The 254554-nt window shown below is 46.5% G+C and overlaps 12 protein-coding genes across 30 annotated transcripts in view; 6 read left to right on the top strand and 6 right to left on the bottom strand.

Moving 5' to 3' along the window:
- GKN2 (gastrokine 2) overlaps window positions 1–1679 on the top strand; it is a 3503-nt gene extending 1824 nt beyond the window's left edge. Inside the window, exons 4-6 of the mRNA XM_042886774.1 lie at window positions 57–167; window positions 765–918; window positions 1430–1679. Coding sequence (XP_042742708.1) covers window positions 57–167; window positions 765–918; window positions 1430–1518 — 354 coding nt within the window. The 3' untranslated portion in view covers window positions 1519–1679. The remainder of the gene's footprint in view (window positions 1–56; window positions 168–764; window positions 919–1429) is intronic.
- Window positions 1680–13409: 11730 nt separating this feature from the next.
- BMP10 (bone morphogenetic protein 10) lies at window positions 13410–19349 on the top strand. The gene is made up of 2 exons (XM_042886756.1): window positions 13410–13866; window positions 17200–19349. The coding sequence occupies exons 1-2, from the start codon at window positions 13533–13535 to the stop codon at window positions 18141–18143; spliced, it is 1278 nt and encodes a 425-aa protein (XP_042742690.1). The 5' UTR covers window positions 13410–13532; the 3' UTR covers window positions 18144–19349.
- Window positions 19350–28342: 8993 nt separating this feature from the next.
- On the bottom strand, window positions 28343–43040 carry ARHGAP25 (Rho GTPase activating protein 25). Of its 2 annotated transcripts, none has more exons than XM_042886779.1 (11): window positions 42952–43040; window positions 39068–39261; window positions 36845–36932; window positions 36354–36473; window positions 35100–35307; window positions 33449–33581; window positions 32941–33014; window positions 32296–32417; window positions 31861–32066; window positions 30649–31232; window positions 28343–29892 (listed from the first exon to the last, which is right to left on the bottom strand). In XM_042886779.1, the coding sequence occupies exons 1-11, from the start codon at window positions 43010–43012 to the stop codon at window positions 29682–29684; spliced, it is 2001 nt and encodes a 666-aa protein (XP_042742713.1). In that variant the 5' UTR covers window positions 43013–43040; the 3' UTR covers window positions 28343–29681. The 2 variants fall into 2 exon arrangements, with proteins under 2 accessions (XP_042742713.1, XP_042742714.1); XM_042886780.1 differs by having other exon boundaries at window positions 36845–36914.
- Window positions 43041–45310: 2270 nt separating this feature from the next.
- On the bottom strand, window positions 45311–64810 carry CDS2 (CDP-diacylglycerol synthase 2). The gene is made up of 13 exons (XM_042886736.1): window positions 64705–64810; window positions 56804–56946; window positions 55786–55882; window positions 55570–55667; window positions 54751–54890; window positions 54359–54417; window positions 53552–53634; window positions 52251–52338; window positions 51982–52050; window positions 51099–51251; window positions 50681–50800; window positions 49925–50028; window positions 45311–49304 (listed from the first exon to the last, which is right to left on the bottom strand). The coding sequence occupies exons 1-13, from the start codon at window positions 64765–64767 to the stop codon at window positions 49175–49177; spliced, it is 1347 nt and encodes a 448-aa protein (XP_042742670.1). The 5' UTR covers window positions 64768–64810; the 3' UTR covers window positions 45311–49174.
- Window positions 64811–65340: 530 nt separating this feature from the next.
- Window positions 65341–68150, top strand: PCNA (proliferating cell nuclear antigen). The gene is made up of 6 exons (XM_042886738.1): window positions 65341–65638; window positions 66196–66293; window positions 66667–66734; window positions 66853–67047; window positions 67341–67464; window positions 67851–68150. Exons 1-6 carry the CDS (start codon window positions 65418–65420, stop codon window positions 67931–67933), a joined length of 789 nt encoding a protein of 262 aa, XP_042742672.1. The 5' UTR covers window positions 65341–65417; the 3' UTR covers window positions 67934–68150.
- Window positions 68151–70492: 2342 nt separating this feature from the next.
- On the top strand, window positions 70493–84391 carry TMEM230 (transmembrane protein 230). Of its 7 annotated transcripts, XR_006181571.1 has the most exons (6): window positions 70493–70729; window positions 72800–72927; window positions 73355–73477; window positions 74499–74667; window positions 83296–83520; window positions 84078–84391. XR_006181571.1 is itself a non-coding variant. In XM_042886734.1 (5 exons), the coding sequence occupies exons 2-4, from the start codon at window positions 72829–72831 to the stop codon at window positions 74637–74639; spliced, it is 363 nt and encodes a 120-aa protein (XP_042742668.1). In that variant the 5' UTR covers window positions 70493–70729; window positions 72800–72828; the 3' UTR covers window positions 74640–74667; window positions 84078–84391. The 7 variants fall into 7 exon arrangements, 6 of the variants coding, with proteins under 6 accessions (XP_042742668.1, XP_042742669.1, XP_042742667.1 ...); XM_042886734.1 differs by lacking the exon at window positions 83296–83520; XM_042886735.1 differs by lacking the exons at window positions 83296–83520; window positions 84078–84391 and adding an exon at window positions 79838–80676.
- Window positions 84392–87465: 3074 nt separating this feature from the next.
- SLC23A2 (solute carrier family 23 member 2) lies at window positions 87466–138407 on the top strand. 9 transcript variants are annotated; one of them, XM_042886721.1, is made up of 20 exons: window positions 99759–99836; window positions 101016–101172; window positions 101488–101589; window positions 102365–102503; window positions 102803–103006; window positions 107721–107998; window positions 108589–108687; window positions 113689–113805; window positions 114984–115141; window positions 119904–119992; window positions 120988–121058; window positions 122218–122399; window positions 125272–125392; window positions 126060–126216; window positions 127551–127698; window positions 128580–128685; window positions 131396–131525; window positions 131664–131801; window positions 132505–132600; window positions 133209–138407. In XM_042886721.1, the coding sequence occupies exons 6-20, from the start codon at window positions 107867–107869 to the stop codon at window positions 133439–133441; spliced, it is 1977 nt and encodes a 658-aa protein (XP_042742655.1). In that variant the 5' UTR covers window positions 99759–99836; window positions 101016–101172; window positions 101488–101589; window positions 102365–102503; window positions 102803–103006; window positions 107721–107866; the 3' UTR covers window positions 133442–138407. The 9 variants fall into 9 exon arrangements, with proteins under 9 accessions (XP_042742653.1, XP_042742658.1, XP_042742655.1 ...); XM_042886718.1 differs by having other exon boundaries at window positions 101402–101589; XM_042886716.1 differs by having other exon boundaries at window positions 101366–101589.
- Window positions 138408–141013: 2606 nt separating this feature from the next.
- Window positions 141014–152598, top strand: RASSF2 (Ras association domain family member 2). 2 transcript variants are annotated; one of them, XM_042886764.1, is made up of 13 exons: window positions 141014–141054; window positions 141482–141630; window positions 143312–143479; window positions 144320–144402; window positions 145476–145551; window positions 146371–146522; window positions 147363–147451; window positions 149190–149344; window positions 149429–149530; window positions 149683–149734; window positions 149810–149931; window positions 150444–150541; window positions 151252–152598. In XM_042886764.1, the coding sequence occupies exons 4-13, from the start codon at window positions 144344–144346 to the stop codon at window positions 151319–151321; spliced, it is 975 nt and encodes a 324-aa protein (XP_042742698.1). In that variant the 5' UTR covers window positions 141014–141054; window positions 141482–141630; window positions 143312–143479; window positions 144320–144343; the 3' UTR covers window positions 151322–152598. The 2 variants fall into 2 exon arrangements, with proteins under 2 accessions (XP_042742698.1, XP_042742697.1); XM_042886763.1 differs by lacking the exon at window positions 143312–143479.
- A 6150-nt stretch (window positions 152599–158748) lies between these two features.
- Window positions 158749–163371, bottom strand: LOC122188456 (prion protein). Of its 2 annotated transcripts, none has more exons than XM_042886783.1 (3): window positions 163269–163371; window positions 162416–162490; window positions 158749–160923 (listed from the first exon to the last, which is right to left on the bottom strand). In XM_042886783.1, exon 3 carries the CDS (start codon window positions 160919–160921, stop codon window positions 160103–160105), a length of 819 nt encoding a protein of 272 aa, XP_042742717.1. In that variant the 5' UTR covers window positions 160922–160923; window positions 162416–162490; window positions 163269–163371; the 3' UTR covers window positions 158749–160102. The 2 variants fall into 2 exon arrangements, with proteins under 2 accessions (XP_042742717.1, XP_042742716.1); XM_042886782.1 differs by having other exon boundaries at window positions 162416–162558; window positions 163269–163365.
- Window positions 163372–172407: 9036 nt separating this feature from the next.
- Window positions 172408–178972, bottom strand: PROM2 (prominin 2). The gene is made up of 24 exons (XM_042886757.1): window positions 178756–178972; window positions 178505–178554; window positions 178188–178390; window positions 177881–178001; window positions 177681–177744; window positions 177514–177603; window positions 177210–177409; window positions 177060–177134; window positions 176922–176985; window positions 176208–176367; window positions 175879–176031; window positions 175448–175571; window positions 174766–174857; window positions 174594–174678; window positions 174333–174479; window positions 174176–174247; window positions 174009–174101; window positions 173870–173923; window positions 173508–173588; window positions 173303–173371; window positions 173119–173208; window positions 172886–172992; window positions 172711–172788; window positions 172408–172513 (listed from the first exon to the last, which is right to left on the bottom strand). The coding sequence occupies exons 1-23, from the start codon at window positions 178970–178972 to the stop codon at window positions 172725–172727; spliced, it is 2475 nt and encodes an 824-aa protein (XP_042742691.1). The 3' UTR covers window positions 172408–172513; window positions 172711–172724.
- A 6739-nt stretch (window positions 178973–185711) lies between these two features.
- Window positions 185712–227344, bottom strand: DPYSL2 (dihydropyrimidinase like 2). 2 transcript variants are annotated; one of them, XM_042886714.1, is made up of 14 exons: window positions 226948–227344; window positions 215568–215656; window positions 214177–214361; window positions 200550–200714; window positions 199886–199947; window positions 199069–199149; window positions 198161–198229; window positions 194702–194822; window positions 191928–192084; window positions 191650–191791; window positions 191365–191535; window positions 188560–188739; window positions 187137–187302; window positions 185712–186517 (listed from the first exon to the last, which is right to left on the bottom strand). In XM_042886714.1, the coding sequence occupies exons 1-14, from the start codon at window positions 227296–227298 to the stop codon at window positions 186426–186428; spliced, it is 2031 nt and encodes a 676-aa protein (XP_042742648.1). In that variant the 5' UTR covers window positions 227299–227344; the 3' UTR covers window positions 185712–186425. The 2 variants fall into 2 exon arrangements, with proteins under 2 accessions (XP_042742648.1, XP_042742649.1); XM_042886715.1 differs by lacking the exon at window positions 226948–227344 and adding an exon at window positions 218015–218357.
- Window positions 227345–251278: 23934 nt separating this feature from the next.
- Window positions 251279–254554, bottom strand: part of BNIP3L (BCL2 interacting protein 3 like) — a 10696-nt gene continuing 7420 nt past the window's right edge. Inside the window, exons 4-6 of the mRNA XM_042886778.1 lie at window positions 253936–254039; window positions 252960–253109; window positions 251279–251856 (exon numbers count right to left, since the gene is read on the bottom strand). Of these exons, the coding sequence (XP_042742712.1) occupies window positions 251808–251856; window positions 252960–253109; window positions 253936–254039 (303 nt within the window). The 3' untranslated portion in view covers window positions 251279–251807. The remainder of the gene's footprint in view (window positions 251857–252959; window positions 253110–253935; window positions 254040–254554) is intronic.

Genomic DNA, 254554 nt, shown 5'->3' with positions numbered 1-254554 from the left:
TTATTTTATTTTATTTTATTTTATTTTATTTTATTTTATTTTATTTTTTATCACAGGGATATATTGCAACAAGGCTGTTTGCACGACATGCTTGTTTCATCATGAAAATTGATAGAGCTTCCATCCCCGAGCTGCAAGAGATTGGACGCCAGGCTTTTGAGAGACAGGTAATTTTGTAGAAAAAGTCATTCTGTATACAAAAAAATGTCTACTGTGTGCAAGCTACAGGGCTCTAAGAAGACCTGCTGTTCTTAGGAATGCCTACTAGTGGTTAGCCATGATGGAACAGATCTGACAAAATAAAACTTCAAGGAAATATCACACAGAACATGTCAATATTTTGGGTTTGACATCATTTGAAATAGTTTCATTTGCAGAACAGAATTCAGAAATCAATTTACTTTGACTGAACTGTGATTTTTCTGGCACAACTTATGACAGTCCAACAGTAGCACATTTGCTATTGCACTTCTTATGGCACCCTTATGGACTGGGAGGATTAATGTATTTGGAAACTGCTTGACTATGCAGTCAATTAACAATTTATTAAGTATCAATACAACTCAGCTTAACTGTATTGATAGAAATAGTATCTAGTGAAATTTGTTTCTGAACAGGTTGGAAAAAATATTTTAAAAATGTATTCCTTAGCTAAAGCTTTGTATGAGACAAAGATATTAGATTTAGGGATTTTTCTCAAAGGGTACCTCAGACACATGAAACCAAAGTTAGGCTACTAATGACATCTACTATTTTCTTCTTAGACTATGAGGAAAATTTATTCTCCACGAGTTATGTGGGTACAGTTTCAACCTGGTAATGCCATGTTTGGGAGCATCAGAGAGTGGCTTCGCTATGGTAAACCCATTGAGCAACTCTGCAAGGGTCTACCTCTCTACAAGCTTACAAGGAGTGAACGTAAGTAGGAAAAAGAAAACATTTTTGCCTTTAAAACTAAGTTCATATGGCAACTTTGAGAGGCAGGGACATATTGTCCCATTTTGGAGAGGGGGAGTAAACTGCTTGGCAAAATTGAAAGAGTAAGGCTCCAGGATGCTTTGGAAAATCTATTAAAGCATGTTTTGCCATCATTTGGCATCTGAATATCTAGTACAGCTGTTCCAAAGTGGTTTGTCTAGTGTCACAGAGGACTCAGTTGTATCCAATGGTATGTATGGTGGTCCCACAGTGATACCTGCTGAATACTGTGACTGGAAATGAGGATCCCAAAGATGATTTAAAGCCATATAAATGGCTTAAATTCCTTTCTTTGTGTTACACCATAAAAATTTTCTACAGTGTTCACTGAGACCAGCAGGAGACTTGAACAATGACTAGGGATTGTGTTTATGTGTTTAACAGACTCTTCCTTGGTGGACACAGGAATCTCGTCACTGAAAATATTTTCATTTTTTTGTTTTTGTTTTAGCACTGACTAATTCCAACGGCTGTGCCAGTGCAGGAATTCCATCCATTTTGGGCTTTAACATCTGTGAGAAACTCAGAGAGAACTACTGATCTGGACAGTCCTTCTGCTTGGAAGTGGCTCATTTCTCTATGTGCTTCTCTGATGGTACACATGTTCTTAAAATGGAAGAAAACAAAATCAATTTACCTGTCCTGAGCTTTGGAAGCAACAAACATATGCTCTACAAATAAAGATAATGTAGTAATTCAAATGCTTTGTCTTCTTTCTTCATTTGAAAGTGGAACAGAACTAGGACTTCCTAGAGATTTTCCTCCAGAAAAGATGTGTTTTGCTTTGGTGCATTTGTACACTTAGGCTGTGACATGACATAGGCAATGGGTCATGCTAATGGAGAAAAAGAATGGGTTTTCCATTGAAGATCTTTCCGTTGACACCAGCACCCATGGTCTTCAGGGACTGACTCATATATGTTTGCTAGTGGGAAGGAGAGAGGGACTGAGGAAACAAGAAAATGAATGGATAGAAAAAGGGAGGGAGTAAATATTTGTTATCAATTGTCACGGGAATACTTCATAGTAATTTTAATTAGATTTGATTTGAACTTTATTGTTAGAGAAGCATCTGAAACAAAGGCCCAGGGAGGTGTTCCAGAACTGTGGAGTACTGAGGGACATGGTCAGTGGGCATGGTGGGATGGGTTGGGGATGGACTTGGGGATTGCAGAGGTCTTTTCCAACCTTCGTGATTCCATGGTTCTGTGATATCTCTGGAGCTGATTAAAATACAAGATGAAGCAACACTGGTGATGTCTGTGTGCTTTTCCTGTGAATCTCAGCAAATGGTTGAGATCACATATGCATGCTTGGTGTGTATTTTGGGGTGGAAGACTGAATATCTGTAGTTTATTGCAGCCTTGTTGCCAAATGGCAAGGTATCCCTTTGGAGTCCAGGAAGCTAGCCTCAGGTCCATGATTTATTATTTTCGAATCAGGCTCATGGTCAAGCCATCTGCCATGTATTAAAAGAGCATTTCATCACCTTATGGTAAAACTATTCTTTTGGATTAATCACAATTGCCCACAGGTTCTTTGTGATCCAGATAATGTTTGTGGAGAGTCAAACTTCAATAATTAAATCCAAAATTATTTATGTGTATCTCCAAGATAAGGGATAGGTTCTGTTTGGAAGTGACATTCACTGGTGGGAAGTGGAAGTGGAACTTGAAGTTGTGATGTTCTTGGCTGATGCACAGGAGGCACAAAACACCTCAAAGCACTCTTTGATAGCACTGCTTATCAAGAGTGTTCACGTGGGTTTTGACCTTCAAAACTTTTCTCGGTGTTGCAAGTTTCTGAGAGAATATTCTTTAAAAACGAAGGCCTTAAAAAACTAAATTGGAAGCCATAATCTTCTTTCCATGTGACATCCACCACATTTCAACCCCTTCCTTGTGTTTCTGTTACAGGGCACGAAAGTCATCACAAACCCCTCCGAGTCAGATGAGCTCTGCAAATGTAGAAAATAATTGCTTTAATTATCTCATGCTGTGTATAACTTTGCATTATTTCTCTACAGATGGTGACCTGGCATCAACTACACCTGAGACTGATGTAGATCCCAAAGGAACAAACTGACAGATCATTCGGAGAGGCAAATCTTATTATTCTATGATTATATTCTATAAATAATATATGTAAATGCTAAATTACAAACAATTCTATCATTAAGTTGTTAAAAAAGAATTAGAACTAGTCAGTGCAGTTTGGTTTTCTGTCTAACTGCAGTACTGATGGCTGAACATTTTGTGCAGTGTAGTGATGCTCCTTTGACACTGCTCCTGTTGCTAATAGTATAACTGAAATTAGTGGCTTTAAAGCAACCCTCTGTGTACTACCCTTGTATTGATTAAAGGAGGATGTTCTCAGACATGTAAATGAGGTCTGGTTACAACAACAAAGTGGTTATACAAAGTCGTAAGAGATGCAGGGCCAAAGAATAAGAGCAATGCTCTGGGAAGTCCTATTCTTCTCTTGTGTAATTGATTACAGATGCTGAACGCTTTTCTAAATGGGCAAAATAAAGGATGATTTGCTGCCTTTGTATTACTGATGAGAAAGTGAAGGACAATCTATCCTGTGCAATTTAGACCTTGAATGTAATCCTATTGGCACCACTAAAATATAATTGATTTCAAAGATCATACAAGAAATGGCTGAGAGGAGAGGAAATTAATTCAGAGTTTGGTAACCGTAACCACAGGACAAACAGAAATGTACACCCACTTCTGAACGAAAGCGAAAAAAAGGACAGATGCATGAGAAAAAGATGTTGATATTATATCTTTTTGATACTGTAGTTGGCCCATGCTGTTTCCTGCTGACTGTGCCACCATTTGCCACCATTTGCCATATGCTCTGTGTACCCATTTTATACTACAATTAATCTGTTTTCACAATTTTACAGGATGATGGATGTTGTTGCTGGAGTACAGCAGAAGACTAATAAGTAAAAGCAACAAGAGATGAAGTATCCCTGAGATATATATGGTCCATTGGTTGCCTTAAACAACCTTAATCTGAAACTGTTTTTGACCTTTAAACCCACAGCCTGACAGCAAAGTTCTGAAGTGAATGTATAATCTGATGGAAAATTAAAACTTTCTTTTTACTATGCACTTAATTTAAGCACGTGTTCTAAATATTATGCAGCATCTGCTATCACAGTTTGTTGGATGTCATCTATTGAAAGGATTTTTTTATATTGTGAATTCTAAGACGTTTGTCCGGAATGGATGGAAAATTCCCACTGCTTTCCATGAAAGGAACCCATAGAGCACAAAACCCATTGAAGTTCCTAAGTGGAGAGCAGCCAGCAACCACCCTCGGAAACAATGGGAAAGTTACGTTCACAGTCAACAAAGGAGAGTGCTACTGCCAAAGGTTAATGTGCAGAGTTGATTGTGCGTGAGGCTGACTAGCCTTAAGCATAAGATAAACGCCTGGAAAACAGCACAAGTGTTTGGCATATCTGTGTGAGAATATGTAAAGGGCTCTGGTGATCCGACCAGGACTGGAACCCAGATCTACCATGAAAATGAGGAAAGGAGACAGTGCACAAGCTTAGATGCTAATATTGGTAGAAGGAGACTAGAAAAGAAGAGTATGGTGCAATGAGTCTAGAGAAGACTATTGTGATGTGACTCTTACCATCTCAAAAGTTATCAAATCTATCCAAGAGCTTTACATCTAGTCTCTTCCTATAAAAGGTGTAGAATATATGTAGAAGTAAATGCATTGGGAGTATTCCTGGGCCAGTGTGAGTCTGCATGTGCATGCACATTGTCAGCATTTATGTGTTAAAACAGCATTTATCCTAGGTTAAAATATCTAATAATCCTGATTATTCGCTTCCAGCTTTTTAAAAGCTGAAAAAGTTTTCAAAGGCATGCCTGGAATCTGAGCAATGGTATCATTGGATACACACTGACAGGCAGCTAAAATACGTGAAGCATTTGGGGATGGCAGAATTAGCACACATTCCAGTCACATCCCCATGTCTGCTGCAATTAACCTTTCTTGATCCTTTATATCAAGTGGGCAGGAAGCATCTCTGGTTCCTCACTGCCAAGGACACCAGTTTATCTGGTCACCTGTGCTGCACATTATGGTTTTTTTAACACTGAACTCATTTAATAGAGAACTTCCACGCCGTAAGTAGTACACAAGACTTCTCAAGGTCAATCTGTGGCCATTTTAAAATCAGAGATTAACCCAGAAACTCCTACTCCTGTGAGCAATACCACTGAAATGAAAGAGACTGCTAAAATGAGCATTGACAGATTTTCCTGTAGATATTGTCAATTATAGGAGTTGGACTTAATGATGTTTATGGGTCCCTTCCAGCTTGGGACAGTCTATGATTTTATATGAGAAAATACCTTCCATTTTGTATCAAGCAACAAAGAGGAATAGCTATCACCACCAAATTCCGCTTTATAGGACTGAATTCTCTTGAAGTCATATAGGCTGAAGAATTAAGCCCATTACTTGAAACAAGAATTGTGCTGTCTGGGCCAGCAAGCCAAGGATGTGAATCTAATTGCCCTCATTTTCCTGAGTCTTCCCACTCTTTTAGTACTAATGATGCACAGTAGTGGGGAAAAAAACCTCAACAAAGCAACATGGCAACATCCATATGCAAGAATGAAAGAGGAGTTATCTCACTAAAGGGAATGTATGTGCTCAGAATCAAGGTCCTAATTTTATGGACTCAGATCTTAAATTATTGGCCAAAGAGGAGGTGAGTTTGGTTTTCCAAGGTTTTCCATTTTGTTTAAGGAAATATCTCAGCCAATGGGCCACAACAGATACTCCAAGGCATGTAGCCCAATCTTGATGGTCCATTGTAATGCTAATTAACAGGCATGTTAACTGAATTATTATTGAATACCAGGAGTTTTCTTCTTGCTTTCTTCTTCAGATAAGAGCTGAATGTGATTTTTGTTGACCACTAGATGGCAAATCGTTACAGCAATCTCAATTCTTATGCTTTTTTGTCTGTATTTCAGTGGGAGTCCAGCTTGTTAGTAAGTGAGACCTTGATCTGATTGAGCTATTGAAAACAATAATGGGGTGCAAACCACAACACAAAAATAAAATAAAATGAATTCCTATCTCATAATATTAGTTATTAAATCTCTTTAATATATGTATGCGTATTCCTTTCTCTTATAAAGCATTACAGTTGCAGAGGTTCATTAATCAGATTTCAAATCATTATAGAAATACAAGTAGCAAAGTTTGACACCGTTTGAATTGAATCCTTCCTGTTTCAGAAAAGGGATACAGCAACAAACGAAAGATAAATCACACCAATAGCATCCTGACCATGACCACAGGTAAGGAGGGAAACCCCAGAACTCCCACATCCTCCTTATCCCCCTTGTTTGTTGGATAGAGAAGCGGATGTATCACACAGATACACTGACCCAACGGTGGTAGCCACCAACCTTTGCATCCCACGCATAGGAAGAAGGGGCTGTTTTCACATAAGGACACTCCTTGATTGAGAAATCTGCCCTCAGCGCTCTGGGAGGTGTTTGACAGTGTCACATTAAGTGGTGCCCCTGGGTGCAATGCACTGAGAGCTGAGCCAGAGCACTCTGCCACTCGTTCCTGATAAGCAGAGCCCTTTAACACTAGGGACTGCAAGGGGCTTGTTCCATGCTCTCAATGAGATAAGCTGCCATCCGCGCTTCAAAAGACACTCCTATCTGCCAAGGCACTCTGAGAAAAACTGGGAGATGTGCAGTCCAAGCTGCAATCTTAAATGTGGGGATTTCGTGAATGAAATTGAGGAATGACCAAAAGCGTGGTAGAAAAGACAAAATTTGGTATTCAACTGAGTGAGAAATATAAGGGAGGGAGGCTGATGGCCATCCTAAATTATCCAGTATAATTCCAATCCTCAAATTACAGAGTCTGAAACGCCATACATTTTAATTCCTTCAATTTTTAAGGCTGTATTTTGGCAGTGTTTTTGAGGTGGATTAGTCTCTTCTACTGTCACATAAAATTTAATCTCCTTTTTTTCTTTTATTCCAACCCTAACATCAAATAAACAGAATAAACATTAGACATGCTTGTCTGATGTTTCTTTGTGTTTTGTTGATGTGATTACAAGCTGCTGGCTTTGTAAGAGCCATTTCATGCTGAGATATCAGCCAACCACCAGAAAATATTCCAGCTCTGCCTAGTAGTCAGGTTGTTAATTAAACAATTTTGAGTTATTAATCAAAGTTGTCACCAAAATAATTTCTGATGAGTGGAGTCCATTTTCTTCAAACTCATTCTTCAAGATTAAAAATTCTAAAACAAAGGAATTATTTACTCATTGCTCTCAAGAGCTTTGCCTTTTTAGGGCTTTGAGAAAATTTCAATGGAGTTGTTATTAAAGAAAGCTGTTCTTCAAACAGAGCTGAGAAAGAGGAACAGCTCTGGAGAATTCTGCAGAGTTTTGTCCTGGAGTTTTGCTTTCTGTCAGTGTCCCAGATGGTTGCCCAAAGTTTAACACCCAGATGAATCCAAAACACCGCCAAATATCTGGATGATGAGAGAAGGAATTTCAACAATGCGAAATTAAAACTTTCTCTTGGCCCTTTTCTATTAAGCTACACTGTTAAATGTGATAAGAAAGCAGCAGAGGCAAAACTCCTGGTATTCAATAATAATTCAGTTAACATGCCTGTTAATTAGCACTACAATACACTTTCATTGTGAAGATCTCACATATTGATATACATTGATATATGTATTTTTGAACGTGTCCCATTGGATTTCAATTGTAAGAACAAATTAATAAAAGATGTGACCTTTAAAGGCACTAAATTTCAAGTGGTCTTTTTAATATCATTAGGACATAATCACAGATATGCACAGATGAAGATCTGCATATTCTCAGATAATGAGTGTGGAGACAAATAGATTTCTTGAGATGCCTGCCATCTCTTGCAGGATATAAGCCAATGTTGAGTATAGTGCTGCTGGAAATAGTCACATGAATGTAATTTTGATCACTTGTGTTGTTATATTTTAAGGAAAGATTAAAATCAAATGCTGAAACATGCAGAACTAGACACAAGAACAAAGGACTTAATCCTCCTCATGTAAGGATCTAAGAATTTTCCATATCATTCCTTCATGACAAGACTGAGCTATATAGTTGACTGCATGCTAGTCCAAATTTCCCAATAAAACATAAAGAATTCCCAAGTTAGACTGGAAAATGGATGCTTTTCCAGACATAAGGAGCCTGGACAACAAGGCCATGTGCTCACAGTGAATCTGACTGACAGGACACTGACAAGAAAGCACTGTCCAGCTGTTTTCAGTCTTCTTTCTGTTTCAGTGGCTGAGGCTTTGTGCTGAAGAATCTCTGCTTATCGCTGTTTATCATCCCACCTCCTGGCCAATGACCCATGGCTCAGAGCAGGTTGCAGTAGTGCAAATGCACAGGGATGGACTCCTTTCGCTGTGACTCTCCTTATTCCTTTTTCTTTTCTTTTCTTTTCTTTTCTTTTCTTTTCTTTTCTTTTCTTTTCTTTTCTTTTCTTTTCTTTTCTTTTTTTCTTCCCTTCTTTTCCTTTTTGCCCCCCCTCTTTCCTTCCCTCTTCCTTTCCCTTTCTAACATTCCAGTTTTAATGTATTGACACACTTCTCTCTCCCCACTCTTTCTTTTAGTTCTATCTTTTCAATTTCCAGTGCCATCTGAAACCAGAACAAAGCACTGCTGGGAGCTGCCCATTTATGGAGAGGAAATCCAGAGCACCCATGAACCGAGGCATACAGCAATGACTTGGGCAGATGCAGGAATGGAAACTAATTTTAGTTATTCCATTGCAAGCTCATCACACTGTCAGTGTCACACTCTTCTTTATCTCCCATATCATGTCCAACAGTTGCCTCATGCCACAGCTATCTCCTGACAGAGACCATTGTGGGCGTATTTGTAACAATTTCGCGGCAGTATTTTGGAAAATTTCAGATCACATATTGGGATGATTGCTAGAGCACATTAGCTTGCATCACTCTCCTACTTCCCTCAAATGGCATTCTTGTCTATGGTGTCTTGATTAGAGAGTAGCTCTGAATCTCAAACCCAGCCTTTGTACAGATTTTGGAAGAGGCTGAAGATTTGCTCCATAGGAATTCTGACAGTTCTGAACAAGATGTCTCACATGGTTCAGTATGAATGCTGAGATCGGATCAAAAGGGCTGTGTCAGAGATATGTTACACCTCTAAACATGGTGTCGTGGGAAAATATGTGTTTTTTTTCAGGTCTGTCTCTTTTTAAGGGCTGATTAATGTCACCAAAGACACTCTTGAGTTAAAAAACATACCTTTTTCTCTTTTACTAATAATGAATTACTTATGGGCAAAAGAAGTCATGGCTGAGAATGAGAACTCTCTGAGTCATGTAGAAGACATTCTCAGCTTGACTCTTTTTTCCCAAATATTTCTGCAAATAAACAAAGGTTGCTCTGTGCTGTAGTGCAAATCTCTTGCAGGAACAGTAGAGGAGTGGATATTTCCTCGTGGTGCAGCAGGGCATTGCACTTTGAATTCCAGCAATGGAAGTGTGGCTGAAAGTGGCTTGATCAATTTTCTGTTATGAGAGAGGGATGCATCTCTTTTGTTCTCCTCTGTATCTTTTCTTTGTATATAATACACATTCCTGAGGGACATAATTTGTTTTTTCTTATATATCGCATATGCAAAGATGTAATTGTGATTTGACGAATAAGCATGAATTTAAATGAAAACTGTAAAGATTTGAGGTCACTGGATACTGAAAAAGCCCAGTGTTTGTTCAGTTTCCTTGTCTTTAAAAAATGGACTTTAAAATGTTATTAGAATTTGTTAAGGTACAGTTTACCTTCACCAAATCCACCTGACTGAGTTTACTCATGGTGAAATCACACATGGGTAATTAACTGGAAAGCTTTCTGTTTGTTCTCTGGGAAACCATTTCCATCACAAAAGCCCACGTGAGCAACTGTTAATCACTCCTTCCTGGAAAAAATCCCACATCTCAAAGCTCTCTGCCTGCGTTGGTGGGAGCAGGTGTGCTTCCATATTGAAAATCAGCCAAAGAAAGGACGAGGATGGTCAAAAAGCACTTCACATTCTTTCTTCTCACTTCCCCTTTCCCAGAGGAGCATCACGCCCTTTCAATCATGGTAGATTGTCGACCTTGGCACTTCGTAGCACCCTGTTTCGCTTTCTGGCCTTTCAGCACTAAGCTTGCTTCACACATTCCTACTCAAACCCGTGCTCTTCTGCTGCCTCTTGACAGAAGAAGCCATGGAGGCATTGGCTTGGAAGAAGTTGCGTGGTGCCTGAGATTAGAGGCTATTTTGGAGCCCTGCAATCTTCAGGACTGACCTTTGCAACAGTGAGCTGTTCCCAGGAGTTGCTGCATAGCCTTGGCCGTGTCAGCCGCACCTGTGGTCCTGCCCCAGCTCAATGCTGGAAGTGGGAACAGACCACTCTCTGTGCCCAGGGATGATGTTCCCCTTTGGTTCTCACCATGGCATAGGAATGGACAGTGTCCAATCCTCCACCAGAAGCCAGATCTGACAGAAAGAGCATGACATGAATTAAACCTGGAAGGAGGTTGTAGTAAGATGGGTGCAGACTTCTTCTCCCAAGTTGCTTGTGATAGGAAAAGAGGTGATGGCCTTAAGCTGCAGCAGGGGAGATTCAGGTTGGGTTTTAGGCTAACCTTCTTTTCAGTGATGTATTGGCACAGATGCCCAGGAAGATGATGAAGTTACTGTCCCTGGAGATGTGTGGAGATGTGGCACTGAGTGTCATGGTTAGTGGGCATGAGGTTGGACTTCAAGAGCTTAGTGTTTTTTTCCAACTGTAATAACCTTATGATTCTAAACAGTGCCCTGCATGTGCAGAGTGTTGTTCTTGATGCTTTAGGGATCAGTGCTGAGGCTTATGTTTTCATTAGCTGCATTTTCCCATGGTGCAAGTGCAAGTTCGCTGGGGAAATGAACACATGACCAAGAAACCTTTCTATAACTCTGTCTGCCTGATGAGCCATTTATTCCTAATAACAGAGGATCTTCATATCATGGAATCATAAAATGGTTTGGGTTGGAAGGGTCATTAAAGTCCATAGAATCATAGGATGGTTGGGTTGGGAGAGATCTTAAAGGTCATAGAATCACAGAACCACAGGATGGCTTGGATTGGAAGGAAACCCAAACTCACCCAGCTCCAAATGCCTGGCATGAGCTTGTGCCTCCCACCAGATTGGGCTGCCCAGGGCCCCATCCAGCCTGGCCTTGGGCACCTCCAGGGATGGGGCCCCCACAGCTTCTCTGGGCAATCTGTTCATTTAGGCTATAAAATGAATAACAATTAAATACTGTTATGTATTAAACTCCCTCTTCATTAGCTGAATTACCCTTCAATATGCTGTTGTTCACAGAGTTATCAAAACAAGAGTGGAAATACAAAGACTACTGGAATGTCTGAGCAGTAATTTTGCTTCTCATGAGCACCTGGAAAAACCTTTCTGTCTCTGGAACTGTTCATCAGGAATAACAGAAGTGAGAGGAGATGTTGACTCCGTGTGTAATTAATGGTTTAGTGGACACAGTGATGATGGGTTGATGATCGGACTAGATGATGTTAGTGGTCTTTTCCAACCTTAATGATTCTGTGATTCTATGATTCTAATGGCCAGATACAATCCTGAGAATCACCAGCATGAGAGAGCTAAAAAACATCAGTGGTACAAATGCACAGAAATTTCTTTTAACCACAAAGCTTTCAGCCCTAAACCTTGTAAGAATCAAGCCATGCAATGCTATATATCCCATTGCCTACAGGCTCTGAAAGGCATATCTCTGCACGCTTTTGCCTTTGCATTCAAGCTATTATTTATGCTTGTCTGAGGAGAAAAGCCAGATATGGACAAGCACTAAGGATAAGACTCTAAGTGCTGAAAAGATGCAGCACCTGTTGCCTTTCAAAAAGCAGGAGCTCTTCCAGCATGCGTACATTCTTCATGGAAAAATAAATGTATGTATTCATATGAAGTCAGTGCACTTCTGAAAATAATGTTTAAACATAAAAAAGACCTCTTTAAACCATTTCTATAGATATTACAGCAAATCTACTACCTGCTCATTTGCTGATGAGAAGTCAGCTGGAAGAACTTCCTATACAGGAGCCAGTAATTATGCCACAGAAGAGTGAGCACTGTGTGCCCTCACTCTTCTCTCACAGTTTTCAATGTTAATTTCCATTTCTGTGACCATAGAACCTTGGCTCAGCATAGTCAGGTGATGAATCACAAGCAAGAATATTGTGTTTTTCTTATTAAGTTAACATAAGTGACCTCAGCTCCAGAATTTCCCTAAGTTTCTCTAAGCTTAGCTCCAGAAAGCCACAGTGTTCAGAGATGAGTCTTTGATAAGGCTGAAGAGATATCAAATATCTCCTTCCAGTGTAGTGTAGTAGTAACCTTGATAAATTGTTCTGCTTTTCTTATCAATTTCCCATATTTATAAGGGGAAAAGATGAATGAAACAATGTTAAAGGCCATACTGATGTCTGTGACATCAATACCACGTGTTATTTTCACAAAGATATTGATAACCACAAAACAAACAAACAAACAAACAAAAAACACAGGAGAAATTTAAACAGCCATGGGTTGAGTATTAATCTAATTCTATTAACTGGAGTTGAGGCCATTTGCAAGAGTGATGGGTCTTGAAGAAGAAAGATACAATAGATATTGAAGAAGATACAGAGTATCTGTGAAGGAAGAAAGTTGCAGGGATGAAGCAACAAATCCCCGGATATGCTTAGCCACAATGGAAAAGAAGGATTTGCAAAAATCAGCAGATCAGTTTAGATTTGCTCTTTGGGTAAAGCCCTCAGTATTTGCAAAGAGAAACTCTCCAACAACTAAATCAAGAATTACAAATTCTTACCTGCTAAGTATATAAGATATGAAAGGAAGTGAAGATTTTCTTTACTCTTTCTGTTTCTGAGCACTTGTATGGCACACAGCACTGAGCACCAGCACTCAACCTGTGCTAATGTTCTGATCACACTAAAGGAATTATTCTTTGTCCTTGGTGCAAAATTCGTAGATTTCAGTAGAAGCTCTATCGAATTTACGTTTCCTCTATATCTGCATGGATGGAATTGTTCATACACGCTGAAGGAGGCAGAAAGAGCAGTTCCTCTCCAAGGAGAAACTTGTCCTATCTTCTCATGTCCTAGAGCAGAATGTTTACAAAAAGCTCATTAAGGGAAAGGGGATTGCAAGATAGCAACAAATCTGGTGAACAGCTTACACTACACGAGATAAGAGAGGCAAGGCGACCATAGAAAAGAGCAAGCCCTATCCAATTACTGAGACATGGCTTTGGGGAGGGGGAAGGGAGAGAGGACGGATCACAAGTTTCAATCCAAACTTGTCATCTCTCTGTGACACAAGGGGATAAAACCGCCACTTAGCCCGCACGGGAGCTAGAGCTTGTTGAGTGCGGTCAGAGGCCGGAGCGAAGCCATGGATTCCATAGTCCTCCAGCTGTGGGCTGGCCTCTGCCTCTTGGTTCACCTTGCCTCTTGCAGTCCCATCCTGAGCTTGGAGCACTCTTCCTTGGAGGAAGGCGAGCCTCTTTTCGATGAATTCCTGTCCGAGCAGGATGGCGTTGATTTCAACACATTGCTTCAGAATATGAAGAATGAGTTCCTGAAGACGTTGAACCTCTCTGACATTCCTCTGCACGAATCGGCCAAAGTGGACCCACCAGAGTACATGCTAGAGCTGTACAACAAGTTTGCCACTGACAGGACATCTATGCCATCTGCAAATATCATTAGGAGCTTCAAAAATGAAGGTAAGATACCGTGCATCTCTAGCAATGGTCACCTGGTAGTCAACGTGATGTATACACGTATATAGTCAAGTAGGCATTGAGCACACAATAGGGAGTAAAGGCCTTTCAGTGAGTGCCGTTAGCAACAGACATTTAATACTGCTTGTACTAATGTCACTTGCTATGAGATGGATCCCTTGTCCATTGCTTTTGAGATTGCAAGTTTTCAGCGAAATGTGACATTCCTCTAGTGTTTAAGAGTGTAATTTGAGTGCATTGTTTTCACTGTCCCCAAAATGACACTTGTTTGTTATTATCAGTCTGATTTTCAAATGGAAACTCACAGTATTATTTCAATTTAAGGCAAGAAATCATTTTACTTATTGTTCAACGTTGCAGTATTATCTGATTGTGAGTGAAACAAAATGTGGGTTTCTGTTAATACCCTCCCACTTTTGATCCCTGTGGGATTTGTAACATTTTCTTCCTTTGATATCTGAGCACAGTCTAGACAATAACTAGAATTCTGTATCACACTTAACTTTTCTTTTTGAGAAATAGGATATTTCATGTTAAAAATTATATTAGAAAAAGGAAGCTTATTCATGACCTTACATAGTTCCCTATGTTTCTGTTTCAACATTTCCCCTCATTTCAGCAAAGACAAGGTAAGTTTCAGTGATAACATTCAACAGTTTCTTAACAGTCATTTGCACCAATGTGGGATTTATGTTAAAAATGTTTTTCAACCAATGGTTTTCAAATACCAGTCATTCCACTTGGCAAGTACAAGTGCTTCCATTCTATTTAGCTCTTTAGAGATACGTGCAACTATTAAATCGCTGCAAGACTTCTCCATGCTACCCTACGTAATATAGAACAGCCATTATGCATTTTTATCACTCTGCTCAGTCCTGCCAGGCCTGGATACTCTTTACTGGCAACGTGTTTCTGGTTTGTGATTTAAATCTCCTATACATATCCTTTCCTCCAGAGTGGGAGAATTTATTGAATGGTTGATGGCAAACCAGCTAGACCATGGGTGAACAGTTACTCATTTCAATACAAATGCAGACATATGCAGGAATGCCTGTTGTTCTTTTCCCACTGTGCACTATGCAGGAGAAATGAACACAGTGAAATTTGTCGAGTAAAACATGCCAACCAATACAACACAGTGTGGTTTAGTGACGTAAATCTGGAATCATTCCACTGGCAAAACGAGCAAAAATGGAACAAACAGAGCTTTTTGCCAGGGTTCACAGCTCTGTGCCCTTCTGTGTGATGTTCCATCTCTTCTTCATCACTGCAAAAATTCTGTAGTGAGATAGGGCAAACTTGGTGTAACTTTCCATCATTTAGGTTTTCCTCTCAGCTCTGCTGATCTCAAACAGCAGGATGCAAAGTGGGACTACTGATGTTAACACAGCTTCACAAGCACATGGTTATACAATTGTTTGGGTTTTCTTTATATCTTTAAAATCCATGAAATGAAGAATCAGCCATTTTATGCCAAAATCACTCTTTTTTAATATAGAAATTAATTAGATGTAACCTTCAAGGCAGTAGAAACAGACTTTTTTTTGCTCACCTGAAAATTGGTGGTAATGGTAGTTTCATTGCTATTCATTAAGCCCTTTATTAAATTTGTAATTGCTATAAAGATATTAAAGAAATGTAACATGAGGCACAGCAGGAACTAAGTCTGAGTATAATGCTGTATTGCGAACAGAACTGCAGTGCTCTATCAGTGAATGTCCTCAGGAAATTTCTATTTTCCTATGGATTTCAGATCACCCTTCCTGATCCTGCCAGGGATGTACTGGTGGCAGAAAGTTATCTCAGCTTATGGACTTTGTAGTTGAAGTGCAAAATCACATCTTGACTTAGAAATGAACACTTTTCTTGCCCTGTTAGTGCTGACCCAGCTTGTCACATATTGCATAGCCGTGGTGTAGTGATTGTCTTGTGCCTGTTTTCTCAATGGCCAGGTGATATTTCTCCACTCTCACAGAATACTCACGGTTGGCATCTCACAGAATCATTAAGGTTGGACAAGACCACTCAGATCACAGATCATGGTTAAGCATGGTTAAGCTTGAAAAGCAGTGTTTTTCACCTCTCAGCATTCCTATGCTGATGCTGTGAGGAATATAATCAGCTCCCATCTTTTCAATTGATGGGTAGGGAGATGCAAGCTCCTTATTTTTTAATTTATGAACCAATGGAATTGCTAAAGCAGAAAAAAATAGAAAAAAGAAGAAAGGCAGGCGCCTCAAAACCTACTTCATGGCCATAGGAAAATTCATGTGCTTAAGTGAGCTGCTTGCTTAAGTGCATGGATGGAGTTTGGCCAATGCTTGCAGTTTTATCAGTGTCCTTTTTCTACAAAGATATCAAAATTGGAGGAGTCAGAGATGAAGATAGCAACAGGTCCCAAGCAGTTTGCTTCTGCAGAAAGTTTACATGTAGTCTCTATGTCTGTCTTCTAAGTTACAAGTAGACAGCGTAGTAATTCAGTAACAAATATACAATCATTAGGATTGTAAGATTCCTACATTGCATGAAGAAATGCATATTGCTATGTATAAACAAGCAATGCAGGCAGGACAGACAGCCTGAATGACTAGCAGATACTGCGTGCTTCTTCTATGTTTTATTAACCAAAGCTGCCAAAAATGCCTGAGTGCAGCTGTCTGACTGCTCGCTTGAAACTCACTGGCTCTGTGGCAGCATTCCTATTGACTGATGGTTCACATTGGATGTTCACTGCCTGCTCTTCCTAACCTGGAGCCTTTACAGCTTCTCAGGCAACTTTTCCTTCTATCATGCTTGGTGCTCTGCATTGCTGAGGATATTTCAGCAGAAGGAAATACTTGCTAGCACGAAAACACACAGCAGACACAGATAGAGACTGTTGTTCTTGCATATGCAGCCAATATGTCATCTATCTCATGTTCACTCCAGTGCTATATCTTTCTTCCCTTCCTTTGCTACACTTACTGTTTTTGTCTCATTTTTTTTTATAATTACCGAGAAGCTATTTCATTTTGGTATTAGACCACACATGTTTAACAGGTAGTCCTTCCAGGTGACTAGGAAGCCCTTGAAGCCATGAAAGTAGTAAGAATACCCTTAAGTCCAGATTTACAGTCTTTATCTTATGTGGGATCTCACTGTCCTTAGATATCTATATTAAAGCTGTGGGCTTTTTTTCCAAGGACAATGGAGAAAACACTCTCCTGAAACTGTTGGACTGAAACCATGCAGTGCAAAACATGTCAGGTGAAATTCAGTGCATGTGTTACTGGATATATTGACCATTCTAAAATACCTGATTTTTGTTATTTCCAGACCTTGCTTCCCACCCTGTTGGTGTCATAGGAGTTCGGAAATATCCCCTTCTGTTCAATGTCTCCATCCCTCATCATGAAGAAATCACCATGGCGGAGCTGAGGCTCTACACCTTGGTGGAGAGGGACCAAATGCTTTATGATGGGCTCGACCGAAAGGTCACTATTTTTGAAGTGCTGGAAAATGACCATATGGGGGTAGGAGAAGAAAGAAAGATCATGGCACTGGCATCCAGACAGATCTATGGCACGAGCAGCGAGTGGGAGAGCTTCGAGGTGACCGAAGCCATCAGGCGTTGGCGAAGGGCAGGGCTGACCACGCACCGGCTGGAGGTTCACATTGAGGGCAGGGAAGGGGAGGAGCAGAATGGAGAGGGGAAACTCGATATCGACATCAACTCTGAGGCTAAGCACGTGCCCCTGTTGATTGTGTTCTCTGATGACCAAAGCAACGATAAGAAAGAGGAGAAGCAAGAGCTGAACGAAATGATAGACCATGAGCAGCTCCTGGACTTGGAGAACCTGGAGGTTGGCAATTTCCATGGACACCCTGGTGAGGAGGCTCTGCTCCAGATGCGTTCCAACATCATTTATGACTCCACTGCTCGAATCCGAAGGAACGCAAAAGGCAACTACTGCAAAAAGACTCCACTCTACATAGATTTCAAGGAGATTGGCTGGGATTCCTGGATCATCGCTCCAGCAGGATATGAAGCTTATGAGTGCCATGGAGTATGCGCCTACCCCTTAACAGAGCACGTCACCCCAACAAAACATGCCATTGTCCAGACTTTGGTTCACTTGAAGAATCCCCAGAAAGCCTCCAAGGCCTGCTGCGTGCCCACCAAACTCGATCCTATCTCAATTCTCTACATGGATGCAGGGGTGGTCACCTACAAGTTCAAATACGAAGGCATGGTGGTATCAGAGTGTGGCTGCAGATAGTAGCAGGGAACATATGCACAGGGGAGTGCACAAGGGAAGTATTTAATGATTCAGTCTGTAAATTTGTACATTTCGGATTTCCTATTTAATAAGGTTATTTAATGAGGCATGTACAGATAATTGTATGTTTCCTGTCACGGGGAATGGGCAAGTCATATGACTGTAGGGAATGTATATTTTGTTCTGTTGCTTGCTTCTTGCTATTCTGTTCAAATTATGACTGTCTTTCTTCATATCTGAGCATAGAGCAGATCACTGGATTGTTTGGGTGGGCTCTTCATGCCAGAAGAGGCACATTCAAATTCACAGGAATAAAGGCATCTTTTTGTGCCTTGTAAATGGTGATTGGCATCTGTAGGGATTTCCAGAGTGACTAAAGCTATGGGCAATACATGCCTAGATTGTTTAGTTGCAGTGTAAAATCTTTATAAAGATCTTTACATGCTCAGATACTTCTTTGAAAATTTATCTCTGTAGCTCTGAAATCCCAACAAAAGGTTTAGAATGATACCAGTTTATACCAGCTTAGAAACTGGTCCCCCCAGCCAGTCCAGTAAGCTGTGTCCCATACATCCACACTGCCCAATTCAAATGGCTGAACAGCATTGCATTTAGTCTGCATAGAAATAGACAGAAAAGGAAACCCCGTTGTGCCAGCTAGATAGAGAGGATCTTTCCTTTGTGTATGTGCTGAAGTTGTCAATTCATAAAGGTACTGCCCCCCCCTTAAATGCTATATGATGGAGTCACATGCCAATGTTTCCGCCACTCTTCTGCAACAAATCGCAGTGATAAGAAGGTGTCGGAGCTGAGAAACAATAGACCCGTCACTTTATTTATACTAAGCTGCAAATTTGTCAGATTCTTGGGAAAGTGTAAGTGACGCTGAGTCTTTAGCCTGTACCAGAGCCTACTGTACTGTCCCTGCATCTGTTTTACACTTTTAAGGGAAAGTTATCTTCACTGGAAGTGATAAGGGCCTTTGAAAGAATCACTCTAACACTTCATGGGAATGAACACAAAAGACTTTATCATGCACCAACTAAAACCAGTCTCACCTATTTTCACACATACTCTTCTGTGCTTCCCGTAATTTATTGATCTATTTATTGACTGCCTGCCTTTGTAATATAATGTAGAATACAGAACGTTTTATTTTTGTGCTTGTATGTAACCCCACTTGGATAAAACCTTGTACCAACCCTCCTGGATGTGGACTCTCTCTGTTGAGTTGTGCTGTGTGGAGATTGGGATTGGCAATGTTTTTCTGCCCTAGATACTTGTAAAAACTGCACCCCATGGCTATCTCCATTGCTTACAGAACTATTCACCCCAGTGTTTATTTAAGCAGCATTCTGGTGAGCGTATGGTGTTGCCCACTCCATGACCACTGCGTGGTTCCCAGTAGCAGCTGGGCCATAGGTCTGTACTGCTTCACTCCTCCCGAGGTAGCTGGCACTGCTCATGGGCCTTTCCCTACAGCCACACTGCAATCTCAGTCTGTCCTTAATGGCACGCTGCAGGAATTCAGGGGAGGTGTGATATCTCCCTCTGCTGACACGAACCGCCGCGGCCAATGGTTGAAGTGTCACCACGCAAATGCTTTCAAAACTCTCCTCAATTCTTATGAAGCCATTTGCCAGGACAAACCATTCACCTTGTTAGGAGTGATAATCCAGCATTAGGGAGATAATCCGACATTTGCTTTTATCGGCTCTTTTCTGCAACTGTTCCTGTGGCAGTGATCCACCCAACATGCTTCTGCACTGCTGTCCTTTATCGAACAGCACCAACACTTCTGCTCACCAATTAAGAGGATCTATGCCTTAGAGACAAAATATGACCCAGTAGAACCACCCTCTACCATTACACGTTTCCAAGTGACCACAAAGCATATCAGAGTGGCTGCCTTCGCACTCTCTTATTGCTCTAATAGAGGAGATGAGATACAAGAGTACTGCAGTGCTAGTGTGGGTAGCCATGTAGTTCTATCAGTAATTAAACCTGCACATGTATTCACAAGTAGAAATAACAGTACCTGTGTGGGATTACATGCCAGCCCATCTTTTGGTATTAGCAATTTTTCTTTGTAATAAAACAAGCATGGATTGGATGAGATGACCTTTAAAGGTTCCTTCCAACTCTAATGATTTCATGATTGGTGATTTCAGACAGAAGTTGTGTTGAAAACTGGTGAAGCCTGAGATAACACCTGGGTATTACGTTATTTCAGGAGGAAACTAAGCATCTCCTGAATCCTTCAGCTGCAACTATGCTTTTCATAATCGGGTATGAGAACTATTGAGAACGGTATTTCATTTATTAATGTGTGCCTGTTAGGCATTCCTGCATTCCTGCTTTGTTAGCAAAACCTTACCTTGACTTTACCTTTAAAAATAAACAGGCAAAGACATTTACTGAAGTTAGACAGCAGAGATAAAGCAAAATAGCACAGAAAAATTGGAAGACTTGTTTTATGAAGTGTTTTCCTTAAGTAGTAAATTAAGGCTGCGAAATCAGAAGTGCTTGGCTTTCAACACAGCTGTCTGTATAGATATGACACTCACAATAACATGGTGAGAGCATGACAAGAGCCAGTGCTATCAAGCTGTACGTGCTGGGGAAATCGGTGACAAGTCCCTGAAAGAGCATTCTAGTGCATGCTTTCTTTTTCTTTGTTTCTTTACTCTTTCCTCTCTCCTCCTATTCATCCACATTAGCACCATGACTTCTGTTTCTAAAAGAGTTTATTTTTCACCTTAAGTAGCAATGTGCTCTTCCTTTCATTTATGACCTATATAATGTCGATATGATTCCTATCTTAAGCTCTCTGCATGTGGAACCAAACTTCTTCAACATTTGCATGACCATTTTAACCCTATAACTCTTCCCAATGCCCATTGACCTTTGGAGCACCTTTGGAGCCAAAGCCATGAGGTTCAGTCTCCCCAAAACTGAGGTCACTTAGGAAAAACCATCTCTCAAAGCAATCAAAAGCTGCAGCCAAACCTACTCCCATCTTCTTCTCCCTACCTCTAGATGCTGCATTGTCCATTTTACATTGGCATTTTGGTGCCTGGATTACCTACCAGCCCAATGGAAGGGATTCAGTGAAGTATTTTCTGACCTCTGCACCAAGTCAAATGCCAACAAAATCTATCACTTATTTAAAAAAAGCAAAACAGAACAAAACAGTAAAAAAAAAGAGAAGGAGGATTTCCTGGCACTTGAACATCTGCTTCAAGAATTTGAAGAACTACAGCCCAGGGTTAATTTAAACTTCCTTATAACCCAGTTCAACATTTGGAGTGCAAACACTGTTAATAGGATGGGAACTGGGGTGGCGGTGGGTTGCTTACTATGCTGGGAAACAAAGCCAGAACAAAACTAGCTTGAGATAGAGGTTTTGTTTATACTGCTGACCCATCTGTCTTCATTAATGCACTATTTACAGGAAAAGTTACAAAATTAGCTTCTGCTCCTTCTTCAATTACAACAGCAACAAATAAAGGCAGAATGGCTTGTTTGCCCTCGACTAAAAATGGAAATTCTTATCAACACCCCTTGGAAGAAGAAGTTTATTATATGGAGCATATTATTGTTGAATATTACCGTTGGGCCCAGGCATTTTGGATGGAGACGTGCATTTCTGGCACAGGCAACATCAGGAGTGAAGAGCGGTCAAGGAGGTGGTATTGCTGCAGAGAGCCTCAAATGTTGGCCCATGCTTTGCCCTAAACTTCTAAGACTAAGGTAGAAATAATGTGGTTTTTCTCTCATTTCTAGAGTGTGGATGTCTAAATGCAGTCAGATGAAAGCCCAAATACACACATCCTGAACCTCCTTCAGCCATAATGAAACTGATTTGTGGCCACAAGTTAACAAGCTGCCATGCAAAGCACTCATAGCATTGGCACAGCCATAACCCAATGAGGACTTGAGTTTGTGGCCTAACATTCCTAATGAAAACAGACTATAAAAACTACTGCTGTGGTGAGCTTCTTAAAATCATCTTTTCAATGAAAAGAAAAAGCCACAGGGGTTGGAAGTCAATGATCTTTAAAGTCCCTTCCAACCTAGGCCATTCTGTTGACAGTTGAACTTGATGATCTTAGTGGCATTTTCCAACCTCAGTGATTTTATGATTTTATGCTTTACTCTCCAAGCCCAATGAAATAGAGACATGCATGAAAAAAAAAAAAGAAAAAAAAAAACAACCAAAAACCAAACCAAAACAAAAAAAACAAAGAAAGCAGAGATCCTCCCTTTCTGTAAAGCCTAAAGCCAGTAATTTCCAGTGGGCAGGCAGGTTTGTCAGTGTTACATCTCTCCTGCAGGTCCCAATAGAAGGAGATGCTTCCAAATGACCTGAAGACCTTGGGAACAAATCCAGCTGGTGAGTGCCCTGCCTCCCTTTCCTTCATCCACCCATTGCCTTGCTCTTCCTCATGACCCTCAGCACTGCCCACCCACTTTTGCTCAGATCAGACACGTGTTTTCTAAGACTGCATCGCTGCAAGCTGTTCCCTGGAGAGTAGGACATGAAGCACGTAGTGTGCCTGCTGTGCGTGCACAGGAGCATCTTGCTGGGGAAACACAACCAAAAGTTGTGGAGAGAGCAGCTGTTAGAGTTACTGCTGCTTTTCCTGGATGGAAACAGAGGAAAAACTCCACCTTTTGATACCCTTGTCAAGAAGATGAATAGTGGATGGTGATACATGCTGAGGTCTTGCTAAGAGCTCCTGCAGCAACGAAGCACATTTGCTTTCAGGTGCATGCTAGATGCATGCCAACTGACTGTACTGCCTCACTTTGGGCATCAGTGAAAGCAGAATTTCAGCCAGCAATGACCCGTGAAATTGTCTGCATCCAGCCCCTTCCATTGAGCAGATTGCTAACAAAACCCTTCAGGATACAGCTGCATTACTCCTGCAAATGGAGCTACTTTTTGGAAAGGACAAACTCAGAAGTAGACTTGTTAATGTGTGCGCTGTAATAATATATTGCCAGGGGTGATAAATCACATCCAAATAAATGAGCATACATTGGGAATAGGAAATTAGCATGTTTGTTTAACACTGCTGGATGTGTGCCCAACACGATTCTGTGTGCGAGGCAAATTGATCAGCCCCCTGCTCAGCATTGCAAGGGCTTTGCGGGACCTTTGATTGCATTTTTTAAGTAAACAAAGGAAATGCGGGGGATAAAAGCAATCAACATGGTTGCAATAAAGGAAATGATATGAGAGGAATGGATTTCCGTGACACAGAGCAATGCTGCTGGAAAAGAAGTGCATTTTTTTTCTCCCTAGCTCCAAATACTACAAATTTTCTATGAGATAGGACCAATGAAAGCAATATGCAGTGTTTGATTTTAAAGGAGCAAATGCATACCATGAATCCAACATCAGCACAACCACATTTTGCAGGAGCTGCTGCCCACGGTGACTTTGGGCCAAGGGATGCTCAACATGATGCAGAGCTCCCAACGTCCTTCAGCTCCGTGCAGCTGATGCTGTCCAGGATGGTGCTGAAAAGATACGTGTGAAGTGAGAAGGTTTAAACACAGGGTGGTCCCTGGAATCAGGCACAGCTTGCTAACTAGCAACAGAGCTAAACAACAACCCAACCTTCCATAGCACTCAGGTTTATGTTGGCTTTGCTATAGCAACTCCTTATCGCCCCGGAGATTACAGCATTTCAGATCAGTTGTTGTGAGATTTGGTGGAATCCATTTCCTGAGCTGTCACCACTGGGCTAATCGGGCAGAGTTGAAATGCAAAGGTGGGAAAATGAAACTAATTGTCGTGCAATACTGAACATGCTTATACCATTGCCAGATTTTAGATTGGCTTTGGATCCTGATACGGGGAGCCCTATGGCCTGGACTGTTACCCAGCTGAGCTGTGCAGAATGAATATTTTCCTGTAGGAAAAATGGTTCCTTCCTAGCATTTCAACTTATAATACTTATTATTGCTTGTTGTGCTTGCTCTGCACCAGATCTACCCTGGGACATCCCAATTTAAACTCCTCCAAAAATGGGAGTGGGGGTCCCTGGGAAGCTGAGGCACATTTAGGGGTACCAAGGGCTGATCTAGCAGTGGAGACATTGCAATGGTTTATTTTGGCTTACACCAGCTGGTTGCTGCTGGAGTAGGCACAAAGTAGCATGGCACCACTTCAGTCCAAATTCCTTTTAGAATTTCATTTATAAGCTTGCATCAATTTTGAAATCATTCTTGCTGGAAAAGCAGTGACACACTCAGCTTTCTCCCTGGGATTTCTCCAGCTTGCATTGCTTTTTTTCACCCCTCTTTGCCAATCAAGGCTGAAAACAGATTTAGCTTAATAATATAGATTGCATGTCTTGTGCTTCCTCTGTCCACCCTTATTAGTGCAATATAGATAAGCAACGTGCCCTGAGCTACAAGCCCAGGCTGTGCTTAACAGGGCATGCATCTCCTGGCACAGCCGGGGGGGGCTAACGAGCTCCAGGACAGGCAGGAAGGGTTGTCTCGCAAGTCTGGCAATCTAGTTATTATTCCAAATATTTATAGATGTTGGGATCCAAGACTTGCGCATCTGGCTCTGGTTCTGCATGGTGCAAACATTTTCAAAGACTTCTGTGTTGGAAAACAAAAATCTGACTTTTGTCAAGGAAGAAGAACTCATGATTTTTACTCATACGTTGAGCATTGAGTCATCTGCTGCAACCTTCTTTGCCTTTCCTGGCCAAGCCACTGCAAGACTTGCACTGGTGCAGGCTCAGCTTAGTGGCAATGGGCTCCTCGCTTACTGGCATCCAAGATAAAATAGGGTCATAGATTCATAGAACGGCTTTGGTTGGCAGGTACCTTAAATGGATGGACTGCTATGGTATGTGGAAGGTCAAGCAAAAAGCAAACTAATCTCTTGAGCCTGACGTCAGTGTCCTAAAAAGACATTGTAGATGCCCATGGCTCCATGTTTTGATGGGATGCTGGGGGGGCTTTGCCTTGGTTGGTGTTCCTGAATAGGATTTCTGAGTATCCTGATATAATGGAACGGAGTTTTTTCTATGATTTATTCCTAAAAGCAATTCCGCTTGCCATTATTAGCAAAGCTTTATATTTGAGTGAGCAGAAGCAGGTCAGAGTGGATGACAGCAATTTAATCTCCTGGAGCTTTTTTGTAACTTCTTGTGCCATGCTTGACCCTAAGCCAACTTCCTCCCACTGCCAGCTAGGGGAAAGATCCAGTCCCATGGCAACAGTGAGTTTGTAAGCCTGTATACCGTGCAGCCTGTAAATGCTATTTATCCACATTTCAGACTTGTTCACAGTGGATAGCAACAAGTCAGTGAGAAATAAGGATTCTCCCACTCCACATATGTGTGTGGAAGCACCACAGTTTCCACAGACAGTTGACATTTTGCTCACAGGTATTGTCTGAAGCTGTTGTGTTGGGAACAGCTCAAGGGATGTGGATACCCATCCCCGAAGGTGCTCAAGGCCAGGCTGGATGGGACACCTGATCAGGTACCTGATTTGGTGGTTGGCAACCCAGCCCATGGCAGTGGGGTTGGAACTGGAGGATCTTCGAAGTCCCTTCCAACCCAAGTCATTCTGTGATTCTACTTTTCCTATGATTCTAACTGTCCTTGGGGTGCTTGGTCCTTGTCACTGAGGAAGCTGAGGAAGGAAACAAGGCAACACTTCTGTGGAAAGAGAGCAAAAAATCGTCGTCTCACATGCTTGGGAAGCAGATGCCAAACCAATCTCAACTTCTTTAACAAGAGGTCAAAGCCTGTCCTCACCTCTCTGGCTGCTTCCAAAATGCTCTCATTTGGAAATATCTCTCTGGACGTGGCAAACAGCATCACGGCCAGCTGACAACATTAAAGGAACATTTCTCTGTTCCCAGTCCCTGTTAACAGTGTGTGGTGTGAAGAGGGCTGAAATATCATGTTGTGTTTTTATATGCGATAAAGCAGATTTTCATAAGGTGTTGATGGCACCTAGGCACGCTTTTGGGCAGGGCTATGCATGAAAAATGGCTTTTTTGGAAGCCTCCTCACACAGGGGGTAAATAAGATGCTGCCTCCTTGCTGAGCTCTCTGCTTATTGGGGTTTTCATCTTGGTGGATTTGCTGTGTGCTGAAGGTTGAGCCTAACAGTCAGGAAAACTGCACCCAACTTCGCATCACTCAGGCTGTGTATTTGGCTGAAATTAAGAGCTGGCTTCTTCTTAAAATCAACTTGCTTTGGAGGTATCAAGTATGTGCAGGAAGGACATACAATGCTCTCTCATTCCTGGAGAGAACAACATGTTCTCACTGCTTTCCTTTCCTTTGCACAAGCCATCCTAAAGAATGGCTGGACACATTTCCCACACGTCTACCTCGCCTCCCACTGCAACTTGCTATTTTCTGCAGTAGCCAAGCCAAAAAAGGAAAGTTACTATCATGCCAAAAATGTGATTTTGATAAAATATGAGGGGACAAGTCAGCATAAGCGTGACTGGCTTGGGATCCAGCAGGAAGAGTGTGGGAAGGATAATTTTACTTTCTTGCCTCTCATGCCTACTAAATGCCAGGATACAACAAAGTGAATTACTAAATGAATGCAATAAATCCCAAAGAAAAGCAAAACTGATTTTTGCTACAGTGCAAAGAATGCTAGACAATGAGAGCAGGGCTAAAATATGTCATATAAGAAGTCACATCTCTGCTCCATAATGCATGATATAGGAAAAAAATCTTAGAGTGGTGATGCATTGACACTTATTGCCCAGCGAGGTGGTGGAGATGTGACACTTGGGGACATGGTTAGTGGGCATGGTGGGGATGGGTTGGGTTGGACTTGAGATCTTAGAGGTCTTTTCCAACCCTTATAATTATATGATTTAGTAGATTGAGGTGCATTCAGATCTGTGGGTTTAGTTGCTTTAATTTGGAAGTTTCTTTCTTACAGAGAAAGAAAAATCCCATGGGTGTTTTTTAGGCAATCTCACAAGCTTTCCCATTGTCTTGTAGGGGATGCTTTTATCCCCTGTGGCTGTGCAGTGTGATGGCTAAGGGCCTGAAAAAGCCTTTTTGGTGATGCAACTTTCTAACTCTATGATGCCCAGGACAAAACTGATCTGTGTACAGGGATTATTATTTATTCTCTTGTAAATAAAAATAATGTATTTTTATGTGACAGTAGCAGCTCTGAAGCATAGGTCATACATCAGTCAGTTTTTAGAGAACCTCATGTCCTGCTGTCTACAGCAGAAGATCTGGAAGTGCATTACATCCAGAGCAGGACTTGGGCATGGCCAAAATTCAGGCCTTGAGTGGAGAGATGTACCCATGGGGCTGTTTCTATATGTCAGTCATGGGCAGACCCATGCTTCTCTAAACCCATTGCTATCTCTCTCTCCAAAAAAAAAAACCCCAAAAAAACCAAACCAAAACACTTTTTTTTATCCCACAGAACCCATCAGCTCACATGATGCCCATGCTGCTCTCAGAAGCTGCTCGCTCCCCCCATGCACTTAGGAATTTCCAGGCCACCTGACCTCCATTGGAAACTCTATCTTTTAAATATGACCACTATAAACACTCCACATTTTAATGGGCAGAATATCTTCAAAGAAGTTACTCTGCTCCTCAGAAACAGCTGTGGTTTGATAGAGGTTATTTTGCCTATCTGCAACGGAAATGGGGGAATGCACAGTTTATACTAAATTAACGTGCACTTGTCCTAATCACAGCATTCTGAGCTGCAGCCAAGCCTTCCCACGTCATCATGCTTTGCTGTGGGCTGTGGAGGAATTATTTGCCTCTTCACACTTTTGATCTGCACAGAAAAGAGCGTGTGGCATTTCCAGCCCAATGCTCACAATGTTTCTCCTGGACCTGATGGAGAAACATCTCCCCAAATGATTCCCAGGACTCACGACTAGATCACAGAACCAGGAACGTTGGAAAAGACATCTAAGATCAACTGGTCCAACCATCAACCCGCTCCACCAGTCTGAGTTCTGAGGTCTGAGTTCACGGGAATGTTCTGTTTATGGGTCAGGCTCCTAAATGCAGCTCGATTCTTACACACATTTCCTTCACCTGGATTTTCCAACCATGGCTGAGCAAGGACAGATTCAATACATGCACTGTGTCTGAGCTTGAGCCTGAGGAGTTGTCAGCTTCAGTGCTACAGAACTCCCCCACAGCAAGTGCTAGTACCCAATAATGGCTTTTATTCTCTACAAACACTTTCCCACTCCCATCTTTCTCTTTTCACAGTCTCTTTTGCATCTCTTTCTCTCTTCAGTCCTCTTTTCTTTGCAGATCTCTGCCAAGCAGTTCTGCAGCCTGTCTGGAGCTGAACTTTCACTTCAAGTCCTCAGAAACAGCAATCCATTTGCATTATCTCCATTGTGGTTGGCACAAAAGAGTGCATTTAGTCCTACAAGTCTTTGTTGATAACTCCTGCTGATCCCCTTTCTGTACCCTGGCTGGGCCAAGGCTGTGTGTTGTGGGTCACCCTTCTGAATATCAGTGAGGTTTCAGGGTCTTGTTCTATTTTTCCTACAACAAAAGCTTCAGCAGCAACGTGGAGACTCATTGGCAGGCAGTGCAAAAGCAAGCAGCCAAAGCAACACGTTTACAATTAGCCATGTTGATTAGTCCTCATGCCAATGGCAGCAAGTGATGGGCAGAGACCCAGCATCATCACTGGGTTGCAAACCCAGGTTTCCACCAAGGGGCCAAGAGAATTCTGATGAAATAATGAAAGATAGAGAGCTCCATGTATGGGTGTGTGAAACTCCAAAGCCTCAACAGCGACCATGCTGGGTTTATATACATATGGCTGTAAGAATCAGCAAGTTTAAATGCGTGAAGAGCAATTTAACTGAAGAAGTTGTGTTTTTTGTGATTTCACAGCTGGAGCCTTGTTATCAATGTCTTGCACAGCACAACAAGGGATGGGGCACAAGGTTTCTTGATGGACACAACAAGCTGTCTGGGCTTCTCTTGCTCTATAAGAGCAATAACCAAGTGCATATGTTGATGCAAATGTCTCGGTTGTGTTGCTGACAGCATTTGCAGCCCAGCTTCCAGGCATGCTGTGAGATGGGCTGTGCCACCCAAGACTTTGGGAGTTTTCATCTTCCCAGCTCCAGGATTTAGGGATGTTCTGTTCCACTCAGAAGCACTGCTGGTGTCTCCAATACAGAGCCAGCTGGCTGGCAGGAAGGACTTTCGTTGCTTTGGGTTTATGTGTGCAAGATGTTCTGATTGAGCAGCACGAGGTATCGGCCTGTTCTACAGGTAACTTGAGCAGCTGAAAGAGGACTTGAAAAAACACACAAGAAAAAGCTAAACAGTATTTTGGAAATTTCCTGTTTCAGAGCATAAACCAGCCTCTAAATTCCAGGCTCCTTCCTCCACACAAGCCCACAGCCAGTCGCAGGGCACTGGACACACAAGTCCCTGACTCAGGTCCTGCTTGGCAATTCCTTTGGATTCGTGCAGCTGCATTTTATGTTTGTGCACAGCTGGATGTCATCTCCTAGTTGGTTTTGGCATCACTTTTGCTCCTGGATTTAGCAATGGTTTTTATCTCCTCCTCAAGCATCTTGTTTTTCTTCTCCAAGTCCTCCTGCAAGCGCTCCATGTTCTTCAGCTTCAGCTCCAGCTCCTCAGACTTCTTCTTCTCCCTTTCAATGTCCTGGTTCAGCCTCACCACTTTGGCCCAAACGTCGTAGTTTTCCTTCTCGAGGCTGCAGACAGAAACAGAACACAAAGGTTTGGAGCAGAAGAGAGATGAGAAGTGAGAGTTTGACTCTCCAGAACTCTGACCTCTCTGTTGTTAAGCAGTAAAGCAAGCTAGAGGAGGTGCTGTCCTGATCCCCTGATCATCATTGCATGCATCACAGTGCAAGAAATCAACATCTGTGGTATATAATGATATGATAACAGTATGTGAAGCTGTAGTTACAGTGATGGCTACAACCATTGGATGCAGTAATAATACTGCTACTGAATTCTGGATAGTGCAATAAGGGCAATGAGGCACTAGCACAGGTTGCCAGAGATGTGGTGCATGCTGATCCATGGAGACACCCAAAGTCAGGCTGGACATGCTCTGAGCAACTGATCGAGCTCTGGGTGTCCCTGTTCATTGCAGGGGTTTGGAGGAGATGACCTTTAGGGTCCCTTCCAATTCAAACAGTTCTGTGATTCTATAATAGTATAATAATGATAAATACGACTATGTAATTATTGCAAAAATATTATAGTAGCATACAATGATGTAATAAGAACTACAGAATGTCAACAATGCAGTAACACACTACTAAGTCATGAGAGCACAGCACACAGAATTGAATCTGAGATAATGTACTATAATGCTGTATTTTTTCCTTACTCATTGCAGTTACATGCTGTAGGGTATTGCTGGTAAACAATCCTATGCAGTTCTGCTGCTGCAATAAAGATGTTACCAACCCTTGGAGCAGCGCATGGCAGCACGTTACCTTTTAATCTGCTCCTCGTAAGTCTCTTTTTGCGCATCCATTTCTCTCTGCAGCTTCAGGACCATGTTTTGCAGGGACTCCTTGCTCTCTGGAGCAGGCTGGAACACCTCGGAAGGGCTGCTGGCAGGGCTGGTTGGCTCCTGGGGCTGATGGCAGGGGCTGAGGCAGGGCTGGAATTCCTTATCAGAGCAGCTGCTGGCAGGACTGGGGCTGGAGCTGCTGCTTTCCACATGGGAGGTGGGCACGTTGTCACAAGTTGAAGCCCGGTGAAGGTCAAGCAGTTTGAAAAGATCATGAGATAACGTTCTCTTATGTCCTTCAGTGAGCACAGAACGTGGGTTGCTCTGTGTGGAGCCTTTCCAAAAGTCATTGTTAAATACGTCGTTCCTGTCATTGCTGCCTTTCTCCCCTGGAGATGCAGCAGTCAGGAAGGATTTTCTGTTAGGTAAAGTCTGAGTCCTTTTCCTTGCTTGCATTTTCCACATTCCCAGTGTATCTTTGGATGGTTGCACGCCAGTATCTTCACTGGGTGCACGTGAGCTCACAGCCAGCCCAGGAGCACAGCTGGCACTTGGGTTGTCTTTCTGCAAAACAGAGTGGAAGCATTAGGATCTCTCATTTTGTTTGTGGGCAGTGACTGCAGAGACCTCAATATTGACAAAGGGCATGTTGACTCACACAGCAGGAATGGCCACAGCTTGTCCATAAGAATTGGTATTTATCAGCTGGTAAGGCCCTGGCACTGCTCCCAGAGAAGCTGTGGATGGGCAACCTGATCTGCTTGGGGGCAACCAGTTGAAAGTGGCAGGGGTTGAAACTGGGTGGGCTTTGAGGTCTCTCCCAACCCAAGGCACTCTGTGACTCCATTTTGGATTACATTGCGTTTTCCATTAAGAAGAGTTCTCTGCTGAGGTTATTTCCTTCTGACAAAAGACTTTACCCCTCAATGTTTTCACATCACCAACACAAACGGAAAAAGCTTCATCTCTTCTGCCTTTTAACTAAAAAAACTTTAGGTAAAAGAACCATTTTTCCAAGAACAGTAAGTTTTCCAGAGGAAAGAGCTTGTTTTCCAGATCTGTTTCCAGGGATGACAGTTACGGTTCTTTATCCTATAAATAGCAAGCCCTCATATGGCTTGCTGACCCATTTGATCCCACAGTCATTAACCAGCCATTTATTGGGCTCCTGTTTTATTCCCCAAGGACCTACCCTTGCCATTTGCCTTTGGACTGAGCTCTCTGCCCTGGGCAATGTGGAGTCCTCTGCAGAGTCCCAGCCCACGGAGCTGCGCAGGATGGGGGCTTTCTTGTCATTCTGTTGGGTTGTTGGGGAGGGCGGCACGTCCTTGGATGGGGGAAAGAGGTCTGCATGATTGCTGATCATCACGGTCATCACTTTCTGGATTGGCAGTGTGCCTGGAAGAAATCAGAGACTCTCTGAGTTTCACTTGTTTTTCTAAGTATTTCACACCTCTCTAAGCAAAATTCACCAAATTCCTGAATTGCATGAAATCCTTGGAGGGAATACACAATTCCTTAGGTTAGAAAATATTTAATTTCAGGTTTTTAATTTTCAAGTTTGTGGGTGCAAATTTGTACTTCAGTATACCAAATAGACATCAGTTATTCCAGGAGTCACTTTCACCTCTCATAATAGTTGCAGGATCCTCTATCTTGGGTCTGATGAGGTTCACTCCAATCACTGTTGCCAGGTTATCCACACTCATCTTGTTGACGCCGGAGTTCAGCTGTACTTCATATAGAAACCTATCAGGACCCAAGGGCAAGCATTTCCAATCAGAGAAAGAAGACTGTACAAAAGCCTCAGATACCTTAGATATCCAATTACTCTGTTCTCATCCTCTAATTCCCAAGCACAGAAGAATGTAAGTGCCTTACAAATGTATGCTGTAGCTGGGTCTTGTTGGTGGCAGTAAGAAAACCACCATGTGATGGCCAACACACACCCCAAAAAACAGAAAAAAGGGGGAAAATCCAACCAATATTTAACAACCAGAGAAAAATCACACATCACTCAGAGTGAAAGCTGGCTGCTTCATTATGCAAAGCTTTGTGTTAAAAAAAGCTATGCTGGTTTATATTCTCAGGAGTTCATAAGTGAGTTTGTATGCATTCACACTCAGATATCTTTGAGATGTTCAGCCCAATGGTGGAAACTCTCTTAAAAGTCAGGATCTAGTGGCTGATGGGGAGTCAGCCTCAGTCTTTAGGGTGATATTCCTGCTCACCATCTAACTGGAGCTGTTTGTATCTGATGCAAAGGACTGACCTGCAGATGTAGCTGAGGAGGTTGTAGTTGTCTCTGGGAAGAAGAGACAGCTGCTTCAGGAGGTCCTGATGCCCCTAAATGCAAGTTAAGGAACAGCTTTGTGAAGATGCATGGGTGTACATGGGTTGAAGAGAGGCTCTGTGTTGCTCCAGCCATCCCTGTGTGGTGTCACCTCCTGGCATTTGCTTGCAACTGTGGCCATGCCATTTCTTAGGGAGACCCAGCACAGACTGGGGATGCTCTCTGTCTCATTTTCATGTGCGTAGGAGCAGTGCCCATGAGTACCTTCTTGCTTTTCCACCCAAACACAGCATTAGGACAGGGCAGCTCTCATTGCATCTCACTCATCTGACTCCCACCCACACCCCTGCTCCCATCCTTGCTGCTACCTGGAGCCTTCCACCACAGGACAGCAGCTGCAGAAGCTGCTGTCATGCCTTAGATCTGCTATGGAAACCTAAGCTTTGATTTTAAGTCCAGAAGGAGAGAAACGAATGCACTTCTGTACCTTTTTCTGGTCCACGTCCAGCATCTGGCCACAGAGCAGGAAATCTTCATACTGTATCCATGGCACAACTGGCTCAGGAAGCTCCCGTAGGTACAGCTTGAACAGAGAGGCCACAGTGTGCACATCCGTGTCCCTGCAAAGCCACAGGTGAGACCCAAACCCAGCCGGCGAGCAATCCCTGCCCTGCTCCATGCTTTGTGTATAGATGCATGAGCTGCAGAACTATAAACAGGGAACAACAAAAAGCCAGTAGCAGCTCACAGGGCACCCCAAGTCAGGGAATGGCCCCACTTGGCCAAATAATCTGCTTGGTGAAGATTTTCCCTGCTGCACATCCCCAGCCTGTGCTGAATTTTGCATGCAAACCCAGTCTGCAGGCATTCACACGTTTGGCAGGAGCTCCCCACTCTGCATTGCCTGGGGTTTGGACGATTAACAGCAATTACTGAAGATGTTCTGCCGGGCCAGATGTTTGCAGCTTTGCATACCATGTAGTTTACATTATGTCAAAAGGATACTGTCAAGACAGTAAGTCTCATTTGACCTACCTTGAAGTTGCTTAAACTCTTATAAACCTCTAGCAAAAATCTCCCAGGTCATTTATTTTTAGGATTGGTTGGGGTTTTTAAACGAACCCACAGAATCACAGAGGATTTTTTTCAGAGCCATATTTTTGTAGGGCCTACCAATAGACATCCTGGATGCCCGGGCTTTACCAACAGTTTTCCAAGGCTCCCTCCCCGAGTCATGCTGTGCTTTGTGTGTGCCAGTGCAAACCCAAACTGGCTGCAAACCCAGCACCTTGCAGTATTCACCTTTCTGGAAACCCCTTTACTGGCCTTGCTGAAGATATATTTTATGTGAAGTGCACAGGAGGTGCTGCAGTGATGCTCATCTGAGCCCTGTAGGGTTAACATGGCAGGGTACAAGGAGCAGTGCCAGCTTCCCTTGCTGCAAAACACCATTATGCAAAAAAATAAAAGCTTCACCTTCCTGTGACCCCCCTACAGGTTGTAACAGAACACAGTGTGTTGGGGACACAGAAGGCAAGAAATATTCAGCTGCAAAATGAAGGGCTGGGATTGTTATGCTTCGAAAGCAGCAAACAACTCTCCCCAGAGACTCCCTGGGGGTTATAGGCAGCACCAGGGGGCTCTCTTGGCTTTAGGGGATTTGCTTTTCCTTCTCAGCCCGGCAGTGGAAGGGATGTGGGAGGAGGCAGCTTTTGAGCAGCCAAAATCCCTCTCTTATTTCTCTGTGGGAAAAGCAGCCAATGGGCTGTCAGGGTAAGAAATTACTTCTGTGAGGTTTAGGGTATTCTCTGAACATATTTGCACTACTCTTCTTGCTCTTCTTTCCCCAAACCTCTGTCCTTAGCTGATGTGCTTTGTAGGCTCTTCCCTTTGCCTTCTTTGCTGTCTGGAACAACACTCATTGTGTGGATCTCTGGTGTCCCTAAACTCCTCCCACAGATCCATCTCTCATAATAACCCTTTCGAAGGGTTTCTGCTGAGCCCCTCTCTGTGTGCTGAACCCTTCTTCTGGCCCCAAGTCTCCATCAGTGCACTGCTGAGATCCTGCAGGGGGGAGAGGCCACTTTTCCCCAGATTTTGGTGTGCAAGCTCAGCGGAAAAGAGGGAATCAACATTACCTGTCAAATGATGGCCTTTCCCCAGCATCAAAGGCATCCCTGAGCTGCTTCACCAGGTTGTCCTGGCCGGGGAGGCGGAAGATGCCTTCTTCATTCACCCCGTGCTCCCGGATGAACTCAGCACATTTCTGCACCAGGATGGGCACCTGGTGCTGCCCAAACTTCTGCTCGTAGGCCATGGTCTCTGCCAAGCGTTGGCCAAACACCGCTAGGAAGAAGATACTGGGGTTAGAGGAGCCCAACAGCTTTGCTTGAGGTGCTCAGCGCTATGTGCAAAGGGGACAGCAGCACTTCTTCCTAAAAGTGAGAGCTCCCAAAAGCTGTGCAAGCTGAGGTGTGAAGGGAACTGCTCCCAGAGAAATAATAGCAAAATGGGACATCCTCCAAACAGTTATATTCCCAAAATGATTAAATTGTATAATTATGGAATCATTAAGGTCGCAAAGACCACAAGGGTCTCCAAGTCCAACCCCAACCCATCCCCATTATTGACCATGTCCCCACGTGCCACATCTCCACAGCTCCTGACCACCTCCCTGGGCAGCCTGTGCCAGTGCCCTACCACTCTTTTAGAGAAGAAATTGTTCTTAACACCCAACCTGAACCTCCCCTTTCCCTCTCAGTGCACTGAAGAGTGGCTGGAGTGAGCTTTGCTGCTTCCTTTGTGGGCATTGCCCACGGTGGCAATTTCAAGGTGTGTTCTTCTGATGGGTTTTGTCTGATCCCTCCCTGACCACGAGTGGGGATCTATCACATGGGGCAGGTGATGGTGTGCCCAAGGCAGAGTCTGCAGAGAGAATGGAGGAAGGAGGACCAGGCAGAGAAAGGCAAAGGGAAAAGCAAAGAAGGAAAAGTGGCAGGGAGAAGGTGAGACTTTTTTTCAGTGCCTTATCAATAATTCATTGAATGTCACTGAACCATAGAATGGATTGAGTGGGAAGGGGAGCTAGGAATAGGATCCTTCAGTAGGAAGGAATTGGAGTTGTTCTCAAGAATGACAATTTCTGGAGTCAACGGGGCAATGAAGAGGCACCCAAAAGAGGTTGAAAGCAGCAGAGAAATCTGATGGCCATTTGCTTAACTCTGCAGCAGACCAACACCATGAGGTCCAACCTCAAGGAAGGTCTCTAAAGCATTGCATGTCCCATTTTCTTGGAATTAGGAGCCCAGCTTTGAAACCCTTGCTCAGCAGCAGCATGGAGTGTGAGATGCTATGAAACCACCCCTCCAAGGGCTGATCCCACTGCCTGTTACCTCCTGAGGTTGAACCCAGCACCCGTCGGATGGATTTAACCCATTCCTCCATGTCGGACTGGGAGCTGGCCATGAGCACACAGGAGTCCTGCCCAGCCCGGCTCTGGTCTCCAGAGAGCCCTGCAAAAAGCATTTATAGACCATGTATAGTGAAGGTTGGGGTAGGAATGGCAAATTCTTCTTGTCTTTGCTGAATATTTTTGGCTCCCGGTTTCCCTAATAACATCTGCTTGGCTGAGAAAGGAAGCAGCTCTCTAACGTTTCAGCCTCGCTGAAGCTTTAAGAAGGGAACAGAAAGTGCTTAATGTGACAACATGGGATGTTCCAGCACGTGGATGTTGAAAGGAAGACATTGTTTTTTTATGCAGTGCTGGGAGAGGTGTTGGAAAGAAATGGGAGGAAAAGGGCAGGCACAATGACCTGCCCAAATGGTTTGGGGCCATCAGTCCATCCCAACAAGCATGCAATGAAACAGAAGGAAGCATTCTCACCTGGGATAATTTCAAAGATAAATTTCCCTCCTTCCTCTGGGTTGCCAGCCACCTCCTTGATGGTGCTTCCCTGGAGAGACAGGCAGCCCTAGGACCAAGCAGAGCAGGAGCTGCCAATCCCCACGTCCCACCTCTGAGAGGTGACACGAGGTAGTGTCAGTCTTGGGCATCAGACTCCCTTGTTTGAGACAGATTGCAGAAATTGAGTTTTTCATTGCAGTTTTTCTCATTAAAAATAAATGTGTGTATATATATCTATATATATAATCATTAAGGTTGGGAGAAAACACAAGATCATCCAGTCCAACCCCAACAAACCCCCACCATGCCCACTAAACCACGTCCCCAAGTGCCACATCTACTCTTTTCCTGAACATCTCCTGGGATGGCGACTCCTTTATATATACATACATATATCCTCAAAATAACTTCATAAAGGATGCATATATATATATATATATAAATACATATGTGTGTATCTCCTAAAAATGACTTCAAGCAATAACTCTGTAAGTGCCAGTTTTTCTGTTGAAGTTATTTTCAGAATGAGAACACTGTTTGATTTCCTCTTTTGTTTTTCCCTCTCCTCTCATGTTTTCCTCCTTTCTCATGTTTTTTTAACCCCTGCTGGGGATAGAGGAAGAAAGCGCAAAGGAGAAGGGACGTGACAGTGCATAGAGAGCCTCTTTTTGCTGCACTGGAACAGGAAATTTCTTCATGTAACTCAGTGCCACTTAAAAACAAAACAGAAAAAGTTTACAGGAGAGGGGCAGAGAAAAAAGAAGAAAATTGAGAAAAAGAAAGGAAAAAAAAGAAAAGCAAAGCAGAAAGCAGCTGTTTCCTTTGGTTCTTCCTTTCACAAATGAACAGAGCCAACAGCTCGGTCACTGTGGGAGGGGATGGGTGGGGAGCAGACAAGGCGCGTGGGATGGAGTGGGTGTATGAGTCAGCATTGGCAGCCTACAGGGACAGAAATAGTGATGTTTCTCCCTAATTTCAGGCTTCTGAAAGCTGTTGGGTTCCTATGGGCAGTGAGGATTCAACCATCAGCTCTCCAAGAGCCCCAAACGTGGTGGCATTAAGCTGAATGTTGGTGGGAACAGTTTGAAGCGAGATGTGCTGATGGGGAGGGCTGCTAAAAGCAGCAATCAGCTTTGATACAGCACTTTCAGTTTCTACATTTCTATTTAGAGCTGGGGAAACAGCTCCTCCCAAACACCTCTGAGAGGGGAAAAAGCCATAAACAGGGTATCTGTCCCATCACCTCTGCCCCTTGTTTCACCCCAGGCTCTGCTGATCATTCTCCCCTTTGGAATTGTGTTAGCTTGGAATTGTTTTTGCTGCTGGCGCCAGTTTGCACACTGAACATCTTTTCTGGCAAAAAGGAGGCTTTTTCCCCCAGAGCAAGCAAAAGATGGTGGTGAAAATTCTCACAGTGTGGAGAACACGGTTGAAATTATCCACAAACATAGGGAAAACAAGCTGATTTCCTCCCAGCAATTGTATTCCAACACATCCCCTGAGCAATGGTTTGGGTGGGTGCCACAGAGGGTTCATCGCAGCCCCAAAAGAGACCCAAACACTGGTGTGGCTGGCAAGGCTGGGGACATTGGGTACAGACACCTAAATCGTGCCGCAGTAGGGATCGCAGGCATTGTGCACGGGCTGATGTGCATGCTGTGATCTCTTGGAGATCCAAAAACCATCCAAACACAGCAACTTTCTAGTTCTGAAAGGAGCAGGCAGTGGACAGGTTTCCTGCAGCTGTGCAGGGTGGAAGAGGGCCAAGGAACAAACCCCATCCACGTGGCCCAACCCCCTGCCAGGATAGGATGCGAACTAAAGGGCTGGAGAAAGATTTCCTTTCCTTATCTCTCTTCTCAGAGGAGCCCCTCACTCCATCTCCCACCCCAGCCACGAGGTCTGTCAGGGCTGTCTCAAGACCAAAAGATTGCTTGCTTTCTCCTACAAGCATCCCATGAGATGGGTCCAATCTCACACGCCCTATGTGCTCATCCCAAACACAGCACTGCCACGTCTCCCTGGCCTACGTCTGTTGTCCTGGAGGACAGGCGATGCCTGTGGGCACCATACAAATTTCAGCACATGGACGAAGATCCTTATGAGGATATCCCATCATTGTTACCACCCCAAGGCAACAAACCCTCTTCAAAACCAAACTCCAGCCCCATCCCCAAAGAGCAAAGCAAGTCCCCAGCCTACCTGCGGCTTGGTGTCATCCTCATCCTTGTAGTAGTAGAGCTGTTGGCCCCGCAGCACGAAGTACCGCTGCTGCCAGTTCTTGACGATGGAGCGCTGCTTCTTCAGCCAACCCAGCTTCAGTGGCCGCTCCATGGCGCTGGGGGGGCCAGGCTGGGGGGTCACGGCCTCACCGCTCATCACACTCCTGGAGCGGGCTGTGGGGATGGGGACAGGATTGGGGGATGAGGGGATGGAGGGGATGGAGGCACCAGCCCAATTCAAGCAGCGGGAGCTCTCAGCCCCTCTGCTTGCACCCAGCAAACTGGCTGGCTAATTGTAAAGGAAGTGGCTGCAGTATCTATCAGCCCGTGCTTCCTTTTTCCTGCGTGGGAGTCATTGTCTTGCAAGCAAGAAGAAAATCATAAGCTTTTTCTTTTTTTCTCTCTTTTTTTTTTCTTTCTCCCTAATGGGAGTGTGTGTTTTCTTATCCCCACCCCAAATAGGCTGCAGCTGTGAGATCAGAGTGATCCAGCCTGGCCGAAAAAAATACAAACCAGCAACAAAACTGCCTGGAAAATGAAGTTTTGCCTTTTGTGTGATGTTGCTAAAGGGGATGATCTCCTGCAGTGAGACTGGAAATTTCCAAGGGAGGAAGGGGGGATTTGCTGCTGTCCCATCTCCTACTGCGGTGCCCCCATCTCCTATTGCATGGATGTTTCCCATGCATCTTGTGCCATGGATCAGCACTTGGCCCCTCTATAAAAGCTTCTTATTTTTGCTAGCAAATGCCTCAGGAAGAATCGTTTCTGGCAGGGTTTTACTCTGCACTGTAGGACCCCAGTGCCCACCCAGCCATGTGGGGGGAGCATTTAGGATAGAACCAAGTGTGTGACTGCAGGGGAATTCAATTTCTCTGCTCTGCACATGGTGACTTCTGACATCTCCCCTGCTAAAGCTAATGGTGATGGTGATAAAGGGAAGCTGTGGCTGACCCAGTGCTCTGAACCCAAGTGTATGCTTTTCCCCTTGAGCTGGTCAGCAGAGCTGCAAAAGCAAGAGCTGCCAGTGCTGGGGGATTACTTGGCCTTGTGCAAAAGATAAGCTTTAAAAAATGGAAAATTAACACTTAGCCGTTGCAGTCTGGTGGTATTTGGGATTGCACCTACATAGGCACCCGTGAGGAGCATGAAGGTGCAAAATATTTTGCATTTATCACTGTGTGGTTAGCAAATCCATCAGAGATGATGCAGATCAGGATTGTGCCCTACTTCCCCTTCCAAAATCCCCTGGAGCAAGAAGCTCCACTGAGTTCTGCCGTCATCCTCCAGAGCTCAGCATGGATGGGGCACTCCAAGCTCACCACAATATTGAAAATCCATTTCCAAAGAAGTATGGTGAATCCAAACATCAGCATCCAATGCTTGGTGAAGGTGCTGCTCGTATCTCATTGGGTGCTGACGTGGGACACTGTGAGCAGGGACCTTTGAAAGGGATTTGCCACCCTCTCCTGGGCAATGAGTTTTGGGTCCATGCTCACAGCTGAGCTGATAGGAATTTGGGATGCAGTGGTGTTCAGGGTGATGCTGTTCCCCCAACTGAGCTGTCTCCATCCGCCAGCTCTATTGATCTTCCCCAGCTCAGGTACTGCATTGACATGTAGCTTGCAAGGAAAAATCATCTCTTTTATGAAGAAGGGAACTTTTGATTACCCTTTTTTGATGATTTCAATCTCTCGGCCCATCACCACAGCATCAGTGCTCTGCTCTGCATCAAGGCAGTGACCTCGCTGCTGCTGCTACACTGCTTAAATTGCTGAGCTAAAATTGCCCAGACCTTGCTGGAAATGCAATTTGTTCCTATTTTCATCCTTCTTCCCTGATGCAGACAGAACAGTGAAGTACACTGTGTTCCCTTTGCTTTCTCATCAGCTCTTCCTAAACACCAGACATGTAACCATGTGTGGCCCAGCCATGATCCCTCACATATGTGAGCATGATGCATGCAGGTGTATTTTCGCTCTGCCTGTGCTCTGGGCTGACTTAAGTACAAAAGAGAGCTTTGCAGGCTTGTTTGTACCCACTGCATGAGCAGTCTTTGGCTGCAGGGTTCGCACAGAGGTGTGCAATGGGAGCTGCTGCAGAGAGGTTGGCTTTGCAAGCAGTGCTGCTATTTTTTGCCCAGTAGAAAGTCCTCTGTTTAAACAAAACCAGAGATACCGGGGCTGTGGGTCCCTCACTGACCACTTTTCCATATTTCTACCTCCTGTGGTCAGCACTGAAGATCTCACGTGGGGTTGAGGTAAAGTTATTCTCAAGGTGGCTCAGCGTTTGCAGCCCTTCATCCCTGGTAGGAAAGAGTTTTCTGAGAGCAAACACTGCTCTCCCCAAAGCATTTCCTGCAGTAACCGCCTCCGAAGCTGAATGTTTCCTCCAGAACAGCCTCTCTCCTCCTCCAGCCCTGGGCACTGCAGAGAGGAGCTCTGCCAAAGTGCCATTTGCAGGGGGCATTGCAGCAGGTGCCACTGCGATGCCACATCACCATTGGTCCCTGCTCCAAATCCTCATCTCATGCAAGCATTCCCATTGGAGGGAATGCTGGGGACGTGCAATGAAACCCAGCAGAAGCAAACATTCTACAGTAGGTTTTACAATGAGAATTGCAAACAAAGCTTTCTCTTTCATGGAAATAAATTGTGTGTGTTCATCTCAGCATGGGGAAGCACACAGCACTCAGCACTCCGTCCCAGGGCTCTCAAAGCTGTGGTCACCACTGGTGACATGCAGAGGGAAGTGCACAGAGCCAGGAGGATCCAGCAAAGGCAATGGTGATTCATTTGAGATGATTTTCCACTCGTGAGTCACATCCCTGCAGACAGAGGAGCAGGCACCCCGAAGTACGAGGAGAGTCACTGCAAGGAGCTGAGCTCTCAAGGTCCTGCACACACATCTCGTGTTGCAGTGCAGCTTTAGGTGACCAGGGCCATGTGCAGAGCAATGCTTGGCAGCCTCAGCCAAAGAGGCTTCAGATAAAAGTCCCAACAGCCTTTGCAAGAAAACAGAGCCAAGATGAGCTTGCAAGCTGATGTGCAATCTAGGATGAACTCAGAACTGCAGAGACTGCTTGGTTAATGAAGCTACCAAAGCGCACCTTGGCCATGTTTTGGCACCATTAAGAACCTTTGCTTTGCTGCCTGCACACACTCATGAACTCCTTCTTCACCTCTAAACTCTTCTCCTTGGCTGTTTGACCCAAATGCTGTGATATTTTGGCCATACAGCCCAACATGGGGGGCTCTTCCTCCTAAGGAAATATACTCAGGATATTTCAAAGTGGTTTTCATGCTGCAATGGATCCCACGGAGGATGGGAGCTGTGCAAAGCCTGGGAGCAGTCAGGAAAGCATTCAGCAAAGCCACACAGGGCTTTTCACCTCTGGTGAGAGGAAATTGGTGACGTCAGGTGGGAGAAGAAACCTGAGAAAGAGCGAGGATGCTTCCTCCACCTGCACCGCTCCACCTCCTGCAAGACTTGCTCAGCAAAACGAGCAAATGGGCTTTGAGCAAAAGGAGCAAATGGCTCAAAACCTGTATTTCCAGTGGGCAGCAGCTCCATGCTGCCAGTCCCTCTGTCCCCAACCCCACAGGGCCACCCCAGCTGTGTTCCCACTGCACAGCAGTGCAGCTTTGCAAAGCAATTCTTGCAAAGAGATTCTTGCAAAGCATTTCTCGCAGATCATTTGCAAACCATGTGCTGTCTCCAACACAGCCACCAGGGCCACGTCCCCATGCCAACACCCAGAAGGGGTTTGGATTTGGGCTGCAGCTGCAATGGCTGCAGGGCTTGAATGGAAGCACCCCGCAGACCCCAAAAAGGCTGAAGAATGGCAGAAAGAAGCACTCACAGTACCTATTTTGGCAGCATCCATTTTCAGGTGGAAATCCCAGTTCCGTGGCAGCTTGAGGGACATTGTGGATCAGAAAGGGTTTGGCGTTGGGTCTCCGGGGGGGGGGGGGGGCCAGCTTAGGAGAAGTGCTGAAGTGGAGCTCGGATGGCCCCGTGGCTCCCCTTTGCCTGGGGTCTGATCCCCCAACGCAGCGCGAGGGCCCGCTGACGGCTGCTTTGCCAACCTACTTCCTCCTCCCTCCTCTGCAAGCAACCCCATAAAAGTCCTTTCCTGCCCCGCCAAGCTCTTGCCTTGCTTCCCCCTCTTGCCAAGGCACTGCTTTTGCCTTAATTTTTGCTCCACTTTGCGTGGGGACGCAGTGCTGTGGCCCCAACCCGCACCAGGAGCCCAGGGCTGCAGTTGGCTGAATTTGGGGAAGTGGCTGAACTCAGCGCAGCAGCAAAGCCCAGCACAGGGTTCTGGGAAATGCACTGCTGGGCAGCAGAGCAAAGCAACCACAGCTGCAGAATAGCGTCCTTCAATGTCTGATTGCATCCCCAGGTGACAAGAGGGTCATTTCCCTGGAGGTGCCCCAAGGCTGCGGATGGAGCCCTGAGCATGCTGAGCTGGTGGGGGGAATCAGCCCACGGTAGGAGGTGGGGCTGGGTGGGCTGTAAGGTCCCTTCCAACCCAACCATGCTGTGATTCTATGACTCAAAGGTGGTTTAGGGTTTTTGCACCTGGTTTGCAACAGTGGTGCCTGCAAAATGGAGCTGCTGCTTGGGGAAACGCTGTGGGTGTTGGGGCAGAAGGGGATGACGGGGGGCTGCAACCTCCATCTCCTCCTGTATGGGGGCCTGTAAGAGGGGGAAGTTGCCCCAAGGAGAAGCAGAACGAGCAGCGTGGGGAGCTGGGGTGAAAGAGGATGCAGCCATCAGTTCTGTGCTGTCACATCCCCATTGGCCCACCCAGGGTGCACTGAGCTGCACACAGCTGACATCGGGGCCTCAATCCAGGAGGAATTCACCCTTGAGAAAGGAGATGGAGCCTGATTTTACAGCCAGATCAGGAAATTTGGGTTAAATTCTGAAAAATGAATTAACAGCTGAAGCCAGCTCAGCTTCTGCTGAGCTCAGAGAGCCCAGAATGTAGAGCATCATTTTTTCCTCCTCTTAATATTATCTGTAGAAAGCAATGGGAGCATTAGGGAGTCGTGGAGTCACGCGCTTTGATTTTTTTACTTCTTTTTTTTTGCTTTTCAATCTGTTTTTTTACAGAAGCCCTGTGTGAACAGGATGCTACGCTGCACCTCCCTCCCTCCGGAAAGGAAACAGCACAGCAAGTGCTTCAACCCAAACCTGTGCAATTCAGCCCAACGCTCTGAGCCTGCAGGCAGCCCACAGACACACAGAGCCACCCTGCTGCCAGGTCCCACCAGGTATCAAAATGCTCCGGATTTGGGAATGCCTCAGGACTTGGTTTTGTTTGTTTCTCTCTCTCTTTTTTTTTTTTTTTTTCTCCTTAGGATCTGTTGGGAGCATCAGAAATAGGTCTGGAAGGAGCATTGCATGAATGCTGCTCACAGCACAGACAGCTCTGGATTGAGGCTTTCCATCCCTGTAGGTACAGAACACCAGGATGCGCACTGAGAATTCAGCCCACTTTGGGCTGTTCAGTTCAATGAAATCTGTCAACATGCAAGAGAAGGGAGATTTCAGCCCATTTTCCCAGAGATTTAATACCGAGGGATGTTTCAAGACCTCTTGTTAACACGTGCAGTTGTTCCATATGAATATTGCACAGGGCTGTTCAGCAAATTCCTTTCTATCCATGCAAATCCTCCATGGAAGATGTATCACAGCAGAAGATTTGGAGCTTTAGAGTCAATTTTGCAGGTTTGCTAGAGAGAAGAACGTATTTTGGTGTTGCTGGAGGACGAATTTGACTCAGAATATGCAGACAGCATGACAGGAAGCAAGCTGTTGATTGCATGGTTTAGGTTAGTTGATAAGTCAAACAACAGACAAAATAACAGCAGAGCTAAAAATAGGGTGTTTTGCAGGGGTACACAGAAGGATTCTGCCCTCCTGACCCAAACAAGTCAATAGAAATGGCTGAAATGAAGCAATAATTGATGCAAAATGAAATTCCAGCATTCCCAGTCAAAGCCTTAGGGCAAAACAAGTGGATGTGCAGCACATGGCAGTGCTTCCTTCAGCCTTTATGGGATGGGGCTGTGATTTGATGGCAGCTCCCACCCCACAGCACCCTGGGAAGGAAAGCAAGAAATGGGGAATAGGAAAGTTATTGGAGAGGCAGATCAGTCTGTTGTGAGCAAAGCAGGATCTCTCTTAGCAGCGCTGAATAAAACTCCACTACAGATAGTGGAACTTATATTTATTTAACAGTAACATACAGTATATAAATAGGGTAAATACTTTAAAATATACAATATATCACATTCGGACATCCTGTCAAAGAAAGGCAACTCTACATGTGTAGCTAAAACATGAACTGAAAGAACGATGCACAGAGAAAGAAGCAGATGGAGGAATGCCCAGGTCAGGTCTGGAGAATAGGAGCACACAACCACTACAGGAGCCAGAACGCAGCTGGGGATGGGTGCAAAGGGCAGAACCACGGGAGCCTTCACACGATGCTTTCTGTGAGGCAGAGAGGTCTGGATGAGGTGCAGGGATGGTTCCACAGAGCTCTGCCTTCCTCCTACAGGACCAATTGGTCAGAGGAGGAAGAGGAGGAGGGATGGGGACACGCATTGCCATCGAATGCACCCGGACACCTCTGACACTGGCAGTCCCCAACCAAGAGCTGGCTGATGCTGTGGGATTTGCAGCCTTTGTGAGCCACATAAAGACCCCTCCAGGTCAGCATCAGCAAGCCCCCAAGCCCATCACCACCAAGACCTAAATAGCACAGAGCTGGGCACAGGATGTAACACCACAACTAGGTGTCAGTGTTTCACTGCCGCTCACACTGAGAATGCAGCTGAGCTGGAAGCTCATTCAGCCTACAGCCAGGCTCAGAGAAGCAGATTCCCACCCGAACTCACCCAGTGCTCGACCACACAGCCCATCAGTGCTGCAGAGCGCACCACCATCCGATGCTCTTCACTAGATAACCACCGTGGATGCCTGGAGTTCACCCTTGCTGCTCTGCTGCCCAAGAGGAGGAACAGCTCCACCTATGGAGCTCACCGAGAGCAAAACTACTGTGCAATAGCTTGAAACATGGTCAGCAAACTAAAGCCATTCCCAGGCAGGAGTGGTGGGGCAACCCCACAGAATCCTGCCCCAAAACAGCAGTGCTGTCCCTAGGAGCTGGACAGCATTGTCCCCTACACCAGAGCCACCTCCTGCACTCCCACCAGTGGTGCAGAAACCAAGTGGTTTTACCAGCCACAGCTGCTATGCTCACCACTGTTATTCAGCCAGACCAGCCTGCAGATCACCTAACCACCCTCCACCTCTCTCATTTCCTCCTCCATTTCCCAAATGAAGCACCAGCCCCATTCAGTTATAACTGAACTTGAGCGCGCCATTTCCGCGTAGCTTTACGCTCATCCTCTGCACTGCTGGGGAGGAAGGAAGGAGAAAGCTGAGCTCAGCAGAAAGCCACTCACACAGCAGCGCTGCTCCTCTCCGAGCAACACGCAGCCATGAGCGCAGCTGCTTTGCCCTCCAGTGTCCGCGCGCAGCACTGCACCGCCAAAGAGGCCCAAATACTACTTCAAACCAAAAGCATGCACGAAGATTTGGGCTTTTTGCCCCACTAATTACGACTAAAGATGGACGAAGGGCTTAAAGCAAGATGAGCAGGAGACTAGAGACCAGTGTGAAAAATGCATGGCTATAAAGAGCAGTACACTTTTGTGATATCTATCAACACTGTATCTTCTGAGGACAGACTTCAGCCCCAACAACACAGTATGAGGGATTTTGGCAGGTGTTGCCATCAGGCAGTGAGAATCCAGGAGAGCACCAGCTTGTGTGACCACAGGGGAAGCTGCTTTTGGAGCCTACGCAACACCCTGTGGCTTCCACACTTATTCCCAGTTCAAATGCCCTCACCTGGTCTCCCTAATTTCAGATAAATCATCGCAAAATGCAGCCCAAATTTATTCTCTGTGCAAAGCAAGATGGAAGCATTTTGATTCTCTCCTCTGATTTTCTAATGCAGGGCTTTAGATGTTGGAACAACATCCTCCAAGTCAACACAAAATAAATCCCTGCCTGATTGAGGCTGGATCAGATCAGGCTTCACAGCTGACCTAGGGAAGCATCTTTGCTGTTAGCGTTAATGAAACACAATCCTGAACTGACCCCAAACATCAGCCCTGACCCTGCCAGAAGATGGCAGCTTTGCCAGCACTGCTGTGGAAACAGTCCTTTCTTCTCCACAGCGCACGCTCTTGATCAACACCTGTATTTGCAGTGCAATGGGCACAAGCTTCTGCCCCACAGCTCCTGTTTAGGGAGATGAAGCAGAATTTACAACGCAGAGTTGTACAGAAGTAAGAGAGAGACTGGGTCCTACTCATGTATTTACATGAGCACATCTGTGCTCTCCTGCCCACTCTTTCAGGGCGATCGAAAGCAAGAGCGGAATCAGAATATGACACGAGCATGAAAGCTGCAGGTGTTTTACTTCCTGCTGATGCCTTTCTGGTTTGCAGCATGTACAAGTCATCCACATGGGGGGAGTGTCTCTGTGTAAGGTTTATGACAGCAATTATTTGAAAAAAACAACATACTTCTGTATTATCTTTACCTGACACTTGCTCTCTGGGTTAAAATAAGGAAAAGTTTCTCTCTCTTGTGCACAAATTATGAGAATAAGTAAAATCAGTCACCTTCTCCATGAGAACATTGCATAAGACCTAGAATAAGTCGGGGATATTTTCACTATCTGGTCACAAAAAGAGAAAATGAGTTTTACAGTTTTTAGGCTTTTTAAAATAATTAAAGCGTATGACAAAATAAAGGAAAATAGTTTGATAAAACCTCCAACTGTTAAGTGCAACCTGTTGATGACAAGATGCATTAAGCGAAGCAGGACAGAAGCCTGCAGGTAAATGAGCCCAGGCTGAAATGCAACACAGACCATGGTAAAGCTCAGCAGCACAACATCTAGAACTCAAGTAACAAACAGCTGTGATCCCTGAAAGAAAAATGAAATATCCAGCTGGCAGCACCTGTGTGATGCTGGAGCCCAACCTGTACGTTTCAGAAACAAAACCAAGTTGGGCAAAATGTCCCAGTGTAGCGTTTCCAACCATCAGGAAATGGAAAGAAAAAAAAAAAAGAAAAAAAAAGTGTGGTTTGATGTTTCTTAAAGTTGTGAGGAAAAACAAACCAAGTTATTTACAAGGTTGTTTTTACTTGGCAAGGTTTACTCAATGAAAGCTTAGATGTTCTTTAAAACCTTTTTACTCAATGCAGTTTTGAAGCAATCTGAACCTCCCACATTCCCATGAGCAATTACCAGCTTCTTAATTCCTTACCCCCAGTTAATTTCCAATTTAATAGGTTAAAAAAGATCTTATTAGCCAAAATATCAGCTAGAAGAGGAGAATGTGGGAAGCACTGGCAGAAACAGCAAGTGACAAGGGAGACACATGCCCGACTGGGCAGAGGAACTATTGCTGGATTAGTACAAGGTCCTCTTCCAACCAATTGAGCCTTGTGCTTGCTGTGCAGAATCTCCAAGGGGCTGCACACAGGCATGTCTGTATGTGACCTTCTAGGAAAACCAACATTCTCAGTCACCACCGGAGAAAGTTAAGGTCTCCAGAGCTGCCATCACAAACACAGCCTGGCACAGCACCCAGGGGAGCTGTATGGCTTCATCTTTCCCCGCTGGCAGAGCTGGCTGTATGGACACTACACTGTATTCCTGCATAAAAACACTCTCAGGAAAAGCTCTGCCCACGTCTGCATTGATATTAAGAACTGACCACAAGGACAGCTGTACCCTCTTACTTCACCAACTCTTCCAAGTCTTCATTCCTTTCCAGCTACAAATTCAGATTTGCTCATTTGAACCAAAGCTATATAAATATATTATTATGTATTAAAAAAAAAAAATAACACAAATGCAAATATTTACCAAGAAAGGAAGAAAAGTTACAGTGAAATGAGGCCTTGTTATTGTCTTAAATCAGGCAAGCCAGGAATTTCCATGGGGAGGCTTGTCTGTTTTCAGTCCTGTTCCAAATCACATGGCTGTCTATGCGTCCTCTGAGCCAACTAACACTCCCTTGTCAACCAGGTGCGCTTTTAGCGTGTTGAAGATGTGCAGCTGCTGGTCTGGCCTCAAGGTTAAGAACTGCTGGATCAGTTTGCTCGGGTTAGGACCTCTGAAACACAAAAGCATTGTTACCGGTGAGTCTCAGTGCTCTGGGAACCCAAACGCCTATTCATTCACAATATTTTTGCCCAGGAAATCCAATTTGGAGATGGGGAAATGGATTCAAAAGAGACAGCATGCTGAGCTGTAGACAAAACCAACAACAACCAAACCTAATCTGTTTCAATAGGGCGCTGGATTTTGTGCTACTAATAGATGCTCCTCCTCTAGAATAAAAACACTCATGTAAACTCAGTTCCTCATCTCCTTCAGTAGTTTCTGTGCATCCCTGGGCTTTCTTCTATTCTGGAACATCTGTATACTGCAGCAGAACTAAAATTTTGCTGCTTGATCAGCTCAGGGGAAACTCTGTTCGAGATTCACAGGAATGCAGAAGGGACATGCAAGAGGACTGGAGTAACAGAGCTTAGGAACTGATTGTGTTTTCAGCTCGATGTGATTGTTTTGGAAGACACTTCCCTTTTCAAGCTCCTCTTGCTTCTCTTTCTTTGCCTTGTATTTTTAGATATTTATCTCACAGGAATATCAACTGTCTCATATTGCAAACCTGTACTGCATGTCACTTGAGTTTGAGTAGGTCCCCAAACTTCACTGGAAAGCAATAAATACCTGATAAAGCTTGCAATGTACACGTTCACAAAGGTAGCCATCAGATACTGACAGTCAAAGCGATCCATGATACCTCCATGCCCTGGAATTGTGTTGGCAAAGTCCTGCGCAAAGCAGAAAGGATTACATTAAAGTTTCAGATGCCCATTACCTGTATTTATTTAAGTATATTTATGTGCCACTCTCATACCCCTCTTCTAATTCTTCCCAGAAGGCAAAAGTCAGACTAAGAAGAAATTTTGCTTGATCTCTCCCCTGGTTCTAAAAGTTTCTCCTTTATGAAAGCCATCAGTGCCTGACAACATCAAGGCTTAATTCAGATCCGTCACTCAGAGGTCAAGGAAGGCCAATCTTTATCATTTGCACATGTGTCCTGCCTTTATCTTAGCTGCACAGAGACTGATTGTATCTAAAACCAGCCTGCAATCAAAAACCATCAAGGCAAGCCTCAGACTGCAAAATATCCTGACTGAGTCAGGATGCTTTATTCATCTACCTCCAGTTCTGCACCAAAGCAGTGTCTAGAATATTGCAGTTGAAATTTTAAGGTCTCTCCCCACATCCATTTAATAAAATTAAAACAAACAAACAAACAAAAAAACCCCATAAAACTGAATCATGCCCCACTGCTCTATTTGTTACTGAATAAACATTCTCTCCCTTCCCAAAGCTTGCCTTCATGGAGAGACTGTTCAGAGTGGCAGTAACTGTTCAGTCTTTACATTATCTACTGCAAATGACAGTGCATATCCTCACCTTAATTTTGAAGGCTCTCTTAAATCCGCTAGCAAAGAAGCCTCCAAATGGCCCAATAAGGGAGGCAAAAGTAGACAGTGCAATGCTGTGGATTTGGAAGGGGTACATTCGGACTGTCTTCTGCAAGGGAAAAAAAGCCAACATGTCAGAGAAGGATTTCCACCTAGAATAGTACTGCTCACTTGTTCCCATCTTTCTCTCTTCACCATGCTCTAGGCCAGCTGCTTTTCAAATGCATTCACGTCCCACCAGACTTGGAATAGTTGCATTGGGTTTTCAATCCAAATGGAGCACCACTGAATTCCTCCCATTTTCTGGATGTACCATCATCCCTTGAATTGCACCAAAATAAAGCCCTAATTTCTTTTTCTCATGTTCCTCACGTTCCTAAGGCCTCAATAAATAGAGAGAGTCCTACCCATCCCACCACAGACTGCAGCACCAAGGGGATGTTGTACTCCTGTAGCTGGAACAGCTCTGATGGCTCACAGTCCACTGTGAAGCTGTTGGTGTCATTGTTGAACTCCACTGGACAAGTAAAGCACCGATACCCAGACATCACATAGGACAGCTTGAAAAGGAGAGAAATAAAGATGCAGTATGAGAAATTATGATTAACATCTTCCTCAGCAATGAGGCAGAGGGGCTCTTAAGGGAAAAGGCCACTCAAGGAGACATGGTGAGGAGAGAGCTGCACTGCCAGCTTCGCTAAGATTACTTTCCCGAGAACAGTAATTGGCTGAAGGCAAAGTTGGTAAGCATTTCTGTGTAGTAACTGCCTCTGTTCAACAACCAGTAATCAGAGCCCTTCTCAAACAAACTGAGACAGGTAGCACTATTTGGCTGAGCAGAGGGATGTGACCACACACACAGATCGACACAAAACCAGGTACAAATATTCCAAGAGCAGCGAGTTCCCCACACAGCCTTTGAAATAGGCATTTATCCAACAGCAGCCCCCGATGCTTTGGCTGTACCCAAATGTGTACAGCATCTGTGGAAATGCTGTAGTCTCTCCCCTTCAAGATACAAGAGTGAATGTTTCTAGGATAACTAAAGAAATGGATGTGTCACAGGGTCTGATGGGGACTGAAAACTTCCTGCAGCGTCCTGCTTCACCAGCAGGATCTGCACACAGTGCAATACAGAACCACAGACCAGTTCAAATCCAGGTCAGTAGGAAAAAGGTAAATTTTCTGAGAAGAGCCAGTAGAGTTTAAAGTTTGTGTGCACTTTTTAGCCAAAACTCTGTCACCTTACATATGGAAGCCAAAGAAACAAGCAGCATGATTGCTACTTACCAGTAACCCAAACAAAACGGTGGCAAAAAACCCTCCAATAAAACCCTCCCAGGTCTTCTTCGGGGACAGCTGCCAGAGGGAGAGAAAGAAGGGGATCATTACAACCTGTGCACCTATGCTCACGGCAACACAGACTGGGGCACACACCAAGTTTCATTTGGAGGCTTGCTTCAGACTTCTAAAAAGCCACAAAACTGGAGATCAGGGAACACAGGATTAATATCTGAAGAAGCTAAAATGCATCTTTTGTTCGCCAAAGAATTACAAACCTTGATTAGCGGGGTGCGGCCAAAGAAGAACCCAAACATGTATGCCATGATGTCATTGCAGATCACACAGGAAATCGGGACGATGAACCTACATGGGGGAAGAGCAAATCCATTTGAAGTGTCAACCAGACACATCCAAGGCTTAACTAAGCAGGCAGCTGCCTCTTAAATTGTTTTGCAGGACTATTACATGAATTCCTCCCTATCCAATACAATCTCACACGTTAGGAGCAATGACTTGAAGCTCTCAGGACAATCTCAGAGGTTACTCCAGTGCTCTGGACTCAAGAGCGCGTTGTGTACCCAGAACAGATTGCTTTAAGCACATTTTCTTTTGTCACACATGGCATGCTGTTAGGTAGCTGCCTTCTTTTCCCCCAGAAAGGCTGCACTTCAGCTGTAAGCAGGCTGCTCACAAAGCACTCTGGGCTGGCTGAGGAGCACATAGGAACATGCAATCTTCAGAGCAGCCAAAATTAGTTCCTGGCACTGCTGGTCGGGGGAAGATGGAGACAGAGAGCCCCATCCTGAACAGGGCTTCCCATCTGCACAGCAGCTGGAGTAAGCTGGGAAAGGCAACAGGTTGCAATCTCCTTTCTTTCACATTGATGCTTTTAGCACTATTCTGGCAGCGCTGCCCACAACCAAGTGCTTAGCAGCACTCTCCTGTCCATTTGCTAAATATGAGTGGGCAGAGAAGGCACCGAAATGGGCCAAGCACTGCCTGAGATGTCCATGCACCACAATTTGCAGATGCTTTCATACAGCTCTCTGCACAAAGCAAGTCCTAAGTACCCAAGGAATTGCTCAATATTTTGTTTTTCTATTCTGAACAGGAAGCACTTTGTCCTTGGTCATTTGTTAAGAAACATAATAATAATAAAAGTTTTTAACTCAAAATGCGGTAAGAGGTTCCAGAAAGACTTTATTATGGCCTCACAGTATATAAAGGGGCTTACAAGAAAGATGGAGAAAAACTTTTTACCAGGGCTTATAGTGACAGGACAAAATTTTTAACTGAGTAAGAGTAGATGTATGGAGGAAATATTTTACATGAGGATGGTGAGACATCAGAACAGGTTGCTCAGAGAGCTTATGGGTGCCTTGTCATTGGAAGTGTTCAAATGTTTGGACAGCATTTTAAGCAACCTAATCTAAGGAAAGATGTCCCCATTCACAGCAGAGGGGTTGGAACAAGATGATCTTTAAGGGTCCCTTCCAACCCAAATCATTCCATGATTCTGTGATAATCTATATGAGGCTGCAGAAGTCAAAGCAACTCAGAACACACAGCAACTCACCATATCATTCCTTCAAACAGGTTGTGAATGATGAGGTGCGACTGGGTAACAACAATTAGCAAGGTCACATGGGTCCATCCAAACTGGAAGAGAAGACAGCATGCAGTCCAGCCTGCCTTGAGACACTGCTCACACACCGCTGGCAGAAATCAGATGCTGTTAGCTACCTCTCAGACTGAGAACAGCTCATGCACATGTGCTAGCATGCACCTTCACCATAAGAAACACTAAGAGGCATGAGGAACAGGGAACAGCCACCCCTAGAGATTTATGGCATCTTCATCTCAAGCCCAGAGCTGAACTTCGCTAGGTAGAGTTCTGCCAGACCAAGTGTTCTTTAGCCCTTTCCTCTCCCATACATCTCACTCAGCCTTCTGACTAGCTGAGAAGCAAAAGGTTGATGATATCCAAGCTCTTTCTCTGTGTGCTGATTAAACTGGAAAGCAAAATTAACCACACTGATGGCCAAAAGGAGCAATTTTTTTGACATCTGGGAAAAGGGAAACATAGCCAGTCAACCCCAGTGGCAATCTACCCTCAACACAAGAGTCAAATGCTGTCACCTCAGCTTACAGAAAGTTTCTTAAGAGCATCCTCCAGTGTAGAGAGAATTCACGACTGGAGGGAAATCTTGTCAGATTATCTCCCCAAATCTACATTCTGCTCACAGCAACTTTCCTTTGGGGCAGCATTACAGCACACAGCCAGCACAGAAGCAAGTATTTATCTACATAACATTTTCAAGCAGCCTATATTACTTTTCATTCTGCCTCCAAGTGGGGGCAGCCAGCCCCTGTTTAACCATACCATGTAAAACTGGAGGCGATAGTGCTTCTTCACCAGGCTCAAGACAAACATGCAGAAACCTGGTAAGAGACAGAAAAAGAGTGAATGGAGGAAACATTTCTTCAACAATAAATATTTCCCCCCCCCCCCCAGAGAGATGGCACAGTTGCCTACAAATTATACTTGTACAGTTAAACATCAAGCCTAACTGTCTCATAGAGTTTAGGGAGTTTTATTCTACAGAGCCTCATTTAAGGTACTTGTCACCCTGTGGTCAAGTTACAACGTCACTAAGAACAGAAATAATTTGCTATAGATATTGAATTGTATACAATGCTCAGGGCAAGAGTAGTTCAAGCACATTTCACACTTCCAGCCCAGTCAGGTTTAAAAACAGAAAATGTGGTCTCTACCTGTTAAGTAGAGGGCGAAAGAAATGAAGCGGTGGTATTTGCTGAGGATTCGCAGGGGCTCCTCCCTCTGAACCAGGGTGAAGAAATAATCTGTCACAGTCTCACCATAGAAAAAGTAGTTAACACAGAGTAAGAAGTACCTGTGGAGAAGGCAGATGCTTGTTAGTAGGATCCTAAAAAGCTCCCAGAGAACACAGAAGGTGGCTCTGCATTTCCAAAGTCTTTACATTGCTCTTATACATTGCCATAAAGAGCCATCATCCTGCAAGCGATGGGCAGAACTTTAAATGAAGGTGACATTTCTAAATGGTGAGAAATAAACTAGTGGCAGCATCACTCAGCTCCACTCTGCAATGGATTTTATGGTTTGATTGTATTGGCCTTCTGATGCACAATGACCACCTGCCTTTAGGTGGCATTCCTCAACAGGCCTCTGTTAACCCCTGCATGCCAAAAGCACCACCCATGCACCCTAAAAGCACTGCTCCTGCTCTCTCCCCAGCTTCTCTCTGGCAGCCAGAGCTGCTCAACATTCAGCCCTGCTTCACAATCACCTACAAACACCCATCCCAGCAACCATGTCTGTCACTTAGTGGTGATTGTCAAACATTCATGATTCACAAACAATGGGATAAATTTTATCAGCACAAGTTCTATCAAAATAGATCACAATTTAGAGAAGGCTTTTCCCTTACAAGTGCTGCTAACATATTGCACTGGCCAACACGGCAATCCCCTGGTCTCCAGTTTGGAGCTACCTGTCTGCAATGGGGTAAAGCTGCACACAAACACTGGGAGAGGAGTAGTCTCCCTACTCACCAGCTGAGTGTCCTGAACCAAGGCAGGTCATATGAGTGATACACATTATAGCCAATAGTGATAATCTCGTGGAAACATTTGATCTGGACACACATCACCTGCACAAAGAGACAGCAACAAGATGTAAGAGGTTGAAACACCTCCTTCCTCAAAAATTGAAAATATGTTCCACAATAGGAGTCAGCAACTTTCTCCTCTGTTGCTGTGAACACTTACTATTGTCATTAAGACCATGGGTCCCAAGTAGATGATGATGAAGAAGAAGGTGATCATTGCCAGGGTGAGGATGCCTCTTACCCACCAATTCTTCCATCTAGGTCACAGAGAAAACAAAAGAAGTTAGAGAAAGCCAAAACAAAGTAAGGAAGCAGGATGGTACTTCTGTTCTCTGCATATCATGAAAGCAGGACACTGAGCCCTGGAAACCTCAGACCCTGTTCTACTGATCAAAGCCTGGCTGCAACAGCTGCAAGGTTACAGCTTAGTTCTTAGCAAGGAAGACTGAAAACCACTAAATGTAGAAAATATTAGTCAAAAGACACTGAAAGAGGCAGGGCATCTGTTCCTGTTCTGCTGCAGGTTTCCCACACCCTAGACAAGCTAGGAGTCATTACCAAACCCTGCAGATCTTTTTCCAGAAGAAGCACAGGCTTTGGCATGTTGTACCCTTGTTACTGTCCAACAAATCTTGCCTTGAGCATCTCCCATTCTCAGAGAACACCTGAGAGAGATGCTTTTTCCTGTGCCCCAAAGCAGCCTGCAGAATACATCCCCAGCTTCTTCTCAAATCTTGTCCTTATCAGCACATTTTTCCCCACGCACTCCTACACAAGTAGGTCACACTAGTGGTTAAAAGCCATCACAGCTGAGTGCTGAGAGTGATGTCAAAGCTGAACACAATGTCTTCAGCCTCACCAAGGCCTCCTCACCTTCACCTGTCAAGACCAAGCAGGCAGTGATGCTGTCCTCCTGCAGCGCTCCTCTGCCCTGATCCCACACAGAGCAGCCCTGAGCACTGCACTCTGCTAGCCTTGCTAATGTTACCATCACTTTCTGCTGCCTGTGGCCTCAGAGACACCTTCCTGTTTGCATGTGAGAGAGGGAGAAAGCAGCACTATCAGGAGCTGCTCATTCAGCTTCCTGCAGCCATCACCACACTTCCAGGGCTTGGAAAGCCACATGGTAAATGCAGGGGCACTGGCAGCAGAGCAGAACAATGCTGAGTGGGGGCTACCTTGAGGACAGGTTGGAGAGAGCCCTGTTCAGGACCTCTGGAGTGTCATCTGATGTTGGCACAGGGGGCGATCCTCCAAATTCAGACTTGCTTTCGCTGTCTGATGCGGTCTCTCCATCCAGCTTGTTCTCAGATTCTGATTCCTGCAATTTAAAGAGGGAGAAAAGCTTTACTAGGTACAGTGACAAGGATGAATTTGGCCCACAGAAGGAGTATAGAAGGAGCTATGGGTGCCCCATCCCTGGAGATGCCCAAGGCCAGGATGGATGGAACCTGGGGCAGCCTGAACTGGTGGGGGCAGCCATCCCACAACAAAGGTGGGGAGCTGCAAGATCCCTTCCAAACCCATGATTGTGTGAGTGAAGAAACTCAGCAGTCCCCAGGATGCAATGCCTAGTGCCATTCTGCTTCTGCAAACAGGGGAGGAAGAGGACAGGAAAACAGTCACCTAAAGCATGAACATTACACATTTTAGGTGATTCCACAATGCACTTTACTCTTTGGCATCCTCAGCAGTGACTACAGGAAAGGATCCATTTCCTCTGAACAGTTAAAAATGCTTTGCAGTTGATTAAGAAGCATCTCAAATACAGCAAGTGCACAAGGGACATGAGCTTGTTAGCAGGAATTTTTACAAGGTCTCTCAATCCCCAGGCACATCTCCAAGAATGCAGCATTGCCCAAATTAGACAGAAAGAAAGGCCTCCAAGTAGACAGGCTCAAGGCTTCCAGACAGACTTTTCAAGTGCTAACTTAATACATGGACACTAAAAATAACACCAAGCCCATCCTCAGAAAGTTGAAGAGGAAGAACATGGCTTATCACTCAGGCCCAGCCATCCTCTCTGGCCACAGGAGAAACGTGTAGAGGAAAGAGGCAGCACCTGCTGTCCCTGCACCCTCTATTATTGCTCCAGAGCCCAGCACAAAGTCCTGCATATGAGGGTAAACAAATAAAGGTGAGGCAAGAGGTTACTGAAGACCAGTGGTAGAAAAAAGATTACAAGCAACCTCCCCCTCCCGAGCAGTTTATCCTCTAGCCCAGATCAGGAATAGAGGACAGACCCAAAAAGGCACGTTTTGCTCCTCACTTCAGCATCCTGCTCCTTGAAGCAAGGAAGGAAAATGCCAATCCCTAGGGAGCAATGAGCAGGTGGAGTCCAGGGCATTTGGCTTCAGAGCTACTTTAAACTCCTGGAAAAAGAGGAGGAAAAGAACAGGAGGAAGCCAAGTGATAGGGGCTCTGCAAACAACACAACCTCATCCTTTTGGAATGCTGCAGCCCTCTGGGCTCTCCCATAATCAGAAAGCAGAGACCCCACCAAAATAAATGCTGGGAGTGGTTTGCTGTATCCAAATCAAGAGAGTATTTGTAGTTCACCGGAGCAATGAGACTTGAGTGGCATTTCTCTTAGTTAAGGCAGGAAAGGATAATTGCTCCCCAGCTGTAAGGTAGCAGTGGCTGCAGGCCAGGTTCTTAGAACAGACAGGACAGCTACAGGCTGTCAGATGGAGGCAGCTAAAAATACAATGGTGCTTCCGCGGGCATGCAAAGAGCCAGCACTGCACCCATCACATCCCGCTGTGCCCCCTCCTTGCCGGGCTCTGTGCTTGCAGCCTCCCATTCCCATGGGCTGAGGACAAGGAGGAGAGCTAAAACAAACACTTCTCCCTGCCCTCGTGAGGGGATGAGGAAATACAGCTTGGCTTTAGTTCAGTTTCTCCTTCTGGACTTCTAAATTACCTTTAGGAATAGGGATCTAGGAAAGAAAAATGAATGTGACCGATTCCATTTAAATGAGTATGGATGTGCTTATGTACTTAGAGGAACAGCCATTATCTGTGCAAGCTAAAATCAAAAATCTTAAGTAGAATCCTAATGCAGTCCAAGTATTTACCAAATTGCACAAGTCACTGGCAATGCGATAAAAGAACTAAATGCTGAAATGAGAATGCAGACCCAAGCCAACATTCCTGCATCTTATTCCCAAAGCACTAGCATTGCAGGCAAATTGTTCCTTGTCTGTGGTGCAGGGGATCAAAAGTTTCACAACGTGCTCAGGGACCAAAAGAAAGGGAAAGAGCACGGATGCCTTTTTCTCTTTCACTCCTGGCCAAGAATAGGAAGGATAAAAGCAACTGCATAGCTCAAGGGACAGAAGAATGGGACACTGCAAAGAGCCAAGCTAGCAGCTGTTCGGATGGGCAGAGTGAAAATTTAAGCTCATTACAGAGTTGATGCTTCCATGAAGAGGTTTTGACTGCGAGGAGTGGGTCTGGGCTGCTTCAAGCCATAGATTGCAAACAAAGAGTGCAGTAATGCTGGCACAACCAGCGCTTCAGGGAAGCTGTGTCTAATAGATGGTTTCCTGTCATGTTCCTGATGCCTCTTCTGTGCTGTTCTCTCCTATTTCTGCAACTGAAACAAAAGCCTACTTGGAGTGAGTTAACCCAGACATCCTGACATCTCCTTCCATAACCACTGGCCTGTGCTCTCTCCTTGAACCTTTAAGAGACCTCTTTGGTGCAGATCTGCTTGGCCAGCACCGCAGACAAGCCAGCACTCATTCAATTCATCAACTCAGACACTGAAAAGTTCCTTAAGAAACAGGAGAATAAATAATGCAGGGATAAAACGTTTGTGGACAAATTTTACCACCCTAAAGATAAGAATAGTGGAGAAGTGAGTTGTCATAGTTTGCCTTAAACAGCTTAACTCCTGTAAGCAAGAGATATGAAATTTGTGTTCACATTTCCAAAGGGTTTTCATGCAGCAGAAGCACTTTCTTTCCCCCCAAGTATCCGTGACATGATCTCAGTTGCCATAGAAACAAGTGAGCTATCTCCCTGCCAAACATTTTCTGCCCAGTACAGAGATACAGTTCAGTATTCAGTGCTGGTAGATTAAATTAGTTGAAGAAATTCTATTCTTTGTGCACCTTCCTTGAAGCAAAGCACTGCTTTTATTTAGACTTTCCGCCATGCTAACAAAACACAGTGATGGAAAGTGCCAGTACACCATGAGAGAAAAGAATACTGGCTGGGGCACAAAGCATCTCACGTCCTGGGCAGGTCCAGGAACGTGCTTGAATTGTCATGCTGTGCAGTTGTCCTCAGAGCAATTAAATCCAAGTTTCTCATGTTCCTCCATCAAAACATCCACCAAGTTGGTGCCTGCTGGATCTTGTCCCAAAAACAAAACAAAACTCAGTGATGAAGGTCAGTTTTCATCTATGTTGATATGGGACTCCCTTCCCCATCCCCCCAAAAAAACAAGCTCCAGTGGAAAGCACGCACAGAAATTAGGGCATGCTTATACACTGAGACCAGTAGCAGATAACATCAAAAAAGGGTAAATGTTTGCACAGAGGCTGAAAGAAGTAAGAAAACACCCCCTGCCATCTCATGTTCCCAAAGCCACTCACTTTATTTTGAACACAAGCAAGCTCAGCTTGCCAGCGGGATGTGATCAGAGGTATGCATAGTTTGCATTTAGCAGAACAACTGTCTGACAGAAGAACCTGAGCTCAGTGTCAGCGAATATGATTGATGTAGAGTTGCACATCCCTGTGACTCATCCGGCTAATCCTCTGCCTGGTCCCCAGCTCAGCACACACTCTGGGCTCTGTATATTCCAGGACATCAAGAAAGGTAAATGCAGCGGGCTTTGTGTCCTTTGGAGAAGCTACTGTATACAAAAGAGCACAAAAATAGGTTGTTACTTCTGGCATTCCCCCAGAACTTCCTACTGTTAAGAACACAACCTGCCTCCTCCCTTGTAACACTTGAAGGGGTGTTTTGGAGGCTTCAGTGCTGGGTTCTCCTGGCTCTACGTGACATCACTCTCCTATCACGGCATTCATTGAGCCCTCACCATCCCTGCAGAGACAGAAACAAGACATAAATCTCCCAAGCACCTCTGGGATCCGTTGTCTGAAAGCAGCTCTGCCCCACCTCGGAGCCACGTCTGCATACAAACATTTTCATCTCTTATTTGGAAGAGCTGTGAGAAATGAGAGAGAACAAACAGCTCTGCACCAACACGCACTCTATTTGCATCAGAAGGTTAGTACAGGAAAAGTCTATTTTTGTCCTCCAAAATGAGAGCCTGCAATGGCTGATGGCTTCTGACCCTCAATTCCTTCAGAGTTAGACATGTTTTTCCAAGACCTAACCCGAAAAACATCTTACCAGTTCAGTTAATTTGCTGCCTGTGATGCCATCTTGTTCCCATTCCTCTACCCATCACTCCTGCTGGCTTTATTTGAAGCAATCAAAGGCAGGACTCAGCCCAGTCTACTTAAGTGTAATTCCAACAAACGTAAATTAACAGACTTCTGAAGACATGGCTACCATAATGCGACAGGGCTCCTGCACCGCTGTTTCTCTGCATCCTGCACCCCACCCTGAGCCAAACCCGGAGCTCCTGCAGCCCTCCCAGCACACAGCCCTTCACCCTCAGCACTGGCATTCCAACGCTCAGCATCTTTAGAACACTTGACCACAAGGGAAAGCTTGCAAAATGCCTGGAAGTGCAACAATCACCAGGCTTGGACAGCAGAGCCCATTGCCTTTCATAACACGATACAGATGTAGCCAGACAAGAAGTCACCTCATCAGTCCACTGCTGGGTTGAGCCATGAAAAAGAACAAAAGTCCTCTTCATTGAACCTTTTCCTAAGTAGGGAAACCTTTTGCTCTTGCTCCTCAAGGCCTTGTGCCATCAAAACAACACTCCTTGCACTCACTGTTTTACAAGAAATGAGCATCCCTGGCAGCTGTGGGTGGAACACAGTATCCAAACACTGCCCAGGAAATCCACCTGCATGGACCAGTACAGAAAAATGCTTCTGCACTGACTGCCTTTTGCAGCTCCCACCCTCTGAAAAGAGACAGCATTTTCCAGCAAGACACTGCCACTGCCTGTGACAAAGAGGTGGGTAAACACAACCAGAAGTGACGTAAGGGTGTGAGCTGCAGCCCAGATAAGCCTGCCTCTAAATAGCCCTGCCCTCTGCTCTTCCATGGGAATGATGTCGAGATCCTCTCTGGATTTCAGGCAGCCACCACTGCCACGTCCTATCAAAAGAAGAGAAAAAAAGGAATGGGAAAACCTTCTGTTCCCAAGTCACTGCTGAGGACTGATCTTAGAATGCCATCAGAAGAGCAGAAGTGTTTGGGGCTCCATTCATGCATCATGAAACAATTTTCTTTTACACCTTCGCAATTCAATCTGAAAATTGTAAGATAGAAATGTGTTTCATGGGATGTGCACAACACAGGAGAGAAGGCTCCGAACTTCAGTTTTACACAAAGCATGGGTCTGCCATGCAAAGGAACCAGTCTGCAAAGTGTTTATCTAGTAACAAGAAACAGAACTTGTATCAATCATCTCCCAACAACATTAATGGCAACAGTTAACAGCACCTGTTTGTGCAAAAAGAATGGGCACCAAGCACAAGTTTCCCTGCTTTTTTAACTGGAGAGATCAGATGGAGTTCACTCAAACAGATGTTGCCTTGTTTGTATTGAGACAAAGACTGCGTGCTGCACAACAGCTCTACAAAACTGATTTTAAAACGTTCTTGCATGACAGTCTCAACCGAAGCAGCACTTCCAGCTACACGCATTGTGCCGCATCAAAGGGGAGGACAGCATCAAAGCTGTGACACTGTGCAAGGGTTATGGGACCAGAAAGTGAAACCACCCTCCTCCTTCCCGTTATCAAAACGGCGCAAAGTGAAAACGAGTCGAAAACACAACTTTCCAAGTCTACTATTCAAACCAGCCTGGCCATTTACATCTCCTTTTAACTTGTTCCTATCAAGAAGCTGAGAGTTCTTTTCAGCAGATAGGTTTCTGTACAATACAATATGCATGGCTGAATTAGTTTTTGTGGCAATGCCAACTGAATGACAAAGCAGAAACAGGGATCTCCTCTCCTGACAGCAATACCAGCATTGGGCACACAAAGCACACGAAATTCTGCTGTGTTGGCTTTATATCCACCATTATTCCCAGCCTCTGCCAGACATTACCAAGCTCTAAAACACAGCAGTTTGATGTCATGGAAGACAAGCCTGCCATGGAAGCATACTGCCATAGGAAGTGCAGTGCTGTACAGTATTTCTAATACAGTATTGCTGTTACCAGGTAACCTCCTACCAGACTTGCTGTAGCAGTTTGGGGAAATTCTCTGCCTCCTGCAGCTGCCTGCTATTGTTAGGAGACATCATGCTCAGCACCTCCAAGGAGCTGCTCTTCACTAGCTGAAAACATCTTTTTTTTTTTTTCCCCTTGCAACTCATTTAAGCCGAGCAGCATGACACAGATATTATGCTCCCTCCTAAGGACACTTCAAGTTATCAACTCCAAGGCAATATTAGGAAGCCCTTTAGGAGGCTCAATGTGTTTAAAAAGCGTACTTGCCTGAAGATAACAGGATTGTACTCAAAATAGTGGCCCTCTGACCTTCCTTAGGAACACATCACAAGCAGCTAAAGAGATCGCAGCTTGGCTGAGGGAGTTTGTTTGCATGCCAGTGAAGCAGCACTGGTACTCACAGGCTTCTGAGGGACACCTTCCAACTCCCACCAAAGTTCTGGAATATAAAAGTCCCTGAAGATTTTCTGCTGCAAAGTCACTTCTGAGGGAGACAAATGCACTTATCTAGAGGTTAAGTTTTGCTCTGGGCACAGCAATGAAATAGGGATCTTATGGAGATCTGGATGTTGGATAGCTGTAAGAGCCAAAAAAAAGGCAAAGCCTCAGATCTACGTGAAGGAAATCCATTCTTGATGCTGTCTGTACTCTCCATTCCAACACCCACTCTAAGCACATCGGAACCAGCAAGTTTACTCAAACACAACTCCCAACAGGTGTTAGCCTGACATTTAAAACAGTGTTAAATGTAATATTTAGCAACATAAAATGTAACATTTTGATTGAAGAAGAGACTTTTGCATGATGATTTCTTGCTTCTCTGAATACTTCATGCATCAGCAGAGGAATCATGTCAACACAGTGCTGCTAAGGGCAAGCATTGGGCTGCCCCAAAACACCTGCATTGAACCGGAAAGCAGCAAAGAACTACTTTTTCCTCCAGTCGTGATTTTGTGGTTATAATCTGCATAGAGAAACTTTTTTTGGACTGCTTATTCCTCTTGTTCCTTTACACTTGAGTAAGACGTGAGCAAAGCAGAGGATCACAGCATGGCTGGGGTTGGAAGAGAGCTTAAAGGCTCTAAAACTGAAATGGTTTGGGTCAGAATTCTCCTTAAAGATCACAGGGCTTGGGTTTGGGTTGGAAGGATATTTAAAGATCAAAAAAACATGGAGTGGGCTGGGGAGGTCCTGAAAGATCAAACAGCCATGGGATAATGTAGGTTTGAGTTGGAAAGGTCCTTAAAGATCGCAGAACCACGGAATCACAGCATGGTTGGGCTGGAAGGGACCTGAGAGCTCCCACCAGTGCGCTGGGTGCCCCCCACCAGCCTCGGGCACCTCCGTGATGGGACACCGCAGCTCCTGTGGGCGATGCCAAGTTCCGAGCATCGCGTTTGTGGCCGAAGCAGAACGGACGCTACAGGAAAACCATCAGATTTCCCTTCCACGGCCGATCCTCAGCAAACCATCGCCGTTAAATCCCATTAAACCACTGCTATTTCTGCTGAAGGAGAAGCCCCGCGGGCCGTTGCAGCTCGGGATGCTCTACGAAATGCCGCCGAGCGTGGAACCACCCCGCACCCGAGGAACTGCCCCCGAGGAGCTGCACCCGGCCCGGGCCTCCGCTTCCCGCCGGCCGCCCCAGGGGTTCCCACTCAGCCCCCAGAACCGAGGCCCGGCCCGCTGCATCGCCACGCCTCAGGAGAAGGCTTCGCCTCGCCGCCGCCGTTACCCACCTTCTCCTCGGGCTCGGGCTCGGGCTCCCGCTCCCCGCACAGCCGCTGCCGCAGCTCGCTCATCCCGACCCGCAGCTCTGCTCCGCGCACCGCCGCCGCTACGCGCCCTCCGCAGCCAGGGACAGGGAAAGGACCGGGAGCCGCCCGCCAATCACAGCCGCGGAACGGCCACGGGGGGCGGGACTAAGCCACGCCCATGTGTACCCGGATGCGAGGAGGCCGCCGCTGTGATGGGTGGGCGCGGGTGCGCAGCTGGTGGTGGAGCAGGGAAAACGGCTCTGAGCGCAGGGTGGGAGGAGCAGGCCGGCGAGCGCCTTGCATGGGCGCTGCCCGAATAGTGTCGATTTTGTTTCAGAGAGGGAATTCCCCTCGGTGTTCGCTCAGGCCCGGAGTTCCTGTCAGGCCTCGCAGGCCCCACCGCCATAGCTTCACGGCGAGGCGGGGCGGTGCTGTATAACACGTGTGTTGATTGGTTCCATTGGCGTTAGGAGGCGGGATTAAGGTGTAGAAACGGCGTCGCGATTGGCCGGAGAGGTGAGCATCTGTCACATGAGCGTGGGTAGGGCATCGCAGAGCGAGAGGGGAGAGCTGCGATTGACTGCGGTGCGGCGGTGGGCGGGGCGTAGTTTATATAAGAGTGACTTGGGCGGGCTACTGCAGTTGGCGGCCGTGTCGTGCTCTGTGTCGTGGTTATTTTCGCTGCTGCCGCCAGGATGTTTGAGGCGCGGCTTGTGCAGGGCTCGGTGCTCAAGCGGGTGCTGGAGGCCCTGAAGGACCTCATCACCGAGGCGTGCTGGGACCTAGGATCAGGCGGCATCAGCCTGCAGAGCATGGACTCCTCGCACGTTTCTTTGGTGCAGCTCACGCTGCGTTCTGAGGGCTTCGATACCTACCGCTGCGACCGTAACATCGCCATGGGCGTCAACCTCAACAGGTAATGGCGGTGGGACCGCGCAGGGGCCGGACCCGGCCTCAAGCATTGAAGGGAGCGAGCTCTACTGGGGCGGGGGGATATAAGAGGAAGATGTGCGGTTTGGGCCTCACGCGGTGTGGAAGCGGTTTTTTTGTGCTCGGCTCCGCTTCCAGGCCCCCCCGCCCCTCCCCCTTTCTCCTCACAGCTCTCGCGCCGTTTTTCGCGGCGCCCGCCAGCAGCCGTGACGTCACTGCCGGCTCTGGGCGCGCGCCGCGCTGTGGCGGGAAAGTTTGGCGGGGAAAAATGGCGCTGCCGCCCCGCCCCCCTGGCGCTCACTGCACGCCCCGGCCCGGCTCCTTTTACCTGGCTGCAGCTTCTACTCAATGCTAAAGTGTGTGCAGCAGGCGCAGAGCTTGGCGGCAGCGGGCACCTAGAAGGGTTTAGTGGTAACGTGTAGGAATAACGGAAAACATGCAAGTTCTGTGATTTCAGACACGTTAGGTGTGTTTTAACGCTGGTAGGTTATGGGAGGGTGTTCGTGCTCTGTAATCTGTAGTGATTTGCCTTTTGTCCCCTAGCATGTCTAAAATACTGAAGTGTGCTGGAAATGAAGACATCATAACTCTTAGGGCAGAAGACAATGCGGATACGTTGGCTCTCGTGTTTGAAGCACCAAGTGAGTGGTATTTGTGACATTGTGTGCTACCAGAAAACAAAGGCAGTCTTCGTAGACCAAGCAGTGCGTGGTTGTTGTGAAGAGTGGGAGGAATTGCATGGTATATAAATACTTAAAATGCTTTGGAGGTGTAGAAATCTACCTAATACTCCTTATAAGAAAATCATCCCTGAGCTATGTAAGTGCTTACAGGTTCATCTTGGCAGCCTGCGTTCCTTTAGTAGCATCCAGAAGGCTCTTTAGGTCACCAAGTAAAGTGAATCCTGTTGTCATAATTAAGGCCTTGTTCTTTTGGAAGAAAAACTGGGCAAAATTTAAACTTGAGGTGATAACTTCTCTGAAACACTTGGTCAAAACTGCTTTGTTTCCTTAGATCAGGAAAAGGTTTCTGATTATGAGATGAAGCTTATGGATCTCGATGTGGAACAGCTTGGAATTCCAGTAAGTAGTTGTTTGAATGACTGCACACACTCTTAGGACAGCATGCTTTCCTCATGTACAAACCTAGAATTCAAAAGTTTTAAAGCTCCTTGGTATAAGTTTATCACTACTTTTCCAGGAACAAGAATACAGTTGTGTTGTGAAAATGCCTTCTGCTGAATTTGCACGCATCTGTAGAGACCTCAGCCACATTGGTGATGCTGTTGTAATCTCCTGTGCAAAAGACGGTGTGAAATTTTCAGCTAATGGAGAGTTAGGAAATGGAAACATCAAGCTGTCACAGACCAGTAACGTGGACAAAGAGGAAGAAGCTGTAAGTTGAATGTTAATGGTTACTGTGGTGTCTTCTGTGCTGAAGTTTCTACTGATGTGACTGGGGCTAAAGTAGATCACTGGATCCAGTATTTCTCTGATGTATAGAACAGAGTCAATGAATCATTGCTGGCACTTTCTTAGCTGTGGGGTTTGAAGCAGCCCTGCATGGAGCAGAGCGGAGGCTAGAACTGTGCATGAGGTGTCCAGGTCTGTGATGCTGATTTGAGAAGTTTGGGGAAACTCACTGCAACTTGCGTTTACCAAACTTTGATCTGGCTGATGTTGTTCCAGGTTACAATAGAAATGAATGAGCCAGTCCAGTTGACTTTTGCTCTGAGGTATTTGAACTTTTTTACCAAAGCCACCCCCCTGTCACCTACAGTAACACTCAGCATGTCTGCAGATGTTCCTCTGGGTAAGTAGAAGCAGCTCTTCTTGAAAACCTTGTAAAAGAATCTCCCTTAGAATCATAGAATGGACTGGGTTGCAAAGGCCCACAGTGCTCATCTGGTCCCAACCCCCTGTTGTGTGCAGGTCGCCAGCCAGCAGCCCAGGCTGCCCAGAGCCACATCCAGCCTGGCCTCAAATGCCTGCAGGGATGGGGCATCTACAGCCTCCTTGGGCAACCTGTTCCATTGCCTCACCACCCTCTGCATGAAAAACTTCCTCCTGATATCCAACCTAAATCTCCCGTCTCAGTTTAAAACCATTCCCCCTGGTCCTGCCACTATCCAGACTCTATTAGGAATGTATTTAACTGCTTTTATGTAGAACTTCTGAATGCCCTTTTGTCTTTGCCAGTTGTGGAGTACAAGATCGCTGATATGGGACATTTAAAATACTACCTGGCTCCAAAGATTGAAGACCAGCAAGAAGGCTCTTAACTGCACTGGGACTGAGGGGGAGATCTGCTCAGCTCTTGGGGGGCACAACCAGCTTGGAGAAGGAAGTCTGCTGTCTTCCACATTACTAGAAATGTCAGTGCATTGCAGCATCGAGTCAGCACTGTTAAGGATGTTCTGTAGATATCTCTGTAAATATTTTTCAACTTGTTTTGCTATACTGATGTCATTTGAAATAGGAATTTTTTTTTCTAGCCTATGCCTATACTTGCAATAGTTTTTTAGATGCTGTCTTTAGGTGAAATACTCCTCTTAACGTGTGTTAAAGGAGTGCAATATTTAATTTCAGTAAAGATGGTTCCTAGATTTTCACCTGTGGAACTGTAGTTGGTTAGGGTTGCTGTTTAAGTATGCCACAAGTTTATTTTCCCCTTCATTTATTTTTGAAGCTGGTATTCTAACTGAAATGTGGAAATAAAAAATAACTTCATGGTTTTATCCTACTTCAGTGTGAGCAGATCAATCACTGCTTTGTCAAAAGGTGCTGGTGTACAGTCCCTCTGTTAAAGCATTGAATTGAAAGAGATAGGAAACCTCAGTTAACTAATTCATCGGTGATGCTGCTTTAAGCTAGTGAGGTTTAGAGTCATAGAATGCCATGGGTTGCAAAGGAGCACAGCGCTCATCCATTTCCAACCCCCTGCTGTGTGCAGGTCGCCAACCAGCAGCCCAGGCTGCCCGGAGCCACATCCAGCCTGGCCTTGAATGCCTGCAGGGATGGGGCATCGGAGCCACATCCAGCCTGGCCTTGAATGCCTGCAGGGATGGGGCATCCACAGCCTCCTTTGGGCAACCTGTTCCAGTGGAACAGATTTGTGAAATGTTTTCCTTAAAATAAACAAGATTTGCATATTGGAGACTCAGCTGTTCCAGCATGGACTGATCCTGGGGCTGTCACCCGTGCTTTCAATGAAGTCAGTATGTAGACAAATGCTGTGGTGCCATAGTGCCTTAAACCCGGGCTGGAAAGTCTTGCTTTCGGCTCTGTTACTGCTCTCTTGATGTTAAGCCATTCCTCAGCAGCTCTGCATGAGTTCTGTTCTTGTGTCTGCCCCACGTGTGGCAAATGTGCTGCAGTCACCTACGTTGAGAATGTTTTACTTAAGTTACCGTTCATGGAGATGCCAAGTTTGCAGTGTGCTTTGTGGCTTGATGGTGGAAGCTGGGTTTGAGAAGTTCTGAGTAAAGTGTTTTTATTCAGTAACTACGTTGCTACTATCCACCTAAATCCTTGCCCTTCATCCTCAGTGACTCCACGACAAATGAAGATAAACACAGGAGCAATTCGCTGGCTTGATCAGTATTGAGTACTTGCAGTCTTAATACTGTGTTCATTGTTCTTATAGAAGGTGCTTGTTTCCACTGATCATCCACAATGTCCTGTGTGCGAAGTGCCCCAAGCAGGGCAGCTGGGTAACACTGGTGGAGCAGAAGACCTTTGTGAGGTGGCAGTGCTGATCAGGCAACCAGTTCTGCTGTGTCAGAATGACAGGGCTGCTCACAGAGCAGTTCCTGCTCAAAGGCTGCTGGTGGGAATTCCTCGTGTCTTTCATTCTAAGCTTTCAGCAGCACATCTTTTTCTGTGGACAGTGTCTTAGATCTCATATTGAGCTTTCTCATATCTCTGAGTGCACCACTTTTATTCTCTTAGTGTTGATGTTGCTGACCTTCAGGAAACGCCTGACAGCAACAGCTGGCCTAAAACTGCAGCAGCAGCTCAGTTGTGCATGGGAATTCTCCGTAGGAGGGATGGGTTTTTTTAACCCCACATGTAATGCTGCTCACACTGGGTTGCTGTTGTACTACCAAGTGCAATTAAGTGCTTCAGAGGGGAATTAAACACCCATGATGGGAGTTGGGAGGATTCAATGTCAGTGATGTGCTGCATTAGAAGCAAATAGCTTCTTGTGCCGCCTCCTGCTGCAGTGCTGCTGACCTCCTATGTCTGCTGTTCTACCCATAAATAAAAATAAGCCACATGGTTTCATTACTTATTGCTGTAACAATGAGATTGAGTTGTTTCTCATAGTAGGAAACACCTTTCAGCATCGTCTGTGCACTTCTGAGTTGTGGCTGTGCCTTCTGCTAAACCCTTGCATCAGCTTAATGTATGAATATTCACGTTGCCGTTGCCACAACAGTGCTGAAAAACCAACAGCTGCTCCCTCTTAAAAATAAATGGGGAGGTGCAGTAAAATGCTGTTTGTTTCTCCCTGTTGGAAGAGGGAAACTTTTGAGGCCTTTGCAAAAATGTCTGATTGAGGAAAAGTAGGAGATGGAGGATCCTTTTGCGATTTCAGGAGAAATCAATTTTAGGGTGGCAGATCAGTGCATGTGTTGATTTGCAGGAATTGCAACCACTCTCGGCTGCTTTTCTGGGAGCAGTTGGATGGAGTGAATCCCAGCTGTGATTCCTCCCAATTAATACAGGTGCTTTTAATACCGTTTGGCTCTGGCTTGCCTGTTAGATGTGTCTGAGTGACTGAGGGCTGTGCTGTGTCTGCAGTTCAGCGATACCCAGTGCTTCCTTTTACATGCAGGGCAACGCACAGCGGATTGCATGGAGCAGATGTGCCCGCACTGCCTGCCCACAGCTCCCTGAGCCCTCCAGCTGCCACCCCTCAGCGCCAGGCTCGGAAAAACCGCGCAGAGCTGAGCCAGCAAAGCTGCGGCCGTAACCTGGAAGGAAACAGCCGTCATCAAAATAAACTTCCTGGGTTGGTGCGGCCAGGAAGCGGCGCTGGCAGCGATGGCTCTGAGCAGCAGCGTGAGCCGTAGGTAACTGCTCGTAACCTCGCAGAGCTCAGATTTTGGGGGATTTGATGGGCCTGATGTGGGTTTAGCAGCAGGGAATCCATGGGGGGGCCTTGGGGGTTGGTTGGGTGTATTGCGTCTGCGTTGAGCTCTGCGCGGGGCAGGAAATGACATCCTGCTCCCCTCCCTGATGTGGGCACTGAGGGTAGAAGTGTGTTGTGGATCTCTGGGGGAGAAATAGGACTTTGGCCTGCAGCGCTACATTTGCTTGGGCTTGAATGTAGCCCCTAATGTGGAGTCTGAGGGAGTGTTGTGCATTTGCCCTTAATAGTGTGCTGGGACAGTTAGTGTAAATCAGCAGTAATCCCTGGGAGGCCACTGGGAATCAGCCCATGAGCAATGAGACAGGGAGCATAAACAATCCCATGGCACAACAGGGCCGAGTGGGGATCTTTGTTAGGTTTGGATGTGCTGTTCTCTTCTGCCTGCTTCCTTTTTGCACTTCTACCCCGAGGGCTCGTGGGAGTCTCCAAGGGCATTTGGGCACACTGAGGGAAAAAAGGGATGGGTGAGAGCTAAAAAAAGGGATGGGTAAGGAGCTGAGGAGGGCTGGTACTGCCCCGGAGGTGGGCGGCATTCCCACTCTCAATGGGGATGGATATGCGTATTTTTTCCCCTCCATAAGAAGCAAAATAAGTTCACATTAAGGAGGTGGGAGGGTTTAAGATCACAGTGTTGCGTTTTTGTTATTTCTTTTAAATTTATTTTAAATAAAAGTTGCATTAAAGGGGGATTTACCAAAGCATAGTGAGCAGAGAGGATTGCAAAAAGAATTTCTGTTAGCACTGAGGGAGACGAAGGATTTATTTTGTTCCAGTGGAGAGCATGCTTTGGGGAGATGCTATTGCATGGGATATCAAACACAATTGCAGAAAGGCACCTTTATCATCTGGGACATATGCTCATGAGGTCGTGTGCTTTTTTATTATTATTATTCACGCTTTTCCAGAAATTAGAAGTTATTGAATTGGTGCAGTGAGTAAATTGTACCTTTGGGAAGGCAGCGGGTTCAGGGTGAGCGCTGCCCCACGCGCAGATCCTGCATGGAAGCTGCAGGACTTCTCACTGAGGGGCTCTGCACTGAGTCAGGGCTGCATGAGGTCGGATCCACCTTCAGTGCCCAGAAGAGGAGCGCTGGCTCTGCCCACCTCCCTGCTCCAATCAGCACTGCTGTCGCTGCTGGTAGCAAAACCACGGCCTGGCTGCACACGGAGTGAAACTGCAGGGCTCAGCTCTGCTGCAGCTCCATGAAGTGCAGCCCTGAACACTTCCTGCCTTGCAGCTGGATAGAGGAGTGACCTATGGTTTGTAGCCCCTTCCTGCATTTTGGTTGCTTCACCCAGTGCTCACCCCCTCATGCTCCCTCTGACTCAGGCCTCAAGCTATCCCAATGATGATAGCTCCATTTCACATTAGTTTTATTTTTTTTAACTTTTTTTTTCCCCAAATGGATTTATTGCAAAATATCTGTCTGGTTGAAAAGCTGCTTTGTTTAGTTCTGGTTTGGGTTTGTTTGCTAATGACCCTGTTTAGAAATAGGTAGACCTCAGACATCCTGCAGCAGGAAGCGTGACCTCCTTGTGCAGTAGAGCCAATTTACACAAGGGATATTATTCTGGAACCAGTATGAGGTTTGAAACACGTCCTACATTAATTTTGTTTTCAAATATTGACAAATTTGCCTTCTGCATTTATAATAGAATCCATAGAATGGTTTGGGTTGGAAGGGACCTTTAAGATCATCAAGTTCTAGCCCCCTGCTGTAGGCAGGGGCACCTCCCTCCAGACCAGGCTTCTCACAGCCCCATCCAGCCTGGCCTTGAGTGCTGCCAGGGAGGAAGCATATCCATGTCTTTGTATTTTAGGCTTGGATACAAAGCTTTGTTTGAAAAGATGTAACTTATGAAAATAAATTTCTTCTGGTTAGTATCAGCTTGACACTCCTTGTGCTTGCCATAATAAACATAGTCCTCATCTGACCCTATCACCCAGTTTGCTCTGATTTTTTTTTTTTTGTCTATTTATGTTTTCCAGGTTCTAGCTGATGCCCACACCTCACTGTAATGATGCCATCAAGAACGAATCTCTCTGCTGGGATTCCCAGTAGCAAAGTCAAATATTCCAAGCTCGCCAGCACTGATGATGGATATATTGACCTGCAGGTAAAGTGTGGGGAAAAAAACTGCTTTGTTCTGCAAGTAAATTCCTACTGTTGACCCATCATCACCGTGCCCACTCATAGAATCATGAAGGTTGGAAAAGGTATCCAAGGTATCAAGTCCAACCTCACCATGTTTAATCACAGAATTTTAGCCCTTCTGCTCAGGAAAACCCACAGAGCTCAACTGGAAATAACATTGTTTGTTTAATAAACAGAGTCAGCTTCATTTATTTGGAGGGGGATGAAAATCAGAGCAATGGGTGTAAATGCAGCCCCAGAAAGCAGGGGATGCATGGACAGGATTCATTGTAGGGAGGCTGCAGCAGAGGTTCTTGTCCTCTGCCGGTTGTGATATTCACATCTCTGCCATGGTTGTAGGGGAACAGCACTGAGATGAGCTGCTTAACGTTTGGGTTTTTTCCATCCAGTTCAAGAAGAGCCCACCAAAAATCCCCTACAAGGCAATTGCATTGGCTGTTGTGCTTTTCATGATTGGAACTTTTCTCATTATCATCGGAGCCCTCCTCTTGGCAGGATACATTAGCAAAGGCGTAAGTGGATTGACTGCATCTCTTTTCTAGTTCTGTGTTTGCCCCTCCCAAAGCCTGCCATGAGCCATAATTTCAGTGCAGAAACTTGGCACAAAAGGTCTATAAGCAAGAAAGTAATTCCCTCTACTACCACAGCAGTGTTTGCTGACAGCTCCATTTAGAATCATGGAATCAGCCTTAGAATCATTCAGGTTGGAAAAGGCCCCTAAGATCAAAACCATTCCACCATGCTGCTGACCATGTCCCTCTGCCACATCTCCACAGTTCTTGGACACCTCCAGGGACCCCACCACCTCCCCGTGCCTGTGCTTGCCCACTCTTTTGAGAAGAAACTGTTCCTCACATCCAACCCTTGAGCTCTCTAGCTCCAGGCTGGGTGGGATATCTGTCAGGATGGGCTGAGTTTCTACGTCCTGCTTGGTAGTGTGGTTTCCTTTTAATGCCAACTGCTGTCTTGGTGGGAATAACACTCTGATCAGCGTGCTTCTAACAATGATCTGCTGCTTTCTGTAGGGGACACCTGGTTGCCGTGCAGGACGCAGCACTATTTATCTCCTCTACATGTATGACCCACTGGAAGCAGATCTGATACTTGCCATTGATGCTGCACTTGGCATACTTCACTTTTTGCCTTGCGCAGGATGGAATTGCTTTACAGTTGGCAGCTGCTGCTTATCAGTGTGGAAGCAGCAGCATTTTGGCCGTATCGGAAGCAGCCCAGGCGCTGATAGCAGGGCTGATCTTAGCCAAGCGCTCAGCGCCCGGCCTGTGGTTGGCAGTTTTGTAATGTGATCGTGTCAGCAGGAGCCACCCTCCTACCCGAAGGAAAAGTTCAGCTGAGGTTTCCTGTAGCGAGGAGCAGACCAGGAAGGGCATCAGAGTTTAGCATGATAAAGCTTGAGAGATTTCTGATTCGAGATGAATTTTTTGGGCCAGGAAACCCTTATAGGGATGAATAAGAAAAAGACCTTGATGCAGATCCCTTCTCGTGGCACTTACATCGCTCTTCTCTCTGCTGCAGGGAACAGACCGTGCCATCCCCGTGCTCATCATTGGGATCCTCGTATTCCTCCCAGGCTTCTACCACCTGCGCATTGCATACTATGCTTCCAAAGGCTACAGGGGCTATTCCTACGATGATATCCCAGATTTTGATGACTGAATCATGTTCTGGACAGCATTACCAGTAGGTTAGTGTTAAGAGCTGCTAGTGATCTTAAATATTGGAGGGAGCCTTTAAGATTGTAAATCTTAAGTGTGTCAGTCTCAAGATGCATCGTCCTGGTCTTGAAAACCCTGCGGAGAGGCTTTAAAAGCTTTCAGCTGGTGGGGATGGGGGCTGAATGTGAAAGTGACCAAAAGGATTGCAAAGTTAGGTGGGAAGAACGTGTGATTTACTGTATTTTTCCTCTTGGGTATATGATGCCAGTTGCTTGTAAGAAGTTCCTCAGCAAAGCAATTCTAGCTGATCTCCAAAAATAGATAAGTCTGAGAGTTCCATCAGTAAAGATATTTGTTTTTCTATACTGTTTCAAAGAGTTTTGTTGGTTGGTTGGTTGTTTTTTGAGAGATTGTGGCCACCCTTGGGTTTAGTGTTGCGAACGCTTTGCATCTCTTTCTGTTTTTGCTCTCTGCCCATCCAAAATTCTCCCAATTTACTTGTGTTGTGCTTGTCTGGAGTAATGGAAGTCAAATGCAAACTGCACTTGCATGAGATAACTTGCACGTACTGCATTTGCTGTGCAATTCATCATTACACTGACCAATCCTATTTGTCCAACAGACTTTTTTCAGAAGCCGGCTGTTCTCCATGCCTCTCTTGCTTATGGCAAAGTCAACTTGTTATCCTCCAAAAGGACTTACTATGTCTGGATTTTACTCATTATTTTAAAGCAAATAGAGATGGGGAGAAAAACTGGGATCTGGACCAGGACTTAAAGAATCTCAATATCTAAACCTTGGTTTTGATTGGTGTGTGGGTATTGCAGACGCTTGAATTCTAACTGTGTGTATATTTGGGATTATTTTGTCTTTGTCTAGATGATATGTTGCTAATTACTCCCTAGACCAGCAAAAAGCAAGTCTGTATAGTTTGTACTGGATAAATCTTGTTTGTATTGTATTGCTAGCTTCAGCCATAGGTTATTCAGGGGAAATAGATTGGTGGGTCTGTACTTGATGCAAAGTCAAAGCTCACTGTCTCTGAAGTGGGACTGAACTGAATATCCTGAAGATCAACTTATGTGACAAGACACAGAAATGCAAGATGCAAGTATATGTGTTTAACACAAATAAACTTCTCTGTCTTCTGTGTACAAATCATAAGTTCATCTTTTTCACCTTCACAGATTTCAGTGTAGTCTAGAAATGGTTCTGGGCAATGAGCTGAATATGCTGCTGCTTACTGCTTCCAGTTTCTGATGCAGTTGCTATAATCAGCAATAAGCTTTGCTGAGCCAGCAGCTTCACAACAGCTCTGACTGCTCTGCAGGACCCCGGCTCACCTGGATCAGTAATTACCCTCCGTAGAGCAGCAATGCAGTGCCTCAGGTGTGGCATCAGTCTGTGCTTCATTGTGTTGCCCAAAGAAGCGGTGGGTGCCCAAGGCCAGGTTGGGTGGGGCTCTGGGCAGCCTGAAATGGTGGGTGGCAACTCAGGCAGAGGGTTGGATCTAGATAATCCTTCAGGGCTCTTTCAACCCTGGGCCACTTGTGATTTGGAAGGCCAAGATTCACTTTTTCCTCCCTCACTTTGCCATTCTTCCTCCAGTGCTCTAGATCAAACCCAGAGCCTGAGCCGAGGTTGTGTTTTTTTTAAACTCCGTCTCTTCCCCGGGTTGACTCGATTCATTGGCCTGTGCGTGCCCTGCTGGCGTGCTCTGAGGAACAACTGATAGAATCTAGGATCTCCCTTTTCCCTTCCCTCCTCCCAAGGCAACAGCTACGCATGTCCCCTGCTCTGCTGCGTCACGTTGGCCTTGGCCACCACCAGTCTCATGCTCCCGATGGCAGCCCAGCTTCCCAGATGTCACCACCACTTAACAGCAGCTGAAATCCCTCAGTTAAAGCTGGGTCTGGCCAGAAACTCTGCTGCTGACGCAAAGCCATGAATCAGCCTTTATAAGGGGATAAGAATGTGAGTTTGTTTGGTTTGGGGAGACGGGAGAGGAAGGGGAAGGGAAGTTTATATGGAAAAGAAGGAGCAGAGGGGAGCTGAGGGGCAGCAGGAAGTTGGGAAGCCTGGGGCTGCTACAGAGGGTTAGGGAACGGAGGGAGCATGCTGACTTCTCTGGAGAGATGGCAATTTATTTGTCATTTGACAAAAGCACAGTGCAAATAAATCAGTCCCTTTCGGGGCGGTCTGTATGAGGGAGGGACACATGGAATATTTCCTCTGCATGGGGATATTTTATGTCTATTTATGAGGAAAAAGGTGTATTTACTACTCAAAAAAATGTAGGTCCTGACTACCTCATTCTGTGTGTTCACATATTGTATTCTAAGCATGGCTTTCCTCCAGAGTATAACCTTCCTTATGCTCAAACTTCTGTGGTCTGGCTGCAGTGCAGTAATACCTGCTGTTCATTTTTTTTTCTCAGAAAACAAACTGACTTTACATTTTGGAAAATCTGGAAGAATTACTGCAAGCATTTGTTTCCATGATGAGCACGGTTCTTTCATATAGCAGTGATGCTCCTCTGGTGTAGCTTTGAGGATAGCCGGTGCTGTCAGCTCATGTTTTTGTTCAAGCATTGCATGAGGGCAGCAGAGTTCTCCCTCTAGATGAGGCTGTTCTCATACGCTGTTGTTCTGGTGCCTGAGTGCTGGGATATGACAACAGCCTCATTACTGTGGAGAAGTTTCTGGTTCTAGAGCAGAGCTTGACCAATGAGCGAGGCACAGGCTGAGCACTGATGGATGAGGATAATACCAAATTGCTGTCTCCTATATTGAGCATCATCCATTCTGGGCGAGGCAGCTGTCTTAGATAAAAATAGTTGGCATTTATATGGCTCAGTGGGGTATTGTTACACACAAGAACTGCAGTAAGAACAAGCACCCAGAGTTAAGGCTTTTCTCTATTTTATGAGCGCCTGCATTATATCCTCAGTGCTGTTCTGTTGCTGTGGTGTGGTGTATTTATGACTGTTTGACTCTAGAGTCTCCCGGAGGCCTGAGCTGCAAAGAAGTCACAAAGAAATTGCACCAAATGTATTCTTTATAAAAGCAAAGACTCCTTTTCGATCAATCTCATTATTTTTATTTAAGTGTCTGGAGTGAGCACAGCTTAATGCAAATTCCTGAGCATCATCACATCAGAGGAAATGTCCCTCAAGCAGTCAAAGCACCAGGTCAGGTTGCCCGTGGCCCCATCCAACCTGGCTTTGAGCACCTCAAAGATGGGGCATCCACAACTTCTTTGGTCAGTCTGGGTAGCAGTGAAGACTGTCTGAGTAGCTGCAGACATTATCTACAAGCACCGAGCTTGAAATCCTGCAGCAAAGCCTTGCCTGCAAGGGGCTGTTTGTATCAAATGGCAAAGACAGGAGACAGAGAGGTGCTCAGCAGTGGAAAGGGGCAATAGGAAAAGCTACAGTTATCCAAAGCCTTATGCAAACGGTTCTCTGCTCAGCTGTACAGGGAACATCCTGGGAAACAGGGTGCAGTGCCCTGAGCAGCAGTTTTCCTTGCACTATATTGTGTGTTTTGTGGCATTGTTGCTGATTGACCTCTCTGAGCTTCTCCATGTGTTTGTCCTGTAGGGGAGGTTCATGGGATGGGAAGAAGAGCAGGGCTCACCGCTGGTTCTACAGTGATGGAGAAAAGTGGGAGCTTGGGTTTCTTGTTTCTCCTTGTTGGGTTCACCTTGATTCTCTTCTCTCAGCAGTGATTTTATGTCCTCATTGATAAGCTGATCCTCGAGGCCTGCCTGGATGCTGTGCTGGTTGAGGGCTGAGGACTATCTGCAGAGAGGAGTGGTTGTCACCAATCCTAGTCCTGAAAATATATTAGCAGAAATCGTATGAAACATCTGTGGAGATGAGGGAGAGAGAATGTGATGACTCACTTGGAGCATGTTAGATACAGCCAATGTGCTCCAAATATAGCCTTAAAATGAGTGTTTTATTTGTTCAAACATCACAATTGACAGTGGCATCTTGAGTGCTTTTCTGGTACCCATCACTCAGATTACACCCTGTGGTTGGGGTCTGCTTCTCTTCTGCCATCTGCAGTTAGCCAAATTCAGCAACGGAGAGGCTCAGTGCTATAATGCTACTTTTATGGCGATATGGATTTTGCTTAGCATAAAAGAAGACATGAAAACCCTGCAGGGCAGGAAGAAATGACTCGGCACCGCAGTTCTGTCCCGTCTAATCAGATCTGTGCTATACTCCACTTATGCTGAGGTCTAAATGAGTTTCCCCCACTCCTCCCCCTCATGCTCAGTCCTTAAATGTCCCTGACATCAGCTCATTCATACAACCACTTCTCACATCTTCTGCCTCTCCCTGAGCTGCTACCATAAGCTTTCTCCTCACCCTTCCCTTTGGGCATCTGTCCTGCTCCTCCCAGCAAGATCTCCCCATCTCCAGATCTCCAAATCTCCTTGACTTCTGCCTCTCCAGTGGGCAGATTTCCCATTGCTGTGCTCTTGAGCTGCAGCTCATCATTTTAGTGGGTAAGTGCACGCTGTCCATTTTCCCCTTCCTTTATCTACTGAAAACTGCAGGCACACTGCTCTTTCTCCTAGAGCTCTGCATTCAGCCCCATCTGGCATGCTGTGTTCTTGCTTGCCGTGTGAAATGGTGTGTGGTCACAGGGCTTCCTTGCTCCCTCCTTAATACACAAGCAGCTTGAGATTTTTAGGAATGCTGTGTTTAACTAAAAATAATCCAGACAGTTCAGTGGACCACGAGAGATTCCTCCCTCACGAGAAAATTGGTTTTGTTCTGAGATGGAGTCAAAGGTCAAGGTAAAAGGAAAAAAATCTTGGGAAAAAAAAGGGTTGATTGTGGATTGTAAATGATTGTTTTCAAATGATTTCATTGACCTTTTGCTGCTTTTGCTTGAGTGTTTTTCTTCTCCAGTCTCAGGCTGTGTTTTGTGCTGGTTGGGTACAGGTTATGTTGAGGTTTTCGCCTTTCTGCTTTGACCTCTGTCTATGAAGGTGTAAAGAAAAATCTTTTAATTGGAAGTAAGGCCATTATTAAGGCCATTATTTCTGTGGCTGGGCAGAGCTTACTTATGACAAGGATCAGGAAGCAAACCTTTCCTCTACGCTGTGCTTGTGTTGGACACTGAGCCCTTGATGCCTCTGATGAGAACAGGGACCTACAAGATTCATCTGTAACTTTTCCAGTTCTGCTACAGTTACTGCAAGGAACAACACTACAACTCATTGTCTTTGAGAAGCCACCTACAAAATGGCAGTTTTGGCACTGAAAGCATAAATTCTGTGGAGGAGTCACCATTTAAACCTGGGCTTGCAAAACAAAGAAGGAAATCCACCAGTCACCACTAATTAATTTTATTTTGAAATATTTACTTGGACTGCAGTAGTAGCTGCACTTAAGCCTTTAAAGGATTAGCTGCCTGCTACTCGTTTGTGCCTGCAACCATTTATTTAAGCTGTTGCTGCAAATCATGCTGTTAACCTGTCAACCAAGGATTTAACCTTTCTGTCCTTGTTGGTGAGAAATGTGTGGTACACAGAGTCTTGCTGACGTGATAGGGACCTTCTAGAGGGAGCCCAGTGGAAGGCCCCGAAGTTGATCAGGGACACGGGGCACGTCTCTTACAAGGAAAGGCTGAGAGACCTGGGGCTTGGCGTTCATCTCTGTGCATTTCCATGTGCTCTTACCCGGGGCAAATCCCTCCTTTCTCTCTCACTGACCCATCAGATGGGATCAGCATTTTCATTGCACTGCATCCCGACATTCAGTTGCATTTTCATATGTTGCATCGTGTTTAATGCAAGTGGTCGAACCACTCGACCAAAAGTCAGCAACACCGAGGGGTTCACTCATGTGAGAGCATCAGCCTCCGAGCTGAAAACTACATCCAGCAAGGGAAGTCAGGTGGATTTACACCTAAGTGTATGTAGTGTGAAAGTAAAAGATCTTAAACAAGCCAATACTCATTAGCATCATTACACCATTTTCTGTAAGTTATTTCCATTAAAATCACTATTAAAAAGTTTACCAGCTTCTACAATATGATTTTTATTGCCTCTCAGCACTAACAGTACAAGTAGAAGCAAGACTTCTTCACCACTGCGTTAAGTGGTTCCTTTCCAGACAGGTATCTCGTTTTCTCTGTATTTGATGCTGTAAGTCAAGTGACTCTTCTCTGTATTTTACTGCGTGACAACAGGGGCAAGATTGCAATGCAGCATTTCAAATGCCTGGCTGTAAGTAGGCCAGTGGATGGTCTCCAACCTCAAGTACTAGATTAGTACAAAGAAACTAGATTTGCAAAGGTTTTCTCTTTGTTGTGACCACATTTCCAATTGCTGAGAAGATACTGCAGAGCTCAACTTACAAACAGCTCCTGTTCTAATCCTCACATGAAACAAAGGAGGACGTCTATCTTTGACTCACATCCACAGCTGTCTGAGGCGGGGAATTCTTGAAGCTGATGGCCTGCTGCTCTCCGGGGAGTTTATTATTCCTTGAGCAGTCCAGACGCTTCCCATTCTTCTTTCATTGGGATGGAAGCACTGAACCAGGAGGGAATACAGGCTGCGTGCACGTCCCTTCACCACATCTGCCAGAGGGAAAATAATTTAACAGTGGGAAGACAGGTCAGAACTTGGAAAAACTCCTCTTCCTGACGTATCAAACTGGCACTAATTATGATGAGTAGCAGAGAGGTCGGACTTGAGGCAGGGAAGAGTTAACCAGAGGAAGGGCAGATTGCTGGGGAGAAGTTGGAGTTCATTGTTCCAGGCTCCGCTGTGAATTTCCTTTTTGTCCTTTCATCTCCTGAGTCTTGGCTCTCATCACAAGAGGCTGCTTCTCCGTCCTTTTTCTAATTTTATCTGGACTGTGAGCCCTTCAAGGCATGGACTGTACCTTACCCTGTGTGCAGAGTGGCACAGTGGGAAAACTCCCTCAGTAGGAAGCTATAAATAGCGAGCCCACCCAGCCCTGTGGCATCCACGCTTGCTGTAATTGCCTACTTTGCACTCCTGTGACAAGTGTTAGTTCAGCTGTCAGGGAAAGAAGGAACTGGAAAAGATTGCCACAGTTTCCAGCTCTCCATTTGCCCACTGAGCCCTGGTTCGGGCCCAGCAATCCCTCCTGCCTCAGCGAGTTCTTCTAGCCAAGGCAGTGACGATTCCCATGAAGCATCCTGTTGGCGTGGTTCGGACAGTGACAGCTCAGAAGAAGCTTTTAGAGGGCTTGCTGTGGTCCTGTTTCCATCTCTGACTCATGCCTCAGTGCTACACTCATTTATTTTGTCTTCTGCCACTTGCTAGAGGGGATTGATTCCGCAACAATCACTTTTCTATCATTCCTGACATCACTGCTTGTTTTTGTTACCATGTGATGAACAAAATGAGTCACGGGCAGATCACAGATAAAAGCAACGCCACCATCCCAGACCGTCCTTCCTCCCTGAACAGACTGGAAGTAATGAAAAGGTTAAGGCAAGGATTGTCTGTTATCACTGCTCTGAGATACGAGTAAACAACCACAAAAGTGCTGCTGACCTTTACAAAGCAAAGGATCTTCATTTGAATTCCCAGGGGAGGTGACTTAACGTAACCTATTTCACACTATGCTGCAAAACTCCTCTAATGGCCTTCCAAATGATTTTCACATAGCACGATGTCCACACCCTTCTGGAAGTGAGTTAAGTAAGAATAAGTCATTCTTGGCCCGGCTCTGTCCATACACATTTGTCAACAGAAGCTCCATTTACTGCTACAGCTTTGAACAGCAGCCAGTCACGATCTTGATATAAGATGGCAAAACTCAGCATTTCTGCTGCCTGGACATCACTGCTCCCAGTGACACAGGCTTCATCTGATGGGTGGCTGCAAGCAAAATGCCAGTGTGAATGTGGAGCAGCAAAGCAAAAATGTCCAGAGCTGTTAGCCACGTGCTTCTTGCAGTTCTGCTGCTGCCATCATGAAATCTCAGGGTCAGGAGACATGGCTCCAGCAATTCAGCAGTATTGGCAGCTGGAACCTGATAGAAAAAGGGAACAGGGAGGACAAAGGCATGCTGCTTTCCTGCTTCTACTCTTCCCAATGTGTAAGGACTCCCCATTGTGTGTGACAGGAGGACTAGGAGTGAGCTCTGAGACATGACTAAGTCTGTCTTCTCCATCCTCAGGCCTTACACCTGACAGAAGGTTCAGTCCCATCTCTTTGGTACAGCCCCTAAGGCACCAAACAGCATCAAGAAAATTCACTTCTCATCTAGAGCATGAGCTGTCTGGTTGAGTTAGTGTTGCTGTAAGCATTCCCTATTACTTGCACTTCCCCACATTTGCCAACAACGTTTTGATGCATACTGTGCGTTCCGTGCAGCAGTGTGATCTGAGCAGCCCTCCTGTGAGCAGCACGGGAAGCTCCTGGGTTGTTCTGCCAGAATCTGGACTCCATTTGCAGAATACATGCATGCACAAAAGCCAAGGAGGGTCTCCTCTCTCTGAAACCTATCAGAGCGAAGACCATCTTGATGAGAACAGTAGGGATCCAACAATTCTGTGGCTATGCAGAATTTTTCTTCTCTTTGCTTATTGATTTATTATGTGAATTCTGGCAACTGTAACTTTGCAGCCCCTGCTATTTATCTTTCCATATAGCAAGCACAGCAGTACATCTCCCTCTTGGATCGCTGGCTGAAACCTCAGTAATTTGAGTACTTGGACTGAATTTGAGTACTGAGACCGAAGCAGTCTACCAAAAAGACCTATTGGTATTGAGAGCACTTTGCACTAATTAAACCTCATAGAACTCTTCCTGGGTCTCAGAATCTCCATTTGCAGATAACAAAATGGAGGATTTAGCTCAGATCAGGAAGTATGTCGGTAAGTTTTTAAATACTTCTTAGAATGAATTTTTTTGCAAGCTCTAATTCTATATAGCACTATGGGGGTGGGAAAAAAAACAGCAATCCAGTCAGGACTGTCCACAAGATCAACTAAAAATCCATGTAGGTCAAAGAAAACTGAAGTGGTATTTTCCACTAGGTGGTGGCAGACAGCATTTCTTAAGGATTTTTTTACCTTCTAGGATAGAAACCCGGGGTCTGCTCAATTCAGTGTTGTCTTCACTTTCTCCATACTCCAGAAGAAAAACTATCACAGCTGGTGACCTACAAACTGCCTTTTCTCAGGCTCCTTTCTCCTCTTAGGCAGCTGTGGAAATGCCAGGGGTTTGATTTTATTTTGTACAATCCAGTAGAGAGATGTTATTCATTGTCCATGTGTATGTTCAATGCTGGGCAGTTCTAAACTCCTGAACACCACCTGTGGGATCCATAGAAAATACTGTTAAAGTGATTGAGGCAAATTTCTTTTTTATTATTATTTTTTATTATGATAATTTTTTAATTTTCTTGCTTTTTTTTTTTTGACAAAATCAGATGGGCAGTTGGAAAATTCCTACAGATCCCAGCTCCAAAACAACCATCTCTGCACATAACTGGATGTGAGGTGGAATTTACTCTTTTGGAGATCCTGTATTCAGATCAATGACTCATGTCCAAATGGAGGTGACGTTCCAGTTTAAACTGGGAATTTTGAGTAAACAGAGGAGATGCCAGCCAAAAAGACTTCAGCATTTAAATTTATGCCAGTAACCTACGCACTGCATCTCAAGAAAGCCCTGACCTTCTGTAGTCCTGTCCTTACCACTTTATTTTTACAGAGCCATGAAGAAATAAACAAACAAAACAGGCATGCTTGGAGAACATGCTCATTAGTTACCCAGACTATCACAGTAATCTTGCATTCTCTGGCTGCAGAGGACACCCAGCTCAGCAGACTTGGAGTTTGACATGGGCACAACCTCACCACAAAATCAAGTTCCTACTTGCATGCTGTTGTTGAGGCATTCCAGTGATTCAAGCTGGCAAAAATCACAACACACTCCTTGCTCATGTACTCCCTACTTGTTACTACTGTGATTACATTAATACTATAATATTTATCCTGCTTTATGAAAGCAAGCGTAATGACTGATTAGCACAAACCACAGAGGGAGGAACCGGGACGACAGGACTGTTAATCTTCGCTGAAGAACTGAGCATTTTAAGAGTACTCACAGGAATTTAGGCAGTTAGGGCAACTTCAGGAGGGATTCAGGAGATGTGTTGTAGATGGACAGGTATTTCACACTGGTTTAATTGGGACAGCAGACATAATGTGGCGTTTGGAGGCAGCAACACTTCACCTATTCAGGTAAATCCAGGTGAGCTCTGAGGACCTCACATCTCTCCCCTTCTGATAAGCTCCTAGATCACATATAAAGGGAAACTACAACAGGAAGTTCAGTCCTTTACATCTCGAAGATCTACACACTGAATGAGTAATGGCTGCCGATTTCCCTTTATACTTGCTGTTGTTATGAAGGACACACAAATGCACATCCTGTATCTCTGCTCCCTGCAACTTGTTTATGGTCCCAGGAATCCCTCAGACTGAAAGTGTTTATAAAGACCTCATTTTAATAATGAAGGGTGATACATGCCAATAATCCCAGCAAGACAACTTACTCTTCAGCAGCAGGGCAGCATGACCACACCAAGTGGGCTCCGGCTCCCTGACCAGCTGGAATGTCAGGGTATTTTCTGAAATCTGACAACACAGAAAGCCACCTGGAAGGTAATTTGTCTACTTCATAAGAACAAAGGCCTGAAAGTGCTTTTGCTGGGTTTGAGCCCGTGGATCCAGGGGATCTAATGGTGTCCCACTCAATTTTTAGAGCACTAAATGTACGTTTATCATCCTTTCTTTGCTTGTCCTTGTAATTATTTAGACCTTGAGGTCTCTATCTGTTAAATTTCAGGCTGACTCGTGAACTTCCCACTCGTAGATCTCTTGTTGGCTTACCTGTATTTCACTCTGCAGTCTTCAACTGAGGGATGCTATGTTGGTAAAATTAGAACGTTTATTTTGAATCTGGATTTAAAAGAAATCTTAGAGCTGCGGCTCTGACCATGATTTCTGAACATGAGAAATCCTCATAGGGAGACTGAATCACTGGATACATACAATCCATCTTCCTATACAAACTGCTGTCAGCAGTGAAACTGCTGCAGTCTCAATCAATCTTACAGTACTAAAATGTCTCCTTTATCATGGCTGCACGGTCCTCTGCCCTAACAAACAAAGCCTATTAATGTTTAAAAGCTGCAATTAAATATATGTATATGTTTGGGTTAAAGCCAAGCATTGAGCAATGCTTACGGATCAATACCCGTAGTCAAGAGCATACAAAGCAGAAAAGATGCTTTGTGACTAATCTGTGTCCTGTATAGTCCTGCATATGGTTAATTTGAAAGCCTTTTAGAAGCTTAACAAGGAGAGTACCTCAGTGAATGTGGAACTGAGTGATGCACAAGGATAAGAAACACAAATGCTCCAGGGGCCTCATAGAGTCTACGGTCTTAAAATAAGCTCCTGGGTTTTAGTGGGATCCGATGAAACCCTCTTTACACCGGCAGTGGATGGAAGGGGTCAGACAGCTGGTGAGCAAATACTCAGTAAACACTCTGAGCAGCTGAACTCTGCAAACAGCAACTATTAAGGCAAGGACCTGGAAGATCAACAGAGAATTGCAGGTCTGGGTGAAATGATGCAATGGATTACAATTAGTGTCACTGGTCCAGAGAGCAGAATTTTTCCTATTGACTTGGTTTCCAGTTACAGCTACAACGCACCTTAATCAAAGAACAAAGCGGGCTGGTTTGGGGAGAAAGCTCAGCATCAGTCAATATTATCTCAAGGACACCTACTGTAAGTTAGCACTGCTGCTCGAAGCAGAGCTTTGCCGTGGGAGAAAAAGTAGGAATTATTGGAGACAGCATTGGGCTGTGGCTTCCCAGAAGGGCAGCAAGATGTAAAAGGTAGAGTGAGCCAATGGGCCCCAACACATCCGAGAAGTGTACGCACTCGAAAAGGGCAGAAGACAAATTAATCACAGAACCACAGAATGGCTTTGGTCAGAGGGGACCTTACAGATCATCAGCTCCAAGCTGCTTGCCAAGGGCAGCGCTGCCAACCACTGGATCAGGCTGCCCAGAGCCCCATCCAGAGACTGGGGCATCCACAACCTCTCTGGGCAAAATTAAAGCAAGTTAGCAGTACCAAAATCAATTAAGAATGTCATTTATTTATTTATATATATTCATTTTTGGGCCAACAGGCTTGAAGAGAAAGCATACGTCTGTTCCAGTGTGGGCTATTGGAGCAACAGAGATCTGCCATGAGTCTGAAACACACAGCTCTGTGCTCCAGGACCAGTCTGCTGTGTGGTGATGTGCCCATCACTGTTCAAGCAAAAAAGTCTGAACATGTGAGAAAAATTGAGATTTTAACACGACTTTAAGCCAGAGATTGCAGTGTGTGTGTTGGGGGGCATCTCATGTTGAGGGTGCCCACTTCCTTGGAGGGAAGAAAGAATGTCTTTATTGCCATCACTTCTCCTATTAGAAGAGCTGGAGTTATTTACTTATTCATTTATTTATGTATTTTTGATCCTTCGGGTCCCTTCCAACCCAAGCCGCTCTATGAACTCCCCCCAGAAGACGCATGGGCTCAGTGCACCCCGAGCCCGCACCAACACCATTTGCCATAGCGATGCACCTCGGCAGGACTCGCCTCGCCTCAGGATCGCCTCATAACGCGCTCCCGCCACCGTCGCTCGCCCGCTGCGGGGCCGCCATGCTGCTCGAGACGCTGATGGAAGGCGGCGGGCGCCATCTTGGCGGGGGCGGAGCGGGGCCCGGCCCGCCCCGTGCTCTGCCTGGCGGGGCGGCCCCGGCCCCTCTCTACTCCCCGCTGCCGACCGAGGGGTGCGGAGTCTGGTGCGTTTTCCGTCGCTGCCGCAGCTTCCATCGCCCTCGCCGCCCGCTATGGCAGGTGAGCCCGTCCTCCTCCTCCTGCCACGCCGAGGCCGCAGCCCGAGGGGCGCCTCCCCCATGGCGCCGTCCGGCAGCCGCCCGCTGTCACCTCCGCGCGCTGCCCTCCGTCTTCTCTCCCCCTCATCCTCTCCTCCTGCCGCCTGCCGGGGAGCCTCCACCATGTTGCGGGGCTGCGCCTCACCTTGGCCTGGCGGCTGCTGTGCCATCCGCGTCCCCTTTTTCTCTTTCTTTTTAAACCCCTCCGCGTTCTCCCCTCTCCGAGCCGGGGCTGCCCTGCGGAGGGGCTGCGAGCGGTGGCGCCTGCGGCTGCAGCCACCTGCCGGCTGTGGGGGGCCGTAGGTGTGGGTGTTCTTTTGCGGAGATTGTCGTGTCACACGTCTTTTTTTTTTTTTTTTTTTTTTTTTTTTTTAATTATTTCATTACTGGAAACAAAATGGGTGGCAGAGCCGTCAGTTCGAAGATGGGGTGAAGCAATTCACGTTACTCCCATCCCCCGATTCTCCCCCCCCTTCTGTCTGATCCCATTCTCACGATGTGATTTGAGGGTTTTATTTTATCGTTATTATTTTCCTAAATGACTGGGGCTTGTGGGCTGTGTGTTGCTTCCTTTGCAGCTCTAGGCATTTCATTTTTCTATTCCTGTTTCGGTCTGTGAGCCCCATCGTGCACAGTTCCCTTTTGTTTTAAGATGTGTTTTGGTGGGGCCAAATGCAGGCAATACAAAATGCCCTGACAAAAAAACCTTGTCGATGAACCTCTGATTGGGTTTCATTACCTAATCGGTAGTGCCTCAATACCTGCATTGTGCTTTTCTGTCGTTAGTAGGTTTGTCATAAAGGATGAGCGTGTAGGCAGAGAGATTCCTGTCCCTTCATTTTGAAGCATCGTTGTCGTTTTGAAGGCTCAAAGGATGGCTCAGCTTTGGGAGTCTGCTCTTTTCCACACCCAGGCTTTGGGGGTCTGCTCATCACTTCTGTAGATGGGGGAGTGGGGCCGAACACAGAAGGCAGTCAGCTGCCTCCAGAGCCTATAGAAAATTTTGGCAGGAAAGGGGAAAAATCCTCAAACGTATTTAAGACAAAGCGAAGATCTTCTGTGATCATTTTGGACGTCTTATTGCCTGCTCGCACCTCTCGGTATGAGTTCTGTGCCAAATAAATGCGCGACTTGCTGTTGAAATTGACCACCTGAATTAGAAATAATGCTCTGTTCTCATTTGGAGCTTAACACATCTGTATACCCCCGTGCATCATGGTGTTGCCTTACTTGAGTGAGCTTTAAATTACCCATTTTAAGCTTAAAATAGGAGCTGTTTTGGATAGTGGTTTTGCTGGCACCTGGAGTTTGATGCGGGCTGGAAAACCGAGTGGAGAAGCAGAACAAACGCTGGAGCAGTCTGGAGTGCTGCACTCTGCCAGAGCAAGGCACTAGAACTGCACACCTTAACCTGCTGGGTGATTTCACTAGAAGTAAGGGGTTATTGCAGCAAGCAGCTCAGAGCAGTGCAGCATGAAACAATCCTGGACACGTGTAGAACAATCGGATTTGTAGTTGATGAGCTTTTGCAACTCTACTCCCAGTTTCAAGTTGTGATCCAGGTAGCTTGAAATTATAGCAGTGTTAACTGGGAGTTGCACTGGAACAAATTCAACCTTGGGTTAGCTGTGAGGTTAAACAACCCCTAAGATTTTTATCGTGGATTTAAACAAGCCTTTGGCTGTAGGAAAGATGCAAATTGGAGTTGAAAATGTCTTGTCAGAGCCCTGGGGATAAGGGAAAGAGCTGGGGTGGGTTGGGTTCCACCTGTTCCTTAACAAGCCAAGTTCTTCAGGTTTAAAACCCATCCCAATCTGTCACTTGTCTTTAAACCTTGCATTCAGCTAGGCTGAGGTTTGGTGCGCGTTTTCTCAAAGGCATTGGCCCTCACATTAAGTAGATACACAGAGCTGGGTGGAAATGTTGTCTGTGCCTTTTCTGCGTTGTCAATACAGAAACAAACCAGAAGGAGAAGCAGCTTTGCACAGAGCAGGATAATTTGGGCTGCAATTTGGTGAACGTTTCTGTGATTGTTATTGTTATTACTTTTTTTAAGCAAACCCTTTCCAACTGCTAATATGAGATTTTCTATCTTCTGTACTTGAAGCTAACAGGGAGTTGAATTCCAGGAGAGAAATAAGAGTCGTGCGTCTGTTGGTTTTGCTGGGCTGGAGACTGTTTTCTTCGGGAGGAGTTCAAGATACTGGCAGTGTTTGAGGAGGTGGGGAAACCAGAAGGTGATACGACTGTAGGTTTTCCCTGTATTTGTTTCAGATCTTAGCAGATGACGCTGCGTTTGTGTACAGTACTGCTTCCAGGCTTGAAAATAAGACAGGTTGGGTTTGCATTCTTTGAGTCTGTCTGTATGTTGTTGTTGTTTTTTTCCTGTTATGTCCCGAAGAATTAATTAGCTTCCTTAGTAGCGTGGGTTTCCTTACTGTGCTGTGGAGCAGGGCTCAGAGGAGCGCTCTCTAGGCTGCTCAGAGCTGCCCGAGGGCAGCTTTACCCATCTTGGGGGAGGATTCCTGAGGAAGCGGCTGCTAAACTGCCCTCATGGCCGGGTCTGAACTGCTGCAGTTGAACTCTTCTGATCCCTGTGTGTACCAGGGGAAGGAAGGCAACACACCCTTGTGAGCTGTTCCATTAAGTGCTGTGTCTTACGCAGGGTGCTTTTGAAAGGTTTTATTCTGCTGCAGCTGTTCCTTTTGATATCTTTGTGAACCATGTATAAAAATCAGTAAGAAAAAACCCAAGACCGAAAAGATTCTCTGGAGCCATTTTCTCCATAGATTTATCTTGCTTTCAAACACTCCTTTGGACGTTTATGGCAGGAAGGGAAAATGCAGATGGCTGCACAAAGCGTTTTTTCTGCCATTGGTGATGATGGTTCTTGTATTGCTGAAAAATTTATTTGTATCAAGTGCTCTTATTTATGGAGCCTTAGTGGTCATGAAACGGCCTGACTGCAGTTACAGCGTGGTTTATTTGACTTGAAAGCTGCAGGAAGAAAATATTGACGGTCGGGATGAGTAAAGAGATGTGCAGCGTGATGGAGCCTAAGGCAGCATGAAAATAAATCACTGAAAATTAAAGCTATTTGCCATGTTCCCGAGCTGTTCCCAGGGGTGGGTTGCATTAAGACATTGTGCTAACTTTGTGTTGCTGCTGGGAATGTGTTTCTTATGCTTCTAAGAAAGTGTTATGGCTAAATGTTTCTAGTTGGTAGGAGTGGTCTTATGACAACTGAGTTAAAGGAAGAAAAGTCTGACGATAGGTTATGGGAAGGAAATGTCTGCTATCTGTGTGCTCTTCAGTGAGGGAAGGATCTTAATTGGGAATTTCTTGTTGGTAATTCGGCTGTGAAAGGAGAAGTGGTGCCTCCTTGGGAAACGGTTGGGCTGTTGGTCCATCACTGGTGGGGAAAGGAAGGAAGAGGAGTCCATATGAAGTCTCCTGCTCTAGCTTCATACCTTGCACTCGACATGAGAATTTGTAGCTTCCCTTTCCAAACACAGCAGTAAGAATGTATACAGCATCAGAAATACTCTGTGCGCAATGATGTGCTGTGCACATCCTCTGTTCTTCTAATCCAACACGCTTTAGGAGTTAGATCCTGACCAGCAGTTCTTCAGTGCTGGATGTTCCATCGGGCCAGAAGGACCAAATCACTGTCGCGTGCGCCTCAGTGTGATGGCATGGTGGAGTTTTCTCTTGTGCACTGCAGAGACCGGTGCATCCTTCTCCTTGGGCGATGCTTTGATCTTGTACTTATGTCAGCAAAATGCCAGAGGAGATGAGCTCTGAGGATTGTAATTTTAGGAGCAGATTTGTCCACTTGTCATTGTGTTGAAGGAGCTGTAAGTAGCAACGTGGTACCTTTAGGCATGTTGAACTTCTAGGGGCTGTGACAGCAATACTAGAGTTCATTTATATGCCTGCATACACCTACACAATAATCACACATGGGTTTAACCAGTGCTTGCTTGCTGTGCCCCTTGTGACTACAGAGACAGTGCTGACTTTGTGCCATTTCCTTTAGGTAGAAGTTGCTTGAAGTATGGCCTTGAATGAGTATAAATGGTAAAGGAGTGATTGACTCACATGGTGATGGTTTTGAAATGGAATGACTCATAGGACAGATATCAAATGGCTGAATGTCCCCCCAAGTTCTTGTCTGCATTTCTTTTCACATCAAATTATTGCAGTGCCTGTGTCACATGAACGGTTGGCTGAAGCATTTTGAGAATGAGCTGTAGAGAGGAATGCTGTCATAGCAAGGAAATTAAAAAAGCAACTGGAAGGGGTTTCTGTGCACTTGGATTCCTAGGCATTAGCCTTGTGTGTGGATGCTCCGAGTAAGTTAGGACTCTGTAAGTAGTAACACATTTTAATTGGGTTTACCCTTAATTGTTGCGTGGCCATGAAATCACAGCCTGGGGCAACGTTTTAGTGGCATGCTGGCTGTTAGTGTGTTTGTAAGGTTATAAAAGTTAAGAGAATAAAGGGCAGTTTGGGAGATTTAAGAAGGTACCCAAAGCAGTCAGTCGTGGCTGTGTTTGTGTGATGAGGTGGTTGATGTGCTGGGAGTTTGCTCCCAACTTCCAGTGCTCTGGAATTCCTAGAGAGGAAGGTGCTCCCTAATGCAAGTCTCTGACTTCTTGCTTTTGCTCTGAAGTGTATCTGCTGGGTATTTGTGGTTTTCTGTACAAAACGTAATGATTTTAAGGGCTTCTATGTTCTGGCCTTTTGCCTTGCATTTCAGTATGTAGGTTAGTGTTTGTGTTTTGTTGTGCTTGTAGGAAGAAAGTGTGTGTGTGTGTGTGTATTCTCATCAGTATTCAGGTTGTATAGGTTATTTAAGGAAAATAAAATGTGTTTATTTGCCTGCCTTGTGATAAAGTATGACTGTGTCTGAATAGGTGGCAGGAAAAATCCTGAGTTCTGTATTTACCCCATGTAATTTACCCCATTTACTGTAGATTGCTGTATTCAGAGCCTTGCCATACCTGAGCAAAGAAAATGCATCCATGCGTTTGCATATGTTGGAAAATTAGGGTGTGTTGAAGCATCAGCTGGAGCATTTTTTATTAATATTTTTTTTAATGCAAAATGAATTGTTTCTGCAGGTTGACACGGATGTTCCTGACTCCAGAAGCGTTTGCTTGAGTGTACTTCAGCAGACCAGAGTTTTTGATGAAGGCTCAAAGAGCACTGATTTCTCTGGGGCACTTTATTGTGTGTGTGCCGAACCCAAGAAGCAGTTGGGATCCAGGCTGACAAAAAGATGATAATATAATAAAACTGGAGCTTCAGGTCCCTGCTTTATAGAACCATAAGGCATAGCTGTGTTGTTCTCATGCTGTTCTGTGCCCTTCACGTAGAGGGACAGCAACAGGTGTCCGTTGTTTGATGGTCCTGGAAGTGTATATTTGCATTGATATCATCTGATTTTGGGTGTGAAATGCCATGAGTTGCTGCTGAGCATAATGGTTATTATCAGTGTAATAGTGATTATCCGTGTGTAAAGGTAGTGTAATAGTTTACTTGCTCTATTTATTTTTTCTAGCTGGACAGTGGAGAATGAATGAGAGCAGATTCTATCTGGAAGGAGCAATATGAATGAGAGCTGCTCAGTTTGCAGCATATTGACTTCAGAGCACAGAAGATCTGTCTTGACATGAGATATAATCTGCGGTGCTGTGTAGCAGTGCTGTTGCACTCCCCTGGACCTGTAGCCACGTGCTGAGGTGTGAACTCGGAGTCAGGCTTTCCAGTGACCTGATGTTTCCACTGCCTGTCTTGTTTGCAGATACCAGGAGAAAAGGATGGAACCTGAGTTCTTGCTGACACGCTGCATGAGCCCTTCTCATAAAGACACAGATCTGAGCAGCTCCTTCTCCAGGACAGAAGGAGCTCCTGTGATTTTGAGCTCTTGTAAATATCCATAGCTAACGAGCCTTCCTCTTTGGAAGGGATCAAAAATGTTCAGTGCTTTTCATGAAGATGTCTAATAAGGCACAGTCAAATTGAGCAAAGCTGTCAGTTAAACTTCCCATTGGGTTTCTCAGTATAAATGAGCTCAAACCCCATGGATTATCAGGCTTTGCCCCTTGGCTGTTCTGCTTTGGTGGGGATGTCGTGGTCAGTGTTAGCCCAGGTGAATCTTGCCCAGGTGCAGCACTGCCTGCTTCCTAAACCTGCAGAATCACCGACTGCAGGACAGCGGTGTGTTGAGGGGCTGCGTCTAATTGGTGTTATTGTTCTGGAGGCTGCTGTGACAGACACTGTGTTGTTCAGTGGCAGGTAATAGGTTTATTATGGAGAGAGCACAGCATGTGGGTATCTTCAAAGGAGACTCTATCTGTACTGGTCTTTTCTCCTCTTAATTATTCAAATGGAAAATGTTGTTTGAGGGTAGAATGTATGACTAAATGGTATTACTCCAAATAGTAGTTCTCTAAGTAATGCCAATTAAGCAAGAACTGTTGTGATTTTTTTTTTTTTCCAAGTAGTGCTATATAGATGTCTGCAAAAAAGCCCTGAAAACACAGAAAACAGGGCTGTGGTGGTGATGCACGCCTCAAGCAGCAGGCACAGCTGCCATGTGCACAGAGAAGGAAGTAGGTTGTGACTGCTGGCCATGGGGCACTTTCATCCCGATCTGCCTGAAAGATGAGTAGGGGAAGTTAACCAGCAGGTCTGGTTAAACTCAGGCCTGTCTGTATAAACACTTCCAGGCTTCTTGTAAAATTAATAAATTAGTAATTGGTGTGGGAATCAAGAGCAGGGTTGCATGCAGTTTAGTGTGTGGGCAGGGTGTAAGTGCTGGTGTTAACTTAAAAATCGTTAACGTCTGTAATGACTTGATTTATCCTTGTGGCTCCAGCTGTGGCAAACCAAGCTGTGCTTCAATGCCAGCACTCACAGGACCAACTTGGGTCAGCTGTTGCTGATGCAAGAATCTCCACACCAATAGCTATCAGCTTCACCCTTGCCTTCAGTTCTAGCAGAAAGAAATTCTCTTCTGGGATCAAGAACTCTGAATCTCAGTGCAGCAACAACGGCCTGCTGGAAAAGCATTGGGGTAAATGTCAGGATTGTGCCTGCTGCAGTCGCTGCTTTGAAGCCAGAATGTAATTGCCCTGCAGAGCAGAGTGTGCTGTGCTGGGTTACCCCAGTTACTGGGTTACCCCAGTAAAAGCAGCCTGCACAAAAGTACACAAAGAATCTTGTTGTCTCTCCTCTCAGTGCTTGTATGCTTGGAAACATTTCCTCTGCAAGTGGTATAAATTTGCTGATCATTCCCAGGAAAGATTTCTTGAAATAATCCTGAAGGAATGAAAGGTCACTGAGCAAAGAGGGCATAACTCTCCCAGCTGGATAATTAAAAAGAAAATTTAAAAGTGTGCTAAGTTTGAGATTGACTTGTGGCCATGCTTTGAAGATTAAAAGGGCTTTTTCATTTCAGATGGAGGAGGCTGGGATTGGTGGGAGGGGGAGTTGTGGCTGCCTGAGCAGTTGGGCAGTGCTGCGAAGCTGTGCTTGCGTTTTATTTATTGAACTGTGAGTGGGAAACCAGGATTGCTGAGCAAAGTGTGGCTCTCTGCTTCCCTCCCTCTTTTACAACATTTAATTTAGCAACTGGAGATTTTAACTCACCTGGTCACTCTTTATGCAGGCGGATCTCTGAGCAAACTGCATATTGAATTCAAAGCTGTAAGGTATTTTTTGTATAAACATGTTTTGCCTTAAGAAAATGAAAATAACAGCAACTTCAGCTGAAGGATGGAACTTTCTGTGTTCTTTGCATAGCCTGTTACCATATCAGTCTGCTATTTTCTTCTCTGACCTAATGTAGAGTGCACTTTAGAAACTACTTGCAGTCAAAAAACAAGGCAGATAAACTGTTTGTGTGCTGCCTAAATGGTAACAGCGAAATAATGCCACAGATGGGAAGAGCCAACAGATGTGGCAGGTCCAGACTTAGTGTATAGATGTGCACGTCCATTCGGTGGCCTGCAGCATTGGGCAGGTTGGAGCTGCTGGGCTGGTCGCCAGTCTTCACTTGCGATTGGTGGGTTAAGTTTTAGCCTGTTGGGTGCCTGGGCTGTTGGGTTAGCTGTGTGCTGTTCCTCTGGCTGAGTTACTGCACATGGAGTTGGGCTGGATGCTGTCTTCTAAGCACGTGGTGATGTTGACCGTGCTTCCCTGGCGTCTGGGAGGGCCGTAAGGATGCTGTGAGGGTGGCATCCAGCAGCTTCCCTTGGTGCTGTATTGGCCACTGAACTGGTTTTACCCTTGTCAGTCCTCAAAGAAAAGTGATTTGAGTTTGGGCTGCTAATTGCAAACATGCCTGAGGGTCCAGGAGAGATGTAGGTAGCTGGTTTGGTTTATGGACCCATGAATACAGTAGCAGGTCACAGAAAGCATGTTCCTTAGCCGTTAATTTTTGGAGCACATTTGCAGTAAATGGCTTTGGCTTCACTCCTCATCTGTTCTTGACAGTGTTTTCTTGTTTCTTGAACAAAAATCAACCCTAGGCATTTTTAAAGGCACTTCCATCTGATAATTACTTTTTGTGTGAATGAACCGTAGTTCTGCCTTGAATGACTTCTCAGACCCTAGAATTTAAAAAATACTGTGATTGCAAGAAAAGCTGTAGGAAACACAGTAACACAGCCTGTAAGGCAGGGTTTAGAAAGGAAAAAAACAAAGTGGATGTGTTTACTAATTTGTCATGTGGTTGGTTTGTGTGATGTAATTACATCTTCTATGAGTTCACTAGTGCTGAACGCTGCGGATTTGTTAGGACTTGATAGGAAGAACGCTCACTGAGCCATGGTTTGGCCGGGTTACTGTGACATCCTTCACCTCACCCTCTCCTTTTTCAAATGGATTTTCTTGCAAAGGTGATGTCTCAGTTCTATTGCTCTGCAAAGGGTTCAGTCCAACAGCTGAGTATTGTGCAGCACCTGCTCTGCTGGAACAGGTATTTTTTTTTCTTCCTTGTTTTAATAAGTTGTGGAGCAGAGAACCTCTTCTTAACAGTTTTGCAGTGGTTGCATCTGATTTGCCTTTTATGTTGTTTGTTTTTCTTGTTATTACCTGGCAATATCTGAAGGTTCAAAGGAGTGATTTGGTTACCAGGTGCTTGTGGTCACTGGGTTATGTTATCATCGAATTCAGTTGTGTGAGTCCACCACTGTGCTCCATCCTCGCACACAAGAGACACTTTTCAGTACAGAAGAAACAGATGCTTTCAAAAAAGAATTTTGTCCTAAATTTGAGTGCTGCAAAATCATCCCCTAAATAAATACTTCAGACTCAGAATGCCTGTAAAGTGTCAGCTCACCAGTGCGTGTCTACCAGCAAGCATTTGTAATTCAGCTATGTCTCTCTGAAGTATTTGTTTCATGCTTAAACTGAGCACTGTGTAACTGGGAAAGAGGCACAAAATTGGATTTCATCACAGTAATCAGAAGTGAACTCCTCTGAGGAGTAACATCCTCAAGCAAGAGAGGTGCTTCTGTCAGCCCAAGCTTCAAATATTAAGCAGGGCATAAAAATGATGACTGGTTATGCAGGATCGTTACGACAGTCTGCTTCCTGCATGGAGAAGTGGAAGATAAATTGTCGGCTGTGATTTCACTTCCATCAATAAAATGCAGCAACACATAAAGCTTCCCAGAGGGTTTGAATTACAGTAAGTAAAGTGCAGCTCTGACACGCTGCTTGCTTGCGTAAAACAGGCTTAGTGGGGCAGCTGGAAAGAGAGCCAGCTGATCTGGAGGTTCCTCCTGTTCCAGACTGATCCAGAAGGTGAAGACTGCTGTGCTGTGGCATAAAATCCCCCATTTCTGTTCTCAGCTTTTCATTCCCTCCTGTCCTTTGCGTTATTACAGTGTTTGAAAATGCGCTGTATAATATTGTGCTGTCTTGAAACCATAAGATTAAATCTTGAATTAGCATTCATTTCAAGTGTAGCAATGATTAAGTACCTATTCACTGCAAGCAATTGCATGCAAACAACAGGCAATTAGATCTGTCTGGTGGATGGGAGAAGCTGGACTTGGAGTGAAGGCCTCCAGATTAGCAGGTGGTTTGTTTGAACTAAATTATGGAGTATAAATACTAACTAATGAGAAATAAATTTTTGTAATGATGAAATTGTCCACTACCTGATGATGACCTTTGAACCGGTTAGCCTTAATGGTAAGGTAAATATACAAGTCTTGGTTAATTGAATACTTAACTAATGTTACTGGCATTGAACTCAATTATACTTTGAACTTTGACATCCATGGCAAACAGCGTTTGAGTTCCTGGTTATTCGTTTTGTTTGTTTTGTTTTTTGCAACTATTTTAAAGAAATAATTGTGGACGCTAGAGATTAGCAGTCATTAGGTGTGAAGAGTCAAAAAGCAAATATCTTGTTTGTTTTTCCAAGACTTACTTCTTTTTTTGCCATTAAATAGTCATAGAATCTGATGGGAGGAGACCCATAAGGACCACAGATTCCAACTCGTGCTCCCTGTAAGCACATCAAATGTCTTGAAGCTGGAGTAGCTTCCACCATACTCCTCCAAAGTATGAATGACCTCATAGGCTGTCTGGGTCTATTGTACAGCTGTTGATTTCTGATCTTAAAACATCAGATATGGGGAAGCTTGCATTAGAGACTGCTTGCATTGGAGGCTGTAAGCTTTCTCTTCACTGGACTTAAGAAATGTTTTGGGTTTTGTGGGTCAACTTTGGCACAAATGTTCGGAATCGGAAGCCAAGGAAAGAAGCTGAGAATTGGAAAGTGAGCAAATGGAGGAGGGAACCTTTCAACATCTCTTTCCAGTGGAGACTAAACGTAAAATAATGTGTTTTTATATACACGCGTATTACACAAAATTATTGTTGGATATAATTGACTTTCTTTCATGAATTCTTAATAAACGATGTAACACATGTAATAACAATTAATTGTGCCCTATTCAGTGGTTCATACTATGATGGAAGAACAAGCACGTGCCAGTGCCTCCTATGCTGATGTTCCAGTGAAGCAAGCTCTGTGATGAACTTTGCTAATTGCACAGTGCTTGCTGTGCTCCTTGGGAGAAAGGAGCTAGATGGCGCCCTCGGCCTTTGCCTGCTCAGCTTTGGGTTCAAAAGGTGCACTTCAGGTGAAACGTGGGCAGCATCCCGCAGCTGAGTGCTGCTTTCTGGAGTCCTGTTTACGTGGTCATTGGCTGTAGGAGTGATGGCGGCTTGTTAACACTGCAGACTCATGTCGAGGTTGCTGCTTTTCCCTCGTACAGGGACAGGGTTTGGACTTAGGACATGACAGATGTAAAGTGCCTCCTGGAGGGCTGGTAATGCCGTGCATCTACGTGAGAGACTTCTGAGTGGGGAATGGTGTTTACAGCAAGCAAAGGGGATGTGCTTGCAGGAGAAAGGCCCTTAAGATGAGTGCCATCCTCATCCAGAAATAGAGGTAGTCAGGGAGATAAGGACACACTGTACATTATTAACTAATGGAGTTTGTTGTTTTAACTCTCTCCTGTTCCTCCTCCCTTACCGTCTCAGGCTCTGAGCATCTCTGTGATAAAGCTGTTCCATCAGTAAAGTGAAGGAGCCCATGTGGGGTGCATTCTGTGCTCTTGCTGAGACTGGATTGCTGGTCCTTGTGTTACGGAGCAGAGCTTTTGGATCTGGGAACTGTTGAAAGCTGGCTAATTGCTAATAAAAATATTTCCTTGCAAGTTGCACAACTGAAGGTTATGGAAATGCTAATTTGTTCATCAGAGGCGGGAGGAGAAAATTCCCTGTCCTGATTACAGCTGCTGGAGTCTGGCATGTAAATATTTATGCAGTTTGATTTTGAGGGCCCTGGCCGGGTTATGAGAAGTTCTTAAACCCCCACGCACAGTTCTTATGTGTGCTCTCTGCTGTTGCTCAGGGATTCTGTCCCTTCCCTCAACTGTGGTGGAGGCATGTAGTAACAATTTATGGCCATGTGGTGTCTTCCTGCATTTCAGCATTGTGTAACGTGCAGAGATGTTGATTGGGCAAAGTACAGTTATACAATGTCGTGAGCCCAACCAGATTATAAAAGTCTGATGCCTGCATCCTTTCAGGCTGTGGCTTGCAGCTTGGGCTGTTGCTCTGAGCACGAACTGGAAGAGACGCCAGTAGAGGAGCTGCCTGAGACGATCTCCAGGGGTGAGCCTGGTGGTAAGAGGGCTTCTCTGAGTCCAGGTGTTCACAGGGATGGCTACAAAAGCTCAGTGCTGTGGTGTAGGCATGATTATAAATGAGATCGTTTAAACTTGATCACTTCGGGTTTTCCATAGCTTAAGTTTCAATATACAGAAGATTTTTGTTTTTTTTTTCCATTTTAAAATTATCGTCATCAAGAGAGATTCAGAAGTGTTTGCTTGTTTCTGTTTACTTGTAAACTTTGGATTCCTTTTATTTTTAAATGGGTGGAAAATAAATGAGATTTTTGTCCTAAAGAGAAGGTTTTAATGTTTGACCCCAGAAGGGCGTCATCTGGATTAGTTTTTGACAGTTTCTTGAATTCCAGATCTTTTACTGAGTTCTCCTAAATAGAAGGGAAATACTCAATTATTTCAAGTTAAGCCTAATAGATCAACTGTTTATTTACCTCCGTGCATGTGTACATCACATGCAGTGTGACCAGTTATTGATTTTATATTGTTTACTGGGCTAATGTTGTTTTCTTCCAGCAAGGGATATCATTTTCAAAGGTAGACTTGGGAATGGTGAAGCCTTTGGAAAGGAGCTTTGTACCCAGAGATGGGAAAGCTGGCACGTTACCCTAGTTTGCTTAATAAATGGGATTTTTCATAGATGAGTCTCTAACTTCACCTTTTTTTCTTGTGAATGTGATTAAGGTCTTGGAGAAAAATAGCTTTCATCAAAGTGCCAAGTGAAAGTACAAAGGAAGCTGAGAAAAGAGCCAGTGTGCGCTCAGGTTGCTGAGTGCTGTACAGGAGCTTAATGAACTATGTATTAACATCCATAATAATGTGGGGATATCTGAATTCTTCAGTTATTAATGCTTCATAGGGAGACTGTAAGGGCTGCATGCTATTGTAAATCAAGTTAATGCGTACCATAAACAGATGGAGGTGTGCTTGGCTAAAAATAAAGCTATAAAGTAGAAATGTGTTTCATAAAGCAGAGTGATACAGTATTTCATTTTTATTTATCCCATCACTGTCTGTAGAATATTGCAAGCGTCACTTGCTATCAGTCGTGTAGGATCAAGCTGCAGAACTGTTTGCTAAATCTTGCTTGCATTTCTTTGAAATGTGTTATGGCTTCTGGGCACTCCTTTTGTGCCCTTTCCAAAGGACCTTAATGCACACCATTGTGGGCATCAAATAGGTGTCCTGTGGAGAACAACATGTGTACCTCAACAAAATTTGGCAAAGCCGTTGCCTGTTAGAACAAGAAAATGGGAGAAATGCTGTGAGAAGCATACAAGCTTGACAGATTTCTGACCAAAGGCGCACCTCCACGTTCACACATACATCTTAGAAAGGTAAATATTTCAGATATTTTCGTTTAGAATCAAAGCTATGTTAACTCTACAATAATTGGAATAACCAAGCATTGTTTTTGAAAGCTTTAAGATCCTTTGTTAAATATCTCATTCATTTGGACTTAAGTCCTCTTCTCAGCAAGCTCATTCACATAGGAAGTTAATGAGATTTACCTAATATACTTTAAATCAGCAGCAGGTTTGAGCTGGGCATAACTTTCCTGCTCAGTGTTGTGTAGGCGCTGATAACGTCGGTCAGCTCAGCCATACTTTGTGCACCGTGGTCAAAATACCAACTACTTAAAAATTCATTAGTGCCTACAAGGAGGGAATACTGTGGTGCTTTGACAACGTGCTTTGAAGTGGATGAGAAACGAGCTTGGGACTTACTGAAGTGCTCCTTCAATCTTGCTTTTTGTAAGTTAAATGTTTGGGCGTATTTCATACTTTTTGGGAAGGGGTGTCTTGTGGGGAAGTGCTTTAGAATTTAAAGCACGTTTGGTTGAATGTGGATGTAGTTGCTCTTAATTGGAGGGGGAAAATCTTACCTGCTGCAGTTTAGTGCTGTTTCATTTAGTGGGAAGGGCGCGTGGTTGGGACAAATTCAAAGATTTTCCAGACCAAAGAGGCTCTGTTTCAAAAGAGCCTGAGGAGATCTCTGCTGAAGACTAAACCAAGGAGATAGTTTTTACGTGTAACAACAGAAGATGAAGTGTGGGAATTATGCAACCTTTTCCTTGTCTGTGAGATGGTCAAATTCCCCTGCAAGGCTGAAAAAATGCCTTTTGGGCACACCTATGTATCTGGACTGGTTTTTGAGGTAGGGACTTCACAGCCGCGGTATCTCAGCACCAATCTTGAGATGTAACAGTAGTGGTCAGTGTTGAGGCAGTTGTGGGGCTGCAGATGGGACTCGTGTTGTGTAATGCAAAGAGATTGCTGGGCTTTATTAGGCTTGCTGATGAGAGATTGTTGATGAGTCCTTTGGACGGGGGAGGAATCTTCTTGCTGTGTAGGAAAACACAGAATCTTGGAATACCCCATGTTGAAAGGAACCCATAAAGGATCACAGAGTCAAACATCAAGCAGCTTCAGAGACAGTTTGGTGTTGGAACGTAGCTGCTGTTTTGATTACTTGTAATTTGGTCATTAGTTTTAAACTCTATGATAAAGTGCTGCTCCATTTGAACAGCTTCTCAGAGGTGGTATCTCAGGCTTCGTGCTGCCGAATAGCAGGTGGGAATGGCCGTGGTGAGCAAGCTGGAAAATAAAGGGGGAAATCTCACTCTGAAAATCATCAAGTGTTAAAAAGAGCTCAGCTTGGGACTTGGGTGAGTGAGCACTCGTATAAAGGAACCTGCCTATTGCTCTGCCTCCTGTCTAATGCATGGAAGACCAGGTGTGTCTGATCACAGGAAGAGAAGAACGACAAAAAAATCAGTACAGAAGTTTTGTATGGCTGGTGTAACCGAAGCCAAGAGCAAAATAGAGAAAGCTGCTGTACTGCAATTAACTGGGAATTGCCTTGCTTTTCTGTTGAGTTACATGCCTGGCCAAGGGTAGCTGCTCCCTATAAGTATACTTGTCTAATTGGAGCCTCTACAAAATTCCTTAATTGTCTGCTTTTCAGTCCTGAAAACCCAGAAGCGTTCCTGTTTCCCTCATCGCTCCGACACAGTGCTTCAGTGAAGGATTTCTTTGAAAACTTCCCTGATCTCTTGGCATCCATCCCGCTGCCTTCTGCAGAAAGCTCTGGTGCTGCTCCCAGCTGTGACTGCCTGTCTCCTCCTCCCGCTCCCTCAGTCCACGTCATCTGTCATCTGGCAGCCAAACCGTAAGCAACCCTGTCCTGCAGCATCCTCAGTGCTGGGGAGTAGTAGTAGCTACTTTATGTAAATACACTTCTTGGTTGTTGGGGTTTTTTTTTGTTAACTAAGCAAAGTAAATCGCGTTTGCACGATTGTATGACGCTGCAGGAATGGAGAGTTTAGCTGCAGTCTCCAGGGTCAGCTCTGCAATGCCTGCTGCTGGGGTAGTGAAGGGGATTTAAAGTTTGGCTTTATCTTCTGCTTGGACTTGGTGTGATCTAACAATAAAACATCACAAAGTTTCACAGAATCACAGAATGGCCCGGGTTGGAAGGGACCTCAAGGATCATCAATCTCCAGCCCCCCTGCCACAGGCAGGGCCGCCAGCCTCCCCATCTGATACGAGACCAGGCTCCCACACCCCATCTGACCTGGCTTTGAATGCCTTCGAGGACACAACCTCTCCGGGCAGCCTGTTCCAGCACCTTACCATTCTATAGTAAAGAACTTAAGTATGGAGAGTGCAGGTTCCTTTCCACATCTGTTTTGTGTCTGTTGCCAAATACAGCCCCAGACAGAAAGGATATCTTGATTTATATTCAGACACAGTGCGTCCTTGGTTTTCAGTGTATACCTGGAAGTGGACATGGTGGAACATCAGAAATCCTGTTCAGGTTACTCGCCTTGTAACAGCAGGGCATTGGAGCTAGATGATCTTTAAGGTCCCTTCCAACCCAAGCCATTCTATGAATAAGCACCCTGATTTTGTTTAAAATTTAGGTGAAGCTGACCTTGGTTGTAAGATCAGACAGCTTCTGGCTGAGCATCGTCTCTGCTTGCGGAAGAAAGCTGTTGATATTTGCATGAGTCTGACAACGAATTACAATTAATAAACTGAAGTTTGTAATTAAGCTGTCACCTTGATTTGTTTCTAATCTCCTTAATGTGTGCAGTAGGCTGAGCTTGTTGGCTCTTCAGCCCTCTGTAAAAGCCAAGCAGATCCTGGGTTGGCTGTGGCTCCTTCCTCGGGGTGTGTGACATGTGCATACCAGGTGGCATACCTACACCTACTGCTTCTGGGAGCTTTTCCATCAGTACACTCTAAAGAATGTGCTTTTAATGCCAGCTTGTTTTATAACCACGCCTTTTGTGCTTATTTTCCAAATATTTCCCTTGCATGTCAGTGGAAGGCCACCAAATGTAGGTCAGCTCCTATATTACAAATCAAGAAACCACAGCAGCTGCATAACCTGCTAATTCATTTGTGACTTTAGTTAGGCTAAGGGATAGGAAGGATGCACTCACTTCTCAGGCTAACTGGGATTCTCTAACTTTTTTTACCTTGGCTTCCTTGTCTTCTGGACTTCCCTGAGGTGAACATTGTACCATCTTTTGATGCCCACTTGAGTTGTGTTCAAACTTTGTGCCCATTGCTGTATTTTGAGTAATGTTTTTGTAGGGTGAGTGTAGCTCAGCTGCTAGAAATTCATGATCCAGCTGAAATTTGGAAAGCCCCTTGTGGTTTTGTTTTGAGTTGAGCAATTAAGGAAACTCATGAAGCTGCTTCCTTAAAGCTTCTGGGAGAAAAGTAACATCATGCTAACACTGTGGAAAACTGGCAGTTATCAGAGTTGAAAGTCATTGTGATAGTCACGGGAACTTCGGGTCTGAGCTGAGCTGCTTTGAAGGATTCAGTTATGTGTGAAGGATTCAGTTATTGCAGAAGCCAGGAGATGAGCACTGCAGGATTGCCAGTATGTCATGTTGAAGGCCCTCAAAAGCAGCACTGTAGAGAGAAACGCCGTGAAAGCAAATTTTATCCTTTTTGTCCTCTTAGAGAAATGAGGGGAAAAAAAGCAGAGAACAGTTTTAATGTCATTGAACCCAAAAGTGGTTCTAACTTCTAGCCTTTGTGTTTGAGTCGAGGCAGCAGATAATTTGTGTGTATGCAGCTGGTTTCACATGAGTTTTATCTCCAGTTGCAGAGCTCTTCAGCTTCTGATCAGCTGGGTTTGTTGTGGAGAGCTATAAAATGTGTCAGCCACCTGCTTTGGCTGTGGGCAGTCAGGATGAGAGCTCTGATAATCACAGGATCATAGGGACTGCAGAGGACCTCTGGAGATCCCCCAGTCCAACCCACTGCCAGAGCAGGTTCCCTGCTGTGGGATACACAGGAAATAATGCTCTCAGTCAGATTGCTGCTGCTGCTGCCTAGAGATTTCTCTTTTGGTTTGACACTTCTCATTGCTGAATAAAAGCATTCTGAAGATGTGTGGCTCTCTGTGCCAGTAAGTGCCAGTTTAATTGCTGGGCAGGAGCCAGTATAGCTTGGAGATTTGTTCTTGTTTGCCCTGGACTGTGCACCAACATACAAATGTGTGGTGTCTGTGTGGGCACGTCTGGGTATATGTACAGAAACTGGTGTGTATGCAAACACAACCTTCCTCCAGGGAAACAGCAGATGAGGTGTCTGCTGTTTTGGAGTCATTACTTTGCTGTAATCTGGGAACCCTCCTCCATGCTGTACCTTTCTAACTGTTGTGTTTCAGCTCTAAAGAATTAGTACAAGGCATAGTTTGCTTGTGTGATCTCCTGATGTAATTCTCAAGAACAATTCCCAAGGAATGTTCACATCAGCTTGGAGAAAATAGCAGACATTTTATTTTGCACTGCACAACAGTAAGTTTATGTGGTCTTTTCTTTTGCATCAGTGCATATGCTGGTTAATGCTGATTAGATATAATGCTAATATCTGGAATACCTTAAACCTGATCTCCTGAACTGCACGGCTGTGCTGGTCCAGCCCTCACGGTGGTGCTTTATTGGCGCTTATTGGCTGTATTTGTATTTGTATTGGTGCTTTATTGGCTGTATTTGTTAGGGAGGTGTAATTCTCTCCTTTCCCTTTTCCTTTCCAAACCTGAGATATGTAAGCTGCCAGAGCAAACTAAGCCTGTCTCCATTGCTGGTTTTCTTGGAGAATAATATATGTCTATGTTGAAAGAAAAAGATAAATTCCTTTTTTTCTTTTAACACTTTTTGTGCTTGACAAAAAATCCCTTGTGCTTCTACCATTAAAACAAACAAAACCTCTCAAAATCACACACCTGCCCCCGAACTTCACCTAAATAAGCTTGTTATAAAACGTCCACTCTGGTGAATATTTGAACTGGTCCTCTCCTTTAGTCTTAATTGCAAGTGAGAAATAATTAGTTATGCTCTCCTACTATTTACTTGGAGAAACAGATCTTAATTAAGCCCTTACTTGAAGGCGGTTCTCTCAGTTCCATTTTGACTTAATTAGGGATGCTTTGAGGGCATTTCAGCACCCAAGCAGGGTCTATTGTGTATGTATATTTTGTGTCTTGGGAAGTTGCTCACTTAGAAAGGTGAATATCTGTTTTGCTTCGAGTAACCAGAATTTTCTAGCAAATGGGCAGCTAAGAGCTGTTAGGAGATTTTAAAAGCAGTCGAGTGCCTCCATGAGGAGGGTCTTTGTCAGGTTTCATTCTTGCGATTACAGCAGATGTCTGAGCTGCTGACATTTTCCTGAGCAATATTTTGAAAGGAAGGTTTAAGTAAAAACACCAAACTCTACTTTTTGGCTTTCTTACATACGCATAACTGAGTTTTTTTGAATGTCCATTAGTTGCATTTCCACCTCCAGCAGTTAGGTTGGAAATGTAATTAACTTGCTTTTAAAGTAATGCCAGTGTGCAGTGGGGTTTTGCTGCTTGAATGTGTTCCTGTTTTTGCAGAAAATTTCACTCGTTAAGGTTTTGAAGAGCATTTTTCAGGTTCTGTCATGTACTTCTGTCTGTAGCTTAGGTTGTTTCATCCACAGCTGCCTGCAACTACGCTTAATTTGTTTGTAGCTCAGTAACCACAGGTTGCAGAACTTGGTTTGCTTTAGGAGTGTTTGATGCTTTCCCACAGAAAGTGTAGGATCACATCTGTTGATTTGAGCTCCTTAGTCTTGGAAAAGGCAAAAGTGTGGATGGCCAAGGACTGGCAAGTTTCTTTTAAGGAGCAAATGTGGGAAAACTAGGCTGTAGTGACCCATCTGGTAAAACAAAAGGACTGGTAAGCTGTATGATCTTTCCTGCTTCTGTGCCAAAACAGCAGCGATGCCAATTAAAATGCAGGCTCAGTTTTGCCCTGAAGCAGTTGCTTTGACATCATCAGGCAGTTCACTTTGAAACTGGGATAATTTGGGGGTAATAGGCTCAGTGCTTCACTGTCATTCTAATCTCAGCTTCCTGGATGCTCTGTATTTGAAGATGTTATTCGAAAAAGAAGAATTTAGTTATTCAGAAATGAAGTTATGATTAGGTCCACAAGTTGAGATCCTTTGAAGGAGTGGAGTATTGTTTGCAATGGGTGTAGAACAGCAGGCTGTTTGGCATCTGCATTGCTGAAGTACAGGCTTGCTTTGTTCCCCAAAACCCATTTAGAAATGACTGTGCAGTAGAAACAAAGCTGGAATTTAAATATGCTGCCAATAATTGAAGACCACAAGTAAAGGATGAGAGAATAATCACAGTGGTCCCATCCTGGAAAGAACTTAAAATACCATCAGCCTTATTTTTAAGTGATATCTACTCATTATCAAATCAAGAGAAGGAATGCTGAGTGTTTGTGAGTCATGAGCACGAAAAGGAACCATGTCTGCAGGGCTTGTGTTTGTGCATTTAACTTAGATAACTGAGGGGAAAATATAAATCCTGTCTTTAATTCCAGGTGCTAACGGTACTTAAAGTAAACAACCTGAGTATCCCAGCTGGTTGGCTGAAGACATCTGTGATTCCTGGAGCTGCTGTTGTCTAAATAAGAACCTGTCCTGGTAGTACCTGGCTTCAACCCAGAAGCATTCTCTTGGGTCCTGTATGCAAGTCCATGACATACTGGAAACGATGGGGATTGGTAAGAATACCACGTCGAAATCAGTGGAGGCGGGAGGCTCAACAGAAGGCAAATATGAGGATGAATCCAAACATCCCACCTTTTTCACTCTGCCTGTAAGTAACATGTTCAGAGCTCCATTCTCGAGCTCAGTGTGACTCAGTCGATCGGGCTTTGTTCTAATTGTGTCCCATGAAACCTGACCATCCGTAAGTAGTTAGTAAAAACTCTTTTCCCACTTGTTTCTGTTTATATGTAAACATGGCCAATTATGTTGTCTATAGTTATTTCCTGTGTGTGCTCCAAAGAAAGTCGTGCAATTCCCCAGGCAGTTTGTGATTAGAACAGTTGATGGTAATACTGCAAAGCGCACCAGCCCCCATGAGGAGTATACCCTATGTTCTTTGCCTGAGAGTAGCAGGCAGCAGTAAAGAAACAGCTGCTGATCACCTTTTACTTAATTAGATTTTCATTACGTCCTTCATGTCTAGTCTTCAAAGTGCTCTGTGTGATGCCTTTCAAATGTGTGTGTTCCTAGACATGCTGTTAGAGAAATAACTGCTTCTCATGTGTGTTACCTTTTCTGACAAAATGTCAAAGGCACTTTTTAAGTGCAAGCCAGGGGGGAGATGGCTGATGTGAGCTGCTGTTGCAGAGAAAATGTTTATTTTAGCACTTCTTTGTTTTGCTCTGTTTTATTTTTAAGGTTGTGATTAATGGTGGAGCAACATCGAGTGGTGATCAGGATACAGAAGACACAGAGTTGATGGCCATCTATACTACAGAAAATGGCATAGCAGAAAAGGTATTTGGTTGTTTCCTTTTATACAAGAACTCATTCTTGCTTGTTTAGTGCTATTATTTGCTCACAGTAGTTTTCCTTGGCTGTGAGATTTTCTTTCTCTAATAGAATTTGCTGATTTGCAGATCCAGATGGGGTCTGGGGGAGTTTTGACCTCATGATTCTTCTGGTCGCACGTTTCAGTTGCAGAAGTTGGAGGATGACTCAGCAGGCGCTAGGAGCAGTTGATGTGCTGTGACCTGCCGCCTGATTTCATCATGGGCAGCTTTTGCATCTCTTCGTTTCCATTGGCCTTTTCATGAGATTTCCCTGCTAAGATCCTTTTCTTTTGTTCTTCAGTTCTTAATTTTTCCAGTGTTTAGTCAAACTAGCGGTGTTGAGCACCCTTGAAAGTGGGATCTTTCCCAGTTTCTTCTGAGCTCCAACCTAATAGACTTAATTTTTCTAATTGTTCTTGTAAGTTGGGAACTTCTTATTATTTTGTGACAGCTTTTATGAGTGAAGATCGGGTCATTCGTAAAGACCCTTGAAGATTTTTACCTTAGGACAACTGTGTTTGTCTCTTTCCTATTTGGAGACCAGTTTGATTCTGCCTTTTCAGCTTTCTTCTTCCATTCTATTGCTTTTCAATCCTGTTTAATAATCTTGCAAACAGAGACAGTATGAATCATCTGAACTTTTGTTTAGAGGAAGAAGATTACAGGAAATAAGAGAAGCACTTTTTTCTCAAGTGTTCATTATCTAATTGGCTCTGTGGTTAAGCATTATTTCAGAGAAGCCTCAGTTTGGCAGTTTTTTTTTTTTTTAATGTCTACATTGAAACAAGGAAAAACTCCTTTGGGTCCTTAAAAGTGCATCTTGACTTTTATGCTTATATGAACCTTAGCTGCTTCTAGGACAAGGATGATCTTACGTAGTATAGTTAGTTTTCGAACTCAGACATCAAAGTTCACTTCAGAACATACCCTGGGCAGGTAATTGTGATGCAAGTCTTGTGTTACATTTTGGAAGAATGTATGAATGCTGCAGCGTGCATTGTGTGCGCTGTGTCTACACGTGTTTTGTATGCAGAAATTTGTCTCACACATTTCTGGCACTATCTCGATCGTGCTGATATTATAATGCTTCTTGACAGCTCTTCCCTTTTTCCTTGCAGTTCTTCAGCTTTCTCTTGGTCCTTCCTAGTTTTATACTTCACAACACGGGTCTTCATATCTTCATCTTGCATGATTATTTATTGATTTTTTTTTTTTCCCTGTTTGTTTCTGTGTCATTTCCCAACACTTTTGCTCTGCCTTTCAGTCTCATTCTTTTTCCTGTACATAACTATTCTGTGTTTGCTTTTTTTCCAATTTGTGTTGTCCCACTTGTGGGCAGTTAAAAATTTAAAAAATGAATTAATCTCTGATGAATATCTCATTCACAAAGGTGCAGCTTATTCCTGGCAGTTCCCTAAAGCATAATATTATGGCACACTTGGCAAGCACCAGCATGTAGTCAGTATATGGAACCAGCAGGCGCATGCTTGAGATAATAAATGGCCAGTGACTACCCAGTGACTTATCACCTGGGTAGCCACACCTTGCCCTAATGGTTTGGCCTTGATGTCTCTTATGCCCGCTCCCTTTAACTATTACCACTGAAGTTCTGAGCAAGTTGAAAGCTTCCTTGTTCAAAGCAGAGTAAATCTGGATTTTGGAAGAGAGGAGCAGTATCCTGAATGCTGTCTGTGCCCTCACTTTGCTGTTTGGGAAGGACACTGCTATGACATTTCTTCTTCAAAGTGAGAAAAATTCAGTTGTAGGGGATCTATGAAGTCATCAGTGACAGCTGAGTGTTGCGGCGCGGAGCGAAAATTAAAGCATGCTATTGAGGGGATTGACCAAATGCTTCTTGAACACAAGAACGGGGCATCAGCTGCCTGTGAGAAGCCTGTTCCAGTGTTTGGAGCACCCTCACAGTGAGGGAATTTTTCTTCATCTCTATTTTGAACGTACCCTGATGCAGACTTGTGCTGTTCCCGTAGGCTTTACTGATTACCAGGGAGAAGAAGCTGGCACCTCCTCATTTCCCTTCCTTGGGATGTTGTAGAGAGCAATGAGATCATCTCTGTGACTTGTAAACTAGGCAACCACTCATCACAGAACATGCCCTCTGATCCTTTTATCAGTTCATTGCTCTCCTCTGGACGCGTTCAGGGACTTAACATCCTTTCCGTATTGTGGAGTGCAGAACTGACACAATACTCAAGGTGAGACTGCACCCATCAGCAGGAGAATCATCTCCTTGGACCAGTTGGCCATGCTGTGTTTAATTCTCTGTTTGTAGATGACTCTAAAGTTGGCTAACTCTAATCAGCAGGGATATTCCCAGGCTCCCAGCATCTTTGGTAAGTTGTTCAGAGTGATCATGAGGTGTAACACCTGCTATTTCCTTCAGCACTCTGGAGTGGATCCTGTCAGACCCCATGGACTTCAGACCATGGAGCTGATTAAAATGATTTCCTTACAGTTTTGGTGACCACGAATATAAAGTTGCTGAGAGTCCCAGTAATGATCCTCCTGCTTGCAGGACTGGCAGCCCGAGCTCTGTCATTGATATTAAAAAACTGAGACGTTACATTCTTCTGCCTTTTCCTCATCTTCACTTGTTGGGTGAATGGCTTCACTAGTCCTAAATCCAGTGTTTTTCCGTAGAGCTTTCCTTGCTATTGATATACTTGAAGCCTTTTCTGTTGTCTGACAGCACAAAGACCACTGTCAACTCGAACTTCGGCTTTTCTTGTTTTCTTCCTGCAGGTGCAAACTGCAGCTCTGTAATCACTCCTTGAAACCTGACCTTGTTTCCAGGGATCACATATCTTTTATTTTTTGCCCTTGTTCCAGGAGGAGTTCCCTTTTCAGCCAGGCTGATCTTCTGCCCTGCTTGCGTAACATGGAGCGCAGTGGGATTGCCTGCTCCTGAGCTTTTAAAGATGGTTATTGAAAATCAACCAGCTTGCATGGATTCCCAGGATACTCTGCTAGTATCCTTGTATGCTTTTGTTAGAAGAGCTAGAAAGTTGGCTCTCAAGAGCTTAAAGTTGTTGCCAATTGTCAGTATGTCTGGAGAGCTTTATGCAGACCAGTTGGCTTGTTTCTAAGCCAAGTGCCCGCTGAACCTTTTCTTCTTTGCAGACAAACGTAGGCATAAATGTAATAAAATTACATTTATGTAATTTTACTTACAATTATACACGCATAAAAACACATGTTTGTGCATGCGTACATGTATTTATTAGGGAATGCTTCACCGTGCTGCTTTATAATGACAGAAGTGTATCACAGGGTCTTCTCCGGGTGAATCTGACATTTCTCTGACTTTTATCAGCTTCCAAATCTTCTTTCTGCATGTCTTTGTGGCTCAGCCTCTTTGTGCTGTACCTTGGATTTATGCAAACTTAGGTTGACATGGGATATATACGTTTTCCAAAGTTCCTGTAAGAGAAGAGACGTGCCCAGGTTTACAGCTGCTCTGTGCTCTCCCTTCAGTATGAGATGAAGCTCTGAAACTCTACTTCATAACTTTTTTTTATTATAATTTTTTAGAGAACTCAGTCAAGGGAGCAGTCTTTCACTTTTTGGCCAATGAAAAATGACATTGATGCTGCATGCTGGTAAATTAACAGTTGTACTTATTGGTCTTTTCAAGAGCTACACCTTTAATCTTGGTGAGCAGAATGCCTGGTGCTGAAGGCAGTTTAAGTCTTTTGAAATCAGTGTTTTTCTATTTCATATTCTATTGTAATAACCGTAGTCTTTCCTTAGCAATGTGATTGTTTATGCTCTCTGAATTTGAATTGGTGTTATTACCCAGTGCTAGATAAAAGGGAAATGCTGTAGGTCCATTTGGCTTCCCTGACCTTGCAGGTGATAAACAAAGAGGAGATTATCTAAGAGTGATCTGTGTATGTGCTGTGATTTCGGAGAAGTAAAGGCCGTATGAAGCGAAGTCACAGGTCTGGCAAAAGCGCTGGCCTGTTGAGTAAGGCTGCTTCACGTGAGATCAAGTGCAAGTGTGGATTAGGTCAGAACAGTAGTTACATAATGTCGTTTTTGGATAGCTGAGCTGAAATGATGAAAACTGATACTTCCTTCTACTTTTGTTGTTGGTTCTTAATGCTCTGAAGTGTTTGCATTTTGATTCTCAGGAATTGGAAAGCAGAGAGTTATAAACAATTCCACTTAGTTGTAAGGAAGAAATGGTTGTGCTGAATCTTGTTTTAGTGGAATATATGTGGGGATTTTAGAGCCTGGGTAGGTCTGATGAGTGTTCTGTTAGCAGTGTATGAGGGCCCGTGGAAGGCCCCAGTGTGGTCTCACTTAAATTCCTGTAGGTTTGCATATAGATGGACCATGTATGTATTCAGTTACAGCAATTAGGATTTGTTCATGTATGAAACATGAGGAACATGACTGTGGGATGGGGAAAAGAAAGCTGTGTTATGGCTAAAAAATGGTTAACCAAGATTCAAACTGGGTAAGAGTTAAGCTGGGAAGCAGCTTACAGGCTACACAAATGAGGAGCTTCCTTGCCTGTGATTTAGGCCTCTTATGCAAAGGTGGCTGTTTGACTTTGCAGATAGCCATTGTTGATTCTTTTTCTTAGTTCCAATTCCTCATTTTTCTTTCTTTTTTTTTAACATACAGTATTCTGAGACACTGTGTGGCTGCCAGGTTGGTTGTACCATAAATGAACTGTTGTGGTAGTGTAAGTAAACAGGAAATGGTTTATACACATGATTTGTTCAGTGCAATTTCTGTAGCCAGAACTGTGGATGAGCCCATCATCGAAGGTAGAAGGTTTCTGAAAATGCAGCGTACAGATTTTGCTTGGGATTATTACACCAGACTTGCAGCATTTGGGAATTGCCTGATAGTTCAAATTCAGATTACTCCTATGTAATATTAACCTGTGTTGTGTTTTGTGTCCTCCTCCACCTTTCTACCCTCCCCCATTTGATAGAGTTCTTTGGCAGAGACACTGGACAGCACTGGCAGTTTAGATGCTCAGAGAACTGATATGATTTACACTATTGAGGATGTTCCTCCGTGGTATCTCTGCATATTTTTGGGGTTACAGGTATGTTTCAAAGCAGCCATTCTTTTTTCCTCTGGCATTTTTTTTAGCACTTTCTGTGTATGTGATAATTGATTCTTCCCACACTCTCACACATTTGAAAAGCTGTTAAGATAGCTTCTTCTGAAGTTGATCACACAGTAAGTTTACTATGTTAATAATGACCTCTATTATTGCTGGCTTAGCTATTAGTGAGGTTCACTTAAATATTTATTATTCTAAGCTATTGTTAGGTAGGAGGTAAGATAGCAAACGAAGTGTGGAGCTTCAGAAACTGACACTTCATACCTCTAGAATTAATGATGATGGGAGATAATTGTTTACTGCTGAAACCTTGAATATTAACCTGATGCTGTAGTAGTTTCTGTTCTACAAACTTGATAGCACCATCCTGCAGTAATTACCTGCAGACTTAGTAATAAGCAGGGTGGGCAAATTCTGTCGCTGCTCTTGGATAGAATGTGTGCGCATCTTGCAGATGTGATTGTAGTGGTGAGCTGGACCGTACTTCTGGCCCAGCCACTCACTTATGTGAAGAACAGCTCTTCTCATCTCGCTTCCTTCTTGAATGGTAATAAAATCTATCCCACAGGAATGCTGAGAATTTGTTAATATCTGTAAAGTATGTTGAGATCTCCAAACAACTACATTCCAAGGCATTTTTCTTACTTCTGCCTTTCCTTTGAGGGCAGGCAGTTCTGTAAGGATTATTGTTGAATATGGTGACACCTATTTGTTTGCTTAACATATTTAGATTGGGAAGGAATTAATGAGTACCTGTTTTCTGATACTTGGGAGCTTATTTGCATCCTAGTCTGTACGTGCTTTAAATTCATTTGTAAGCTATTGGTTTTTCACATGGTTGAAAATGAATGAAGTTGACTGTCTGCTTTTCTGAGTTGAAAGCTGTTTTCAGCAGTTAACTAAGTACTTCCTCATCAAGAACAGTAGCCGTGCAGCCATGTAAATAAATCAGTGGTCATTAGCAATGGGCTAGTGGTAGCTTAATGTGGAAGCAAGTACTTGAAGAAATGCTTTAGAACCAAGAAATGAGTCATTTGATAGATAATGCAAAAGCAAAAATATCCGGTGGAAAAGAAAAAAACGGTCATAGACTAAAAATAAAAATAAAAAAAATAAAAAGTCTGATGTATTAACACATATTTTGTTGTTGTTCACAGCACTATTTAACATGTTTCAGTGGAACTATAGCAGTTCCCTTTTTGCTAGCTGATGCCATGTGTGTCGGATTTGACCAGTGGGCCACCAGCCAGTTGATTGGGACCATTTTCTTCTGTGTGGGCATCACTACATTGTTACAAACAACTTTTGGATGCAGGTGAGGTTTGGGACTTGTTTCCAGGTGTGGAGATGGTGACTGTAAGATTTTCCAGGATGTAGGTAGAGATCCAAGAAGCAGCCTGTTTTCCAAAGGAGAAACACTAAATATGAGATAACTGTCCCCTATTCATGAACTGCTTATTAAAATCTTTGGAAAACTTACCCTAATTAAAGACGGATCTGAAATCAGAAAATATATCTCATGGGTAAGAAAATCCAGCGTGTGGAAGAGGAGGAGAAAAGAGAAATCTTTGAGAACAGAAGGTAGAAGTGTTTTTGAGGAGAAGGAAAAATTCACACACCTTTGTGAAGAAGAATTAATTCTGATGTTTTCATTGGGTTCTTTAACGTTTTCCGCACGTTTGGAAAGATTTATCTTAGAAACAGAATCTTTGGGTGGAAAAGTTATCTCAGTGGGGTGCAGAAGTAAAGTCTGTTGTATATTGAGATCAGTTCTTATCCAACGCTTTTTCAAGTATTTCAGCTTTTCTAATGTAATCTCCGCTGATGTTTTAGTTTGAGAAGATATATCGCTTACATACTTTCTTGTCTTTTGACTTTGAAAAGGAATCTTTGCTTTGTTTTTATTACATTGTTAAATGTAGAAAATCTGTATTTTTTTAATGGAGAGCTCGGTATAATTGAAGCTGTTGAAAGAGAACAGTTTCTTTCCCCAGCGAATTTTCTTTATGTCAAGACTCATGTTTTCTGCCTGATTGGCTCTGTGTGCTTACAAGTTAGCTCGCTTTAGCTGTAATCATAAATTCTCGAGTGCCACATCTGAAAGGAAGCAGAGGACCAGTGTTCAGTGCCTTTTGGTGCTCTGAACCTGATCGACCTTGCTCATATTAGGGATGTTTTTTCCCCACTCCAGCTTGTGCTTTATGTAGGAAATGAAGAGATCATTGACCTAATTAGGAGATAAGGTCTTCTGTTTTTCATCTTTGAGTGTCTGCTTCCTGGGCTTATTGAAGTTGAAAATCTCTGTATTTTCTGGACAAATGCAGAGTTGTGATTGGATATTAATGCAAAAGGGGGCTTGGTTCTCCTGTGCACCTAATGGGTTTCTTCTTCTGCCTCAAATTTACCAGAAGAACCTTACTTTTTGTATTTCCAGAGACCAATATGTCTTCACGGATCTCAAGCTTGTCATCTTTCTTTTTTTTTCCCTAATTAATCTTGGGCTCCATGTCTTTATGACTTGCTATAGAAAGATTTGTGGCTCTTTCAAAAATAGGTGTGGTCCCATCAGTTTGAAATGCTCTGTTTCTCCTGTGTAATCCAGTGTTTGCCTTCTGTGGTTTTCCTTTTCAGTGCCCTTTTCACTTGCCCTGCGAAAGATGTATTTATAAACTGAAGAGGTAATTGTGTTTGGGTCTTCTATTTAAGAAGAAAATTCCAGTGGCTGAACGTTTTGTAATGATTTAACATGTGATTCTGGTTTTATATAAGGGTGGGGCTGAGATAAAGCAGCAACGTTCACTAAATGAGATTTTCAAATATTTATTGGCACGCATCTCGGTTGTATAGTATTTCAGCAAATAAAGCCAGCATGGTTTCAGAAGGACAGATTCTGTGGTTTGAAGGTTCATTTGGCTCTGTTATGAAGGAGAGTTCTGGTCAGTCTGGTACCCCTACTAGTTTTTAGGAATTTGAGATACTTATTGGATTTCCTAATAAGCCAAAAGGTTTTGCAAGGATTCAGATTCAGAGCAGTTAACATGACTGAAACAATCCCATGCAGCTTTAATATCTAAACATTCTAGGCTTATTGCTGTGCCTATCACTACATTGTCTAAGCATTCCTACGTCTGTGTGAAATGTTGATACAATGAAGGAGCTTCCAAATGACTTCAGCTTCATAAATAGCTCCATCTTCACAAGTGCTGCTGCCAGAATTGAGCAACTCAGCAATATAGCCATGAGATTCCAATGGCAGGCTGGTGGTACTTAGCTAGTGATGAATGCCTGGATTAGCAATGGGAAGGCTATTTCATAAAGCACGTTCCAAACTACAGCTGTCTCTCCAGAAAGATACTAATTGTGGCTGGCTGACTTTGGGGAATGTTTTTAAAAAAACGATGGAGGGAGATAGAAACTGTTATTTTCCGCTTAGACAAAAGCACAGCATTTTGAGCTCACTGACTCTTCTCGTAAATGGTTTTGGATTAACCATCTTTCATGATGGTTGAGCAGATAGCTTAGCAGGACTTGCTAAGACCGTATTATGCAATATGTAATTTTATCCAGGTGAATAGTCTGGGTCTACAAAGAGGATTTGGGTAGAGAAAAAATACCAGCGTGTTTTTAAAAGCACCAGATAGCCCCAGTTTTGACAAAACAGCTGAAGTTAAGAATAGACTGGCTACAGATGAGGGAAGAATCTGTGCAATGTGAATATCTGGGTGAAGAATGGGCTTGCTGGCCAGGCTCAGAGTCATGGTGATGAATGGAGGTAATCCAGTGGGTGGTTGGTCAGCGGTGGTGTTCCCCATGATTTGTTTCTGGGGCTCAGTCTAATTAATTTTTTATCAGTAATCTGGATGAAGGGATCATCAGGTTTGTGGACCATACCAAGCTGGGTGTGACTGTTGATCTGCTTGAGGATAGGAAGGTTCTGCAGAAGGTTCCCAATGGGCCAGATCAGTGGGCTGTGTCTGTTTGTAGGGCATTCAAGAGGCCCCGTTCTGGGCTCCTGTGTTTGCAAAAGACCAGGAACTACTGGAAAGAATCCAGCAGAGGGCTCCAAAGCTGACTAAGGGCCTGAAGCACCTCTGTTACGAGGAAAGGTTGAGAGACCTGGGACTGTTTAGCTTGGAGGAGACCGAGAGGATCTTATCAACATTTACAGATATCTAAAGGGTGTGAATATCAAGAGGGTGGGAGCAGGCTGCCCACAGCTATCTGGAAAAGGAGGTTGTGGAGGGATGGATGTTGGTCTGATTTCTCAAGTGACAAGTGGTAGTGCACAAGGAAGTGGTCTCAGTTTGTGATGGAGGAGGGCTGGACTGGATGTCAGGAAGAATTTCTTCACAAAAGGATGGTCAGGCATTGGAGCAGGCTGTGTGGGGAAGTGGTGGAGATGCCATCCCTGCGGCTGTTTGGGACGTGGCATTAAGAAATGTGGTTTGGTGGTGGGACTCATTAGGTAAAGTTGAGGATTGGACGTGATGTTGCAAGCTTAATTATTTTATTATTGTGTGGTTTTATTATCTTTAAAAGGATAATTCTCAGTCTGAATGCCCACAGCAATTTGTGTCCTGTAAGTGTGCCACTCGTGAAGGTTGTGCAAGGTTTCTGGAGGGCGTTTTATGTCATAGAAAACTCACAATCCAGACTTGTCTCAGTGTGACTGACTTCACAACTGGTGGATGTTCTTGCAAAGTGCGTTTACAAAATCATTATGCAGGGACAGAGTACTGTGTAGGTGGGACAGAGGAGTAACAGCTTGTTAAGAGGTATTACATGTTATGCCATGGGCACCAGCTTGCTCAGTTTGCCCAACGAACCTTGAAAAATGAGGTGAATCATTCACTCATAGCTGCTGTTTCTTCCCCAAAGCTTTGATTTTTTGCTAGAGAAAGGTAAAAGGGAGCTGTGTGCAGGTCAGTGGTCCTCAAGTGGCTCATGTGTTTCATAAGGAGCGACTTCCAGACTCAACTCTGGAAGTTGCAGCAGATAGGTCGACTTGTTAGACTGCTTGTGGCTCAAACTCCTTTCTGTAATAAGTAGTCGTCTGTTCTGACTTCCTGCCTGTGAACTTTTACAACTGCTGTTAGTAACATGTTTCTGTTTTGAACTTTCGTCTGTTAAGCAAGTTTTTTTTTTTTCCTTGTACCTTTTTGATCTTAATCGGAATCTGCTACAGTCAGTTCTTTTTCTTTTACTAAGACTTGTACTGGCATCAAGGCACTTGACTGTGGCTGTAAAACAGCCATAAATGCAGTTCAGTTCCTAGTGCTGCATGTGCAGCTGTTTCACGTGTTAATGTTTGAGACCTGCTGTTAAAGAGTTACAGTCCATTGGTATTTATAGAACAGGTCAAAGTGCATCTTCTCTATAGTTAAGTAACATCTGAATATTTGTGATGCTGTGCATGCTACCGTACATTCAATAAATACATAGTTGGTGCTGGTGGATGCTCTTCAGATATTAAACCTTTTGCGAAGTGTAAACACCACTGCTAAGAATGTCATCTTGAAATTCTTGCAACATTTGTATTTATTGTTAGTAGCCACCTGGTACATCTAATCAGCACTTAGCAACCTAATTGCTGTTTTCACATGTACTTAAAGATGAATCTGTGAATGACTCCATTTCAAGTCATGCAGTGGGAAGGTACTGAGTATGCAGACTGCTTGCCTCTATCAGAAGGCTCTTTAGTGTGGTGAGACTGTGAAAGCTGAATGTTCAGCACCCTGGCTGGTGCTTACATCACAGCATGCATCCTCATCCTTGTTGTGATACTGAGTCAAAAACTTAAGGCAACGTCTGGTACCTGCAGTCAGCATCCAGTAATTATCTGCTACAGGCATCTTGTTGACTTCACATACGTAACATCTTTTGTTAGGACTTTCTTTTGGTGATGTCTTAGCATTTCTATGTTCTTTTTAATAAGAAATTCTCATATTTCACATTTGTGGCAGCCATCTGATACAGGATGGTTTTGAGGATGAATAAGCACCTAAGTGCAATTGATACCTTGACACAGTACCATGACATGGAGTAGCATTAGCATCTCTTCTTTCACTTTCCACCAGGTTACCCTTGTTCCAGGCGAGTGCTTTTGCATTCTTAGCACCTGCTCGAGCAATACTCTCCCTGGAGAAGTGGAAATGTAATAATACAGGTAATTGTCATTTATGCTTGTTCTCATTTAAGTGGCAAGTGACCCAGATGTCATATAGAGCAACTGCTGAACCTTTTGATATGGAAACTGCAAGTAATGAGCAGGGGATATAGAAAATGAACTCCTTTCACAAGGTTAAAACCTTGCTTTAGAAGATTTCTAAAAGTGCCCCCATGGATTTCTGTCTTTCATTCCTTTATGTCCATGTCTAATCTACTTGTTTTATAAGTGAGTTAAATGGAAGATGCAAAATTTAAGAGAGCCATTAAGGCCTTGTTAGAAAACTTCTGTTTGTTAGGGTTAACATCCAGATGTAATTTCTGCTTTAATCACACGTATAAATCCTTTGATATTGAGAAGATGAAGCAACTGGGAAAGAGCACATGGGTTTCAGTGCTTACCGAGGCATACTGTGGTGCATGTCAGTTCTCACACCTGTGTCAGATACTTCCAGATGACAGAACGTGCCACAATCCTGGCATACCTGGTTGAGAGAAAATGCTGTCCAACAGATAACATTAGATTGCCAAAGCAATTTTTCCACTACTTGAGCTTTTCAGAAAGAACCTTTGCTGCATCTTGCTCCTTTTAACCTCCAGATATTGTCAGATGGGGCTCTTACCCGGGGGTCAGTTCATGGTTCAGGGAGTGACCTAAATTGGCTAACAACAAACATTGGGGTGCTTCCTTGATTCCCAGCAATTGAGTAATTCCCCATTTATTTGCTTATTTGAGTGGGAAAAATCTTTAAAAAAACCTTTATTTCTGAAAATGACAATTATTTTTTCTACTTCAGTACACTGGGTAAAATTAGTGGGTTAGCTCTTGGGAAATGTTTACACGTTATTACAAGATTTATAGCACTGCAGAATTTTTTTTAAATCTAAATCAAAGTTCTTTTGTTAAGCTGTGTCAAAGGGAAATTGGTTTATTAAATGATGGCAAACAAACAGAGGAGTAAATACCTGTGTTTTGTCTTTTCTTCTTTTGGTAAGATATAACAGTTACAAATGGAACAGCAGAACTGCTTCACACTGAGCACATCTGGTATCCCAGAATACGAGAGGTAATGTAGGAGAAGCCTTTTGCAGTTAATCTGTCCGATTTCAATTAAGTTTCTCATTCAACCATCTGTGTGTTCTCATTGTTACATTGCTGATTTCTTTCACTGCAGTTTCATTGGAATATATCCCTTTACTCATTCTATGGAAGTCTTAATTTTTTTTTTCAACTTGTTCATCGCTGTACAGCAAATCTGATGAGTTAGTTGTCACATTCCAAAAGATATGCAGTGAAATGCACAAGTGAGATGAATACTGTTCTTGTAACACTTGCAATTTGCACTCACCAAGTAGCAGCTCCGCAAACCATGGGCTGCTAGCAGACCGCTCGCCTGCTCACTCTGGTCAGTAGGCTGTCCCGTGGAAGGTAAAAGGCAGTTAGCAAATGTGTTCATCCCCAGGTGTTTGAAGTTGGAGACTTCTGATAAGACCTGGATTCTCCCAAAAGATTTGCTGAAGTATATCAAACTCCTTCTCAACTCGAAGCATTGCAGTCTGAACTTCACTGTTCACTGCAGAGCCCACAGTGAGGGTTGTGCCCAGGCATCCCACTACAGTGGTAGATAGCGTAGTCCAAATCAAGGCGTGTGTCATGGAATTTATCTCCCATCCCGTTGCTTTGGGCTACAAACTTTTTCTTAATTAAAAACAACCCCTCTCTCTTCCCCATGTTCAAACCATAGCTACATCCTGCCAAGAGCCCTGCAGCCAAGAGGGCTGACAGTCTCCTGAGACCACAACGCTGCTCTATACCAGCTTCTAAGGAGCACTTGTGAACAATGCAGCATACACTGCCCCTAGGAGCTAGGAGCATCACCTCCGTGGCGCCACCAACCCTTGCCGGCTCGATCTGAGAGCTTAAAGGTTAGCCTGGAACCCAGGTCTCCTGTCTGACAGTGTGATGTGCTATCCACACAACTACCAGACTGGCCCACTGGTCTGTTGTGTAATAGTTTTGTGGAGAAAAACCATAAGTGTTATGCTTAAGCAATAAGTCACTTAAACCTAATGAGCTGTTTTATGACAAAAAAAAAAAATGCTGAGTTCTTCTGTGTCACTGAATTCTTTGAACTGCAGTTTGTAATCCAGAGCAGAAAAAGAAATGTTTTGGTTTCGCTTTTAAGATGCAAGTAAACTGTCTCTTTCCCTTTCTTGTGTGTTCAGATCCAAGGTGCTATTATCATGTCCTCACTGATAGAAGTGGTGATTGGTTTGCTTGGCCTTCCTGGTGCCCTGCTGCGATACATTGGACCTCTGACCATCACACCAACTGTTGCTCTCATCGGCCTCTCTGGTTTCCAAGCAGCTGGAGAAAGAGCAGGCAAACACTGGGGTATCGCTATGTTGTAAGTACTCAGGGTGTTTCTGATGTAGACCAGTGAGTCACAGCTGGTAAGTCATCACAGAGGTGTTCTGGAGTGCCAGTGAGAAACCTGAGTCTGCCTGGTTGCCAGAGGTAGCATGGCAGTGCTCCCAGCTTGGAGAAGCAGAATGTGCAGGAGTCTGGGTGGGATCAGCAAGCAATTAGGGAACAAAAACCACAGCAACTCAGGAGAGGAGGAAGGAGAGAAGGCTGACAGTGAGATGTAGAAGACAGAATGTTGTGAAACGACAGTTTGTCCGGGAGTCGTGGGTCCATTAATTCAGTGCAAACTTAAAAGCAATTCTGCAGAACACCAGAGGGACAAGTGGACAACTTGTATTTCTTTTTTAGTGATGCTTTTGCACGTTTCTTATTTGGCAAAAGCAAGCAAATGGCTTTGGTAGTAGTTGTCCATTTCTGATTTTTGTTATTTTATTTCTGCATATCCCCAGAAAATTTATTTGATGCCAGAATACGTATTTCCATGAATGCCAGTTGCTGAGGAAACAGGTTGGACTTATAGGATGAATATGGTTTCTTTTTCTACACAGCTGCTCTTTTTTTTTTTTTTTTTTTCCTTGCTATTACATCCTACCTCTACTTTTCTATCTTAATTTTCATTCAGTGGAAACTCTGAAGTTGCTTCAGTGAGTGCTATTTCAATCTCACGGTGAATTTGGAACTTACCTTATTTCAGAGATAAAATTAAACAAGAATGTGACAGTATTGGAGGACAGCTGTGGTAGCTTCGGTGTGTCTTATATTATTCTTTTCTAAATTATAAGAATTGTTTCAGTTACTGAAGTGTAAGTAGGCTGACTGCTGTTCAGCAGGCAGAAATACTTGGTTTCAGGCCATGCTGTGCATATTTCTGGAGGTATGGATGCCAGGGAACAAACAAAATGCGATTAGAAGTACAAAAGGGAATAGCTGGGAGAAATGAGATGAAGCGAAAAGTTTCCTGTGAGATGCTGTTGATAAGCAGCCAAATTGGGATGGAAACCACACTCTAGGGAGCATGAAATTGGCTGGAGCAGCTGAAATATCTGATGTATAGCGACCAGCTTTGAACTGGCTCTGGAAGTGGAAGGAATGACTTGGTGCGATCAGACTGTGATGTGACACATCTGTTAACACAGTACTTTGACCAAGTAAAGTATTCTGTAAGTGCAGCTTATGATTAAAAGGGCTGTTTAATTCATTATCTCCAATGCTAGCATTATGGATATTTTTGTAATTCTGTTAAGCAGCTGACACAAAGGAACATTTATTTTCCTGCAAAACAAATTCTGTGCAAGTTGGGACTGATGTTGTATCAATCACAGACCTTTGAGTTGGATATGGAGACCTGTAATGGCAGCTGGTATTTTGCAGGTGGAAAAAATAGATCCATTTAGGAACAGGTTTAAATACTGCTCAGTCAGTAAGTGTTTCTGGCTTCAGCCATTCAAAATGTGTGCTATAGAGCTGGAAATAACTCTGTGGTCATCTGCTGCCACTCAGAAGTAACTTGATTTCTACAAGATACGGCACTGAAAATGGTCTTGCCTGTTCTGATGGGATAAAATGACTGCATCACTATCTAACACAATGGGGTAATATTTGTGTAAGAGCTGTTTGCCTTTGTTAGCTGCAGGTGTGATTTGACAGGATTTCCAGACTCCAGAATGATTTTGTTGCCCTTGTTCTGTAGGTCACAGTCTGAAATAATTTAATGATAAAATACAGACCATCTCTAAAAGGGGAAAGTATTCCCTAATTTCTCTGCTTGTGAAGAAAAGCTCAGTTTTCAAGTCTTGTCTCTGTGTCCTGCTTAGACTCATGCCATGCATCCTCCTATCCTCCTCGCTGTCTTAAATAATGCAGCTTTTTTCTTTTTTTTAACAAAAAATGCCTGGTAGCTGTCTGTCCTCAGGGCTGACGTGCTGTTAGGGAGTGGAGCCCATCGTCTTTCTGTAATGGACTTCTGGAGGAATGCCAAAGCATTTCCTGAACGCAAGGGAAAAGGTGTCTTTATCATTTGACTTCAGTCACAGGGAAAGGCTGTAAAGGATGCCCTTGTGGTGCAGAGCTCTTTGTTCCTGCAGATCGAGAGAGAAAATGAAGCTCTGTTCTGTTTCATACAAGCTGAAACTGATCCTGGATAGGAAAGGGAGGGATGCTTAAATTCCGTCGTCTTTTCTTCTCCTTAATAAATCTGATGAAAACATAAGCTCAAATTGCAGGAAAGCTTTGCTCCTTCAGACAGCTCGACTCTTTCTGTAGCCTTTTTACAGCAAAATGCTTTTTGGTTATTTCAGAATTGATCGGCTCCTCCTTCCTTTTTATTTTACATTGCTGTGGGTACTTATTTCAGCTGTAGACTTAAATTATTTTTAACATATGGAGGAGCTTAGCAATTTTGACAACAGGGACATGCATAACACTTGAGGCATCTAAAAACTTTAATGAACTAGGGTACTGCTGACCTGCAGTTGACTGGGATCTTGGTTTTTGGGCTCTATTCTGTTACTATTACATTATTAATATTAGCTAGATTATAATAATATAATAATTATAATAATATTTGCTAGTATTATTAGCTAGAATCACATCATAAATCATACTCTAGTAACATATGCAGCAAACATTGGGGTTCTTAAGAAGTGAATGCAAATGATGTCGCTTGGGATTACGTGGAATAATTATTTAAAACAAATTCTCTCATTTTGTCTCGCTCTAAATTTAAATGTATGCTTTTGTTTGAAGTCTGAGCAGCCTGAAAGATTTGTGCTGAGAAGGATTTTTAAAAGACTGGTGCTAATGACATCTCTCTCTTGTCCCGTCCTTCTCCTTTTCTTGTTGTTCCTTCTCAGGACTATTTTCCTCGTATTGCTGTTTTCTCAGTATGCCAGAAATGTCAAATTTCCCCTACCCATTTACAAATCAAAAAAAGGATGGACAGCATATAGACTGCAGCTTTTTAAGATGTTCCCTGTAAGTAGCTGAATTCGTTCTTCAGTGGCCAAAAGTGACCCTAATGTAATGTTTGGGGACTTTTTTGCTTGATTTTGATTTTTCTTAGTGGTACAGTAGATGGCAGAGGTGAGATAAAAGCTTGAATGTGGTTATGGGAAACTTGATGGCTGATTTGCTCATTGTAGTCTTGCCAGATCCCATTCTGGCATCCATCTCTGATGGAGCAGTGAAGGTGATGGAGGGAAGAGGTAGAGAAGGACATATTTTTATGCATGTAGTGAAAGCCTAAAGGGAGTCCTGAAAAAAGGGATGACAAGATCATTATCTTCTAGCTTTGTGAAAGCAGCACTCTGTTTCCCCATGTGAAGGGCTTCCTTTATTTCTCTTAAAATTGAGACTAATTCACAAGACTAATTCACTAGCTCATGTAAGTGCCCATTTGGAGACTTTTCCATTTGTTAGCAAGATGGCAGACTTATTCTAAAGCTTCTGTAAGAGCACCTTCATTAGAGGTATAGGATACTCAGCAAATCTATTGCAGGATTTAGTGCTTCTTCAGATGTAAAACATCACGTAAGATCACACTCAGTGCATGTGCAGTAGGTACTCTGCAGCAACTGTTTGCTGTGGATGTATATTGAGATGATAGCTGATCTTTAAACAGCTTCTTTATCTTCCTTTGCAGATAATTTTAGCGATCTTGGTGTCGTGGTTGCTGTGCTTCATCTTCACTGTGACAGATGTCTTTCCCCCCGACAGCTCCAAGTACGGCTTCTATGCTCGCACGGATGCCCGACGAGGAGTGCTCTTAGTGGCTCCGTGGTTCAAGGTCCCTTATCCCTGTAAGTATGTTTGGTTGTAAGGGTGGTTTTCTTTTGATAGCCTGCCAATGTCAGTTTTGCTAGATTTTATCTAGGTAGCTCCTGACTCCTAACGACGTGGATGTGACTGTGTATTTAACACAGGGCTTCAGGTAAACGGTTGATTTATCTGTACTTGTCACTGCTGTGGCCAGCTGCAGTTGATGTTACAATAATAAGGGTGGGTTGTTATGACTTCAGTAGCTCCCTACAGGAGTTACTCATTGTTAAAGGAATCACCAGTGCCTGGAGTTTTTCCAACTTAATATGCTTCCCTGCCCCTGAAGGCAACTGTTCTTGAATTAGCACAACTACTAGAAAGCTGTGCAAATAATCTGACTTCCAGAATTGTGCTTATGGGCAAGCTTGCAGATGCCAGTCAATGCTTATGAAAGTGCAGAAGAGTGCATGAAAGTGCAAAGTGCCTTATGTGGCACCTTGGTTGATTTATTCTTTTGCCAGCTACATCTAAGTCTAAAGCTGTTAAAGGCTTTTTCTTAGGACTTGAGATAGTGCTGTACACTGGTCTGTGCTTGTGCTGCTCAGAAATTAACATAATCGTAACAGAATAGTACTCTTCCAGAATAGAATAATATAAATTGTTATGAATGCCCATACATCATAATGAAGGATCTGCACTGTGGTTTTTCATATGCTTTGTTTCTGGTTCTTAGGAAAGAACTCATCTAAAGCATTGCTTGCAAGATGTGTAATAGAAGGTTTTGGGGAAAGAAGAGGCAGAAAATTTTTCCACCCTCATTAGACCTTTCTTATTTGTGAAGCCTTCTTCTTTCATGTTTGTGTAACTTAAAAGTTCCTTTTGTTGCGAGAGACTCTTTATTTCAATGAGATAAAAGCATCAAGGCAGTGGCTGTGGAAAACCTGCCAAGCTTTTCTGCAGGCTTAAATTAATCTTACTTTCCCTTGTACAGAAATTTAGAATTGGAAGTTGTTTGTGCAGTGATCATAGCTGGCTGTTGGACGTTGTCTTCGTTTGATAGACTGAACTTGTAACCAAAGACTGAGTTTTCAGAGGAATGATAATAAAGAGGCGTTTGCCTCACTGATCTGAATTGGGTTTTTTTCCCCTATAAGTAGTTCAGATTCCTTCTGGGCAGGAGGAAAGCCCCCAAACATGATCAAAGCAGTCGGTTAGATGGTTATTTCTTTGCTCCTTTAATCTAATTGAACTTGCCAGGCTGTGTGACTGTGAAGGGAGTTTGTTGATTCCATTAGAGAATAATAAGCTGCTGTACGTTTTGAAATCTAAATTGTTTTATGTGGCATGAGAGATTTCAGTTTTGTTTTCTTCACAGTTCAGTGGGGACTGCCAACAATTTCAGCTGCTGGAGTTATAGGAATGCTCAGCGCGGTTGTCGCTAGCATTATTGAATCAATAGGAGATTACTATGCCTGTGCCAGGTTGTCTTGTGCTCCTCCTCCTCCTATTCATGCGATAAACAGGTATGTCAAAAAGAGAAAAAGGAAAAAATGAATATCAATTCTGTTTTCTTATGTCATGTTTTTTTTCCTTGGGGCGAGACAGGATTCTGCTTTGCTGTTATGTGTTAGGCACAAGGGCTGCGGATGTGAAATGAGAGATGGAAGAGCTGAGTCCGACTCTGATTCAAATGTAACATTGGAAACTTAGTCCCGTTCCTACTGGGATCTATAGAAATTAAGAAATAATACAGTTTCACTGGGGAGGGAACTCTAAATCACCTTCCCTAGGAGGACAGGCTGAGAGAGCTGGGGCTGTTCAGCCCAGGGCAGAGGAGGCTCTGGGGAGACCTGAGAGTGAGCAGCATTGCAGAGTTTAAAGGGGGTCTGTAGGAAAGAAGGTGGCAGACTCTTTAGCAGAGTCTGTTGTGATAGGAAAAGGGGAAATGGCTGCAAACTAAAAGAAGGGAGATTTAGATTGGATATAAGGAAATAGTTGTTTACTATAATGGTAGTGAGACATTGGCATGGGTTGCCCAGAGAGGTGATGGATGTCCCATCCCTGGAGACATTCAGGGTCAGGCTGGACAGGGCTCTGAGCCGTGATCAGCTGTGGCTGTCCCCTTTCATTGCTGGGAAGTTGGACTAAATGACCTTTAAAGGTCCCTTCCAACCAAAACAATTCTATGATTCTGTGAGTTTGATTTCCTCATTTTAGGAATGTGATTATTTGAGACACAGGAAGTCAGAACACAGGTTGATTTTCCAGCTGTATTGGAAGTTGAAATGTCAATTACAGTAATCCATGTGGGACAGATGCCTTAACGGGCACTGCAGTCATAAAGCACCATCTGAGTGAGTCTATGCTAATACAAGTTTGACAATTTTCTGTTTCTGAATTACAGAGGAATTTTTATTGAGGGTCTCTCCTGTGTTTTGGATGGAGTATTTGGGACAGGGAATGGATCCACTTCTTCCAGCCCTAACATTGGTGTCCTGGGCATCACGAAGGTATGTTAATCAGCCAGTAACTTTGAGTATTATTTTGTCTTCTTGTGGATGGGTTATGCTATTTTCACATTTTGTAGCTTCACTTTGTGCAGACTAAACATTATACAGTATTCTGAACTTAAGCATCAGGCGATGTCTAATAGAAATCCATTCTAGAAAAGGATGCTAAGTAATGCTAAGCATTCTAAGTAAACAGGAGTTTAAAAGCGTTCATAATGCAAATGATGCTAAATAAACCAGCCTTTTGAAAACCAGCAAAGTATTCCAGGATTGTAGTGTTCTTGAGTTGAGGCACAGACACTGTAAACTGCATGGAAATTGATATTCCTTTGGATCTCTTAGCCCTGAAAGCATTGCTACAGGACTGTTTTCAGTGTTTCATTTTGACACAATGAAATATAAGTTGAGATCCTTGGGTCTTGTCTGCATCTGTACTAGGATGTTACATTGACAGATCTAGAGCAGGAGCTGCAATCAAGGTAACTTCAAAGTTAAAAGGTCGCTGTTGTGATGTGTTTATAAATCACTGAGCATGATTAAGGGGTTGCATTTTGGGGGGAGTGTCACTCAGCAAGATGCGTAAGCAGTTGAGGAATTCCTTTGTTTACGTACTGAATGGATGGGTGGTTGAGTGCTGTGCTGAACGGGGGGACCTTGGGCTGCAGATGGATTTGCTTGACACTGTTAATTTAACCTTGTTAAGAAATATCAGCAAAATCAGTAAGAGCAATTCACGTCGTAACTGCGTACATCCTGTTGTGTGCTTGGCTTGGGAGCTATAAATCTACTTCATGCAGGCAAGATGCAGAATGTACGTGCTCCTCTTGACATAACTCATCCCCCAACTTAATCCAATATAGATGATGGATTTATCAGCGGCCATATTTTTTCTTCTACACAAAGGATGGCTCTGTTTGCTTTTGCAATGGAATATAAATACTAATAGCACCATCTACTGTCTGTACAAGTGCTCCTTTCGGTGGGTGGAAATTTCCTAGAAGAAATTTGCTAGAAAAATCCTTAGAGAAAGGTTTATTTTGTTCTGCTCTTCCTGTTTCTCACTTTGTAGTTCCAAGAATTAACAAACATTTTTTACTGAGGGTACAGGAATGAGCAGGCATTTTCTCTTGAAACAAAGAGCAGAGTTAAGTACAGTGGGGTTTGTTCAGAGAGTATGATGGAAGAGTTGAATGTGCCTTATCTAGAGTGGCACAGCTGGATGGCTGTGCTGCAGTGTTTTGCCCTGTTTTGCTGTCTGAGTGTTTGTCCCAAAAAAATCTAAACAGCTTTGCAAATTAAATTTCTATTAGAATCAATCTGTACAACTTAGATATTCTGCTGTTAGTCGTAAAAGGCAATCTTCAGTGCTCATGAGCAAAGTCTAAATAATCATAGTGATCCCACTATACCACTGCAGCTGTTGAAAGGGCCTCTACCTGCCTTGAAATTAGCATTGGTTGCATTTGGAATTTTAAATTTGAGGCTTCAACTGGATGGAAAGGCTGCAGAGCCTTTGAGCTGTACTAGATGAGAGGGTGATTGATTAAAACTCACCTGTTAGGCCAAAATTATAGCTGGCTTATGCCATAATGTCAGTGGTGTGGTTACATCTTTAAGGTGCCATATCCTTACTCACACTTTCCAAAACACTATCTTAGCATGTGTACAAGTGCCTTGGAGTAATTGCATAGTTTAAGATAGGTGCTGACCAAGATGCTTTCAGTTGCTTTCAAATCTCATGTGAAGTTTAATTTATTTGGCTTGTAGAGGTTGATCAATGTCACTGTTGTGGGGATCTTCCTTTTTTCAAAGATCTGGTTATTTCATACAAGAAGGTAGTTTTAGACCAAAGTGTTGGTGCTCAGAAGGAAAGGAATATATTTATTTACACGTAAATTGGGAAAGCTGCAGGCTAACTTGTATAGATTTAACTCATTTAGCTCAGTCAATGTGATGAACAAATTTCAATTTGTTTGAAGAACAGTTTTCTAATGGAAGGTCTGCAGAGAGCTTTGCTAGAAACTGCTGTGTAAGTATAACCATAGTTTTTGTTTTATCTTCTGCTCCTCGTGGACCTCTTAGGCTGTGTAACACTGCTAAAATGTTGAACGTTCAGATTGATTAATTGCAGTTACAACATGGTGCCATCAGCAACTGCCCTGACGTCTGGATGCTTAAAATAGAAAAGGGAAGGAAGTGCAGACACTTGGTTCAGTGTTAGCACAGCCATCATTTGCAGCTGAATTGCATTCAGTTTTGATCTCAGAGGAATGTTATAAAATCTCTTGATAATCTGTCTAGAAAGGTTGTATCTCCTTCAGGTGAACTGCATGAAAGATGATTAATAGATGTATTACTGTGTGAAAGGGTGGCAATGCATGAGTTCTTTTCACTTGTGTTACTGCTGATCTGTTTATAATCTCTCCTAGTTATGGTCTGCTTATTGTCTGTGTTGTGGATGGGACCATGCCCTGTGGTTATAGGGGCTGCAACACTTACAGATTTTGTTAAAGCTCATTAAAGCAGACTTAAAGTTATGTTAGAACTGGACTGCAGCCATGTTACAGCTGAGTCTGAGGCGTAAAGGCTCTGCAGCCTGCAAAAAATATGTGGAAGTTTGAATGTGAAAATGAATAATAAAATGCAAGGGATGAAGATGGATGAAGTGTAGACTTTGTGCCAGTGTGCTTTCCTTTTTGTTCTCCTGCAGGTTGGAAGCCGCAGGGTTATTCAGTATGGAGCAGTTTTCATGCTTTTGCTTGGGATGGTTGGCAAGTTCAGTGCTCTGTTTGCATCCCTGCCTGACCCCGTGCTTGGTGCCCTCTTCTGCACTCTCTTTGGTAACGTATGTTTTTTGCTCCTCTTCATGTAGTCTACGGCAGCATCTTGTTACACCAGTGCTGCATTTGTGTTGCTGTCTTCTTACTATTTTAAGAAAAAGAAGCCTGAAAAGTGAGACTTGTGCTGTTTTTATCTAGGGATGATTACAGCTGTGGGTCTGTCTAACCTCCAGTTCATAGATCTGAATTCTTCTCGCAACCTGTTTGTGCTTGGATTTTCCATTTTCTTTGGACTTGTCCTTCCCAGCTATCTCAAACAGAATCCACTGGTGACAGGTATGTGTTCCTGTTCAAATTCATGAAGTCCATACTAAGTAAATAAGAAGAAATCCAACTTATTATGGAGGCAGGAAAAGCTATTGGTAAGAAGACAGGTGCGTTCAGAGGAAAATCAATTTGGATGTTGAGATTGGAGCTGAGTGTTTTGGTGGGGTACGTCTCAAGTTGTCCTGCTTTTCTGGGTAAGATTGCAGAACAATGCCAGGACACAATTGCCAGCTGGACTGAAAGAGGGACTGCAGAGGTGAACCTGAGTTATGAAAAGTGTTGAAAGAACAGGTGGAAGTACTGAGTTGGACTTGGAAACCAGGAGTTTGTTTTCATTTTCCAGCTTTTCTTGTCACTCTGGATGTGAGTGGAATCTGAATTTAATGCACTCATTTTCAGACTGTTGCTTTTGATGGTGAAGGAAGGCTCTGTAGAGGGGCACTGAAACTGATTTTGAAAAGGAAAGGTGTTCTTACAGCTGTCAGTTCAGAACTAGATGTAAGAGCATAGCTAACCTTTTTTAGCTTGCATAGAAAAGTAGGTCATTCAAGCAAAGAGTTAGATTACAATATTAATACAGCGCTCTTCAGTGGAAGATTGAGCAAATTCCTCACTGAGCTGAATGTCAGTTTTCCCTTGTAAATCAATAGAATGTGCTTATGTGTGATTAAGGTTCAAGCAAACAATAAATTATTTTTCTTTTCTGTTCTAGGAATAGCAGGCATCGATCAAGTATTGAATGTTCTTCTCACTACAGCCATGTTTGTTGGTGGCTGCGTTGCATTCATTTTGGATAATACCATTCCAGGTCAGTGTGAACTGCAGTTTTACCTGCAGTAGTGACTGCTTGTCTGAATGCTGGTAGCACAGCACCTCAGGGAGGGAGACAGGAGATGAGGAGGTAAACGCTGCTGCTTTTGTTGATGTTTCTGGAGCAGGGTACTTCATTCCTGTATGCCTCTGATTCTTTGATAATGCTTTGATCCCTTTTCAAGCTAAGATTTCCATTTTCTTTAAAAATAGAAAATAGCAAAGAAAAAACCAGGCCAGGAGACGCTTAGAATCATAGAATCCTTAGAGTTGGAAGGGACCTTTTAAGTCATCCAGTCCAACTCTCCTGTGATGAGCAGGGGCATCCACAGCTGGATCAGAGCCCAGTCCAGAGCCTGCTCCAGAGTTCTCCAGAATACACAGTAAAAATATTTTGGGATTCAGAATATTCCATTTTGAGAGCAAAAATTTGCCTCAACTTCCAGATACGTAATTGTGTTTTCCATATTTTTATTTCCTCTTCGTAGAAGATCCTCCCAGTGCTTTACTGAACGAGGTGCCTGAGTCTTGAGGCTTGTCTTCTTTCTGCTCTTCCTCCTGGTGTGTGTGTATGTGTACCTATTTATTCTACTTCTCTACTTCTAGGAAGTCCTGAAGAAAGGGGAATACGGAAATGGAAGAAAGGGGTTGGTAAAGGAAGCAAGTCATTGGAAGGCATGGAAACGTATGATTTGCCTTTTGGCATGAACTTCATCAAAAAATACAGGTGTTTCAGCTTCCTGCCCATCAGTCCTACCTTCATGGGTTACACGTGGAAAGGCTTCAGGAAAAGCAGTAACTGCAGGAGTTCAGATGAAGACTCAGAAGCTACAGTATAGCCTTAGTTGAAACTATATTATGTAGTTGTAGTAAAAGATGTATTTGCAGTTTCTTGCTGATTAAGAAGCATTAAAATATATGTTTTGTATATCTGCATTTAAATTCTGGAACCAGAGCTGAGACAGATTTAAAAAAAAAAAAAAAAAGAAAAAAAAGAGAGAAAAAAAGCTTTCCTGTTGTGGGTGGTGGTAGCCAGATCTAGTGTCTCTGTTGGATTCCTTTTCTTCCTTTTGTCCAAAGCTATCGATACCTGCGTACCAAGTCTGCTTATTTTAGGTGGGACTTAGGTTCCTGAAGTATGTAGGTGCTGTTGAGAATGTTACTTTTTATGGTGGTTTTATTTAAGTCATTTATGCTGGCTTTTTTGGCTCGCTCATTGCTGGCAATGTTAGTCATGCCAGAAAATCTGAATCCTGTAAAAAGGAAAAAGTAATAATTGTAATTATGCCTAATCACGTCTGTTTTGTTTCTGACCACTGATTTGCACATTCCATAGTTTCAGATCCCTGGAAACCAGACTTAGTTTAAACTGGCAAATCCCAAGACTATTTTTCAGATGGCTTGATGGTTCAGTCAGATGTCCAGCCTTAAGACAGAAGTTTCCATAAGAACTCAGCCTGTGAAAACTCTGAATGACTTCTGTTGGCTTCTTGCTTGAGAAAGAATCACTCATGTCGTATCAGTCTGCATTTTTGAATTTCTCCATTTTCTGCCTGGCTTTCTAACCACCCAACTGCTGTCCAGGAGTAGGTCTTCTCTAGAAGGATGTGTGTAGCTTGACTTTTGTAGAGATGGGAGTCTTAACTTCCAGGTGGAGCCTGATAGCAGTTCTGACAGGGAAATGAATGGATGCAGCTGGATGTTTCCTAAACAAGAAGGCTGCAGAAGTGGTTCAGAGGGATTCACACCTGTGTGCACGTGATCAGAAGGCAACCAGCTTTCACTGGTGTGCATCTGTGCATTTCTTGTTTGGATGTTGAGATCCAGTGCTGCCTGTGACTGGCTTCTGTTGCATTGCCTCTTTTTTTACCTCTTTGTGGGATTACTGTAAAAGCTTGCTACTTCTGCAGAAGTGATCTTGAATGGCAGAGACACTACATTTGATGTCCTCATCCACTGGATGGTTTAACGGGTATTGGGTCCAACCAGGGCACCATTCAGATATTTTTTTTTCCTGGAATAGTCTCAGCTCTGATGTTGTGTGAGTGTTGATGCTCATCATGCATTCATAATTAAAAGTTTCATTCATGTTTAATGTTCTTACTATTGCAAGTTAGTTTTAGACTTCGGTGTGGCCCCAAAAGCATTTTTAAGCTGTGGAGATCATCAGGGAAATGTAGTGTAATGTAATTTCAAGGCCAGTATGCTCTACAGTGCTTGCGTTTTGTGTTCCTGGAGAGACGTAACAGTAGATCCTGTAATTCACTGGTATATTTATCGAGGTTTGACTACTGGACAGGAGCGCAGGAACTCTGCTTTCTGAGTCTACTTCCACGTGAATTTGTTATTGGTTATTGAAGCATGGATGGGTTGGGGTGGGGAGGGCAAGGAAGGAGCTTTATGGATCAGTACTGAGTAGCGTAGGATTGGAATGGTTCCATGGACATCCATTTTCAGCATGTCATGGCTGTTTCCAGAAACGTAAAATAATTCTGGTTTTTTTTTCCATAACAAAGCATGTGTTTGTTCCTGCTTCAGGGAACTCTCAGTAGTTTGCAGTCTTTGTGTCAGTCGGTCTATCTTGAAAGCTAGTCAGAAGAGTTACTGTGTCATAGACAAGGTTGGTTTGCCTTTAAAACTAAGTCATTTTTGTCATTTGAGATTCTCCTCTACAGGTAGCGAGACGTTAGATTTTCACATCCACTTACAAATAGATTTGAATGTGGGGACTTCTAATTAGTGGCTCAGAGCTTCCAAATTTCCCAACTTCACGTGCAACCAAAGATGTGTGAGAGAGGTGGAGGAGTTAAAATGAATGGGCAAGGAAAGAAGGGAAAATCCAGCCATGTGTGGTGGTCATTGTCACATAAAATGCCAAAGTTGATTGTCATAAAAATGTTGAAAGAGGCAAAGGTTTGGTATTCAGTGCACTGCCACCTCTTAAATGCTGAAGCTCCTGGGAGCTGAGCACAACAGTGATTGCTGTGTCCTGAGGCTTTGCTCAACTTCCCCCCGGATGTGAATGCTTAACATTGAAGAGAAGGCATTGAGCAATAGTGATCTTCTCTCACCTTTGGATGGAGTGAAGCTTTTTGTGTGCTGCACTGTCTTCACTTGAGCATGTCAGCAAGAACTACCAAGGTGATTTGTGACACGTGGGTTAAATTAAGGCAATGAATCCAAGGATTTTTTCCTTCTTCCTGGGGCAGAACCACCCCTCTGCAGTGGCACGGGCCAGGCCTATCCAAAGAGGTGAATCCAGATGACTCTATCCAACTTGGATTTAATTCTTTCTCAGCTTTTGTTTCTCCCATGCTGATTCTGTGGACTGGCTGAGAAGTGCAGTAGCATTTAGCTGGCATGCTTTGCTTTTCTAGCCACTTAACTCAGTTAACACTAAGATAAATAGTTGTAGTTAGCAGTCATTTTTGTAACCAGATCTGTATTGTGTGTAGTGACACTGTCAATCTTACTACAGACACGAACGATGAGAGGTGAGCCTCAGTTCTGCAGTGGAGATCTGCTGAAGCATGTGTAATGTAATGTGTAGCAAAAGGTGATGATGGTGTTGGTGATGTTTCCCTGGATGTGCAGGGAAGGTTCTGATGCAGCTGCTGCACCTTGAATCTTTGTATTGCAGCATGCATCTCTGTAGAGCTTTGAGGCAAGCAAAGAACAGCGCTGACAGGCAACTTGCCTTGGGAAGAGGAGCTCCCTTTTCTCCTGATGCCCCTGGAGCAGTCCCAGGGTGCCACTCGAAGATGCAGTGCGATGCAATGCTTACTTTCCTTTGTGAGGGAAGCACTGACATTGCCCCCGTTTTTGTGCAAGTGGCAGGCAGTCGTGGACCCTAAATATTCCTCCCTCGTCCACTTTTCTACATTTGAGTCTCAGTGTGGCTGGTGTGAAATGCCCTCACCTGGAGGAGCGCGGGTTGAGCTGCAGTGCAGCAGTTGCTGCTGGTTTGAACAGCACTTGAGTTCTCTGTTCAATGTTTCCATCTGGGCTCAGAGTGCGAGGGCAGCTGGGGATGGCTGACACATGAGGCTGCACGCACTGTGCTGGTCCGAGTCTGTGGCTGCCTGCCTTCAAAGCGCAGTGCTGAGCAAAGCTGCCTGCAGCAGACAACAGCTGGTGGACGAGCAAAGAGGCAGTGAGACGTTTTGACCAAGCGTTGAGGTGGAAGGGCAAATATTCATGGTAGAAGTATCACTTTGTCATATCAGAGATGGCTTAAAACGTGTGCAAAAGGACACAACTTCAGGCTTTTGTAATCGCTCTTGTATTTTTTTAAGGTTAAATTAAGGATTGTTGCTAACATGGCGAAACACGTTTTCCTAAAGCAAGTGTGTACAAATTACAGAAATGTAGGTGTCAAGGCGAGCTCGGCTGTGGCTGGCTGATGTTGTCATATTGGAATGTGCTGGCGGGACGTGAGCGGTTGCCTCGCTCAGAAAGTTCAACCTTTAAACCCAGAATTTGCTTTATGCCTTTTAATACTGACTTGAAATATGACAACTTGGTTTGTACATGAATATTGCAGTATTTTATTTCCATATATTAAGAATAACATTTCCACTCAGGATAATGACTGCAGTTTTCCTGGGAGGGAGTGGTATGATTGTCATGACAATGTCATGTGATGGTAGAATTTCTTCATTGACGAATCTATAGTAGTTGTGTATACTTTATTTACCCATCCTTATGTTCCTACAAAAACTGAAGGGTTTCTTTGTTCATCTCCCTACTGAGATCTCAGTACTCCGGTGCAGAATTGGCTCTTGCAAACTGAAATCCTCGGTGCTGTTGATACCAGTCGTGTGTCTGTGGCAGAAGGTGTTCCCGTGTGGACAGGCAGCCCTGCAGGCACACGTGGTTTATAGCAGCCAGCTTCCAGTGGCTTCAGTTAGCCGTTGGATGTTCGCACCATCTGATACAACCTGTGCTTAACGTGACTTGTGCATCGGCGTATCGGTGCATGTGACAGACCAGCACAACCCAGAGTGTTCCTCTGATGTGGCCTTCTTCAACCGAAACCTGCCTGAGTACGCGGCTCACGTCTCCCTTTTCCCCCGCCTGTCCCACTTGGGGCTTTGCACCGTTCCTTGCCGAGGCCGTCGGCCTTCTTGGGGCAGGGGATGGCAGACACGCAATGCTCTCACGTTTCTGCAGCTACAACAGGTCATTACAGTATTGGAGGAGGCCACAAGTTTGCCAGTGTTCGGCTTCTGCCCACGAGTCCATCCGGCTGAGTGCTGGGCTGCACTGGGGATCTGTGCTTAGAAACATCCCAGCTATTCCTGTCTAGTTCTGATTCGACTGTGACTGTGCGTTGTCATCCGTACGTATTGATATCAGAGAGATTTAGAATTGCCTCGTGTGTTATCTGGCATTTTTTACATCTTTCCAGGTCAGCCATCCTGCTGCCAGTCCAAATTCTTGTACTTTGTCTCTTTATGACAACCTTGGGCGTAACAAACTATTGACTGTTCTTAGGCAGTGGGGATAAATCTTTCTTTCTTTCTCACGATTTTTTGTGACTGACTTTGGCTGTAAAACTTCTTTGTTAAGCAAGAGGGTTTTTCTTCCTTTTTCCCTCCTTTCCCCCTTTTTTTGTTGTTCTGAGATGTGTAATTCTTTTATGGAGTTTTTTTTAATTTCGTATTTTTTTCTAACATGGCTTCATTAAACAAATATTTAAAAATGTAATATTTGGACCAGATGTTGTGAATAATAGTAGATAAAGCTATTTTATTCTGTATTTTTAAAGCTGTTCAGTATAAATAAACACGGGCATAGACGCAACTGGGCGCAGTGCTGTTCTCCTTGCTTCTCACACCTCCCAAAAGGAGAATCGATGGGGAATCCAGATGATGCCAAGACCTCTGTCTCATCACAGCAAGTGCTTTTCCAGCAGCACAGCTGCAGGTGCTCCCTGATGCAGAGCTCTTATCGTGAAGACTTTGATCAGCCCAGATCTTGGTGTGCTGGAAGTGACAGCATTTGCAGTTTGTGTGTCGTGTCAGAACCGTTCAGGCAGCCAAGGAGCAGTGGAACCCTCACAGAGTTGACACCGATGCCTTTCCAGGCAGCGTCCATGCAGCAAAGCTAATTGCTGGTCTCCTGATTGAAATTAAGCCTTAGGGTTGGGCGCTTGCCTCAACTGGGCGCTCTGTAGCTTCTCGGTCCCCAACTGAGTGCTGCTGTTGGCTGGAATGATACGTGTGGGCACACAGCACCTTCAGTCTTCTGCCAGCTCTCGGGGTGTCTGAGCTGCTGTTGATTTTGAGTTAATTTTAATTAAGGCACCCAAATACCTCCCTTCATTTAGGCTTAGCCCACAGCCTGAAAGCTGCACGGCCACCGGGCAACAGATGGGAAGAGGAATGGCAAAGAGCCACCCCAGTCAGCAGTGGGAGCTGGGTGGGTTTGTGTCTATGAGCAGCAATGAGAACCACTCTGATTTAATCCCAATTAAGCCTTTGTCCGACGAGGTCAGAGCTCTGGAAATCACTGAGTTTCCTACTTGTGCACTGCCTGAATACAGATTCAGCATCCCAGAACGAGTGGCTTTGTGCTGGGCAGGTTCTCAGAATGATTTTCAGAATGAGACATTGGGCCCATCCTGCAATGAGGGTGGTGACCACACAGCAAAGAAATCCCCGTTAGCCGTCAGCTGAACCTTAGACGAGAGCGTCCCTTCCCGTCAGGTTCCTGGAGGCTGCCGAGCAGCCAGCAGGCGCTGCTGGGCCAACGAGAGCCCCGTGCACCGCATTGATGGGTGTTTCTGGACGACTTGCTCGGGGGCCTTCAAGCTGAAATGCTGGAGAGCAGCCAGGGTGCAAAAGTGAGTTTGGATGTTGTTTGGATGTGCTGAGTCTGGGGGGAAATAGGGGAACTTGGGAGAGTTTGGGTGCCTTCCACTGGGGTCTGAATAACTCGCACCCAGTCTCCATATGGGAGCAGAAGCAAATCCCCCCAGTGCAAAGATGTAGAAGGCTCATCTCACACTCACTGCACAGAAAAGCAGCTCAGGGGAAACTTCAGCTTCAGAGCATCCTTTCCCTGTAGGACTGCAGTGGGGCAGAATTTGGGGTCTTACTGTTTTTCCCACGTGGGTTTGGTTCCCATTGTGTTTCACTGCTGTGGGTGCGTCTCTCTTAATTTTCTCTTGTTTTTTGCTCTGCTTGCTTTAGGGATAAGCCCCTACTTCAGGGCTTTGCAGCATGGCAGCTCTGCTCCGCTCTGCCATGCGGCCACAAAGGGCCTCTCAGCTCCGCCAGCCCCAAAGATGCTGCTGGAATACCAATAATCCCCCTTTGCTGCCCCCCTTCCCTCCTCCTTTTGCCATGTCAGTGTTTCCCCACGCCAGATGGCTCCTCCTGAACTCCTCATATTTTACACACACACTGATTACAATCTGCAGTTGTGAAGAGCTGCTTGTTTTGCTAAAGCAGCTGTTTAGATGATTCCTTTGTTCCTGGCTTTTTATTTATTTTTTTTCCCCCAGTGTGGGCTGTTTCTATTTAAATTCCTTTAAAAAAAAAAAAAAAAAAAAAGCCAGGGAAGCCACAAAGCAGTGGGAAAGGTCAGGAGCAGACAAAGGCTCTGCTGCTCCGACAGAATACTGAGTGCCTCTGTGCCCCCCCAGCCCTCCCCCATGGCTGTTTGCTGGCCCTATAACACCATCCCAAAGGCAGAACGGCAGTGTGGAGCATGCGTGGATCTGGTTCTGAATATCACAGGGTTTGGGGTATTTCAACGCATGAGTTTAGCCTATGTGGTGTTCTGTACAAAATTGGAGCTGATGGTGAGAGTATTTCCAACCTGGGTGGCTGGGGTTGCAGGCCTGCTGCTTGGGATAGGGCATGTTTTGGGAATTCAGCCACGGTGCTTGCGATGGGAAACCCAGTCCTAGTACTTGGGTTGGGACATCCTTTGGAATTGCAGTCCTACCATCTGGGGTAGGGCATGTTTTGGGAATGCAGCCTTAGTCCCTGGGACGGGGCATCCTCTGGCATTGCCATGCCATTATCTGGTACTGGAAAGCCAGTCCTGATACTTGGGATGAAATAACCTTTGGGATTGCAGCCCTCGTGCTCGTGATGGAGCACCTTTTGGAATGCAGTCCTGGTACCTGGGATGGGGCACCTTTGGGACACCCAGGTGCACAAGACAGACTTCATTTGTGATCATACTCCCACAGCTGGGACGTCCCCTGGGTCCCCCCTCCTGCGCACCCCCATCTGCCGGAGCCGGGCATCACCCAGCCGAGGGAACCGCTGGGTTCGCAGGGATGCGGTGCGAGACTCGAGGAAGCTCAGGCTCCCTTCCTCTCCTCCCTCCCTGCAGCCCTGGCCGCGCTCCCCGCCCCGCTCCGCCCCGCTCCGCCCCACCGGGGGCGGCCCCACGCGGACAGCGGGCGCGGCGCGGAGCAGCGCGGTGCGGGGCGGTGAGTGCGGGACGGACGGGGTGGCCGCGTTCTTATCCCCATCTCTCTGCCTTTCCCCATCTGTGTCCTCATCCCCGTCCCCGAGGCGGAGGGTGGCTTTACAGCCCCCTGCCCTCCCGGCGGTGTCACCTCCTCATCGCTGCCTTCGCCCTCACTCGTGGAGTTGGCTGCGTTAGCAGGGAGCTGCGAGCACCCATCTGCGGGGTCCCAGCCCTGCACGCGACCCCTAACCCTTCCCCCCGGTTCTCCCGTACCCGAGCTGAGCCCCCCAGCCCCATTCCCTGCAGCCCCCATAGAGCTGACGGCCGATGGCTCTGCACGGGGGGAGTGAGCTCAAGCGAAGGGTCCGCTCGCTCAGCCCTGTGCCATCCGCCCAACCACCGCCAGCTCTGCACCGCTCACCGCTCCCTCCTCTCCCCTTTGACAGGACGGAGCTGAACAATAGCAGAGCTGGAAAACAATGGGACCGCCGCACCTTCCCGCTTAGCTCGGGAGAAATCCCTGCTTAAAACCAACATTTGGACCGGAGCTGGTGGGAACCATCATCGGAGTGCTGCTGGGATCTGCTTGCAGTGGGTGAGGATGTGCAGCCGGAGCCCATCACCGAGCAATGCCTCTCCCAGTGCCTAAAGGGGATAATTGTCGCCTGCAGATGTTGCTTTGCTTCTGCATTGGGATCGATGGATGCTCTGATGCTGTGCTGCCCTGGGCAGAATCAGGGCAGGAGGAGCAGCGCAGGGTTGGGATATTCCCACAATCCCTCACTGTGTGATGGGAAAGCTCTCCGCCCTGAAAGCAGCAAGAAAGTGTCCCCCAAAATGCACTTCTGATTGCAGAAACGGCCGCATCCCTTTTCTCCCACTGAAAATGTCATATTTGGATATTTTTCTCTTTTTTTCCCTCTTTTTTTTTTTTTTTTTTTTTTTTTTTTTTTTTTTTTTTTTTTGCTGGGTAGCTCCTCAGGAGCTCTGCAGCAGCAGCTGCTTGGTTGCCCTCTGTGGATTAGGAGATGGGGATCTACTCTGGGGGTCAGGGAAAGGACCTTAGGAATGGTGTTTCTAGGAGGGATTACGTTTGGGATCGGACGCAATGGTGGCAGCGGCTGATGGGTCCTATTTGTAGGCAGAGAGCACTGGGGCAGGAGCATTGCTTTGGTTAATTTAAAGCATCGATGCAGCCCCCAGGCTGCTGAGTCCTCAGTCTGTAGCAGACGTGAAGGAAATGCATCAAAACTGGGAAGCTGAAGCATGGGGGTGCCTGGAAAATCCGGCCATGCCAACTGCAGAGGTTGGGCAACCGAATGGACAACACGCAGATTCCCTGCTGTTGTACTGGGGTCCTTTCCAGCACTTCAGGTTTACCGAAGCTACAGCAAAAAATCTGTAGGGTTGCAGTTTGGGGATCTCTGTCAGCTGCCCACTCTTTGCTCAGCCTGATGCTCTTGAGACCCAAAAAAGGAAGAACTGCCCCGTTCCTGGCTGCTCGGAAGGGGATGTGATGACGGAGGCAAAGGTGGCAGCGCTGTGGGGCGGTAAACAGGAAATCCAGCTCCACCCTGCAAGCATTCAGGGGGAGAAAAAAACACTTTTGGGGGCTCCCCTTCTGCCTCAAAATGGGTGCTTTTTGATTTATTCATTTGTTTTGCCATGATTTTGCCCCATGTGAGGAAGCAAGGGGTTGGGCTTCAGCCCTTTATGTCTCTGCGCTCATTGTGAAGGGTTTGGGGTTTGTTTTGGCCGCTTTGGTATTGTTGGTGGTGTTTCTGCATGACCCAGGCAATGTTATCCTCCCTTAATGGTTACTTCCATCATCTGGATTGGATGAGCAAAGCACTGACTGCTCCACGCGCTGCAGCTGCCAATGCTTTGGCTTAACCCAAATTCTGGTGCCAGGATGCTGTGCCAGGATTTCTCCCAGCACCATCAGCATTCCCTTTTCCTATGTAATTCTCCATGCACATGGAGGGTCATTATTTTTTTTCCCCGTTTTCTTGCTGTGATGAACCACGTGGATGGGGTAAAGGCCTTGTGCTGATGTGGGGCTGCAGTGCTGCTCTTCAGGAAGCGCGCGGCTTCGTCAGCTTTTCCGCTGCAAGATGCGATCTTTGCAGGGCGGCTTTCTCTTCTGCTTTCTGCTTTGCTTTTGTAAATGCTTCCCTCCATTGGACCACGAGTGTTTTCCGTTGCGTGGTTTGTTTGCTGTGAGCTTGGGATAAGGATTGCTGCTGCCCTCGGGTCTTTGGTTTCCTCTGACACAGGTTTTGTCCCGTGGCCTTGCTTGAATCACCCATCCCTCTGCACATCGCTGTGGGTTTGGAGTTTTGCTTTTGCAGTTCAAGTTTTGTTTCTTGGAGCTTTGGAGTGTGAAGGAACTGCGAAGCTCTGGGCAGTGTGGGAAGTGGAGAAAACTGCAATTTGTGCATCAAGTGGGTTTTTTTTGCCTTATTTTCTCTTTCTGTGTGAGGGGACCTCAGAAAAAGGATCTGTGCAAATACGTGGGAAAAAAGCAAGACCCAAAAAGCCACCCCTCATAGCCTGAAACCGCCCTGAAGCTGCAGTTCAGCTTCTCTCCAGTTCTGGTTTTGCAAAGTGCTCCAAGCAAATGGGTGACCCCAAAGGTTTCACCCCAGTTCTCATTTGATTCCGGTCTGCAGGTTCCAGAAAACATCCTCGTGCTTTAAGGCCAAACCACTTCAAAGGTTGGGCTGCAGGCGCAGTTCCTGAGGGTTTGCATGAGTGTGATGGAATATTTTGGCACTGGAGGGAATGCAAAAATTCAGTGGGTGTTGCATTAAAAAAAAAAAAAAAAAAAAAAGGGAAAAAAAGCAAGAAACCAATGCAGTGGTTGTAGTGTGAGCCCAGCTGTCATGCACACTGCCTCATTTTGGGACAGCACGAACAGGCATTGAGCTGGATCCATCCACAGCTTCCTAAAAGAACTGTAAAATAAATGGGGAAAAAAAAAAGGAGCAAATCCCACTTATTTCCACCTCGTCATGGCTGGCCCTGCAGCCCATGGATGGAGGCTGCTCTAAATGCAAATGTTGCAGTAAGTGTATCTCCGCCAGTATTAAATTTTCAGCGGGTTTACAACGGTTCTCCCTTATCTGATTTCTCCTCCTGCTTCCCCGCCCGTGGCTTCGGCTGGAGGAGCACCTTAATTTTCCCCAGGGGCTTCTCCCAAACCCAACCCGGTTTTGTTTCCCGTTGCCATTGGGATGCGATAGCGCAGAGGCAGTAACGCCTTTTGTCTCTCTGCCATTCAGTTCTGATGAAAGAGGAGCCTGAGGATGGAGTACGGCAGCTGCGAGTACCTGGTCCCCTGTGGGAAGGACAAATTCATCTCCAAGTAAGAGGCACTGTGGAGCTGTGACGCCCAAAGATGCACACAGCTGCTGGCTGGCGTCTCCAAATGTGTGGGGTGTTGGACTTTGAGGGAGAGCCGCCCACCTGAGTGGCTGTTTGCACTGGGTTGGCTTCGCCTTCTCAGCACCATTGGATTCGGAACCTCTCTGTTTATTTGGTATTTCTTTTGGAGACTCCATTTCTTTGCCCTTCTGGGACAAAGAATGGCCACTTCCTCTTAACGAGCCGGCAGCATTCAAAGGGGTTTTTGAGGGGATTTTGAATTGCTTTCTTAGGAACGTGAACAGCGGTTTGAACAGCATTCAGAATTTCTGCTGAAATACTTTTTGCTGGGAAAAAAAAAATACAACCTACTCTAGCCCAGTAACTGCTCTGTGGTACGGAACCAAGCCAATTGCTGAGCTTCAGGTACTGCTTTGGAGGTGATCAAGCCTACGTGCAATATTTCTCCCCTGGACTTGATGATCTCTAGAGGTCCCTTCCAAGCCCTACAGTTCTGTGACAACCTCAGATCCTGTAATTATCTTGTCACTGATCCAGTAATGCTGAGCACCACTGAGTTCAGCTGAATTAATGACTGCTTTATGCTGTCATTCGTTGCTTCCCAGTGATTCAGAGCTGTGCTGGGACGCCTTGTCTTTATTGTTACCATCATCACTATCATTATTATACATTTGCAGCCAGAGTCGGGCTCAGACTTTTAATTTGAACACGAGGTCAGGGTTTGGTGCCATGAGCCAAACTGATGAACTTGTGATAACTTGTGACTCCAGCATGACCCAAGGGCTTCAACACTCCTAAATTTTGCTTTTTCAGCCTCGTGACTGACTCCACCAAGGGCCCGTGGGCTTCTTTACTGCTTTTTACAAGGCTGGAGAATGGCACGGTTGTCCCCAAAACCACAGTTGCCAATGGCTGGAGGGACACCTGGTTGAACCCACAGCAAACGTCCCCAGTAATGGAGATCTAGAGGCTGCAGAAGACCCACATTTTCCCAAATGAAGCCTTTATACTCACTTTTCCCATCTTCTCAGCACCTCTCCCATTTTCTTACAGAAATGAGCTGCTGTTGCACTTGAAGACATACAACATCTACTATGAAGGGCAGAATTTGCAGCTGCGGCACCGGGAGGTGAGGAACCAGGGTGGGCACCAGGCAGGCTTCTCTCCGTCAGAAGACACTCAATGGAGAAATGATGATTCAGATTTGATTCAGATTTGCAAGGTCCTAAAAATGCCTGTTAGCAAAGTTCATTGATATTCGCTGATCAAATATGGGGGCAGCTGAACCCCCAACCCCATAACTCTCCCACAGAAGCATGGCTGAGGTTGGCAGGGACCTCTGAGTCCCTCTGGTCCCATCCTGATCCAACAGGACCATCAGAGCTGGTGTCCAGGACCACATATGTCTAAGTGGGTTCAGAGATCTCCAAAGAGGAGCCACCGCAACGTCTGGCACTGTGCAGAACAGCAGTGCTCCTGGTCAGGGGAATCTCCTGTGCTCCAGTCTGCGGCCAGCGCCTCTGATCCTGGCTCTGGGAAGCAATGGAAGGAGCTCCGTCCTCTCTGCCCAGGGAGGTGGTGGAGTCACCATCCCCGGAGGTGTTTGAGAACTGTGGAGATGTGCATTTGGGGACGTGGTCAGTGGGCATGGTGGGATGGGTTGGGCTTGGGCATCTTGGTGGTCTTCTCCAGCCTCACTGATTCCATGTGTGCGATAGTGGGGGTGGGTTGGTGGTTGAACTTGATGTGATCTTGGAGGTCTTTTCCAACCTTAATGATGTTATTCTATGCTTGAACCCTGCTAGCATCCAGCCTACCGCTGTCCTTCACACCACCACCAGCTCCTCCACTTCCCAACCCTCCTCCCACCCCTTTTCCTGCTGCTCCTCCACATCTGGTGTTTTTGTGGGACTCAGGGGGGCCGTGCCCATCGCTCTGCTCTTTGCAGGAGGAAGGTGAGCTGATCGTTGAGGGGCTGCTGAACATCTCATGGGGCCTTCGGCGACCCATCCGCCTGCAGATGCAGGATGACAACCAGCGCATCCGCCCGCCGCCCTCCTCCTCCTCCTGGCACTCTGGGTGCAACCTGGGGGCACACGGGTGAGTGCAGCAATGCCCCAAGCCGTGGTATGCAGCCCCCCCAGCGGGAGCAATCCCAATTAAGTCATTGGCATCAGGGTTTGGTCATGCGGTAACAATTGTAATAAATCGTTTCTCCTAATGAAGGTGAGGCCCCAGGGCTGTAAATATTTGCTCTTTGCCTCCACAGCCAGATAACTGCACTCACCAGTGAGTCCATGGTGCATTCACTCACTGCTTTGTGCAGAAAATCTCCTTTTTTCCCCAGTGTGCAACGTGCAGAGGGGCAAAGTGAGATCTCTTGTTTTCACTCTGCAAAGACTCCTTTTGTGAAGACCCCAAGAAGCTCCTCCAAAAAGTCTCATTTTTCACTTGAATGCACACTGAGTTTTACACTGAATTTTAATCTGTGTGCAAGCAGTTTCTCCAGGACAGTTTTAGAGTTTTCTTTGGTTTTATGAGCACCCGTGGGACCCTATGAAGTGAGCAAGAGCGGTGTCCCCATGGGTTGCGCTGCAGTGCTTTTTGCTCGTCTCTTAGATATCTGCAAATGGAAAAATAAATGCATGATCTGGGCGTTTTAGAGACCGTGCAGGAGGTTTGCAACGTGTAGATCTGTAAGAAGGGGGTGGCTGCACTTCAGGGTCCATCCTGCTCAGAGCATCAGCCTCGTGCGATTGGGTGCGCTCAGCTGTGGGCACGTAGGGGTGCAAAGGTGTGAGATGGACAGGGTTAAACCACAAACCAGGATGAAAATCCTGCTCTCCAGTGGGGGATGGGCTTGTGGGTCCAAAATCACAATGTGAGGCCCTGAGGCAAAAAAATCATGTTGTTTTTTTCCCCATTTTTTTATTTTACAAGGTCTGTGCTGAAGCCCAGCACCTTGCCAGACATCCAGGTGACAGATGTGGATGCCACGGTGAAGGCAGAGGGTGCCAGCAGCAACGCAGGTGAGAATGAGTTGGGTTTGTGTGTGCTGCCTTCCTTACTGACGCTCCGGTTTTATTTGCAAAACTCAGAAGCTGGTGCTTTGCTTTTGGTATAAATCGGTGTCCCCCCTCTCTTAAACCATTGCCAAAGTGCTGCTATTGAATCGCACTGACCCAAAACCCTCCTGAAGAGTTTGCTCTGGGGAATGCCCTTGGTGGAGGTGTGGGAGAGGAGGATGGAAAGCAACAGGGGGATGGAGCCAAAGGCCTCCTGGGAGCACCGGGAAAAGGATGTTGCTGCTTCCCCTTCCCAGCAGCTCCGCTTTGACAGAGGAATAATGAGCGCTGCTGTGCAGTGCTGTTACCATGGGGAAGTCAACATTTCTGCAAAGTTTTTACCCTCCCCACGGCGTTGCTGTGTGCCCTGAGGTCAGACTTGAGGGCTGTTCCTCCCTGCAGAGCGCTGCCTGCCCTGCGGCTTCCTTAACCCCCCCGGGGCTGAGTCCCACCACCTGCTCACCAACTTTGCTCTCCATTTTTGCAACAAATGGGACACCATAAAACCACGTTATGCATTTTGCCACTCGTCAGGGCGTTTTGCACATGTTCCTTGCTTGTTTTGTTTTTTTTTTTTGTAGTGCTCCAGGCATCCTGGAGACAGATAAGAGCCAGATAATACTTTCAGCTCTGAGCTTTACTGCTCATCTGCTTCCCAACCAGCGAGGAGCAGAGCCGTTGCAATGCTTCCAGATCTGCAAAAGTCCTCCTCCTGCTTCCCCTTCCTCATTTTGCTCTGCCTGTGCACGACTCTTTTGTTTTTATTGCCCTGGAGACCTGTTACAGATTGCGGGGCGATATCCGCTATGCATTGCCTGCCACTGCTTTAGGCATATGATGTGACTCACAGAAAGAAATCTTTATTGTGCTTTTCTCCAGAATCCTGCAAAATCAGAGCATAATGTGCATGCACAGCTCTTCGTGAGTGCTTAGTCACTGGTGTGCATCTGGAACAGCACACACAGGAGACTGTCTCGGCACAGACATGCTTTGAATTAAAACACCAGCTTGAGCTGGAGGGGTTCATTAAAAATGGATGAAGGGTGAGTTTATAATAATCTGGACGTGGGCCAGTCTTCATGCTGAGATCTGAAGCTCTGGCCTCATTTTCTTGCTCTCATTAAGGGAGAGGAAAAAAAAGTTAAATTATGGAGGAGCAAGGAAGGTGCTCGAGTCCCCAGGAGGCAGAGTGTTATCCAGGTGGTGGCATGGATGGATGCAATGACTGTGAATTAACAGCTTCATTTGGGAGATGGGGGAGAGTAAATCCCATGGGAGATTTGTCCACCTTTTATGGCTGTTTTACCTTGCAATGTGTGTTGTGACAATTCCATCTAGGACCCCTCTGCTTATCAGCTGATTATCAGTTGAACCATCAGTTATTGGTTGATCCTATTGGTTACTGGTTGAATCTATTGGTTATTACTGATTGACTCCATTGGTGGTTGCTGGTTGACCCCGCTGGTTGTTGGTTGACCCTGTTGGTTATTGTTGGCCCCATTGGTTATTGTTGGTGGACCTTGTTGGTTCTTGGTTGACCCCACTGATTGTTGATTGACCTCGTTGGTTATTTGCTGACCCTGTTGCTTACTGTTGACCCAAAGCAGAGCAAAGAAGTGATTTCTGTCCAACTTGTGCAGGGAGTTGTCCCTCTGTCTGTTTGCCTGCCTGTCTCTCCTCAGCCCCATCCTGGCTTTTCCAGGCACCACGAGGCTGCAGCCAGAAGATCCCCCCCAGCTGCTGCGCACACGGAGCGATGTGGGCGTGCGGCGCCGGGGCAGCTCCCGAACCCCCAGCGAGCAGCGCCGCATCCGCCGCCACCGCTTCTCCATCAACGGGCACTTCTACAACCACAAGGTGAGACCCGGTGATCTGTTGCTGGCACCGTGGATGGGGTTTTGGTTTTCACTCATAGGGTGACACGCATCCTGTGCCCTACAGACATCCGTGTTCACGCCGGCGTACGGCTCCATCACCAACGTGCGGATAAACAGCACAATGACGACCCCGCAGGTGCTCAAGCTGCTGCTCAACAAGTTCAAGGCAAGTGGGGGAGATCCTTGCACTGGGTATCATGGGGAGCTCGAGTTCCATGGATACGAGATATAATGGGAGAGCAAAACAATGGGATTTTCTGCTTGTTTGTTTGAAAAATCCCGAATCCAACCACGACGCTTCTTGGTGTCTGTGCTCAGATTGAGAACTCGGCGGAGGAGTTCGCGCTCTACATCGTGCACACCAGTGGAGGTGAGGCTGCAGGAGGGGGCAGCTGGGCCCGTTGGTGGCCTTGCTGCTGTAAAAACAGCGCTTTTGGTGTTGCAGAGAAGCAGAAGCTGAGGGCCACCGATTACCCGCTGATCGCCCGCGTCCTGCAGGGTCCCTGTGAGCAGGTCTCCAAGGTCTTCCTGATGGAGAAGGACCAGGTGGAGGAGGTCACCTATGATGTGAGTTTTGCCCTGGGGGAAGCTTTTTGCCTCTCAGTGCCCCCAGTGGTTGCATGGGCTGGAAAATGTGGGTGAGCGCCTCCAAAAAGGAGTTTTGCAGAAATTGCAGTCTCTGGGTGTGCATCCAGGCTGGGCCAGGCTGAGAGCACCTGATGGAGCTGTGGGTTCCTGCCTGCAGAGGATGCAGAGCTCCCTGCTTTTTGCATCTGCCGTGCTCCATCTGCCTCCTGTCTCCCGGATCTCTCAGCTCCGCATCCTTTGGCACAAACGATTTCCTTTTTGTCCCAGCTGGGAAAGAGCCGCTCATGGGAATCAGCTCTGCTGTGCCATCTGCTGGCTCCTTTGCACCCCTGGTGTGGCTTTGTTCCCGAGTCGGAGCAGACGAGGCACTTTTGTGTGCATTTGTGTGCACAGTTGGGAAGTGTGCGTGTGTGTGTCTCTCCCTTGAAACTTGAAGGATCCAGGTTTGGGATGACAGAGTGGAGATTTCCCTACATGTCTCTGCCCTGCAGGTGGCACAGTACATCAAATTCGAAATGCCCGTCCTCAGGAGCTTCATCCAGAAGCTGGAGGAGGAGGAGGACCGCGAAGTGAAGAAGCTGATGCGCAAGTATGCACAGTGTGCCCTGCACAGGGGAGGTGCTGAGCTTAATGGGCACTGCTGGGGAGCTCAGCTGGGGGCCAGGGACTGATTTGCAAGGCAGGCAGCATCCCTAATGCATGCACAAGCTGTTGCTTTTTGCATTATCCAGAGCCTTCTTAGCAATGTGGATGAAAAGAGCAGCTTGCTGCTGCTGCAGAAATGCTGCACTGGAGCCAATGCCTGCAGTAATGCCAGGCTCGCGGTGCAGCGTCAGCTCCCAGCAGTGTGCTCCCCTGGGGCAGAGTTTGGCTGCAGTCTGTGCACGGCCCATCAGGAGGTCTGGGCTCCCAGCCTCAGCATCTCTGACCTCTGCTTAAGCAGATGCAGCAGGGAACTTGGAAGCATCGGGACTCTCAGCTCCATTTGCTTTGAAGAGCTCTCAAAAAGGAAGTGAGGTGCTCCAGTCCCTCCAAAACTCTGACATTCATGGGTTTTTCTATATATAAAAATGATTAAAAAGCAATTTTATTCTTCCAATTTAAAAAGGATAAAGCTTGAAAACAAATCAGTGTTCTATATTCCTGGTGGGAAACTGAACTTTTGACATTATACTGAAAAAAAAGGATGGTTTCAGGAAGCCAGCCCCGCATAATGCCATGATTCCATCCACAGAGCAGCACATGCTGGTCTCCTGAAGCCACTCTTTCTCAGCTCAGCTTTTCCCTTTGCCTTTCCAGGTATTCCATCCTCCGGCTGATGATTGAACAGAGGCTGGAGGAGATTTCTGAAGGTCCAGCAAGGCTGTGAATGCAGCTCTCATTGCAAGAAGCTTGCACAAAGGCCATCCTGCTCCAAACCCTACATTCCCATCTCTTGAGGAGCATCAACCAGGAGCCAACCCGTCCTTCTGCACAGGGCAGAATGTAGCTATTGCCATGCCCTGATGTCACCCCCAAAAATGCAAGCCCCTGCGATGCTGGCACACTCAGGTAGCCCCGTCCCATGCACAGGACTCGGCAGCTTCTTTGCAGCATCCTCGGAGGGCTCTTCTTCTGCAAATGCTTGTTCTGCTCCTTGCTGGATGCGGAGAGCCACGTGCAGGGCTCTCCCAGTGGCACAAAACTCAAATCCTTGCAAAAAAAGATAAAAGGAGATTAAGGAGCAGGGCAAAGCTGCTGCAGATGGGCATGAGAAGGGCTGCAAGTGCTCAGCAGCAATAACCCAGGCTCAGTTTGGTGCAGTTCTCCCATACAGTGCCTGGAGGAAGCCAAACAGCACAAATGATTCCTCTTAGAAAAGAAAGATATATATTGGGAAAAAAAGCACATTTGTCTTGCAATAATTCACAGGTGATGGGAAGCTTTTGTACAACCCCAAAGGACTTCTGAGAGTTGCTTTCTTCCACTTTTGCCATGGAAAGCAAAACAAGATTGAACGTTGGACTTACAGTAGAAGAGTTCCAGCGCATTTCTCCCTTAAACCCACATCTGGTTGTTTAACCCTCCTCTCCCTGTTCTTAATTTGCACTAATTATACTGTGGGATTTAAAAGAACCACCACACACACGATGTCAAAGCTCTCTGGTAGCCAAATGCCAAATACTGCTCACCAGAGCAACGATGGTGCTGAGCTGCCCTGAGAGATCGCTGTAAGGAAAATGGAGCGGCACAGGGACTCTGAACTCTCCTCATCTCATTTTCTGGGGGGATTTCTGCATGTTTGTGAGTTGAAACTGAGTCTGGGTAATGTTTCTCCTTCTGTGTGAGGGGATTGAGACAGAACGAGGTTTATTTTGCCAGGCAAAAGCCTCCCTCCCTCCACGCGAAACCAGCAATATCTATTTAATACCTCGATGTGAACTAAAACTCTGACTTCTCCCACTCTTGAGTATTTTACAATGTATCTTTGTTAACATTCCTTTTGGTTAATGGTACCTTTTACACTTTTAACACGTGTTACGGGAAGTATTGTCCGGTGTCAAAAGTGTTTTATGTGTTTGGAGGACGATTGTGGCATTGCTTTGTTTATTAACAAGAAAACCAAAATATGTAGCAAATTAATACAGTATGGAAGCACATGAGTTAGAGCTGGTTTTGTTCAGAATAAAGCACTTTGTGGATGTAGTTTTTTGGGCATAGTGGGGGTGGGTCAGTGGTTGGTCTTGGTGACCTGGGAGGTCTTTTACAACCTTAATGATTCTCTGATTCTGTGGGCATGGTGGGGATGGGTCAACAGATGGAACTGGAGACCCTGCAGGTCTTTTCCAGCCTCAATAATTCTATGGGGATGGAAGGAAAGGGTCACTGGTTGGACTTGGTGATCTTAGAGGCCGTTTCCAACCTTAATGATCCTATGATTCTATGGGCATGGTGGAGATGGGTTGTTAGACTTAGTGATCTTGGAGGTCTTTTCCAACCTTAATGATTCTCTGATTCTCTTCCAGAGTGTAAATTTCACCTCTGAAGGGAGGCTTGTGTCTTGCTCAGTCTTGTTTAAACCCACTGAAATTTTCAACCTGATGCGTTTTGTTTTTTCGCCTCCCAGAGGCCGAGCTCTCTGGAAGCCGCCATCCCGTGTTGCCCATCCCATTGAAAACAATTTATCCCTCCCTGTAGAGGAGGGGAATGTGTGACGTTGGCTCTGACCAGAGATGCTTTATCAGCTGGGAAAATCCCAGTGTGAGCTGAGCTCCGTGCGTGCAGGCGGGAGGAGGCACAGGCAGCGCGGCTGTGGCTGCAAGGTAAGAGCAGTGCACTGCTGGATGGCACAGCAGACAGGGGTGAGAAATGGCAGGGGTGGAGCTGGAGGATCTGCAGGTTTGCAAATCTGGGGATCGGGGTGGGAAGAGCAACCCAGAGAGGTGTGCAATGCTGTATGACCTGCATTGTGATCTGTAAGTGCGGATGCTGCAGGGATAATGGGATGGAAAAAGGAAGGGAAAAGGAAGCCTTCGTTTGTTTTCTTTTCGAGTGCGTTTCCACATCTGAAAACATCTGGAACAGAGACTTGTGCCTAACTTTCTTTAAAGCAAAAAAAAAAATAATGTTGATGCTACACTACTTGGAGATACAGGTCCTCTAACAGTGCTGAAGGTGGCTAATTTAAGTAAGTCCTTTTTTTAGGAAGCTCTGCATTTGCACTGCTTCTCGTGTGTCAGACTTGGAGGGGGGAATCACGCCTGGCACCTTCTATTGGGGGAAATGCTGATGCAGGGATGCTCCACTGGCTTTCACTCAATCGGGGCCACTGGCTCTGCCTTTTCAAAAGGCTTTTGTCAACACAGCTCAGTGATGGCTCAGCAGCTTCGGCACAATCAATCTATTTGCTCAGCCACAAGGGCTAACGGGGGGGCACAGGGGGGGTCCTCACTGCTGCTTTTCACTGGGGTGCAAAAGCCAAACTGCAACTTTGCTGGGATTCTTGGGAGCATTGACATCACAAGTTGGCACTATGGAAGTTTGCAACTCAATGGCAGTGCTGATCCCGTGTGTATACTGAATGTGGTAAACGGATTGAGTAGTGAGTTAAAGAACAGATTCAATATATCACATATATGGAGGTGTCCAAGGCCAGGTTGGATGGGGCCCTGATCTGCCTGATGTAGTGGCTGGCAATCCTGCCTATGGCAGGGGGGTTGGAACTCGGTGATCTTTTAGGTTCCTTCCAACTTAAGCCATTCTATGATTCCATGAGATACACTGTGTGTTCCTGTCCATGGTGGGGTAGTTGGACTAGATGATCTTGAAGGATCCGTTCCAACCTAAACCAGTTGATGATTCTTTGAATGTATTGAAGGGATCAAATACATGAAATCATAGAATCACAGAATGGCTTGGGTTGGAAGGGGCCCCCAGGATCATCCAGTTCCAACCCCCTTGCTGTGGCAGTGTTGCTAACCACTAGACCAAGCACCAGATCAGGCTGCCCAGGGTCCCATCCTGCCTGGCCATCTACACCTCTGGGGAATGGACATCACTGCCTTTCTGGGCAACCTTTTCCAGCATCTCATCAACTGAACAATTTAACGTTAAATATATAACATTAAATATACTGTATATATAATATATATAGAGAGAACCTCTCCTATGAAGATAGGGAGCTTGGGTGATTCAGGGTAAGAGAAAGCTCTGGGAAGGACCTCACTGCAATCTTCCAGTACATAAAGGGAGCTTATAAACAATATGAAACCAACTTAAATGCGCTCTGATAGTGACAGGACAAAGGGGAATATTTTTAAACTGAAAGAGGGGATGATTTAGTTGGATGTTAGGAAGAAATTCTTCACCATGAGGATGGCGCTCCAGCACTGCTGCCCAGAGAGCTGCGGATGCCCCATCCCTGGAGATGCCCAAGGCCATGAATGGGCCCTTGGCAACCTGAGCCGGTGGGAGGCAGCCAGGCCATGGCAGGGGGGGAGATGGTGGCGCTGTGAGGTCCTTTCCAACTCAACCGTTCTGCAGTTCCATGGCTCTGTGATCTTTAACAACTCTTCCAATCCAATCTCAGGCCACCACAACCATTTCTTGCAGGTTTCTCGGTATGCGGCCCCGTGACGCCTGGTGTTGGGTGGCCATGCTGCTGCTCGCCCTGTTCAGCAACACTGCTGGAGGCCGACGTGGAGCTGGGGGAAGAGCTGGGGGACGAGGAGGAGGAGGCGGTGGAGGAGGAGGAGGGCTCCGTGGGGGCTTTCGGTCCATCTCCCGTGGAGCCAACACCGCAGGCCGAGGCTCCAAGATGGCGAGCGCCATCGCAGCCGGTGCCGCCGCAGGGTATGGGATGGGGCTGCTGGGGCGCCCGCGGCCCTCCCGCCTTGGTCACGGCCCCCCGGCCCAACGGCAGCCCCCACCAGCTGGGGGGTTCCATGCTGCAGCTTGGCCGGAGCTGGGGGCCAAGAGGGGACCCCCCAGCCGAGCCCCCAGGGGACCGTGCGGTAGCATTGTCCCCACTCTGCTGCTGGCAAATGTCATCTGCTGGGTCAACCATGGGATGTAACGCTGAGAGTTGAAGGGGGGGAGGGGGCACAGCACCCTCCAAGATGAAACCATGGGTGCTTGGAGGTGTACAGCAGTGCTGGGAGGTGGGATGGGGATCAGGGAGGGGGGAGATGCTCTGCTGCCATCTCGAGTCCTTCGGACCCTCTGCCAGCAGCCCTCACCGTGCTCTTGGCAACCTTGGGATCCTGCAAACCCATCGAGCACATGAAGAAATCAAGCCCAGCAAGGAAATGTCAATATTTCTACCCACACGTTGTGCAGACACAGGTGGATTGACCCCATCAGCCTCGGTGCTTGTCCTGGTTTTGCATGGTGTGGCAAAATCAGGAAAGATGTTATGAAAAGATGTTCCTTTCCCCAAAGAGCACTGGGACTCAGCTGGGGACATGGGGCTCCAAAATGGACCCCTCCAACTTGCATTAAAGTTTGGTTTGGAGACAGCCTCTTGCTCTGGTTTGCAATATCAGGGCATCCTGTATTGGGCTGCAAATTTGCTCTTGTTATGGGGAGCTTCACACCAGCTCTGTTGTATTTAGCATTGGGTGTAGCCCTGCACTGCTAAGGGATGTTGCAGCAAGGGTGGCACCAGTGATGACAATGCTGTGCAGGGAGAGACCCCACCTGCTCCATCCGTCCAGCCTCAGTATGACCAAATCTGCTACAGCCTTCAGCTGCCCAGAACACAGACAGCTGTGTGGTGCCCTGTCCCTGGGCTCTGGAGTTCCAGGGTTTGCCTTCTGCAGATGTTTCAGGTTTGCTTTTCATCCAGTTATTCCCAGAAGGGAAAATCCTCACCTAAGAGGGATTATTTCAGCTCTGGGCTCTACATTTTCTCTGCTCCTTCTCTTGGGTGGTTGAACAACTCCAAAAATGCAGTTGAGCCAAAGCAGCTGATAGCAAAGGAGAACGGAACAAAATATTGGGGCTTCCCCTTAGAAACATGGGCTGCCTCGCTCTCACCCTCCTGCAGGTGTTAGTTTTTGTTTTATTTCCCCATTGTTCTTATTTAAAATGAGTGATGAGCCCCAGATTTGCAACTTCCTGCCCATGTTTTGCATCCATGCTATGGCTGAATGGACAGACCACTCTGCAAGCATCCTTCACTCACCTCTCTGATTTGCATCCTGAACTCAGAGATGCTGCAGCTCCAATGCAGCCCCACCTTTTTCTTGGTTTCTCTCTTTCAGAAGCATGCAATAGATGGAGACGTGCTTCAAACCTCCTGCAACCCAATGCAAAACACTGCAGGAGAGGTCAGGGCATTTGCATGCAATTTGCTCTCAAATCGCTACTCTTGACACCTGAAAGCTGTCTGGGGAGCAGAGTTTGGTGACAGTTTGGGAGCACACGCATTGCCAGCCATCCCCAGAGCTGCTGCCTGGAGCTCAGACAGGAGATGGAGCTGTTGGCCACTCAGCAGAGCGCGTTCCCGACACAGCCGTGCCCAGCTCAGTGCAAACGCGCCCAAAATACCCATTTTGCAGCTTTTTTAGGCAGAAAAACGTGTTGTGTTTTTTTCTGCAGAATTTTTTTTTTTGTCAAAAGAGGGATTCAGCTTAACAAGGAGACGTTGTGTAGAGCAGAAGATGATCCCAACCCGTAACGTCTATGAACTTTAGGGCATATTTCTCCTGATCTGAACATTTCCTGCTTGCTTGGCAGCACAGCTCCACGCACACTGCAGAATCTGCAGTGTTTCACCAATTAACTCAGTGCTGTGTGGGCACGGAGGGTGGAAATGCTTTTGTATGAGCTTCCTCCAAGCATTTCTCATTGTTTCCATCTATCCCAGTGGGGCAGGAATGGCTCTGTGCTCTTTGATCGAAGCATAGGAAAAAGTTTCAGGGTTTTTCGGGGTGGAAAGGAGCACTTTGTGAGCTCAGCCCTTCCTTACTGGAACATGGGAGTGCACCCTACTGCGTTGCACGTGTTGCCAGCCCCAACAGCAGAGCCAACACATCCATAGGGGTTTTTATACCCCAAATCCTCCTCTTCACCACCGCTTTTTGCACTGCTCTGGCATGGGCATCCCTCAGGAGGGATGCAACGTCTGGGATCCTGAATTTATCTTCCTCCCCCCACTCCCCCCCCCCCCCCTCATTTTGGAAACGAAGTGCAAAGATCAAACCCTGCTCATTTCCTGACCGCCATCTGATCGTTCATCCCACTCACTGCTACTCTTACTGACAATCAGATAATGTGACGATGCCCATTTCTAAGTAGCTGCCTTCAAGAGAAAAGCTTTTATTTTCCTATTCCCAAACACCCATGGGAGCTCCAGATCCCCATGATCTTGTCTTCTTGTGGTTTCCCAGCTGCTTGCACTCAGGAATAATCCTCTGTTTAGTGCCAAATGGTTCTTCTTTTTTTTTTATTTTTATTTTTCCTGGCAAAAATATGAAAAAGAGTCACTCTGGGGGTTTTCTGGCATGCCACTTGAAGACCAACACTTAAAGTGCTCTTGAGGAAAGAGCGTATTGCAGCTCAATAGCATAGAATCACAGACTCATAGAACTGCCCATGTTGGAGTGGGACCTGGAGGGATCACTGAGTCCAACTCCCGGCTTGCTCAACCCAAATCACTTCAAAGAAAAGCACCATTTGGCCAAAGTCCCACAGTCTTCACTCTTTTGTTGTAATTTTTAAGCTTTGCTATATTCCAAGTAGCTCAACAGTGGTGCTGGGTTTTGTATAGGAGAAGAACTCAAGGTTTAAATGGGGAGAAGGACATCCTCAACTGTTATATTGGCTTTAGTAGAAAATATTTGATGGATGGCACTGAAACCATTTGTGGAAGAGGAGGGGGGAGGTTTATCAGATCTTGATTCAACGTTAAAGGGGATTGATGTGCCCAGGGGATGGGGCGAAGGGTCAGAGAGGTTTCAGGTTGGATATTAGAAACAATTTGCTCTCAGAAAGAGTGGAGAAAATTGGCACAGGCAGCCCAGGAGGGTGATGGGTCACCGTCACTGGAGGCGGTCAACAACTGTGGAGATGTGGCACTGAGGGATGTGGGCATGGTGGGGGGGGTTGGGGATCTTGGATGTCTTTTCCAACCTTAATGACTCCATGATTCTAAAGGGCAAAAAATGCAGCTTCAGTCTGCAGCATATCCCTGTGAGTGCAAGTAGGGCAAGAAGAGGGAGAAAAGGGAGAAATTTGGGAAAACAGACAAGACCAGGGGATGGGACACGTGGTCACGAGAGGGCCAAAGCCAGAACTGCACGAAGGAGGCTCCCGCACCTTCGCTTCACCTGCTTTAATTTGCACCAGACGTCAAACATTTAGAAAAATGTTGGAAAGTAAAACGCAGTGCATGCACCGTTACAAACGTACAAAACAGCCGTGTCTCACAAAGCACACATTACCTCCAAGTCCTGATATTTTTACCTTTTTTTTGTTGTTGTTGAATATACTGGAAGTATATCTCCACTTTAGTTACAGTGACGTGAAAATCATTTAGGATGGTTGAGTATGGCCAGCAGTGGCATTCAGTGCCCACATACATGATAAATATCAGCTCTACGCGGTGCCAGCAGCTCGACACGTGGACTTTACATATGCTACAGCCTATGTACACATCAGTAGCAACCGAAGCACAAGAAGCAATAGTTCCATTGGCTGCATTGAACAATTTGCTCACGAAAGGTGGGTCTCCAGCATCCCCTTGGCATTCGTTCTACTTGTCTTTTTTGCCATTTCAATCCAGTTGAGCTGACTCAAGTCCTTCCCTGCGTTCTTGATTCCCCTTTGGCTGCATTTTAGCATCCTTTGGGTTTTGGGACTGATGGCAAACGATGTTCCCATGGCTGATCCATATGAGATGCATTCATTTTCTATCATACACTGAAAGAAGCTTTTGCTCAGTGTTACTTTTTGGGCATTCAGCAGCGCTCCCCTCCTCTGGGCAGGCTACAAAGGGTAGCATGGCTCCGCTGGAAGCAAAGCAGCGTGGACTGATGAGCCCAACCCCAAGCTGCTGTGGCTTCAGCCTCACCATTCCCAAATCACTCTATTTTTGGAGCGCTGCTGCAGGAGGTGTTTACAGCATGCAAAATGCAGAGCGGACAGTTCCTATCCACGTGGAAGAGTTGGGATTGGTGGATTAAAGAGCTACAATTACACCTCGACAGCCCAAGGTGTTGCTTGGGACTGACTCCCCAAAACCCATCAACCTCCGTGGGACGTGTGGGTGCCAAGCCCCCGGGGCCGGGGTTGGTGTGCCCTGGGGAAAGGCGCTCTGCTGTCACTGGGGCTAAGCAGATTAGGTAAAACCCTGCTTGTTAGCAAAGAGGATTTTCGCATATGCTCCTGCAGGGACAACGAGGGCTGGGCGAGCCCATATCTCTGCCCCAGAAAGGAAGAGGAGGAAGTGGTGAAGGCCATCTTTTGGGCATCCCACTCCACCACCAGCAGCCGTCCCGCCACGACCAGGACAGGACAAAATTCCCTCCCAGTTGCCCAAATCGGAGTCTGCAGGGAGGCAGCGGGGGGACATCTTCACCAAAGATGGACAAAAGCGAGGACAGGGGACACCCCATGGGTGGGCGCGGGGACACAATGTCATCTCACTGCCACAGGGCACGGCGTCCCATCAGTGCATGGCAAAAAGGGTGGCGAGGAGGAGGAGGACGGCGAGCCAGGTGTCAGCAGGGTGCAGCTGGATGCCCGAGGCCAGGCGGTACTCGCGGTACTGCTGCACGCACATCTCGCGGATCACCTTGGTCACCACTTTGTTCTCCATCTCCACCTCCGTCTGGTTGGCAGCCGGCACGGCCTCGGAGGTGTTCTTCTTGGCAGCGGGGCCGATGCTGTACTCAGTCACTGTGATGTTGAAGCAGTCGGCCACGAAGACGTCCTGCGACACGGGGCTGCTGTAATCCCGGTAGTAAACCCGGTTGGGGTAACGCGCCGAGTTCTCGTTCCACCAGCGGTACTCGTCGGGGCTGTCAAAGCGGTAGTTCATCCCCGACATAACGCGCCCCATGGCGTAGCCCCCCAGGCCCCCCACCACAGCGCCCGCCGCCGCTGCCCCCGCCACGTGCTTGAAGTTGGTTTTGGGGGGTTTCCATGGCTTCTGGTTATGGTAGCTTCCCCCGCTGGATGGGTTGTAGCCTTGTCCCCAGCCTGGGTAACCTGGGTTATGGGGGTAGCCAGGATTCTGGGGATAGCCAGGGTTGTGGGGGTAGCCGGGGTTGTGGGGGTAGCCGGGGTTGTGGGGGTAGCTGGGGTTGTGGGGATAGCCCGGGTTGTGGGGGTAGCTGGGCTGGCGGGGGTAGCTGGGCTGGCGATGGCTCCCGGCACCCCAACTCCCACCGCTGGGTTTGCCTTTGCCCTTCTTGGAGAGGGCAACGTCGGTGCAGGCAGCGAGCAGTAGGGCCAGCAGGCAGCAGGTGGTGAGGAGCCTGGCCATGGCTGCAGGCATAAGGACACACACTGTTAGGGCAGTGAGCAGAGACCCCCGTCCCATCCCCACCCGCTTCATAAGCATCACAAGATCTTCCACCTAAATTGAGCATCATCCCAAACATCATCCCCTTCTGAACAGATCTGGGCATAAACGTTTACCCTTCCAAAAAGCCTGTGCATCTCCCTCCTCCCTGTGCTTGCAACCTCCTGTACACCTTCCCATGAGCCTCAAATGCCATCTCTGCTGCTAACTGCAATCTTCAGCATTGGGTTTTCTGCCAGAGAATAGAACTCAGCATGCTTCCCAAGTCTCTGTTTATGTGCAACAGCCCTTAGCAGAGCACGAGCTGCTGGCATTGCTCTGGTTAACAGTTTGCAGCTCTTTGCTTATTCAGCACTCTGCTGCTGGCATTGCAGGGGCACACAGGGCTGCCAGGAGCCCCCGACACTGAGATTGGTGGGAGGGCAAAATGCCACTGTAATGAGCTGTTATCTGCCCAGGAAATGGAGCAGCTGCAATGGACACCAACTCTGGAAAACATCTCTCCAGCTGAAAACTCTCCCTGCGAAGGTGCATAGGTCACCACATTTCTCAAGTCCAGCAGGGCAGTGGGCTGGGTGTGCTACCTGGCTCATCTTATTGCCCATGGCTTGAGCCTCAAGTATGCTTTTCTTTTTTTCCTCCCTCTTTTCCTCCCTTTTTTCCTTTTTCCCCCACTTTTTTTTTTTTTTTTTTTCCTTTTTTTTTTCTTCTTTTTTTCCTTTTTTTTTTTCTTCTTTTTTTCCTTTTTTTTCCTTCCTCCCACTCCCCAGGATTAATGGTCACCACTAATCCCAAAGACGAGTTAAATACAGATAACAGATGACTCTCATGAGACGCGCTGACCATCCCTCATGAGACATAACAGAGCAATTCCTTCCTTAAGCTAAAACCTTTTCCAGTTGCCTATTAACTACAGCTTCGCACTCCACAAGCAAACAAACCAACCCCTCTCCTTGTTCAGATAACAGCCTCCTTTTTCCCTCCCAGAAGAATCAGAGGATGGGGATGCACTGACCTGGCCCTGTGATGGGGGGACACGGCCCTGGTTGCTGCTTTATTGCTTTCCCCACCCCTCAGTGCCCACCCAAGGATGAGATCAATGACTTGAAAAATTAGATAGCAGACATGATTAAAATTCAGATGGGCAAACGTTGCTGCGTGTCTCAGAGAAGGACTTGGGAAATAGGGGGAAGAAATAAAGCAGCAAGTTGGCAGCTTGCCTCAAGATGTATGATTTCCTGTAACAAGGGATGGAAAAATAACCCCGAGATGCAGCACGGATGGAAACAAGTTTTGGCAAAGCCCTGGGGGTGTTCCTGCCCAGCAGCACCGACCTGTTTGCAATGGTGTTGGAGCTCCGATAAACACAGCTGGGGTTGGGTTGTGTTGGCACTGCTAATCGCTGTGCCCTAATAAATGCAATTAAAGCCCTACAAGCAATGGGGATGTTCTTACCTCAGGGTGAGGTCTTGGGGTCGGTGTTTGCTTCCTCTGACTCAAAGATATTTATGTATGAGCGATCCAAGAAGCCTTGAATGGAGACGACAGATTAATTCGGGTGATTCGTGGTGTCGGGCACCATAAGGAGGGTTTTACATCTGTGCCACAGTGACAGCATGGCAGAGGGGAAGAGGAAAATGGAGGATGTATGAGCAATCGTGAGCAGCAATTACGTGCATGGGCTTTGGCTCTGCGGGGGAAATCCAACACTGCTGCCAAAATCACAGTGTGGTGGGGCCTGGAGAGCAGATCTGGGAAGGAGAGGAGAAGGGGAAGGGGAAGGAGGAGGTGGAAGAGTGCTGGGTGTGGGGAAGATGCTCTGTTTACAATTTGCTGATGAGCTCGCCCTGCAGTGCTGGGAAATTCCAGCTCTGGGTTGCAAAATGAGGGCTGGGGGATGCACAAAGCACACAGACACTCCTGATAACCCCCAGCTTTCAGAAATCCCCCCTTTTTCTGCATCCCAACACGAGGGCCGCACCATTTCCAGCCACTGGGACCCACACACTGAGCTAATAAAACCCGGGGCCGATATAGGGGTGGGGGTAGGGGAAAATTTCCCACTGCTATCAGAGCGGAATCAGCCAGGAGCGGACGAGCAGAGGCGAGGAGCGGAGCTGCCTTAAGGCAGGCAGCCGAAACCTCTATTTTTAGGCACGGAAAGGAGGGCAGCCCCCATCCCTGGAAGCGATTCAACCGCAAACACGCAGCGCCCGCTGTCAAACACGGCTCCGCTCTGCCCCATCGCCTCCCACAGCCCCCGGTAGCTTCGTGTCCCCCAGACCAGAGCCCCTTCCCCAGCACTCACCGCCACCGCTCGGCTCGAGATGATCCGGATCCAGCGAAGGGGGGGAGGAAGGAATAAATAGCGAGAGGGAGGAGCTGGCTGCCGGGCAGCCCAACCCCACGCAGCGCGGCCAGCGATCTTCGCTCTGAGCGCGGCGTTCAGGTCCTTCCCATCTTCCCCCAAACGATGCAAGATAGGAAACCTCGGCGCCTGGCTCGTTTGTTCAAGAGGAGTCTGCGTTCATCGGTATTCGTGAGATATTTGAGGAGGAAAGGAAGTGGTTGCCGTGTGAGTCCACTGTCTTGTGAGAAACGCAGCATCAGTTGGTGGTAGGGGATAAAATAAGCTCAGGCTGACAGTGAAAATGACCTTCAACGCTGGAGGGGATTCTAAGGTCGTCGGTTCCAATCGCTGACCCTTCCCCACCAAGCCCATTTGGTCAGAGATCATAGAACCATGGAGGTTGGAAAACACCTCTAAGGTCATCAAATCTGACCGCCGGCCCTTCCCCACCACGCTCAGTGGGTCCATCTTCAGAGTCTGCTGTGCTCTGGATGAGCGAAACTCTCGGGCACAGTGATTGTGCATTTTGTGGTTAATGGGAAGAGGCAGATTAAACAAATTAAAAATGAGTGCGATGCTGATGGCGAGGTTTTACAGCCCCTGCTTTGTGAGGATACGTGACTGCAATGCACTAAAGGCCAAGTCTCACCCTGCTGTAGCCATCATGCTCATCCTTTAGGTAGGCTCCAATAAAAGGGTTGAGCCCAGCACACCCAGGGCACTCTGCCATGATGGCCAGGAGATGTGACTGCAGCTCGGAACTCATTGCACCCAGACTGGACTTGGCACAGTCCAGTGCTCCCACCACTGGGTTTTGCAGCACATCTGGCTGTAAAGAGGATTCCCAGCTCTGTCCATCTGGATGGATTATGTTAAAAAAAAAAAAAAAATTAAAATCACTTCTGTTTGACAGCAAAATGGGTTGCACTGGGTGTTTGGCTCTGTGGGCTTGACATACATTGGCATTCCTATAGGAGATCCCAGCTGCAAATGGAGCAGCCTACGAGTTTGTTTTAAGGTACTGTGGAAGTTCACGATGCTAAAAAGACCCAAACAAAGGCGCCTGCAGCATCCCTCCAATAGAGCCACTCTGATTATTTCTGCAGTGCTCTTTGCTTCAAGTGTCTGTATGGGAACCACTGAGTCAGGGCCTGAACCTCTGATTGATCACCTGAGGCGAGCCATGAGCCAGCCAGAGGAGCACAGGTGAAGGCAATTCAGCTGTGCTCCTAGACCTATTTAAGAGCTGGCTAGCAGGGGGGAAGGATCTTGTCTGGAGATCCCTCCTTCTGGTGTTTTGTGGTGAGCCCAGCATAAGGGTAAGCCTTCCATTTATTCTCTCTTGTTATCACAGTCCACTTTGCCTAACTCTCTTGTTTATTTTGTGATTGTAACATCTTGATATCCATTGATCATATAGTGTCTCAGGGTGAAATTTCTCCTGTCAGCAGGCTGAGAGCTGTATTGATCCCTGCTGGAGGTCCGCCCTCCATTTCAGCCACAGCTCGGGTAGATGCAATGATGTTAAGTGAGGGGGGAACTGGTGCCAGGTTAGAAAGCATTAATGGGTTGTTTTTCTCATAACAATTGCAAAACACTGACTGTGTTTTAATAATGAGAGCAGCTGGGAGTGGACCCAGGGTCCACCTAACCCTGATTCATTGCTTTGCATTGATTTTTCTCTTTTCCCTGTAATTCATGCACAACCCTTCCGTTCACATAATGCTCTTGGGCAATTCTTGCTTGCTTTTGGGGAAAGCCACAAATGCAAGGGAAGGCATTAAGATGGTTTGGTTGAGGTTTACTAGGCTTGTGTTTGGGGTCATGTGGCAGATTTTGTGGGTTGGATAAGAGCACTGAGTTCCACAGCCCATCACCATCCCACAGTCACACGCTGGATCTGGGAATACGTGAGAAGGGAAGGGAAGCAGGCGTGGGGCAGCAATCACTGGTATGCTCTCTGAACTTTCCAATGGCAATAGTGTGCACAATGTCCATCCCTTAGTGTGCACGGAGTAGTAATGAAGTGTGTTTTTGCATTTACGGATTGGTTTATTTTCTGGTAGTGCTTCTGGAAGTTTCTTTCTTTAAAAATGCTCTCCCCTGGGATTTTCTGGTGAAACAGATGTATCAGTGATTGCTGGCTCCTGCCTTGATGGGAGCAGAGAAAAAGCAATTTGTGAGTAAGTAGGGCAACATTAATACGAGGAAGGAAAGCACCAGGGCATCCGAACCACAGCGCAACAGATGCTACTCAGTTAGCCTTCATTTTCAATGTCATTCTGATATTAAAAGTAATTTAAGACCAGTTAGGGGATGTTGCACAGGCCTTGGTTGCTCGCATAGGGTAAAGCTATGCTGGGTTTGCATCCCTGGAGCCTAAACCTGGCATCATGTAATGATGCAAACAGCCCAGCAACAGGTCAGGAGATGAAATGCAGGGGAAAAGCAAGCAAAGCAAACTTCTCAAGCACCTTCTTGTGATTTTTCCAGGACTTCTTTATTTAAACAGATAAAGCCAAAGGCTGAAAAAAGGAAATATATCAATGCCTGCCCAAGGAGAGCAGAATGCCAGCAGCCACAGTGCCCGTGTTTATGTATCCTTTGCTTTGCAGGTCCCTGCAATGCCTCATTGCAAACCTCTGCATGGGGCTCAGGTTCCAGAGTGATGCTGTGGGCAGGAGGCTCTTCTGGGGGCACAGCATTGAAAAAAAAATTCCTGCTTTTTGCAGCAAATGTGCCAGATGTTTTTTATTGTTCTTATTGTGCTTCCAAGCCTCAGCTCCATCCTTCAGAAAGTGGGTTTGTTGAGTGAGTGGACATGGAGAGCACGCCCTCTATTTACTATTAGACATCTTGAAAGAGCTGTAAATGCTCACTGACCTGATGCAATCTGATTAGGGGTGTAACAAGCTCTGTGTATCGCTGCTATTCCTAGCAGGACACGTGTAAGCTCCTTACAGATGGGACCATCGCTGGCCACAGGCTGGTGACCTCCCAGCAGTGCACTGCTGCCAGCAATGGATGTGTGAATTCATGGAGAAACTGAGGGATGAGTAAGTCATGATACTTCCAGGATTTTGCTGTTGGATTCTGGTATTTAAAAATAACACATGCTCTTGATATCAGCCATGGACACTTAGGATCAGTGTCTTTGGGGAGAACAATTCACTGCTGTGCCCGGAACATGAGTGAGTGGAAGAGCCTTAATTCTTAGCAGAAAGAGCACATTATGTCCTTTTTTTTCCTCAATAACACACTTGTTTGTTGGAAAACACGAGGGCAGCCAGCATTCGGGCTCTTTCAAAGCTCTGTAAAGCTGCAGGAACAAACACTTGGTCAGCGGTGCTTTCATCCAACTTCCATAACCTTATTCCCCAAGCAATGCAGGGCTGCCCTGCTGGCTCCCCTGCAGGAAAAACTGAATCTCTCTCCTTCTCATTCAGGAGTGGTTGCTTCTGACTCACCAGGAGGCTTTCCTTCACCTCTCCCATTTATTTTTAACTTGCAATCCCCTTGGAAGGCATTCAGCAATGGGAGCACGAGCAGCTGACGTAGCACAGCACTGAGGTCACCTCCTTAAAAATAATCCAGGGCACACCCCGAGAGGGGGAAGGTGCTCTCATTGCCATCGTCTTCACATCAATCATCCAAATACCATTCCAGCTCCAATCCAGATGTGCGTCAGCTGAGGGCTTGCAGGGGCTGGCCTACAGCTGATGTATGGCAGCGTTGCATCCCGTCACCCTTCCGATGGGAGGCTCCTTAGAAACACAGCATGGCTCAGGTTGGAGGGGATCTCAAAGATCCCTTAGTTACAACCCCTCAACCCTCCAACTCATCCCTCGGGGCTGCCTCTGAGATGGGGCAGGATGGGACAAGGTGTTGGAGATGAAGAAATTTTAAAAAGAACTGTAAACTTTCATTATCCATATTTCATGTGCAGTATTTTGTTCCTTTTCCATGCATAGCTTTTGTCCAGCTCTTTGCTCTGTTTATTCACCAGGGACAGAATCCAGCTCTCGCTTCCCGTGTTGTGGTTTCTAATTCAAGAGCTCAGGGAGGATGAGATGATTAAACCCACTTTGCTCACCAAGTGGATGTGCAAATCCCCTTAACCCCTTTTCCCCCTCTCCCTGCCAATAAACCTTCCCAGGGCCATCATTTTGCTTTCTGCCTTTCCCATGTGCAGTGTTCACCCCCTTTCCCTCTTGATGTCTCAATAAGATAAAGAAAAGACAGAGCTTGGGCAATGCATGCCTTTGGGTGAGAAATAGTGTAGGTTTTCAGCCTTAGGGTTTTTAATACGTTGAGTTTCCCACATGATGTGCTCATTTTGGCACATCTTCCAGCTGGGAGGTTGACCTGAGATTTATTACAAAGCTTTCCTTTTTCCCCAAGCAACAAATGAAAGGCTCTTTGTGAGGCTCTTGCTGACGTTATGTACCAAAGAGACACTCTATACCAAAGAGATATTAAACACCAAATACTCCGAGATGTTAAATACCAAATCTGCTCCACACGTTTCATACTCTGCCCTCTTATTTTAGCAGGAGAATTACTGCTGGAGAAAGCTTTACCATCTCTGTGTGGGAGTCAGAGCCAATAACCATGCTTTGGTGCAGGGAAGGGATCAGGGAGAGGAATGCTGCTCCGAGGATGCTCCAGATGCTCACACGGAGTTGTTGTCATGAGCACGGTGCTCCCCATGGGCATCTCCATGGCTACCTCAGCACTGAGCAGTGGGGATGCAAGTGGTGCAGAAAGCACAGAAAGCTCAAAGGCTGCGTGCTCCCTCCCATCCACGAGCAATTGGGATCATCCAAAAGGTTTATCCTTGGGGATGTTGGCTGTTTTTCATCCAGAGCTCAAATGCAGCTGAGAACTGCAATTATTATTATTTTCCTAAGTGAAATTCTCAGATTTGTGGAGTTTCTACGGTGGGCACACAGAGCAGAAGATGAGACTCAGAGCTTTTTTACCATCCTTACCCAATGTCATCAAAGAGCCATAGAACCACAGGATCATGAAGGCTGGAAAGACCCGTAAGCCACCAAATCCAACCCCACCCCACCATGCCCATTGACCACATTCCTCAAAGCCACATCTCCATAGCTCTTAGAGCAGGAAGGAGCAAAAAATGCAGGATAAGCCTTCTTTTTTTCGTGGTAAGGGACTCTTTTATGATAGGAACCATCACATGCTTCAGGTTTGGGTTCAGAAGATGCTTAACTGTAAAGAAATGCAGCCGGAACTTTGATGTCCAATTTATGGCATTGGTGGCTTTGTGGCAGGAAGCGCCTGCATCACTGCGGAATCTTTCACCATCCTCAAAGCACTTTGTCCCTATCAGCAAGTTATTTTTTACAAGATCTATTGGGCAGTTGACGCGTCTGTGCTTTCCAAATGAGTGAGGGTTTCCCTGTGTTTCCCCAGCTGAAATACTCAGTTTGGTAACAGAGAAATGCCTCATTTTATGCATTATTAAAGGATGATTGCTACCCAAAGCCAGCAACAGCGCATAAAACGCCTGTGTTATGCATTATGTGATCCTGGACATAGTGCTAAGGGCAGTGGGGTAATAAAATTGATGTTAAATCTGCACGGAGCCATTGTGGACTGGATTACAAGAACCGTGCAGCCTTGTCACGAGGCTGCTGTCTAGGAAGGATGGAGGATCATAAACCTGGCCCAAGGACCGGGTCAGTTGTCCGTGCCAGACTCAGCACAATGAGGCTTCTTGCAAGAAAAGCCTCACACACAGCTGTGAAATAGCAGACAATAGTCAGTGCTAATAATACAACACAATTTCTAATTCCCAGGGCATTTTTGTGGCTGCATTCTGCCCAGAAACATCTGCACTGTTCAAAATATCTTTGTGGTATTGATGGTGCAAGGAACTTGTCACGTAAAAAAGGAATTATGCTGCAGCAAAGCCTCTGGGACGTGAGTTCTCAGCATGTTTGGGAGCTGGGGTTACTCTGCTGAGCAGTCCTTGGGTCACCCGCTGCACAAAACAAATCAAAGATGTTCAGTTCAGTGCAGTTACATCAACCCCTCAGCTGGGATTAAAGGAAACAGGGCTGCACACTGGGGTCTTATTGTTCCCTCTTTAACCACAGTGACTTTTCTGAACAAATATTTCTAAAATGAACATTTTGGGGTCTGGGATGAAAACAGAGACTGGAGATCTTTGTGGCAGCTGGGGGTCCTGCAGTTTTGTGTCTCAGCTTGTGGAGCTATTTTCAGGGATGATGAGAGCAGCAGATGGGAAAGGTCATGGGGCCATTTTCTGGAGAAAAACAGGTTGGTCTTGTGAAAAACAGAGAGAAAGAAAGGGAAATGAAATAACAATAGTAAATACCCCCACGGTATTTTAATTCCAGAAATAGGCTGATTGTGTTAGAAGGGGCTGCAAACACTTTTCCTGTATTTTTTTCCTTAGTTCTGGGACGGGGAAGAGAATTATGTCTGGAAATAGCTGCTGGTGGGGACCACACCTGGGCCGGCGCCAGAGCTCCCGGCTCCCGCTGCCCTCCGGCCATTGAATTATTGATTATAGTAATTATAGACACTTCTCAGGGTCACTGTTAGAGCGTGGGGAGGTGTGTATGCAGGCGAGGAGCTGCAGGAGTTGAATTTCCAGAGAGAAGATGCGAGAAGGCGAGCGGCTCAATCAGCACTGGTTTGCTCAAGTCCCAAAAATGCGCAGAGCACTGAGCCAAGACAAACCCAGATGGAAAAAAAACCAACTCTGATGAAGGAGGTATTCACTTTAATTAAAAAGCACTGCATTCAGAAGCTGGAAATACACCATTTGCAGTCTTTATGTTATCAGTAAAAATAACTGAGCAGAGAGAAAGGCACGCCAGCCTTGACACGGCACCGGCACTTTGGTGCAATGGACTGGGAGCTGGCAGAGCTCGGGATCATGGCTGGGATCATGGCTGGCCTAAGCCAATCAAAGGGACATTCCATACTGCATGGCATCACCAGGAAAGGCTGAAGAAGTGAGGGAAGCCACTTTCCCCCAAGCATGGGAAACTCTTGCCATGAAAGCAGCTCTCCTCCAAAGAACTGCAATGCATGTTGAGGCTCTGCTTCCCAAGAAGTGGCCAAGCATTGCTTGGGCATAGGAGGAAGAGAATAACGTTTTCTCCTTTTGCTTTTGCACAGCTCTTTCTTTTCTCTTTTTTCTTTTTCTTTCTCTTTCTCTTTCTCTTTTTCTTTTCCTCTTTTCCTCTTTTCCTCTTTTTCTACCCCCTCTCCCCCCCCAGTTAAACTATTCTTAATTTATAAGGCTTTCCTTCTCTTGCCATTGTATTTTCTTCCTCTCTCCTTCTATGGTGGTGCACAGATGAACATTAATAGTTAAACCATCACAAGGGGACATTTAGGAAAGGGCTGGAGGTTATTCATAAACCATGGCCTCGCTTCAGCTGAGGAATCATTAACCAAGACTGTCCTCATTTCCTTTTTTCCCCATAAAAATAAAGAAAAACTCGAACCTAATTGGATTAGGGCAATTTCTGGAATATTCATTGGTAATTTATTATTAACCCAGAGATGCAACCACTCACGTTTTCAACCCGTGTGCCTCCCAGGCAGGGAGCAGAGCTGTGGCAGCGCTGACCACATGCGTTTACAGCACTGTATTCCTTTGCTCTTCATTACTCATCCGTGCAGCACTTCATGTACTGTGATTAGGCTTTAAGAAGAGCTAATTGAATTAGGCTCCATTGTTGGCACACCTGTATTGTTCTTCCATCAGCAGTCAGTTAAACAATTGTTTCTGTAGCTGTTACCTTGCACTTTTGCCCTTTTCAAAAACCCATTGCAATGCTGACCTCTGCAGGTAAATGGCGCACAGAACCCGCTGGCTTTGGGCAGCAATAACCTAAATAATGCATAACACGGGCGTTTTATGCGCTGTTGCTGGCTTTGGGTAGCAATCATCCTTTAGTAATGCATAAAATGAGGCATTTCTCTGTTACCAAACTGAGTATTTCAGCTGGGGAAACACAGGGAAACCCTCACTCATTTGGAAAGCACAGACGCGTCAACTGCCCAATAGATCTTGTAAAAAATAACTTGCTGATAGGGACAAAGTGCTTTGAGGATGGTGAAAGATTCCGCAGTGATGCAGGCGCTTCCTGCCACAAAGCCACCAATGCCATAAATTGGACATCAAAGTTCCGGCTGCATTTCTTTACAGTTAAGCATCTTCTGAACCCAAACCTGAAGCATGTGATGGTTCCTATCATAAAAGAGTCCCTTACCACGAAAAAAAGAAGGCTTATCCTGCATTTTTTGCTCCTCCCTGTACTAACCTCTAATTGCTTTTAAGAGGTGGGTTTGCTTGGATCCCCTCTTTCAGGCCTTAAGCAAGGGGGTTTTCTGGTCCCCAGCCCACTGGAAGTTTTTTTCATCAGTCTCTTTAGTGAGTGCCAGGAGCGCCTCTCAGGGCCAGGAAATAATAATTAATAATCATAAATGATGAATATTGCCAGTGCTTTGAGGCCCCAGGCTGGAGGATCCCAAGTCCCAAGCTGCTGAAGGTTTGATGATCCAAAATGTTCAGGGTCCCTAGCCCCAAGGTGTTCAAGGTGCCAAGATTGAAGGTGTTCAGAATCCCAAGACTCAAGGCGTTGAGGGTATTAAGACCCAAGGTGTTCAAGGTCCCCAAACCTAAGGTATTGCCAACACTCAAGGTGTTGAGGGTCCCAAGAGCAAAGATCTTGAGGGTCTCAAGATCCCCCCCCCTTCCCCTCCCCACCCCAGCCCTCATCCTTGTGACTGTGAGAGTTCCTCCAAAGTGACCTTGCAGCAGAGGGACTGAGAGCTGGGTACGCACCTCTGAGAGGCTGCAGTCCCCAGGCCTGAGCATTTCCTGGCAAAATCACAAAAAGAAGCAGGCAGTGGTAGGTTTGGCTCAGGAAGGTTTAATGTGCTCCATCCCAGGAGTGGAGAAGCATTGCAGGGCGCTGCTGCAGGAGGGCTGCAGTGGGCGAGAGGGAGCCAGGCATGCATCACAGCGGGGTCTGTGTGTGCAGCAGGAGAGCCAGCAGTCAGCGGGAGCTGCAGGGACGCTGCCTGAGGTCCCTGGTCAGCCAGGCTCCAGGGAGGTCCCTGGTGGTACTCAGACACCGAGGAAGAGATGCTGCAAGGACCTGGAGCCCTACAGTGCATGGAGACAGGTGTCCCTGTAGTCAAGAAAGATAGGCAGAACCCATGGATGTTGGCCTGTTGGAGAGACCTGGAGCCCTACAACATTTGGATGTGCTGCACACTCAGAAAGGATGGCTGAGGAGGAGGAAGCTCTACAGTGCTTGGATATGAGTTTGATAGGCAGAAACATAGGGCATGCAGCAAGCAGCCCAGGTCTCAGCCTCTACCATACCTGCAGAGCCTGACCTAGAGCTTCAGCGCCGTGACGCGAGGGATGTGGAAGGGACAGGTCTCCTCTGAGCCTGTAGAGCTGTGGAGAAAGAAGGAGAAAACATCAGATAGCCAAGGAGGAGCACATATCTGCCCTCTCTGCATTGGAACTCGCCCACCCCATTCTTGCTTCTTACATGAGCCGGTTGCGGATGGGGCGGAAATGCTTGGTGAGCCTGATGGCAAAGATTATGTTGGGGATGAGGAAGAAGGTGCAGCACCCCAGGCTGAACCAGAAGGCATTCTGCAAGGAGAGAGCACATGGGTCCCTGCTGGTTTGTGCAGGGAGAGGCAGAACCTAAGGTCCAGAGGGGCTGGGGAGCCTTGTGGTTGCTGGTCCCAGCGTGGGGTGCAGCACTGAGGTCCTTACCCAGGGGTCAGCAATGCGATCACACAGGATCACCCTCCCGTTGTCAAGGGCTGTGGCGAGAGGCTGGCACGAAGCCACATCCTCCCTCAGCTGGAACAAGAAGCGGGGAGGCCAGGCTTAAAATCCCACCCAGCTCAGGAGGATGCAGTTTGCTGCCTCCACTCTGACAAAGGTGAGCACCCACCGTCTGTCCGACCCAGTGCAGGTACTGTGCAAAGTAGCGCAGCTCCTTCCTTGTGAAGCAGCCAATCTCCTGGGGTGGAAGGAAGGGCATGGAGGCTGGGCTTAGGAAGAGGACTTGAGGCTCCAATTGCCTCTTCCTCGATTCCAGAGCTCCTTTACTGCTTTTTTTTCTCTGGCTGTGGGGTATTTTTCTGCTCCTGGCTCACCTGCCGGAGGATCTGCTGGGCTTGCACAGGCAGCCGGGCTTCCACTGATGCAATGGTGGCCAGTGTGGTCTTCACTCGGTCCTAGAGAAGTGCAAGAAGTACAGAAAACCCTCAGGGCACTCAGCAACACTGGGCCTGGTGGGATGGGTGCCCAAGGATGAAATTTCTAATTTGGTCTGATTGCTGTGGGGTAGGGAGAAAAAACACTCCTGGCAGGGTAGAGGCTCAATTAAACGCAGTGAGGCATCTCTGCCAGGGATGGGACTGATGCTCACGGGCTGGCATCATTCCTGGGTCTCCATCATCCTATGACTCACTTTTGGGATGCTGTACACATAGGGCCCCGTGTATGCTTTTGGTACCTGAAGGTGCGGTGCCAAGCGTGAAAGGAACCGGACGCTTTCTCCCAGCTTCACCTATAGGACAGGGAGGTGAGAAAGCTGCAAAATCCCTTTTCTCCCCTCCACAGGGACAGGAGCTGCCTTGTAGGTGTGAACTCACCACCAGCGCCTCCTGAGTTTGCACCGTGGAGTTCTGCATCCACCACAGAGCCTTGGCCTCAGCAGCCAGCCGTCCTGCCACCGTGCCGTTCCTCTGCAGGGGGACAGCAGGGTGAGGGCAGCCCCGTGGGCACACGGACAGCTGCTGCTGTCTGCCATGCCACTCACCTGCATCTTCTGCAGCCCCTCCAGGCTCCGAGCCAGAGCAGGGAGGCTGGTCTGCACCACAGGGATCTTCATCTAGAGAAAAACAGTCATCGGCTGCTTGAAATCCAGCCTCGGAAAGACTGTCACGGGAACCAGGTCTCTGCCAGCAGCCCCTCACCTCCTCCTGGAAGCTCCCATAGTCCACCTCATCCACACCGCTGCGGGCAAAGGTCTCCAGGTCGTTCCTGCCTTCACTGCGGAGCAGCCGCACATCCCCCAGCTGTGCCGTGAAGTCAGCCAGGCGTTTTTGGAAGTTGGCCGTGTACTGCAGGGATGAGATAGGGATGCTCGGGGCCTGGCACCTCCCTCCCAATCACCCCAGTAAAGCTCTTGCATCGCTGTGCTGTTTCCAGAAGCTCTGCTTGAAGGCAGCCCTCACCTTAGGGCTTTTGAGGTGCTCATCCAGGTCATAGGACTTCTCCAGCTGCAGCACCTCCCACAGCCCTGCGCCACTCTTGCACTCCCTGCAAAGTGAAGGGGCAGTCGGTATCACCCCAATTAGCACTCCTCCTGCCAATTTGGGGCAGCGGAGGGCTCCTGCCAGCACCCACCGGTATGCAGCAGTAAGGTTGGAATCCCTCCTGAGGTTGAGCTGCTGGGTGAGGTTCATGGATGGAGGGAGGTTCCCAGGGGTGTCAATAAACTGAACAAAACAGTCAGAAAGAGAGGGGCAGGGTGAGACGCATGCATTCCTAGACATGTATTTTTGGGGGTGATCTGCCCTCACATGTGTGTTCTGGTGTACCCCATCCCATCTGCAGCTAATCTTGCATGAATTGCATTGCCAATCACGAGCACTTCAGAACCATCCCAGCACCTCCAAACACCCAGGGGACAGTGATGCAGGTGGGAGCATTGTCACACGAAGGAAATGAACCACTGCAAAAGCCAATTTCCCACTGCAAATCCAGCAATCCAATTGGAATCTTAATTTTTTGGTCTAGGATGAGGCTTTCAGGTTGGACATTAAGGAAAACTTCTCTGAAAGAGTGTTCAGGCACTGGCACAGGCTGCCCACGGATGTGGAGTCACCATCCCTGGAAGTGTTCCAGAACCACGGAGATGTGGCACCGAGGGACGTGGTTCAGTGGGCAATATTGGCGGTAGGTTGACAGTTGGAGTAGATGATCTTTTCCAACCTTATTGGGTTCGGGGACAGGAGGCAGAGCATTTGTGGGCATCTCGGTGAGCGCATGCAGAGGCGTATGAAGAGACAGACAGACGTCCACCCACCTTGTAAATCTCCTGGTTGACCCAATTCCTGCAAACCAACGTCTGGACGTTGCCCCCAACCACGAAGGTGGTGAAAACCATGAGGATGAGGAGCCAGGAGAACAGGAAACCCAGGCCCACGCCGCTGAAAGGAGGAGAGGAGGTGCCCAAGGCAGCTCTGCAGACCTGAGCAGGCTTGCGGTGACCTGCCTGGCCCCGCGGCTCCCTCCTGCGCCCAGGCACGCTGGCTGGGTGCGGGAGCTGCTGGCTCCCAGGGAGGAGCAGCTTCTCCCAAACCCTCCGGCGCAGGCGGAATCTACAAAAGCCTTTCAGTTCAGCTGGCTCCTGGTTCCTGCCTTTGCTTTTGCCTTTTTTTTTTCTTTTTTTTTCTTTTTTTTTTTGTATTTTTGGGTGGCATGAGATGGCCACAGACCCCTGGGAGTAATGCTTACATCAGGAGAAACTTGGCACCGGCTTCTCCTCGGCACTCGTAGTCGCTTGGGTCCTCCCGCTTGGACAGTCCGTATGCACCCAGAGCCATCCCAGCCACATTGCAGGCGACAATGAAGAGGACGATGGAGCACAGCGCCGTGCCTGCAACCCACCTGGGGGAAGTAACAGGCCAATGGTTGGACCTGATGATCTTAGTGGCCTTTTCCAGCCTTAATGATTCTATGATTCTAAGTTGCAGCAGGCCATGACCTTGAGATACAGACCCATATGGGGCTTGGAGAGGGTCCGCACCCACCTCCTTTGCATCCCCTGCAGCCATTTGGATCACCTGTACCACTCGAAGCGCTCCACCTCCCGGAGGAAAGGCTGACTCCTGTCCTCTGCCTTCAGCAGGGCTTTGTTGACGTGCTGGGTGTAGTCAGGAAGGGGGAAGCCATCGGCTATGGTCTGCACCTTCTCTGACACTTGGGCCATCTCCTCCCTCAGCTCTGCAAGATGAAGAGAGATACTGAAATCCTGGGGTGAGTCCAGAGAAAGGCAACAAAGCTGTGAAGGGTCTGGAGCACAAGTTTTATGGGGAGCAGCTGAGAGAAGTGGGACTGTTCAGTCTGCAGAAAAAGAGGCTCAGGGGAAACCTTGAGAGGAGGTTGTAGGGAGGCGGGATTGGCTTCTGCTCCCAGGTAACAGCGATAGGATGAGAGATGATTGCCTCAACTTGCACTAACAGACATTTGGGTTGGATATTAGGAACAATTTCTTCCCAGAAAGAATGGTTGGGCACCAGCACAGGCTGCCCAGGGAGGTGGTGGAGTCATTGTCCCAGATGTTCAAGAGGCGTGGAGATGTGGTTGCGAAGGATGTGGTCAGTGGGCATGGCAGGGCAGGCTGGGGTTGGACTAGATGATCTTGGAGGTCTCTTCCAACCTTAATGATTCTATGATTCTAAGCTTATATTGGAGAGGGTCCTTATGTCCCACCCCATCTCTGAATCAGGATTTGCCCCACGGAGGGCATCCCTCCTCCTCATGGGGGTTCTGCTCACCCTGGATCACTTGTGCCATCCTCTCCACAGCCAGCTCTGGGATAGAATTGAAAGTACCATTGCCCTGCGAGGAGAAGAGGGACTGTGAGTGGCACAGATGGAGATCCCATGGGTGCTGAGCCACCCCACTCCACCCACCTGCCGAATCATCTCTGCAAAGTCACTTCGGGGCAGACCAGCCAACGTCTTCAACACCTTCTCCACCGAGGGCACCTTGGAGTGGGAAAAGCATCCCGTGAGCCTGGCGAGTGTCGGAGGGGGGGGGGGGTGACCAGCACCCCATCCCACCTTGCTGTAGTCAGCGCCCAGCTGCAGGCTCTGTGCCCTGCCCAGCACGCTGGCACAGGAGGTGCAGCGCGGATCGTCCAGGAGTGCGACCACACGCTGCCGTCGCTCCTGCAGTGCTGGCTCCAGCTCAGCCCGTGCCTCTGTCAGCACTCGGACCGTCTTGTTGAGAATCTGTAAATGGTGCAGCGAGGTCTGTAGGTCTTAAAGAGAAAGCCCAGGGCTAGTTCTCGCTGCTCCACTCGGCCACCCCTGTCTGCAAGCAAGGCTTTGGGAGCAGCCCCGGGTTAATCACGCTTAACATTACCTCCCGCCCTGTCCTGCAGGTCTGCCAGTGCTGCGTAGGTCATTGCCTTCAGCTGTGTGTGGATGGAGAGCCCCACGCTGCGGCTCACCCCTGCAAGGCACCACGAGACCATCAGCCCCCTGTTCCATCCCAGAACAGGGTGCTCTGGGGGTCTGTGCAGTGCTTACCCCCCAGGTCAGAGATTATCTGCTGCCGGGGCACTTCAAACTGGTCCACTGCCATTTGCACGCCCTGCAAAGAGAGAGGAGCTGCTGTGCAGGGGCATCATCAGGGAGCAGAGGAAGCCCTGTGTTGTATTAGAAACGCATCCATCTCATTTGCTTCCCAAACTGCTTTGCCCTGGCATATCAGTCACTCCAGCACCCACCTGGGGGATGTTGGCAATGTGCTGCCGCAGTGTGCGCAGCGTGGCCGGCACAGCACCGAGCCCCGGCTCCATCTGCTCCTTCACTCGCTGGTTAGTGACCAAGGCACAGATGGCGCTGGTCCTGCCAGGGATACAGGAGGTGACGGGAAGGTCCCATAGAGCATCCCCATCCCCACCTCCATCCTCACTCTCATCCCCATCCCAATCCGCATCCTCAACTCTATTCCCACCCCCAACCCTATTCCCATCCCCATTCCCATCCCCATCAGCATGCTCCCTTTGGGGTGAGGCACTTCAGGACACTCACAGGATGATGATGGAGGTGATGGAGAGGCAGACAAGGAGGCAGCGGCGCCGGCAGGCCAGGGAACGCCGGTGGGCACGCAGGCGGCCCCCGCACCGCCGCCGACTCCGGCAATAGCAGAAGCACAGCCCTGCCACCGGCACAGCCACAGTGAAGAGCAGAGCCACCGCAGCACAAATGACGTAGCCCAGCTCGTACTGCACCACCTGTGTGATGGCAGAGAGTGGTTTTGGGGTGTTCCATCTGTTTGTTTTTATGTATCCCCAATTTTGGGTTGGGTGCCACCGCTGTGGCTTCCATGTCTTCACGTCCCTGCTCACCTGTGATGCCCGCACTGAGCTGGGGTTGTTCAAGGCTGCCCTGAGAAGCTCTGCAAACAAACCGTGGCAACGGTGAATGCCTCAAGGGCAGCTCCCACATCCCACCTGGTGCATCCCTATCCCTCCATGGGCAGCATCCCCTTCCATGATGGGACAAAGCAGCTTCAACCCCACCAACCACTCCCAGGTACTGCAGAGGGCTCCAAGGGGTGGTGGTGGTGGTCATGTTGCCTTTCCAGGTGGGGACTCACCTGTGGGTAGGGGGTTCTGCTGGATGAGGTCCAGGTAGTGTCGGACGAGGCCATAGAGGGGGTCAAGAGAGCTGGGCACGCGGTGCAGCGCCGGCACTCGGATTTCAGCATGGGTGTCGGTGAAGCGGAGGACACCAGCAGGGCTGCTGGGGAGGCACTGCTGGGCGCCAGCAGGACGCAGCAGCACCCAAGCGAGGAGCAGCCCGGCTGCCCGCATGGCTTCGGCGGTGAGGAAAGAGCCGGGCGGCCCGTCAGCCTGCGAGCGCACGGAGGGGCATGCCCGGCCCTGGTGGCTTCGTCGGCTGCTCCAAGGAAACCTGCCTGACAGGTTGGCCGCCGCCGAGCCCAGACGCTGCGTGGCTGCTCCCCCGGCCTCCCTGGGGCGTCTGGGCTTGGCCGGGCTGTGCAAGGCGGGGTGATGAGCCGCCCAAACCTTCCCAAACCATCCCAGGGCTGTTTTGCAAGCACTGCGTCCCTCGTCCCTCGCCATGCTCAGCCCTGCAGGCAGCAGAGATCCCTCCTCACCTGCAAACAGCATCCCCTTGGCTGGGCTTGGACAAGGCTCGTCCCCAGCTGTCCCATGGGCACGTCCTGCTCCATAGGAGGAGCTCAGCTGTAGTGACAAGGATGGCAGGAAGGGAGGGAGTTTCCCTTTGGGACAGAGTGCAAAGCAGTGTGGTCCCTTCTTCAAAAAAGGTGCTTTTCCCCCAGCAGGGGATGGATGGACGCAGCAACTTTGTGGAGCAGATGGCATAACGCATTGCTCCACAAAGAATCATAGAATGGTTTGAGTTGGAAGGGACCCTTAAAGGCCATCTGGCCCAACTCCCTGCAACAAACAGGGACACCCACAGTTCAGTCAGGTGCTCAGAGCTCCATCCAGTCTGACCGTGGATGTCTCCAGGGATAGGGCATCCATCATCCCTCTGGGCAACACATTTCAGTTCCTCACCAACCTCACTGCAAATTTCTTCCCTATATCCAGCCTAAATCTCTCCTCTTGCTGTTAGAAACCATTTCCCCATATCCTACGACAACAGATCCTGCTAAAATCTGTCCCCTTCTTTCTTACAGTCCCCCTTTATAACCCTCCTGGGAATAAGATGCATCAGACTGGAAAATCCTGCCCTGGACCTACAGGCTTGGCTGATTCCTGTCCCAGGACAAAACTCCCAGGACCAGAAAAGCATGGAGTCGGGAGAGCAATTACATGCAAGGCATCTATATAGGTCTATATGACTGCAAAGCAGCCCTGGCCGCCCCCGCTTCCCTGTGCCGTGGGAACGGCTCCTCCCAGCACTCCCTGCATCTCCCATGGGTTCCCACAGCAGGACAGGCGCAGATTCCCCCTCCATTCATCTATCTGCTCCCATCCATGGTGGCCATCCAGGCTCCAATTCACGGGGCAGGCATGGGAAGCTTCCCTAATGAAGTGCTGCATGAGAGAAACGAGAATAAATGAAGAAAAAAAAAAAATCCCATCCCAGTGATTTCCTTTCCTGACAATCACTCACTATCCAAATACATCCTAATTTTCCATCCCAAAAATTCTGCATCCCAACAAAGGCTTTTTTGGGGGTGAGGTGCTTTTTAGAGGGGAAGGAATGGGGCTGGCAGAGGCAGCCCCCAGGACAACAATGCATTTGTACTGCCTGAGATGGGCACAGGGCCTGGATGGACTCCAGCATGTGCCCACCCAGGTCACTGTAGGGCATCTTCTGCTCCAGAAGAGCCTTGGCTCTAAGGTTTTAGGGCTGGAGCCTGTCCTGCGGCCCAGGAATGGAGGCCAGAAGCCCACCGCCACCACTTTCCTGTTACCACAATGATTTCCTGTTCAAAAATAAAAAGATTTCCCATCCCGGAGTCACCTGTGGGCCCCCAGTACTGCCCAGAGCCCCCCAACACTGTCTGCAGCCCCTCAATAACTTCACAGAGCCCCCAGGTCCTTCCCAGTGTCCCCCAGCGCTGTAAAGAGCCCACCCCCAAGCGCAGTCCAAAGCTCTCCGGTGCCCCCTGGTGATGTCTGCAGTCCCTGAATAACCTCCCAAAGCCTCCCAATATTGTACAGAACCTCACAGTGCAAATCCATTGCCCCCAAGCATTATTTGGAGTCTCCATCAGTACCATTTGCAGCCCCTCATTAACCTGCCCCCAGTGCTACCTAAAGATGCCCACATCCTTCCGAGCGTCTTCCAGCACTGCAGAGCCTTTCCCACGCCCCAAACGCTCCCCGAAGCTCTGCAGTGCCCCCTCGTGCTGTCTGCAGCCTTCAATAACATTCCAGCGCTCTCCCAGGATCCCTCAGGTCTGTCTGAACCTTCGTAGTGCAATCCCAGCACCCCCAGTACTGTCAGTATCTCCTCATCGCCCTTCCAGTGCTCTCTAGTTCTATCCAGAACATCCTAGTATGCTCCCAGTGTAATCCCAGTACTGCCTACAGCTTCTCTGTGCCTCCCGGTATCCTCCAAGGCTGTCTAGAACCTTGTAATACAAATTCAATCCCTTCCACTATTGTTTAGATCCCCCACCAGGGCTTTCTAGCTCCCCAATGGTCCCTAATCCTGTCTACAGCTCCTCAGTAACAGCCTGCTGTCCCCCAGGGCTCTTCCAGTGGCCCCCCATTACAGTTTAGAGCCGCCAGGGTCCTCCTAGCATTCTCCCAGTGCTGTCTAGAACCTTTAGTACAAACCTCGTGCCACTGAGTACCATCTGGAGTTCCACCAGTGCTGCCTGTAGCCCCTCAATAACCTCCCAGTGTCCCCCAGTTCTGCTTAGAGACCCCAAATCTGCTCTCGTGAAACCCAAACCTGCCTGGAGTCTCCCAGCGCTGCCTGCAGCACATCAGCAGCCTCCTGCAGCAATGGGTAGAGCTGGTGGTGATGGAGCTTGGCACAGACTGAACAGGGATGGGAGACCTCTCAGGCACTTGAGGAAGGCTCCTGGGGGACCCAGAGCTCTGCAGGTGCATTTGGGCGCCCAAGAGCATACAAGGGTGGCTCTGGGAGGCCTCTGGGGCACTTTGGAGGACATAGAGGAGCTCTTGGGTGCCTCTGAGTGCACAGTGGGGCACTGGGTGGCCCCTTGGGCAGCAGGAGAGGCCTCTCAGGTTCCCTGCCAAACTCTGCTGCTACTCTCAGATACCTGATAGCACACAAGCAGCCTTGGGAGGCCACTCAGACACACATGGAAGCATCTCAGGCACCCTGGAGTACGCTGAGAAAACTCGGATGGTACTCCTGCATGCCCTTGAGGCCACCTAGGGTCCCTCAGAGGGCTCACTCTTGTGCTCCAGGGCACCCCAGAGGCCTCCCCGTACCCCAGCCTGTACTCTTGAGTGCCAAGGGTACCTGCAGTGCTCAAATGCGTGCTCCATGGTGACCCAGAGGCTTCCCCAGGTGCTCTGGAGGTCTCGCAGGGCACCCTGGTGTACTATTAGGTGTCCAAGAGAACTTGCAGAGCTCAGCGTACTGCAGGATCTTCCCAGTTTGCTCCAAGGGTCTTTGCAGCTCCCTACAGGACGTGCTCTTCTGGGGTGGAAGGTCTTAAGCTGCATGAACACTGGTTTTACCCACCACAAAATGCAAAACAGTGCAAATTAACCTTGCCTACTGAAAAACTTGCTGGGTCAGACAGCATCACACATGTTCTTCTACATACCTACTTGGAAGGTAGATATGAAACAGCTCCAGGTCACAACAGCTTTGGTTTTGAAAATCCTGTGCTACTTCTACTTCCTTTCTTCTGCTTTTAGCTGCTAATTCTGTATCAATTCTAAGCTCAGATTAGACCTATATTTGGCCTTATATGCACATAGAGCAGTTAATGGCAGGCTTGCAGCCTAATGAGCTGTGAGCTGGATCTCAGTGCTGCCAGCATAAGGCATTACCTGGATTAATGGGCTGACAACACAGCTATTCCTGTGCTCTTCTGCAGCAGCACAGCCCCACTGACCTCAACGCCCTTCTGTGATTTCTGGCTGCTCTGTTCCTCAGTGCATTAAGGTCAGTTAATCAATTAAGATTTATTTCTTCTTCCTGACCTCAGGTTCTATACACTTCTGTTGATTTCCCCCCCCCACAGCGTTGCTCTGTCGCAGGTTCAGAGTCCCTGGCACTGAATTCCTGAAGGAGACATTTCTTCCTTCCAACTCAGAATCTTGAGGAAAAAATAGTGATAGAACAAAACCAAGTGGAAGTTCCACAGATGTGCGTTGACCAAACAGCAGTGCTTCAGGCTGCATCTATTGCTGTGATAAGCTGTGACACCATACAGCTGACCAGCAAACCTGAACTACGCCATTTCACTGCATGGGTGCTGATGCCTAAGCCCAATAACCACACCTCACTGCTAAGAGTCAGGAACCCACACCAACCCAAGTGCTTTATTAGCAGGTGACTGCTGCGTGGTGCTGCTCATTAAATGCTAACCCAACACTGTTCCACACCATGGATGGGTGACCTTCACCGTGAAGTGGGTAGAAGTTGGCCAAACCCCACCTCCACCCATGCCCAGTGCCACCTCCATCACATCTCATGCACACGACCCAACTGCTATCACTGGAGGCTGCGCTGCTGCTCTTCCAGTCAGCCCCATCACCCCCATTCCATTACCTGCGCGTAGTTTCCACTGAAGGCTGTTTCTCTCCTCCACCACCATCGTGATGAGGGTTCAAATAGAATGGCTGAGGATATGGCAGTGATACAGGAAATCACACTGTCGGCATCTTCACTATCACCTTCCCAGGAACCATATTTCTGCTGCCTTCCTCCCTCCTCCTCACCCACATTACAGCAACCTGAGGGCCCAGATTCTTGCCTGCTGAAGGCACCAGCCCAGATGTGCAGTTACACAGACACGTACCCTCAAGACACAGATGCACCCAGTGAAACAACAACATTTTGTCTTTATTAGGAGTTCCCATGGTAATATAACACAGAGTTCTTCAGGAATAAAACACAAGACTTGGGGTTGGGTGTTTTTTTGTTGGTTTTTTTTTTTTTTTTTTTTTTTTTTTTTTTTGCCATTGAGACAATGGTCAAATATCAGTACTTCTTTTTGTCTACACACATGATCAGCTTTAGCACTTACAGCTCCTCCACTCATGGTTCACAATCACAAATCCAAGGGTTAAATCCAGCTAGTATTAAATCCTACTGTTTTTGTTTTAATTATTATTATTATTTTTAGAGCTTCAAGTCACTGCGGTTAATTAATTATGTTTTTTTTTCCTTTAAGCATTTACATATGACATTCAATAAACAGACACAAAGCAGACGAGCTCTCACAGGAAAAAACATGCTTACACAGCCTGCAAAAAATCTTTTTTTTTTTTTTTGTGATTTTCTTGCTTTTTTTTTTCCTTTACTCTTTCGAAGAACAAATTGAAATCCAAAAGTCATCATGAGTCAATGAAGGAAAATAAAAGGAAGACTTAAGTGAATACTGAAGAGCCGCGTGTTTTGTAGAATTGACACGGATCCCAATTTCTTTCTTTCTCTCCCCAACTCGTTCAGATTGGTTTTAACATACAGGTGAAAGACAGCTGCAATATATATTATGCTCACAGATTACTTCACAAAGTGCAAACTCTTATGCAAAACTAACCACCCAAGGGTTAAACCTAGATGCAAAAGGCATGGATGAGTATGGCAATGTCTTAGCTTTGATGTTCAAGGGGGCCTATGGGAATTGTGCTGGGAGGGGCAGGGTACCTACACTGCTCCCAGATCCTTTGACAATCCCAGCGTTGCTACTGCATCACAACAAATTTGGTAGTTGCTTCTTAAAAGCCTTCTCATATTCAGTTTTTCATTACAAGAAACCATTCAAGAAAATGCTCACAAATAGGGAAAATGAGGTCCATGCACATGGTTGAAGGACAAACAGAAGATAAAGCAGAAGACATAGCCAAGCACCAGGGCTACAGACAGTGGAGGTAATGCTTTGTTAACTGTGGGTAGAAAAGCTCTCTGTGCTCAGAGACAGCCCAAGCCCTTGGGACCATCAAGCCCTCCAGCAAAGCGTAAGTGGGGCTCTAACAGTGCAGCTTTATGCTCCACGTCCTGAAAACCTGAAAACATGAGCCTCCAATACTAGCGCTAAAAGACCTCTCAGTCCTGGGTTTAAATGATCCTGTGATCAACGCTTAGTTGGAGGAGCACTCCTACCTTCTGGTTTCTCAAACCTGAGGCACATACCCAAGCAGGGCCGGGGGCTTCTCAGGAATATTTGCACCAAAGCAGATCCCTGAAGGAATGACAGACTGTGAAATTCACACATGGATGAGAGATTCTCAGCTGCTGTTGACCCACTGAGCTGCTTGGAGGCTCCCAGTTACAACAGCTGGGCATCTGGACGCTAGTTGGAATTGCCACAGATGCTCAGGCATGCACACAACAGAGCAGCCTTCCAACAAGAGCTAAAGATAAGCTCTCAGAGTTTTAAATAACCACTCATTAATGGCCAGGAAAGGGGATGTGGCTGCTACAGAAATCTTTCAGGCAAAGTACTGCCTGTTGCCTATGGCCCTCTGCTTACTGACTGCTACCTGTAAACCAACTGCTAAGAGCTCCTCCAGAGGCTCTGCCCAGCTCTGCAGCCCCAGTGTTTGCACCAGCTCAAGAGCCAGTATGCTGAAGTGAAGATCATAGCTTACGAACCTGCACTGCTGCCTCCTACTGCAGCTAAGTGGGAAGAACGGGCTGGAATGATGCATCCTAGGAGCACCCAAAGTACCAAAGGGGCAGTGACACTGGTGGGGGTCAATAACTCGAATGAGGCTCGGGAAGGAGCAGGGAGAACTGGGAGATGCCCAGTTCTGAGATAAGGCTTCGTAAACACGATAAGACAAACATATTAAAAACACACACAGACATTTAAAATTTAAAAAAAAAAAAAAAAAAAAAAAAAAGGAAAAAAACCCCAAAAAAACCAAATTTGCCCCAAAAATCGGAAAGAAAAAAAAAAAAAAAAAGGAAAAAAAAAAACAACCCCAACAGAACAAAAGTCTCCAACAGCTCTAGCTCACCCGATGGCGGGGTGCCATGTGCTCTGTCAGCTCCTAGTGCTGGGTCCTGGTTCTCTTTCTTGGCAGCAAACAGCTATTCTGTGGCCTCAGAGGTGGTGGTGGGGAATGGTGCCAGACTGGGATTCGTGGCCCTCCGTGCTCTCCTAGCTATGCTGCTGGAACACAGAACCCTAAAGAACATCCAGTTTATAACCCTTGAACTACTCTTCTGCTTGACATTGGGGAAAAAAAAAAAAAAAAAGCTATTTTTTTTACATTTAAAATTTATTTATTCTTTTTTCTTTTCATCTGTGTCTTAAAGGCAGCTCCGGGGAAATTCACTTTATCCTTCCTTTATTAAAAGAAAGATGCTGAATGGGACATAGGCCACATATCTCAAACATCCTCTTCACATTTACTTTTGCATGTCAGAGGTGTCAAAACAGGGTTGGTTGTTTTCTCTTTAAACGTGTAGGGGCTGACAGGGAAGTGAGAGGGGTTGGTGAAGATGAGGAGGGAATCTGAGGGGACCGAAAGAGGTGCGTTACTTCAGCCCCCCCCATTGCCCGCAGTAACCATCACAGGCTCTAAAAGAATCAAAAAGGGTCTCCAGGTGCCCCCATCCCCTCCCCTGGTCCGCTGGACGGGCGGAAGGGGTCGGTCCTTAACCCAAGCTGGTGATGTTGGCACGTCCGCCCGGCGGTGCCACGATGCGCTGGGTGGTGCGGCGTGGGATGTTGTCGTCAATCTGTGCGCCTGTGGGAGACAGGAGGGACGTCGGGTTCACCACGGAGACTGTGTGAGATGCAGGGGGTCTGGAACAGGTCGTCCCGTCCCTGCAGACCCCCATGGATGGGGCTGCTCTGAGCACCCGATCGAGCTGTGGGTGTTGGCTGCAGAGGAGCTGGACCACACAGCCTTCCTTCCAACTCAAACCATTCTATGAGCAAAGTGCATCGGTTTCCAGTGCCTTAATTCTGCTGAAATCTGCTCTGCATTGACACCACCACTCTGAACACAGGCACCCAGCCCTATGCAGAACTTATGCAGATGAGAACTGGCTAAATGCTTCTCCCTTCGGAAGCCCCTCACTGTCTCCAACTTTCCTTGTTGCTGAGCCTCTTGCCCTGTAATGCTCAGCTTCTTTTCTTAGTCTACTTGTCCTGACCCTGTTGAGGCACTTGTGTCCTGTCCAAACTATTCCACCCCCAGTGCATGGAGAAATCCACCTGCTGCATGCCAGACCCACAGCTGCTCTCAGCTGGCAACTGGCACTGGTGCAATCACACAGCCAGCTGAGCACTGAGCTACAGGGAATGCAGCGTTTAAGAAAATAAACAGGGCTCTATGAGAGCTCCTCTACAAGAATACGTACCAGACAAGCTAAAGCCAGACTGGTGCAGGTTCCTCACGGGTGGGGCTTGCTGTTTGGCAGGAGATGTTTTAGCTGAAGATGCAGGAGTGACCGTCTTCGGCGTCACCGACACTTCGCAGACCGGCCCATCATAGAGGCCTCGAGGCACACCCCGCAGCTCGGCCAGCTGCAACACACAGCAGCAGGGAGCTTTAGGGTCAGACAGCCTTCAGCACGGCCCTAAACAGCTGGCCAGATGTTGCTAAGCCAAAGATGCATATTTCAAGATTCATCTCTACTAAGAGGATTTGAAAGCAAACAGGACCTTCCTTTCCTTTCCACTCTATTCCCCTTTTCCCTTCATTTTCTCCTTCCTTTCCCCTTTCCTTTTCCCCTTCCTTTTATGACCTCAGCCAACCTGCTATTGTATTAAATGCTCCTGGCCACTCTAAGGAGCTTATTGCTCCTACCCCAGGAGAGCCATGCTGCTACAGAGCAGAGCTGCACAGACAGAAGCCAGGCCAGCTTCACTTCTTCAGCTTCGGAGCTTTACATTGGGTTAAACATAATTATTCCAGCCGAGATACTGCCCAATTGGATTTGGATTTGTAGGTCAAACACACATTTCTGCAGGAGGGCAGAACACAACAGAAACTACAGTTCTCTTCTCCCCAGTGCTGAATTATCTGTGCTTGTAATTCTTGTAACTTGTAATTCATCCAACAAGTAATTAAGGAAAAATCTGCAAGGGATGAGCAGACTGCCTATGGTCAGCAAACCCAAACAGCTCTGGTTTTGTCCAGGAGAGGGCAATACCTCAGGCTCTGAAACATCTCGGAAACCTGACTTCATCTGGAAATAAACTTCTCAAATCCCCTGCAGTTCATTTGCAACTGATTTTAGCACCAGCTTTTCACCAGCTAAAGGCATATCAGGAGCAGTCTGTTTCGAATGGGTGTATTTTAGCCTCTTAAAAATAGAAATGTTCCCACTTTTAAGCAGTCGTGGGCTGTGCCTGTGACTCACCAGTCACCAGACAAGAGCATCTGACTGTACCTGACAGAAGGGAAAGGAGCATCTGTAGCAACAAATCAGAATGCTGAACTGTTGCTGGAAGGTTTGATGCATAATTGCCATCAATATCAGTACGTTCTGTCGGTAATCTGCAGATGGACTCAAATCCAATCCAGACAGCTCTCACTGCCCAGGGGTCTCTAAGGTAGCAAAGAATTACAGAGCAAAAGGAACAAAATTTGCAGAAAAGCCAATCTGAAGTCAAAGTAGTGACTCAAGCGAACAGCAGAAATGAAAGGGGAATGAGCTACACATGGCTTCTATGCAGGCAACGTTTCCTCTTGCAAAGTGCACCCACTGAGCCAGGGACAGCCTCTGCTTTTCACCCACTTCCACTGGGGAGCTCCAGGGGGCAGCTGCTTGCACTCACCCTGCTCCTCGCTTTGATCCGCTTGTAAACAAAGTCGGGGAACGGCTTCCTGGGGATGTACCGCCCAGAGCCCTCCGTTACGTGGAGATTCCCATCCTCCAGCACGATCTTCCCCTGGCTGATAACCACCAGGGGAGACCCACGGCACTCCATGCCTTCGAAGATGTTGTACTCCAGAGACTGGAACAGAGAGGCAGCGTGAGGCAAACATTCACGCCAGCAAAGCCCAGCAATCAACGGCCATGCTAACTCCTAAGGCCTGGAAGCAAACCCAACAGCACGTGCCTCAGCTGTACACACAGTGCCTCAACAGAATTTGTTTTAAATGAGGATACTTTCAAGCATACCTGGTCGAGATGGACGTCAGCACGTGCCTTCTCTGCACTGCATGAGATTTAAGAGCCAAATTAAGTTTTACCTGAGTTTCATATTAAAAGTGATGGTTATTTTCAAAGACTGTACTTGGAACCAGAGTTTTGGTTGATGGGTCAGAGACCAGGACAATCTTTTTACTCTAATGGGATTGCTCATCCTCAATTAATAGGATTTGAAACGTTACACCATGGAAAAAAAGAGGAGTTTTAAAGGAATCGCTGGTAGATGTCCCACCCAAGAAGGGTCCTGGAAGGAGATACACTACAACCAGGCTATTTGGGGACTCTTACTCAGGCAACCAGCTCTGAAAGGAATCCAAGTCTTCTTCTCTGAGTTAATGATGGAGTTGAACCTTGAAGTGTGTTATAAGTATGGGTAGGCCTGACTGCAGATTTACAATTAGCTAGAATGGTGGTTAAACCGACAGCAAACCAGTTCCAGTATGAAAAAAGTTGTGGTGGCAAAGGAGGAGGCTTGGTTAGAAACTTATGAGTTAGGCTGTTCCAAGAACAACACCATCTCCCCTTCCAGCTCCTGACGTTTCCTTGCCAGACAGTGGCAACAGCAGTGTGAATTCTTGGAAAATGTTTGCATGTTGCTCTAGCATTAAAAAATGTAACAATCATCCGATGCCACATAATCAGTATGTCTCCTTGTGTCGTGGCAACAGCTCTGCCTGACTTTCAAAGGGCTTTTGTTTTATCCTTGTGATTTAAATAGGATGCCTTGACTCTATGGGCATCACTCCTCTACATTTCTTCTTTCACAGTGTGTGAGATGCTCTGCAGGAGTCACAGTGGGGATCTGCAGTCTTCAGCCCACAAACCATTTCTGAGGAGCGGCCTCGAGATCATACAATCATGGAATCATTAAGGTTGGAAAAGACCATGAAGATCATCTGTCTGGTGGTCCTTCAGCCGAGCCCAGACATATGGCAAAACAAGGAGGTGATGAGCAGTGGTTCCTGATTGTGCTGGAGAACATCTGCAAAAGATACCTGAACTTTGTGTTACGAAACGTTGAAGGCTCCACTTCCTAAAAACAACACCCATTAAAATGCAGTGGCTGTCAAATATTCAATCCAGGAAGCTCCTTCCAGCTCTCAGAGCTCATCAGCTCCCATATGCACAGACTCAGGTTTACACCACTGAATCCAGCACTCTGTACGTGAGCAAGTCTTCTCTCTTCAGACTGAATGTGATGAGTCTGGAAGAACCTCAAAAGCAACCAAACTCCTGAGTCTGGACGCCTGTGTTAGACATTACGCACAGGTAAAATGAATCCAGGCCATCTGTGCCCAATTCTGACACTGAGTTAAGTCACAGGAAAGCAAATCAACCTTTAAAAAAAAAAAAAAAGGTTTCTTTGTGAATGTGCCCAGGGATCCAAGTGTGGAAGAAAATTTTGCTCCTTCAGCTCCGGAGTGAATGAAAGCATTCATGGAAAAAAGAACAAGGAGTTTTTTTCCAGGGAAACATTCCATAGGTTCATCGCCAGCAGTGAAACAAGTTGTCAACAAATGCAAACAGGGGTTGCTTTCTCTGCGACAGAGCACAAATGTCACAGGGAGACTCCAACCAGTGCTCTGTGTGGGGACAGTGCTGCCATTCCGTGCAGGCTGGGATGGTTCTTGCACTGCAGGAGCCAGGTGTGAGGTCTGGGATGCTGCTGTGGGCCACAAAGCTCCAACAGTGCCACCATAAAGAGACAAGGGAAGCGCTGCTTAGTTTGGGAGCTGCCCTGTGCTTCTGTGCCATCCTGGGTTGGGATGAGCATCAGGAAAATCACGCCTGACTCCACACATGCTTCCCCTATGGCTTCACTCAGCTAATGGTCCCTGCCATGGGTTATTCTCAACTTCCCTCATCCTCATGGATATTCACCAACTTCAGGGGCTCCACCGCACCACTAACCCTGCTTCTCCACGCTCCCGAGGTGCAGGACATCTGCATCAAAGCCTGAATGCTGCCAGAAGCCTGCAGCAATCAGGGACAGATTGGTGCTCACTGTAAATCCACTCAGACTCACTGACCTGGATCACACCTCCAGAAAAGGTGTCTGGGAGCTGATGTGCTTCACTGGGAAAGGCACAGTCCTCAACCCCAGTGCTGCTGAGCCAAAAGGTCATCAGTGACACATTGTGATGAGCTGTGTTTTAAAAGATTCAAAGAGCCAGATCCACACGTCCAACACTCAGAAGCTCTTTGCTTTGAAAGGAATATCTGTGTGTTCATGTGATTTCAGCTTTGGACTCACACAGCTGAGCTGTACTGGATGTAAGACCACAAAGGGCTTGGGGCAAAGGTTTAAAGAAAAATAAATTAAGTAAAAAAGCCCTCAGTTGTCACAGGCTCTGGTTCCTATCAGCACCGTCTGAAGAAGAGAGAACAAAACATGCAGGAGAAATCACATCATGGAAAACATCCTTACTATGTTGTGGGTCTTGGCAGAGATTGTCTTGACGCTGTCCGGATCCCAGATAACCAAATCAGCATCAGAGCCCACGGCGATGCGGCCCTTCCGTGGGTACAGGTTAAAGATTTTAGCTGCATTTGTGCTGGTCACAGCCACAAACTGGTTCTCATCCATCTTGCCAGTCACCTGCGGAGAGATGGAAGCATTAGCCTGGATGGCAGCACTGTGGAAACCAGCCCCAGGGCTGGCAGGAGCTCCTTCTCCAGCCAAAATACAGCCAGTCCATGACGTGTGACATACCACAGCCTTGTCCCAGATGATGGACATCCTCTCCTCCGTCCCGTTGGTTCCCTCGGGGATCAGGGTGAAGTTGTCCTTCCCAACAGCTTTCTGAGCAGTGTTGAAGGTGCAGTGGGCACTGCCAGTGACTTGGAGGTCTCCGCTGGAAAAAGGTAATGGCAGATGGGTTTTGTGTTGTCACAGCCTTTTGCTAGCTGGCAACAACCACTATTATTTTTATTAATCGCTCGTCTCATGATGAGACACATCTTGTAATGAACACAAAGAGCTCTACTTACCAGGACAGCAGGGAGTTGAGGAAATCAGGAGTGGTTGGGTCAGGACTCAGTGGTGGGGAAGTGACAAAAGCGGCCGCCTTCGCCCAATTCTTGCTCCAATAATGAGATCCATCAGTACCCAAGCTGGCTGTGATGGGCTCCCCGTACACCACAGTGCCTACAAGACAGGAATACAGGCAAATCCACTGTAATTGCTGATCAATGTGCATCTCTAACCTGGCTTCCAGGAGCAAAGCCTCCGTCTGGAAATGAATGTTTCCAAGCCTTTACACTTCTGAGTTAATAATAAAGATATTGCTACAGATAAAAGCACGGAGCAGCAAAAGAGGCCTGTGATATTTTTATAAACATACATGCAATAAAGATCTAACAAGGCTGGGTTTATCACAGCAGGCTCTGCGCACAGATCAGCTAAGAGAAAACTCGTGTTAGAAGAGCTTACTGCCTAAAGAGAAAGCACATCACCAAGAGGAAGCATCAGTGCTTCTGGTTCCTGAATGCAGCTCAAGAAAACTGATTCCCCCAATGGTTCAGGGTAAATCCGTGGCAGAACCAGGAAATGAAATCAGATCTTCTGACTCACTGTCCAGTGCATTAACCACCAGTGCACCCCTCCTCCTCATTAACATTTCTGGAAGCACATGAAGGAAGACCTGATCCGTAAGGCCACGATTCTTTGCACGTTGGAACACAGCAGCACATCTGCACACCAAGCAGATGCAAAGCACTGCAACTTCAAAAGCAGCACGGGCTGCAGCCCCATGGGTCTGCTCACCAAATGAAACCCTCCCCAAACCCCTGCAAAGTGCCTGTCCATCTGGCTTCTGAGTCCAGACACCCCATGCATTCGCAACAGCCTGCAAAGGATGGGGCAAAGTCAGAACCAAGGCAACCCACGAATGGGTCAGCAGGCTCTTGCACAGCTCACCATGCAGAGCACAGAAATACGGCCTTCCACCATACTGTCCATATCTCTGAATGGGAAAGAGTGTATCAGCTGAGGCTGAACAAATGTACAAAGTGCCTTCGTGCTGCTTCCAGACCCCAGTGACACCAGAGGAATAGGATCAGTGTGATCAGAGGGGATCCACCAGCAAAGGAAGGGGCTGCCTGACATCGCCTGCCCCAAATAGGGTTATGAAACCAGAACAAGGCAAAAAACACACGCTGCCTATTAATGGGAGGCCTGTTGTGGGCCAGGACATTGGGAGGATTGTTCTGCAGAGAATGAGCTCCAAGATCTGCCAGCGATGGAGTCTGCGGGGAATCTCCTCCATACAAATGCCACTGGGAGCATCTGGCTTTAAATAACAGCCGTTCTTTTCCATCTAGCCAATCAATTCTGTTCTGTTTTTGCTTTGGATAGTCCTCAACTAAGTTTCCTCTGTTGCTTGGGAGGGCAAGGATGATGTGTGTGGCCCTCCTGGGCTATCCAGCTGGGTAATTGTACAGCATTTAAATTGAATTATTTGAATAAAGGAGCAGAGAATGGCGTGCCATTTATACCCCTAATTCTCCTTATAAGGAGAAAATGTAATCCGAAGTCGGCTTCCCTGGCCTATAGGATTAAGTTGCACAGACACATCAAGTTGTTTTTTGGGGTAATGCAACATGCAGCCACTTTACCATGTCAACACATCTTCTCATTTCAGTGTGATCTCCACTATAATGGAGCTAGGGAAGGAAAGTTCATCCAAAACAGCCTGAACTACTTCCACATCATGAACAGAGAGAGGTGCCTTGGAGATCAGTCCCCTTACCAGCTCTGAACTCTCTGAACAGGTATCGTGGGATCAAAACACTCCTGAGCTAATACACACACACACACACATACACACACAAGTCTGTTTGCTGCAGTAGGAAATCAGCTCTTCGAGCACCAAGCACCCAGATGGAAAGTGATGTCATCTGTGTATCTGTTCAGGCTTACTGAGACTGCATACAATTAAACACAACCCCTCCAAGGAAAGGAGGGGAACCATCATCCCTCATGCTTACTCAACCACCCAGAACAACTTTAAATAGAAAAGAAGAGTTTCGTTACAGAAGAAGGGAGACAGGCGCTCACTGCACTCTGCAGCCTTTGCTTCTTGGGGGCAAGGCAGCATGGGCAGGACGTGGAGGAGCTCCTGCACCACTGAGAGCAGTACAGCTCCCTCATGCACCTCACCATGAGAAGCAGCACTCAAGGTCTGGGTCCTTCCTGCAGCATCCTTAGAGGCATCAGGAGCTCCCAGCCAACCCTAAACTACCAATCCCAATTCCTGCTTGGATGCCAGGCTGTGAGCACCAGGAGCATCTATTTCACAAGCAAAGATCTGGTAACTACATCAGCTACTCCAACCACCTCCAAGAGGGCCCATGAGTCACAGAGCTCCATCAGGACTCTTGGAATCGCTTCTGACCCCAGAAGCAGCTCAGCAGTAAGCAGTAAGGGAAGAGCACAGGAGCTGGAGAGAGGACACAGCTTGCTGTCTCCATGGAGATTTGTCAAGCAGGGAATTACTCTGTGATAACATGAAGGCACATGGCTCAGTGTAGTGGGATGCGTGCGAGGAGGCTGAGCAGAAAAAACAGCTTCTGGCACTGATAACGATCCCTGAATACTTCTCTGCAGGAGATGAGACAGAAGCAGTTGCTTGGGACCTTTTGAACGACAGCCTGGATAGTAACACTGGAAAAAGAAACTCCTCCTGTAGGGGTGAAGCTTATGTTGGCAAGGATTTGCACGGAATGAGCTAATAGGTTGCTCCCATCCAAGGGCAATAACTTACCCTTTTTCCTGGCTTGAGCAATGACTTCAGCAGCGCTTTTGCTCATCACCTTGGTGATATAGAGAGGGCAGTTGGTTTGGTTGGCGATGGTGATTGCCCGGTTCACAGCTTCTGCCTCCACCTGAGAAACAAAGTCAGCAAATCAGCAACATCCCTGCATGACAGCATAACCCATCCTCCTTGTAGGGGAAATCATGGTGTGCAGGCGTGAGGTGAGCTCCCACCTCTCCAAATCTGAGCCGGAAAAATGTACCATGTAATCAGGATAATTAAGATGGCATCAAGCTACACTCCCCTCTCATTACTCCCTTTCCTCCCAGGCTGCTTCTGAATCTCTCTACAAGCAGGCTAAGTCCTAAAGCAACCCCCCAGGTGCTTGGGGTCAGTATGGTTAAGCCTCTCCTTTAACCTAAGCAAAAATAAGCAACTAAATGTTAGCTCAGCAGAACTATTCGTGTTCCAGCCCACACGGAAGAGAGATGCTGTAGCCACATATTCTGGTAAGCCACGTTTGCAAGCAAGCCTTCTAAATTGTACCCTCCACTACGATATCTGGCTTGGGATCTGACAGAGTGTGAACCACCCCATAAATCAACTACTTTGATACCCATAAGGAAAGCCTGAGCAAGGCTGAGGCACTACATGCTAGCTGCTCTTAGAACGAATGCAATCAGGAGTTTCCCAAGTCACATATCCTAATCAAAGCAGTCCAGCTGACAAACTTAATGAGAGGAATTCTCATAGTGCCTACTACTATGAAGAGCTGCAATGCCATGGACATCTTCCATGCCAACAAAGGAAAACCCAGCAACCAGGCACCTGATTTCCAAAAGGAACCTGCCCAGGGCTGGCACACACTCAGCACTCTGGAGATCTGCTCTGCAGTGCTTTGTCCCAGGTCATACTCAGCCAAACCCCATCAGCCCCAGAAGCAGAACGCAGCAGCTGCTGGGCCATGCACTGAAAGGAGCACCTGAAATAAAGGAGCTGGCAGCTGAATTTGGCACAAGGATGCCCAACCAGCTCCCCAAACCCAGCAGAGCTACAGGGGTACTGCCCAGGCCTGTCACCACTCCAGGGCTGGTGACAACCTTCCCTAGAAAGTGCTGCTGCCAGAACAGGGACATTTCTGGCCCAAAAAAGACAGGCTGAAAGGAAGGCTGTTTTCTCTTCAAGGTTCCACAGTCAGCAGCAGGAAAAGGGAGGCTGAAAGAAAGAGCAAAGAAAAGCCTGACTGTCCATCCTGAGAAGCAAAGAGCAACGTCAGATGGGCTGATGTTCCCAATGGCATCAGTTTGCAGGCACACGCACTGCTCCTCTGCTGCAGCACTCACATTTCCACCCCATGCTTCGGTTTCCTCACTTGCAAACAGGGATAAAACAACGCCCAGCTCCGCAGCTCTGACCAAAACGCCTCCAAGCAGCTGCTGAGCAGGAAGAGGATCATTTCTGCCCAAAAGAAAACGAGGCTGCTGAATTCCTGCCTTGTGCCCAGATGCTATGGTGACAGGCACATAACAATAACCCAGCGACTAGTCCAAAGGGGAATGTTTGCAATTACCAGCATGCATCAGAAGCCCTAACACAGCAGTTCTCCTGAAAAAAAGAAAAAAGAAGACAGACATTTCCTGGAGCGCTTGGATCGCTCGGGCTTTCAGCGTTCTTGTGGCTGAAACAGAAACAGCAGAAAAGTGACGGATGGCTCTGAGAAGTCATCACAGAATGATCCACTCTGTGAGGCTGGGAGCTACGGAGAGTGATGGGTGATGCTGCCTTGGAACGGGGGTGGCTTTGTGAAGGATGGGACCGAAGGCTGGCTGTGACACCAGAGCCAGCAGCAAAATGCGAGGCTCCATTCGTGCTTCCTGCCCAACCTGCAGGCTCACAGGGGGTGCAGGACGTGGCCTCCATCAGCCAACGTAAACAGCGCTGCGTGGTTTGAAAAACACAACAGGGAAAAAGGAGGGGAGGGAACCAGATGACATTGTTTCCTGCTCTGCTTCCTATGACTTTAAAGGAGGAGAACGTGGGCTGAGAGCTTCCACCCTGCGCAGACGGCACAGCTGAGCTCAGAGCTGCCCAGCTGCTGGGCCATGTGTCCTGGGGCAGCCCTCCTCACCCCACCACCACCAACACATTCCTGCAAAGTGCAGAAGACAGATGGAGCACCAAACCCGAGCCAGGGGCACACACGGTTCATGCTTTGAAGCTCCTGCTCTGCTAATGATGGTCTTCGAAGCAGCCAGACGAGGCTGGGCTAATTTGATGATAGGAGCAGCCTTTCATAAGTCCACAGCAGTTATGGGGTGCTCCACAGATGAGCCTTTAAGTGTCAAGTCAGCATCTGTTCCTGCTCTCCTGATGCAAGGCAAGAAAAATGTCCCATTGAAAAAAATGCAGGAGTGGGTGGAAGGCTCGGTGTGTGAGCTCACAACTTCCAGGAAGCAAGAATCCCAGCTCCTGAGGCCAAGCAGCTCTGCAAGGGCTCAGCCCAAGCTGAGAGCGTTCCCTTCACTCTGCCTGCAGCAGCTGAATGATTTACGTTCCTACTGAAATGCTGCTGGATGCTGCTTGTCTGAACCAAGGGAGGAAACTGAGGGAGTGTGAGGGCACGTGCAGATGATCTCACACATCCAGCTTCCAGCAGGACCACATCTGGCGGGCAGCACAGCCCTGTTATCTTGGGGGAAGAGAGATAACTTATGGTGTGTAAGTACACAGATGGACATCCCAACCCTCGAATGCCGTGGTAAGGTACTGAGCTCAGAGATACTGAAAGAAGGGAAATGAAGAACTGAAAGGGCAACTTGTGAGTTCTTTTCTGCTCTTCACATTCTTTCAAGGACTTAGAGAGAGTGAGATAAATGGGAGTAGGGTGCTCAACCCCAGAGAAGATGAGGGGTTAGGTGTGCTGAAGTGCTTGCCTAGGACCTGAAACTCAGCTCCCCTCTCTGGTACACATTTTCTGTGCCTTCAGTACATCATTTGGGTCCCTCGTGGTAAAAAAAAAAAAAAAATCCACCATCTGTACAAAATTCATCTAACAATCAAATACAACAGAAGATACAAGTGTCTAAAACAATGTCACTCTGCTTTAGGTACCTCATGTGAAAGCACCTTCACAGACCCTCTCCAATAACCTACAGAAAGAGATGAGCATTTCCAGAGGGTGAATTAAACCTTAGGGTGGAAGAATTGTTCCCTGAAAGCACTCCTCTCCCCAGCAGAAAAGCTGAGGGGGGTTCCTCAATTTCTCGTAAGTACCCACTGTAGCTAACTGTAAGTACCCACAGCAGTCAGAAGGGAGCAGTTACTGGTCATTTAGTAGGAGTTAGTCCCTAGAAGAGTCCTTGCCTCCTCCCTTATCCCATACAGCAATACTACTTATAGCCAGGATGAAATCTTGCTTCTGGCCACATCCATCCCAACGGAGCTTCCCAACGGTAAAGGCATCCTCACCTCTTCAGGTCTGCTCAACACGTGCCCTTCAGGGCCTGTGATTCCCAGCTCCAGGATCCTTTGCTGCTCCTAAGGCAGATTAAAAAGAAGAGCAGAAAAAACAAGATTTAAAGCAACGTGCATTATTGCAGCAAACACAGCTGTTTGAAAGAGGTACAAGCGAGATCCTGAGCATCTGTCCTAGTTGGTGGTCACATGGGGCTTTGCATGAGGGCCTTAGAACCAGAGTTCTATCCAATATGCACTGCTGAGAATAACCAGAGCTCTACAACAGCCCAGCTGATTCGCTCACAGGAGCTCGGGGAAGCCTTGTATATTAATTTGCCTCACAATGGGCTCACAGTCCCCTCAGCTTTCACTGCTCATTCACGTCTATGAAATGGTCCCTCTACGACTCAAAAAACAGCATCTCATGGAAACATCATCCAGCAACGGCAGGCAGTTGGGCTCAAGGACTCACGTGGTCTTCTCCCCACCGAGACAATGCAGAAATCCTTTGCAATGCCACATGGAGAGGCACAACGGCACAAGGTGTAAAACGAGCTGCAGATCAGATTACATCCAATTAGCAATGCCCTCTTTGTGGCTATTTCAAGGATTCCAAGCGTCAGCATCTCAGGTACTACATGAAGTTGTTTTCTTTCTCTACGTTACTGCACAGCATTTTTCTGCATGCAGCAGCAGTCATAGCCAGCACAATCTTTCAGTTATGGCCAGAAAGGCAGAGATGGCCAACAGCTGCCCCAGAAACCTGACTTATCCCTGACAATGAAGGGAATGACATTCAATGCACAGCTGCGTTGTGCTTTTAAGTGGCTCAGAGATATCCTGGTTGCAAAGAAGGATGTTGAGTTTAAACCTCTCCCAGCAGTTTGAAGCTGATAATCCACAGAATAAACAGAACATACCTCAGCAATGATGTCACCATTCTCAGCATGCACTTGAGCTGTGGCACCAATATCCCGGATAACGCTCAGGACCTCATAGATCTGAAAGAGGGAGAATACACACAACAGTACACACCAGGTCTGTGGTCTGCAGCTGTACATTCGAATAGCATACAGAATTTGTCAGAATGGAGGACAGAGGAGCGTGATTTCCCACTCTGCAACGAGTTTGAGAGGGCTCAGGTTGACCAACCCACAACTGATGCCTGCTCTGTTAACGGCCGCTCATTAAAATGCTCACCAGAGTCATTAGAGGTAACTGTCATCCACCACTGCCTCCCACACGGTTCCAAATGACTCCCAGGCATTCCTCTCCTCCCACCACATTTAGAAATAAACTATCCAGCTCGACAATTAGCTGTGCTCAGATGGATCCACTGGAAGGGCAAACAGGAGGGCAGTTCCTTTCTGAGGTCCCAGTGGTTCCAACACAACAGCCCCAAACCCACTTTCCGGACTAAGATGTGTTTGTAAACTGAAACTCATGCCAGGGATCTCACTGTCCTGCCCTGTATTGATGCAGAAAGCAGCAATTTATAAAACTGCCACTGCTTCCACACGAAAGGAGTTGGGATAAACCCTCTGTTCCCTCAAAATGAGTTTTACCATTGCTGTCCCTTAGCCAAGACTTGAAAGAATTCTTCGAGGCAGAGCTCTGGGTACTGTTACAAACCTCAGGTACTGTTACACATACAAAAAGACAGAAACCAGAAGAATGCTAGATCCAAATACAGTGAATATAAACCCTGATAGAGACAGATGCGCTGATCCTTCCTACCTGGGAGTCAGACAGCTGGAAGCGGTCTTTGAAAGCCATGTAAACCAGGAAGGAATTCACACCTAGAAAGAGAGCGAAGGAACTGTCCTCAGCATACAGACTGCAGGCACAGATAAGGCTCAGGACAGAAAGAAGACATCCCACTCCATCAGCCCCTTATCAAGCAGTAATCATAGACACATAAATTACTTTAACCTGCTGTGAAATGCATGCACGCGATACATATGCTCTCATAGCAAATTGGTGTGAAGGCAGTGAAACTACAAGCAAGATGGAAAATGACTCAAGCCTGAGGATGCAATGTCATGGAAATCACAGAGGGGAAAAGCCTGTGAGGTTGCTTAATTCAGCTCTTCTGCCCCTGATTCTTCCTTCATTTCACATCTGAAGTGATCACCCACCTGCACTCACGACACAAAGCATTTGATTTTCAAGTTCAAGCTGATGGGTTTCACTGAACAAAGGTGCTCCTCTGCACGGCAGCAGCCAAAGGCTGCTGTACATCAGTGCTCCCCACATCAGTGGGACAAGACAACAACAGGGCCTGATGTCGCGAGGATGTAAGGATAAAGTACATCTGAAAAGCCAGTCTTCAAACATAGGAAGCAATTCTGAAGAACAAGGAGGGGAAAGGCTTCCCTCAGCTTTCTCTAACCGCACGTACCGTGATCTTTAACCAGAGCTTCCATCTCCTCCTGGACGCCTTTGTGCCACTCGGTGATGTCCACGTGCAGGGAGTAATCACAGCAGGATTTGCTGTCTGCCCATTCTCGCCACTGGTCAAATGCAGTCAGCAAACTGGTCCCCGGCTCAGGAACCACATGATCAACTGGGAAAGACAACAAGAACACCATTAAGCTGCTGCAAAACCAAGCCATCACTTTTACCCTTAGGATACGAGCTGGTTTTTGCTCCACATCCCAAACAAGAGGCAGTGCAAAGTGAAGAACAAGGAGGACCAACAGCCTGTCCTGAACGCAGACACAGCCCTGCTGCCCACGCCATCCCTTCAGTCTGATTTCAGCCCAACACACTGGGTCTAACAGCACCCAGGCTCGTAGGCAGCTACGGAATATTCCACCAGTCCTACAGAACCTCCTCAAATGGTAACTGAAGGGATTTGGTAATGATGTCTCCACTTTCTGAGGTGTGTAAAGGCTGTACAAAGGCAAGAGGCTAACCCAAACCAACCCTATTTCCTGCAACGTTACCTACTCCCTCTCTGCCTTTCACATGACAGCTAGCAAACAGCTGTTCAAATATTTGCTTTTTTCCCAAAGGCCATGCCTGCCCCTCAAAGCACTGCTCTGGTTTGCAAAGGGAAGGATGTGACATGCAGCTCTTTGTCCATGTGCCACTGGCACAGCTGCACCACTGGGGGCTGAAGGGTTCAGGAACAGGAGGGCTCTATCTGCTCGTGAGGACAGGCTTCTGCCCGTTAAAGAAATCTGTGCTATGGGTGAAAGCTCTGACATTTGCTTGGCATCAGCTCACGGATGTCGTTTTCATCACCTCTGGGAAAACGAAGCCAAACTCAGCTGACAAACAGTCCTGCTGTTGGAAAAACCATCTGATTTCTCCTCCACCAGCTCCTCCTCTCCAATGGTCAGAACCCTTCCATGAGCTTCCAGACTGAATTGTTTCCTGGCCACTCTGCAGCCCATTGTCACTCTGCCAAAGTTAATCTTCAGCTTAAACAGTATGAACAACAAGGAGAAAAATAACATTCCCTCTGCATTACCAAAGGGACATGGAGAAAACCCAGGTTTGCAGACATGGCCCAGTCTTAACACAAGAGCTGTCTTCCTCAGCCTGCTAATTAATTAAAAAGCCAAAACAATCCCATTTAATCTCAATGGCACCGCAGTCATAAATCCATCTCTGCTCAGACGAAAGGTGCTGTAAAAGTGCATTCAGCCCCCAGACAACACGTGGCCTATGGACATTAGGGATTTCTGCCTGAGGGCAGCAAGGGGTTAACACTATGGTCTCTGCAGCCCAACACAGAGGCCCTAGGACTGACTCTGGTGCTCAGGATCAGAGCTTTATCATCGTCCCATTTCATGCACTGCCCAAGTATGACTAATGGGAGTCAGTGCAGGGAGGTGGGGAAAGGGACCTCTACCAGATCTCTGACAAAGCCAGACTACAGCTGGTTATAGTAAGGATAAGGGATGGAGGTAATGGGGCACACGGTGGGATTTGGGATGTGTCACATAGAAGCTGCACCACCACCACATCCTGCAGCAGCTCCCTGGGGCTCACTGCAGCCATACAACCCATCATCCCCATCCACACAGAATGCCTTGCTTCCATCACAGCTCTCTGCCAGGCAAACACTACCAGTGACCCACTTGGTTACATCCACATTGAAGGACCCAGCAAGAGGCAGGCTCAGGTGTGCAAGGTAACCGCCAGCCTCCCCAAAACTGGGATCAAACAGCTCCAAAGAGATTTGGGGAAGCAGCACAGAGCTGCTCTGCAGCCACATCTGACCTGCAGCACGGGGGAAAAAGCTGCATTCATAGAGTCATAAAGGCTGGGAAACCACAAAGATCACTGAGTCCAACCATCACCCATCCGTGCTGCTGCAGAGGCAGCAGATGCTGCACAGAAGGCACAAGAAACACGGATGTAAGGCCCAAGTTCCAGGCTAGAGCAAATTCAGGCATGCACATGGCTTCTCAGTTTTATCACCTCTCATTACTACACTGCAAGATCACGTCCCACATTCCTCCATGCTAGGGCTTGGGGGGCTTAGTTTTTGTTTGGTTGTGTTTTAGTTAAACCATAATAGCTAGAGACCAAACAAGCAAGAATGAGCCCAGGTCCCTTCAAGGAGAAGAGTTAAGACTGATTCTTTGCCTGCTGCTAAATCAACCAATTATTGCAGCTACTTCTGCTTACTGGGCACGGGTAGGGATTGCCCTCACACATCTCAGAGCTCCTTCCAGCCCTCGGGCAGAGCTCAGACTGCAACAAAAAGCTTTTTCTTTACGGTCCCCACACAGGGAGCGGCACAGAGCAGCAGATGAAAGCTCCATCTGCCCCGTTCCCACAGCCCTGAGCTTCCTGAGATGACCCCCGGGCAGCAGCACGGATGTGAGGTCTCCTGACCCAGCAGAGCACACAGCCGTGGGGGTTTGCCATGTGAAAAGCAGAGTGCTTGGCCCTCAGTGAGCGCTGCTCCCCAGGGAACCCCCAGCTCACTGCTGTGCCTGCAGGACGCGTTCAAGGCAAGCTGTTGCAACACACTGCAGTCACCCCTTTGCTCTCCAGACCACTGCAGCCTTCATCTCGCCTCGCTTCCAAACCCAGATGTTTTCTTCCTGCTGTACAAATGATGTCAGCTGCTGAGCACTGAGGAGGAAGCTGCCAACTCACTTCGAGCTCAAAGCATGCACCAAAAAAAGAAACAGAAGGAAGAAGAAAAGGCAGAAAAGGAAAGATCGTTTCAGTATCACTTCACTAACGCCGAAACCTCGAGGAGGAATTACAGAGCTGTGGTCCTCAGAGCAGCTCCCTGCACGACACTGAACTTCAGCTCCAATCCTCTTTGCTTCTCAGTGGCAAAGCTGGGGTTTGGATTGCAGTGGTTTCCCAGCTGAGAGCAGAAAACATTCTGTAGACCCTTGTGAGACACAGAATCCAAACTGCGAGAGGCTGTAAAGCAAGCTGGTCTGCATCAGGAAAGCAACTGCTCCACAGGAAGAAAAACAAAAAGATGATGTATTTTACAAATCATCTCATTTTTCTCCTGATAAGAAACTGATGGGATTCCAGCATTACTGGACAGTTTGTCTTTTTCTCAGACGAAGCAAAAGTTCACCACCCTTTGTAACGCAGTGGGATTCGAGCACCTGTGCACCCACATGCCATCATCAAACAGCCCTTAATTACCCCTTTGATGTGCTGGTTTTGCTCTCCCCCCATAACACTGCTTATGAGGTGCATCTGTACTTACGTCCAACTATTTGGGCTCCCACCCACTCACCACCCATGGCCGCTCTCTGCCCCTCTCCTGATCCTTTGCTCCCCTCCTCAGGCAGATTAATCAGCTCAAGATGAAAAGCAGACAATAAGCCAAAGTGAGACAACAGCACCAACAACTGCAAGCTTATGTGTGTGGCTTCCACGTCCCAGGGCTGGCGTTCAGCCACATGAAACACTGTGCATCCTACCATCCCATAACGCTGGACGCTGCAGCAAAGAGTTAACACTCAGAATTAAGTCGAAAGGGAAGGAGGAAACTTAAAGGCACCAATTTAAAGGAAACTTTGAGTCGCAGAATGGTTCGAGTTGGAAAGGACCCTTAAAGGCCATCTGTCCCAACTCCCTGTAGTGCACAGGGACCCACAGGTGCTCAGAGCTCCATCCAGGCTGACCTCGGGTGTCCCCAGGCACGGGGCATCCACCATCTCTTGGGGCACGTTGGTTTCCTCTTCCCATTGGAGCTTTCCCAAAGCAGGGGGCTGCCCAGCTCTCCCCCAGCAGCACCCAGTTGGAGAACAGAAGTAACAGGCAGATGTGATCACCAACAGCCTACAGGATGCTCTGGGACGGACGGACGAACATCACTTCAAAGAGCTCTGGGGCACCTGAAGATCTCAAAAAAATGCAGGTTAGGAACCCAGCTTAAGAGAAACGGCTGCTTTTCTGGACCTCAGTGGCACAGCTGAATCCAGCCCTGCACTGGAAACAGAACGTTATTTGCTAGATGGATGCCCTGATGGGTGGGGATTAATGGGTTTTATGGCTTCCTGGTATTGTGGCATGTTCAGATTTTTTTCTTTTCTTTACATCCTGCCTCATTTGAGCAGGGCTTGGCTCACTGGCTGCTCTTCCTGGAGTTTCTATTAATAGTTTTTTGCTTCCAGCTTTGCCCTCTAAAGCCTTTTTTCAACCCCTTCAATTATGTGACATCTAAAGCACGCACAAAACTCTTCCTCTGTCTTCAGCTAATGAATGCCACTACCAGGAAACAGAAAAACTGTTTTATATGGACAACAGAAAACTGAATTAGGCCAAAAAAATTGGGTATGTCATACAACCACGTGTGCAGGGCTCCATTCACTGTTGTACACATTATTTCAGGCAATGAGCACAGAATGCACCTATTGTGCAAGAGTTTAAGGTGTAAATCCTCAATATTTAACTGCTAGCAGTCAGGTTTTAAATAGCAGCTTGATTACTATAAACACATCTGCCTTTTTAATACTACTTAATCTTCGCAGCCACCGTTTGTGATGAAATCTGGTGTATTTATTGACTTGTATGTACTGCTGAAAGGCATTTTATGGAAGGGCTGTAATTAAATTCATCCCTGGTAATTGCAGAGCTCCCTGCAATGAGGACTGGAGCTGCTGTTGGTCTGTTGCTGCAGCAATGCTCTCCTGGCACTGGGGTGGACTGGGAGAGATGCTGTGGAAGTGAGTGGGATCCAAAGGAGAAGGCAGGCCCCTGATCGACCCAGGAGAAGATCATGCCATAATCTTCATGCCATAATCAGAGACCTTCATAACCAAGGTCAAGGCAACACGCCTTGTACAGCGACAGCGCTGTTCTAAAGCCAACTCCCAGCTACAGGACAGAGACCTCAGCACATCTTCTGAGCTCCAAAATCCCCAGTCAAGCAACCTGCAGGAGCCTCACATCCCCTGTATTCCCATTACAGACAGTTCTTCCCCTGAAACACACTGCAGGGTGTGCTTACTCAATCTCGAACAAGGAAGGATCGCTACCAGTTCACCTTTAAGCTCACTGCTTCACCTACCTGTCGTACCCAAGCTGATGCATTGGCCACAGGAAGACAGTGAGGATATAAAGAGAGAAGTTTCCTAACAGCTCACAAAGAGATTCAGTTTGCATAGCGGGGGGTCCTATCCCCAAATTATGCTTTCTGAAGAACAGAAGGGATCATTCCGAGGAGTAACAGCTCTCTGCACCCAATGGCACATCCCATGCTAACAAAACACACCGAGGTCATTCGCTTGGAAGCATCTGCTGGACCAACAGAGGGAAAGGCAGAGTCAGCGACACCACGGGTTGTTTTCTGTCAGTCCTGATGCAGTTTATTAGGCTCCATGCAGAGAAAGTCAGGAACTGGACAGGACTCAGAAGGACTGAATATATCCAGGCTGGTGACATTTTCAGACTGCAATGTTCTGTTACTCCCCCGCTGATGTCACGTAGATATTTCCCTTGTCTTTTTAGCTGTCTGTTCAGATCCAAAATATGATTAATAATGTCTTCTGGACACAAATTTAAGGAACAGCAGGCTGTATGTCCAAACAATAATTACTAACCCCAATTCCACAGTTGGAATGACTGCATCTTTAGATGAAAGGTCCCAGTTCCTCACAGAGCAGGTTCACTGCTCACCCAGGTCATGCTAAAGAGGAGGGGAGCCAAGTTCGGATGAGATACTCGAGTGATTCCAAAACTTGCACCTTCCTTTAGGCGCACTCCACACTTGAAGCCCAACGCTTCAGAGGCCAATTGGCTGGAATGCTTTGTGGAATGGGACCGAGCGCAATGCTGCTGGAGCTGCGGAGCTCAGGTCAAGGCAACATACAGCCACAACAACAAATGCAACCACAGCAGCACCCAGGGGGCAAAACTGCGATCAGAAAGAAGCGGACACGCTGTCCCACTCAGGTCAGCAGAGCTGGGCCCTGCCCTGCAGGCTTTTTCCACCGCTTGGGAAGCTGGAACAGCTCTGGGTCTGCACTGCTGTCCCCAGGATCACGCTCTGGCTCTCTGCCTTCTTTCACTGCCCATCACTGCCTCATGGAAGCACAGAGATGAAGAGGAGCACAGTTGTAAGTGGGAATTTTTGCAGCGAGGCTCTTCCAACCCACACTAATGACTGAAGCTTGCACAGACAAGGCTCTGTCTTTTGTTTCCACCACAGACCAAACCTTTACGCCATCTCTCACATTTGTGACTTCAGTTTCACTGCTGGTAGCAGACAGATCCAGAGCTGCAGGGCAACTTTATGGGACTTTTCCCCGTTCTATCCAGCTGCCATTGCAAACTGCTCCTCAAACTAACAGGAGCAGACACTGATCTTGGAGCCACAGCCGAATTCTACATGACAGAAGAGCATCTACGGATTTTCCAGCTACAATGATTTCACCACACAACTCTGCTTCATGGTGGGCAGAGAGCCTCTATCCATCAGCATGAGAAGTCATCTGAACCCCATCAGGGGCTGAACTCATCCCTTTGGACACTGCTACAAATCCTGAAAAGCTCCATCTGAAATAAATAAAACTCTTGGAAAGGGATGGATCAGTTCTCGTGCCCCGAGCTGGGAAGAATCCTAAAAGAACACATTTATGGGGTGAGATGTTGTAACTGTTCGTTACTCTACCTCTTGCCATGCAATTATTTGGAACTTTCCCCCTCCCTCCTCTTTGTGCCGTGTAACAGCATGGGATGGTTCTCACAGAGCTCCTCCACCAGCTCATGCTGTCCATAGGCTGCACCAGGGAATGGCATTCATATGTAAACCACCACAGAGACCCCCAGATCCCAAAAACACACACACAGCACACATGGAACTGCTTTCAGGAACAGAGCAATCTGCTAAAAATATGTCCTGGAAGGGGAACTTCCAACAGCACAGCCCTTTTGGATTGGCTTTGAAAATTCACCGCCAGGTTCCCCATTTGCATCAAACCCAATGGCTCCTCCCACTGCTCAAAAACAGGGAATTCAGAAGCACAGAGAAATTAAATGTGTGCCCATTGGCAGCACCAACAGCACTGCACCAAAGGAAGAAAAGAGTCTTCCCAGCAGCCATAACTCCTCAGTGCCCATTGCTGCATTCCTTGCCATTGCACACAGCTGCCACGGCAGAGAGATGCACACCCAGCAAGCAAAGCATGATTAGATTATACTAGACAGGGGGCTAATTAGTATTCCTTTAACACTTCTTCCCAGCAGGAAGATTAAAAAGGCCCCATTTGTAAGAAACAGAGGGGATCCACGAACTGAACGCACAGTGGCTGAGAGATGGAAAAGGGCTCTGCTGACTCAGGACACCAAATTCCACCGCGCCCACGCGAGAAATAACGTGTTTTGTTCTGCCATGCTTTCTTTCAGGCATCGTTTGCTTCCTTCCCCTGACAAGCAAAGCTAATTCCCAGTGTGGAAAGCTAAAGTTCCTGTCTGACAAGGATGATTTTTGCTGAGTCAAGCTCACAAGAAGGCAAAAGAAGCCAAAGAACGCCAGCAGGAAGGCAGCAATCCATGCAGAGCCAACCGTGCCAAAGGAAGGGCTGGAGGCACCATTTCCCGCTGCTTTTATGACCTTGTCTCAACTTGAGGGTGATTAAGACAGGCTATCCAGCAAGATTTGATACGTGCCCTGAAAACTCATCACAGACAGTGCTGATGGAAGTGGGGTTTTGCTGTTTGGGTTTTTGATAGTTTTTTTTTGTTGTTGTTTTTTCAGACTGCTTTTCAGTCTCCAGTAGACAAGCTTTAGACAGTGATCATCTGCTCAGGCAGCTGAGGACCCAGCTCAAACTTGGCAGCACACAGCATGCACTGTCAAGTGATACCCATTAGCTCCATCCTTCTGTGTGTCATCCGTAAGGCACGGGACTTGGGGCTGAGAGCACTGGGCACATGAAAGGAAGGGAAGCATTTAAAAGCAGCTCTTCAAAGGAAAGAACGTGGGCTTCATGCAGCGGGAAAGCAGTACAGCCATCCCGACCATTACATGGAATAAGAGGGATTAAGTGCTATTGCATAAACATACAACGCTGGTTACTTCTCTTGAGAGAGTGCCAAATCCCTCTTTTCAGATGCATGGAAAAATGTAGGTCAGTTCCATCTGCAGGAAGACGGCTGCACTGTCAGCGCTGTGGACATTTCAGCACTCATTTGTGCAGAGCTACGCTGGATACACTGGGGTATCCAGGCTGCAGCACGTGCAGGACAGCCTGCAGCCACTCCTTCCTCCTCATGGAACAAAACAAACAGTGCTGGGGCCTCTGTCAGAAATCAGGGCTGCCAAAGATGCAGGAGACCAGAGAGAAGGCAGGCACGGTGTGCAGAGCAGCTCTGGAAAAGACAGAAGATGGGAAAATAGGGGAAATCTACTTACAGGCAAGCTGTGCTGAACAGCAGTGGCTCACAGGACTCCATCCCCAAGCTGCCGATGCTCTAAGAAAGGAACGTGGCTCAGCCAACAGACAGGGCCACTGGGCAGGGCCACCAAGTACGGCCACCAGCCAGGGACCACCACCTCCTGCACAACCTCAGGCAAAGCAGCACAGCTCTTAATTGCTCTTCACAGCAGCAGCAAAGATGCTACAACTGCTGCAGCCCAAAGGGAATCCAACACACGGAACAACACACAACGTATGTCGAGGGCTGAGCAGCTGCTTCCTTCTGTGCTAACTGGCAAGAGACATCAAGGACTTGGCAGATTGGCTCCAGAGAGACCTCTTAGCAAATCCCAGCAGAACAACAGGCACAATCCCACCCAGCAGAAAGCAAAGAGGGGACAGCAGGAAGCACGGGCAGCAGAGCAGGCTGTCAGCCCATGGGTACCACAATGCCTAATGGACTTAGAGGGGCTTAAAGCTGGAGCAGAGCAGCACACCACAGGGGACTGCCCATCCCTGCATGCAGACAGACTTTCTCATGAATGATTTTAAGCCTGCTCTGAATGAAAGCACCAAATGCATCAGCAGGGAGCTGGAGGGCAGCAAAGCAAGGGAGGTTAAGCATGAATTGGTGCAGAGCCCAAAGAGCAGGGGGGTACGAAAGGCACTGAGAACTGGAGAGAGGAGAGAAACGGCCGGAGGGACTTTGTACTCCTGTGTGGTCACAACATTATCTTAATACCAGCATCCAAGAGAAGCCTCTCCCCACACAAACATCCAACTTCCAAACAAGTGGATGTTTCCATTACATTTCTAGAGAATTAAACATTTCTCTGCTGCAGAACTGCCAGCAGCTGCGGGAGGTGAAGCAGGCATGTGCCGCTGCCTGGCCTGGTGTCCCTCACTGCACAGTTCCTCTTCATCTTTGCTTCTGGGTGCAAAAAGGAGCAAAATTCAGGCTCGTCTCTGTACAACAATGCAATGCACACATACACAGCCATAGGTTCCCCACTCATTGCAGGGGGGGTGGACTAAATGACCCGTAAGGTCTCTTCCAACCCAAACCATTCTATGATCAGGTGAGGCGCTGCAGCTTTGTGGCCACTGCCCTCGGGCTCAATTGCTTGGCTTATGCTCTGTGCATGACTGCTGGGTCACCTCTCTCCCTCTGTTTCCATCCTTTTCCTCTGCCCACCATCCAGACTCTTCCTCTCTACCAGGACAGGACTAACCCTCACAGCAACCCAGCAACCAGTGGGACTGTAGGTGATCTCCATGTGTGGATCTAACACACACTGTGCCAGCTTGCCATTGCCCCAGAATGCTGCCTGGCCCTTCCTTAAGCCCTTCTCCAACCTCCCTCTATTACACTTGCATTTCTGAAGTCCAAGAACTGAGAGGTGAGGCACCATAGTAGGTTGGGATCACCCTTCTAAGCTGATGAACTGCGAGATGGGGATCCCTCAGGACGACCCAGGAGCTGTGAAGTCACCTTGCTTGCACTGCTGAGTGGAGCCCAGCAGCCAGCACTCTCCTGAGGAGCCCTGCCATCCTGCTCCATCCCTCCCTTTAACAGCAGGGTAAAACATTAAGAAGCTGAGTGCATTCCATTCAAAGTTCCCCTTCTTGTTCTGAACCTCCCCAGATACAAAGCTCATATCCCAAGTGCATGTTCTCCATGTTATTAGGGTAACTGCTAGTCAAGTTCAAAAGGCAGCTGGCTCCCAAGTCACCAAGCCAAACAGAGCTATAATTTCTCTTCACTGTAATTTCTCCCTATGATTATAACAGCGGTTGACTGAGTCAACACAGGCAATGTTAGCAAGCAGTTGGATTCAAGGACTGCAGATACCCAGGAAGCAGCAGCATTGGGGGGAACTAAATGTGTGTGGGAGCTGCCGTGGGACATTCAACAGACCAGAGGATCAGGGAGCCCATAAATACACACAGCTCAGCTTTGTCCTTTCTGCAGGGTAAGAAGCAGAGGGGAAATCCTGCCTCTGCTGAAGTCAGGGGGAGTCAGACTGTGGGTGTCGAAGGGGATTTCGCCCATCACAACCAATAAGCAACAAAACGACTGCAGGGCTTTAAGAGACCACCCTGCTCTTAACTTCTCCAGTAGCTCCAGGGAACGCCTGAGGGCATCAGCCTCTCTCAGGCCAAGACAAAGGGTGCCCACAAATGCCATCTTTAGCTCGACATAAACTCCATAGGCTACACAGGTGAGAAAAATACTTGTAAAGAACAACTTCAGGCTGAGCCCTTTCCCAAACTCCAGAGGATCATTCTCTTTCCACACAACATGGAATCCCTATGGCTGGAAAGACCTCTGAGACCACCAAGCTCCACAGTGCCACTGACCCCCAGTGCAACATCTCCATAGAACAGCTCTGCAGACGATGACCCCAGCGCCCCCTGGGCAGCTGAGCCACTGCACCACTGCTCTATCAGAGAACAAATTGTCCCTAACACCCAGCCTGGCACAACTTAATGCCACCCTCCCCTGTCCTACCAATACAGAAAAAGGGGGAGCTCAGGGAAGCTGGACGAGCTACAGCCCCATACGCCCTCCTCTTCCAAAGTCAGCTGCGGATCATCCTGGAATCCTTCTCCCCTCAACCACTTCATTCCAACGTTAGAAATGGGCCAGAATCCAAGTCTTCCCAAAGCAATATTCTCCTGAGACACGCAGTGCTGTTCGCCCTCTGCTGACACAACCCACAGCAATGCTGTTTTAAGGCAGGGATGGAAAAAGGGGGTGCAGCAAATGACGCTTTCAGAAGAATAATTGCATCACGGTGCCTCACTTCAGCCTCGCACAGCAAACCTGGTTTTGCTTCTTTGCATGCCAGCCAGGCCAGCTGGAGCCTCACAATGTGCCTTTGGCACTGGGGGGCAGAGACAGAAGCATCACAGCAGGAATTCCTGCTCAGAAATCGGCCCCAATTTGTGAGAGGAGAGAGCTCAGGAAGAGAAGGGCTGGGCAGAAAACGGGGCTGCACTGTTTAATACCCATCAATAACCCAATGTTCCCATCGTGGATGTGCAGCAATGAGATTACTGTGAAGGGGAAGTAAATAGGAACACGGCTTGGAAACAATAGATTACATTCTGGAATTCCTGCGTGCTTCCCTCGGATGCAGCCCATGTGAGAATTAAAGGGACAACGTTCATGCGATTCGAGCTGAAAGAGACAGCACAGCCAACCCAGGCAAACCAGGGGAGAAAAACATACAGATGAGATTGGGAAGCATGGGGGAAGCTCTAAAGGGGGACTTTTCTCCAGTTTCGCCAACTCAGAGTCACGTTATGAGCACGATCACACAGACATTCAGGTACTGCAGTCATAAAGCCAACCAACTTGTGTGCAAACAGAGAGGCTTAAGCACTTCTGAAGTACAACTGGGACCCAGCTGATCCCTCTGAAGTAAAGGGCTGCTTTAGAAAACTTGACTTTCTGCTCACAATGGTTCCACGGAGGGAAATAATGCTGTCAGAGCCCAGACACAAACGACAGGGAAAGTTATTTTGATCTAATTCAACTTAGCAAGGAAGAACAAAGCGATGACTCAAGTGGACAACGTGAACCAGGTGTGCTAACAACACAGACAGCCAACTAAACAAAGTCAATGGACTGAAGCTGGAAAGCAAATCCCATTTAAGCCATATTAACTTAGATTGACAGCAAAGATTTAGAGGGGAAAAATGGATATTAGTGATAAAATTGAGAATATCCACAGCTGCATTCCCAGTTTACATTCCCTGAATGCATGAGGTTATCTCCACACTCAAACTTCATGCTCTGAGTTGGTAACATGATGAAAAATAACTTCCCAGGTTACTTCCTGACCACGTTCACACATCATTCAGTGTGGGCCAGGCCCAGAACAAGCTCAATTTCCAAAATAGAGTCTGGCTCATTGGCACCAGTGGCTCCTACTCCCAGTGTCAGACAATCCCAGCCCCCCCCCAGTTGGGACAGGGTTCAGAGAGCTCTTCTCGAAGAGCTGAGGATGTTCTCAATCATATGGAACTGGGCTTGAACCAAGGAGAGCGAGGACAGCTCCTGGCTGTGCCTCACATCCCCTTGTATACACCTGGATGGGACAAAAGCCACCAGAACTTCTGATTTGTATTCTTTCATTTCTCTGCATCTCAGCTCCCCTCCTGTGGAATGGCAGCACCTCAGAGTGCAGGAAAAAAAAAATGCAGTGTTCAGATATTGGGCTGCTTTACACCTTTGTCCCTCATTGCCACGTGCAGCAACACGCTGCAGGATGCCCTGGTTTACATGTGACCAATTGCACTGCAGTGCTTTATTTTCTCTTTTTCCAAACCTGCAGCCCAAACAAAGGCAACACCAAACTTCTGCAGCCAGTGTCAGTGGGGTCAGATAGTTTGGAAGTCACCTAGGAGACACTGGAGAAACAGAGAGGAACACGATGGGTGCCTGACCCTGCAGGACACCCAGTCCATCTGCCTGTCTTTATTTTGAGATGTTTTCATTTCCTGATTTCTGTCTTCCTCCAAAAGAGGATATGAGCACAAAAGGAACAGCACTTAATTGATGATTCGAAAACCCCAGTGCCAAAATTGTGTGTCAGATTGGGATCATGCAAACCCTCAAATAAGTGGCCCAGGTTTTGAAGACACATCGGCATGCAGCTGCTCAGCAAGAACTGCGCTACAGACATCGACCCTTCCCCTGACAGCCCTGCATGATGCTGCTGTCCTTTCTCTCACTGTAAATGCAGCAACTGCTGTTCCAGAAAGGCTGAGCTCTACAGGTGAGTGAGCACAAACCTTGGACATCACTGAGGAAGGGAACAGGCACAGGGTGTCCGAGGTGCTGCTCATACTGGAGCCAGAGCTCAAAGTCAGGCCGCTTTTAGTAGGAGCAGACCTACAGGGAAAGCAGCGAAGTCACAAAGTACCAAAGTCAAACTGTGCCAGCAGGGACAGCAGGAGGGAAGTGGATGACAGCTGCAGATGTGGAGACTGCAGTGTTTCATCCCCACTCCCTGCCCCTACACAAGCTTTGCTCAGCAACCTGACCAGCCACGGGAAATCCCCTGCTGCTGGTACACCCCTCACTGCCTCTGTGCAGGCTTTCTAGTTACCACTGGAGAAAGGTAAAGCTCTCCTGGAAGAGAGAAGCAGCCAGCTTACTGATCATGGTGGTGCCCCCAGCCAGTGCAGCCTTGGTCCCCTGGAAGAAGTCATCAGCAGAAGTCATCCCCTGCTCTGGCATCTGGAAGCGGGTGTGAACATCAATCCCTCCAGGAATCACCATCCTGCCGTGGGCTTCGATGGTTTTCACTCCTCCGGGCACGATGAGATTCTCTCCTATTTGCCTGGTGCACAGGTTGCAAACAGGTCAGACAGACAGCAGACGAGGCACACGCTCTGCAAACACACACCCTGCGCCGCTGAACCCAGCCACTGTTTTCCTTTTCCATATAAAGCAAAGCACAGGGCTGGCAGACCCAGCTGATACAGTTTTATTCTTCCCCTTGAAGCAGCTGCATAATTGAGAGCAAAGCACGCAATTATTTCGGGACCTGGGGGGAACATTAGGTTTAAGAGGAAGGAAAAGCTGGAGACACACTGGCAGCCAGCTGGAGAAGGGACCAAGCACAACAAGCAAGCAGCTCTGCTAGGACAGGAGCGGGTCACCAAGTGGCAACGCAACACCCAGTGCTGGCTATCCAGCAGCAAGATGGATGTTAACAGGTTTGGAAGCACAGAAGAACTCTGGCCTCTGTACTCTCCTTCCATGCACAGGTATCATGTAGCATCAACAGGAGGACATGCAGTGCTGGTGGGAGCTCTTCTCACCCGCTGGTTGTGAAAAACACAATGGTGGGTGACATGGGGCAATTAACGAGCTGCTTGTGGATGGCTCCTCTAACTTCTAACCTTGATGAACAAAGCACATGTGCTGCCTGTGAGAGCCAGAACAGGAAAACTCCTTGTTTGTAACCTCTGGCTCGGCCGCTTTTTTCCTAAGTGTAATTTTCCTAAGAAACCTCTGATCTATTTAACGTGTCAGAAATGCATGTTTTGGGAATGCAAACACAGAAATGCGCTGGGAAGAGGTATGTCCACAAACAGCAGCACCCTCTTTAACTCAAAGGGATTTCGGATTGATCCCTGCATCACTGAATAGCAAAAAACAGCACTGTAAGAGACCCCGAGGGGTCACCTCAGTCCAATTTCCTGCCCTAGAACAGAATTAAAGGCATCCGGGTACTGAATCCTGCATTCAAAATGCCTTCAGTCATAACTCAGCTCACTGTACAACACAGATAACTCCAAACATATGTGCCATCTCAGCATGGGGCTGTTCGCATGGCTAAAATTAAGCACATTTAAAGCACCTCCTTCAACCCACACTCGAATGCCAGATCAGCTCGGTTGAGTTCGTAAGGCTCCTGCATCGATCAGTGTGTATGTGAGTGAAATACTCACTTCTCTTGGCAACCCAACCCAACGTGCTGAGGGTCCAAGCAGTGCCTTTCCCCACACTCCGGTCACAGCATGCCATCGCGTTCACTTACTTGATGAGCCCATCTTCCATGTAGATGTCTGCATAGAAAGACTGGTCGTCATTGACAATCTTCCCACCTTTGATCAGAAGACGGTCGCTCTGCAACAAAGAAGCACACAGCAATTCCTAATTACACTGACAGTCTGCAGTGTCACCCCTGAGATGAAAGAGGAGGGCTGGAAAGAAGCTCTGCATTATTCAGGAGTCAGAACGAAGCTCTGTCCATCACCGTGCTTTCAACTGCAGAGATAAAAATGCTTTGTTTCAGTCCTTTCATCATGTAAACGATCCCAAGGAATCAGAAGGGAAAAAGGCATTGGGTCGAGGCTTGGCAGCTTCACTCAGCCCTGCAGCACCACCATCACCTGCAGCAAAGGCAGCGCACAGTGCTCTCTGGGGATGCTTAATGGCCACCGTGCTGCTGTTTGCAATGCCTCGGTCGCATGCAAAGTTTCCCATGTGCACCCACAGGCTGCAGCCACCCCTCGGCCAACTGTGAGTCAACGGCTGTCAGGGAAATGGCCCAAAGTCTGTTGCCAGGGGTTACACCACACAAACAAACCCCGTTTGTCCAACTCGGGGCCGTTTGGGCGCAGCGGATGCTTTTACTGCCTGTCCAGATCACTACCGCATGATCGGATGGAAAACAAGCCCAGATGAGCAAAGCAAGCTGAAAAGAAGGGCTTTAAACACAGCCTCATTAAAACACCCGCAGACTGGGAAGCAGCTTGGCAGAACAGAAAGGTAGCTGTGACAAGGCAGCTGCTGGGCACTGCGTTTGATACACCACCCAGGTCACCTCCTGCCTTCCTAGCCAGGGCAGCTCCAAAGCAAATCTGCCCCTTTTTTGCAGTAGCTGTGAGCAACAGCAGAGCAGACGCTGCAGAGCTGTGCTTGGGGACACAAGCTGGAAGTGACTTCTCTTCTGCTGGCTCCTCCACCCCTGCTATGACCTACACTTCAATCACAGCACATACAGAGATGCAGCACTGTGTTCAATCTGCACTTGGCCCCAGTGCAGCACTCCATCCTCGTCCTCCCATGTGACAAAGCTACAGCACAGCGTGGTGATGCCAAAAGTGACTGCAAGGAAGGGTAGAAAGCAAAACAGGAACTCAGAGCTGCCTCAAACTTAAGCAAATGGATGCACGATAGCGCAGCTCGGAGCCCTTATTTTGAATTAGGTCTGATAGAAGAAAGGAATCAAGCATCCTCCCAAGGAGCTCACATTTTCAGCAGTCTGAGTGCTAAAACGGCACCAGCTCCTAACTGACACCCTTAGATCCATCCTTTATGCAGCAACTCTAGGAGACATTAAATGCTTCTCCTTCCCCCTCCCTTTTTCTCCCCCTGCTGCAATGGAGAGCTTCCCCCAACAACGCCTGCTTATGAAAACCAAAATACCAAAACCAAAGGAAAAGCTGAGATTTAAACACAGTAGCAGCTACAAACACCACTATGGCCAAACAAATTGACTCAGGGCGAGAAAAGCTGCCCACCTCCCAATGCCAGGCAGCAGAGCACTGCCCTACATGCCTTCCATTCCCAAAAGCATTGCAGTGTCGGTGCCCACCTCCAATGCAGGCTCCCCATGCTGCTACAAAGGCTGCAGCTACGGGGATGGGTTGAGCTTTGGCCACCCGCGTCACAGGCAGCAGAAAGCCCAACGCACCCAGCAGCGAGGGCCAAAGCGTGTCACGGACCGCTCGCCCGGAGGATGCTCTGCTGCTGACTGGGGCTCGGGAAGGCTCTGAAAGGAGCACGGATCCTTCTGCTCGTTTCGGCCGCCCCTGAGACAAAAGCAGGACGCAGCACCTGCACGCACGGACGCGGTTTGCAGCAAAACGATGGGAACGGGGCTGGGCTGCTGCCCCGCACGGCGCATCCAGCACGGAAATCCGAGCGTTCCGTCATCACAAAAATGCGTCAGGCGGCTCCCGGCCCACGGGAACCATCGCCGCCCGTTATGTCCCTGCGGGCATCCTGCCGTGCGGTCGGAGAGCTCTTATTCGTCCCTAAAAACACCTCGACGGGAGATGAGGGCAGCGCTGCTGTCACGGCTAGGACGGCGACGGCGCTGGGTGTGTCCGCGGGGGGGGAGCCGACAGAGCGGCCGATGCCCGCAGCGCTCCGAACAGGGGAGCGCCCACCTTACGTAAGGAAAAGTTGGGGCCGCAATACCTGCCCTACATCGGCTCCCGCAACGGGGGGAAGCGAGGGAGGGGCTTTACATAACGGCGCCGGCCCCGCTCCCCCAGGATCGCGTTGCGAGAAGCTTCTGGGGAAGGGAAAGAGGGATCCGCCGGGCGGGGGGCTGCGTGTCCCCATCCGTCCCCCGGCGCAGGAAGGGCCGCGCGCGGCGCTGATCTCATTACCCGGCCCCGAGCCCCGGCTGCCGGCACACAAAGGGCTTTAATCCCCGCGCACCCCTCCCCCTTCCCCGCGCCCCCCACTCACCGTGATCCGCGGGATGTTCTTCTTCCCCTGGTAAGACATGGTGCGAGCTCACCTCCGCTCTATTTATCCACCTATTATTATTATTATTGTTTTTCTAAATAAAAAAAGCTGCGGGGCGGATGCTGTATCCCTATTGTCTCGCGTGCGGCAAACGCTTCCCAAAAGGGAAAAAAAAAAAAAAAAAAGAAAAAAAAGAAAAAAAAACAACAGAAGAAACAATACCAAAAAAAATAAAATAACAGCGATCGTCACGAGCCCAAATCACCGCGATGCTACGGAAAGGGGCGCGGGGAGCGCCGGGGAGGCGAGCGCGGCTCTCCGCAGCGCAGTCAGCAGCAGCCCGGCGCCGCGCCGCCTTTCTTCGCTCTGCGCGCAGCTCCGCACCGCCCCGCCCCGCCCGCGCAGGGAGGGGCCGGGCGCCGGCACAGCGCCAGCGGCGGAGCGCGCCGCGCATGCGCAGAGAGCCGCTCTTGTCGCTCGCTCCCGCCGGCGCAGCGCGCCATTGGCTGCGCGCGCGGCGGGATGCAAATGAGGCGCGGGGCGAATTGGCGCAAAAGAGGGGGGGGGGGGCGGGAAACGCCCGCGCGGCGCCGCGCTCCAGATCGGCGCTGCGGAGGGGCGCGGGGCACCGAGCGCGGCTCTGCTGCCGGAGGACGCGCCGGCCTCCATCTTCTTTGTCCCACCCCGCCCTTCTTGGCGCTGCCGACGCCTTAGCGGATGGAGGGGAAAAGTAAGGCGCAGCCGCTCCCGGCTCCTTCGTGTCCCAGTCGACAGCTCTGCTTTCTCGCCGAGGCGCAGGACGAAGCCCCTTCCTGCAGCCGCTGCCGGGCTGGTTGCCGTGGGGCCGATTCCTGCCCTTGTGCTGCACTCGGTGCTTCTGCCGCACTGGGAGATTCTGTGTCCCTGTCCTTGTGCTCCTCAGGCTGGCACTTGAGGAAAGAAAAGCATCAGGCAGCGCATCTCCCTCTTTCCTTGCACGTGCAACACAAAGAAAGGGGTTCGTGGCTGCAGTGCAGGACTGGCGTTGGGAACGCACGCCTGGCACATCTATCGTGCCTTCTGGAGAGCCCCAGCATCACAGAATGGCCAGGTTGGAAGTGACCTCAAGGATTATGAATCTCCAAATCCCATTCTCCCCCCCCCCCCCACACACCGCATGCAGGGCCGCCAACCTCCCCATTGAATGCCAGACCAGGCTGCCCAGGGCCCCATCCAGCCTGGCCTCGGACACTTCCAGGGATGGGGCATCCAAAACATCAGCCTGAGCCCACCTGTGTTTGGGGGTCAGGACAGCCCCATTAATGACCAACCAGCACTCACCTCCTTCCCTCGGCCATGTGCAAATTCCACATCCCACAAAGCAAACCAAGCTGCTCCTATCGCACAACAGAGCGCTCCTTACATACCCAAGCTGCTCACAAGCCTTCACAATCCTGCTGCAGTTAATCATTACAAAGGCAACATCTGTGCAAGCAGATGACTACCAGGACCTTCCATGTGTGTTAGTTCACAGGAGCCTATGAGGGAAAAAGAGCTTTTCCTGAGTATAGGTGGGGCAGCAGGCACTGTTTAAATAGCTGATATGCCCATCAGTTAGTACCCAATTAGTAGCAAATGATAAAGCGTCTCATCACGAGAGCAGCAAAATGATTAATTTGTTAGCCTGCCGGGTTTTATTTTGATTAGAAGTGACAATATTAAAAAGGGTGTAACCTGCATCTTTCTGGTCTGCCCTGATGTTTGGAAACCTCGGCATATTTCTGCTCAGAACGTGGACAACAGCACCTCCACCACATCCCTGCATGTAGGCAGTGCAGCTGGGCCTTTTCTCTCTTTAATGCTGGTTTTGCTCCTCGCTTTTGTTTCTGAATGGCTTCTTGCCTTTGCTTGCCAGGTAACAGAGCATCTACAGCTATCAAGGAAGCCAACAGTAAGAGTTTGAGAGAGCATCAATGCTTTGTTTCTGTGATCAAAGCAGCAGATCTGAGAGGTGCAAAGCCCAGCTCAAAACCCTGCCCCAAGAGCAGAAAATTCACTACAGACAGATGAACACAACTATGGGAGTAGGAAACCATCCGTCTCCAGCACTCACTTGCATTCCTACCAGCTCATTTCTTCTCCAAGCTGTGAAGCAACAGCACTGGTAGCAGAAATAGAAGCATCTCTAAAGGGAAGAGGTCAGCAAAACACCAATACTCCTAAAGCTATTCTCACCTGCTCAAACATATTTAAAATACTTTTTGGAAAGGTAATCCTTACTGCATATGGGCCTAATTGGGAGCAGGAGTTCTTGAACTTGGAATATTTTCCATAACTCTGATCCAATCGTGACAAAAAGAAATAATGAATCTTCATGTGACTCTGAGCTTTTCCTTCCCATCACCGTGCTGCAAGAGCCTAAGTAGCACAGAATGAAAGAAGAGATTAAATGGCTGGAAACCAGGGGTGTTTGACATTCAGCATCTACACAGCACCCAATTTTAAAATCTCTATGGCTCAGTGTGCACCTAAAGGACCAGAAGTGCATCTTTCCCCGAGATAGATGTAATTGGGAGGGACGAACACAGGCAAGCAAAGCCTCAGATGAGAACAAGTGGGAACAGAGCCTGGTCCTACAGAGGTGCACCACCACGCCTCTTACAGAAGCTGATTCATTCTCCCAGTGTAAACCCTTCCCATTAAGTCAAATTTAGGCAGATGAATCCTTCTGAGAAGCCAGCTGCAGGAGTCAGCTCCTGGGTTGACAGCAGCGCACTGGGCTCCATAAATCCTTGCAGCCTCACATCCAGTCTCACTGCCGTAATGCTGTGCCATTACCTGCTGAGGTGCTGTGATGGGTGCTCTAGATAATGCTGGCACGATGGGTCTTCCACAGGTCTAGGAGAGGGTAATAAGGTGCTATAGAGAATACTGCCATCTTCCTTGCTAGAATGGAAGCACGAAGGACAGCTGCCCAGCCCAGTGCCCTGGCAGCAGTCACTGCAGTGTGCAGGAACCCCAAAGCAACAGAAACGCCTTGAATTATGCAACGTGAGCACAACTCCACTCAACGGCAGGGCAGGGGAGGAGCACATCGTGCCCACTGCCAGCCCGACCCTGACTGCGTGCAGTTCTGTGTTAAAGGAATATCTCTGCCTGAATGTGCCTTCTGGAAAGGTCGAGAAGGAGAACTGCACAGCAATAGGAGAGTCTCGGAGCAGCAATAAAACAAATCATCGTAGGCACGAGTGGGAATCAGTCTCCATCAGCTCTGAGTCTTAACTTCACGTGGTCTGTGGGAGACCACCATGCACCTAGCAGGGAGCATCATTCCCACAGTGGAGTTATTGGGAAAAAAATACCAGCAGAGTCTCTTTCTTTGTGGCATTTTAGTGTCATTGCAACAAATCCCACAGAATTTCTGCAACAACCAATTGCTTTTACTCCTACTGAATTCTTAAAGGTCTCTCCAGAAGGACACGTTGCTGGGAAGTCTTAACACTCAGAAACAGAAATAGACGTTTAAAAACGTAACAGAAATAGGGATCAGAGTTGGACTGAAAGCATCCCTGGAAGTATATCCGAAATTCTAGCACTCGTGCATCAGCAGCCTCTCTATTTCCCTTGGGGCTGCTGGCTGCCCACAGCCCACCCTGCCTGCTGGGGAATCGTCAGAAAGGCTCTTCTTATTGCCCTGGGGCAGCAGGACTGGGCTAAAGGCCTCAGGCACTCACTGGTCAGGCTCTAGTTTTCTCTCTTGATTCTGCCTTGCCTATTGCTGTGTTGGCTCTTAGTCTTGATGCCTTCAGAAGTTTCCTATGGACCAGCAGTGTTTCTTATTGAGCACTGGGAAGACGAAATGCAAGCTGGTGCATGGCAGAAGTATCAGAGAATGGTAGAATCAGATGATTCGGTGATAGTACATTCTGTCTTTCCTAAAAGGCTACCAAAGAATTGCCCTTACTTAATCTCTGTAGATTAAATTCAATTGCAGACATAGACTATCCTCACCAATGGGCATCTCTGCTTCATTATCCTACAGGAGAAAATGAGAACTAAGTGTCATGCTATGGAAATGACCATAGGGGTCAACTGTGAAAAACCTTCTCAGAGAAGTAACCCCTGAATACAGAGCATCTGAGTTTGTGAGGGGAGCAATTCACTTTGCAGCCACGCAAAGAGGTCAATTAAAAAAATGATCCACAAATGAGAATTAACTGCTCCTTCCTTCCATCCAGGGCAAAGAGATGAGCATCTCCAGCACAACAGGAACCAAGAGCAGGGTCCAAGAAACAGCTGTTCGTGGTGATTTACACCATTTCTTATCGTTCCTTCCCCTTCCCCAGAAATACAGGCCAAAGCTTTGGGCTCTCAGCTATCACTCAGATATCACTCAGCCAGCTGGGTCCACCTGCAGGACACAGCACAGTCATCACTCCAGACACAGAAACAACTCAGACCTGCATTCTCCCCCCTAAGAACCAGTCCAGCTCCCCAGGAGGTACACTGAAGAACAGGATAATGCATTTGAATGTGACTCTTACAGCAGCAAAGTTTGATATTTCTGGCAATTTGCTCCAGCTCTGCTCCTGAATGCCACCCCTTCCCACAGGAGGAGAGGGGCAGAGCTACACTCCATGCCTGCTAAAAACAACCTGCTGGTGTCAGATGAGCCCCAGCACTGGCACGAGGGCGGTACGCAGAGCCGCCAGGCACCACATCCATCCCTGTGTCGCCAGGTGCTGCCGAAAGCCCAGACCTCCAACCTAGTTCTGCTCCAAACTGGGAGGAATAGGACTTGGCCCAAAGTGTTTATGTTTTCCTTCCAAATAAACTGGCCTTGTCTCAAAGCCCTCTGCTCGTTCCTGTGTCAGAGGAGCGGTGCGGCGGATTCCTCGCATAGCACTGCAGACCACTTGGTGATACGGTCGCTGGGCACACAGTGCATTCCAGCTATGCATGTTGATAGCTTGAGGGGAATCTGAGAAGTCAGAGGAATGTGACATTTGTGCTCATTATCATTTTTTTCCCCCTATGGTTTATTTTCCTAGTAGCCGGATAAATTATTGTGATCCATTGGAAAATCGTGCAAGTCATCCTGTATAATTATTTTGCGAGCAATATTGTTGAAACAAGACTAAAGAAATTACAGGCATTGTAGCAAATTAAAATCCTAAACGCACTTGCAGCTGTGTGGAATGAGGCCTTTGTTTTACACTACAGTTCCATCAGTGCTCCAGAGTCCATGATTTCTGAGCACTGAACGACGTGGCGCCATCCACCACTTCTCTCCAGGAACGACCAACCTCGACCCTGAGAGATTTCAGGCTTTAGTGAGGGTTGCACCCAAAGCTTCAGGTGCTTTAGGACTCTTTCCTCTCCTGTCAGCTCTAAAATAAGAACATTTTCCTAGCCCGCTTTTGTTATTTCTATTTATCATATGTAGCTTTTTTTTAATGTTAGACCAATTGTTTGCACTCGGCACTCTGCACATCCCAAAGGCCTACGGACGGGTTATAAGAGAGCAAAAGAAGGTGAAGACAGTGGCTTATCACACAGGAAATCACGTGGATAGGTCTGGCATCTAAAGATGGGTGGTCCCAGGGCCCGCACTTGGGCTGAAGGCTCTTAGGACCCATTCAGGGGTTGACAGGACAAGGGGGAATGGTTTTAAACTGAGACAGGGGAGGTTGAGGTTGGATATCAGGAGGAAGTTTTTCGCACAGGGTGGTGAGGCACTGGCACAGGCTGCCTAAGGAGGCTGTGATGCCCCATCCCTGCAGGCATTCAAGGCCAGGCTGGATGTGGCTCTGGGCAGCCTGGGCTGCTGGTTGGATCTGCAGGGGGTTGGATCTGATGAGCGCTGTGGGCCTTTGCAACCCAGGGCATTCTGTGACTCTATGATTCAGGCTCTGTAGAAATGAGATTAAAGGCCATGAGCTTACTGCTCCCTCCCCCAGCTGGTGAAAGCCAGGCTCCATGTTGGTCTCATCCAAGCAAACCTGGGTTTGAATGTGACATCCTCGCTAGAGCAGTGCTGGCCCAGCGAAGGCCACGGCCCCAAAGCACAAAGCAGCGCTCCAACACTGAACAAACAGCTGCAGGACTGGGCTCTAAGCACCCCAACAGGGACAGTGGGACAGGTTTAAGGCAGGAGATGGAAGCGTGGTGAATTCTGGAAGGCAGGGAGCAAACTCACCTCATTTCCCAGGTATCAACATGCTGATGGGGCCGCACTGCCTCGCTGTGAGGAGCTGCTCAAACTCAGAAAGCCTTCCTGCTGCCTCTGGAGATGATCTTAGCCCTGAATTATGAGGCAGCACGGCCCAGAGGCAGTAAAGCAAGGCTGTGATAGATGCCTATAGAATACAGACAGAATAGGCACAAATAGATTTGATTACCCTTATCTGTGCCTGCAGAACAATATACTGCAATTTAACGTGGAATAATTGCATTCCTTTCTTTATCCTCTGGAAAGTTAAGACCCCTGAACAATAAAAAAAATAGCTTGTCATTCTTGCTTTGTTAATTACTTCCATGGAGGTTAATGCAAGATCTTTCTATGGAGTGACAGAAAGGATGACTGTGCTTTAAACCCATCTGGATCCAGTCACTGGCTACGCACTTCCATGTACCTTCACTGAACCCAACCATCCTCTGTGCCTGTATGTATTTTCAGCCTCAAGCTAAAGAAAATGAAGCATTAAGATTTCTACCCATTGTAAAATATTTTATATAATTTCACGATCTTATCTGTTAGAATACTGTTTCTTTCCACTACAGTTCAGATTCACATCACATGAAAATAGCATCCAGCCAATGCAGGTCTGAAAATACTGGGCCAAATTCAGTTGCAGAATTTCAGAAGGCCTTCAGCATTTCAACTCCTACCCGATTTTAATACAGTGCTGCCTTTAATGCCATTTCCTGCAGTATTTTTATTTCAATGTATTTGATCATTTCGTAAATGCATTCCTACTGATGGCACTGAAGCAAAGCCAGCTTTACCTGCTAAGAATCTAACCACTGATTCAAGCTATAGATGCAGTCAGCTGGAAAACCATTAAAGCTAAAACACTCTCGCTATGAAGTGCCAATCCATAGCAAGACTAATAGAAGGCTGCACTTACCCAAATGCACACAGCCCCTCACAGCACAATCCACTGGCACCAGTGCTACACAAAGGTAACGAGAAACAACTCCCGTGCTGCACTATCCCATCATTTCACACCTTCACAGTTAACATTCTGTGATAAGCTTAAAAACAGAACCAACCGAAAACCCTTTCACCAAAATGTGGTCAATATTCTGTGTAGATATCTGATTTCTTACAGATATCTGCCATTTTATACTTGCAGATTTTAATATCCTGTACCCCTCAACCACACAGTAATTCATCTTTTCAGAATGAATACGTTACCTGTTTACATTTGCACCTTTTAGGACACCAACACACCAAAGTATTCCAAATTAGTCCTGAAAACGTCCCAAATTGTAAAACCTTTGACTTTCCGAGATACAAAGGCCTTTATTCCTAAGGTGCTCCTTTGCCAGTCTAAGACAACTAATCAGCCATGGAGGGGGAGCAGGATCATAACCGTATTCAAATCAAGGCACAGGTATCAGTAGAGGCAAACTTTTGCTCGACCTGATGAGAAGAGGCATGGAGTATCACCCACTTCTAATTAGAGGTTGATGTGTAGAACGTCTGAAAATCAGGGCCTGCCTTTGTGATCTCACAGTAAACCACAGCTGTTCACACACACAAGCGTGTGTGCATGGAGCCCTCAGGTTACTGTAGTAGGAAGAATCAGAGAAGGGTCTGACGTGGGGAGGATAAGAGCCAGCAATGCTGCTGGTAACATTTCACATTTCTGACAGCAGGTGAAACCAGGGAACCGGCCTGTATCACAAATTCCAGACAAACTCCCAAACGGTTTCATTAGTGAAAATCAAGAGGCTCATCCCAGAAGCTCAGAAGAAAGGAATGCTCTTTAAACCCACTGGGGCACTGCTCAGTGCAACTCTACCCCACATGCTACTAGAAATTCACCAGTTTGCTGGTTGGTGCTTCATTCATTCTAGCTCTTCCACAGGAGCCAGACTCGTCGGAGGAACACTCTGAGTATTTCATGGCTCAGATAGGAATAAAGCCTGCTTAAATCTATTTATGGAGGGGGAAAAAATTGTGCACGGTCAGCTTGAACCATGTGGCTTAACAGGCTTTTGCCTCAGGAAAAGGATAGGTTTATTATACCATGACACATACAAAGAGTGAGAAAACAGCTTCAGGAGCCTTAAAGGATTGGGAGGAGTTCAGCAGATTTCTTAAGAGAACACCACACTCCTGCTAAAGCCCTGGCACGTTTTCCTGAGGCAAAAAATGCCCCTGTAGCCAAAGGCCTTCATCAAAATTGGCACTGAAATACAGCTCCCATGGGTGGCTCGGAGTCTCCCCTCCCCTGGGAGGAGGAGGAGTGCATTGCTGAGCTTCCCCTGGAAGAAACCTGCAGGGAATCGATCCCTGTAGGTGGAGGCTCACTGATGTTCTTTTGCTTACAATTGCGTTTCTGTTCCGTGAGCTGCATTCAGTGGCTGGGTGGGGCATTTTGCTACCGCTGTGCTGGGGAAACAAAAAAAGTCAGTCTCTGCCACCAAATGGGAAGGCAGGGCGGGGAAAGGAGGGTGTCTGTGTGTGCAGGGGCTCCTTTCTTCTTCTGCCCTCCTCCCCGTGCACATACACACACACCTGCAGAGAGCACAGGGATAACATTAAAGGTCTGCCAAGGAGGCTGTAGTAGAGATGCTGCTTCTTAGGGGAAGACACTGACTGCCACGTACATGCAAGCGACAAAAGCAGGAAACGCAGGGTGGAAATGATACGTCCCTCCTGCAGCCCACTGCATGTGCAAGCTGCAGCTCCATCAGACACACACACACATACGTGCACCCACCTTGTCATTCAGGTTCTGCAGTGCCTCCTTCCCAGTGGCACTCCTGATCTCCACCTTTCTTCCGAAATCAACAGATGGTTCCCCTCCCTTCCCACTCTGTCTGGAATAGACAGACTGAGCATCCGGACCCAAGTGGGCGACATCCTTCTGCTTTGCCACCACTTTGTTAGATCCGCGGCCCACCGAGAGGGAGTCGAAGTCGATGGTCTTGTTCTCCAGGGAGCCTTCCACCGGGCAGAACATGCCACAGAATTTCTGCCGGGGCTTCGGACTGCCCGAGCCCAGGTTTTTGAAGAAGGCTGGCACTTCTTCCTCCTCGCCTTGCCGGCCAGACTGCTTCTTCTCAGCCATGGCTCGTGTGATCTCCCTGCTAAGGGGAAATAACAACAGCAGTAACCAGGAGGATCCTTCACACACACACACACACACAAGCAAAAAGAGGTGGAAAAAAAAAAGAGATCGCTCAGGGTCCTAGAGACACGGCAGCATCAATGGCAGAGGGCTGTGCCTGGCAAATCCCCTGCCCCCATCGATACAATATAGTCTGTGGCTCGCTCTCTTTTCTTTGATGCAGTGCAAAGTTGAGGGAAGGTTGGGGCAGATCCTGCTGCAATCAAGGGAGGAGGGTTCAAGTTCCCAGCATCCAGATGGGGAGGGAGGGAGAAGGAGAGAGAGAAAAAAAAAAATCCTCACTCTGCAGCAGAAACTGGGGACTGATCCGGAAGTGATGCGAGTGGTGAATTGGCAAATGGACTCGATCAGGTTGGAGCAACAGCCCCCATCGGTGCTCGCCGCCTCCTCCAGCGCGCTGCTCTCGCTACAAGTTGCGGAGAGACTGGCGGAGCCCGAGCACCCCCCGCATCTCCGGAGGCGTGTTCCCCACGCGGGGGAGAAAGGATCGCTTCCTTCCTCCCCCCACCCTCTCTCCTACCTCCCCCAGCCCCGCAATGGTGGAGTCGGGGAGTGCTCCGGGAATCCTATTGTTCCTCACTTTTCTCAAGGCAGCGCAGCCGGAGGGCGGGGAGCGGCGGAGATCGCGGCTGGGCTCCTGGGGCCGGCGGGAGGCTGAGCGCTGACTCATCTTTCTGGGGTTTGGGGCATCGCTGGTGCCGGGCCTCTGATAGTCCCTCTTGGGGAAGGGGGGAAAGGGGCTGATGGATGGCACTGGAGAGAGAATGAAAAAGAGAAACAGATGGGAGAGGGATGTGGGAACCGAGGGAGGGGAGAAAATGAGCCGTTAACCAGTACTTACCTCGCGAAAGCGAAATTAGTGACCTAGCAAGTCAATTAAGCCTGGGCAACGGCAGAAGCCCCCCAGTCCCTCCCCGGGGAGGGGCGGCGGCCCGCAGCCGTGCGGGGGGGCAGAGCGGCGGCGGCCCCCGCCCGGCGGAGCTGTCCGTTCAGCACCACCCGCGCCGCGGGGCCCGGCCGCCTCCTGCTACGGCAGCCGGGATCGTCGCCCCCTCGTTCCGTCGGGTTTGCCGCTAAACCGACGGCCCCAGAGGGTGCCGATCCGAGGGAGAGTTGTCCCTGTCGTTTCTGTGGGGGTATTTTCTGCGAGGCCGGAGAGATGGGTTACGTGGGAGATGTTTTTATTGCAAAGGTAAGCGGTGAAGCACGCAGTGGTGTTCACTTGGTCTCCACCTGATAAACGTTATTAACACCACTGACTCGGGCCCGTAAGGCTAATTCATGTGCAGTATTGCTCTGAACCAAGCCCAATCACCAAGCTATGTATTACTATGCATTATTCATTGATATGCATCTTTGCACATGCACATTAAATGGTAATTTAGAGGCATCTGTGTCCAAGCGGTTACCCAGCACCTTAGCAAGACTCAGACCCCAAAAATATCAAAAGCTGTAAATAAATGATTTACAAAAAAGAAATCTCAGAGCTCTCTCTCCCTGTGAGCAGCACCCAACTCAATGCATTTTTACCAATAGGTGGATGGAGAAAAAAAGAATCACCCAAGGTCACAAACAAGTGAAGCCCCATAATAAATGCACAACACAATGCATTAAGACTCCAGACTAAAAGGAAAGAAAGAAGCCTCGAGCTTGGCCTCGAAGGATGACGGCGATGTGCTCTGGTAACTAATGAAGGAGGGAGGAGGCCTTCGATAGACGCCCTTGGGGGAAAAGCTCCAACCCTTTCCCTTCTGGGACTTGGACAGAAGATCAGCCAGGCTTGTGGTCACAGGGATCGCAGGTGCTTTGCTGGGAATTGGAGGCCAACATATGGTCTCTCAGGTACCCTGAAGTCCTGTATTATTTAAGGTTTATAAATATTAATGGTCATAGCATTGCTGATCAGGCAATCCACAGAAGCTGCAGAGCTGATGGCCCCAGCGAGCTGGAAGCCTCGAAGTGACTGTGTCGACACGTTCTGCAGCTTGCTGAAATGCACGCAGTGGCTTTCAGGGAGAGCCTTAAATCGAGCTCATTCATCACTTGGCACATCCCTGGAAGACGCTCCGATGGCCCCTTGTGAAAGGACAGCAGGAAAACAATCTGCCAAAAAAGCCAGGCTGGAGGCTGGGAAACGGCTGAGACAAGAATCAAATCCTGCAGATGAGTCTGCAACTTCCAAACACCTCAGACCTGATGAAGGTCGCTCCCAAAAGGATGGTGGAATTACTGAAAGGCATCTCTGACTAATCCTTCTGACTGGCTATTTCACAGAAGTGGGACGTGCAAACACTCTGTATCTCTGTGGTCCATTTATGGATGCTGAAAAACCATGGGGTAACTTTTTAAAAGTTTCTACTCCCACACCTGAAACTCAGGTAACAAATCTTGAGAAATGTTTAATAGCAGCCAATTCAACTCTTCTTTTTTTGTTGTTGTTGCTATTGTTATACTCGAACTAAAGCATTTTGATACATCTGCATGCCCTCATAGTTCTATTTCTCTTATAAAAGGAATGCGATTATTTGCAGATAAACTATTGAGTAATACATGAAGGAAAAAAAAAGATCTTCAGTTAATATTATCCACACCTGCTATAACAGAGATGGAAATTGAATGTTATCACAATGTTGGCTTTTCCCAATATCAAAACACCCTGGACAAGTGACTTCTAGTCATATTATCTCAACTGTAAATAAATAAAGTGATGAATTGAGGACTTGCACAGCTTACCCCAAACTGCAGAGGAAAGAAGTGGCAGAATAAGCTTAAATTAAGATTCTTATATGCTCGTACACAGGAGTTCTAAGTGACACAAGTACTCACTACCTTATGCCCTGCAGCAGCACATGAGAGAAGACAACTCCTAACTGAAGTTTACAGCTGAGTTCACAAAGACAAGAAAAAGGATCACATTAAGAACTGAAGGACTTCACAAAGATCCCTTTGCCAAAGGGAAACAAACAAACAAACAAACAAACAAACCGGATGCAGAGGGGAAAATGTGAGCACAAAGACATGGAGTAGGCAGACTCTTTGTCAAGCAAGTGGAAAACTGAGTCTCTTCCCTTACATACTGATGCTTCCACTGTGCTGCCATATTCTAACATCTGCGGCCTGCCCAGACAAATCCAGGAGCTCAGGGCTCCTCTGCCAACCTGCTCTGCATCAGTGGCTCCAGTGATTCCTGATCTCCAGTTCCATCTGGCTGAGATGCGCCCACTTCTCGTGTATCACATGATGAATGATGCTCTATTAAATTTCCTTGCTGTAGTTACTTGCATGTGCAGGGCAAAGCTTGATTTGAAATGGCAACAGTGCAACGTAGCTTGATGCTGACTTATTTGTCTACCATTCCCTTAGCTGAGGGGGCTGCTGCAAAAATAAACTTCAGATACTAAGAATGCAGTCAGAAATTACGGCAGTATATCCTGCCATTAAATTGACATTATCTAATTGACAGCAACCACTTCCAAATCTGGGGCTCTTCCTACTGCAGATGATTATCAGTATTTCCACTGGGTGCAAGATTTATCACAAAAAGATCCCTTGGAAATACAGATTCTTGCAGAGGCAGAGCTTTATAAAGTCAAAGCCACCCACAGAAAGGAAGCAGGTGTATGTGCCAAACCACAGGCTTACATGGAGTGAAGCACAGGAGCAAATTCTAGTGAAGAACTAGACATCTTTATTTCAATGCCAGCCCTTCCATTAAGTCTAATTGGCTCATAACTTAAGAATACAGCTTTGTGCTCAGAACTAAATCAAGTTGATATGGCATTTTCAGCTGGGTCCAGTGAGAGAGAGGGGACACAGCAGTGAAGTCAACTGATTGCTCACACTGAACACAGAGGAAAATCGTGGTGCCTGGGAGCATGGGGCTGAGAAGCACAGCTCCATCGAATTTCCCTGCCTGGCCACACGCTGGGGCAGCCCACCTTCCTCTCCCTGGCTGTGCCCTGCCTACTGCTGACCTCTGCATCTGATTCTGGAGTTTTCCTTTACTAAGGTGTAGGTTCACCACAAGAGCTGGCAGTGATTAACTGCACTTCCAGAATATTCCTGGAACATCACAAGTCAAGCCAAATCTTTAAATGCTTGACTGGGTTGGAATTGTTCTGGCACAGCACAAAGACTGAAAGACCAAGTTGTGCGCAGAGGAATCATTAACCAAGTTCCCGTTGGGATATGATAATTGCTGGAGTGGTTGACAGCTTTTTTTGGCATTGAGCACTCAAAGATGAGACATTATTTCAAAAACACCAAAGAACAGAGGAAAATCTTTTGATAAATGAGCGAAGTCCATTCAAGTGCAGCAACAAAGCCCATTTATTTCCATGGACCTTCTTTATTTCTGCCTATCCTGTGCCTCTGTTTTGCTTTATGGCTTTGTCCTCAGCAACCTCAACTGATGTAAATCAGCCTGGGTGAGTTTCTGCCAATCAAGGTTTGTTGCCAGTGGGTTTTAGTCCCTGAAAACAGATGGTTTGAAAGCCACATTGTGCCACCGTGCCCACAGCCAACAGTACAAATATTTAGCCAATTAGAAGGGGATTTTCCAAAGGCACAAATGGAAATTAGGTATACAACTCCCATGGACTTCCAGAGAGAGTGGAGAGCCTTACTGCCTTCAAAACCTCTTTACTGGGCACCGGGCTGCTCTCAAGTCAGACATTTCCAGCCATTCTCAAGATGATAATCCTGGGCAACAGCAGGAGGAATCATTCTGAACTGCTCAGTGCTTAAGACAGAAGTTCCACCCCAACTGCTGATTTCATCATGGTCCATAAATGTCCTATGACATTTTGAAGCCCTAACAATAGGTTGGCGAGGATGGATTACAGCTGAGTATTGAAGCATCTTTCTTCCAGACAATGTCATTAAGAGAACTCACCCGTCTGACCACAAAAAGGCATCATTAAATATTAACATTTCCTCTGAACACCTCCCTAAGAATACGGCAGCTCTTGGTGTGCTGTCATTAAAATCTGTACGGAACTGGGACTGAGCAGGAAATAAGTATTGATGTGTGAAGTGGGAGTTACCTACAATTTTGCCAGCGGGTTCCCAAAAGGACCCAAAATGGACCTTGGCAATCTCTACCACTGCATCCCTGCTTTAGAACAGAGACCTCCCAAATCAGGGGGCTCCCGGCAAGGTGGGAAGGAGAAGAACAGTGAATGTTACTGCCTTCCTGTTGCTGGGCTGCTCTCTCCCTCCAGATAAGATCTTCTTACTGAAAGCGTGCCAGAGCTGTGATCCACATGGCTTCACACACCTTCCAAGCACTGCTTTAATAAATTATGATGACAACAGTAACACTAAGGGTCCTAAAGCATTTCATGCTCTATGAATGATTCACTCATTTGACTTTGAGCATCACAGCTCTCTGGCTCGCTCTAAGAGGGGACGCAGTATCACTCAAAATAAAAGTCAGCAGTAAAGCAGACACCAGAAACAGCCCATGCTTGGGATAAGCAAATGCTATTTGGTTTAATATGGTGCTACTGTACCAAAGATGCAAAGTGAAGCTTCACCTTCCCTTTCTGTTTCATCCCTGCCCTTTCAGCAGTTCTATAATTGCTCTCTCCCATTCCTGCTATTTCATAGCAATTCATGTAGTACTTCCAGCAAAAAGAAAAGCCTCCCCATTTACTGGGATGGAAATGCTTAACCCCACAAAATATCTTGGAATATTATCTATGATGTTGTAATCACAAAGTGTAATGATGGGTTGGAAAAGTAAAGACTTCCTTAGGCTCTGAAACCAGTTTTCTGTGCTCACAGGCAGCAATGTCATCAACGTTTGGACCAGAACTGTGCTTAGAACACTTCGCATGCACAGAAACCTGTGTTGGTCTGTCTTGTACTGCTGTTTCTTCCTTTTGCTGACACAGCTTGAAAACCTTGCCAGGCCTTCCTGCTCAGCAGGAGAGCGCTCAGCCACTTCTGAAGACGCCTTCAGCAAAGCACTCATATGGGGCACCAAAAACCATTTGTCATTTTTGAAAATCTCATTACATTTTAAACAGACAGGACAGACAAAGGCAGCATTATTAGCCTCACTGTACACATGGGAAATGAGGCATAGAAATTCAAATGGCCCACCTCAAACCACAGAGGAAGGCTGTCACGTGGAGCAGTAGCAAGATGCTGGTCCAGGTTCTCCTTTGCCTGCAGTCAGCCCAGTCTGGGGACCTTCCTAATCACCACTGCTCTGTTCATGCTGCCTCTGCAGTTTTCAGCCCTTCTCTGCCTCCAGAAACGGGCAAAACCCAGGAATAAGGAATAACAGCAGTAGTATGAAGGAAGACTAAAACCAGTCACAGCAGTGGAAAAACCAGATCCGTCTTTGTGCTGCTCTGTAGAACCCATTAGGTCTGGGGGCTTTGCTGCTGCTACTAACATGAGCCGATGCCCTCATGTTGCACTTATTGAATAAATCTAATCTTATTAAACTGCATTACAAGCTTTTATTTCATAAGTCTGTATGCCTCTCAGACTGCTCAGAGAATTAACTCCTGCAGGGATGATGCCTTCCCTCTCCTTGGCCTTGCAGAAGGCACCGCCATCAAAACCGCCATCCGCACTCATTGTGCTGCTCACTCCCAAGGAGGGGAACATACAAGATTTATACCCTCAGATTTGGGCTGCATACTTGAAAAGACTTGTCTCAAATCATCCAAAGACCTTCTTGCAATCCAGCATATTACTAAATCACAAAGAAGCAGTACTGAGAGTCAGGCCCCGTATTACTTTCTGCACAAAACAACCTTTCCTCCCCCCTTGCACTCTACTATTGCACTTCGGTGACCTGAGGTCAGCATGAAACAATTTGTTAAACAAACTTCAGTGAATCAAAGTAAAACGTGACAGACTGACCTGCCTATCGTGACACGAAACATCCATTTGAGGGCTGAGCAGAGCTGTACTGCTCACTGGATCCAGGGAAATGTTTGCAGAGAAACACACGCTGATTTCAAAATGATGAAATCTGTTTGTTTTTTTTTTTCCCCCAAGTATCAGCACAAAAATTTTAACCCTTAAAAAAAAAAAAAAAAAAAAAAAAAAGAAGAGGAAAAGGAAAGAAATTCTCTCTCCAGCAAATTGATGAGGTGTTCCAATCCATTCACTGGATGGCTAAACGGATGGGCTAGATACACAAGCGTTTGGATAAAGAATACCCACAAGGGCTATGCACTAACTCCTGCACATCTCCAGCATGTGCAATGCCAAGTCCCAGGCCTGTTCAGCTGAGCTGGTGTTTGGAAGGCAGATGCAGTTTGGGAATGCCCCAGGGATCCCCACCATGCTACCGCCACCCCACTGCAGCATTTCCAAACAGCCAGCATTTGTTAATATGCCAGCAATCCCAGCTCCTGAGCTCCTTCCACGGTTCCTATGTTCATTCTGTTGACCTAAGCAAGGTGCTTTCGTTCTGTGGGACCCACCTATGCATTTGTTAAACTGCAGTGATGATATTGATAATTGTGGTAATATTGACCCACTGCTCACAACTGGTTAAAGAACAGATTTGCTCATGCTTGATTCTGTTTTCCATGGTAGCAGCAAATCCCATAGGGAGAGTGTGCTGGCAGAAGGAAAAGAGCTGCATTGTGTCTGGAGAGGGGATGCCTGGATCATGATAAAGCAAGACAAAGTCAGCCTTCAGAGCCCAGTGCTGGTAGCTGCTAAACCCCACTGGCTCTCATTCTTCCCACAAAAAAACACTACACACAAACACTCCCCCAAACACCCAGCACTTTCCCCCGTAGACTCAGATCTTTGCCTGCATAAAGCTGCTCACTCCAAATCACCCCTCCTGGTGTACAGTGGACATATGGCGTGGTGTTGAATGCACAGAGACAAAAGAAAGAGAACAGATTCACAAAGAACCCCAGCTAAAAGGCACCATCCGCTCATGGGTTAAAAAGGAAAGCAAGCCTTGAGGATGTTGGAAACAGCAGGGTATCAGCTGGAGCCTGCACAGAGGCTTTTCCTACCGCCATTCATAACAAAATCAGGAGGCAGAAAGTTACTATAGCAATGGCTACAGAATGCAGAACGGGTGCTCTTCAGAGGGCAGAAAGAGCTCTTAAAGAAACGCAACGGTCTGTTTCTCTTCATCCTTCAGGGCTGCCAAACACAGATCAGCTGCAGTTCACCCACACGCTCCCCTCCCTGTGCAGGGCTCACCGTGCATCGCTGAGCTTTAGCTTCAACACCTTCAGCACTGAGCTGAGACCCTGCTGAAGACAAAAGATGTCAATTCACTCAACTACTCTCCAGGTACCCAAGTAGCCAGAAAGCAACCCATGGCTGCACAGTAAAAAGGCTGCGCTCACTTTATGCTGCCAGAAGCACAGGCAATAACAACTGCTGTGCCTGCGGATCCCTCCTTCCACTGCTGCCTTTGTTCAGACCATTTTGGCCCCTTCCAGGCTGAAAGTCTGAAGGTGAACGGCTGCGATCCCACAGGCCAGCAGTGGGACAAGTGCACTGCAAGGGATTCCGCAGCACAGATGCTGAGTGTCAGAGTTAAATCTTGTGAGGTTACCTGCAGAGCTGACTGAACTCCTTCAATGGGACACAGCACAGCTAAGGCTCAAGCAGTGTGCGAGACCCGGCTGAGGCTCATCTGAAACACATACAATACTGCTGTGTAAAGCTCCAGGGATCAAAGCTTCCGCTCGTGCTTAACCAAAACTAAGCTTGTCTCTCAGCAGACCTAATTGTGCAGATAAACTCAGAAGTGCCTGGGGGACACCAGAGCAGCAGGACTCACTGGGACAGAGAACAGCCCCTGCAAATGCAAGGATCCACAGCACCAAGATTCAGAGGCACCCATACAGCATCCTCTCCTTACTGCGCAGATCAATTTCTATGAGACTAAAATCACAACGTGAGTAAAGACCAGGAGAGATGCAGGGCGTGTTGCAGGGACACCAAGGGAAGAGCACCAACCAAGGAACACCACATCGTGGCTGTAAATTAAAGCAGCCATAACAGCTGTTTACCCTTTAGCAGGTGATCACAGCACAGAGGTAGCTTGAAATTGTCACTCTGGACTCAACTCCCATTTAGCTCTATGTCAAATCAAGCAACCTGCAGGAATTTTTCCCTTCAGTGAAGGCTGTGGGCTAAGTTCACACAGACTTACAGACCAGGCTGTGGCCACTTTGTTTTGCATCAAACCTTTCTTTGCCATCTGTATTTTCATTTCTCCATCAGCTGAAAAAAGTCATCAATGAACATTCATCCCAACATGGGATGTGCTTTAATTCAGTCAGCTGGACAGCAGGACCTTCTGACTGCCTGGCAGCTTTCTTTGCCCAAAAGATCTTACCTTGTCTTCTCTCATTTTTAATGCTGACCATCCCTGTGCACAAAACGGGGGTCTGCAGCATGCACTTATTTCAAAAGAGCCCTCGTTGCCTTGGTTACCACTAATCAAGCCCGGGCCTTTGCAAGCTCAGTCAGAGCCTTCCTTCTCCTTGCTTCCCTCCTGTTTCCTGTAACACTGGAAGATTTCTGCTCTCACACAGCAAAGCAGAAAGCTGGACCAAAATAAAAGAATGAATACACAGGAAAATGCCCCAGGATGTGTGTCGTGTCTTGGGCCTTGTATGAATGACAAGATCAGTGAGAAATAACAAAAACAGCAGCAGAATACAACATTGGTAGCTGACCAACAGTACTATCACAGTAATATAGAATCGTACAGTCTCCTGACTTGGAAGGGATACACTGTGCCAAACGCATTCAGCCTGCATCCTGAGGAGCTGGCACTCGCTCTGCTGTCAATTAGCAGCAGTGGAGAGACAACTAAAATGGAGCACTGCTGGTGCTGGGTGTGCCTGAAGTCCTTGGCAGCCCCTGGTGCTCACAGACCACATCTCTGCAGTCCAAGAAGGGCAAAGGAGGAAAGAAGCCTTGTCACAGCCATTGACAGCAGCAGGATGGAAGCTCTGAGGTGTGGTTTCTAAAAAGTACAGCGGATGGGGGTCTGCAAAGTTTGGGGCAGAGTGAGGGATAAAGACAGAGAAAGGCAAAGCTGTAGCAGCCCATTGGAGATCCTTCTCCGGGCACACAGACCCCGCATCCAGCCCGTCCCCCTTAGCTGCGACCCCCCCCAAAAATGACACCCTCCGTACATCAGCGGATAAACGTCAAGAAGAAAAAGCCAAATCCAGTGAAAACAGCGCTCACTGCTTCTATGAACTTCCCAGAAACCAGCTGTCTTCACAGTTAAAAATAACATTAGGTTTTATTTCTGAGCACTGGCTGGCAGGATTGATTCAGAGCCTACTGAAATGTTAATGCATGCTGAGAAAGTCCACGTTCTTCTGCACGGAGAGGTCCGAGTTGGTTAATCCCGCTTTTGGAAAGGACAAGCCACATTTTCAGTGCTGTGCATCACTGTGACTCCACTAAACGATCATTCTTATCTCTGCTCACGGCATTTCAAATTGTCACATCAAGTGCAAACGATACGGGAACTTGAAATAAATAAGATATCGTGCAGCTCTCATGCCCTACCTATGCTGAATGGAAAAGGCCACCTCTAGCTCTTCATCATCTTTCAGTGCTGCAAGCTTAATTAGATCTTCCAGACAGAAACAACCTACCCTCCATACAGGAGTGCCAGAAAGGAAAAAAGAAAAAGGACGAGGAATTTTAATTGCACTGTAATCCTTTCAGCTGGGTTTCTTGCAAACGCTGCATTTCAGGGACCTAACAGACTAGAACCAAGCAAAATTCAACACGAACCTTTAAAAAGAAAGCACATTAAAACGAATGGGATCTGCAAGATCCATAGCCTGTATTAATCTCCGGGCAGTGGGACACGCTGTAGCTTAATGTAAGGAAGTAATGTAAATTAAACCACTTGTCACTACTAACTGAATGGAAAAAGGAAACGGCCAATCTGTCGGCTGGCTTTGCCTCCGTCCTGATTGCTGCATCCATCTTCCCTGCAGGTCTGAACCTCGCACCAAAGGCACAGCCCGATGTCGGCAGCTCTTATGGGATTGTTCAGTGCCACTGAACGCCTCATTCTATAGATCATATATCTTGATGAGAGGCCTATAAATAGGCACCATTTCCTACCCGTTACTGTGCTGTATCCATCACAGTAACAGCAAAAGTACCTTTCAGCAAGGCATTCAGTCACCTGTTCTCCAACTACGAAGCGCCAATTTCCGAGCCAAGGGAAGCGGCCCACCAAGCCATCCCAAAACACTTCCATTATGAGTTCCAACACAGGGGTCACAAACTCCACAAGATGCTCAGTGTTGACAACAGGCTGCCGTCCAGTTCCTGGCAGCAGGCAGATTCCCTCCTCCCTTTACCTGTAGAGACCAAAAGGGTCCTGGCAGCAAAGGCTTATTCCAAGACCTACAAACACAGGTGGAGCAGTTCAGCTGCTTTTCCAGACAGCAGGATTTGATGACGTGGGACTTCAAAGGGGTTCTGTGTGTACATGAGGGTGTTTTGAAACCCTCGGGAAAAATCAAATTGCATGTGCTTGTTGTGCTTGTCCCTGACTGCCCTTTTTAATGAGTTTTCAGTGCATTGAACCCTACTTAATACGTTGCTTAATAAAATGAAAATAATTAATCAATTATCCAAGAGGGCCCAGTTTATGGCCACTCTTACATACTTATCCCATTAGACAGAGCCTGCTCTCCAGCAGCACAGATCCCCCCACTTCAATGACTGGCCCCCTAGATACAAAGAGGGTTCTTTGCTTCTCCAGGGCAGTGGCAGGATGAGCGGCATAACATCTGCCAGCCATGGCAGGTGTGCCATGCTCCTTGCACAGGCACACCTGCCTGCTTCCAAGCACCACGCTGCCCATTCTCCCTTTCCACACTGCTCTCAAGTGGGCTCTGTTGCTCAGAAGTCCCAGGCTGGGTCACACCTTTGGAGTGTCATGACTACACTCCGTGATGAAGGTGAGATTTTTACCTAAACTGAACTCTGCTAGGCTGTCAGTGCTGCTATCAGTCTGGAACTCATGGCTCTGTTGCAGCTGTTGTGTTCCAGTTGTGAAGTGCAAATCCGTTGCACCGCCCTGCTGTCGGGCAGAGCCTGCTCCAATCTCCTCACCATTTAAATAGGAAAGGAAAGAGAGGATGACACAGAAGTAATTGACTCAGGCTGGAAGGGGCTCTGAGCACCCAATTAAGCTGCACATGCCCCTGTGCATTGCAGAGGAATCAGACTAGACGACCTTTGAAGGTCCCTTCCAAGTCATCTGAAGTCACACGCCAAATTAGGGGTGGAAACAATCTCAACCCACAGTTTTAACCACTGGGTCACAGCTTTTCCCATAGTGATCACTGTGCATCTTGCAATCAAGTGTCTCAGACCAACGACAAGACAGCACTTGTTTCAATACACAGAACTGCTGCTGCTGGTAGAGCTCCAGGCCTCTTTTTGCTGCTCCTATCTGGGTTCATTTTTCAGAACATCAACTGTGCCAATCATCACCTCTCCTCCTAGTTCAGACCACTGAAGCTTCCAAACTTCTTGAACAGTCCCCCTTTAACTCAGCTATCCTTCGTGGTGTAACTGCCACACTTTTGAGTTTTCTCTTCCGCAGGAGGACAAGACAGCGCCTGCGCAGCAATCTAACCTTCAAACACATGAGGTGTGCAGAGGAACCTTTAGGAGGAGATATGAAAGGAAACAGAAGAGACTTAAACGTCCAACATCCACTGGGCAGGAGGAGCCCTCATTTAGGCAAAGATCATCAGAGAACTTCAGACCATTCCGTTCCATTCAGTTATGCCTGGATACATCTGAATACACCCAAGTCAGGCTGCCAGAACAATTCATCCACTCAGTGACTCTGCAGCTTTCCCTCCCTGTGCTCAGACACGGGCAAAGGAGGGCTCTCAGCCACAGAACTCCTTCCTTCAGCTCATCCCTGTCGTGAGGCAGGGAGGCACTCAAACCTGCAGTTCTCAATAATTCTGTGGGATTCTTTGCCCCTGAATTGCACAAGCAAAACTAAATTCAACAGCAGCAGACACAAGTCTGATCAAGGAGCACATAGCAGAAAGAACAGGCTAGAGCAAACAGACCCACATACCAGCAAGGGTGGATCTACTGTGACAACTCAGAAAATATCGGGTCTGACAGCCAGGCTGCAGCGCTGGAGGGCAGCAACTTCTTGCCACCGAGTTTGTTTTTCTTGTGATTCCTCAATCAGGGAAGTCAGACAGCTGATCCCAGAAACAACAGCTGGGAGCAGCCCAGCACTCAACACCATTGTCATGAGCATCTCTTCTGAAGGTCCTGATGTTAAAGGGAGGGTGCAGAACAGAAAAAACCCACTGGCCAGACGCCCATCCCAACTGGAAAAACCCTCAAGTGTTTACAGCAAGGATTTCAGGAGTGCTCAGCAATTAAGATTCTCAACTTGAGACGTCTCACAGAGGCCCAGACTATTAGTGTGCCTGCCTCCAGCAAACTGTGCATCAAACTCCCTGGCACACAGACAAGGAAACTGAAAGAGGAGCATCAGGGAAAGAAGATTTTATTATTCCCTTCCCTTCATCTGCCAGAGCCTGAAAGAGGCAGAAGGATGCCACTAAGTAGCAGCCTCAGCTGCAAGGAGATTTAAAGGCTAGGAGACACCTTTAAATGGTGGCAAGAGTCCGTATTGCTTTGCTAACACCAGAAGCAGGGAGAAGCACGCATGCTAGCAAAGCACATAGAGCAGTTCTGTAACAACCCTCTGAAGAAGAGTTCTGCAGCTTCTTCAAGTAAACCCACGGTACCCCAGAATCACTGCCTATGGTGTAAGAGGCTCCAATCCACAGGAATCTCTCTCCATTTTCTCTCCATTTTCCTGTAAAGGTCTTGGAAAATGACATTTTCTGGAAGGGAAATGTTTTTGTTAGTCAACCAGACAGCGGAAGAACAGCCTACAGCAAGAAGAGGGCATTAATTGACACAGCATGGTTACGTGGTACTGCTCAGTAGCCAGTGTCTGTGAAAGCACAAAACGCTTATTGCTCGAATCTAGGAACTCTGTGTCCCTCTTGCAGAGGGAGAGCAATGCCTTAGGAAACATTGTGGCATCCCACTCCAGACCCCTGATACGTTTAGATAGGAACAGATAGCAAATACAGCCTAGCATGTAAAACAGAAGGCTGCCCAGCCTGCTGAACTTTACTGCTTCACAGAAGCATCTTCAGGCTAAAACCTACTCCTTACTTTCCTTGCTGGTCCTCACATCGTGTATCACACCTTTTCCCTTATTTGTGTGACCAAATCCATTGGAATGAGTACAGATTTTACTCATTTCAGTCCCCTTCACTGTGGGCCAAATCTCCTTGTACGTATCCTCAAAGTGAAACACCATCCAGTTCATGCACTGAGCAAAACTTCTTGTCTCAGAGAAGCATCCCCCCACGTCCCAGTGCAAGAAGACTGCACACTTCCTTTTAAACCTCCAAAATAACAGTGAAACATCTCTGCAGCTGGGGGAAAGTGTGGTACCAGTTTTGCCTTCATTAATAGGATTCAAAAAACAAAAATGTTGGGTTTCCTTCACGTGCCACAGAGGACCAACACACACCCATAGTTCACATGAAACACCAGTTTTCACAGATTCAATTTTTGGAGGGGTAAAAAATCAAGTCGGAACGAGAAGCAAGTGTGGCTTTCTAAGAAAGTTGCTGCTTTATCAGGAAGGATGCAGGAGTTCTTGGTTAATCAAGCTGCTGAATGGTTAACTATCTCTCAGAATACACATGGGATGGGGAAGAAAGATTATGAGGCACCGGGTTGCTAGGGAGTAGAGGTTTTAGGAACAAAAGGCAAGCGGGTGCTTGGGGCAGGGAATCGCCATCCCTCCCTTTGCAAAGCGTCGTGAGCATCTGCAGCACGGTATTAGAGCTGGTTAATAATAAACCGCAGTGCTCGGCACCTGCTAGGCTAATTGCAGCACAGCATGTCTGAGTGCTGCACGGAGAGCATCTGGACACAGCACTGAGCTCAGCGTGGCGTCTGAAGAGCTCACAGGAAGAAACCTTGCTGCTGTGCTGGCTCTCGAGTGCCTGACCACTACTGAACCTCTGCTCTGGGGTGAGGAATGCAGACTGCTTTAACAAGAAGACAGAAGGATTCCATGTCTACTGTGACTCCGGTGCCCCAATCCTCACCCTGAAGTCTGCTGAGGCCAGTGGGAAAACTCACCCCAGCTTTTCTCACCGCTGCCACGCTGTGTGGTCATGGCAACTCAGAATCACCTGGGAGGTCACAGAGCTGGAGAAGAGCCTTGCATTTGCTCCCTAAGAGCTGAGTGAGGTTCAGTTCTGAACAGAGCCCTGGCACGAGGCCTGAGCAGCACCTACGTCCCACAAAAGGAGGTCTGTACACGGGGAACTTGACTCACATCTCTTATCAGTACTGCAGATGAATTAAACCTGCTTGTGTTTCATACGTTCTTTAGAAAATAAGCCTTTTTTTGACCTTGTTGAAATCTGCAACTCTCAATAAAGATTAGGCACGGCAAAACTTGGATTACTGCAATGCTAACCCAGCGCCCAGCGTGCCAGCGGGTCTTTTGGTCTCTGTTTCTGATTCCTGAAACCAGAGGGAGAGAAATCGTTTTTTTGACAGCTCCAAGGACACCGGACAACCTCCACTGCTTCTCCAGAATCCCTGTAGGGACTTTCCCCATCTTTCTCTGCCACAGCCTTCTCCAGAAGCCCAGATGTGTGACCCGGTACAGCATCACCAACCCTTGGAGAGTCCATCCAAGCTGCTGTTTCACAGGCAGAGGTGATAATACAGAATATATTCAGTCAGTCTTTAGAAGCTTAACCTTAAGACATAAAAACTTACTTCAGCAGAAGGAAAAAGCAGCTGATTATTAAATTTAATCACATTTCTACAGAAGAAACCACTGATAGCAGCAAAGCACATCTGAACCTTAATCAAGCCTGGTATCTCAAAGTAAAAGAAGATATTCAGTGGTGCGTTGGAGAGGAGCCTTTAGGTACTTTTAACTGTTCTATCCAACCAATCTTCTAATTGCTCTGCCTAACCTCTAGAGATTATCATTACGTTTCTGGCTCACTGCCCCACTGTGTGTGACAAAAGCATTTCAGGCTTACCAATGAGGTTTTCAACACTCTCCATAGGAGGTCTGAGAGGACCACTGGATTCTGCAGCAAGAACAATGCAGATTTCTTTGCTGATGAGAATGGTAGGAAAAAGCATACAACAGGCTCTGTGCATGCAATGAAACAGAAAGGATCTTAGCTTGACAGCATTAGTCACCCCATTTCACATCACCAGCATTCTAATGCACAAATGTGACTGGGCTTGAGTCGTGCTGCATGGGTTTGCCCCAATTCCCCAACATGGCTCACCTGAACTCTTCAATACCCACTGAACAGAGCCCCCCTGCTCTTCAGCAAGGGTTCACATTTATTTAGCAACCACAGAAACAAAGCAACAGATTTTCAGTTTGAACCTTATGGTAGAGAGCATATGACACCAACCACACAGTGATCAAAATGAACTCCACAGTACTGTACACTGCCAGAAAGAGAGACCAGGGGTGCCCTTATTTACTGTGCATGCTAACTCGTGAGCCCAGCTAAAAATTACACAGCACTGCTCCATATGGACAGCAATAACAACTCACCAAAATCACTTGAGTTCCACGCAGATTTGAGTCTCACTGGAATATTCTTCCACAGAGATATAAATTTAGTAATCAATGTGTCGTCAAATCTGTCCTTATGAGCAAAGACACAGGCACCTGTCATCTATTTCCAAAACTAATCAAACGAAACAGGTTAGAGAGCACAGATCAGCACATCACTTACTGACACTGCACTCATTTACACTGGTTAAGAATCTGGAAAGAATATCATTGGTGGTTGAGATCTTTACACAGAAGGATTACAGAAATCCTTCCCTTTTAAATGAAGTCATTAACACTTCTCTACAGCAGATTAACATTTCCATTTCACAGATGAGGATCAAGTCACAAAGACTTTCCTGCAGCCATTATGAAGTCAGTGGCATAAAGGCAGCTGTCCCTTTAAGTGCTCATCCTGGAAAAAAAAAAGAAGTCACATTTCTAAGCCCAGTCAAAAAAAAAAAACAAAACAAAACAACAGCAACCCTGAGCGCTTGGAGAACAAATTCCAAGCAGACCACATAAAATCTGGTCAAAATCACAAAAAAAGGGTGAATTAGCAAACTGTCAAGAAAGAGCTGTAAGCAGTGACGTTGTACAACTCGTGCTGATTGGCCTTCTGTGGCTGTGTCAATTACACACACCTGCACCTCAGCCAGCTGCGTCCAACAGAACCACGAGTGCCTTGGGCAGAAAAGAGCCTTTCCTGGGTTTGTTTTGGAGTCTTCACCCGGTAAGAGGGTGAAGCCATGGACTGGAGGACAATTTCTTCTGCTGTGTGTTTTTGTGTGTGTGTCAATCATTCATCTGTAAATGCTCACGGCTCACACAAAGCTTCCAGCAGTGCTGTTTGTCTGAGCCTCAGCCCTCCTCACGCATCCATCAGCGTAAGCACTTCTGGCAGCTCTGCTTACTCCATAATTCCTGCGCAGAAATATGAAAATCTAATTCTCCCCTCCACTAATTTACATTAGCTTTGCTCCTAAGTGGAACGGAAACGATTTATAAACGACTCTTGCTTCTGCAGAAGGAAATGGAAGTTAGCACTTTCGGCACCGCGCACATTTCTGCCCCAGCCCAGGCTGAGAAGTGCCAGAATGCTGTCTTGTGAATAGTCCTGCTGGGTGACATCACTTATCATGCCACCGTGCTGCCAGCCAATTGGGGAGGCTTCTCGCACAGCCCTTAGCTCTCACCTAGCCGGGAAGCCTATAGGAAGAAGCTGCAGCACTGGCAATGGACCCACTTTGCTGCCGATGCTTCTCTGGCCACTCCTCCTCCTTCCCGTTTCCCACTCCAGTGCGCACACATCACACACACAGCGCAGCAGAGGCAGAACAGCCACACACTGCAAAAATCCATTTCCGAGCATTAGGCTTTTGGCAGCGATTCAGATATGAACTTACTTCTTGTTCTGGAGATTTATGATTTTGAGCAGCAATGTCAGTGAAGGATGCTTCCTTTTCCAAGTCACTGATTATTTCAACTCACTGCTGTCACACTGCCCTGCCTCAGTATTTCGGTCTAACTCACGTGCAGCCAGAGCCAGCCCAATCGTGGCTGCAACCTCATGAACAGACAGTGGAGAATTGTGTTCGGACACTGCCTGTAATCAGTTGATTTGGCCACTCAAGAGCTGATCACACCCAGCACACAGAAGCAAAGCCCAACATTGGAAGAGGCGGAGCTGCAAACCAAGGCTGGTAAGTGCATGCAGTGTTCCCAGCACAGAGATGCTTCACTATAGCTGTGTTCTGGTAGGAGAAATAAGTGGGCACACGAAGTTGTGGGATGAAGCAAGCTATTAAAATATCAGGGGGAACCAGAATCCCAGGGACCTCACCTATTCTTCAAACAGTGCTCAGGAAGAATTGTCTATTAATTCTCATTCTAAAGCAGTAAGACAATCAGTACATCCAAGTACAGCCTGTGTAGTCTGCTGGAACCAGTGCTGCCTACTCATGAGAGAGGGAAATAACCACAGTGCTGTGAAATTCCAAGGGAGGCTGCAGGTTGTACTGCAGACACACGGACTGTAACCCAGGCAACTCAGCAGCACTAAATGATTTCACTCGAAGTCAACAGAGGTCATGCAGCATTTTCCAGGGCTTCAGGAGGACTTCTCTGGCAGAAAAGTCCAGATTTCTGAGAAGAAACCAATTTAGATTACTTATTAAACCCTCTTACCTCTGACCATAACAGACTACTTTCTTTATAACCTACTGCCTTTGAAGTGACAGCAAAACAAGCGATTCCTGAACAAACCCTTCTGGACATCACTAGAGAACAGAGAAACCAAAAATTTATGAGAGTCCAAATGTAAAACCATGGAATACCTACAAATACCCACCTGAATAAACTGTGGGTCTCAAGGAATCAGAAAGCAGGCAAAACAAGGCAGTGTTTTGTCTCAGTAATTCAAATTCTTCATGGAATAGGTGGGAACTCAGACTGTGTGCTTATGTTACTTGAGGAGCAATGAGCAGCAGCACGAGAACACAAGCAAATAAAGGAAAAAGGAGCCACCAACCAACAGGACTGGGCAGACCTTAAGAAAGAGGAAGAGGAGAACAGAAGGCACCCAAGCAATGCAAAGGGTTTTACAGGTCAATAATGGAAAAGCAGAAACAAGAGGTTCTCAATAAACAGTAAGCTGCAGGAACAGGCGTGCTGTCCTAGCTGAGCACCTGTCAGAACAGCCCAAAAAACTTCACACAAGCTGAAAGACAACCTGATTGTTTGCTCCTGTTCACAAAAACACCTGGAAGAACGACGCAGCTTTTGGATTCTGCTTGGTCAAACGTTCATGTAATTCTGCCTTCAAAAACATCTGAGCGATGGGGGAGGAGAAAATAAACAAGCATTTAAAGATCTCTATAAGCTTGCAACTGTCAGCATTTAACCACACAGATTCTACGCTTTTTCACAGAAAGATGAGAGATACAAAACAAAGGGTGGAATTTCCAAAAGGACATGCAGTAAACTGAACCACCAATCCCACGTGAAGTTAACTGGAGTATATCCACATTCATCTCAAAGGCTGCAGCAACTGAACCAGCACTCCACATGCTGAAATCTTCGTGAGGATGTGTGCCCTTCTTGTTCACCCCAGCTTTAAGAGAACTTAAACTGTTGTAGGACTCACACTATCCTTGCCCTTCATTATATACAAAAGAGTAAGTACTCATGGAATTTTCTGCCCTCAAGGTTCATTAATTCCTCCCTAGGCACCAAACTGAAAGTTAAACAAATGGTACTAATGCAAAAAAAAAAGTCTCTCTGTAATCTCTGTAACTCTACAATCTTATCATAAAGGTGTTAGGGAATGGTCTGAAATAGAAAACGCTACTTTCCAAACTCAATCTTCTGGCAGCAGCTCAAGAAGTCAAGTCATGTTTACTTTCCCTAATGGAAACCCACCCTCACTCTCCTTAATGCCAGCACTGATCAGACCCGAGAGCTGCAAGCAGTTGGGCTGAGCCAGCTGTGTCTGGCCAAACTGACATCCAGTGCAGGGCACACACAGAGCAATTAGAGGAGAAAGCAAGTCACACAGCTGCTCCTTTTTCACATGCACACTTGGTGGATGGAGCATTAGATCTTTGCAGAAGTGTTGAAGGTATTACAGAGTGTTTTTCAAGTGATGACAAAACTACACAACAGTTCAAGCGTCAGAACACCGAGGAGCCCAGGTATACAAACACTTGCACGGAGCCAGGATTTCACTTTTAGACAGGATTTTCACACGTATACTCACACACACATCAGTATGTAAAGAAACTTTTAATATAGAGGAACTTTTTCATAAAGCACAGAATTCAAAGTTAATTCTAATATTTTCATCTGCATACAGCTAATAACAAAAACAGGGTAAGTAGGAGTCAGTATCCCATGTTGTGTGAACAGATAACTTGGAAAAACCTCCAGGTGCATTACAGTAGGTCAGGATAGAAGGTAACTCCCCCTGAACGTAGCATAAAACACTTGGTACTGAGAACAGGGAAACGAAGACACTACACTGCTAAGTTGCCCAGCCTATCAGCTGCACAGATAACAATATCAATATGTTGCTCTAAATGAAATTTGCAAGTCCCTTCTCTTCAGTTCTTACTTCAGTATTCTTGCACCAGAATGGAAAGAAGCTTGAATGAAATAGTAAAGTCCAGCAACATTCCACTGCAGTGTGATTCGTAACAGAAAACCAGATCTGCTCTGTGCAGCCCCATCCTGCATTCATTCTTCTGCAAAACACCACATTAGACTCCATCAAGTGTGCGACAAATGTCTGTCCTCCAGTAACTGCTGCACAAATGCAAACACCACAAACCTGTTCAGTAGAACTGCTTCCAAGAATTGGACATTCAAAACCTCCAGCACAAACTGCACCAGCTCATGAAATCTAGTAGGATTTGTAATGTTATACATATCCCTCCCCTGGGAAAAAAAGATCTATTTCCAATAATTCTGGATTTTTTTTAACATTAAAACCACGGAAGAAACCACCAGGTAAATAAAACAGGCAGGAAGAGTCAGAATTACGCTTCACATTTCTAACCTCCAGCTGAATTCCTCCAGTGCGGTGCTCCCAGAAGTAAGCAGGGCTTGAACCAAGAACATGGAGGCAGATTAACGATGAGGGATTCCGTCCCTCACTCTTTAATCCACAAATCTAACAGAAGTAGAAAACAGGAAAGGAACAAACGGAGCAGAGTGGACCAACAGTACAAAACCTTATCAATTCCACTTGACATCTCATGCTGCTGTGCCATTTTGCTTCAGATTCTCCCTTGGATGCGGTGCTGGAGGGAGTGCACAGGCAGACACTGCCAACAGAAGTATTTTTATTAAGTGCTTCAGAAAAAGAAGCTGATGGTATTGAGACACTCAAATAAACCAACCCAAGCCACCTTAGAAAAGGAATTATTCCAGCCTATAAGTAGCAGCTTCCACATTCACATAACCCACGTGTTATGGAATACAAGCTCCATACAGCATGATACAAAGCAGTCCTGCTTTCAAAAAAAGAAAAGCAAAGAAAAAGGCGCAGCATGAAGTAAAGTCAGACAAGCAGTTTTGTGAGAGCTTTAATGGCACAAAATGTTTATAAGCTACAACTTATACATGTACTGTAAACTGTATAGAATGTTACAAAGTGCTAACTAATTTATGAAGATGCATAATCACTTTGGCTCAGTTCACTCCAATATTTCAATAAATGTCAATTTAAAAATTTCGAGTTTCTTATGATCTTCAGCTTTCACTTCTTAAAACAGTGAATGTGTTCTGACTGCAGTTACATTACCTGCTGCATTTTCAATGTGTGAGTTTATGCAATCTTTTGTTGATCATATTTACAAATATTTAGGCCAGTTTTCAAAGCATGTAAGAAAAATGAAGCCTGCTTTTTTTTTTTTTTCCAAAACTGTAAACAGGTATAAAGCTTTTTAAACATCTACCTTAACAAAACTTCAACTATCAACAGTTGAAACCCCTTTTCAAATGAAATAGTCTGTTTCTGTTCCTTGTAAAACCAGAAGTCGTAGACTTTCATTCCAAGTTTATAGTAGGGCATCAATAAATAAGCATCGCATCACATACAGTGATCATGGATTCATCCCTCAGCTGTAATCTTTACCATTTTTTATTTCATGGCTCCTTCAAATATTATAAACTGTATGTTGATACCCCAGCCACAAGCTTGCAGTGTTACTTATCAGATATTCTGAAGAAATACCTTCTAATTTGGAAAGGGGTAATTTTATTTTGTCAAAGGAAAGTATTCCCTACTTTTTCCACTATTCCAATTTTGATACAAAACAAGGTGCTACAATTAGAACTGAAAGTGTATCAGCCTTTCCCCATCCCCTCAGCTTTTCAGGACTGCAAAGCTCTGCACTCAGTAGCACCTGAACCACCCTCAACACTTCCTCCCTACCTCCCCCACCTCTGGGTGAAACCCAACATCCACACTTGAAACAAAGATGCAGTTGTAGCAACTCGGGCACCAGCAGCACTCCCAGCTACAAGAAAAGCAGGTGTTTTCCACAGAATGGCCGACTGCTCTTTTACCCTGAAAGCATTCTCCAACAGCATTCCGAAGTAGGGAATAAGAATGAGCACAGGTTAGCAGTGGATTTACACTCAGCTTCTTCACTTCCTGGGAGCTAACTAAGCTCTCTCAAACCAAACCTCAACTGGGATTTAGCTGCTATGCAAGCTGTTCCAAGTGATCACTGCTGAATCGGATATTCAACTTTATAAAATCTGATGTAAGCAAACAATCCAGGTGGCTGTTCTCTCCAAACCAGCTGACTGTATTTTCTTAATATTTCCTACAAGTCAGACTACTAAAGTTTTTATTTAAACGAGATTTTTGCTAGCCTTAAAATTAGCATTGCTCCCTAAATACTTAGTATTAAAGTCTATACCATATTTTTTAATATATTCATATATATATATATAAAAGAGTATTCTATCCTTCAGAGTCATACTACATGTTCTGAAATCCAATAAAATCTATTTCAGGACACGGACGTCCCAATGCTTTGTAACAATTTGGTACTAAAGCTTCACATTTTGAAAAGAAGTGTCACTGAAGGAGGACAAGGCTTAATGTTCCCTAAGGTAAAAGTTCAACATGAGCGAAGAGTCTACCTAACATGAGACATCGCAGGCGACGTTCAGGTCCCACGTCCCCCCGAAGGAGATTGTACAGTAAACAGAGAGGAATATTGGAAACTCATTTGCAAAGGACATTTCAGAGCTCTGCAACCTCTGAATCCTCACACACCCCCAAGATTGTCCCCTTGAAGTCTGGTCAACCACTTGTCTTCCAAAACTGCCCCGTTATCGTAATGTAAAATGGTTCCACGACAAACAGCATCGATCCTTTTACACAGAGCCTAACTACACCTACAGCTGTTGGGTTTTTCCTTAATTTAAAACTACATTTCATAGGAAGATTTCACATTTAAAATTCTCCCTCAAGAAAACAAGTAAGGAAAAGAAAAAGCTTCTTCACATGCAAACAGTGCATTTTTTTCTAATCACTTCTAGGCATCAGACAGCTTTCCTACAAGGAATAAGGAGCTGACTTCATAGAAAAGACAAAATTACAACAATTATCTAATATTAAAATATGCTGATGGATTTAGGTATTCTACTTTAAAACTTATGCAGTCTTTGCCTCCTGCAAATCAAATGGTGCTAGCCAACGTAAGGGGGAGCATATAGGAAATTCCCCTGTGAGCTGATTTAAACCATGTTTTATTGCCAGGAATTTCTTAGTTTATTTCACAACCGGTTTGTTTCTCAAAAGCAGAATTCAATTTCACTCCAATCAATAATTTTCTTCAGAAGATACTTAAGTTTATCACTATAACACAGTCACATTTATACCATGCACAACTGCAATTTAAGTCAGGTTGCACTAAGGAGGCAACAGCATCACTGATAAAATTAAAACTTGCTGGTGGCATTTTGCATTGAGAGAAGCCCTTGCAACATATAGACAGTTGTAAACTCTGTTCAGCAACTCTGACGTGTCTTGCAGGCCAAGAGGCAAGGGAATGGGAGGAGAGAGGAAAAGAATGTGGATAGCAAAACACCTCAACAGAGTTCCAACACAATACTGAATTCCAGAATTAGCAAAAACCTGGATATGTAAAGAAAGGGTGAAGTCAGGGTCATGCTTAAAACGATCTCAAGTCGAACGTACTAAACGAGACAGAAACACCTTCACAGGTCACGTGGGGGTCCAGGTTTTGCACCCCGTCTCTCAGTAAGTGCTGGCTGAAGGTGTGGTCAGTCGTTTTCCGATGTAGATGCTGAAATAAAAAGCATAAAGCATATCACAGCTCACAGGAATACTCCCTGCTTCCCACAGTTCTCAGGCACTCTGCTATTCTGATTTGCCTTTCAGGCTTGATGAGGTTCTCCCAAGGACTTCATTTCATTTATAAAACGACGTAAGAGCGACGCTGTCAGTGGAGCCCAGAAGCACTGATGCTACCAGTGTTCAGTAACTGGGCTGCTTACAGTTCCACGCTCTGCAGCACCCGGCCCAGGAGCCCTGATGCCTCTGTAGACCACCTGACTGAGGGGGCTCTTGAAGAGCTCAGCACCGCTCCCAGATGACTATTGCAGTAAAACAAAGTATTGCCAGAAAACGAAGAGATAAGAACTGAGGACCTACAGAAACACGGACCTCTGATGTTCAGGCAGCGTTTCACACAAAAGGCACACTTATGCAGTAGCACAGCTATCTTACAATGCACTTTCATAGATTCTATCCTCCTAATTTTCTCAACGCGTGCCTTTCTGTCCTTCACAAAAGAACCCAAGATGGATAAACACGTTAGAATTTAAGCAAGCTCAGAAATGTTGGATTATGCAGGCATGGAAAACACTGCTGAGCAAATCAGCAGCTGATCTCACAGGACACATCCAGTATTTCATGCATCTAAGCATTCAAACCTTTATATTTGTTAATATCAGAGAACTGCAGCATTGGACAGAGAATGCACCGCACAGAGAAATTCAGCAGCCAGTATTTGCACACTGTGGTTTTGTAATGGTTAATAAACATTACAGTTTTCCACTTGCTCTTACTTTCCCTACATAACCTGAAGTGTTTGAGAACGCATGGATAACTAGCTGGTACGTGCTGTAATTGCAAAGGTTATCTGCAAATTCATGATAATCCATGCATTCTCAATATAAGAAACTTGACCTATAAAATACAACATACTCATGATTATCATTGCTGCAACGTTTTCCTGCATTTGAAAACAAAAGCAAAAAGGCAAGGTGCAACAACACTCGAGTTACTCCAGACAAAGCCCTTTTCAGCAAGCACCCGACATTCAAGTAAAGCAGAAAATCAAAGCCAGATGCAAAAAGTTGAAGTGAGAATTAGGTTAATACTTACCCTAGTCCCAAAGCCAAAACATGAGATATGAACAGAGATGGAATGAAAACCTTAAGAAACTCTGCAGAGAAAATGCCACCTTTCTTCATTGCTCCACTTTTCCTCATACTTAAAGACACCGAACGTTTAGGATGTCTGAAATGAAATTCCCTGAAAGAAAAGAGGGAGGAGAGAAAAAAATTCAACACTTTCTTATTGTTGCCTTTTTTTTTTTATTGCACACATATGCACAGATCTCTGCAGAAACTTTTTTTTTTTTTTTTAAGTACAAAGAGCTGCAGATCAAAGCAAGAGATCCCTTACAGAGTAGGGGAGCAAAGAGAAAAATAGGAGGCATTGTGAAGAGACCACTTACATAGACAGTATAGAGACAAAGGGAGCAGCAGCTGAAGAGAGGTTAGTCTGAGAGATGGATGGGATTTGTTAGCAAGAGCCTCATTTTTTGCTCCAAACAGAGACACAGAAGTCTGCCAGATGCAGACAGCATCCTCTGCTTTCTTAAAAGGCTTTGCATTCAAGATTCTCAGTGTTTCCCCTCCACTGGATGAACATCATATATTTTACACAGAAAGAAAAAAGGTACAGAATTTGTGAGACTTGCTCAAAGCTTCCATTCAATAACCTGTTAATACCAGCTCCAAGCAACCAGGTCTCCCAATAATTCTGCAAAGAAACCTCGTAATCAACTTGCCATAGATTCAGGTTACTTTCAGCAAAAGGTATTCAGATGTTATTATGATTTGCAAACTTCACTGCCTCAACTTTTTGTAGCCTCCCAAAAGAAAACTCTTTGTCCCAGAGTTGGCCTTATTTGCACAGACAGAATAAGTGCTTCTAAGTGAGTCTCATGGTTCTTCCCTCCTGCAAAGGAACTCTAGGGAACCTGCTTTGGCAGGGAGGTTGCACTAGATGATCTCCAGAGGTCCCTTCCAACCCACACAGTTCTGTAAAATTCATTAAGAAAAGTTTAACTCACTTGGGAGGAATGTTTTCAGGCCTACTCGACCAGTCTGACACCCAGTCAGCACTTTTCTTCAACACCTCCAACTCCTTCTCTCCTTCTACTGCTTCTTCTTCAGACTGAAAATACACGAGACAAACCCTGTGACAGCCAGTTAGCTCCTCCTCATGGCATTAAGTTGAGAGCAACAACAGGAATAAACTGATAAGCACCAAATGGCAGCACCTGAAAACAAGCCAGTGTTCTCACGCTACCTACTATTTAAGAGAGACTTTATTGTTCTAAAAGAAGGCACTGCAGACGTCAGCATGTCACCAATTATGTTATTACAGCTAGGAGCCCAACACAGCAGTAAGTTGGGTTTTTTGCACATAGATATTTTTGTTTGTTAGGTTTTTTTTTTTTTTTTGTTTAATGATAATTGTAATGAAACACAGTTTTTACAAAAAAACAATTTCATGACATTTGATTTAAAGCATGCAGAATGTAGATAAAGCACAGAAAGGCAAAATGAAAATGCTTCAAAAACAATACTTAGAAGGTCCTAAAGGAGTTACTTAAAATTACTGTTACATGCAAGGAGGGGACTCTTCTGGGTGCACCTCAGGGGCAGCAGGGAAAGTCAAGCACTCAG

Source organism: Lagopus leucura, unplaced genomic scaffold (genome assembly GCF_019238085.1).
Source record: "Lagopus leucura isolate 7727_CA_CO unplaced genomic scaffold, USGS_WTPT01 Super-Scaffold_100062, whole genome shotgun sequence".
Classification (NCBI taxonomy): Eukaryota; Metazoa; Chordata; class Aves; order Galliformes; family Phasianidae; genus Lagopus; species Lagopus leucura.
The sequence above is the reverse complement of the archived record's forward strand: the minus strand, read 5'-3'. Positions and strand labels throughout refer to the sequence as shown.

What these genes read in the sequence shown, in the direction of transcription:
- BMP10 (XM_042886756.1), top strand. Translation starts at nt 13,533, where the DNA reads ATGGATTCCATAGTCCTCCAGCTGTGGGCTGGCCTCTGCCTCTTGGTT. An exon ending in TAGGAGCTTCAAAAATGAAG is followed by an intron (nt 13,867 to 17,199) that starts GTAAGATACCGT and finishes TGTTATTTCCAG; the next exon opens with ACCTTGCTTCCCACCCTGTT.
- ARHGAP25 (XM_042886779.1), bottom strand. Translation starts at nt 43,012, where the DNA reads ATGTCCCTCAAGCTGCCACGGAACTGGGATTTCCACCTGAAAATGGAT. An exon ending in GCTGGGTTCAACCTCAGGAG is followed by an intron (nt 35,308 to 36,353) that starts GTAACAGGCAGT and finishes TCTTCTTCCTAG; the next exon opens with CGGTGTTTGGCCAACGCTTG. An exon ending in TGGACGTGGACCAGAAAAAG is followed by an intron (nt 33,015 to 33,448) that starts GTACAGAAGTGC and finishes ACTTGCATTTAG; the next exon opens with GGGCATCAGGACCTCCTGAA.
- CDS2 (XM_042886736.1), bottom strand. Translation starts at nt 64,767, where the DNA reads ATGAGCGAGCTGCGGCAGCGGCTGTGCGGGGAGCGGGAGCCCGAGCCC. An exon ending in TTTCGCCCTCTACTTAACAG is followed by an intron (nt 54,418 to 54,750) that starts GTAGAGACCACA and finishes GTCTCTTACCAG; the next exon opens with GTTTCTGCATGTTTGTCTTG. An exon ending in ATCGCCTCCAGTTTTACATG is followed by an intron (nt 53,635 to 54,358) that starts GTATGGTTAAAC and finishes CTTCTCTTCCAG; the next exon opens with TTTGGATGGACCCATGTGAC.
- PCNA (XM_042886738.1), top strand. Translation starts at nt 65,418, where the DNA reads ATGTTTGAGGCGCGGCTTGTGCAGGGCTCGGTGCTCAAGCGGGTGCTG. An exon ending in TGGAACAGCTTGGAATTCCA is followed by an intron (nt 66,735 to 66,852) that starts GTAAGTAGTTGT and finishes CTACTTTTCCAG; the next exon opens with GAACAAGAATACAGTTGTGT. An exon ending in GTCTGCAGATGTTCCTCTGG is followed by an intron (nt 67,465 to 67,850) that starts GTAAGTAGAAGC and finishes TGTCTTTGCCAG; the next exon opens with TTGTGGAGTACAAGATCGCT.
- TMEM230 (XM_042886734.1), top strand. Translation starts at nt 72,829, where the DNA reads ATGATGCCATCAAGAACGAATCTCTCTGCTGGGATTCCCAGTAGCAAA. An exon ending in ATGGATATATTGACCTGCAG is followed by an intron (nt 72,928 to 73,354) that starts GTAAAGTGTGGG and finishes TTTTCCATCCAG; the next exon opens with TTCAAGAAGAGCCCACCAAA. An exon ending in CAGGATACATTAGCAAAGGC is followed by an intron (nt 73,478 to 74,498) that starts GTAAGTGGATTG and finishes TCTCTGCTGCAG; the next exon opens with GGAACAGACCGTGCCATCCC.
- SLC23A2 (XM_042886724.1), top strand. Translation starts at nt 107,867, where the DNA reads ATGCAAGTCCATGACATACTGGAAACGATGGGGATTGGTAAGAATACC. An exon ending in GTGGAAATGTAATAATACAG is followed by an intron (nt 119,993 to 120,987) that starts GTAATTGTCATT and finishes TCTTTTGGTAAG; the next exon opens with ATATAACAGTTACAAATGGA. An exon ending in CCTCTTCTGCACTCTCTTTG is followed by an intron (nt 131,526 to 131,663) that starts GTAACGTATGTT and finishes GTTTTTATCTAG; the next exon opens with GGATGATTACAGCTGTGGGT.
- RASSF2 (XM_042886763.1), top strand. Translation starts at nt 144,344, where the DNA reads ATGGAGTACGGCAGCTGCGAGTACCTGGTCCCCTGTGGGAAGGACAAA. An exon ending in GGGTGCCAGCAGCAACGCAG is followed by an intron (nt 147,452 to 149,189) that starts GTGAGAATGAGT and finishes TGGCTTTTCCAG; the next exon opens with GCACCACGAGGCTGCAGCCA. An exon ending in GGCACTTCTACAACCACAAG is followed by an intron (nt 149,345 to 149,428) that starts GTGAGACCCGGT and finishes TGTGCCCTACAG; the next exon opens with ACATCCGTGTTCACGCCGGC.
- LOC122188456 (XM_042886783.1), bottom strand. Translation starts at nt 160,921, where the DNA reads ATGGCCAGGCTCCTCACCACCTGCTGCCTGCTGGCCCTACTGCTCGCT.
- PROM2 (XM_042886757.1), bottom strand. Translation starts at nt 178,972, where the DNA reads ATGCGGGCAGCCGGGCTGCTCCTCGCTTGGGTGCTGCTGCGTCCTGCT. An exon ending in CCTGCAGGACAGGGCGGGAG is followed by an intron (nt 177,410 to 177,513) that starts GTAATGTTAAGC and finishes TTTCTCTTTAAG; the next exon opens with ACCTACAGACCTCGCTGCAC. An exon ending in AACCTTACTGCTGCATACCG is followed by an intron (nt 174,679 to 174,765) that starts GTGGGTGCTGGC and finishes TTCACTTTGCAG; the next exon opens with GGAGTGCAAGAGTGGCGCAG.
- DPYSL2 (XM_042886714.1), bottom strand. Translation starts at nt 227,298, where the DNA reads ATGGCTGAGAAGAAGCAGTCTGGCCGGCAAGGCGAGGAGGAAGAAGTG. An exon ending in ATGGAAGATGGGCTCATCAA is followed by an intron (nt 214,362 to 215,567) that starts GTAAGTGAACGC and finishes CCTGTGCACCAG; the next exon opens with GCAAATAGGAGAGAATCTCA. An exon ending in GTCTGGCTTTAGCTTGTCTG is followed by an intron (nt 186,518 to 187,136) that starts GTACGTATTCTT and finishes TGTCTCCCACAG; the next exon opens with GCGCACAGATTGACGACAAC.